The sequence below is a fragment of the Leptodactylus fuscus genome, chromosome 6 (assembly GCF_031893055.1).
Source record: "Leptodactylus fuscus isolate aLepFus1 chromosome 6, aLepFus1.hap2, whole genome shotgun sequence".
Taxonomy (NCBI): domain Eukaryota; kingdom Metazoa; phylum Chordata; class Amphibia; order Anura; family Leptodactylidae; genus Leptodactylus; species Leptodactylus fuscus.
In genome coordinates this window covers 8,348,552-8,636,909 of record NC_134270.1, presented here as the reverse complement: position 1 = coordinate 8,636,909, position 288,358 = coordinate 8,348,552, and the positions used below count along the sequence as shown (strand labels likewise).

The window sequence follows — 288,358 nt, the reverse complement described above, 5'->3', positions numbered from 1 at the left end:
AGGTTACGGTTTATTCAATAGGTGAATTAATAATTGAATGTAATTTATGAGGGAAAAGTAAATCCAACAAAAGAATAAATTTCTCATTCATCTATGTTAAGCAGCTGCTGAAATTTTAGCATTCAGGTCCAAAAATCTGCAGATTGGTGATAATTGGATTGTATGGGGGTAAGTCTTTCTTTCTTTCTCTTTTTCTTTCTTTCTTTCTCTTTTTCTTTCTTTTTCTTTCTTTTTCTTTCTTTCTTTCTTTCTTTCTTTCTCTCATTGTCTCTTTCTCTCGTTGTCTTTCTGTTTTTTTCACTCATTCGTTCATTCATTCATTCATTCATTCATTCAATTTCTTTCATTCTTTCTCTCATATTCTTTCTTTTTCTTATTTTCTTTCTTTCTTCCTTTCATTTTCTTCCTTTATCTCTTTTTCTTTCTTTCTTTCTTTCTTTCTTTCTTTCTTTCTTTCTTTCTTTCTTTCTTTCTTTCTTTCTTTCTTTCTCTCTCTCATTTTCTTTCTTTCTTTCTTTCTTTCTTTCTTTCTTTCTTTCTTTCTTTCTTTCTTTCTTTCTTTCTTTCTTTCTTTCTTTCTCTCTCTCTCTCTTTCTTCCCTTCCTTCCTCATCTATTGTTCTGTACCTATAACATCTATAAAATAATCAGACTGTATACGGATTGATTCCTATACATGAATGAATACTTGGCCGCTTTCCTCCCCTGACTCATTCATTGTAACCCACTTACCACATTTCTATTCTCCATTGTCTGATTTCTGGCCATTACAGAAGGATGTGACTGAATTGAGGAATAAATCCAATGAATGAATCCCAAGGCCTGCGGTATATAACACATTTGTATATGACACATTCACATCTTTGGGATATTCCCTGATATGAGACACTTTCATCTCCCCATGTACTGAATGTGCTCAGGAGTTGCCCAATGGCCACGGACTCCCCACCCCCCACCTTTTGTTTCTACTCCCCCTTTTTAACCTATGAGTATACATACAGGAGCAGATCATACAGGACGGCCATATCTGTGCAGGTTTATACATTCACATGTGCAGATTTCTTGTGGTCAATGATGTCAGCAAAGCCTGAAATATTATCATATGAGTGTAGCAAACACTCCAAGCACGGAGACCATGAACCTGACCCATATCTGGAAAGTGTATGATCCCAGTATGGCCATTATTCCCAAACCCTATGGTAGCCCTAGTGGAGTGAGATTAGATTGTAAGCTCTGGGGGACTGAATCTGATCCTGTACATTGCTACTGACTATGTGGGTGTCATGGTGGCCAGTCCCTGGAGTGTCTATGTCCCTATACAATCCCTTTTTTCTTCTATACTAGGATTAAATTAGATTGGGGAACCGACTCTGTCTGTGTACATTGCTACTGACTATGTCGGTGCTATATGAGAAGTGATTAGATGCCAGGATTTGTCAGACAAGAAGCCGCAGCTTTGTCTTCTCATCGATTTCAATTCCAACTTTGTGATTAAATGCCAAAACGTCTCCGGAATAAACTTTGCGCTTCGCTCCGTACTGCGGCTTTTTTGTAGCTTTGTATCGCCCATTGACAGGACTCTATGCAAAAAAAAAAAGGGAAAGTGCAAGCGGCTTTATATCTCCTGGAATCCCTTAACCACTTACTGGCCAGTTGCTTATCTTACGGTGCAGGATCCTTGAGGAGTCCGGGGCAGGAGGACCATGTCTGGGGTACTTGGCCCACATCCCGGAGCTTTAATGGGTCCTGAGCTGATCTCTGTCCCACTCCTGTCCCTGGCCAGGGACACGCTGCAGTCGTGCAGGGGTTAATGTAGTGTGTGCCTGTCACAACACAATTATAAAGGAATTCCTTCCTCCTGTGAGGCTGAGCCTCCTCCCCGCACTATATAAGCGGCTGGCACTGCAGCAGGGCACTCAGTGGATAGACAGCTCCTGGTGCTGAACATACAAGCCATCACATCCTCAAGGAAGGGACAAGAAGACCAAGCCATGATCACCGGAGCTTGCTGGAGATGTTTCCTCCTCTCCTTCTTTTTTCTAAGGGGGTCCGCACAGAATTTTGCACAAACGAGGTTTATCTGCACTTCAGTGCCTGTTGACATGGATATGTGCACTTCTTCAATGCAGAACAGTGGTCCCACAGAAGACCTGAAGACCACCATCCTACAGCTGAGAGAGACTGTCATCCAGCAAAAAGAGACTATCATGAATCAAAAGGATACTATCAGGGACCTGACAGGCAAACTGGCCAGGTGTGAGGGGCAGCCCATCCTGGAGATCCCTTCCAATGAACCCAAAGTTGGTGCCCCAGGTTCCAGGAAAAAAGAGACAGGGACTACCAAAAATACAATGGGAGATTTGTCCAGGACCCCTACGGCAGAGACCCTCACTCAGTTGGGGCAGACTCTGCAAAGTCTGAAGACCAGGCTGGAAAACTTGGAGGTAAGTGACTTTATGTAATAAGGCAATGGTCAATGTAAGACGACGGGGCTTATATGTCTGCAGTATAACGGGGCATGCATTTGGGTCCTCTGCCCCTTTTTCACCATATTCTATTGCCGCTAATGGCTACTCAATGTCAGTAAGCCGCTGATAAGCTGTGACATTAAGGTAGTGCTATGTTATCGATGCTTGCCACAATCCACTTACTGATCGCTTGACATTGCCCACTTGCAGCAGTACAGCAGAGGCAACGCTTCTGCCCAAGCCTCCAGCCTGAAAGATCTGCTGCAAACCAAGATAGATGACCTGGAGAAGCAAGTACTTTCCAGGGTGAACAACCTAGAAGAAGGCAAGGTGAATGTGAAGAATGAGACCGAGCTGAGGGGGAAGATTGAGAGTGCCCTGACCTCTCTCCAGCAGAGGATCACAGACTTGGAAAGAGGTGATGGGATAAACTTGTATGGAAATGCCAAGGGGGCATTGTGCCCAGGATTGTCATGTCCAGGGGAGAAGGGGGCATTATGTCCAGGGGAGAAGGGGGCATTGTGTCCAGGGGAGAAGGGGGCATTGTGTCCAGGATTGTGAGGATGTCCAGGGGAGAAGGGGGCATTGTGTCCAGGATTGTGAGGATGTCCAGGGGAGAAGGGGGCATTGTGTCCAGGATTGTGAGGATGTCCAGGGGAGAAGGGGGCATTGTGTCCAGGATTGTGAGGATGTCCAGGGGAGAAGGGGGCATTATGTCCAAGATTGTCATGTCTGGGGGAGAAGAGGGCATTGTGTCCAGGGGAGAAGGGGGCATTGTGTCCAGGATTGCCATGTCTGGGGAGAAGGGGGCATTGTGCCCAGGATTGTCATGTCCAGGGGAGAAGGGGGCATTATGTCCAGGGGAGAAGGGGGCATTGTGTCCAGGGGAGAAGGGGGCATTGTGTCCAGGATTGTGAGGATGTCCAGGGGAGAAGGGGGCATTGTGTCCAGGATTGTGAGGATGTCCAGGGGAGAAGGGGGCATTGTGTCCAGGATTGTGAGGATGTCCAGGGGAGAAGGGGGCATTGTGTCCAGGATTGTGAGGATGTCCAGGGGAGAAGGGGGCACTATGTCCAGGATTGTCATGTCTGGGGGAGAAGAGGGCATTGTGTCCAGGGGAGAAGGGGGCATTGTGTCCAGGATTGCCATGTCTGGGGAGAAGGGGGCATTGAGTCCAGGATTGTCATGTCCAGGGGAAAAGAGGGAATTGTGTCCCGGATTGCCATGGGATTTGGAAGGGTTATGAGGATTTACATGGGGTGCAGGAGGAGAAGTGAGCATTATATCCAGTATCATTATCGTATCCAGGATAAAAAGAATGCATTATGTCCAAAATTGTTATTGGGGAGAGAAGGGGACAGTAAGTCCCGGATTGTCATGGGGTTCAGGGAAGGGGGCATTATGTCCAGGAGCCTGAGCCTCTAGTAACATCTCAGAAACCGCTGGTGCCAACTCGTCTTGAAGGACAAATGGATGGTGAAACCATTGCAGTGGATGTCATCTATATTATATATATTACTGATAGATGTGAGTGGGGGGGGACTAGAAGTTCTACAATTGCCCCATGTCCACCCCGTCTGACTTCAGCCTTGCAGTTTGTTACGCAGCACAGTTAGGATCTGCCTTGTCCCACATGACAAGCTCCTGTGCGCTGCATAGTCTTGGGCTGTGTTCTCACTGCAGATGTGTGCTCAGGTCTAGGTGACCTGCAGGATTTTGCTCTCTCAGCATTTTCCTCCTTCCAGACCACGGCTCACTTTATAATTCAGGCCATTCAAGCCAGTATTGCCATAGGATGCCAGCAGAATATTGATCAGTGTTTGCAATTCCTTGCTTTACAGCATTGTCAGAGCCCCTCCATCCTGTCTAGTATTAAATGTAATCCTGAGCGGCGCCCCCTGCTGCTCACCAGGGAGCTGACATGTTCTGGAGCAGTCATGACATCAGGGTTTTGCAATATTTGATTTCAGGTCAAAAGGAGAGCAGACCAGCGGACAAGTTCCAGCTCACGTTCCCTCTGAGGACGAACTACATGTACGCCAAAGTGAAAAAGAGTCTGCCAGAAATGTACGCGTTCACTGTCTGCATGTGGCTGAAATCCAACGCGTCCCCGGGCGTCGGGACCCCATTTTCTTACGCTGTGCCCGGACAAGCCAATGAACTGGTTCTCATTGAGTGGGGGAACAATCCAATGGAAATATTAATAAATGACAAGGTACCAAGGCCGCCATATTGTCTGATATATATCATGCTATATCGCTGAGTAGTGCTTATATTTATACATATATATATATATATACTTACATAATACATGTTATATAATTGTACCGTATCGTCTGATACAATGTAACTTCTTGCCATTCCTTTCGCCACCTACAGGTTATAGCTTGTACTACAGTCATTAAATGTAAATGTTTTTGTTGGCTGTGAAACAAAATGTTGCCATTATATATAATATATACTTTATAGAGGTGTATATAGGTGTATATGACATAACACTGTCTATGCTATGGGTAATATTTCCCTAGTATCTCTAATAAGCAAAGTGATGTCATTACTTAGGTATACATTGTATATATCCGTATATTTCATCGTCCTGTATACTCGTCTTCTCTGCCGCAGGTGGCCAAACTGCCCTTTGTGATCAATGATGGGAAGTGGCATCACATCTGTATCGCCTGGACCACCAGAGATGGCGTATGGGAAGCCTATCAGGACGGAGTATTAAGGGGGAACGGAGAGAACCTGGCCCCTTATCACCCTATCAAACACCAGGGGGTGCTAGTGATCGGGCAAGAACAGGTACTTACCCCTCACCCTGCTACAATGTATCCACCATCCACCTTTACTTTATTAACATCGTGGGACGATTTTATGGGAATCCCTCTATAGATATAATATATGGGAATAGTAAGAGTCCATATAAAGACCTGACAGTGAATATCTATAATCTTGCCTATAGGGGGCAGTATTCCCCTCGATTATCTTGGATATTGGATATTCCCTTTATAATTATCTAGGACATCTGACCCCACCAATTGAGGATTCCTGATATCTTTTGCTGTTACAATGTGCCCACTAGGGTCTGCTTGCTGCATTGGCTTTAGTGAAGTCATTGCTCTATCCACAGGGGGCGACAGAGAGTATAGGGGAAACAAAATACGGAATCTGTGAATGATGGGAGCGATCCTCCATATCTATATATATGTCCAAATGGCTTCAGAGCTATACTCTATTACAGTCTCACGTGACACCACATTGCCTTGTTTTTTTAGGACACCCTCGGTGGGGGGTTTGACGCCACCCAGGCTTTTGTGGGGGAACTGGCCCATTTCAATATGTGGGATAGAAAGCTGACCGTGGGAGAAGTCTACAACCTGGCAACCTGCAGCAACAAAGCACTGACTGGCAATGTCATCAGTTGGGCAGAGACCAACATCGAGATCTTCGGTGGCGCCACCAAGTGGACATTCGATGCATGTCGTCAGATCAACTGAAGGGATTGGCGATTTTCTTTCTCTTCTTTTTGGATTTCGTTTCTTAAGCTTCTAAACAAGATATCATCAGCGTCATCCTGCACCTGCCTTTCGGATGAGGGCTCATCGGCCACGAGAGTGTTGCGTTCTTATTAACTCTTTGAGATCTTTTCACTTCTTTTATCCATGAGTCACACGTTTTTTTTGCATCTTGGAACGAACCTTCATCCATTTGTAGGAAAGGCACGCCAAGAGGTTTCGGGTCGGAAGGATTCTCTTTCTTCTTTTTTTTTTATGTTACTTTAGGAAGGTTTGGTTTTCACATTGCCAACTGGGTTTAACCTCTTAGCTGCTGGCGGGATCTGCACGGTGATAGGTCCCGAGCGACTCCAGCAGGGACGGGGTTAATCTTGAGTGCCTTGCGCTGGTTACCGATATTCAGCACATTATTTTGTTGTTGGGGGGGGGTTGTTTTTCATCCTTTTTAGACTCCTCTTCTCTGTCATCGGCTCTATCTAGATGTTCGCTGTGCGGTCCGTTTGCGCCATCTCCGGCTCGTCTCATGTTTTTTTTTCCGGTGGCGGTCAGTGACTAGCTTCACGCAGTCAGGGTTTGGGGACCGACTAACTCCAGCAGATTCTACGAGCATGGCAGACAATACAGCAGCAGTCCTCCACCAGAAGAGGGCGCCGACATACAGTAGCATCTTCTGTTGCGGAAGTATCTCTTCTTTGTAAATATTTCATTTCTCAGCCAATGACGTTTCGCTTTGATTTTTTTTTGGCGTTCCAGCCTCATGTGTGCATGACGACCCTCCTTGCGTTTGTTCCCCTCCCCCTCCTCCCCTTCCCTTTGTTCGGCGCGTTTCGGTCTAGGATTATTTCTGGAAAAAAAAAATTAGGGTTGATACGTCACGAGCTTTGCAAGGACACTTACGAGATTTGATAACGCGCGGCTTTGTTATGAGGAATCGTCAACTTTTTTCCAGGCGTTAGTTTCCGATCTATTTTAACCCTTCGTATAAAAAAAACAAAGAAAAATCGAAAAAAGTTAAAAAAAAAAAAGAGTGTAATTTTCATACGCTGAGTTTACTGAGTTCTGTTTCAAGCACTTTCACTACTAGCTATGATCAACGTCAACGAGACTTTAAGGGTTAACTATTCCCAGGTAAATATTCGCGTAGCTTGTCGTATGGAAAGGAAAGGATGGTAAAATGCTGCTCTACAGACTTCATTAAAGGGGTTGTCTAGGTAAGATTGGCGCCTTGTTCTAACAACAGCGCCACACCGGTCCACAGGCTGTGTGTGGTATTGCAGTGCAACCCCATTCACTATAATGGAGCAATACCAGACACAACCTTTGGATCAGGGTGGCGCTGTTTCTGGATGAAAGTGGCCATGTTTGTTTAAAATCCTAGATAATAACTTAGAGGTAACAAGTGTCTGACCATGTGGATCCCCACTGATCTCCTGTCCTGCATGTTGGTCATGCATGGTGCTGCTCTATGGGACTGACCAAGGGCGCATGACCAAAATGCAATTCAAAAAGGAGACAGCACCCCGTTCTCATGATCTGTGACCAGACACTTACCACCTAACCTGTGACATCCCCTTTAAGGCTCTACTAATAAAATCCAATGGCCGACCAACTCTGCTACCACTGTGTAGTATTCTTGCCACGTTACTAAAACATCTTCGGCTGGGATTTGTAGTAAGAGCCACAGGACGCCGCAGTAAGTCCCGCGGGTGGAATGAGCCTTAATGGAAAAAAAACAAACCTCCCTATATTTTTGCTTTAAATATGGGAACAGGAGTCGATGGGAGGAGGGATTGGTCTATGGCCGGTATGGAGGGACGTCCATAGAGGAGAGGGGCCCCCATAGCCATAGATAAGGCTGGTGCTTGCCACCTCTTCCAGGACAGAGAGGGATGATGGGACATGTAGTCAGATCCCCTCCCTCCTACATGCCAATTATTCGGTATGCAAATTAGTTCATGTGAGCCAAATCCGCAATGAGGGGTAAGATCCCCCAAAACATCTGTCAATGGCTAGTGCTCTGTTTTCTGTCAGACAGCTATTCTTGCCCCTTATCACTCTGGTTTGGCTAACATGAGTTCATTTACATATTTGTTTTACCCATGATGCATTGTCTGAAAAAGTCTCCTCAATGCAAGCCATTACCCCTCTGAAATAAACCTCAGAGGGGTGTGTTTTGGAGATCTCTATGGCTCATATGGAAGGGGGTACTTTGATCCTTCTCCCTCTATGGTATGTACTCCCCTGCCTATATATATTATATATAGCGCCCTCTTCTGTCAATGTAGCCACAGACAATCCCTAAGACTAAAGATGTCAAACACAGATTTTTCCTTGTGGTATTTCAGACTTGCACTGAATCTAATATGCCTCTCTCAGGTACATGCCATTTTATGATGGATGCTGTTTGAATGACAGTGTATTATTGCCTAATTACTGTGTAAACACCCCCTCCCCCCTAGGCCATACTTTACAATGTAGCTATCGGGGGTAGTTCCTGTTTATTGCCTCCGGGTGGGTGTGATACCCCTACAAGCCTTTCTCATTTTGATAACTCCGTGTTCTGTATCAGATTCTAAAAGAAAATTTATTATATGTGATGTTGTATACAAAAAAATAAAAGGCTCTATACATAAATATATATATATAGTATATACGGAACGGTGCATTCTGATGCATTCAGACTTGGGCTACCCTCCCTCAAATTATGTTAAAAAAAAAAAAAAAGATAGAAATATAGAGAAAAAGCACTTATTTTTGCAGAATTTCTATGTTTTGTATGGCTTATTTAAGAGATGGACAATAAGAATTCTTATTGAGCTCCTTAAAGCAATGGTCTGAACCTTAAGGTCATCTCCCCCAGACAAAAGTAGTAGAACACTAATGTGGGTGAGAAATTTAGAAATTGCTTTGAGCTGGCCTCTCCCTGAGCAGAACAGAGTATTTAAAGGAGACCTTTCATCACCTTCAATATCGCCAACTATCTGCATCCTTCAATAGACTCATCTCCACTGATTTAGACGCAGTTGGAATTTTTTCTCTAGCCCCTACCATTCCTGAGCAATGGGTGCTGTTTGTTTCAGCACCCAATACTTTCTACTGTGAAGTGGGCGGTCCTGGATTGAGGCAGGTAGTCATGAACCCACCCACCTAACAGTAGAATGCCTAACTGAAACTACTAGAAATGACTGCTTGGCAACGGTGAGGGCTAGAGAAAAAATTCCAACTGCTCTGGAATCAGTGGAGCAGTGCCGATTGAATGCGCTGGAATTGGTGGACATGGTGAAAGGACTTCTTTAAGGAATTCTCTGTAAGCTCTGACTAAAGAAGCACAACTCCCAGTATGTAAGGTGTATTATTTGGGTTAGACACAACCATAACCCTTGGTAAATAATTCAGGGCTGTAGCGGGGTGAGTGTAGTAATACACAGTGCCTGTTCATGGTCCTCACTTCAGTATGTATATGGTTTGGAAAGGCTTTGCCCCCTCGTATTGGTGCATTCAGGAAGGAAGTAACAAGTCCTCCTAGCTCCCAGCTGAGAAGTTAGACGCAGGTATATTTGGGGTGTAGATATAAAGTATGATTTTTATTGCCCATAATTGTAAGCACAAGTTATTTCTCAATGCCAGTGTGCTGCTGAATACTGTGAAAGGGGGGTCTTTACAATCAGATTTTATATGTACTTGTATATAGAGGCCAAATATGGTCTAGACCAGCGTCTTCATCATAGGGCTAAGATGCTGAGCGTTCAGTTTTGAAACATCTGTAGAGCTCTGGTTGTTCTTGGATACAAGACTGCAGTGCTTTGTATTTGTGGAACAGAGCGGAGATACTGTGTGTCATATCAAAGGGCAACCAAAAATGTATTACTATTAAAGCTGTTCATAGAGCCCATTCTATAGCCAACAGGGTGAGGCAAGATGGTAGTTAGAAGATGATGTCATATGAGGGGATTTTGGCCCCATCATTGTTTTCTATACGATGACCTATCTGCATAATGAGCCTTTAGTATCTGATCAGTAGGGGACTAACGCCCCGACTCCGCATCGATCAGCTGATCTGGGTGTCAGACCCCCACCTATCAGATACTAATGGCCTGTAGGCTATCTGTATAAAAAGTATTGATGGGGTTGGAAAACCCCTTTAAGGGGACCTTAAAAGGCACCATAAAAATGTCATCCAATGCACCAGCAGCATGTTATAGAGCACAAGGAGCTGAGCAGAATGATATATAACTCATGTGGGAAAAGATTCAATATAACGTGTAACTTACCGATTGAAATCCCTCCTCTTTTATGCTTAAGAGTCTAGTGGGCGGTACTGATTTATGTTTGGCTGAATAGGACCGCCCACTGGACTCCCAAGCCTAGAATGAGCAAAGTTTTAACTAAATAAATGTCAAGCTATATTAAGCGATATATCAATCTGCTCATCTCCTCCTGCTTTATAGCTTGCTGCCTGCATGGACGACTTACCGAAGATCTATGAAATTGTGTCACGTGGCAGATGCCCAGATATAGCCGGCCTTATAGATTTGAGGTTGTAATATCATTATTTTCCATAATACTTGACCTTCTGTTACTGATTTAGGGTCCCTTTAAATCCTTTGATAAGCACATAGTGGAGGCCAGACCCCAGCAATGGACATGGAGGCGACTTCGAGGGACTGTCTGTACCTCCCCGCTCAATAAGATTTCTTATAATACAGGGAAAACTGGACATGTGAACAAGATCCAAGCTCAAAGCCAGGTTTTATTAATGTAATATACCAGCCCTACCACCGACAGCGGGATTAAGACATGGGCTCACAGATTAAGTACAATTCCATATGTTTTCGCAGACCAAAGCTGTAAGTCTCCCGACCCTCGTCACCCTCCATATTCTCTAGATCTCTTCTGTTCTTTGTATGGGCCAGCTATGACCACCCTTGGTTTATCCCTTTTACCTTCCTTTCTTCCCTCCATTCTGCTTTTATGTTCCGTTTCACTGCTGAAATTGTTGACTTTATTTTTACACAATAAAAAGAGAAGAAGCAATCTGAGTCTACGGCTTGGGGTGGTTTTTTTGGACCTATTAAAAGATCAGTAAAAATTACAGTGTGTGATATAAACCTGCAAGAAGACGGGCAGTCAAAAAACAGCGAGTCCTGTTATGGATTGAAAGGCTGTAAAGAAGTTTTCCAGGATTAGAAAAAAGATTCTGTATTATTTATTTCGAGAAATAGCCCCACTCTTATCTTATGGCTGTGTTTGGTATTGCAGATCCAGTGCCATTCAATTAAAGGGAAGAGGTCAATTAAAAATTACTTTTTTACTAAATTTTTATCTGAAACTTTTGTAAGTAATTTTTATATATTTTTTTACATGTTTATGTCACTATATATATATATTTTTTTTTCTTAATTTTTTTTTTTTCAAAAAATTACTATAACTTGCAATTTTCACTCTGGCCACTAAACCTAAAAGTAGACTGACACTTTAAATTTCTAGTGGAGTCACTTTATTTACATTACAGAAAGGATTACACCATTTAGCCATCCTTGTATCCACTACTGATGATAGATGATGTCACAGCTTATCTACTCTCCCTCCCTTCAAAGAGAATGTCTCTCCCATGGACTTCAATGGGTTGGCTCCATTATTGCTACCTATGGCCATGACTATGCTGTAAATATTCTTACTGAATGCTGTTAATAGAGCAGAGGCAAGATGGCCGCCCCATAATCATGTACAGAAAATACAATTAAAAAAATTCTACTATCAGAAAATAAAATCAGATTAGAAAAAAAGTGATAGATTTCACAAATTTTAATAAAAAAAATAAAATAATTGCTGACACATTCCATTTAAATACCGTGATACAATACACAACTAACAAATAGGAAGACATTATATTTTTGGTGGAGGATGCGGGCAAAGAACTTTAGGAAGCTTCATCAGTCATTCTGTGTTGCAATATCCAAGATTATTGGGAGAAAATATACTCCATATGATCATATGTAGGAACATATGGAGGAATCTCATTATACAACACCTGGAAAGTCAATAAAGGAGCCCTTTAGACCAGCAGGTATAAACAATATATAATGGGGTCAGCATGGATGGGACAGATATAAGATTGAATTAACAATGAATGTATGCAGCTCCTGTGCAGACCTTAAATGTAGGTTACCAAGAAGTGTTAGCAGAGGAACTGCAGGTTCAGATTACACAAATGATGTGCAGGTCTGGGTGTGTTCTGTAATTGTTCTGTATAGGTGCTGCAAACCCTAAACGGTAGGACATAATAATGATGCTTTATTTTTAATTTTGGATGAGTTTAAGCAATAGATTAGTTACAAACCTGTATACGAGTAATATAGAGCCGGGGCCTGGAATAAAGCTCCAGTACAATGGTGGCGGCTTATCTAGAACAGTAAATGTCCCTGCCGACTATTCCATTAGTTTCATTTAGAAGCATCTTGAACTTCGCAACCCACCTGCTTTCATCTCCTTTATTCGCCCTTCAGGTCACATGGATTCTAAGATGATTCTGGCTTTATACGGTGACATAACATCCAGTCTTAATTATTCTTAGAAAGACTTATTTTTTCTGTGTGACCTTGCACCGAGTCTCTTGAGACTGCTGAGAATTTTCTCATTCTTACATTAGCCGTGTTTATATGAGATGGAAGAAGCCTCAGTCATGGTGGAGGAAGGAAGGTGAGAATGGAAGGATAGATAGATAGATGATATATAGATAGACAGATAGATAGATAGATAGATAGATAGATAGATAGATAGATAGATAGATAGATAGGAGATAGATAGATAGATAGATAGGAGATAGATAGATAGATAGATAGATAGATAGATAGATAGATAGATAGATAGATATTTCAAAGAAAAATAATTGCAGCAGCACCAGCAAATCTGGGGATTATCCCACACATTGCACGGCAGAAACCTCTCTCCAGGCAAAAGAGTTTGCAATAGAAAAAACAATCCGGTCTGTCAGCAACTTGTATGGATGGAAAATGTCCTTTTATTGGAAAAAGCAGTACACCACGTATCGGTCCACACTGGGACCTTTCTCAAGTGCAAAATGATAGATAGATAGATAGATAGATAGATAGATAGATAGATAGATAGATAGATAGATAGATAGATAGGAGATAGATAGATAGATAGATAGGAGATAGATAGATAGATAGATAGATAGATAGATAGATAAATAGATAGATAGATAGATGATAGATAGATAGATAGATAGATAGGAGATAGATAGATAGATAGATAGATAGATAGATAGATAGATAGATAGATAGGAGATAGGTAGGTAGATAGATAGGAGATAGATAGATAGATAGATAGATAGATAGATAGATAGATAGATAGGAGATAGATAGATAGATAGATAGATAGATAGATAGATAGATAGATAGATAGATAGGAGAGATAGATAGGAGATAGATAGATAGATAGATAGATAGATAGATAGATAGATAGATAGATAGATATGAGATAGATAGATAGATAGATAGATAGATAGATAGATAGATAGATAGGAGAGATAGATAGATAGATAGATAGATAGATAGATAGATAGATAGATAGATAGATAGATAGGAGATAGATAGATAGATAGATAGATAGATAGATAGATAGATAGATAGGAGATAGATAGATAGATAGATAGATGATAGATAGATAGATAGATAGATAGATAGATAGGAGATAGATAGATAGATAGATAGATAGATAGATAGGAGATAGATAGATAGATAGATAGATAGATAGATAGGAGATAGATAGATAGATAGATAGATAGATAGATAGGAGATAGGTAGGTAGATAGATAGATAGATAGATAGATAGATAGGAGAGATAGATAGATAGATAGATAGATAGATAGGAGATAGATAGATAGATAGATAGATAGATAGATAGATAGATAGATAGGAGATAGATAGATAGATAGATAGATAGATAGATAGATAGATAGATAGAGTGTTGGTCAAAAGTATCGCCCCCCCCCCTGCAATTCTGTCAGATAATCCTCGTTGTCTTCCAGAAAATGATTACAAGCACAAACTCTTTGGTAATATCTTCATTTATTTTGTCATTGTCCTGCTGGAAGAGCCCTGACCTCTGAGGGAGACCCAGCTTTCTCACACTGGGCCCTACATGATGCTGCACAATGTGTTGGTCGTCTTCAGACTTCATAATGCCATGCACACGGTCAAGCAGTCCAGTGCCAGAGGCAGCAAAGCAACCCCAAAACATCAGGGACCTCCGCCATGTCTGACTGTAGGGGGCGTCTTCTTCTCTTTGAAGGCCTCTTTTTTTCCTGTAATCTCTATGTTGAGGCCTTTTCCTACTTTTGTCTCCTCTGACCAGAGAACATTCTTCCAGAACGGTTTTGGCTTTCTCAGGTAAGTTTTGGCAAACTCCAGCCTGGCTTATGTCTCTGGGTAAGAAGTGGGGTCTTCCTGGGTCTCCTACCATACAGTCCCTTCTCATTCAGACGCTGACGGATAGTGCGGGGCGACACTGTTGTACCCTCGGACTGCAGGGCAGCTTGGACTTGTTTGGATGTTAGTCGAGGTTCTTTATCCACCATCCGCACAATCTTGCGGTGAAATCTCTCGTTTCTTTTGCGTCCACATCTAGGGAGGTTAGCCACAGTGCCATGGGCTTTACACTTCTTGATGACACTGCGCACGGTAGACACAGGAACATTAAGGTCTTTGGAGATGGACTTGTAGCCTTGAGATTGCTCAGGCTTCCTCACAATTTTGCTTCTCAAGTCCTCAGACAGTTCTTTGGTCTTCTTTCTATTCTCCATGCTCAATGTGGTCACACAAGGACACAGGACAGAGGTGGAGTCAACTTTAATCCTTTTCAACTGGCTGCAAGTGTGATTTAGTAATTGCCACCACCTGTTAGGTGCCTCAGGTAAGTAACAGGTGCTGTTAATTACACAAATTAGAGAAGCATCACATGATTTTTCAAACAGTGCCAATACTTTTGTCCACCCCCTTTTTTATGTTTGCTATGGAATTATATCCAATTTGGCTTTGACAATTCTTTTTGTGGTTTTCCATTGAAGACAAATTAAATGAAGATAATACCAAAGAATTTGTGATTGCAATCATTTTCTGGAAGAACACAAGTATTATCTGATAGAATTGCAGGGGTGCCAACACTTTTGGCCAACACTGTAGATAGATAGATAGATAGATAGATAGATAGATAGATAGATAGTGTAGAAGGAGTGGTGCAGCACATGATTGTCCTGCAGGGTGGGGGTGGGGGGGTGATAATGGACTCCTGTTCTTGGGATTGTTGGGGGTTCCAGAACCTACCTCACAGGAATTACACCACGAGATGACATTGAGAGGCGTTGTACCAAATTTTGAAGTTGTAACTTCATGGTCATTAGGGTCTGGGACCCCCACCAATCCCAAGACCACAAGTCCATTATCAGCCCCCCTCCCCCATCCTGCAGGTCAATCATGTGCTGTACCACTCCATTTATACACTATGGGAGCACCGGATACTGCCAATTGTCTCTCTATAGTGCAGATGTCTCTGCTTTGAGGATCTTTCCTCTTCCCCTCCCCTCTCCATAGACTTCTATTGTACAGATTTGATCAATGGCAGAAGGAGGCAAATAAGTAAAGTTGGGGCATTTTTCTTTAATAAACTATCTTACAAGATTTGTCATCTTCACCTGTGCTATGGATTTCTACAAAAAATAATAAAAGTTTAGTTACTCTTTAAAACATAAAATTCTTTCTTCCTGAAGCCGCCACTAGAGGGAGCGCAGGAGCTTACTGCCTAATGTCAGTGTATAAATAGTATGCAGTGAGCTCCCCCTAGTGGTGGCAGCCATCAGAATGATTTTAGCAACTCTATGCAGGAGATTTGGATCCAGATTTATTACAAGCAGAGATTTTAGGGATTTTTTTGGATACTGTATATTTCCAGCTACTCTAGAGTTAATCTCATCACGGTCTTAATCCAGCTGCCTCGGACACTCACTCTGCAGATATATTTCCCTGTATGAGTGGATTATCTGTAGCCCTGTCCTTCACCTATAGACTAATATAAAGTGACCAGCCATTGATCTGCTCAGGCTGCAATTAATCTCCTGGTTAATGAGACCTCCATGTCCAGCTTGCCCCATCAGCCCCTTGTGCGGGATTCTAGGCAGATTTAATAGGGAGAAACAAGGAGCCGCACAAGCTGCAGGACATCTTGGCAGATGTATTCACGGCTCTGCCATTGCTTTTATATAGAATTAATGAGCTGCAGCGCGGCAGAGAAATGTCACCCGGCTCACCGCCACCTATTGTATATGACATGTCTGATGTTCACGTATGGCTCCTTTACTCCGCCGCTGACTTCATGCTGAGACTAATTGCAGGCGCAGAGGCTGAGAAGGGAACGGGCTGGCATATGTGCCGTATGTATAGCATTCATCATTGCCTTCTATCTGCCTGAGAGAGGACGCTCTGACAGCAAGGTGAGGAGGATTACAATGAAGCATCTGCTTGTTAGTCACAGTAACAGCACCACTCTTGGCTATAGGCTGAGTTAGGAGTTGCAGTTCAAATAAATTGGCATGAATTGCAATACCAAGTATAGCCTGTAGATCCAAGTGGCGTTGTTTCTTGGAAAAAGAAGTAATCTAATCACCGCCAGGCAACCCCTTATCTCAGGGGTAGGGAACCTTCGGCTCTCCAGCTGCTGTGAAACTACAACTCCCAGCATGCTCCATTCACTTCCATGGGAGTTCCAAGAATAGCAGAGCAAGTATGCATGCTGGGAGTTGTAGTTTTGCAACAGCTGGAGAGCCATACGTTCCCTACCCCTGCCTTATCTTGATTTTCATCTCTTGGTTGCATTTGGAGTTGCAATTAAAAAATTTGTTCAAGCTGCAATACTACACATAGCCTTTTAGTATGGGTGGCGCTGTTTCTTGGAAATCGAAGTAATACTTTTTATCTGGATGGTTGTCTCTTTGGAATTGGAAATTATATCATACTCTATAAGATAAGTAAGTGAACCCTGGCTTCAGATCACACTGCATCATGTCACACCTATTTGTGTTCAGGAAGATTCCCCGTTCCCTTCCTCTCTATGGCTATAGTCCATGCATTACCTCATCCTCGCTGACTAATTCTCACCCCTGAGACAGGTCTTCTGCTATCTGGCGCTGATCTATCCCCTGGCCTGCGCTACTTCTAGTCTTCTGGCCATCTGCACTCAGGCTGCCAGCAATAGATCCTCGTCCTCTATGTAGCAGGCGGTAGAAATTGGGTCATCTGCAGGATCGGGCGCTTTATAGTCTCTATGTAAAGCCACAACTCCATGCCAGACGTCTTATGAATCTCTTCTCGGCATTCATGTCCTGTCCCTGGCTGAAGATCATAGAAATCTGATGTCATGGCACCGGGCGCATATTACATAAAGGAGGCTCCTTGTATTCTAGACTGGAAACAAGACACAAGGGGGCAGAATACTGTGAGCGGGGGCACTAAAGGGGGCATTATACTGTGCAGAGGCTACTGAGGGGCATCATACACTGTAGGGGCCACTGAGAGGGCTTTATACTGTGTATATAATGTTCCTTCCCACGAGACCCGTTCTGGAATATCCACATATACCCCTGCTATGGATAAATGGGTTCTTGCACCCCCTGTTGTAATTATGAGTATATGACTTCAAACAATACCACCATATGGTGCACAAACTATACCACCATACAGTGCACAAAACAATACTGTTATAATACAACCATACAATGTGCACATTATAACGCTATACATTGCAAAAACAATACCACCATATGGTACACAAACAATAAACCTACACTGCAAAAACCATACCACCATGCAATGCACAAACAATATTGTCATAATACCACCATACAATGTGCACCCAGTAGTGCTATAAGATGCAAAAACAATACCACTATACAGTGCACAAACAATACCACCATATGGTGCACAAACAATAAACCTATACTGCAAAAACTATACCACCATGCAGTGCACAAACAATATTGTCATAATACCACCATACAATGTGCATCCAGTAGTGCTATACCATGCAAAAACAATAACACTATACAGTGCACAAACAACATTGTCATAATACCACCATACAATGTGTAAACTATAGCGCTAAGCAGTGCAGAAGCGCTATCACCATACAGTGCACAAACAATACACCTACACAGTGCACAAACTATACCACCATGCGGTGCACAAATATAATACCACCATACAATGTGCACACATTAGTACTATACAATGCAAAAACAATACCAATATACAGTGCACAAACAATTCTACCATATGATGCACAAATAATACTGTAATGATACCACCATACAATACGCAAACAATAGCACTATGCAGTGTACAAACAATACTTCCATACAGTGCACAAATAATACTACCATATAGTGCACAAGCAATACAATCATAATACCATCATACCCTGTCAAACAATATACCGTAACCATTCATTGCACAAACAATATCACCCTACAGTGTATAAATAATACTGCTATACAGTGTACAAATAATATCGCCCTATAGTTTTAATCTTAATGCACATCTGTTTCCACTCTTATTAGTAGAAAGCTACAGTTAGGCTATGGATGTTTGATGTTGGGGCTTGGTGTGGGGTTTGGTGTTTTGGGTTTATTAGGGAGGGACATGTTAACAGGTGACTCACAAATCCTTAAGGACATGAGACCATAATACAAGTAATAGGATTGGTGCAGTTTACGGCATTAGGGAGGTCCCCGGGTCCCTGCTCTGTTATATACAAACTGTCATAGTCCTGCTATTGAGCGCTGCTTAGCTGCCAGGGCCCTAATGTCTGATTCTGATACCAGAACCTGAACAAGATGTCCCAAGTGTTTGTTCTCTGACCACAAGATGTTCAGGCCAACGTTCCCTTCCTCCAGGAAAGAAATCCGCAGCTCATAAATATTCAGCAATAGATGAAAAATCAGGGCAGAATCTGCTGCAGCTTCCCAGGCGAGAGAAAAGGTGACCCATATAGAGAGCATTAAAGGATCAGTGCAGACCTGCAGGGAGGAAATATATGGCATGACTGCAGCTCCGGAGGATACAGGAGGTAATACAGGATAAGTAATGTAATGTACAAGCATATGTACAGTGACTGTACCAGCAGAATAGTGAGCGCAGCTCTGGAGTATAATACAGGATAAGTAATGTAATGTATGTACACAGTGACTGCACCAGCAGAACAGTGAGCGCAGCTCAGGGGTATAATACAGGATAAGTAATGTAATGTATGTACACAGTGACTGCACCAGCAGAATAGTGAGCGCAGCTCTGGAGTATAATACAGGATAAGTAATGTAATGTATGTACACGGTGACTGCACCAGCAGAATAATGAGCGCAGCTCTGGAGTATAATACAGGATAAGTAATGTAATGTATGCACACAGTGACTGTACCAGCAGAATAGTGAGCGCAGCTCTGGAGTATAATACAGGATAAGTAATGTAATGTATGCACACAGTGACTGTACCAGCAGAATAGTGAGCGCAGCTCTGGGGTATAATACAGGATAAGTAATGTAATGTATGTACACAGTGACTGCACCAGCAGAATAGTGAGCGCAGCTCTGGAGTATAATACAGGATAAGTAATGTAATGTATGTACACAGTGACTGCACCAGCAGAATAGTGAGCGCAGCTCTGGAGTATAATACAGGATAAGTAATGTAATGTATGTACACAGTGACTGCACCAGCAGAATAGTGAGCGCAGCTCTGGAGTATAATACAGGATAAGTAATGTAATGTATGTACACAGTGACTGCACCAGCAGAACAGTGAGCGCAGCTCTGGGGTATAATACAGGATAAGTAATGTAATGTATGTACACAGTGACTGTACCAGCAGAATAGTGAGCACAGCTCTGGGGTATAATACAGGATAAGTAATGTAATGTATGTACACAGTGACTGTACCAGCAGAATAGTGAGTGCAGCTCTGGAGTATAATACAGGATAAGTAATGTAATGTATGCACACAGTGACTGTACCAGCAGAATAGTGAGCGCAGCTCCGGAGGATACAGGAGGTAATACAGGATCAGTAATGTAATGTACAAGCATATGTACAGTGACTGTACCAGCAGAATAGTGAGCGCAGCTCTGGAGTATAATACAGGATAAGTAATGTAATGTATGTACACAGTGACTGCACCAGCAGAACAGTGAGCGCAGCTCTGGGGTATAATACAGGATAAGTAATGTAATGTATGTACACGGTGACTGCACCAGCAGAATAGTGAGCGCAGCTCTGGAGTATAATACAGGATAAGTAATGTAATGTATGTACACGGTGACTGCACCAGCAGAATAATGAGCGCAGCTCTGGAGTATAATACAGGATAAGTAATGTAATGTATGTACACAGTGACTGTACCAGCAGAATAGTGAGCGCAGCTCTGGAGTATAATACAGGATAAGTAATGTAATGTATGCACACAGTGACTGTACCAGCAGAATAGTGAGCGCAGCTCTGGGGTATAATACAGGATAAGTAATGTAATGTATGTACACAGTGACTGCACCAGCAGAATAGTGAGCGCAGCTCTGGAGTATAATACAGGATAAGTAATGTAATGTATGTACACAGTGACTGCACCAGCAGAATAGTGAGCGCAGCTCTGGAGTATAATACAGGATAAGTAATGTAATGTATGTACACAGTGACTGCACCAGCAGAATAGTGAGCGCAGCTCTGGAGTATAATACAGGATAAGTAATGTAATGTATGTACACAGTGACTGCACCAGCAGAATAGTGAGCGCAGCTCTGGAGTATAATACAGGATAAGTAATGTAATGTATGTACACAGTGACTGCACCAGCAGAACAGTGAGCGCAGCTCTGGGGTATAATACAGGATAAGTAATGTAATGTATGTACACAGTGACTGTACCAGCAGAACAGTGAGCGCAGCTCTGGGGTATAATACAGGATAAGTAATGTAATGTATGTACACAGTGACTGTACCAGCAGAATAGTGAGCGCAGCTCTGGGGTATAATACAGGATAAGTAATGTAATGTATGCACACAGTGACTGTACCAGCAGAATAGTGAGCGCAGCTCTGGGGTATAATACAGGATAAGTAATGTAATGTATGCACACAGTGACTGTACCAGCAGAATAGTGAGTGCAGCTCTGGGGTATAATACAGGATAAGTAATGTAATGTATGTACACAATGACTGTACCAGCAGAATAGTGAGCGCAGCTCTGGAGTATAAGGGCTAGTTCACACGTGAACTGCCCGCGCGGGTTTTGACACAGAGAGAGACGCGACGAGCCGCGTCTCTCTCTTGTCAAAACCCGCCCGCCGCGACCATCGCTGTCGCGGCTTAACCCTCTGCTGTCGGCTCAAATGAATGAGCCAACATAGGAGGGAGCTGCGGGGGGCGGAAGCCGCGCGACTGAGACAGCGCGGCTTCCGCCTGAAGAAAGGACATGTCCTTTCTTTTCTCCACTAGCAGCAGCTCGCCGCTAGCGGAGAACAGAAGCCCGGCGGTCTCCATAGACCACCATTATAAGGGGAGGTTTTGGACGCGAAATCCGCTGTCAAAAACCTCCCCTTATACTCACGTGTGAACTAGCCCTAATACAGGATAAGTAATGTAATGTATGTACACAGTGACTGTACCAGCAGAATAGTGAGCGCAGCTCTGGAGTATAATACAGGATAAGTAATGTAATGTATGTACACAGTCACTGTACCAGCAGAATAGTGAGCGCAGCTCTGGAGTATAATACAGGATGTAGCTCAGGATCAGTACAGGATAAGTAATAGTGAAGAAATACTCACACCTACAAAGTACCTGTAGACTAAATACTGATTCAGTCAGGACTGTCCTGACCTTCTCCAAAAACATAGACACCTTCACTCTATTTCAAGGGGTGCTCTTATCTCCTGGAGAATGAAGGTTTCAGGAGAGTTAAAAATCCATCCTGTCTGATCTTTCCCCAGATATTGGGGATCACTGGGTATCCTTGGCACGAGGGTGTCAGCTGATAAGGCAAAATCTACCAAATCCACCATCACATGTCTAAAGCCTATGGACAGGAGTTGCAGATCTCAGGATACAGGTGTGATTATTCTTAAGGATGCCTCAATTACTTTGTTTTGCAGGTTGTGTTTTTTTGACAGGGTCAGACAATGTTGAGCCGGCCTCTATCCCAGGGCTCCTTGCTTCCTCCTAGACTGGTGCATATAGGTATTTTTCGGTAGGGGGCATTTTACGTGTTATACCTGTCATGGGAGCACTGGTTCCTATTGAGGAGACCCAGCAGGTGCACGCAGCCATTTTTAAAGACAATGCTCCATGGGACAAATATGCAAATTAGCTCAAGTCAACCAAACTAGAGACGGCTCCAAAGGCTGAGCATTATACAGTATATCACCCTCTCTGTAATGTCCCCATACAGTTCTTATACCGTCTACTGCAGGATCATTTTTCTCTAAAAAGAAAAGGAGCCCGTAGGACAAGAAAATCAGAAGATGCTGCCAGAAGGACGACTTCTCTGGTTCCTGCGCTGGAGCTTAAACGCTCAATAAATGGAACAGCACCCTAAGGAAATCCGGCTCAATTAGTTGCAATGTGCCAGGTATCAAAACGTGTTTTACAACAGAAATAAACCTAGATTTAATAAGAGTCCCCAGATCCCCATTTCATGGGGGCCCCCAGAGCGACCATCCTGTGCCACTCAGCACTTTCAGTCATGGATCAACAGACATCTTTGTAGTACACAGATAATATCTACATCGGAGTCTATATACTGTACCTGGACTATAGCCATGGGGTCCATTATGGGACCCCCAATCTATTAGCTACACAGAATGGCAACTTTTATGTAGCATGCAAGTAGGGGAATGATGGGAGTAGTAGTGGTAGTGCTCCACAAGGTCTTGGGCAGCAGTGATGTAGAGCCCTAAGGTTAGTAGTTTTGTAGTAAGTGTCCTGCATGTTGGGGGTTGGGGTGCCCATGATGAGACTGAGATTGAGAACAATCTTCCATAAAATGGAGGCACAGGCTTGCAATACATTGGGCTGGCGCTGAGGTCAGTCCGTGCCTCTCTGGTTTTGGCCAGTCTCCCGCACTACCTAGCTGGGGAGGTAGGGAACTGACTGAGGCCTTGTATCATATCTGCATTCGGTATTCTGTTTGGGGCGTCCATTCCCGAACGCATTAAAAATCAGTTATCTAAGAAACCACACGGACCCCATAGACTTTAATGTGTTTTTCGCATGGTGTCCGCACGAATCATCCAGAGAGAGACGCGCTGCGTGCACTGAAATTCAGACTCTCCAGAGTATAATAGGTGGAGAAATATAACAAAAAGTTATACTCACCATCCCTCACGTCTTTGGGGAATCCTCACAGTGTCCATTTCTCACTCTGGATCCTCCTCCAGCCTCCTGGGTGATGTCATGTGCCTCAGGGTCAGCGCTGAGGGGTATGATGTCACATGAGGCGTGGTGATGTCATGATGCTTGGGTAGCAGGGCCTAATCTCAAGCTTCATTGGTGACCCCGAAGGGCATGATATCATCCAGGAGGCTGGAAGAGGCTAGACGAGAACCCAGATGGAGCACCCGACATGCAAGGATGCCCAGGGTACAAATTTATTCGGTCTGAAACGACTCTTTGGGTCAAACTGTCCAAACATGACACAAAATTATCCCTAATTTTTCCTTTCTTTGGCATATGATATTACTTGCAGCAACGCTCGATATCTCCAGTTTTAGATCCTTGTCTAGGGTGTAGACTAGTTTCAGCAATGGGTTGTTGTGCCCTGCACAGTCTCAGGTGACTATACTGTATATTGCTATATTCCCCCAGGTAATCCCTTAGAGGAGCGCCCTCTGCGACTTGCTTCTCTTCTCTTCTGCTGACCAATTTGTTTTTTGCAGGGACCCGTCACTGGGCTGCCTAAGACCTTCCGCTTCACTGACAAGGCACCTGCATAAAGCACAAGAAGCAGATTCTCCAGGGACTTAGACCTGTCGTGGAGAATGATGGGGCTCGAAAAATAGTAGGGCTAAGGTAAACAACGATAAGATGAAAAATTCACCTTTCCAGTGGAGGTCTAGTGCTAAGATTGTGGCCAAGTAGGATGGCGGTATAGAGTTCAGTAATACATGAGCTGGGGATTCCATTTTCTGTGGAGTACGCTTTCTCAAAATACTAGGTGACAAGTGCGAGGGGTGTAATCATGAGGGTCTCTATTCGCTTTGGGGTTCAATGTGTGGTTGGAACGCAGACGGTCCAAGGTTGGGACCTAAACCTCGGGAAGGAAGACTGAGCAGAGACCATACACCAGAGCACAGCGAAATCCAGATTGGTGCGAAGCACAGGTAGCCACAGTAAGCAGTATGACAAACTCTTCGGAGGAGAGGGAGGCTCCCCTTGTACAGGTTAGACAACTGAAGACTACAAACGGATGACAATACTGTTTTACTTCTCTGTTCGAATCCTCAAACACCAGAATACAAATTGAAACCCCCAAACCTGTCTGTCCATTACCTAGAAGAGTCTGAGCCTGGTAAAGTTATTGGACAAGGCCAACTGTGTACAGTAGATATAACTGTTATTATTGACACTGGTCATACAAAGTTCATTCCAAAAGTGGGCTTGAGATGAAGTTGACTTCAACTGGACTTCGTGGTCCCTATTGTGATAGTTACTCATGCTAGAACCTGGATCTAGAGAAGGATCCATTAGTGGGAAACTTCCCAACCAGGTGAGGTTTGCTAAGGAGAAATTGATTGAGAATGTTTTCTTAGCACTGAATGCTGATTTCCAGGAAATGTTTACGACTTCCAAGCCACGTGTGCGAGCTCCTGAGACGTTGTTCAGTCTACGCAATGTTTTTTTATTTATAGAGTTCTCAGAATAGCAGAATATTTCAGGGATACAAGTAACGTGAGGAAGTGCTCAGCTCAGCAGAACATTGGGTATGGGCCGGCTTATGTACTTTCATTGTAGATCGATTTCCAAGGCTGACTCTCCAAAGGTAACCTATGGAAAATTTGATACCAACCACCTGATTTCCATGACCACGGCAGACTGTTTTTACTACTGGTGAGTGGGTTGGATGTACCTCTGTTATTATTCCAATGACTAAGATGTAACTATACATCTTAGTCATATACAGATAAAGTGTAACTATACTTTTGGACAACTTTTGGTTTTCTGGCAGTATTTGTGTCATAAAAAAAAAATTGTAATGTATTTTATTAACAAATTTTGGATCTTTTCAGCATTTTTTTTCTCTCTCCCTTCATTCTGTGTTGAGAGCCGTTTCTGCCTCTCACTGAATGTTACTGTGCATGGAGTACGGGCTTGGAATACAGACTGTGTAACATGTAGTGTGTAACATGTAATGTCAAACAGTTATGTCTGGGACAATATAAAATGTATAAACTTGCTTTTGGTTATTATTATAATTCATATGCTCTAATGTGCAAAGAGTTGCCAAGGTAAATCCTGGAGACTACGTGTAGGAGGAGAAGGAGACTTCCTACCCACAGGAGTGCTGTTGAAGACAGGGTGTTTATTGCATGATGTTGATAGACAAAGTTTTTAAAGCTGTACAATCAAGAAACATTCTGCCATATCAACTATCTGCAAAGAGTTGCCAAAGTAAATCCTAAAGACAACGTGTAGGAGGAGAAGGAGACTTCCTCTCCACGGGCTGTGCTGCCAAACACAGGGTGCTTCAGTGGAGTCCACCACTTGTTGAATTTGCTTCCTATCAAGACTTTCCTTTGTTCCTTGTAAGACTATTCAACAAACATTTATAAACTGCAACTAAGCGTTTCCGGAGTCCGTCGCCTTACACAGCAGCCTCCCTTTGTGAGTTAGTATCATCTGTCGCTTTGTCATTGAGGTGTTCTTACTCTGTGTTGCTACCTCCTCATAATAATAGCACTTACAGGTGTTCAAGGCAAATCTAACTAGAAGTTATACAAACTCGCTTGTGACTAAGGTGCGGCTACTAGACCTCTTTCTGCCCCTTATGGATAGGAATGTATATGACGGATATCCGAAGTCCTAACCCAACAAGTAAGTTACTAAAAGTTTATAACTTGGCTTTGCAAACTTTATAAATGGCGACCGTCATGAATATATCGGCCTATCTTGTTTGTGTGGGTTTAAGTTATTAAACCAATTACATTGTATACATATAATATCCATAGCGCTCTATTCATTCTGTATATTGATTATATTGCTCTGACTGATACAACTTCTCTTTTCATCCTCCGCTGTGTCGCAGCTTCAACCCACTCGTCTGAATCCTAACAAAGAGCGTCCCCTTTTGTTTTCTCCTAAGTTAGTCTCGGGAATAGTTTCACTTGTTGTGACACTTTTACCGTCTCTCCACAGACAGAAACAGAACAGTCCTCATTAAAATAGCGGGAGCGGAAGACAAAGATAGATGGAGGAAAAGTGATCTAGTGCTCATGTGAAACAATGGCTGGAAGATGGGCATTGCAGGTTATAGGATATTAATCACCACTATGGGGGATTTATGTCACCTACGCCATATTCCATAAATATCCCGTATGATATGTACTTATATTCAGACAAAACGTGTACCGAGTATTATGTTTCTCTACTAAGAAACCAAAATTCTATATCGAATTCTGATATATCTTTATCTTTTTCCCTGCTGGTTGACTTCTTCTTGCTCCAGCTTTCATCTCTTGCCATGACCCATTACCTGCAACATGTGACAAGTACGTAACTACTAGTGATGGGTGACGCTCATGAGATTCGCCCACAAGTTTCAGTACGGTCCAAACTGGGAGCCCCATTATTATCCTATAGGAACTCTACAGACCTCAGAGTATAACAAGTGGAGGGCCAGAGGAGGTGCAGTAAAAATGCATAACAGATACTCCCCTCTCCTGGATGTCCAGTCTTCATCGCTGGTCTCTTACAGCCTCTTCGGGAGACTTTTTCGATAGGATGCAGCCTGGGGTCATTGCTAAGGCCTGTGATTGGGCCTCAGTGGTCTTGTGGGGTGCATTGATGTGATGAAACTTTGATCCTGGGCCACAGAAAGTGCCAGAAGAGATTGCAAGAGCCTGCGGGTGAAGAACAGATGCCAAGGAGAGGTGAGTATCTGTGTTTTTTTTATTTTGTCCATACCTCTCCTAGGCCTTCACTATTGTCTGAAGTGAGTGGTTAATGTGTGGTTAATGTATATATCTTCTTCTGTCTGGACTGAGTCTGACCTTGGTCTTGCTCCTTGCTTCTGTTTTGTTCCTCTGTTGTCCTGGCTCTGACACTTGACTCAACCTTTCACCTGTCGCTTCCTGACTTCTCTCTCGGTGAAGACCCTTTGTTCTGTATCAGACTATGCCAGACTATGCCATCTACGCTACTAGCGCCAATCCTTGACAGTCCTTGGGCTGAACCTAGGGTGCTTCCATAGCAAAGGAGAGGTTAGTTTCTGCACCCCGGTCTATCCAGCACCAAATGTATTTCGACTTTGAGACTCCACATCTCTAGAACAATATAGGGTATAGAATATAACAACTATGGATATAGCAAATGTTCAATAGAAGAAGGATGAATGGAGCTGCAGAAATCCCGCCACGCTTGCATCAATAAGATATAACTTCATTAATGGGAATGTCAGAAATCTAATAATGTGGACATCGCGGCAGATGGAACGATTCATTTTACTCTGCAAATGTTAAATACATTTCAATGGAAACAGGGAATAATTTGGTCACCGAGAAAGAAAAGTAGATCATCTATCATGTATGTGTCCTCAAATTCTGTAAGATATTGGACAGTCCATATAATAAAGCTTATGTGTGATAGCAGCTCCTGCTCCGGATGACCCATCCTCACCATAGTCACTGTGTATTAGGACAATTTCCCTGCAATGTGTGACCCCTGATACAAGGTCATTACAGTAACCAGGATGAGGTCAGGGCAGGTGGCACAAGGTCATTACACTAACCAGGATGAGGTCAGGGCAGGTGGCACAAGGTCATTACACTAACCAGGTAGAGGTCACGGCAGGTGACACAAGGTCATTACACTAACCAGGATGAGGTCAGGGCAGGTGGCACAAGGTCATTACACTAACCAGGATGAGGTCAGGGCAGGTGGCACAAGGTCATTACACTAATCAGGTAGAGGTTAAGATAGATGGAACAGGTTCAGCCCACAGCCAAAGTAAATTACTCTAACAACAAAGATGCTGTTGGGATGCTCTTATTGTGTTACAATGGTGTTGGTCAGCATATGGTTCTGTACCTACTATTAGAATACACACACCCCCCCCCCATTAAAGTGGCTACCATAAAGTGACAAGTGGGCTTAAACACCTTAAGTTCTTTTTTGAAAAATTTTGTGCAGTCAAGCCCTGTAAATAATGGATGTCCAGTCACGTTGAACCTTACTTACGTTATTTGTCACGATACTTTGGCTATGAGATAATACGTGGTACCTGTAGTAAAGGGCTTGTCTCATCAGGACATGCTTTTCCATGTGGACATCACAGAGGGGTTCCTTTGCTCTAGATTAGAGATGGGTGAACCGCTTTGTCCCAAGCTTGGTTCAATCCAAATATCCCAAATTTAGCCAAACCGAACAATTGGGGATTCATCTTGGATGAACTGAGCTGGCTTCTGTGACATGAGTTACAGTAAATTATTATACTTTGGGGTCTCTTCAGAAGCCTCAGCAGTCAAGTTTTGGGTGAACGCTTTTTAATTTTCACACCTTCCTTACCCTCGAAAATAAACAGTAACCGGCCACCACTTTACTGGACTCGTGAGTGAGGCAAACCTGAAATTTTGGTAAAATTTGTAACAAGTCGGTTCACCAATCATTAATGTCACCACATGGTCACCTTGGTATATAGTGGGGTCAGAAGTCATACAGAAGAGCTCTCATGTCGCTGAGAGGTATTCCTCCTGAACCCCTTCCCACCCCACCTCATACACATTGAGCTCAGTCAAGCATGCATGTGTTTCGAATGGCGAGCAGGTTATCTTCATGCCTAATCCTTCTTTCCCCTGACACCATCTATTGGTGAGGATCACCACACCATAATACATCATCAACACAGGATTGTCCAGTACTGTCAAAATTGGTGGCTTTGGCTCACTAATGGATAGTGCCACGTGTTGTGGCCATTTTACAATTTTTGCCACAATTTTCCTGAAACGGCTGCGGAAAAATCAGAATAAACTCTAAACCATTCAAGAGAGATCATCACCGAATGGAAAGGTTCTCTTCAACTCAACAACCTCGACTTGTGTCCACTCCAAGTTGTGCTATCTTGTGAGGCTCTGAACTTCCAAAAGTTGCGCTGCCCTGCTGTAGATGGATCTGGTGAGTAGTTGAACCTTATGTGGTTGCTCAAAATGAAAGAAAAGGTCTCTTTCTGGTCTCCTGCCAAAGCCAACACTACCCCAGGACTGCTATGATGGGCATCGCTAGGGTTAGATGCCCTCATCAGATGTCAACTCCAGTCTACCACCATTGGTCATAGCGCGTATCGTTGCGAATCCTGATTCTACAGTCTGACCTAGTAAGAACTTGCAAGATGGAAGAGATGTGTTGATTGTTGGATTATATCTGTTTACTCAGTACTCAGTTTCTAATGCCTGAGCTCTCCGGAGTATTCTCTGTTAGTAATGTCTCCAAATACAACGTCTTACAGCTGCGCCCGAGTGTTCAGACCTGGCCCCCTCTCTTATTGAGTATCATCTCAAACAGCCCTGCCGCTGAGCTAATGGGTTTTGATGGCTGGGAAAACACTGCTGGAGTATGGAGCGGAGTGGAGACCGGTTGGGAATGTCAATGAGGAGGAATCGCTTTATTTCTCCGCCTCACCTGCCAACTGTGTATCTCAAAGCTCTGCAGGTTGTGCCGGCACGGGTAATGTCAGCATCAGATAGCGGTACACAGGCACGGTGCATCTTTTATTAATGCCGGACAAGATAAAAGAAGATTATTGACTATTGCATGAAAATGTAGATCATTATAAAGGTGGGGAAAAGCCTTTGAATTTTTCAATAGAATTGAGCTCATTACACTCTATCCATTCTTTTCTGTTCTAGAAGATTTTTGTCTTGTCCACTTTGGACAATCTATAGTTGCTAGAAGGGTCTCTTGACAATAATCTGATCATGAAATGTCCTTGTCCTGGTACAGCCAGAGAGCTGTTGTCATCTATCAGAAAGAAACGCAGTAACTACTTAATTTTCCTGCAGCACCTCCGCAGGAGAGTGAAAGTATTACACGGTGTCCATTCAAATCAAGAATCTATGTAATGCAGGACAGGACAGTCTTCCAGAGCAAGAGACACTCGCTGTAGTCGCTCTCAGTGATCACTTTATTGTCAAGGGACTCTTGTAACACAGAAAGGACTGCTCTAAGAAGAGGACCCCATTAAGGTTGTCTTGTACACTGGTCTCCAAGTTGTGATGTGGGTTTGACTACAGATGATGAATACGCACCTAATTTTGCATATCGAGTCTAAATCACACCACACCATCATTGACAGTCTCGCCCTACACCCCCACAACCAGTCTACCCAATTATTCGGTGCCCTTCATCCTTAACTTGCTTCTCCATCGTCACCAGTGAAAAGTTCTCCATCCTAACTTCAAAATCCAAGTTCGCCTCCTGTGCTCTCGACCTGATCCAGTCGCTTCTCATCCCAAACCTCACTGAAGTCTTTACTTTTTTCTAACTAGTGGTTCTTTCCTTTCTGCCTTTAAATACACTACTGTCATATTCATCCTTAAGAAACCATCCCTCGGCCCGTCCTCTCCAGCCAACTATCGCCCCATCTCCCGTACGCCTCAAAACTGCTTGAGCATCACGTCCACTCCAAACTATCCTCCTATCTCTCGTCCAGCCTATCCTTTGACAGATTACAGTCAGGCTTCAGACTCCATCACACCATAAAAACCTTCCTAACCAAAGTCACAAATGGCCTACTAACTTCCAAAGCTACTACTACTATTCTGTTCTCCTCCTCTACCATCGACACAGTCAACCACTCCCTCTTCTTACAAACTCTCTCATCACTTGGTATCTCAGACTTGGCCCTTTCCTGGATCTCCTCATACCTCACCGACCACACATTCAGCGTCTCCCACTCACACACCACCCCTTCACCATGCCCTCTTTTTGTAGGTGTCCCCCAAGGCTCCATCCTAGGACCCCTCCTGTTCTCCATCTACAACCTCGGCCTTGGCCAACTCATAGAACCTCATGGTTTTCAATACCATTGCTACAACAACAACACTCAAATATATCTCTCTGGACCAGACGTTGCCTCTCTGTTGTCCAGAGTTCCAGAGTGTTTAGCAGCCAGAGTCTACATAGAAACAAACCAAGAGCCTGCCATGAACACCCAAGTCCTCCATTAATAGTTCATACCAGGAAATGAATGACAAAGTCTTGACCCATAGCTATAAAGTGCCCAGTGGTGTCACCCCTTTGCTGGTACTTTGGAGGACGGGACCCTCCTGCACATCTTCTGGAGCAGCTCCAAGCTCAGTTCCTTGTGAATGGATGTCTAGAGGATCCTACGCGAGCTCATGGACCAGGATTAGACTAATAACCAAGTCTGGGCTCTCCTTTATCACAAAATGTCATTACGCAGATATAATCATTCATTGGTGAAACATCTCCGTAATGCAGGGAAACCTGCATGCCTGCCTGTTGTTGATCCCCTGAACCCCCCACAACATCGCAATGGCAATGGCAAGTTGGTGAGATCAACCGCATGGAAAGTCTGACACATACTGAAGCCTCTATTGCTCCCCAATTCAAGAAAAAGGGGTTCAACTGGGCCACCTCTTCTTCCATTGTGCTTAGCGAGACTCTCGGGACTGGGAGGGAGACGCCTGACTAAAGATTTTTACTCCCTTCACTTCTTTCCCCCTCTTTCCATTTCTCCCCATCCACCAGTTCCTCCTGTACATATCTGCGATCCCACCCTCCTTGTTTTGCCCTGGTTCCTGTACCGGAATGCACAGCCTACTGAAAATGGACCAAGTTGATGGGCTTCATCCAGACTCAACTGGACTTCTCATTGTTATTCTTCCATGTTCACCCTTTCTTCCCTCGCTCACTTTCTCCATTCCCTTCCCTCTTCCTTTTGATCCTCCCATTGTATTTCTTCTATGTTGTTATTTGTACAAAACAATAAAAATTAAAAAATATTTGGTGTGACCTTTGCTCTTTGGAGGAGGAGTCCAGGAAGTGATGATCCAGCCCCCACAGATCCCTGATCCCAACATCATCCAGTCTGTCTAGGATGACATGAAGAGATAGACGGATTGGAGCAAGCAACATCCACGAAAGTGCTTAGCTCTCCAAGATGGCGGCAGGAACAACCTCCCTGCCCAGTTCTTCCAAACACCATCTTCAAGTGTACCCGGAAGAATATATGGAAAGGCCACACCAAATATTGATGGGATTTACATTTCTTCTTCCTTCATTCACTTCATTTTGTTCATTGACAACAATAAACTACTAACAGGGTCTGGAATGGTTAGTGGGCAGTCAATGTTCGTTGACCGGTTGGGGGTCTGAAGATGGATCCATGACTGATATAAACACTTTATTCAAAAATAAATATTGTGGACAGACAGGAAATACGTATTTATGTAAAATGTTAAAAAGTTAGAAAATAAATATTAGATTCCGAGTCAGACGTAGATAAGATCCGGGTTTATCTTGCTCCTTCTTGTCCCATCGCTGACGGCCTTTACAACGTCCATGTGACTCGGTCAGTCCTGCAGCTTCTGCTTCTCGTTGGTTGTCTTAACACAGAATTCCCTTGATCGTATATCGGCCTGGAATATAAACCAAACAACTTTAAAAGGGAGTCACTACCACGAAGGTGAATAATACGTATAGAAGGGGTTTTGTCATATCTTTGCTCTGTAACATGGAGAGCTGTACTAACAATTTTTAAAGGGCATGTCCACCTCCGAACACCACTGTAACCTTTTCACGCTTTTGACAAATACAAATGTGAATGATAAAAATAAACATATTATAAAGCCACACGTTTGGTGAAAATGCAAATATCCCGTGATTGGCAAAGGAGAGGTTCTCGTAAAGAAAACTTCTTGAATCGCCACTAGGGTCAATGTAGCTTGTATATAGGTGACTACAGCGTCGCACCTCTCTTCAGGCGGCGCTATGCCGGGGCTCCGGGGGGGGGGACGCACTTTTGCTGTCCTAAGCCAGTCCAGGACAAGCTGTCCTGGACTGGCTTAGCGTCACCAAGTGGTGGATTGGGGCGGCCCTGTGGACGCAGCACTGCTCCAGCTGCCGCCCCTCACGCTTAGCAGAGAGCAGGTCCTCTCCCTGCCTGCTAACGCCGCCCACTCCGCTCCCCCTCCTCCTGGTGGGGGGGCGACTTTCTGACATCTGCAGATCGGTGCAGGGTCTAGATGTCAGACTCCTAGAGATGTATCTGCTGTCTATTGTCAGGTAGATGGATCTGGACTGGAGCAGACAGCATGGGACCGCCCACCTGACTATAACGAGAGCCTAATCTGCATATTGGATGTTGAAACTTAGAGCATCAATTGCACAGGGCGAGAGGGACTAAAGACATAATTCTAACTGCACCTTTGGGGCGGCACCTATTGAAGGATGGAAAAAGTTGGAGTTAGTTGAGGGGGTGAGAGGTCCTATTTAAAGGCCATGGACACCTTTAGATTACTGAAATGTAACAAAAATTTAAATTTGGTTTTATTAAATATTTTCGCCCATTTGGCTTCTGTAGTGTTTCTTTATCCCAGTACATAGCAATGTGCAGAATTCTGTTCACAGTCACATCCATTAGATTACTTGGTCTCCAGCTGAGAATCTAAATCAGCCCATACACATGAGATATTTATCTGAAGACCATTGGCAGCTTATTTTAGTAGCACTTGTTCATTTTATGTCTATGACCACCACAGAGATCAGACAACCAAGCTGAGCCTCCAACAGGTAGAGAAAGGCACCTGCAGCTTCCCGAAGGGTTGAAAAAATTCTGTATTTTACACATTATCTGTGATATCATATTTAACTGAATATATTGAGGAATTAAAAAACTCTTATCCTAGTTTTACACTATCATTGGCCTTTCCGTTGTTCTGGTCCATCGGAAGACTAGAACAAAGGATAGGCGGACAGTGATCACATAAAGAACCCGACAGACCCCATTAACTGTAACGGGATCTGTCCGGTGTCCATTCTTCAAACCTGAAACCGGACTAAAAACTTAGACTTGCAGGATTTTTTCATGAGTCTGCAGAATGTAAACATAGGACAGGGAATGTCACCAGAACCCACAGATAGATAGGTTAGGATCACCTGAATCTAACACTGTTTTTCCCTTGTAAATCGGAGCCTCCGTTGCCGAGTTATCGCAATTGAGCTCTTTCTGGCTACGAGGCTGTCACTGCTTACCTTTCTGTAGCAATGGCGGCGCTCTTGCTCCTTGAAAGAGTTCATTTGCATATCAATAAAATAGCGATATCTCGGCACCGGAGGCAGCGATTCACACGGGGAAAACACTGTGTGATTCAGGTGACCGTAACCTATCTATCTGTGATGCTGGGTTACATGTTGGGATCTGGTGACATTCCCTTTAAGTAAGAGTTTAAAGAGTTAAATTGAAAAAAAAAAAAAAAAGGTGATCGCTGGATAACTTATGAAAAACTGGCGATTAACCGGTCTATCCAGATGTGTGCAGGTGAGCGGATACCCCTCTGGTCACGCATGGTGTATGAGGATCATATGCTCTTAGTTTCTGGTATTAGTAGTGATGAGGACTTGTTGCATCTGGCTGTGCTTTGAAGCTCTCCGCTTGTCAATGTTGATTAACTAATGAGTCCATCGGCATCAGACGGATTTATCTGTAGGAGAGTTGCATCTTCATTCATCTAATTCACAGAATAAAGGCGGAGAGGAGTGTGAAATAAACATTAAAGGGAAGCTGAATGGGTAATTTAGATCACAGACTCGACAAGATGGCAAAAAGAAGAAAAGGCTCCAACGGGAAACCTCTTGGGGAGTCTCGGTGTGGAAGGACAAAGAACAACATTTACCTTTCAAGTCTTATGTTCTAGATCAAGACGAATGAAGTAGATGGTCTAATACCTTATGCAAGGTGATAATATGATTGCATTTTTGAAGAGCCTTGCTCAGTTTTCATTTCTTTCCTCCTTCTTAAGTTATCGTCTCATCCAGACATTCGTATCCCACTGGTGCGCCCATAAAATACTGAATATGGATATCATTTACCTCTGGCAGGGTACATTGGGTCGGTCTGTGAAGATCAAGCATTGTCTACTGTCTGGGAAAAGATAGAGGGCTCTGAATGAAGAGGGGTTACTTAAGGAACTTCCATCCTTGACACTTATGGTAGATTACTAGAATATGCCATAATTCTAAGATTGGTGGAGGTCCAAACCATGCCGATCCATAGTACAAACGGACAAGTAGCAATAAAGTGAATGGGGCAATGTTGTGGGGTCCTACATAGAGGGCGGCCGGGAGCATCACCATGCAGAGAAAAATCAATGAAGGAGCCAAAAGCCTTAAAGAAGTTGTCCAGGACTTAGAATGATGACCTATACCCGTGATGGCAAACCTATGGCACGGGTGCCAGAGGTGGCACTCAGAGCCCTCTCTTTGGGCACCCATCTGTGGAGCAGATTATACTGTGTGGGGGCCACTGTGGAACAGATTATACTGTGTGGGAGCCAATGTGGAGCAGAGTATACTGTATGGAGACCACTGTGGAGCAGATTATACTGTGTGGGGGCCACTGTGGAGCAGATTATACTGTGTGGGGCCACTGTGCAGCAGATTTATACTGTGTGGGTCCACTGTGGAGCAGATTATACTGTGTGGAGACCACTGTGCAGCAGATTTATACTGTGTGGGTCCACTGTGGAGCAGATTATACTGTGTGGAGACCACTGCGGAGCAGATTATACTGTGTGGGGGTCACTGTGGAGCTCATTGTACTGTGTGGAGACCACTGTGGAGCTCATTGTACTGTGTGGGGGCCACTGTGGAGCAGATTATACTGTGTGGAGACCACTGTGCAGCAGATTTATACTGTGTGAGTCCACTGTGGAGCAGATTATACTGTGTGGAGACCACTGTGGAGCAGAGTATACTGTGTGGGGGCCACTGTGGAGCAGATTATACTGTGTGGGGGCCACTGTGGAGCAGATTATACTGTGTGGGGGCCACTGTGCAGCAGATTTATACTGTGTGGGTCCACTGTGGAGCAGATTATACTGTGTGGAGACCACTGTGGAGCAGATTTATACGGTGTGGGTCCACTGTGGAGCAGATTATACTGTGTGGAGACCACTGTGCAGCAGATTTATACTGTGTGAGTCCACTGTGGAGCAGATTATACTGTGTGGAGACCACTGTGGAGCAGATTATACTGTGTAGGGGCCACTGTGGAGCGCATTGTACTGTGTGGAGACCACTGTGGAGCAGATTATACTGTGTAGGGGCCACTGTGGAGCGCATTGTACTGTGTGGGGGCCACTGTGAAGCAGATTATACTGTGTGGGGGCCACTGTGGAGCAGATTATACTGTGTGGAGACCACTGTGGAGCTCATTGTACTGTGTGGGGGGTCACTATGGAGCAGATTATACTGTGTGGGGGCCACTGTGAAGCTCATTGTACTGTGTGGAGTCCACTGTGCAGCAGATTGTACTGTGTGGGGGTCACTGTGGAGAAGAAAGCTCTATAAAGCCCCATTCACATGACCATATTTTGCAGATCTGTAATTGTCTGCAATTGTGAATCTGCACATTATTAAGGTTAAATTGCTGTGTTGGCACTTTGTGATAAATTTGCGGGTTTTGGGTTGCAGTTTGGGCACTCGATCTCTAAAACATTCGCCATCACTGACCTATACACAGGATAGGTAACCAGTATTAGATCAGTCAGGGTCCGAAACCCAGACCCAGGCTTGGTCAGCTGTTTCGGCCACCAGAAGCTGTATACAGGTATATAGTCTGAACTAGGTTTCCTCCTGTTGAATGGGAACAGAGCTGCAGTTCCCGGTGTCACATCTAAGTTGTATGGACAGGAGGCTGTATACAGTCTATAGGAGCACCTAACTTGAATAGGAATTGGACTAGTTCTGGCTGTATGTCGGATATTCGACTCCTGGTGGGTAAAACAGCAGACTGGTATGGGGTCCAGGTGGTTCCCCTAACAAACCAATTACTAGTGACAAGTCTCCTGGAACTACTGGAATAAAAAGTCTAAGGTTGTGTAAACCATGGTCAAGTCATCCAGAATAAGAGGAGCCTTATCTAATAGTAGGAGGTCTCGAGCAGGATTCCTTCTCCTTCCTTCTCCCATCCTATGGCATAAAAGAATATGGACAAGGGATATCCTCATGGGATGGTCTAAACTCTAGTTGCTCACCTGTGACCATGTGTTGGTCAAACATACATGTGTTCTCAATATGGAGATGGGAATAAACCATTGCAGATACCTTAGCTCTGACAATTAAGGATCAAAAATGCTGCAATACAACATGCCCGATCCTTCCATCTCCTCAATATCTGTCATTGGGACACCGCCGTACACACTAGATAAGTTGGTCCTATTATAGTCATCAATTTTGACCCACACTTGTCTAATGTTCATGGCCGAAGGGTTTCCTTATCGAAGGGTCTCACTCCCCTCCCTTCCACTTCCTGGTGTCAGTGACAAGTTGGTAGTCAGACTTGACCCGTGTGATGTACAACTGTGGGCAGCAGCGTGCTTCCATTTTCAGGAGCTGACAGAAGACTCAATCACAGTGGCGGGGAACAGGGAATCACATGACCAGTCTGGCCACTGCCGCTGGATAGCAGAGGTGGTCTGAAAACTAGGCAACAAACTGTAAACTTCGAGTAGATATATTTAGCTCTATCTATCGAACAAAGCGAGATGGATAAAGCAATGTATTGGGTAACGCGCTTCAGTTAGCTTAAGCTACAACTTTAAATATGACCCTGGAGTCAGGAATACCCCTTTAAGACGTCTTTTACTTTAGGCTTAGAGTTGTTAAGTGTTGGTGTTCATATTGCTTTGTTGTGAAATGTTATTTCTGTATCCAGGGATTTCAGCTCAGCAGATTAATGATGTTTTTTGGACCATTCAACCCCGGACAGATATTGTTACTTACTGCAACTGTGGAATCCTTGACTCTAGTGGTCATATGGGAGCCATGTATAGGAAGTTTGATATAGGGTTTTATTCTGTCTCTGCATTCTGCCTGAAAGAGATGGATTATAAGCAACGTTCCCCTAAAAGCCTCACACCAGTAAATATAGATCCAGGCATCTTCTTCTGTGCAGCTCTACTCGTCTATATCTACTTGCAAGGTTTCCAGGAAGGCTGGTTTCCATCCAATATGGCTGCCATTATAACTCTGGCGAGGATTGCAATTTATACAGCACGGTCTAGGGGAAATCTAGTAATAAATAGAAGCTCCAATTTAATAATGCATCAGGTCTAACGCCTCCAACCAATATGGATGACCAAGTGACAAAGAGAGCTCTCCATAGACTGCATATGGGCTGATTGTGGCGGCAACTTCATGTTCAGATTGATAGCAAGAACTGCAGCTCTGGAGCACTATGTGCAAAGTACTCATTTATCAGGGCAAAGACAATGAATATTTGTGTACACATACAAGTTATGTCCATAAGCAATAGTTGCCTATCCACTGGATAGGCGACAACTGCTAAATTAGTGAGGGTCCAACCACTCAGGCCAAAAGGGGGACAATGGTCACCCTATCTGCTGGACCATTCCTACGAAGAGTGACAGTCCAGCATGAGCCCATTGGGTCCGTTCAAAGTTTATAAAAAACGATAGGTAGGGTTGAGCCGATCTTGAGATTTCAGGATTGTTTTTACAATCCGATTTTCGATCATTTTCAGCCGATCGTGAAATTTGCTCGATTGCCGATCGGAATCCAATCTTTTCCGATCTCAACCCTAGTGTTAGTTTTTCCCACAATGATGGGCCAGTAGCCAAGCATTGTGGGAACTAACATGAGACCTCGATCCTGCCTAAAAAGTTCAGGATCGGAATTCCGATCGCCGATCGGAATCCGATCTTTTCCAATCCCTCAACCGTAACGATAGGCCAACACAGAGCAAATTCATGTACAAGTGCATCAGGATGTCCGACGGATTGTTTGTTTCACAGATACTACCTATATGGAGGTGTTATCACTGGAAACAGTCAACAAGCTTGTCCACAGACCAACTCTGGACACTAGTGCACTTACTTTTTCGTGCATTACCTGTTTAGTGTTTTCAGCTCTGAAGCCTGCAGAAGAGTGAATGCAGCTCTGGACTATTAAATCAGGATCAATACTTGATAAATAATGCAATGTGACAAAGTGACTTTATATGTAGATTGGTTTTGCACGTACAGAGACGGACATATGCATTACATTTCCTCGAGGCTGGAGAGACCTGCGATATGTTTGCCTTTCTGCCAGTAGTAAGGCTGCCGTGTGATCTCTCCTGGCAGAGACTGGCAGCTACGTCAGTGCTCTCGCTGCTATGATCTCATTGACTCTCCCAGGGAGGGTAGGACAGGATTCAGACCATGCTGTGCTGCAGTTGGACGCTGTTCCAGGCTATTCATTTCAGGTGTCCGGTAACCTCACATGGTTTAACCTATGATGTTATGTATCCCCATGCACTAATTGATTGGAATCTATTAATATTGTCTAACATGGAGCCAACATTACATCATGTACTTGGTAGGGAGAATTCCTGTACATTTCCAAAGGCAATTTATAAAAGGCAACCCTCGTCTTGTACATGTACAGATCCTTCTTCTTGTCTATAGAGGGCAGCGCTCTAGTTCTTACAGATGGTAGATAAAAAATGGTAAGTAAAGGAATTCTGCTCGCAACAGTTGTCACTTCCCCTCCCCCACTTCTTTGCAAGGTTATATAAACAGCACATTTTAAGGGAACTTGTCGGGTACACTCTTGGACCCCCAGTACCAGCAGCTATTGCACCCAAAGTTGCAATTTAGAAATTTGTCCCTTAGTAAGAAATCTGATGACACAACTCAACGTTATAAGCTTTTAGAAATGCAATTGTGCCTGAACTGGTCACAATGGGCGGCATCTCAGCTTCCTAGTCACGGTCCTGTGTGGCTATTTCTGCGCTATATAATACCTATTACCTACCTCTCTTGAAGTGCAGCACATGTGCAATCCAGGCCGCCTCTGCCTGAAGTCCTCAGGGCTTCTTCTCTACTTGTGTGCCCACTCCCACACAATAGATAACACTCAGCATGCTGGGTCACTGCTTAATACACATCACCGAGTGAACATGCGTGCCCATGCACCTGGACAGGTTGATAACCTATTACGAGGACTTCTCCAAACTGCTTTCTATGTGCAAAGGACTGAACATTCTGCACAATTCACAGCTTGCAATGGAAGAAAAGTCTGCTTATATGCTTGTATCAAATTGTAGCTGCTTGTGTTATCGCTGATGACATTAGTCACTTATATGTTATTGGGTCATGCCTGCCTGTACGTCCCCTATATTTGCAGTTCAGTTTCCTGGATTGCCTGTATTCTGCTCACTTGAGCTTTTATCAGCTATTTGTTTGCTATTGTACAGTTACTCCTGGCATTATTAAGTGTAAACACACCAGCATTAGTTATAATGTACAGCGAGGGACCCACTGATTATAATGGGGTATCTATTTTCTCAGTGACATCAATGAATAAAAACGTTTGGCCTGCAGGACTTCTTTGTCTGCTGGGCAGAGATGTGGACGTAGCCTAATACACAAGTATTCGGTGTACACGTTTACTTGCAAAGAAAGAGCATCAAATATCAGTGTCATCTACGTCCCAGCACATAACCGCAGACTACAACTGTACAGGATGAAGGGAAATCTCTTTAGGCAGATTACACGTATCTTATTATGCACGAGGGGCTTTGTGCCGAAATAATCTTCTGTAATCCTGAGAGATTGATTCTATTTTAGATGTGACCACAACCTGAGGTGGGCTCCTGTGTGCCGAAGCACATGACATAGTCACAGACGATCTTCACTCATCAGGAGGCAAATATCATCTGCCTGACACGTTGTAGCCCAGGAGTCGAGGACATGGCCATCAGAAGTAGTAAATCCTCTGTTTGGAATTCCCGTCCCTTGGCCAGTGTGAAGAGCAGATACAAAGAGTGTCTAGAATTGTGGAGGACCAGTCCTGTCCTGCACTGTGCAGGCAAACCATCGGTTCATAGAAGCATTGTGTAATACTTCCTCTTGCCTGAGGTGTCACTGTAGGGAAACTGAACGTTTACTGTCTGGTTTCCCCCGCTGATCGATGGAGGTCCGAGCAAATGGAAACTTTGTGATCTCTCACTAGTCATGGGAATCTTCTAGCAGGTAAGGGTTGAATAACATCAAAACCCCTTTAAAAGGGAGTCTGTCTCACGATTATCAGCGCATGCGCAGAACAGCCAATTGGATAAGGATTCTTCAAAGATGTCCCGCGCATGCGTCGATTAGCAAAGCGCAAGTGGAGGACAAGTCAAGGTGGGAAGGGAGGGAAAGATGGAAGGCAGTCTTGGGCAATGGAAGGCATAGCTTTTTGGAGCAATAGGAGCAACAGTGAGGCCCTTGTTGCTCCAAACAGCATTAGGACATTATCTATAGGTATATGGGGAACCAGGGCATGAAAAACATGGGGAAAATTGTGCTAGATTCGGGTGAGACCGACCAATCCAAGGTGAGACGGACCTCTAAAGCCATGGGGCTGGTTTCATTTGCACATTTTGGAACAGCTGGAGAACATATCAGAGATCCAACATTTAGAAAACACATGAATTGCTGGCAGATGTGGAATGAAAGGTCAGATTGACATGATGTAGAAGTAAACATGAAGGATCCTCAATGATCAGCCATCTACCTATTGAGAGGAATACGCTCTTTCATGGGCAGGGATGAAGAGGGAGCACAATGTTACTTTCCCATTCGACAAGTGGTGGTAAGAACAAGTTGTAAAGAGTCGAGAAAATCCAATATTTATTGAATAGTCTGCAAGATTTTGCTGATGGTAATGCGCGCAATAATGGAAATACACAGTAAGTGCTCTTATTCCAAAAATATCTATAGCAAGGCTGCCTGACAGGAGACCAGGGGGGCATTTCCACTTTGTCCTCCTCCGACAATAAGGACACTTATGTTTAGAAAGACGCCGCAGGTCATGTTTCATTACATGACAACCTTGTTGGATCTGGTTCTCCCGGCAAAACTAGAGGTTTGCTTGGAGACCCAGAAATGGGACGTTCTCCGATGACACAACCCCCTTTCAGTAGACCGCGGGCCTTTATGTTTGATCCCCTCCAGTTGACTGGCTTGGCAGTGGTTAAACCAATTCAAGGAGGTTCTCTAGATTGGAAGGGCAAGGTGTGGTCTCATCTAGGGTGATACATTGGTGGCACTAAATCTCCAAAATCCAAGTTATTCTCAGCCCTGGACACTGTCTTGCATGGTATTCACATACAACATAATGGACAATCAGATTCGGACCCTTATTTTCCTAGTGCAACATTGTAGCGTATTGGAAACATAAGCAGCAATTCTATTGGTGGAAATCCCAGTTTCCTAAGGAACCGCCCCCGCGGTACCGAGACATATAAATGGGACATGTAATACAACAGTAGTAGCTGTCCATTGAGCCTAACACCACTACACTGTTTTAAGCTGAGGTCCCATGGGGTGAGCCATAGCCAAAAAAAAAAAAGCCGCAGAAAAGACCGCGGTGGCAATGCATTACATTTTTCCTGCAGCATTTCCGTAGGTATAATAGACATGCTGCAATTGACAAAAATGCAACGGTTTTTGAAGTCGCAACATTTCCGCTGCAGATTTTTTTCTGCAATGTGTGGATGGGATTAGGCAGAATCTCCTAAACTTTGCAGGGACTGTAAAACGCCTCGGCTTACACTATGTTGGGCCCCGGCAGCTAGCCGCGCAGAATGTTCACACGCGGAATGCAAATTCCGCCGTGTGAACATCCCCTTAGACAGTCTTTGGCGTTTTACTCTACAGGCAATATCCAAAGATTTACACCTAGCTGTCCGCATTTACCTTCCCGCGCAGCCTCTAGCCAGGCGCAGGAGTTTCAGGGCACCCATGGCGGATATGAAGCACTTCATCCCTCCATATGTCCGGGCCGCCAGACATAACACATGACTATTACTATATGTAATAAATCCAGCCCAGCACACGGAGGTGTACTGACTATACCAAGGACTCAGGCCCATCCTGCACACAGATCACACATGTCCTGCACAAGTATTCATGATGGTGGTTCCTGCAGAGCAGCGCTCCAACCATAGACTGTGCAATGAATTGCAGAAGAGCTGCAGGGCATGTGTATAGGTGAGGGAAGCCTTGCATAATAGACACACCCTACTCTGTACAGCCCCTGCATGGCTGCAGGGAATACATAGCATTACACAAGACCCATAGAAGGGACCAGTCTGTGCAGGATCCTACACGGTCTAATACATGAGGTCTACATATGGCCACGTATGTTACACAATAAGTTTATAACCCGTGCACCAAAGCTGCAAGACAGACTGCGCAGGTGGTGAGTGGAGTGCACTGTCCTGTGCTACCATCTGCTGGCCATTTAGGTTGTACTACATTTTGGGATAATTTGCAGGTTTGCAGTGACCCCTGAAGAGAGGCTGATTGTTCAGCTCCTTGAGAGGCGAATAATGCATTTTAACCCCTTCACTATCCTAGACCACCAACAATAAAACCATTAACCCCTTTACCACTCTGCTACTACGGATCCTACTATTAAAGGGGTTGTCAGAGACCCAGGAAAACCGGATACCAATGACCTGTCCTCAGGATAGGTCATCAGTACCTGATCAGTGGGGTCAGACATCCGGACCCCACACCTATAAGCCGATTCACTGACTGAAGCCATTTACAAGGTATACAGCTGGAAGAAGTCGGGGAAGGGGTGAGGGCCTTGTCAAATGTTCGCCTTGGGGCCGAGCCATTCCTAATTACGCCACTTGGGTATCGGACAATCCCATTTAAGGATTTTACTACCATACACCACCAGCCATGGGAATATTAACCCCTATTTGATACTATTAAAATTTCACAGAACACTCTGAAAATTATACACTGTAATGCGACTAAGAAGGCGAAGCATGACACTGAGATCCTCTATTCGATATTCTTTAAATCACTGTATTCCCCTTCATGCCTTTTGGGTTTGCAGAAACAGGTTTCAGAGTCTTCTCAGCATTTGTAGCAAGCGATAAATCAGTGATATAGAGATTCTGTCCCAAAATTTATACACTGTATTCTAATGTAACTTGAGTTTATTTCTCCTGCCTCCTGCTTGTGAAAGGTCTCTCTCTTTCTGCTCTTGCAAGCAGGAGGCAGGTGGAGCAATGTGAAACTGCATCTCATAGAAATACACTGGAGATTCTGCACACAGTACTCACAGACAAACAGTACGAGCCAGTTTATATGCTGCAGCAAATCATTGCATAGACTCGTGTTATAACACTGATCTCTTGGGTCTTTATACATGGCAGAACAGCATGGGACACACAGAGGAACAAAGGATGAAGCTTGGTGGAGAGGGGAGATGTCGGAGAGCTGCCAGATGGGATTTGCTAAGTAATGTTGGAATCCTGTAGTTTATAGGAAATCCTCCACATAGAGAAGAGCTGATGCTGCTTTGACAAGGGTGTCAGGTGGTGATCTGAGGATGGGTCAACAATATTTAAAGGGGTTGTCCAGGATTTTTTCAATTTATGGTCATTAAATATCTGACTGGTTGGGGAACTGACAACTGGCCCCTGCATGGATAAGATGTTCAGGGGTATTATACAGTGCACAGATCCGGAAACAGATGACTCTGGGCTGTATATAGTCGCCACCCGCCATTAATGCAGATCATCTCCTAGTGAAATAATAAAAGTCCTGGATGATCCCTTTAAGTAACTTTTTTTTTTTTTTTTTGCTTTTCTTATCTTATATCGGTGCTAAAGCTCTCATTGAAATTTCCAATAAACTTGTCTTTAGCGAGCGCCCCATAGTGGTGGCCGCACACAGACAGAATTTAATCTTTTAACTCTATGGCTTCTGCTTGTGATTAGAAGCCCAGAAAAGAAGACCTCCAACCTTATAAAGATGTAGGGGCACTTTAAATGACATGTACAAGAGGACGCTCTTCAGGTTCTACTTCGGTTCCTGCCTAATGAGAATCCTGAGAGGGTTAACCGGAGCGGCCGCATGATGGGAAGCAGCGGTAAGAAGGAGATTAAGGGGCTTACAGATAACAAGCTGCCCTGGATACACAACCAAGAACAGGTCTTTTATGGACAGTCTTCTAGGAACGCAACGACTTACAGAGGAGCGAAACCTTAGTGAAAAACAAAACAAAACATGAAATGGGTCACCTGATGGGCGGGATATTAGAAGAATGGGTCCTAGTAAGGGTACGCAGCAAGATCACAGGTCTCCCACCATCAAAAAGACCAACGCCCGTGCGGGAATTTCAGACGCTGGATCACCAGAATGTATTCAGCTTAATAGGAATGTACAAAATAACACAAATATGATCAGCATGTAATACAATAAAGAATCCCACCGACAAACAATGGATCTTTTGCGTGATTGCTTTAATATTTGAAGATTTGTACACGGCTTGGTGAAAACAAAATAAACGTTTTCGGCCGGTATGGCCTTCTTCAGACTCTACAAATGAGCAAAGTGTAAGACAAGACAGAAGTGAGTATTCCACCAAAGCATCTCATGTGATAATATACAAAGAGATGACTTGACAATAAACCGACTATACCAAATATACAAAATGTACAAAATATACAAGATCATCACTTGAGCATATATACTATAGAAAACCAGAAGTTCAAGTCGATATAACAGAAGATTTAACCCGTGACATACAGATAACATAGAATATAATTCGCCAATTGTTAGCTGTTGAGGTCCTTGGTCATTCATGAGGAGAGTATAGGCCAGAGAATTAGAGCCAAGCTAGTGTCCCTTATGGACTAGAAAGAGTGAAATGATCTCTTGAATAACAAGGCATCCCTGTGACAAGAAGAAAGCGATAGTCATTCAGTACAGATCTATTATAAGACATACCGTTTCAGGTTTAGTTGAAGATATAGAAAATGGGAGATGCCCAGATAAGAGGTATAAGCCTAAAAAGAGAAAAATATACTAGAATGAGAATATGTCCTGAAGTGGTATATGTATAGCGTGTTATCAAATGGATAAGATGCTCACCCTTCAAATAGTATTTCAAAGGGGAACACCAGGTAATAGCATAGGTGGAATGTGGAGGTTCCAACCAGTCTATTGTTATTCAAGAGATCATTTCACTCTTTCTAGTCCATAAGGGACACTAGCTTGGCTCTAATTCTCTGGCCTATACTCTCCTCATGAATGACCAAGGACCTCAACAGCTAACAATTGGCGAATTATATTCTATGTTATCTGTATGTCACGGGTTAAATCTTCTGTTATATCGACTTGAACTTCTGGTTTTCTATAGTATATATGCTCAAGTGATGATCTTGTATATTTTGTACATTTTGTATATTTGGTATAGTCGGTTTATTGTCAAGTCATCTCTTTGTATATTATCACATGAATTGCTTTGGTGGAATACTCACTTCTGTCTTGTCTTACACTTTGCTCATTTGTAGAGTCTGAAGAAGGCCATACCGGCCGAAAACGTTTATTTTGTTTTCACCAAGCCGTGTACAAATCTTCAAATATTAAAGCAATCACGCAAAAGATCCATTGTTTGTCGGTGGGATTCTTTATTGTATTACATACGGATTGGGACCCTATCCCACCATCCATCCAGCAACATCCATCACACCCTTCTATATACAAATATGATCAGCACCACATCTGTCCTCAGGTCGTGTCTGGTATTGCAGCTGCATTGACGTTGGCTAGAGCCAAGTTGCAATACCAGGCACAACCTGTGAACATATGAGGTGCTGTTTTACGAAGAAAGAATTCAACCCTTTAATAAATTCTTAATATAAAGGAATTTGGGTTTAGATAACTTAAGGGATCTGCTGCTACCGAAACGTGCTAAAACGTAGGTCGTCTTCTTATCGTCCACTTGGTCAATATGCAGCAAAGTGGCAGGGACTTGATCTAGCAGAGTGCAAAGTGATATAGCATGGAGGGCAGAATTATAGAGGTTCTATGGAATACACTGTGATTCTTATTGAGGCGCCCTCCGGTGGGGTAATCCTTCCTTACAGTGCCATACTATTATGGTGCTTAGCGTTATAGTAATATAGTAATAGTATGGCATAGAGCAGGAAGGGGTTAAAGAGGTTTACTGGGCAAAAATTATTGGTGAACAAGCCTAAAGATAGTCTACCAATATCAGATTGGTAAAGGTCCAGTAATTGTCTGTTCTCAGCAGTTCATATACAGAAAATGGAACAGGAAACAAACAGCGCCGTTCTCTGTGTAGTGGTCAGACCAGGTTACTGCAGTTCAACTCTCATTCACTTGAATGAGTGCTAAGCTGAAGTGACTCAGTTCAGCCACTATACGGCGCTGTCTGCTTCCTGCTCCATTCTCTGTGCCGAGAATGGGATAGTGGGTGTCAGAAGCCCATAGATCTGGAATTGCTGACCTATCTTTAAAGGGCTTGTCCAGGAATCGGATATACTCACCTGTTCCCAGTGTTCCAGCGTCTAGTGCCGCTATACGCTACAGACGCCAGCCTCTAAGTGGTCACGTGTGTTGTAGGACTTCTGGCGGTGACTTCACGGCGCCCCGTTTTTAGCCTATCAGGTGATTTTAACCCCAAGGTTTTCCATGACAAATTATATTATTATATTATATCTCCAAACCAATATATTTTCCAAAGGTTTACACTTGGCACAGTCAAAATTACTTTATATTGATCGGTGCCTTCATGCAACTTTGCATCAAACTATAATATTTTGGAAAAATGCATAAATATTGTTAAGATGTGGGGGTGGGGTGACAACTGGAATATAAGTTTGTGCATCCACCCAATATAAAGGCGGAGATATGATAGTAACAAGCTGTGACCATTTTTACTGCTCTCACTTGCACCTCCTTCCCTTACCAGTTAGATTTTCCATCCTGCTCCTTGCCGAGTGCTGCACTCTGAATATTGCAACTAAAGCTTATTACTTAAACTTATATGATAGGATTCTCCGGTCACCACAAGAGGGAGCTGAGGAGCTAACTGCCTACAATATTATTGAATCCAATGTATCACAGTGCGCAGTGAGCTCCCTCTAGTGGTGCATTATCCACATGGTACCTTGGGAACCTACAGTGTATAGTAAGAAGTATCGCAACAACTGCAGCAGTTCTTATGACATCACATTCTAAATCTATGGGCATTTACTTGGCGTTGTTCCCCTATTCATCCACACTTCTGGAGAGGCTTTCTACAAGATTTTGGAGGTGTCTGCGGCAATTTTTGCCCATTTAGATGAGCGGAGAGAAGGCCCGGCTCACTGTCTTCATTGATGGGGGTTGAGGTCAGGGCTCCGTACTCAGTTTTTGTGTTGATGTTAATACCAGAGGAGATTCGGACCCCTCGGAATCAGCAGAGTGTAGTTGACCTTCCTGCACTCAGTGGCGCCCCCGCTCTGTAACTTCATGCGGTTGTCCTGCATTTCATCAGGGCTGGGAAGCGGCACTTATCTATATTTCAGGACATGACTTGTCACGGCGCTGGCTCCAATCACAGGACTAACCTGGGATTCCCAGGAAATGAGTCCCAAAGGCGACTACAGGGGGAGGGGCTGGAGATTATACACTCGGACTAAATGAAAAACCCAAATTCAAGGATTGATAGCTTTTCTCCATGAAGCGAACATCTATGCAGAGGGTTTGGAGCTCTGCATCAGAACAACAGAGCTACAACCCCTATGACGATATATGATGACATGGTGAGGATGTGGACATTTGCTATCGTACCTGTCTAGTTGGCTCGGGCACCCGATACTTGCAGCAACAGTGGACCAGTTTCACCGCAGTCTCCAGGCTTATTTTGTGGCCGACCGAGATGTAGACGGGTTTAAAGCTTTTCTGGCTGCTCTTCAAGGCCTGATGGAAGAAGTCCGGGGTATGAGGTTACTACAGACCCATCGGATGTGCAGGACACAAGAACGCAGAGATGGTGCATAAGGATCGGCCGCCATTGTGTATATAAGGTACAGACACGGGACGCCAAGTCTTGTGAGGTTTCAGGCATAGCTATAGGAAAGCACCTGAGCGATAGATACTTACAGCTCCCAGAATATTCCCTGTGCCGCCTCTCAGATAGAAGAAATCTCCTCCGTTCTGTAACTCTTTCCACTGTGAAAATATATAAAATATTATATGTAAAGTATATATATGGACTATGCACGTACCGATCAGCTGATCCGGCACTAGCCATGATCCTATTCAGGTAAGAGGGCTGCAGTACCCCAGCATCACCACTATGCCTTGGATAAGAGCAGAGTTGCTTCCGGACCCGTCCAATGCAGGGCAGATATCGGGGTCGGGAGGCAGACGGATCAGCTGATCAGTGCAGAGTCAGCGGACAGGTCATCGATATAAAAAAAAAGCGGCATAGAAGATGGATAACCCCTTTAATCTACATAGTTATCTAGTCCTGACCTTATACTCCAGAGCTGCATTCACAATTCTGCAGGATTCAGAGGCGAGACTTCCTTCCTCTTTCAAAGCAAGCTTGTCAGATGTTTGCAATCTGGGAAAGGTCATCTTCATCCTAATAGTAAACCATGGGAACCAATAGACTGATGGTGGTCAATAACAACCAGCAGAATTGTGAATACAGCTCTGGAGTATAATACAGACTGCAGTGTAAAATGAGTAATGCATTTACAAAATTGCTCAACTTTTTAGAATATATCTGTATCTAAATAAATATTACATCATGTACTACAATGTGGTCACATCTACTGCAACAGTTGCAATTCTGATGGTTGCCGCTTGGAATCTGACAGCATTATGTTGTCAAACCCGCCCCTGAGCTGTCAGACCTGCCCCTGGGCAAAGTGGATGGGATGTTTCTCCCTCAGTATAGGGTATAAGCAACATATCAAACAATGTGTACCAGCAGGGGGCAGTATATTACTCCGACAGGTCCAAAAGGGACCAAAACCCTTTAACCCACCAAATATAATATGGAAACCTCTCCTATATTTGTACTGATGGTGCGTCTATGGGGTTTAGTAGATTGTAGGAATAATAAGGATCCTTCTAGTTACCTGTTCTCGATGTGATTCATTGTTTTCAAGGCCATCGACTTGGAGCAAGTTCTTTGCAACTCCAATGGTGGGAAGACCAGTGAGGATCCCGAGGTGACAGGCGACGCCGAAACCTGGGGACAGAGGAAGGAGAAGTTAGCAAAGGTTATACCAGGCCTGGAGAAATCTACGTTGGTGTCCTTCTACCCATTACCTTCTAATCAGTGGCATAACAAGGACCGGTGGGGCCCTGTGGCGAACTTTTGACATGGCCCCCCCTGCCGACCAACGCCCGCCAAAGACCCCCATCGACCACCTGCCCCCCCCCAGCATTCCTGCGCTCTCCATTATGCCCCATAGTGGCCCCTGTACACATTATTATGCCCCATAGTAGCCCCTGCACACCGTATTATGCTCCATAGTGGCCCCTACACAGTATTATGCCCCATAGTAGCCCCTGCACACCGTTTTATGCCCCATAGTGACCCCTGTACACACTATTATGCCCCCTAGTGGCCCCTGCACACACTATTATGCCCCCTAGTGGCCCCTGCACACACTATTATTCCCCATAGTGGCCCCTGCACACACTATTATTCCCCATAGTGGCCGCTGTACACACTATTATGCCCCACTGTGGACACCCATGAACAACTATTATACTCTGGGGGGTTTTCACTAGCATATGGATTTCCATTGTTCGGGTCCACATGGGGACCCAAAAGACAGAGCCCATCCGCTAACAAAGTGGTTACCTGCAGACCCCATAGACTATATAGTCCTACGTGCAGGACTTTTCTCTATGACAATTTTAGGCGGAATTTGCCGGACTCCGACACAAATGTGGACCTAGCCTTAGCCGGGTATTACAGCAACAATCTCACTAGAGTACCCCCTTATGTGTCACACCTGTACCCCTATAACTGCAAGAGGAAGTGATCAGACCCAAAATTTACCCCTGTGATGCAGGACTCCATTACCATCCACAAAGAGTACCTGGAACACAAAAATAATGGCAGATCACATGTGGGACAATACAGGAGAACACGTAGTATTTATGTGAAGACACTCTGCTTTACAGATAGATATAGTGAACTTACTCATCGCAACACTTAAAGGGTAACCCCCATTTAATTTAGTTTTGAGTATTGAGGCTGTTTGTTGAACATTTTTGTAATATATTTTATCAGCCTATATATCTTCCTGGTGATAGAAAACAGGCTCTAAGATTATCCATAGCAACCCTCTAACTGAGCTGTTACCAGGGAAATCCGTATACATTTGTATGGTCAGTGGGTAGAGCTGCAGCATTTACCATAGTGGGAGGGGTCACGTGAAATGGCTGTATCTCTGGGTTTATACCAGCTTGAAATAAGTATCTGGTAGGACATGAGAACTGAGATACTTGCCATATAAATTGCTACATAAAAATAACACATTTGTGTCTGTGCCGTTCACCAGAGATATCTCCAGTTATTTTATATCTAGTACAAGAGAATAGCAGCTGCAATATAACACCAGGACCATTGTCTAGCAAGTATAACACCGAAAATAAAGCCATATGAAGTGACCACCCCACCCCCGCTCACTCACTGTGTACATACATTACATTACTTATCCTGTATTATACTCCAGAGCTGCGCTCACTATTCTGCTGGTACAGTCACTGTGTACATACATTACATTACTTATCCTGTATTATACTCCAGAGCTGCGCTCACTACTCTGCTGGTACAGTCACTGTGTACATACATTACTTATCCTGTATTATACTCCAGAGATGCGCTCACTATTCTACTGGTACAGTCACTGTGTACATACATTATATTACTTATCCTGTATTATACTCCAGAGCTGTGCTCACTATTCTGCTGGTGCAGTCACTGTGTACATACATTACATTACTTATCCTGTATTATACTCCAGAGCTGCGCTCACTATTCTGCTGGTACAGTCACTGTGTACATACATTACATTACTTATCCTGTATTATACTCCAGAGCTGCGCTCACTACTCTGCTGGTACAGTCACTGTGTACATACATTACTTATCCTGTATTATACTCCAGAGATGCGCTCACTATTCTACTGGTACAGTCACTGTGTACATACATTACATTACTTATCCTGTATTATACTCCAGAGCTGCGCTCACTATTCTGCTGGTGCAGTCACTGTGTACATACATTACATTACTTATCCTGTATTATACTCCAGAGCTGCGCTCACTATTCTGCTGGTGCACTCACTGTGTACATACATTACTTATCCTGTATTATACTCCAGAGCTGCGCTCACTATTCTGCTGGTGCAGTCACTGTGTACATACATTACATTACTTATCCTGTATTATACTCCAGAGCTGTGCTCACTATTCTGCTGGTGCAGTCACTGTGTACATACATTACATTACTTATCCTGTATTATACTCCAGAGCTGCGCTCACTATTCTGCTGGCGCACTCACTGTGTACATACATTACATTACTTATCCTGTATTATACTCCAGAGCTGTGCTCACTATTCTGCTGGTACAGTCACTGTGTACATACATTACATTATTTATCCTGTATTATACTCCAGAGCTGTGCTCACTATTCTGCTGGTACAGTCACTGTGTACATACATTACATTACTTATCCTGCATTATACTCCAGAGCTGTGCTTACTATTCTGCTGGTGCAGTCACTGTGTACATACACTACTTATCCTGTATTATACTCCAGAGCTGCACTCACTATTCTGCTGGGGCAGTCACTGTGTACATACATTACTTATCCTGTATTACACTCCAGAGATGCGCTCACTATTCTACTGGTACAGTCACTGTGTACATACATTACATTACTTATCCTGTATTATACTCCAGAGCTGCGCTCACTATTCTGCTGGTGCAGTCACTGTGTATATACATTACTTATCCTGTATTATACTCCAGAGCTGTGCTCACTATTCTGCTGGTACAGTCACTGTGTACATACATTACTTATCCTGTATTATACTCCAGAGCTGTTCTCACTATTCTGCTGGCGCAGTCACTATGTACATACATTACATTACTTATCCTGTATTATACTCCAGAGCTGCGCTCACTATTCTGCTGGCGCAGTCACTGTGTACATACATTACATTACTTATCCTGTATTATACTCCAGAGCTGCGCTCACTATTCTGCTGGTACAGTCACTGTGTACATACATTACATTACCTATCCTGTATTATACTCCAGAGCTGCGCTCACTATTCTGCTGGTGCAGTCACTGTGTACATGCATTACTTATCCTGCATTATACTCCAGAGCTGTGCTCACTTTTCTGCTGGTACAGTCACTGTGTACATACATTACTTATCCTGCATTATACTCCAGAGCTGCGCTCACTATTCTGCTGGCGCACTCACTGTGTACATACATTACATTACTTATCCTGTATTATACTCCAGAGCTGCGCTCACTATTCTGCTAGCGCACTCACTGTGTACATACATTACATTACTTATCCTGTATTATACTCCAGAGCTGCGCTCACTATTCTGCTGGTACAGTCACTGTGTACATACATTACTTATCCTGTATTATACTCCAGAGCTGCGCTCACTATTCTGCTGGTACAGTCACTGTGTACATACATTACATTACTTATCCTGTATTATACTCCAGAGCTGCGCTCACTATTCTGCTGGTACAGTCACTGCGTACATACATTACATTACTTATCCTGTATTATACTCCAGAGCTGCACTCACTATTCTGCTGGTACAGTCACTGCGTACATACATTACATTACTTATCCTGTATTATACTCCAGAGCTGCGCTCACTATTCTGCTGGTGCAGTCACTGTGTACATACTGTACATTACATTACTTATCCTGTATTATACTCCAGAGCTGCACTCACTATTCTGCTGGTACAGTCACTGTGTACATACATTACTTATCCTGTATTATACTCCAGAGCTGCGCTCACTATTCTGCTGGTAAAGTCACTGTGTACATACATTACATTACTTATCCTGTATTATACTCCAGAGCTGCGCTCACTATTCTGCTGGTGCAGTCACTGTGTACATACTGTACATTACATTACTTATCCTGTATTATACTCCAGAGCTGCGCTCACTATTCTGCTGGTACAGTCACTGTGTACATACATTACTTATCCTGTATTATACTCCAGAGCTGCGCTCACTATTCTGCTGGTACAGTCACTGTGTACATACATTACTTATCCTGTATTATACTCCAGAGCTGCGCTCACTATTCTGCTGGTGCAGTCACTGTGTACATACATTACATTACTTATCCTGTATTATACTCCAGAGCTGCGCTCACTATTCTGCTGGTACAGTCACCGTGTACATACATTACATTACTTATCCTGTATTATACTCCAGAGCTGCGCTCACTATTCTGCTGGTGCAGTCACCGTGTACATACATTACATTACTTATCCTGTATTATACTCCAGAGCTGCGCTCACTATTCTGCTGGTGCAGTCACTGTGTACATACATTATTTATCCTGTATTATACTCCAGAGCTGCGCTCACTATTCTGCTGGTGCAGTCACCGTGTACATACATTACATTACTTATCCTGTATTATACTCCAGAGCTGCGCTCACTATTCTGCTGGTGCAGTCACTGTGTACATACATTACATTACTTACCCTGTATTATACTCCAGAGCTGCGCTCACTATTCTGCTGGTGCAGTCACCGTGTACATACATTACATTACTTATCCTGTATTATACTCCAGAGCTGCGCTCACTATTCTGCTGGTGCAGTCACTGTGTACATACATTATTTATCCTGTATTATACTCCAGAGCTGCGCTCACTATTCTGCTGGTGCAGTCACCGTGTACATACATTACATTACTTATCCTGTATTATACTCCAGAGCTGCGCTCACTATTCTGCTGGTGCAGTCACTGTGTACATACATTACATTACTTATCCTGTATTATACTCCAGAGCTGCGCTCACTATTCTGCTGGTGCAGTCACCGTGTACATACATTACATTACTTATCCTGTATTATACTCCAGAGCTGCGCTCACTATTCTGCTGGTGCAGTCACTGTGTACATACATTACATTACTTATCCTGTATTATACTCCAGAGCTGCGCTCACTATTCTGCTGGTGCAGTCACTGTGTATATACATTACATTACTTATCCTGTATTATACTCCAGAGCTGCGCTCACTATTCTGCTGGTGCAGTCACCGTGTACATACATTACATTACTTATCCTGTATTATACTGCAGAGCTGCGCTCACTATTCTGCTGGTGCAGTCACTGTGTACATACATTACATTACTTATCCTGTATTATACTCCAGAGCTGCGCTCACTATTCTGCTGGTACAGTCACTGTGTACATACATTACATTACTTATCCTGTATTATACTCCAGAGCTGCACTCACTATTCTGCTGGTACAGTCACTGTGTACATACATTACATTACTTATCCTGTATTATACTCCAGAGCTGCGCTCACTATTCTGCTGGTGCAGTCACTGTGTACATACATTACTGATTCTGGATATGCACAATGACCTCCGTATAAGGACGGCTGTAGTGATGACAACCTTGGCTATCACATATGATGGATTCATTCACTATAAGCCACAGATCTTGCTCACCTGGGGCATCAGACTGGGCTCCTTCTCCTGCAGCCTCTTCACCGCCTCCACCAGGGATGGAACTTCTCGGAAGGCTAAGAACCCGGCAATATAAGGAGCGTCCAGAGTCACCATTTGGCAGTCCTCATAGATGACCTAGAGCAGATCAGATTTACTAGAGGCAGCCTGAAGAATTTATAACTATTGCTCCAATGAAAACAAGAATCCAGGATCTACAGCTTCCATGCAGACCTATGTGTTTCCATAGCAACAGACGACAAACACCCTCCGTGTAGTCTGATCCGGCTGTCATGCTCTATTCCATCTGCCTGTAATTCTGTCTAATGTGTGACCGCCGGACCAGACTACACAAGGTCTGATTGTTGTCGGTTAGCATGGAGACATATAGGAAGGCCTAGGAGCTGTAGACACAAAACGGGGAATTTTTAATTATGGCTAAAGAGCCAAGAGAGAGGCTCAGCACCCCTGCCCGGGTCCAGTAGTCTGCAGTTACCTCCAGGTCGGGGTAGCTCAGCACTATCAGGGAGGCGCATGCACTTGTATCATCTTCTTTCACATATGACAGGTCCACCCCCCCAACACGCTCCAGCCCCTGGAAATTTGGTAGATTCTGCCAGGCTTCGGTGTCGCTGCAGATCAGTCTGTCCTTCAGTGCGCCCTGCTCCCTGCAATGGAATAATATATAGAATATAGTAGAGAGCACCACACGTATGAAGCCCCTGCGCCACACGTATGAAGCCCCTGCGCCACATGTATAACGCTCCTGCACCACACGTATGAGGCCCCTGCGCCACATGTATAACACTCCTGCACCACACGTATGAAGCCCCTGCGCCACATGTATAACGCTCCTGCACCACACGTATGAAGCCCCTGCGCCACATGTATAACGCTCCTGCACCACACGTATGAAGCCCCTGCGCCACATGTATAACACTCCTGCACCACACGTATGAAGCCCCTGCGACACACGTATGAAGCCCCTGCGCCACATGTATAACACTCCTGCACCACACGTATGAAGCCCCTGCGCCACATGTATAACGCTCCTGCACCACACGTATGAGGCCCCTGCACCACATGTATAACACTCCTGCACCACACGTATGAAGCCCCTGCGCCACATGTATAACACTCCTGCACCACACGTATGAAGCCCCTGCGCCACATGTATAACGCTCCTGCACCACACGTATGAAGCCCCTGCGCCACATGTATAACGCTCCTGCACCACACGTATGAAGCCCCTGCGCCACATGTATAACGCTCCTGCACCACACGTATGAAGCCCCTGCGACACACGTATGAAGCCCCTGCGCCACATGTATAACGCTCCTGCACCACACGTATGAGGCCCCTGCACCACATGTATAACGCTCCTGCACCACACGTATGAGGCCCCTGCACCACATGTATAACGCTCCTGCACCACACGTATGAGGCCCCTGCACCACATGTATAACACTCCTGCACCACACATATGAAGCCCCTGCACCACATGTATAACACTCCTGCACCACACGTATGAAGCCCCTGCACCACACGTATGAAGCCCCTGCACCACATGTATAACGCTCCTGCACCACACGTATGAGGCCCCTGCGCTGCTTTTTTTCAACACATTCATATGTGTCTTACTTACTGAGCGGCTCCGCTGTCTGATCTGACACGTCACAGTATAAACCCTCTGTTATACATCCAGGGTGTTACCCACCATACAGGTCAGGCTATTGCATCGGGCCCCAGAGATAAGAGGGGCCCCTAGCTGACCACACACATCACCTAGTGGATTATTTCTATAGGTAACGGCCAAAGTTAATTAACATCCTAATGTGTCCACACACACACGATGTCATAACGTTCTCAGCGCCTGGACGGAACGGGCAGCAGCTTCTGAGGTCACGCCATGATGGCAGTGCCAGGGCTGTACAGCAAATGTGGGGACACTAGGGGGCAGTATAGTGTGTATGGGGGTACTATGGGGGCAGTATACTGTGTATGGGGGCACTAAGGGGGCAATATACTGTGTATGGGGGCACTAAGGGGGCAGTATACTAAGATTGGGGGCACTAAGAGGGCAGTATACCGTGTATGGGGGCACTAAGGGGGCAATATACTAAGAATGGGGCCACTAAGGGGGCAGTATACCATGTATGGGGGCACTAAGGGGGCAGTATACCATGTATGGGGGCAATATACTAAGAATGGGGCCACTAAGGGGGCAGTATACAAAGAATGGGGGCACTAAGGGGGCAGTATACTAAGAATGGGGGTACTAACAGGGCAGTATACCATGTATGGGGGCAGTATACCATGTATGGGGGCACTACACTGTGTATATGCAGCGCTAGGGGCAGAATACTCTGTATTTAGGGGTATATACGGTGCAGTATTCAGGGGCCTCGATACAAAGCTAACTTGTGTCAACAAGACCTGTGTCTGCTCAATGATGAATGGTAATTCTGGTAACTGCCACTAGAGGGAACTAGCTGCTCATACACTCATAGCACAGCCTCTATTAATACGTCTGCAGCGAGCTCCCCCTGGTGGAGCCTGACGGCAGCGCTACTTACACTGCGCTCTGTGGCTATATAAAGGGGCGCTCTGCTTCCACTCTTAGTTATGGAAGAACTCTGAAGCTTTCTCATTGTCCATTGCCGGGGTTTTAGTATAGACCCCAAGTCCTGGCCTTGGGTATAAGTTAAAAAACATAAAAATATCAAAACCAGCAGACTCCTCTTAGTCGGACTACAAATCCCAGCATGCCGGGGCCTCCTAGCTCACAAAGCAGGTGACAAAGGCTGCCCGTGACAATGCCTGATAGAAAATATCTACTACAAGCAGCGGCACCGACCTCTCCCAGGCTAGTAACATCTGCTCGTCCATGCCGTGGCCCGGCTCTCGGCTCGGGGTCTCCTCAGCCGCCTCCATGACTCCGGCTCATACACTTCCTGCATTACTCAAGAGCAGCGCAACCTAATACACAGAATCACAATACAGAGCTCTCCCCCTGCTGGACGTGCTGTGTCACTGCAGCCAAATATGGGGGGGGCGTGTGACGTCATGAATACGAGGGCGTGGCTTCTGTAATTATTTTAAAAATGAAAAACTTTTCATGTAAATCCGATAGAGGGCGCTGAGTCATCCAAACCAACCACTAAATATTATAAAACCGATAGATGGCGCTTCAGACTGTAAACTGTTTACTGTAAACCCGATAGAGGGCGCCTTTGTCATCTATCGTATAAAACCAATAGATGGCGCTGTAGGTCACGTAAAAACGTGTGTGTCAATGATTACTGTAATCCCGATAGAGGGCGCTGAAGGTCACATAAAATCTTGTGTGTCAATGATTACTGTAATACCGATAGAGGGCGCCTTTATTATCCTGCGTAAAAATACATGAAACCGATAGATGGCGCTTCAGACTGTAAACTGTTTACTGTAAACCCGATAGAGGGCGCCTTTATTATCTATCGTACAAAAGCGATAGATGGCGCTGTAGCTCACGTAAGAACTTTTGTGTCAATGATTACTGTAATCCCGATAGAGGGCGCCTTTTATTATCCTGCGTACAAATACATGAAACCGATAGATGGCGCTGTAGGGCACCTAAGAATTTGTGTGTCAATGATTACTGTAATCCCGATAGAGGGCGCTGTGTCACAGATTTGTATCATTTCGACGGTAAAATAGAAACGGAGCGTCAAAACGGCTGAACCTCGTCGATAACTGACGGGCAAGGTCAAAACTGAATGGGGCTCGGAGTTATCGGATTCGGCAAGGGATAAATTATTACAAGTAGATCGCCATCTATCGGTGGCAATATTTTTATCAAGCAAAAAATTGTCACATGCAATTTTTTTTTACTCTTATTAAAGAACGGCGCCCTCTATTGGTTATATCAGAATAAAAGGTCACAGTATTGCACAGCGCCATCTATCGCCTATACAAGCGCCATCTATAGGTTGTACAATAATATGCATTTACTGGTTCATGTACAGTAATGCACAGCGCCATCTATGGGTGGTACAATAATATACAGTCATTGGTTCATGTACAGTATTGCACAGCGCCATCTATAGGTTGTATAATAATATACAGTCATTGGTTCATGTACAGTATTGCACAGCGCCATCTATAGGTTGTATAATGATATACAGTCACTGGTTCATGTACAGTATTGCACAGCGCCATCTATAGGTTGTATAATAATATACAGTCACTGGTTCATGTACAGTATTGCACAGCGCCATCTATAGGTTGTATAATGATATACAGTCACTGGTTCATGTACAGTATTGCACAGCGCCATCTATAGGTTGTATAATAATATACAGTCACTGGTTCATGTACAGTATTGCACAGCGCCATCTATAGGTTGTATAATAATATACAGTCACTGGTTCATGTACAGTATTGCACAGCGCCATCTATAGGTTGTATAATAATATACAGTCACTGGTTCATGTACAGTATTGCACAGCGCCATCTATAGGTTGTATAATAATATACAGTCACTGGTTCATGTACAGTATTGCACAGCGCCATCTATAGGTTGTATAATAATATACAGTCACTGGTTCATGTACAGTATTGCACAGCGCCATCTATAGGTTGTATAATAATATACAGTTACTGGTTCATGTATAGTACTGCACAGCGCCATCTATAGGTTGTACAATAATATACAGTTACTGGTTCATGTACAGTACTGCAGAGCGCCATCTATAGGTTGTATAATAATATACAGTTACTGGTTCATGTACAGTAATGCACAGCGCCATCTATAGGTTGTATAATAATATACAGTCACTGGTTCATGTACAGTATTGCACAGCGTCCGACGGACGCCGATGAGCTGAAATTGGGACAGGCAAGTGTTGGGGCGGGCAAGTGCCGGGGGCCCCCCGCTGCCTGAGGCGGACAATCAAAAGATGAACACCCCCCCCCTCCCCCCGGACTCAACATCAGGGGGGGGGGGGGGCGGTGTCTTTTGATCATCCGCCTCAGGCAGCAGAGAGGCTAGGTTCACCACTGGGTAAGAGTTAATATATAATATTGTGCGTCCTCACTATATTCATGTCAGTGAGAGCAGAAATGGTCGAAATACAACATGACATGAAGGATATACAGAGCGAACAGGGACATGATGATAAAGTCACGTTTTATAGAGCTGAGCTGTAAAACCTCACACAGCCTATGCACATGGGGCGCTGTTTTAGAACAAAAATAAAACTTTTCATTGTAACTTTCTGTCTGCCTGAAGCCACCACTAGGGGGAGCTTACACAATACAGATTTATTATTGTGTACAGTGTATATATGTATGTAGTAGGCTCCGTGCTCCTTCTAGTGGTGACAGACAAAATTTTATTCTTCGCCTCCATGACTTTGCAGGAGTTTTGGAGCCGTGTCTCAGAAAACCTGATCTGTGACCACTATAAAGATATAATAGGAGATTCACCAGGAGGACATTTTGGATGTATTTAAATCTATAAAAGCCCTAAATATAATTTATGGGAGGACATGACCTCTAAGATGATGGTATAATATATATATATATATATATATATATATATATATATATATTGTCTATAGGACTTCTCAGAAGGTTCACTAGAGATGGAATCTCACTATAAATATCCTCCTCTATATTCTGCCCATATCTCTGATGTCATAATATAAGCTCCACCCCCAGATTCTACAGCTCTGAGACTAAACCATTCACCATCTAAACCATTCACTCGCTCCGAAAGGCATGACGGGACGTGTAGTTCAGTATTTAGTCACCAATCACATGACACAAAAGTCTACGGAAATCCTCTCCTGTGCTATAGACAGCCACCAAATCTCAGGAATATGGTTATCAACAGTTCACTGTTACCTCCTACCACAACAGGAACGTTTCTATGCAGACAGAAAAGTTGCAAAACCTGCCCTCACATACTGACCACTGACAAGATAAAGATCCCCAATTCTAGCAAGGAATATAAGATCCCAGGTACCTTCACCTGTAACACACCTAATGTAGTGTATTTAATAATATGCACCAAGTGTTCTGCTGAAAATCTGTATGTTGGAGAGACCGGTGAGAAACTTAGAATGCGGATGAATTCACACCGCCATACAATTAGAGAACAAAGAATGGACCTTCCGTATCAAAACATTTCTGCAATGAAGATCATAATATCACCAATGACATGAAAATCTTGGTTTTAAGAGGAAATTTCAAATCTAAGAAAGAGAGACGGATTTATGAGTCCAAGCTCATGACGGAAGGCGGATAGCAATAGCAATTCACTTTTATTCTACAGCTGATGAGAAATTTGTAGGCCCCCCCCCCCCAATTCGGACAGGTATGTGCTGTGAGCTAGTCGCTGCACACAGGGCTTACAAGTATGGTGCATAGGTCACACAGAGTTTGGGGTAGCCAGTTCCAGCCATCAAACGTAAACGGTATGAGCACTGCCATATTCAATTCAGTCTAATTATTAGAAGGTTGGCACAGAAGGCACGTTTTGCGATATCTCGAAATGACACGAACAAAGCCCCATGTAAGGCAAAGATATGTATTCCAATGTGGAATCGCCTCCATGATTACTAGGACAGTCAGATAATTTAGATTGATAGTTGCAAGGAGGAAGGCATTAAGAACAAAGGAGTTGACTGACCTCCTCCCTCATAGGTCTCACAGGAGATCATCGTACTTTAGGATAATTGAAGGGTAGCCAAGGCCAGCAGGCACAGAATAGACACCCAGTGCGGAGCTCACAGAGGCAATAAAGATAACACAGGGCCCAGGGTTGGGTCCAGCCATACACAGACTGGTGGATTAACATCATTTCTCAAATTTATGCCTTTTTTACTGTGGGCGAAGAGGCACGATGACGCCAGATGCCCAGATGGCGATGGAAGAGGTTCAGAGGCAATGTACAGTATGTAGGGAAGGAAAGCTCCCCGTCAATGGTGATGCTGGTGTGTTTCTACCAGTGGTTGTGTAACATTGTGTGAGCAAGCACAGCTGGGAGTGCAAGTCCCGAGATACTGAGGTATGGGTGTCATGTGCCAACAGATATGAAAAATGTGCCCACAGATGTGGAAGGATATGGTGAGAGTTGTGAGTCCGGACACGCGATCATCAATAATACAAGGCAATTCACAGCGAAGGAGCAAGTCACATGAACAGTTGGTATATCTAGAGGCCAAGTAAGTATGAGCCTTTCTTGTTACTCGAGGGAAGTATGGTGAGAAATTCCAGCAGCAGACACGGGGATCTAGCTAACACCCAAAAGTGGGTAGCACACTGTGTGCAGGTATAGCTGCGCCTAGAACAGAATGGGATAACACGACTAGGGAGGAGGCGCCACGTGGTCTAGGAATAGTTAATAGGATACTACGGTAATTTTAAAACCCCAAAAAACACTGGTCACACGCGCACATTGAGACGGCAACAGGTACACTCAGTCTACCTTTAAATAACACGGTTTACCCCAAGTTGTAAAAAAAAACCCCAAAACAACAAAGTATCACATTGCAGATCCAAGTTTGTTTTCATATAGCTAGAGAATATCAGGACACAACTAGCAGAAATAACTGATTTATTTGTGGTTCTGGCTAATTTGCATTGTGTACAATAATTGTGATTTGTGTGCCCCTAAGGACCGGGATAGTTGTTAATCGCATGATGCTTCGATGTTTTTAACCCATATTGTTGTTCACAGGGACCCTCACCGTGGTTTGGATTATCGGACACTCCTATGACTTCTGGGCCGCAAAGCGAGCAGCAGTCCGGCCGATGGGCCTCCAGCTGGGTTTCAGAGACGTCCAGGTGCGGTGGCTCGGCATACGGGGCATGAAGTGGGAACAAGTCTTCCCGGAGGTCCTCAACGCTAGTAGAGCCTTCCAGGTCCCAGTGGTGTTAGTAATCCATGCAGGTGGCAACGACATGGTCTCCATCCGGCGGCCAGAGCTGATTGCTAGGATGCGAGCGGATTTCCGCAGGTTTCCAAAACTTTTCCCAGCCCTACTCCCTGTATGGTCTGAGGTGATTCCGAGGTCACAGTAGCACGGTGCGATTAGTCCGCCCGTGCTTGAGAGAACAAGGAAAGCCCTCAACAGAGTAGTGTCACACCACATACAGACACTGGGCGGAGTAGTGGTCAGGCACTACCAGCTTGAAGGGGACAATCGGATGCTACTGCGAAAGGACGGTGTACACCTGAATGATATTGGGTTGGACTTTTTTCTTTCGGGGATCCAAGGTGGCATAGAAAGGGCGCTGTTTCTGCTTGGGGGGGGTCGGACCTCGTTGAATGGCTTAAAACATATAAACATTTGGGCAGGACTATCATCGTAAGCAGATTACACAGTGTTGAGGTAGTGACCTCCGCCAGAATACGGGTCACTTCCAGTGGTCAGTCACCTGCTCCAAATCAATCATGCATGTGCGCGCTGACTAAGATAGATTCTGACACACTGAGTCAGTTTTCATCTCAGTCCATGCAACAAGGCGCTGTGCCTGCTCACACAGTACTGAGGTTTATTGAGAAAGTCACAAATCTTATACAGGAATGCAAGAAAGATAACGGCAGGCTGTAAACATATACGTCTTGTATTCGAATACACTGGCGATCAGTCATTGGCTCTTAAGTTTCAACATCTCTTAGCTTTCGATTTCCAGAGAAATGATACTGTCTTTCTTGTAAACCACATGACGATCGTGTGCGTCAGCCTCTGGGTGCGGTACCAGATACAGGCGCCATCTTAATGTATAAATGTTGCACAAAGAAAAATATAATTTCTTAAGCAGTATAAAGAATGTATAAAAATAAGAATGGACATGGTTTACCTTCACAACAGTATTGTGTAAGCAGACATTTTCTTGTGGCCGGCAGGCATGCGCAGTCGGCTGCCCGAGGCCTAGAAGTTTGAAGCCACCGCCGGAAGAAGACGCGAAGAAGACCCGTTCCTGAAGAAGATGGAGGCGGTGCTGGAGAGTTCTCTCGCAGCATTGGGGCTGCCACCACCTGGGATACTCGTGGTCTCAGATCCCTTGCCCACCTCTGCCGAAGCAGGTCACAAAAAGAAGGAAGGAAGCCCATTACAGACTCCCAACCCCCCACAAGATGTCAGGAAGGTCCCAAAAGGGTACAGCATCCCTTCATCCACACAAAAAACAGCGACAAGAGTGACAAAACAAACGTGAAAAAAGATTAAGCAAGTGGTAGGGTGCCCGATCAGTCTACCCGCTGGAACTATAAAACTTTCCCAGCACTGGGTAAACCAGGCATAGAGAGTGGGTGTCTCAAAGGTGTGTATAGTGCAATAGCAATGTGCCCAAGTTCAGTGGGATCCCACCCCCAGTGGTTTAAGGCACCCCAGGGGCCACTCGGCACCCCCAGGGCACTGCACTAGAAGCCTTCGAGATGCTTCCTCGGCCCCCAGCCAAGATCCCCAGGCACCCATCCTGTGGCACCTGGTCGTCTTGTTGCCAGCATCCATAGCTTTCACTGGTCTCCTATGGTTGCCCCCTTAAGCACCTGCGGAACCCGCTGCTAACTAACTGCAGTCTGAAGGAGGACGACACCCAGCGTCTCTTCATGGGTAAATATAAGTGTGTGTTGGTGTGTAGTGAAGAGCATATAATAAGATAAGATAATCCTTTCATAGTCCCACAGTGGGGAATTTTAGTATATTACAGCAGCCTAGTAATACAGATACAGGATAATACACAGTAATATATTATGGAAGTAAACAGACATATGCTGAGAAGAGAAGATATAGAGAGATCTGTGTGCGGGAAAAGGGGTGAGGGGCGTACTGAGGAGCATATAATACAGTGGGGGGAGGGCATACTGAGGAGCATATAATACAGTGGGGGCATACTGAGGAGCATATAATACTGTGTGGGGGAGGAGCGTACTGAGAAGAATATAATACAGTGTGGGGGGAGGAGCGTACTGTGGAGCATCTAATACTGTGTGGGTTGGCGTATCGTGGAGCTTTGTAATACTGTGAGGGGAGTTACTGTGAAGTGTATAATCTTAAATTTTTTAAACCATATTTTGGTCCTTCAATGGTCTGAGGGAGAATGAACTGGGCCCCTGTTTAAATAGTTTGAGGACCCCTGATCTAGAGCTTCATGATCAAATGTTGTTGGCAGTATGTAACTTCCAGCTTTCCTGGTTATTTCAGTCCCCTGCCTCATCTTTACAATGATTATTTGATCTGTGTATTTCTCTAACCGCAAGATGTTTCCCATTTCCTTATGTTCCTCCCATGTGTAAGATTGTCCACATAATGTAAGGTGTGGGGAAAGTAGCTTGGTAGAAGCAGTGGTGCAGATCCAACCAGTCAAAGACAGGGACACAAAATATGCAGGAAACAGGTTTATTTAGTAAAAAAAACAAACAAACAGAAAAATAAATAAACCTTGACTTCAGTCACAAAATGAGCAAAATAAAATACAGCCTTAACTTCAGGTAAAACAATAAGAAACTAAATCCTGCTCGTCCGAGCAACTAACTAAACAGTAATAGCAAACTAACTATACGTGTGGCTTACTAACAGCCACATGAATAAACCAATAAGCACGATACAGTCTCACAGGACTCAAAGTAACAGGACACACCCTGATGCCTCCTCTCGCTCCCTGGATATGACCTGAAGTGCAGGCTCCAGCCATTTATGGGCCAGTAATGATTCTATAACTCACAACTGGGCTGAAGCCTCCTCCAGACCTGCCCTGGACCACACATAGGTCAGAAAACTGAAACCCTTTTCTAAAAGTGGCCATATTCTGATACCTGTAACTTTTTTTTATACTTTCGTGTACGGGGATGTATAGGGCGTCTTTTTTTTGCTTTCTTTTATCATTTTGGGGAATGGCTGTTGCTTTGATCACTTTTTATTCATTTTTTTTTATCAGAGGCAAAACAGTGAAAAAAACGGTGGTTTGGCACTTATGATTTTTTGTTCCTGCTATTTGGATATTTGGATAGATTTGTAGAGCGGGCATTTTCAGACACAGAGATATCTAATGTGTATATGTATCGCAGAAATTAAGTATATGTGTTCTAGAGAATGGGGGGGTGATTTGAACTTTTAATATTTTTTTGTATTTTTTATATTTTGTTTTACTTTTTTTTTTTTAAAAAATTTCTTTGCATTTATTATCATCATTATTATTTGCATCTATTATTGCCAACTTTATGCAATGCACTGCATAAAACCGGCAGTTCTATTACAGGCTACACAACATAGCCTGCAATAGAAGTTTATGAAAGACAAGCCTGGGAGCCTTCACAAAGCTCCCAGCTGTCATGACTACGGGACGTTGGTCCAGGAGCTTGCTCCAGGTGCCAGAGATCCCCGGGAAAATAGTGGCGCCTATACGCCACTGGTAAAATGGCACCTTGGTCAGCTTTGACCGAGGCGCCAGAGGGGATAATGCCTACAATCAGTGCGGGCAAAGAAAACGGGCATTAGTGTCGGGTGTCTGCTGTATTAAATAGCAGATACTCGGCGGCCGCCCGGCTCTCGAGCGGCCACCATTTTTAAAGACCCGGCATCCGCCATACTGTCAGGAAAGGATTAATGGGAATAGGAGAGATTATACTTACTTTTCCCCGCCTCACCACCAGTATACCAGAATAGATAGGATCCTTCTGTCTACTACAATGCTCCCAAACTTCATCTACACCTGCCACATACCCTGTTGCCTGATAAGTTCACGACCTGGTCATGGTTGACATTGATTTCCAGACACCCCCTGCTATTCGCCCCCGTTTAAACAAGTCCACATTGACTGTTCCTGGCATTAACATATATCTAACGCTTTCACCAAGTCCTTTGCAGATAATAATGCATCGGACACTGACCCGGCTATTAATTGAGCAGCCCATAAGGTCATGATTAGAGGCACCCTTAAAGGGATTCTATCATTGGTGTCAGTGGTTTTGAGATGAAGACATGCCTGAATAACCTTTAAGAAGCCTTAAAGAAGGCTATCCTACTACTACGTTCTCTTTTTAGCTTCTCCCCGCCATTCCGTTGTAATCCTGGTTAATAACTTTATAAAGTTAAGTTCATAAAAGTAGTAACCAGGATTACAATGGAGCGGCGGGGAGAATCTAAAAAGAGAAGGTAGTAGTAGAATAGCCTTCTTTAAGGCTTCTTAAAGGTTATTCAGGCATGTCTTCATCTCAAAACCACTGACACCAATAACAGACTCCCTTTAAAGCTGAAGCTTCCTGCTTGAAACAAGAACGATCTACAGTGCAGATGGACTTAGAAGACAAACTTCCGCTACCTGGTTAGTTCACTTGCCCCACTCAACCCTGAGATTGCCCCGACTAGCTGACAAAGGACGTTGTATACTGAATGCCCCACCCTCTGACCTTAAATTGGACTTAATGCCAGCCCAGGAACAGGACCCGGAGACTTCCCTAACCCCAGCTCAGTTGACTGACTGTTGTACCTTTATCAGTAATGGCAGCTGGCAGGTACCTTTAATAGAGCCCTCTCTAAAATTTTTATATAGGACACATCTGTTCCTCTCTAGAGTGCATGGTTTTTACCCTTTGATTTCACCCCCATGTTTCCAGGGCTGTAACACTCTGTGTGATACTCATCATGTTTGTTGGATCAGCCCTCTGGCCCATCACTTTTGGACATCCACCCAAAGACTCCTAGGACAGTCAATCCCATTATAAAGGACCTTTCATGGATTTGGGCACATGCAGTGTGAATTCAGCGCACTGTCGGCTTTCCCGATCTGTGCCCCAGGTGAAATACTATCGGTCCAGATACCGTAGCTCTTCACAGTCAGAAGGGCGTTTCTGAGACTCTGTCAGGAACGTCCTTCTGCACAGCAGCACCTATAGTGCTGTACAGTGTGAACGGGGAGGAAGGCCCGCTCCCCACCTGATAAAACTCATCTATGGATGAGCACTGTGAGCAGAGGGAGGGAGGCGTTCCTCTTCGGTCACACAGTAGAGCACTATAGGCACTGCTGTGCAGAAGTGTGTCAGAGACGCCCTTCTGACTGTGAAGAGCTACGGTACTGGGACCGATAGCATTTCACCTGGGGCACAGATCGGGAAAGATGACAGTGCACTGAATTCAGCGCACTGTCGGCTTTCCAGCAGTATATAACACCGCATGTGCCCAAATCCATGAAAGGTCTTCTTTAACTGCCCCAGTCTTTGTACTTTGGCCTTAACCCAACTGTTCTACAGCGTGCCCAATATGAACCGCTTCAGTATATATTGATGGCAGCGAGAATCCATCTTGCTTCCAATTGGAGAGAACCAAGTCTTTCTCTGACAGAGGTAAGTGGCCATGTTGATACGATGAACCTCCTGCACTGCCATGTATGGAAGCCTACTGGGCCCAACCAAAGGCTGAGTCTAAAAGACTGAACATCAGTGTTACAGAAATGCCCTGTATTACACAAATGATCAAAGCATCTCAGGTTCATAAATGAAAAAAAAAAAAAAAAAAAAAATTTAATAAAATGTTGAATATACCCCAAAGAGTACAGATAAAAGCTACAGCTCATCCCACAAAAAATAAGCCTCTAAATCACTCAACCAATTGAAAAATTTTAAAGTCATTGCTTTAAGAACATGCACTGCAAAATCTAAATTTTGTTTTTTATAGTGCAAGCGTAAAAAAAAACATAAAACCACTTTACAAGTTATACTTTTCCCACATTCTGAACGTAAAAGACTTCTCTGATGTATAACAAGAACTTGATGAATTTCTTTTTGTTGACTATCCACAACATCCAACTTTCTGATCATGAACTTGGTTTCCCCTTCGTGTGACTTTTCACATGTGTAATAAGACCTGATTTCCAAGCAAAACATTTCCCACATTCTGGACATGAATATGGCTTCTCCCCTGTGTGAATTCTCTTATGCTTTGTAAGATTTGATTTACTTGTGAAAGATTTCTCACATTCTGAACATGAAAATGGTTTTGCCATTGTGTGACCCTTCTCATGTTTAACAAGACTTGCTTCCCAAGCAAAAGATTTCCCACATTGTGCACATGAATATGGCTTCTCCCCTGTATGAATTCTCTGATGTACCACAAGCTCTGATTTCTGTTTGAAACATTTCCCACATTCTGAACATGAATATGGATTCTCTACTATATGAATTCTCTGATGTACCACAAGAGCTGATTTAAATGTAAAACATTTCCCACATTCTGGACATGAATATGGCTTCTCCCCAGTGTGAATCCTCTGATGTGTCACAAGCTCTGATTTCTGTTTAAAACATTTCCCACATACTGAACATAAGCATGGCTTCTCCCCTGTGTGAGTTCTTGCATGTACCATAAGATTTGATTTACTTGTAAAACATTTCCCACATTCTGAACATGAATATGGCTTCTCCCCAGTGTGAGTTCTCTGATGTATTACAAGCTCTACTTTCTGTCTAAAACATTTCCCACATTCTGAACATGAATATGGCTTCTCCCCTGTGTGAGTTCTCGCATGAATTGCAATATATGATTTACTTTTAAAATATTTCCCACATTCTGGACATGAATATGGCTTCTCCCCAGTGTGAAACCTCTGATGTCTCACAAGCTCTGCTTTCACTCTAAAACATTTCCCACAATCTGAACATGAATTTGGCTTTTCCCCTGTGTGAGTTGTCTGATGTATCACAAGCTCTGATTTCAGTCTAAAACATTTCCCACATTCTGAACATGAATATGGCTTCTCCCCAGTGTGAATCCTCTGATGTATCACAAGCACTGCTTTCAGTCTAAAACATTTCCCACATTGTGCACATGAATATGGCTTCTCCCCAGTGTGAATCCTCTGATGTATCACAAGCTCTGATTTCTGTCTAAAACATTTCCCACATTCTGAACATGAATATGGCTTCTCCCCAGTGTGCATCCTATAATGTATCACAAGCTCTGATTTCTGTCTAAAACATTTCCCACATTCTGAACATGAATATGGCTTCTCCCCTGTGTGAGTTCTTCGATGCCTAACACCCTCTCTGCTTTTTTCTTGTGACGCAGACTGTGATGGATCAAAAGATGGGGCCTGTGTAAAAGGATCAGATAATAGACCTTTGCTGTGAAGGGCTGAGGTTATATCTGGAATAATGGCATGTTCGTCATATGTATCTTGTGTGATACCACCATCATCTGCATTATAATCAGAAGATATCAGATGTTCCTCTGAGCTCTTGGTACAGTCATCTGCCAAGAAGAAAACGGATTTTATAATGTATGACTGTTATATGATTAACAGTACATCGAGATTTTATAGCATTTCTCTATATAAATGCCCATACATAGATTACGCTCTGATCACATAAGTATCATTATTTCTCCTGTTTTGCTCCATTATAGGAGTAACTAACAGGGAAATTAGCTGAAACATTGGTTACCCAATCCCTTGCCATGACAGCTAGAAGCTCATCGAAGCCTCCCAGGCCTGTCTTTGTATTTCCAGCCTGTAATGCAGTCATTTTGCAATACATTGGTTTGTTGGTGGCGAACTAAAAATGTTTAGGTTTGGTTGAACCATTTGAAAAATTCATAGTGAACCCGACTCATTATAAAGCAATTCCTCATCTCTAGTAACCTCTCACCTGTACGAACGTTCTCCTTACACTCCTCATCACTCCTCACATAGCTCTCTCCAGCATTAATTTTGTTGAGCTGTGAAAGAAATATTGTAAAGGTCACCAGATGGACAGAGAAGTCACGTGGGATGTTTTATAGGAGAAGAAAAGATCATTCATTATCATGACCACCAAAAATAACAGCAGGAGATATCTGACCACATAGCTGCAGGTCTCCTGGATAAATCCACCATGTTGTCATCTACCTGATCATCCTGGAGGACATTTTCTTCCTTACAATCCGGTAATAGAAGAGGACTGGGACATCTCTCCATTGCTCCACTACTCATCCAGCAACCTTCATAGCCAGAAAACTGAGAAGATCCAGACAACATGTCATGTCTATGGTCAGCTTTATCTGCCCTCTCCACCTTTTTCATTAGACAAGTAGAAAACATCTAATACTGTGGGATAAAACCAAACTGACCACGAGACCTTCACAGCCCTTCTACATGTCATGTCACCTTATCTCCATCTACCTGATCATCCTCGAGGACATTTTCTTCCTTACAGTCCTGTGGTAGAAGAGGACTGGGACATCTCTCCGGTGATGTTCTCTTACCGGATGGAACTGGAGGAAACACATACAGGGACTGAATTCATTCTTTCCATACAGATAATGAGAGGCCGTGTGTATTTAGTCATGTCTATTACCTGCTGATAAGAGGGGCTGCTGATCCTCCATCATCACCTCCTTGTACTGATCCTTGTGTCCTTCTAAATACTCCCACTCCTCCATGGAGAAATAGACAGCGACATCCTGACACCTTATAGGAACCTGACAACATAATGATACAGTCATCACCAGATCTCTCCATAGCCCTCCTGTATAATGCCCCAGCATTCCCAGCAGTGTCACCTCTCCAGTCAGCAGCTCAATGATCTGGTTGGAGAGTTCTAGGATCTTCTGTCCATTGATCTCCTCCTGTATCAGGGAGTGGGATGGAGACCCCGGGATTGGGCTCAGGGTTCTCCCCCATCCTTCAGACACAGGAGCCTGACAGCACCCACTAGAGGTCTTCTTCACTACTGTGTAATCCTGGTTATGGAGAGACACATTAATAAATATCACTATATACATTCCCAGAGTCTCTCACCTCTCCAGTCATATCATCTGTTATTACTATAGATAAGAATGATTTAATGTGACATCATCAGAATCTCTCACCTCTCCAGTAAGTTGGTAGATGATCTCTAGGGTAATATTTAATAGACTTTCCACCATCTTGTCCTTATCTCTATCCATCCTTGACGAGTCGATCAGAAGATCTCCAGCGAGGGGATCCTATATTATACGAACATGATTGGAAGAAAGATGAGTCAATGTAAAATCATATAAAGTCCCATGTAAACATAGACAACTAGTAGAATACCCATTAAATGTTAAATTGAGAATTTCAGAACGTCCATCCTTTTGTTCAGATGTTTCCATATTCCTTGCTTCAGCCTGCCTTATGTGAAGACGCCATTCCCGTTGCTCTGATGCCTTACATTTTGCCTGTCTCATCCGTTTCTTTTCAAGCTGCGAGTCACGGCTTGTTCTCTTGTCTCAGCTCTTTGACACAATTTTGAGTTCTTAGCTTTTGGATGAACTTGCCCAATAGATGGTGGTTTTGGGGCGGCACAGTCCTTAGTATTGTGACCGTTTAGTATTCACCTGACACGGATAAGAGATGTAATAGGATGATAGTAATACAGAGCGGCCCTCACAGTATTACTAGGACCTGAAGGAGCCGCCTCACAGGCAGACTTGTGGAGTTGCCCATAGCAACCAATCAGAGCTCAGCTTTCACTTTACCTCAGCAGCTTCAGTGCTGAAAGCTCCTGTATAGTAAGTAATAATGACAATCATACTATAGGGCAGATTTCGCCTGACCAATATGGCTGCTCAGTAAAGCTGCTTGCACACTACAGGATTGTTCACGGGTCTCCGGGCCGTGGATTCTACAGCTCGATAGACTTCTACGGAGCTGCAAAATTCACAGCTTTGTGCGCAAAGAAGTCTATGGAACTGCCAAATCCATGGCCCGGAGGACCATGAAAAATACTATAGTGTGCAGGCAGCCACTAAGGATACCAGACGTGTTTTGTCAGTGCGTGTGTATATGTGTGTCTGCACGCGTGTGATGCATGTGTATGTATGCCCGCATGTGATCCATGTGTTTGTGCATGCGCAGTGCAGTTTCCATGCGTGCGATAGTTGTGTGTGACTACACATGTGCTCTGTTAGTCCGTGTACGTAGTGTGCATCCATCTGAGTGTGTTTGCGTCCGTATGTGGTCCTTGCATTTGTGTGTGTGGTGTGCATGTGGTATTTGTGGGGTGGTGTTTGTGTTGTGTGTGTCTAGAGTGGTCTGGTGTTGGTATGGTGTCTTGTGCTTGTGGGTTGGTGTATGTGTGCTGTCTGTGTGATGTTTATATGGTATTTGTGAAATGTATGTGTGTTGAGTGTGGTGGTGCGGCCCCTTTAGCAGCAACTCTTTGGCGCCGTCGCTATAATCCGTCTCTGTCAGTCACAACTGTTTTCCCCTCAGCGCATTCAACTTTTCCCCCATTATATGTATAGGGCCTAACTTCAGGGACCCCAATCTCCTGACGGGGTGACGCTAGTGAGATGTAACATTTTTTGCCCATGTGATTGTTGTGGCCAAATCAAAGGCCTCAGCGGTGACCCGGGCACATGACCTCACCAGGACAGCGCCAGATCCTCATGTGAGGAGGCCCAAAAGTGCTGAAGGTAGGAGAGTATAGGATTTTCTCATCTCTCTCTGGGCCTCCACCTATAACACTCTGGGGTCTGAAGAGTCCCCAGATTATAATAATTTACCACAATGTATAATGTGGCGGCCACTTAAATTAGTTTGAGATGGATCCCCAATTGTTTGGATTTGTTAAAACTTTTTTTTTTTTTATTTCTCCCAAAAATTAATTATTAATAAGTGATATATACCAGAAAATAGCGCCATACAGTGGAGAAGTAATATAGTTTTGGCTGTTGGAATACAATAATGTTATGGATCAGTAATAAAGGAGAAAGGAAGAGACTGCAGCCCCATCGGTGTCCTTTCCAATGCAGATGGAGACAATAGTGAAGGACTGTTCAGTCCCTGTCTGTCCTCGCAGCAGAGGTGATGTAGTGACATTGTACCGGAAACAGAGATCATAGAGGACTGCGGGGAACAGGGTGACGGGAGTATTGCTTCTTTTATATTTTCTGCATTTTTTAGTGGGGAACACAAGAAGACATTATACTGCAGGGAGCACAATGAGGGGGCATTATACTGTGGAAACCTCAATGGGTGGGGGGGCATTATACTGTGTGTGGGGATCTCAATAAGGAGGATATACATCTATACACACACACTATATATATCTATATACACAATCTATATACATACACACTATCTATCTCTATACACACATACATTATATGGCTCTCTATATACACACATTATATATAATACACACACACTACATATATATATCTACATACACAATCTATATACACACATATTATATATATCTATACACACGCACATACCGGCTCCACCTGTACACTTTAGTGTCGGAAAATCTAAAGGACCTGTGACGATGTCACAGTCATGTGACCAGTCTCATGTGCAGGAGGAGTCAAGTGATCACATGATGAGGTGCAGCCAGGTTACGTGCTCACTGTATACAGGACTGTCATATGGAGCAGTCCAGTGTGTGTATGATGTGTATGTAGCACAGCTGTGTGTGTATATGGTGTGTATGTAGCAGAGATGTGTGTGTATTTACTTGTTATATATTCTTGCCTATAATACACCTAGGGTCAGGGGATAATCATACATATTAGGGAGAGTGTGTCTACATAGGCGTACGGAGACTTATAAGTCATTCCTGCTCCGCTAGGAATTCTGGGTAAAAAATATGCAAATCTATTCTCCAGGATGTAATTAGGAGAACAGTGCCTCTGTATGCCGCCCTCTAGAGGGCAACCTCCTTAACATCATACTGGTCGTATTTGAGCACTTTCCTGGACCAAAAAACCCCTTCCCCTCCACCAAAATACCATGCCCGTGCATCAGATTTTTTAAACAGATGGACTCTTTGATGACCTCCTTTGTGTGGGGCCACTCCAGATCCAAGTTGAGATTGTCTGCTCTCCAGAGACCGAAACAGCTCGGTGGTGCGTCTCTTCCCGACCTGTTTCTCTATTATTTAGCCGGTCAGCTTGGCTTTGTCAAGCCTTGGCTTTCCCTGGAGCCGCTCCGGGGCCCATTTGGCTCATCACCTGGATTTGCGTATCCTGTGGCCGATGTTGGAACAACCTCAATTGTTTAGAGGCAAACTTTTGCCCCTTCACACTCTGGCGGCACAGGTTTGGAAGCAGGCCAGGAAAGTGTCTTCCTACTCTGATACCCCTGCGGAGACCCCCCTGTGGGACAATCGTGGGTTATGTAGATAACCTGTTTCCCATAGTCCAAACAGAGACAGCTCATGGGCTGACAGAGCCTGTAGTTCCCCCACCCGTTTAGCTGATGTGACAGCTAAAAGGAAAGACACCTTTAAGGACGTAATTTAAAGTCCACTTTTTGCATCGGCTCAAAAGGCGGGTTACAAAGTCCTAATAGGACGGTGGAGAGGTCCCACTGGGGACCTTATGGAAGGTCTTAATCTGGTTGTCCCTTTAAGAAACTGGGATATGAAGGTGTCCTGGGTCAGACGCCTATTTAGACAAGCTGATAAAGGCAGCTACGTGTACTTTCAGTGTGGCCGGTGTAAGGCCCTTATCCAAGCCATCCTGCAGGAATTCCAAAATGGTCTGTATGGAAGGGCTATCCTGAGATACCTGTTTCTTTGTACACCAAGTCTTGAAGATCCTGCGGTAGGCCTGGTTAGTGGCTGGAGCTCTAGAGTGAGCTATAAATAGGGACCAGGAGGAAGAACCGCGCTTCACCAGATGTCAAAGTAACCAGTTTATTAAAGTTCAACAGCAAACGCGTTTCGGGCATAGGTCGCCCTTCTTCAAGTGCAAAGGAACTGCCGTGATGTATCTATTTGCCTGGATGACCAGATGTGTGCTCTAGAGTGAGCTATGGTATTCCTGATGGCTGTGGGTAGCAACTCTAGTCCAGGTATGGACCGGTCAACGTCCAGGCTGTCAAGTTGATCCTGTTGAGGTCTTGGCATATTCTGGCACCCTGAGTGACCAGATTGTGCTGTGGGGGAGCCTCCAATATATCCCTCGACTCATCTGAATGAGCTGGGTAAACCATGCCCTCTTTGGACAAAATGGAATTATTGCAATCACAGATGCCTGCTCCTGCCTGACTTTCATCAATACCCTTGGTATCATGGAAAGCGGAGGGAAGATGTACACCAGCCTGAACCTCCATGGAATCGACAGGGCATCCACTGCCAAGGGATTGTCCTCCAGATAGAGGGAGCAGAATTTCTCTACCTTGGCATTGTATCTGGTGGCCATCAGGTCCACTTCCGGAAATCCCCACATCTCGGTTATTTGGTGAAATTCCTCTTTGTTCAGGGACCACTCGCCTGACACCGTCAGACCCCGGCTCAACTGGTCCGCTATCACATTCAAGGCTCCCTTGATGTGAACTGCCATTAGATGGGTAAGATTCTTCTCTGCCCAGGAGAAAATGAGCTCTGTCTCTCTCAGAAGGGCGAATGACCCTGCTTGTTTGGGTAGAGGACTGCGGTTGAATTGTCTGAACGTATCTTCACTGCCCTGCCCCGAAGGGAGGGGGCAAAATGTAGAAGTGCTAGGTAGATGGCTCTGATTTCGCGCCAATTGGAAGACTTGGTCCTTTCTGACCGATTCCAAACCCCTCTTGCATACATCTTGCCTAGATGGGCTCTCCAACCGGTAAGAGATGCATCAGTTGTCAACAGGATCCAGACTGGCTGGATCATGGACCTTCCGTCTTTCAGATGGGCCCACCACCTGAGTGACTGACGGGTATTGAGAGATAGATGGATACGTGAATCCAGACTCAGGGCTGCGGTTCCACTTCTTGAGGACCTCGCTCTGAAGAGGGCACATATGCCACATTGCCCATCGGACTGCCTCCGCAGAGGCAGACATAAGACCCAGCACTTTCATGGCCGTTCGGATCGACACCAGGCGTCTCTGATAGAGCTGTCTGACAGCTACTTTGATCTTCTCCTTCCTCTAGTGAAGAGATACTGTCATCTGGACAGAATCCAACACGAACCCCAGAAAATTTTTCTTTGTAGAGGGTTCCACGTCTGACTTGCCCCAATTTATCATCCAGCCGAGGCTTTGTAAGAGGCTGGTGGTGACGTGCAGGTGACTTCTTAGCAACTCCTCTGAGTGTGCCTTTAGCAGCCAATCGTCCAAGTACGGGACTATAAACAGCCCTTGGAGCCTGAGACAGGCAGCGATCAGAGCTATGACCTTTGTGAACATATAGGGTGCCGAGGTGATACTGAACGGTAGAGCCGCAAACTGGAAGTGACACAGCCGGCTGTGCATTAAAACGGCTATCCTCAGATATTTCTTGTGAGGTGGAAAAATTGGGATGTGAAGGTAAGCATCCTTGACGTCCAAAGTGGCGAGAACGTCACCGGGCTGGAGAAAGGAGATCACAGACTTTATCGTTTCCATCCGGAAGTGCAACTTGCGGATAAACTGGTTCAGAAACCTGAGGTCGATTATCATCCTCCAGCCCCCTGATGCTTTTGGCACCAGGAAGACTGGAGAATATACACCTGTGCCTCTCTCTTCCATCGGGACTGGTTTCAGGGCCTCTTTGTCCAGATATTCTTGAATCATTCCTTCCAGACTCGCTTGCTTTTGCATTGAAAAAGAGCGGGTTGCGATATACCTGGCGGAGGGAAGAAACACGAAATCTATGTGATAACCGTGTTGAATTAGTTGTAGGACCCAAGGGTCCTGGATGTTTTGACACCAGGCTGGAAGGAACTTTTGTAGGCGCCCTCCAACAGGTGGGGATCTCTCCCTTGGAGGGGTTCCATGATTGTCAAAAGGAAGGCTTCTTTGGCCCCTCCTTGGAAAAACGGCGGCCAGATCCTCTGGACTGAAAGCCTGACCTTCTATATTGTGGCCTGGATGATGATTGGCGCTGGGAGCCTCTCCACCGGATGATGTTCCTGGTCTGCCTCCATAAGACTGCGGAAGGGATTTCCCCTTACTGTCCGCCAGCCCCTCCATAATTTCATCCAACTGTTTCCCAGTCTTCCTGGTTCGAAAGGGAGGTCACAGATGTTATACTTGGAAGCATTATCGACCTTCCACGGTTTTAACCAGAGAGGTCTTCTGGCAGCTGCCGATAAGGCCATCCCTTTTGCGGCCGCCTTCACCTGGTAAGTGGCTGCCTCAGCCAGGAACTCAGAAGCCAGAGATAGAGACGAAAAAGATTTCAGGATTTCATCCCTAGGAACTCCGTCATCAATGTCTCGCTGTAACCTTGCCAGATTTGCTTGCAGTTGGTTAGAGACCTCAGAGGAGGCTATGCCAATGGAAGCCTGTGAGGCCACGGCTGTGTGAATGCGCCTCAGGATGCATTCGGCGTGTCTGTCCATGGCGTCCGGCAGATTTGATCCATCCTCCGATGGAACTACAGTGCGCCGGGAAAGCTTGGCTACTGCAAAGTCAACCTTCAGCGGTGACATCCAGCTGGTTTGGGCACTTTCCTCCAGGGGAAACATTTGCTTAAATCTTTTTGATTGAAAAAACGCCTTTTCAGGACGCTTCCATTCAGCTTTCATAGCTTTGGCCAGGGCGGGCTCCACTTGGAAGGTCCTGGACCTTCTATAGGTGGAGTCTGAGGCTTCCCCCTTGTCAACATCACGCCCGCCTAAGTGGATGGACCTGAGGAGTTTAGGCATTTTTTCCATGGGAAAGGTGGTTCTGGGAATGTCAGGCATCCATGGTATTAGAACCTTCCTCCGAAGGATATGAAAAGGGCCGTGGTTCCCTGCGAGGTCTCTTGGCAGAGCTGACAAAGGCCTCCTTCATCTCCAGCATGGAGTCAGTGACGAATTCTTTTACCCACGCGACCATGTCGCGGAGAGCAGGTTCTTCAGGCGGAGGGGCACGACACTGGCGACATCTGTTGAACTCGTACCCGTCAGGTAGTGGGATGTCGCAATCCCTGCAAGCAAGATGTCTGCGTTTAGATGACCCTTTACACCTGGGAGGCTCGTCCTCTTTGGGAGAGTAAGACATCTGCTAAAAAGAAGAAATAAACTATTTCAGAAAAAAAAACACCATAGCCTAGCTAGGGTTAATAGTACCGTAGTCAATAAGCGCTAGTCCATAGAACAAGGGAACAAGGCAACACACAAGGACGCTAGAAGCAGTGGAGCTTGGTCCGACAAAACAGAGCAAGCATTGTAACCTTGAGCAGTCAAGGTTTATATACCTAAGGAGGAAGAGGAGGGACCACAAACTCCTCCCCACCCAGCCGATTGCTATCTCTGAATACCCACTAATTGGTGTGCTGCGCTCTCAGGGTCCGGGGGGGGGGGCTGATTTATGCTCTTTATGAATATCTCATTTATGCAAAAGTGTCTTTGACCGAGGCCCCGGCCCTGACACGCTGGCGCACCAATATCCCAGAGCTGACAGATGAGACATTTCAAGATATTTTGGAGTCTCCTCTGTACGTTTCACCCTCAGCCAATAACAAGCTGATTCAAATATTTATTTTACACCAATATTACCTGACCCCGGTCCGTCTGCACAAGATGGGTCGTTTGCCTGGCCCGAATTACCTCAGTTGTCCGCATCCCCGCGCGGATTTCTGGCACATGATGTGGAGCTGCCCGACTATACAGGCCTTCTGGAGAGGGGTGGTGGAGCTCCTGGCTGATGTTCTGTGTTGCCCTGTACCGTTCTCTCCCAAGGTGTGCTGATTTGGTGTTCTGGAGGAAGAGCTGTGGTAGCATCATGTCTGGATTTCTCCGGGAGTGTCTATTCTATGCCAGGAAGGCCATTGCCCTCCGGTGGATGGCCCCACGGTCTCTGTCAGTATCTCAATGCCGGAAATTGGTTAATTCGATCCTCCCATTTAATTTAATCAGATTATATATAAAGGTAGGGGCTGCCCTCATAAATGTAATAAGATTTGGGGAGCGTGGTGTGCTTCCCCTGTTACCCAATACTCTGCCCCCTCACTGCGCTCGGCCTTGGGCGCCTTTATGTCTTAAGACGGGATGTCCGTTGGATGGACCCGTGGCCCAGTTGTTGGTATACCTTATGACCGCAGACACCGAGATGCCCTACTACTGGTTGCACCTTTCAGTGTTTGGAGTGAGGTTTTGACTGAGACGAGATGGCGCTGTGGTAGTTCTTTGTTTGTTTGAAATTTATTTTTTTTTGTAATTTATTTTATGCTCTCCCGTATATGTACTCTCCTGATTGCATTCTCTGTTTTCTTATATCACCTTCAATAAAGCGAGTTTAAAAAAAGAAAAATGTAAAAGTTATTGTAGTCAAAATATTTGGTTTTAATAGTGCAAGCTTAAAAAAACGTAAAACCACGTTATAAGTTAAACATTTCCCACATTCTGAACGTAAAGACTTCTCTGATGCATAACATGAACTTGATGAATTTCTTTTTGTTGACTATCCACAACATTCAATTTTCTGATCATGAACGTGGTTTCCCCCTGTGACTTTTCTCATGTCTAATAAGACCTGATTTCCAAGCAAAACATTTCCCACATTGTGCACATGAATATGTATTCTCCCCTGTGTGAATTATCTTATGCGTCATAAGACTTGATTTACTTGTGAAACATTTCTCACATTCTGAACATGGAAATGGTTTTGCCGTTGTGTGAGGTTCCCCCTTCGTTTGACTTTTCTCATGTTTAACAAGACATGCTTCCCGAGCAAAACATTTCCCACATTGTGCACATGAATATGGCTTCTCCCCTGTATGAATTCTCTGATGTACCACAAGCACTGATTTCTGTTTGAAACATTTCCCACATTGTGCACATGAATATGGCTTCTCCCCTGTATGAATTCTCTGATGTACCACAAGCTCTGATTTCTGTGTAAAACATTTCCCACATTCTGAACATGAATATGGCTTCTCCCCTGTGTGAGTTCTCGCATGTACCACAAGATTTGATCTCTGTGTAAAACATTTCCCACATTCTGGACATGAATATGGCTTTTCCCCTGTGTGAGTTCTCTGATGTATCGCAAGCTTTGATTTCTGTGTAAAACATTTCCCACATTCTGAACATGAATATGGCTTCTCCCCAGTGTGAGTTCTCTGATGTATCACAAGCTCTGATTTCTGTCTAAAACATTTCCCACATTCTGAACATGAAAATGGCTTATCCCCTGTGTGAGTTCTCGCATGTATAGCAATATATGATTTTCTTTTAAAACGTTTCCCACATTCTGCACATGAATATGGCTTCTCCCCAATGTGAAAATTCTGATGTCTCACAAGCTCTGTTTTCAGTCTAAAACATTTCCCACATTCTGAACATGAATATGGCTTCTCCCCAGTGTGATTCCTCTGATGTCTCACAAGAACTGCTTTCAGTCTAAAACATTTCCCACATTCTGAACATGAATATGTCTTCTCCCCAGTGTGAATCCTCTGATGTATCACAAGCGCTACTCTCACTCTAAAACATTTCCCACATTGTGCACATGAATATGTCTTCTCCCCAGTGTGAATCCTCTGATGTCTCACAAGAACTGCTTTCAGTATAAAACATTTCCCACATTCTGAACATGAATATGGCTTCTCTCCAGTGTGAATCCTTTGATGTATCACAAGCTCTGCTTTATGTCTAAAACATTTCCCACATTCTGAACATGAATATGGCTTCTCCCCTGTGTGAGTTCTTCGATGCCTAACACCCGTTCTGCTTCTTTTATCTTGTGACACAGACTGTGATGGATCAGAAGATGGGGCCTGTGTAAAAGGATCAGATGATAGACCTTTGCTGTGAAGAGCTGAGGTTATATCTGGAATAATGGCATGTTCGTCATATATATCTTGTGTGATACCACCGTCATCTGCATTATAATCAGAAGATATCATATGTTCCTCTGTGCTCTTGGTACAGTCATCTGCCAAAAAGAAAACGGATTTTATAATGTATGACTATTATATCATTAGCAGTACATCGAGATTTTATAGCATTTCTATATAAAAATGTCCATACATAGATTATGCTCTGATCACATAAGTATTATTATTTCTCCTGTTTTGCTCCATTATAGGAGTAACTAACAGGGAAAATAACTGAAACATTGGTTACCTAATCCATTGCCATGACAGCTAGAAGCTCATTGAAGCCTCCCAGGCCTGTCTTTGTATTTCCAGCCTGTAATGCAGTCATTTTGCAATACACTGGTTTGTGGGTGGCAAACTCAAACGATTTGAAAAATTCATAGCAGACCCGTGTAACAGGCTAGAGTATACCCTCAGGCCAGACTATACCCGAGGTTAAAGTGGCCTAGGCTAGATTATACCCCGGGTATATTTGGCCTAGGCCAAACTATACCCCGGGGTGTAAAATAGCCTAGGCCAAACTGTAACAGGCCAGAGTATACCATCAAGCCAGACTATAACCAGGGTTAAATTGGCCTAGGCTAGAATAAACGTAGAAAATAAAGGCAATGATACACTCCCCTCACAGACTTTTTTATTTACTTCAACCAGAAAAAAACCCTGAAGTGTCATATACTAATCAGATGCCAAGCGGAGAAAGGAAATTCAAAAACTGACCCAGGCCACAGTATACTGTGGGGATAAACTTTATACCTGGGGGTATAAAATAGTCGAGGTCAGACTATATTTCTCCAGGTCATCATGTTAGCACTTCACTGCTTTTTCTCACCCTCTCTAATTTGTTGAAAAGTGTGCAGATCTGAACAGTAGATGGCGCTGTCCCATCAGTGCATATTTAATTTTATGTGCTATTACTTGCTATGTATGTTTCTCTCTGCTCTCTATGACACCAAACTTTTTCCAATTTTGACAACCATGGGAGACCAACTGTATGACCAGCTTTTGAGATTTTACACTGCAACACAACAAAGGTACCCTCAGTGGACCTATGATCTACCTCCAGAGAAACGTGTCAATGCCAAGTCCCAGTTCAGACAAACAGCAAAGCCATATCGTGCACAAGGAGGAATTGTTTATCATGGGGAAAAGGAGGTTCTCACTAAAAGCAGACTGCCAAATATCCTGAAGGCCTGTCATGACAACCCAATATCTGGGGGCCATTTTGGCAGAGATAAAACTTTAACCAAAATCTCTGACCGTTATTACTGGAAGGGAATGAAGAATGACGTGCACCAATATGTCAAAGCCTGTCATAAATGTTTTGTCATAAATCCCAAAATCACCAAGGAAGCTCCACCACTCAACAGTATACCAGTGCCTGGAAAAGTATGACGCTTAGTCGGGATTGATATGATTTTTTTTTATCGAAGGTCTCCACAAGTGCCAATCAAAAACACCAAGTGCACGAAAAAAGTGTGGGTGTCACACTAAAAAAAACGTGCCCAGGATGCTTGCCAAAAAAACGCACCCTTTCCCTAAAGGGGAGGGAGGTTCCTGACTCAAACTCTTCCCCACAAGGACCAAAAGGTGACCGAGTGGGGTCGAGTATCCGAAAGGGCCATCTGCCGGAGCAGGATGGTCCTACCAACATCCGTTTTCCCCTCGGGCTGCCACCACCAAGGGTACTCAGGATTACCAGTCGCCAAGTTTCTCTCTGGGCTGCCACCACCAGAGATACTCCTTGGCTCAGGCAAAGAGGTCTGCGCCTGCCCTGGTTCCCCAGGACAGGTTGACTGACAGAGGGGAGAGACCCATTACAGGCCTCATCCCCAAACAACCGTCAGGAAGCGTCCCAAAAGGGTACAGCATCCCTTCGTTGACACACAAAAAGGTGACAGAGTGAAAATAAAAAAGTGAGAAAAAACATCTATATAAGTGGTAAAGTGTTCTGTACGAGCCTGGTTTACCGCCAGATCTATAAAAATTACTCCAATGCTGGTAAACCAGGCATTAAGGAGTGGTGTGCTCAAAAGGGTGTAATCTAGTGCCACGCAATAGTGCCTAAATCAGTGGGTTTCCCACGCCCAGTGACTTAAGGCACCCTGGGGGCCACTCAACCCCCAGGGCACGACACCAGAGACCTTCGAGCGCTTCACCGACCCATGGTAAGATCCCCAGGGAGCATCCTGTCCCCCTGGTGGTCGTGTTGACAGCGTCAGTGGCGTTCTGCCAGCCCCCTGCAGTGGTGCCATCACCTCCACTGGCGGAGCCGGTGTACTAACCACGTCCCCCATCAACAACGCCTCAAGTGGTTCTCCATTCAGATCTCCATAGGTTTCGGCCTACTCCTGCTGTGGCCGGTCCCGGACCACGCTCTCCAGCAGTTTCGCCTACTAACTACTTCTGATAAGAACAGATACTACACTTGATCTTAGCCATAAGGCCGAGAAGCGATATGATTGATCCTTTTCAGGAAACATCAAATGGAAACAAATCTATAGTTGCTGCCACTGATCATTTCTCCAAATGGACTGAAGCAACAGCTGTTCCAGATAAGAGCACCAAATTAGTAGCAAATTTGTTATACTCAGTTATTTGTCATCTTGGCTGTATGGAGACTCTGATTAGTGACCAGGGACGAGAGTTTGTAAACTCCATCATTGACAACCTGATGGAGCATTTTCAAACAGATCACCGAATTTCATCTGCATACCACCCACAAACAAATGGCCAGCGGGAACGTGATAACCGAACACTCAAAGAAGCTCTTAGTAAGCTTGTGAATGACCAAGGAAACAACTGGGATCAGTTCATCCCTGGTGTCCTGTTTGCCTATCACACATCTGTGCATGCTTCAACCAAGTTCACTCCATTTGAGGTCATGTATGGACGGAAGGCCAAGCTTCCTATGGACCTTAATCCCTCAAAAAAATGACACTGCGGATCCCATGCCCATTTCAGATGACGCCACCCCTGATGTGCTAAATACACTAACAACCATTCTTCAAAAGCTCCACTCAGATGTCAGTACCAACATCCGCTCTGCCCAGGAACTCCAGAAGTGTGCCTTTGATCGCCGACACAACAGCAACAAAGAAATCACTGCTGGTACCATAGTTTATATCAAGAATCAGCGCCATATTCATCGCATGGGTTCAAAGATGGAACCACGCTGGATTGGACCCTATTTAGTTGTGGAGTCCCTGACCAAGGGACGAGTAAAACTTAAGAACAATAAGACAGGCAAGATACTAAGCAACACCTATCATACCAGCAACCTTAAGATTTACCAGGATGAAGAGACTTCTCCACCACCCCACTCCCATAATGTTTGTCCCAGTGACTCTGCCACACAGAAACACAAGCAAAGTAAGACTTTCAACCTACTACCAAGTTCAAGAAGGAAGTATCTTAGCACCACTCTTGGCCTTATGTTTAGTAGGGTTGTATACTATGGATGCAGAAGGGACCTTAGACAACCACGGCTACATATAAAACCAAAGGTGATGGGAACTGCTTCTTCTGGGCCATCAGCTACATCTTGATAGGAACAGAGGACAACCATTCCCTTCTCAAAGATGAAGTTATCGACCACATGAAAACTGACTTGACAAAAAAACTACAGGACTACTTGAACCAAAATGTGAATGAGTATGTGGACATCTCTGGAATCTCTCGTGACGGAGTCTGGGCAACTGATGCAGAGATCATGGCCACAGCGAATCTGTTGAGCTGCGACATAATCATCTACACAAACGTCGGTGACTCCATGGATTGGTTGACATATCCTGCAAGCTTCAATCTGCGGTCAACAATGGAACATGCACTGTATCTTGAAAATAAGCATGATCATTTCAATGTTGTTATCAGTGTTTAGCTTTAAACGTTAATATTGTTGCAAGGACTTGCTAGACTAAAGGTCCTAATACACAGAACGATTATTGGATTATTTGTTGTCCCAGATAGTTGGACCTTGCATAGCACAATAAGTGACATCGCACATGTGAAATCATATAGAGAAACAAATGTCCATACTCAATGCCCAGCATGTCCTGGTCCTCCGCCATGTCTCTGCCAACCACCATTTATCGCTTCTCTGGCTGCAGCTTTTGAATTTTATTCAGTTTCCTATCTCCGTGGGACTTCCAGGGCGCCTGATCAGTGCAAGACACATCATGCACTGATCAAGTGAATCATAAACATTCGCCCCATGTAAAACCACCTTTACAAGTTTACGTTCCGGATGTTATAACTTTTCTTATAATATTAGCATTCAAGTTTTTCTGGTTAAGGTACCAAGTCTATGAAGGTGGGGGGGGGGGGGGGGAATCAATATCCTCCCTTATTTTCTACACCAGGTGTAGAAATTAAGGGCAATGATACCCCAATTCCCTCAATGCTAATGATTTCATTGGGGTATAATATGACCTGAAAGGTATAAATTGGCCTAGGCCACTTTAACTCCAGATTCCATGTTAGATAGGTACAATCTGGCCTGGAGGGGTATAGTTTGGCCTAGGCCAAATAATACCCGGGGTTAATCTGGGACAGGGTGGCTGCATTCACACAGAGTAACGCCAGGCGTCATTTGTGTGTAATTTGTGTGTCTTTTACGGCCGTCATAAAAAGTTTACATAGAGTTCTATAGGAAAAGACGCCTGTCATTTACGGCCGTCATTTACGGCCGTCATTGTAATGACGGCCGTAAATGACGGCTGTAAATTACGGCAGTCTTTTCCTATAGAACTCTATGTAAACGTTTTATGACGGCCGTAAAAGACACACAAATTACACACAAATGACGCCTGGCGTTACTCTGTGTGAATGCAGCCTTACTCTGGCCTGTTACACCGGCTCATTATAAAGCATTTCCTCATCTCTAGTAACTGCTCACCTGTAGGAACGTTCTCTTTACACTCCTCATTGCTCCTCACATAGGTCTCTCCAGCATTAATATTGTTGAGCTGTGAAAGAAATATTGTAAAGGTCACCAGATGGATGGAGAAGTCACGTGGGATGTTTTATAGGAGAAGAAAAGATCATTCATTATCATGACCACCAAAAATGACAGCAGGAGATATCTGACCCAGTAGCTGCAGGTCTCCTGGATAAATCCACCATGTTGGTTTCTTATTCCAACCAGCATCCTCCATAGCCAGAAAACTGAGAAGATCCAGACAACACGTCATGTCTATGGTCAGCTTTATCTGCCATCTCCACAAATAGAAAATATCTAATACTGTGGGATAAAACCAGACTGACCACGAGACCTTCACAGCCCTTCTACATGTCATGTCACCTTATCTCCATCTACCTGATCATCCTGGTGGACATTTCCTTCCTTACAGTCCTGTGGTAGAAGAGGACTGGGACATCTCTCCGGTGATGTTCTCTTACCGGATGGAACTGGAGGAAACACATACAGGGACTGAATTAATTCTTTTCATACAGATAATGAGAGGCCATGTGTATTTAGTCATGTCTATTACCTGCTGATAAGAGGGGCTGCTGATCCTCCATCATCACCTCCTTGTACTGATTCTTGTGTCCTTCTAAATACTCCCACTCCTCCATGGAGAAATAGACAGCGACATCCTGACACCTTATAGGAACCTGACAACACAATGATACAGTCATCACCAGATCCCTCCATAGCGCTCCTGTATAATGCCCCAGCATTCCCAGCACTGTCACCTCTCCAGTCAGCAGCTCAATGATCTGGTTGGTGAGTTCTAAGATCTTCTGTCCATTGATCTCCTCCTGTATCAGGGAGTGAGGTGGAGGCCCCGGGATTGTGCTCAGGGTTCTCCCCAATCCTTCAGATGCAGGAGCCTGACAGTGCCCACTAAAAGTCTTCTTCACTACTGTGTAATCCTGTTTATGGAGAGACACATTAAGAAATATCACTATATACATTCCCAGAGTCTCTCACCTCTCCGGTCATATCATCCAGGGGCGGATCCAGGGCCGGGCGAGCCGGGCAACCGCCCGGGACCTAACAAAATGGTCCCGGTCGGCATGTCCCGACTCCAACTGAGCTCAGCGTTAAAGCAGGAGCTGAGCTCACAGCTCCTGCTTTAAACACCTATGTATTCGGCTCATCGGCGGTAGGATGCCGATGAGCCGAATGCATAGGCGTTTAAAGCCGGAGCTGTCACAGCTCAGCTCCTGCTTTAACGCTGAGCTCCGGCCTCCGGCATTTGTAGCCGCGATGTGATGACGTCATCACATCGCGGTTACAATATGTGTATGAGGGAGAGAGCTGCGAGGGAACAAGGAATGGTGAGTGTGTGTGTGTGTGTGTGCGTGAGTGAGAACGGCATGACAGTGGGATAGATGGAGGAGGGAGAACGGCATGGCACTGGGGCAGATGGAGGAGGGAGAACGGCATGGCACTGGGGCAGATGGAGGGGGAGAACGGCATGGCACTGGGGCAGATGGAGGGGGAGAACGGCATGGCACTGGGGCAGATGGAGGAGGGAGAACGGCATGGCACTGGGGCAGATGGAGGGGGAGAACGGCATGACACTGGGGCAGATGGAGGGGGAGAACGGCATGACACTGGGGCAGATGAAGGGGGAGAACGGCATGACACTGGGGCAGATGGAGGAGGGAGAACGGCATGGCACTGGGGCAGATGGAGGAGGGAGAACGGCATGGCACTGGGGCAGATGGAGGGGGAGAACGGCATGACACTGGGGCAGATGGAGGAGGGAGAACGGCATGGCACTAGGGCAGATGGAGGAGGGAGAACGGCATGGCACTGGGGCAGATGGAGGAGGGAGAACGGCATGGCACTGGGGCAGATGGAGGGGGAGAACGGCATGACACTGGGGCAGATGGAGGGGGAGAACGGCATGACACTGGGGCAGATGGAGGGGGAGAACGGCATGACACTGGGGCAGATGGAGGAGGGAGAACGGCATGGCACTGGGGCAGATGGAGGGGGAGAACGGCATGACACTGGGGCAGATGGAGGAGGGAGAACGGCATGGCACTGGGGCAGATGGAGGAGGGAGAACGGCATGGCACTGGGGCAGATGGAGAACGGCATGGCACTGGGGCAGATGGAGGGGGAGAACGGCATGACACTGGGGCAGATGAAGGGGAGAACAGCATGACACTGGGGCAGATGAAGAGGGGGAGAGAACAGCATGACACTGGGGCAGATGGAGGGGGAGAACGGCATGACATTGGGGCAGATGAAGGGGGAGAACGGCATGACACTGGGGCAGATGAAGGGGGAGAACAGCATGACACTGGGGCAGATGAAGGGGGGGAGAACAGCATGACACTGGGGCAGATGGAGGGGGAGAACGGCATGATACTGGGGCAGATGAAGGGGGGGGAACGGCATGACACTGGGGCAGATGAAGGGGGGAGAACGGCATGACACTGGGGCAGAGACGGGGGGGAAATGAAACTGTGGGCAGATAAAGGGGGAGAATGGCATGAAACTGGGGACAGAGATAGGGGGGGACATGAAACTAGGGGTGGATGAAGGGTGTATATGAAAAGGGGGGGAGATATAATTTACGGGTGACTGTAGGAGGATTATACTGTGTGGAATCACATGAAAATTGAATGAGAATGGGTGGAGTCAACATAAAAGTGGGCGGGGCCTAATTTGCTGCGGCGCGCTGCGCTCGCCGAACGTTTTTTTTCCCTCTTTCTAGTCTTCAACAGTTGGGAAGTACAGGTTAGAAGTGCGAGACCCCCAGTAAGTAGGGCCCCGCCAAAGTCAATTGCCCAGGGCCCCGCAAAACCTGGATCCGCCACTGATATCATCTGTTATTACTATAGATAAGAATGATGTAATGTGACATCATCAGAATCTCTCACCTCTCCAGTAAGCTGGTGCAGGATCTCTAGGGTAATATTTAATAGACTTTCCACCATCTTGTCCTTATCTCTATCCATCCTTGACGAGTCGATCAGAAGATCTCCACCGAGAGGATCCTATATTATACGAACATGATTGGAAGGAAGATAAGTCAATGTAAAATCATATAAAGTCCCATGTAAATATAGACAATTGCTAGAGATAATAAAACTATACTATACACTACATGGTCTTACTTAGAGATCGGCGAACCTCCTGAGATTTGTTTCAGGTTAAACATGATCGGGTAAAACTGGAAGTGAAATTATTATACTGTGGGATCTCTCCACACCCCAGGCTATAATAGATGGAGCCCAGGGGAGGGGTACAAAAGCCAAAACATTTTTTGCCCATGTGATTGTCGTGGCCAAATCACAGGCCTCAGCGGTGACCCAGGCACATGACCTCACCAGGACAGCGCCAGATCCTGTGAGGAGGCCCAAAAGTGCTGAAGGTAGGAGAGTATAAGTTTTATTTTCATCTCCTCCTGGGCCTTCACCTATAACACTCTGGGGTCTGAAGAGTCCCCAAAGTATAATAATTTACCACAATGTATAATGTGGTGGTCACTTAAGTTAGTCTGAGATGGATCCCCAATTGTTTGGATTTGTTGAAACTTTATTTTTTTTTAATTTCCCCCCAAAATTAATTAATAAGTGATATATACCAGAAAATAGCGCCATACAGTGGAGAAGTAAAATAGTTCTGGCTGTTGGAATACAATAATGTAATGGATCGGTAATAAAGGAGAAAGGAAGAGACTGCAGCCCCATCAGTGTCCTTTCCAATGCAGATGGAGACAATAGTGAAGGACTATTCAGTCCCTGTCTGTCCGCGCAGCAGAGGTGATGTAGTGACATTGTACCGGAAACAGAGATCATAGAGGACTGCGAGGAACAGGGTGACGGGAGTATTGCTTCTTTTATAATTTATGCATTTTTTTTAGTGGGGAAGACAATATACTGCAGGGAGCACAATGAGGGGGCATTATACTGTGGAAACCAAAATGGGGGGCATTATACTGCAGGGAGCACAATGAGGGGGCATTATACTGTGGAAACCTCAATGGGTGGGGGGCATTATACTGTGGAAACCTCAATGGGGGCATTATACTGTGGAAACCTCAATGGGGGACATTATACTGTGGAAACCTCAATGGGGGGCATTATACTGTGGAAACCTCAATGGGGGGTATTATAATGTGGAGATCTCAATGGGGGGGCATTATACTGTATGGGAGGATCTCAATGAGGAGGAATATTATACTAACTGGGACATTATACTGTGGGGAACATAATAAGGAGAAGATTGTACTTTAGGGGCTACAAGGGACATTATATAATGTGTTGACCACAAGGGAGCACATGACCATGTCTGGGCTACTAAAAGGGCAAATGATGTGGCTCAGTAATCTTGACAATGACAGTGACTAATATAAATAATAATAATAAATTTTATTTATATAGCGCCAACATATTCCGCAGCGCTGTACAATTTGTAGGGTTCAATTTCAGACAGAAAGATACATTACAAAGAAAGTCATTTCACACACTGTGACTGAGGGCCCTGTTCGCAAGAACTTACAATCTATAAGGTAGAGGGGGTGACACAAGAGGTAGCAGGGGCGGCATTGCATATGCAGAGGTCAGACACATTTGTAATAGAGGTGACTGTCATTACACAAACTTAAAACTTTATGAGCCATCACCAGTCATGTTCTGTAACATGTGGAAGGAGCTTGGACCTATAAAGTTAGCCTGAGATGGCATCATATCATGTGGGAAAATGTAGGTGCGGGGACAGAGGAGGGTTAAATTTTGGGGATTCTAATTATAGTACGGAAGGGTTTACGTTAGAAATTGTGATCGGCTTGTCTGAAAAGATGCATCTTTAGTTTGCGTTTAACGCTGTAGAAATTGGGAGTTAAACTGATTTTCCTGGGTAGAGCATTCCAGAGAAGTGGTGCAGCTCGGGAGAAGTCTTGTATACGAGCGTGGGAGGTTCTGATAATAGAGGATGTAAGTGTTAGGTCATTCAGTGAACAGAGAACACGGGTTGGGCGGTAGAAAGAGATGAGGGAGGAGAGGCGCAGAATTATGGAGAGCCTTGTGGATGAGGGGAATAACTTTATACTTTATTCTATAATGAATAGGCAGCCAATGTAACGACTGTCACAGACCGGAGGCATCGCTGTAGCATCCAGACTGGTAGATGAGCTTGGCCGCTGCATTCAGAATAGATTGTAGAGGAGAGAGTTTAGTGAGGGGAAGACCGATTAGTAAGGAGTTACAGTAGTCAAGGCGAGAATGAATCAGAGAGACAATAAGTGTCTTTAATGTATCTCTGGTAAGGAAAGGGTGTATTCTGGAGATGTTTTTGAGGTGGAGGGGACATGAATGTGCGAGTGATTCAATATGAGGGGTGAAAGAAAGGTCTACGTCAAACATGACCCCGAGGCAGCAGGCATACTGCCTAGTAGTTATAGTAAGGCCTGAGACTGCAATGGATATATCAGGGACAGATCTATTAGATGTGGAAACAGTAGTAGTTCAGTCTAAGAGAGATTTAGTTTCAGATAGAGCGAGGACATGATATTAGAGACCGCAGAAAGACAGTCACTGGTGTTCTGTATGAGTGCAGGGGTGATGTCACGGGAAGATGTGTATAATTTGGTGTCATCAGCATAAAGATGGTACCTGAAGCCAATTTTGGTGATGGTTTGTCGAATGGGGGCTGTGTAGAGAGAAAAGAGCAGGGGGCCTAGGACTGAGCCCTGAGGAACCCCAATAGCAAGGGAAAGAGGGGAGGAAACAGAGCCCGCAAATGATACACTGAAAGTGCAGTCTGAGAGATAAGAGGAGAATCAGGAGAGCGCAGTGTCATTGAGGCCGACTGAGCGGAGCATAGTGAGGAGAAGTTGATGGTCAACAGTGTCAAAAGCTGCACAGAGGTCCAGAAGAATAAGAAGAGAGAAGTCACCATTGGATTTAACCATTAGGAGATCATTGGAGACTTTTGTGAAAGCCGTTTCAGTAGAGTGCGGAAACCAGATTGTAAGGGGTCAAGCAGAGAGTTAGCAGAGAGATAGCGGATTACATGAGAATAGACCAGGTGTTCCAAGAGTTTAGAGATGAAGGGGAGGTTAGAGACGGGTCGATAGTTAGCAGCACAGGACAGGTCCAGGGAGGGTTTTTCCAATAGCGGAGTTATAACAGTATGCTTGAAGTAGGATGGGAAGATTCCAGAGAGAGAGAGAGGTTAAATATTTTAGTAAGGTAAGTAGTGACAGCAGGCGACAGAGATTGGAGAAGGTGCGAGGGGAAGGGGTCACTACTGCAGGTTGTAGGGTGAGATGAAGAAAGTAGCTGGGAGACTTCCTCTTCTGTAACAGGTTCAAAAGATAAGAATGGACAGTCTGAAGTCCGGTTGGTGAGGGGATCATTACTATGGTAGGTGAGGGGATCATTACTATGGTAGGTGAGGGGATCAGTACTATGGTAGGTGTGGGAATCAATGGCACCTGGGGCTTGGGCAGTTATTTCCTGACGGATCTTATCAATTGTTTCATGGAAATAAGTGGCCAGGTCATCGACACTAAGGTCTGTTAATGGCATCTGCACCTTGGGTGTGAGTAAGGAGTGAAAAGTTTCAAAGACTACACACTATATATATCTCTATATACACAATCTCTATACACACATATTATATATATCTCTATACACACGCACATACCGGCTTCACCTGTACACTTTAGTGTCGAAAAATCTAAAGGACCTGTGATGATGTCACAGTCATGTGATCAGTTACATGTGTGGAAGGAGTGAAGTGATCACATGATGAGGTGTTACATGCATGCTCACTATATACAGGACTGTTATATGGAGCAGGTGTGTGTGTGTGTGTGTGTGTGTGTGTGTGTGTGTGTGTGTGTGTGTGTGTGTGTGTGTGTGTGTGTGTGTGTGTGTGTGTGTGTGTGTGTGTGTGTGTGTGTGTCTCTGTCTCTGTCTGTCTCTGTCTGTCTCTGTCTGTCTGTGTCTGTCTGTGTCTGTCAGTGCGGTGTATATGATGTGTATGTAGCGGAGCTGTGTGTGTATGACGTGTACGTAGCAGAGCTGTGTGTGTATGACGTGTACGGAGCAGAGCTGTGTGTGTATAATGTGTACGGAGCAGAGCTGTGTGTGTATAATGTGTACGGAGCAGAGCTGTGTGTGTATGATACGTATGCGGCAGAGCTGTGTGTGTATGATGTGTATGCGGCAGAGCTGTGTGTGTATGACGTGTATGTAGCAGAGCTGTGTGTGTGTATGACGTGTATGTAGCAGAGCTGTGTGTGTGTATGACGTGTATGTAGCAGAGGTGTGTGTGTATGACGTGTATGTAGCAGAGTTGTGTGTGTATGATGTGTATGTAGCAGAGCTGTGTGTGTATGATGTGAATGTGGCAGAGCTGTGTGTGTATGATGTGTATGTAGCAGAGCTGTAAGTGTATGAAATGTATGAAGCAGAGCTGTGTGTGTATGAAATGTATGAAGCAGAGCTGTGTGTGTATGATGTGTATGTGGCAAAGCTGTGTGTGTATGATGTGTATGTGGCAAAGCTGTGTGTGTATGATGTGTATGTGGCAAAGCTGTGTGTGTATGATGTGTATGTGGCAAAGCTGTGTGTGTATGATGTGTATGTGGCAAAGCTGTGTGTGTATGATGTGTATGTGGCAGAGCTGTGTGTGATGTGTATGTGGCAGAGCTGTGTGTGATGTGTATGTAGCAGAGCCGTGTGTGTATGATATGTATGTAGCAGAGCCGTGTGTGTATGATGTGTATGTAGCAAAGCCGTGTGTGTATGATGTGTATGTAGCAGAGCCGTGTGTGTATGATGTGTATGTAGCAGAGCCGTGTGTGTATGATGTGTATGTAGCAGAGCCGTGTGTGTATGATGTGTATGTAGCAAAGCTGTGTGTGTATGATGTGTATGTAGCAAAGCTGTGTGTGTATGATGTGTATGTAGCAGAGCCGTGTGTGTATGATGTGTATGTAGCAGAGCTGTGTGTGTATGATATGTATGTAGCAGAGCTGTGTGTGTATGATATGTATGTAGCAGAGCTGTGTGTGTATGATGTGTACGTAGCAGAGCTGTGTGTGTATGATACGTATGCGGCAGAGCTGTGTGTGTATGATGTGTATGCGGCAGAGCTGTGTGTGTATGATGTGTATGTGGCAGAGCTGTGTGTGTATGATGTGTATGTAGCAGAGCTGTGTGTGTATGATGTGTATGTAGCAGAGCTGTGTGTGTATGATATGTATGGAGCAGAGCTGTGTGTGTGTGTATGATGTGTATGTAGCAGTCCTGTGTGTGTATAATGTGTACGCAGCAGAACTGTGTGTGTGATGTATATCTAGCAGAGCATTTGTGTGTATGATGTGTACATAGCAGAGCTGTGTGTGTATGATGTGTACGCAGCAGAGCTGTGTGTGTATGATGTGTACGTAGCAGAGCTGTGTGTGTATGATACGTATGCGGCAGAGCTGTGTGTGTATGATGTGTATGTGGCAGAGCTGTGTGTGTGTATGACGTGTATGTAGCAGAGCTGTGTGTGTATGATGTGTATGTAGCAGAGCTGTGTGTGTGTATGTAGCAGAGCTGTGTGTGTGTATGTAGCAGAGCTGTGTGTGTGTATGTAGCAGAGCTGTGTGTGTATGAAATGTATGAAACAAAGCTATGTGTGTATGATGTATACGTAGTAGAGCTGTGTGTGTATGATGTGTACGCAGCAGAGCTGTGTGTGTGTGTATGATGTGTATGTAGCAGTCCTGTGTGTGTATAATGTGTACGCAGCAGAACTGTGTGTGTGATGTATATCTAGCAGAGCATTTGTGTGTATGATGTGTACATAGCAGAGCTGTGTGTGTATGATGTGTATGCAGCAGAGCTGTTTGTGTATGATGTTTATGTAGCAGAGCTGTGTGTGTATGATACGTATGGAGCAGAGCTGTGTGTATGATGTATATGTGGCAGAGCTGTGTGTGTGTATGATGTGTATTTAGCAGAGCTGTGTGTGTATGTAGCAGAGCTGTGTGTGTATGATATGTATGGAGCAGAGCTGTGTGTGTATGATGTGTATGTGGCAGAGTTGTGTGTGATGTGTATGTAGCAGAGCTGTGTATGATGTGTATGTAGCAAAGCTGTGTATGTATGTAGCAAAGCTGTGTGTGTATGATGTGTATGTAGAAGAGCTGTGTGTGTGTGTGTGTAGCAGAGCTGAGTGTGTATGTAGCAGAGCTGTGTGTGTAAGATGTATACGTAGCAGAGCTGTGTGTGTATGATGTGTACGCAGCAGAGCTGTGTGTGTGTGTATGATGTGTATGTAGCAGTCCTGTGTGTATATAATATGTACGCAGCAGAGCTGTGTGTGTATGATGTGTATGCAGCAGAGCTGTGTGTGTATGATACGTATGCGGCAGAGCTGTGTGTGTATGATGTGTATGTAGCAGAGCTGTGTGTGTATGATACGTATGCGGCAGAGCTGTGTGTGTATGATGTGTATGTGGCAGAGCTGTGTGTGTATGATGTGTATGTGGCAGAGCTGTGTGTGTATGATGTGTATGTAGCAGAGCTGTGTGTGTATGATGTGTACGCTGCAGAGCTGTGTGTGTGTATGATGTGTATGTAGCAAAGCTGTGTATGTATGTAGCAAAGCTGTGTGTGTATGATGTGTATGTAGAAGAGCATTTGTGTATGATGTGTAAGTAGCAGAGCTATGTGTGTATGATGTGTACGTAGCAGAGCTGTGTGTATGATGTGTACGCAGCAGAGCTGTGTGTGTATGACGTGTACGCAGCAGAGCTGTGTGTGTATGATGTGTATGTAGCAGAGCTGTGTGTGTATGATGTGTATGTGGCAGAGCTGTGTGTGTATGATGTGTATGTGGCAGAGCTGTGTGTGTATGATGTGTATGTAGCAGAGCTGTGTGTGTCTGAAATGTATGAAACAAAGCTATGTGTGTATGATGTATACGTAGCAGAGCTATGTGTGTATGATGTGTACGCAGCAGAGCTGTGTGTGTGTGTATGATGTGTATGTAGCAGTCCTGTGTGTGTATAATGTGTACGCAGCAGAGCTGTGTGTGTGTGATGTATATGTAGCAGAGCATTTGTGTGTATGATGTGTACGCAGCAGAGCTGTGTGTGTATGATGTGTATTTAGCAGAGCTGTGTGTGTATGATATGAATGGAGCAGAGCTGTGTGTGTGTATGATGTGTATGTGGCAGAGCTGTGTGTGTATGATGTGTATGTAGCAGAGCTGTGTGTGTATGTAGCAGAGCTGTGTGTGTATGATATGTATGTGGCAGAGCTGTGTGTGATGTGTATGTAGCAGAGCTGTGTGTGTATGATACGTATGGAGCAGAGCTGTGTGTGTATGATGTGTATGTGGCAGAGCTGTGTGTGATGTGTATGTGGCAGATCTGTGTGTGATGTGTATGTAGCAGAGCTGTGTGTGTATGATATGTATGGAGCAGAGCTGTATGTGTATGATATGTATGTGGCAGAGCTGTGTGTGTATGATGTGTATGTGGCAGAGCTGTGTATGATGTGTATGTGGCAGAGCTGTGTATGATGTGTATGTAGCAGAGCTGTGTATGATGTGTATGTAGCAGAGCTGTGTGTGTATGTAGCAAAGCTGTGTGTGTATGAAGTGTATGTAGAAGAGCTGAGTGTGTATGTAGCAGAGCTGTGTGTGTATGATGTATACGTAGCAGAGCTGTGTGTGTATGATGTGTACGCAGAAGAGCTGTGTGTGTGTGTATGATGTGTATGTAGCAGTCCTGTGTGTATATAATGTGTATGCAGCAGAGCTGTGTGTGAATGATGTGTAAGCAGCAGAGCTGTGTGTGTGATGTATATTTAGCAGAGCATTTGTGTATGATGTGTAAGTAGCAGAGCTGTGTGTGTATGATGTGTACACAGCAAAGCTGTGTGTGATTTATATGTAGCAGAGCATTTGTGTATGATGTGTAAGTAGCAGAGCTGTGTGTGTATGATGTGTACGCAGCAGAGCTGTGTGTGTATGATGTGTACACAGCAGAGCTGTGTGTGATGTATATGTAGCAGAGCATTTGTGTATGATGTGTAAGTAGCAGAGCTGTGTGTGTATGATGTGTACGTAGCAGAGCTGTGTGTGTATGATGTGTATGTGGCAGAGATGTGTGTGTATGATGTGTATGTGGCAGAGATGTGTGTGTATGATGTGTATGTGGCAGAGATGTGTGTGTATGATGTGTATGTGGCAGAGCTGTGTGTGTATGATGTGTATGTAGCAGAGCTGTGAGTGTATGATGTGTAAGCAGCAGAGCTGTGTGTGTTTGTATGATGTGTATGTAGCAGTCCTGTGTGTGTATAATGTGTACGCAGCAGAACTGTGTGTGTGATGTATATCTAGCAGAGCATTTGTGTGTATGATGTGTACGTAGCAGAGCTGTGTGTGTATGATGTGTACGCAGCAGAGCTGTGTGTGTGTGTGTATGATGTGTATGTAGCAGTCCTGTGTGTGTATAATGTGTACGAAGCAGAACTGTGTGTGTGATGTATATCTAGCAGAGCATTTGTGTGTATGATGTGTACGTAGCAGAGCTGTGTGTGTATGATGTGTACGCAGTAGAGCTGTGTGTGTATGATGTATATGTAGCAGAGCTGTGTGTGTGTATGATGTGTATGTAACAGAGCTGTGTGTGTGTATGATATGTATGTAGCACAGCTGTGTGTGTATGATGTATACGTAGTAGAGCTGTGTGTGTATGATGTATACGTAGTAGAGCTGTGTGTGTATGATGTGTAAGCAGCAGAGCTGTGTGTGTTTGTATGATGTGTATGTAGCAGTCCTGTGTGTGTATAATGTGTACGCAGCAGAACTGTGTGTGTGATGTATATCTAGCAGAGCATTTGTGTGTATGATGTGTACGTAGCAGAGCTGTGTGTGTATGATTTGTACGCAGCAGAGCTGTGTGTGTGTGTGTATAATGTGTATGTAGCAGTCCTGTGTGTGTATAATGTGTACGAAGCAGAACTGTGTGTGTGATGTATATCTAGCAGAGCATTTGTGTGTATGATGTGTACGTAGCAGAGCTGTGTGTGTATGATGTGTACGCAGTAGAGATGTGTGTGTATGATGTATATGTAGCAGAGCTGTGTGTGTGTATGATGTGTATGTAGCAGTGCTGTGTGTGTACGATGTGTATGTAGCAGAGCTGTGTGTGATGTGTATGTAGCAGTCCTGTGTGTGTATGATGTGTATGTAGCAGAGCTGTGTGTGTATGATGTGTATGTAGCAGAGCTGTGTGTGATGTGTATGTAACAGTCCTGTGTGTGTATGATGTGTATGCAGCAGAGCTGTGTGTGTGTGACGTGTATGTAGCAGAGCTGTATGTGTATGACGTGTATGTAGCAGAGCTGTGTGTGTATGACGTGTATGTAGTAGAGCTGTGTGTGTATGACGTGTATGTAGCAGAGCTGTGTGTGTATGACGTATATGTAGCAGAGCTGTGTGTGTATGATGTGTATGTAGCACAGCTGTGTGTGTATGATATGTATGTAGCACAGCTGTGTGTGTATGTAGCAGAGCTGTGTGTGTATGACGTGTAAGCAGCAGAGCTGTGTGTGTGTGTATGATGTGTATGTAGCAGTCCTGTGTGTGTATAATGTGTATGCAGCAGAACTGTGTGTGTGATGTATATCTAGCAGAGCATTTGTGTGTATGATGTGTACGTAGCAGAGCTGTGTGTGTATGATGTGTACGCAGCAGAGCTGTGTGTATGTGTATGATGTGTATGTAGCAGTCCTGTGTGTGTATAATGTGTACGAAGCAGAACTGTGTGTGTGATGTATATCTAGCAGAGCATTTGTGTGTATGATGTGTACGTAGCAGAGCTGTGTGTATGTATGATGTGTACGCAGCAGAGCTGTGTGTGTATGATGTATATGTAGCAGAGCTGTGTGTGTGTATGATGTGTATGTAGCAGAGCTGTGTGTGTATGATGTGTATGTAGCAGTGCTGTGTGTGTACGATGTGTATGTAGCAGAGCTGTGTGTGTATGATGTGTATGTAGCAGAGCTGTGTGTGTATGATGTGTATGTAGCAGAGCTGTGTATGATGTGTATGTAACAGTCCTGTGTGTGTATGATGTGTATGCAGCAGAGCTGTGTGTGTATGACGTGTATGTAGCAGATCTGTGTGTGTATGACGTGTATGTAGTAGAGCTGTGTGTGTATGATGTGTATGTAGCACAGCTGTGTGTGTATGACGTGTATGTAGCAGAGCTGTGTGTGTATGACGTGTATGTAGCAGAGCTGTGTGTGTATGACGTGTATGTAGCAGAGCTGTGTGTGTATGATGTCTATGTGGCAGAGCTGTGTCTGTATGATATGTATGGAGCAGAGCTCTGTGTGTATGATTTGTATGTAGCAGAGCTGTGTGTGTATGACGTGTATGTAGCAAAACTGTGTGTGTATGACGTGTTTGTAGCAGAGCTGTGTGTGTATGATGTGTATGTAGCAGAGAAGTGTGTGTATGATATGTATGGTGCAGAGCTGTGTGTGTATGATGTGTATGTAGCAGGGCTGTGTGTATGACGTGTATGTTTCAGAGCTGTGTGTGTATGACGTGTATGTAGCAGAGTTGTGTTTTGATGACGTGTTTGTAGCAGAGCTGTGTGTGTATGTAGCAGAGCTTTGTGTGTATGATGTGTATGTAGCAGAGCTGTGTGTATGATGTGTATGTAGCAGAACTGTGTGTGTATGACGTGTTTGTAGCAGAGCTGTGTGTGTATGTAGCAGAGCTGTGTGTGTATGATGTGTATGTAGCAGAGCTATGTGTGTATGATGTGTATGTAGCACAGCTGTGTGTGTATGATATGTATGGAGTAGAGCTCTGTGTGTATGATATGTATATAGCAGAGCTGTGTGTGTATGATGTGTATGTAGCAGAGCTCTGTGTGTATGATGTGTATGTAGCAGAGCTGTGTGTGTATGATGTGTATGTAGCAGAGCTGTGTGTGTATGATGTGTATGTAGCAGAGAAGTGTGTGTATGATATGTATGGTGCAGAGCTGTGTGTGTATGATGTGTATGTAGCAGTGCTGTGTGTGTTTGATGTGTATGTAGCAGTGCTGTGTGTGTATGATGTTTATGCAGCAGAGCTGTGTGTGATGTGTATGTAACAGTCCTGTGTGTGTATGATGTGTATGCAGCAGAGCTGTGTGTGTATGACGTATATGTAGCAGAGCTGTGTGTGTATGACGTGTATGTAGCAGAGTTGTGTGTATATGATGTGTATGTAGCAGAGCTGTGTGTGTATGACGTGTTTGTAGCAGAGCTGTGTGTGTATGACGTGTTTGTAGCAGAGCTGTGTGTGTATGTAGTAGGGCTGTGTGTGTATGACGTGTATGTAGTAGAGCTGTCTGTGTATGACGTGTATGTAGCAGAGCTGTGTGTGTATGATGTGTATGTAGCACAGCTGTGTGTGTATGATATGTATGTGGCAGAGCTGTGTGTATATGATGTGTAAATGGCAGAGCTGTGTGTGTATGATATGTATGGAGCAGAGCTGTGTGTGTATGATGTGTATGCAGCAGAGCTGTGTGTGTATGACGTGTATGTAGTAGAGCTGTCTGTGTATGACGTGTATGTAGCAGAGCTGTGTGTGTATGACGTGTATGTAGCAGAGTTGTGTGTATATGATGTGTATGTAGCAGAGCTGTGTGTGTATGACGTGTTTGTAGCAGAGCTGTGTGTGTATGACGTGTTTGTAGCAGAGCTGTGTGTGTATGTAGTAGGGCTGTGTGTGTATGACGTGTATGTAGTAGAGCTGTCTGTGTATGACGTGTATGTAGCAGAGCTGTGTGTGTATGATGTGTATGTAGCACAGCTGTGTGTGTATGATATGTATGGAGCAGAGCTGTGTGTATATGATGTGTATGTGGCAGAGCTGTGTGTATATGATGTGTAAATGGCAGAGCTGTGTGTGTATGATATGTATGGAGCAGAGCTGTGTGTGTATGATGTGTATGGAGCAGAGCTGTGTGTGTATGATGTGTATGTGGCAGAGCTGTGTGTGTATGATATGTATGGAGCAGAGCGCTGTGTGTATGATGTGCATGCAGCAGAACGGTGTGTGTATGACGTGTATGTAGTAGAGCTGTGTGTGTATGACATGTATGTAGCAGAGCTGTGTGTGTATGACGTGTTTGTAGCAGAGCTTTGTGTGTATGTAGCAGGGCTGTGTGTGTATGATGTGTTTGTAGCAGAGAAGTGTGTGTATGATATGAATGGTGCAGAGCTGTGTGTGTATGATATGTATGGTGCAGAGCTGTGTGTGTATGATGTGTATGTAGCAGAGCTGTGTGTATGACGTGTATGTAGCAGAGCTGTGTGTGTATGACGTGTATGTAGCAGAGCTGTGTGTGTATGACGTGTTTGTAGCAGAGCTGTGTGTGTATGTAGCAAAGCTTTGTGTGTATGATGTGTATGTAGCAGAGCTGTGTGTATGATGTGTAAGTAGCTGAGCTGTGTGTGTATAATGAGTATGTAGCAGTGCTGTGTGTGTATGATGTGTATGTAGCAGAGCTGTGTGTGTATGATGTGTATGTAGCAGAGCTGTGTGTGTATGATGTGTATGTAGCAAAGCTGTGTGTGCATGATGTGTATGTAGCAGAGCTGTGTGTGTATGACGTGTATGTAGCAGAGCTGTGTGTGTATGACGTGTATGTAGCAGAGCTGTGTGTGTATGACGTGTATGTAGCAGAGCTGTGTGTGTATGATGTCTATGTGGCAGAGCTGTGTCTGTATGATATGTATGGAGCAGAGCTCTGTGTGTATGATTTGTATGTAGCAGAGCTGTGTGTGTATGATGTGTATGCAGCAGAGCTGTGTGTGTATGACGTGTATGTAGCAAAACTGTGTGTGTATGACGTGTTTGTAGCAGAGCTGTGTGTGTATGATGTGTATGTAGCAGGGCTGTGTGTATGACGTGTATGTTTCAGAGCTGTGTGTGTATGACGTGTATGTAGCAGAGTTGTGTTTTGATGACGTGTTTGTAGCAGAGCTGTGTGTGTATGTAGCAGAGCTTTGTGTGTATGATGTGTATGTAGCAGAGCTGTGTGTATGATGTGTATGTAGCAGAACTGTGTGTGTATGACGTGTTTGTAGCAGAGCTGTGTGTGTATGTAGCAGAGCTGTGTGTGTATGATGTGTATGTAGCAGAGCTATGTGTGTATGATGTGTATGTAGCACAGCTGTGTGTGTATGATATGTATGGAGTAGAGCTCTGTGTGTATGATATGTATATAGCATAGCTCTGTGTGTATGATGTGTATGTAGCAGAGCTGTGTGTGTATGATGTGTATGTAGCAGAGCTGTGTGTGTATGATGTGTATGTAGCAGAGAAGTGTGTGTATGATATGTATGGTGCAGAGCTGTGTGTGTATGATGTGTATGTAGCAGTGCTGTGTGTGTTTGATGTGTATGTAGCAGTGCTGTGTGTGTATGACGTGTATGTAGCAGAGCTGTGTGTGTATGATGTCTATGTGGCAGAGCTGTGTCTGTATGATATGTATGGAGCAGAGCTCTGTGTGTATGATTTGTATGTAGCAGAGCTGTGTGTGTATGATGTGTATGCAGCAGAGCTGTGTGTGTATGACGTGTATGTAGCAAAACTGTGTGTGTATGACGTGTTTGTAGCAGAGCTGTGTGTGTATGATGTGTATGTAGCAGAGAAGTGTGTGTATGATATGTATGTAGCAGAGCTGTGTGTGTATGACGTGTTTGTAGCAGAGCTTTGTGTGTATGTAGCAGGGCTGTGTGTGTATGATGTGTTTGTAGCAGAGAAGTGTGTGTATGATATGAATGGTGCAGAGCTGTGTGTGTATGATATGTATGGTGCAGAGCTGTGTGTGTATGATGTGTATGTAGCAGAGCTGTGTGTATGACGTGTATGTAGCAGAGCTGTGTGTGTATGACGTGTATGTAGCAGAGCTGTGTGTGTATGACGTGTTTGTAGCAGAGCTGTGTGTGTATGTAGCAAAGCTTTGTGTGTATGATGTGTATGTAGCAGAGCTGTGTGTATGATGTGTAAGTAGCTGAGCTGTGTGTGTATAATGAGTATGTAGCAGTGCTGTGTGTGTATGATGTGTATGTAGCAGAGCTGTGTGTGTATGATGTGTATGTAGCAGAGCTGTGTGTGTATGATGTGTATGTAGCAAAGCTGTGTGTGCATGATGTGTATGTAGCAGAGCTGTGTGTGTATGACGTGTATGTAGCAGAGCTGTGTGTGTATGACGTGTATGTAGCAGAGCTGTGTGTGTATGACGTGTATGTAGCAGAGCTGTGTGTGTATGATGTCTATGTGGCAGAGCTGTGTCTGTATGATATGTATGGAGCAGAGCTCTGTGTGTATGATTTGTATGTAGCAGAGCTGTGTGTGTATGATGTGTATGCAGCAGAGCTGTGTGTGTATGACGTGTATGTAGCAAAACTGTGTGTGTATGACGTGTTTGTAGCAGAGCTGTGTGTGTATGATGTGTATGTAGCAGGGCTGTGTGTATGACGTGTATGTTTCAGAGCTGTGTGTGTATGACGTGTATGTAGCAGAGTTGTGTTTTGATGACGTGTTTGTAGCAGAGCTGTGTGTGTATGTAGCAGAGCTTTGTGTGTATGATGTGTATGTAGCAGAGCTGTGTGTATGATGTGTATGTAGCAGAACTGTGTGTGTATGACGTGTTTGTAGCAGAGCTGTGTGTGTATGTAGCAGAGCTGTGTGTGTATGATGTGTATGTAGCAGAGCTATGTGTGTATGATGTGTATGTAGCACAGCTGTGTGTGTATGATATGTATGGAGTAGAGCTCTGTGTGTATGATATGTATATAGCATAGCTCTGTGTGTATGATGTGTATGTAGCAGAGCTGTGTGTGTATGATGTGTATGTAGCAGAGCTGTGTGTGTATGATGTGTATGTAGCAGAGAAGTGTGTGTATGATATGTATGGTGCAGAGCTGTGTGTGTATGATGTGTATGTAGCAGTGCTGTGTGTGTTTGATGTGTATGTAGCAGTGCTGTGTGTGTATGACGTGTATGTAGCAGAGCTGTGTGTGTATGATGTCTATGTGGCAGAGCTGTGTCTGTATGATATGTATGGAGCAGAGCTCTGTGTGTATGATTTGTATGTAGCAGAGCTGTGTGTGTATGATGTGTATGCAGCAGAGCTGTGTGTGTATGACGTGTATGTAGCAAAACTGTGTGTGTATGACGTGTTTGTAGCAGAGCTGTGTGTGTATGATGTGTATGTAGCAGAGAAGTGTGTGTATGATATGTATGGTGCAGAGCTGTGTGTGTATGATGTGTATGTAGCAGGGCTGTGTGTATGACGTGTATGTTTCAGAGCTGTGTGTGTATGACGTGTATGTAGCAGAGTTGTGTTTTGATGACGTGTTTGTAGCAGAGCTGTGTGTATGTAGCAGAGCTTTGTGTGTATGATGTGTATGTAGCAGAGCTGTGTGTATGATGTGTATGTAGCAGAACTGTGTGTGTATGACGTGTTTGTAGCAGAGCTGTGTGTGTATGTAGCAGAGCTGTGTGTGTATGATGTGTATGTAGCAGAGCTATGTGTGTATGATGTGTATGTAGCACAGCTGTGTGTGTATGATATGTATGGAGTAGAGCTCTGTGTGTATGATATGTATATAGCATAGCTCTGTGTGTATGATGTGTATGTAGCAGAGCTGTGTGTGTATGATGTGTATGTAGTAGAGCTGTGTGTGTATGATGTGTATGTAGCAGAGAAGTGTGTGTATGATATGTATGGTGCAGAGCTGTGTGTGTATGATGTGTATGTAGCAGTGCTGTGTGTGTTTGATGTGTATGTAGCAGTGCTGTGTGTGTATGATGTTTATGCAGCAGAGCTGTGTGTGATGTGTATGTAACAGTCCTGTGTGTGTATGATGTGTATGCAGCAGAGCTGTGTGTGTATGACGTATATGTAGCAGAGCTGTGTGTGTATGACGTGTATGTAGCAGAGTTGTGTGTATATGATGTGTATGTAGCAGAGCTGTGTGTGTATGACGTGTTTGTAGCAGAGCTGTGTGTGTATGACGTGTTTGTAGCAGAGCTGTGTGTGTATGTAGTAGGGCTGTGTGTGTATGACGTGTATGTAGTAGAGCTGTCTGTGTATGACGTGTATGTAGCAGAGCTGTGTGTGTATGATGTGTATGTAGCACAGCTGTGTGTGTATGATATGTATGGAGCAGAGCTGTGTGTATATGATGTGTATGTGGCAGAGCTGTGTGTATATGATGTGTAAATGGCAGAGCTGTGTGTGTATGATATGTATGGAGCAGAGCTGTGTGTGTATGATGTGTATGCAGCAGAGCTGTGTGTGTATGACGTATATGTAACAGAGTGTGTGTGTATGATGTGTATGGAGCAGAGCTGTGTGTGTATGATGTGTATGTGGCAGAGCTGTGTGTGTATGATATGTATGGAGCAGAGCGCTGTGTGTATGATGTGTATGCAGCAGAACGGTGTGTGTATGACGTGTATGTACTAGAGCTGTGTGTGTATGACATGTATGTAGCAGAGCTGTGTGTGTATGACGTGTTTGTAGCAGAGCTTTGTGTGTATGTAGCAGGGCTGTGTGTGTATGATGTGTTTGTAGCAGAGAAGTGTGTGTATGATATGAATGGTGCAGAGCTGTGTGTGTATGATATGTATGGTGCAGAGCTGTGTGTGTATGATGTGTATGTAGCAGAGCTGTGTGTATGACGTGTATGTAGCAGAGCTGTGTGTGTATGACGTGTATGTAGCAGAGCTGTGTGTGTATGACGTGTTTGTAGCAGAGCTGTGTGTGTATGTAGCAAAGCTTTGTGTGTATGATGTGTATGTAGCAGAGCTGTGTGTATGATGTGTAAGTAGCTGAGCTGTGTGTGTATAATGAGTATGTAGCAGTGCTGTGTGTGTATGATGTGTATGTAGCAGAGCTGTGTGTGTATGATGTGTATGTAGCAGAGCTGTGTGTGTATGATGTGTATGTAGCAAAGCTGTGTGTGTATGATGTTTATGTAGCAGAGCTGTGTGTGTATGATGTGTTTGTAGCAGAGATGTGTGTGTGATGTGTATGTAGCAGAGCTGTGTGCGTATGACGTGTATGTAGTAGAGCTGTGTGCGTATGACGTGTATGTAGCAGAGCTGTGTGTGTATGATATGTATGTAGCAGAGCTCTGTGTGTATGATGTGTATGTAGAAGTGCTGTGTGTATTTGATGTGTATGTAGCAGAGCTGTGTGTGTATGACGTGTATGTAGCAGAGCTGCGTGTGTATGATGTTTATGCAGCAGAGCTGTGTGTGATGTGTATGTAACAGTCCTGTGTGTGTATGATGTGTATGCAGCAGAGCTGTGTGTGTATGACATGTATGTAGCAGAGCTGTGTGTGTATGACGTGTATGTAGCAGAGCTGTGTGTGTATGATGTGTATGTAGCACAGCTGTGTGTGTTTGACGTGTATATAGCAGAGCTGTGTGTGTATGATGTGTATGCAACAGAGCTGTGTGTGTATGATGTGTATGTAACAGAACTGTGTGTGTATGACGTATGTAGCAGAGCTGTGTGTGTATGACGTGTTTGTAGCAGAGCTGTGTGTGTATGTAGTAGGGCTGTGTGTGTATGATGTGTATGTAGAAGAGCTGTGTGTGTATGTAACAGAGCTGTGTGTGTATGTAGTAGAGCTTTGTGTGTATGACGTGTATGTAGCAGAGCTGTGTGTGTACGATGTGTATGTAGTAGAGCTGTTTGTGTATGACGTGTATGTAGCAGAGCTGTGTGTGTATGATGTGTATGTAGCACAGCTGTGTGTGTATGATATGTATGGAGCAGAGCTGTGTGTATATAATGTGTATGTGGCAGAGCTGTGTGTGTATGATATGTATGGAGCAGAGATCTGTGTGTATGATGTGTATGTAGCAGAGCTGTGTGTGTATGATGTTTATGCAGCAGAGATGTGTGTGTATGTAGCAAGGCTGTGTGTGTATGATGTGTATGTAACAGAGAAGTGTGTGTGTATGATGTGTATGTAACAGAGCTGTGTGAATGACGTGTATGTAGCAGAGCTGTGTGTGTATGATGAGTATGTAGTCGTGCTGTGTGTGAATGATGTGTATGTAGCAGAGCTGTGTGTGTATGATGTGTATGTAGCAGAGCTGTGTGCGTATGACGTGTATGTAGCAGAGCTGTGTGTGTATGATGTGTATGTAGCAGAGCTGTGTGTGTATGATGTGTATGTAGCAGAGCTGTGTGCGTATGACGTGTATGTAGCAGAGCTGTGTGTGTATGATGTGTATGGAGCAGAGCTGTGTGTGTTTGATGTGTATGTGGCAGAGCTGTGTGTGATGTGTATGTAGCACAGCTCTGTGTGTATGATGTGTATGTAGCAGAGCTGTGTATGTATGACGTGTATGTAGCAGAGCTGTGTGCGTATGACACGTATGTAGAACAGCTGAGTGTGTATGATGTATATGTAGCAGAGCTGAGTATAAATGATGTGTATGTAGCAGAGCTTTGTGTGTATGATGTGTATGTAGCAAAGCTGTGTGTGTATGATATGTATAGAGCAAAGCTGTGTGTGTATGATGTGTATCTAGCAGAGCTGTGTTTGTATGATATGTATAGAGCAAAGCTGTGTGTGTATGATGTGTATGTAGCAGAGCTGTGTGTATGATGTGTATGTAGCAGAGCTGTGTCTATGATGTGTATGTAGAAGGGTTGTGTGTGTATGATTTGTATGTAGCAGAGCTGTGTGTGATGTGTATGTAGCAGTCCTGTGTGTGTATGATGTGTATGCAGCAGAACTGTGTGTATGTAGCAGAGCTGTGTATGTATGACGTATATGTAGCAGAGCTGTGTGTGTATGACGTGTATGTAGCAGAGCTGTGTGTGTATGATGTGTATGCAGCAGAGCTGTGTGTATGTAGCAGAGCTGTGTATGTATGACGTATATGTAGCAGAGCTGTGTGTGTATGACGTGTATGTAGCAGAGCTGTGTGTGTAGGATGTGTATGTAGCAGAGCTGTGTATGTATGACGTGTATGTAGCAAAGCTGTGTGTGTAGGATGTGTATGTAGCAGAGCTGTGTATGTATGACGTGTATGTAGCAAAGCTGTGTGTTTATGATGTGTATGCAGCAGAGCTGTGTTTATGTAGCAGAGCTGTGTGTATGATGTGTATGTAGCAGAGCCGTGTGTGTATGATGTGTATGTAGCAGAGCCGTGTGTGTATGATGTGGATGTAGCACAGCAGAGTGTGTATAATATGTATGGAGCAGAGCTGTGTGTGTATGACGTGTATGTAGCAGAGCTGCGTGTATGATGTGTATGTAGCAGAGCTGTGTGTGATGTGTATGTAGCAGTCCTGTGTGTATGATGTGTATGCAGCAGAGCTGTGTGTATGTAACAGAGCTGTGTGTGATGTTTATGTAGCAGTACTGTGTGTTTGATGTGTATGTAGCAGAGCTGTGTGTATGATGTGTATGTAGCAGAGCCGTGTGTGTATGATGTGTATGTAGCAGAGCCGTGTGTGTATGATGTGTATGTAGCACAGCAGGGTGTGTATAATATGTACGGAGCAGAGCTGTGTGTTTATGACGTGTATGTAGCAGAGCTGTGTGTTTGACGTGTATGGAGCAGAGCTTTGTGTGTATGACGTTTACGTAGCAGAGCTGTGTGCGTATGACGTGTATGTAGCAGAGCTGTGTGTGTATGACGTGTATGTAGCAGAGCTGTGTGTGTATGATGTGTATGTAGCACAGCTGTGTGTGTATGATATGTATGTAGCACAGCTGTGTGTGTATGACGTGTAAGCAGCAGAGCTGTGTGTGATTGTATGATGTGTATGTAGCAGTCCTGTGTGTGTATAATGTGTATGAAGCAGAACTGTGTGTGTGATGTATATCTAGCAGAGCATTTGTGTGTATGATGTGTACGTAGCAGAGCTGTGTGTGTTTGATGTGTACGCAGCAGAGCTGTGTGTGTGTGTGTGTGTATGATGTGTATGTAACAGTCCTGTGTGTGTATAATGTGTACGAAGCAGAACTGTGTGTGTGATGTATATCTAGCAGAGCATTTGTGCGTATGATGTGTACGTAGCAGAGCTGTGTGTGTATGATGTGTACGCAGCAGAGCTGTGTGTGTATGATCTATATGTAGCAGAGCTGTGTGTGTGTGTGTGTGTATGATGTGTATGTAGCAGTGCTGTGTGTGTACGATGTGTATGTAGCAGAGCTGTGTGTGATGTGTATGTAACAGTCCTGTGTGTGTATGATGTGTATGCAGCAGAGCTGTGTGTGTATGACGTGTATGTAGCAGAGCTGTGTGTGTATGACATGTATGTAGCAAAGCTGTGTGTGTATGACGTGTATGTAGCACAGCTGTGTGTGTATGACGTGTATGTAGCAGAGCTGTGTGTGTATGACGTGTATGTAGCAGAGCTTTGTGTGTATGACGTGTATGTAGCAGAGCTGTGTGTGTATGATGTGTATGTAGCACAGCTGTGTGTGTATGATGTGTATGTAGCACAGCTGTGTGTGTATGATATATATGGAGCACAGCTGTGTGTGTATGATGTCTATGTCGCAGAGCTGTGTCTGTATGATATGTATGGAGCAGAGCTCTGTGTGTATGATGTGTATGTAGCAGAGCTGTGTGTGTATGATGTGTATGCAGCAGAGCTGTGTGTGTATGACGTGTATGTAGCAAAACTGTGTGTGTATGACGTGTTTGTAGCAGAGCTATGTGTGTATGATGTGTATGTAGCAGAGAAGTGTGTGTATGATATGTATGGTGCAGAGCTGTGTGTGTATGATGTGTATGTAGCAGGGCTGTGTGTATGACGTGTATGTTTGAGAGCTGTGTGTGTATGACGTGTATGTAGCAGAGCTGTGTTTTGATGACGTGTTTGTAGCAGAGCTGTGTGTATATGTAGCAGAGCTTTGTGTGTATGATGTGTATGTAGCAGAGCTGTGTGTATGATGTGTATGTAGCAGAACTGTGTGTGTATGATGTGTATGTAGCAGAGCTATGTGTGTATGATATGTATATAGCAGAGCTGTGTGTGTATGATGTGTATGCAGCAGAGCTTTGTGTGTATGACGTGTATGTAGCAGAGCTGTGTGTGATGTGTATGTAACTGTCCTGTGTGTGTATGATGTGTATGCAGCAGAGCTGTGTGTGTATGACGTATATGTAGCAGAGCTGTGTGTGTATGACGTGTATGTAGCAGAGCTGTGTGTGTATGATGTGTATATAGCACAGCTGTGTGTGTTTGAAGTGTATGTAGAAGAGCTGTGTGTGTATGATGTGTATGTAGCAGAGCTGTGTGTGTATAATGTGTATGTGGCAGAGCTGTGTGTGTATGTAGTAGGGCTGTGTGTGTATGATGTGTATGTAGCAGAGCTGTGTGTGTATGACATGTATGGAGCAGAGCTCTGTGTGTATGATGTGTATGTAGCAGAGCTGTGTGTGTATGACGTGTTTGTAGCAGAGCTGTGTGTGTATGTAGTAGGGCTGTGTGTGTATGATGTGTATGTAGCAGAGCTGTGTGTGTATGTAGCAGAGCTTTGTGTGTATGATGTGTATGTAGCAGAGCTGTGTGTATGATGTGTATGTAGCAGAACTGTGTGTGTATGACGTGTATGTAGCAGAGCTGTGTGTGTATGACGTGTATGTAGTAAAGCTGTTTGTGTATGACGGGTATGTAGTAGAGCTGTTTGTGTATGATGTGTATGTAGCACAGCTGTGTGTGTATATGTATGGAGCAGAGCGCTGTGTGTATGATGTGTATGAAGCAGAACGGTGTGTGTATGACGTGTATGTAGTAGAGCTGTGTGTGTATGACGTGTTTGTAGCAGAGCTGTGTGTGTATGTAGCAGGGCTGTGTGTGTATGATGTGTATGTAGCAGAGAAGTGTGTGTATGATATGTATGGTGCAGAGCTGTGTGTGTATGATGTGTATGTAGCAGAGCTGTGTGTGTATGATGTGTATGTAGCAGAGCTGTGTGTGTATGACGTGTTTGTAGCAGAGCTGTGTGTGTATGTAGCAAAGCTTTGTGTGTATGATGTGTATGTAGCAGAGCTGTGTGTATGATGTGTAAGTAGCTGAGCTGTGTGTGTATGATGAGTATGTAGCAGTGCTTTGTGTGTATGATGTGTATGTAGCAGAGCTGTGTGTGTATGATGTGTATGTAGCAGAGCTGTGTGCATATGACGTGTATGTAGCAGAGCTGTGTGTGTGTGATATGTATGTAGCAGAGCTGTGTGCGTATGACGTGTATGTAGCAGAGCTGTGTGTGTATGATGTGTATGTAGAAGTGCTGTGTGTGTTTGATGTGTATGTAGCAGTGCTGTGTGTGTATGATGTTTATGCAGCAGAGCTGTGTGTGATGTGTATGTAACAGTCCTGTGTGTGTATGATGTGTATGCAGCAGAGCTGTGTGTGTATGACGTGTATGTAGCAGAGCTGTGTGTATGACGTGTATGTAGCAGAGCTTTGTGTGTATAATGTGTATGTGGCAGAGCTGTGTGTGTATGATATGTATGGAGCAGAGCTCTGTGTGTATGATGTGTATGTAGCAGAGCTGTGTGTGTATGATGTGTATGCAGCAGAGCTGTGTGTGTATGATGTGTATGTAGCAGAGCTGTGTGTGTATGACGTGTATTTAGCAGAGCTGTGTGTGTATGACGTGTTTGTAGCAGAGCTGTGTGTGTATGTAGTAGGGCTGTGTGTATGATGTGTATGTAGCAGAGAAGTGTGTGTATGATATGTATGGTGCAGAGCTGTGTGTGTATGATGTGTATGTAGAAGAGCTGTGTGTGTATGTAGCAGAGCTGTGTGTGTATGTAGCAGAGCTGTGTGTGTACGATGTGTATGTAGTAGAGCTGTGTGTGTATGACGTTTATGTAGCAGTGCTGTGTGTGTATGATGTGTATGTAGCACAGCTGTGTGTGTATGATTTGAATGGAGCAGAGCTGTGTGTATATGATGTGTATGTGGTAGAGCTGTGTGTGTATGAAGTGTAAGTGGCAGAGCTGTGTGTGTATGATATGTATGGAGCAGAGATCTGTGTGTATGATGTGTATGTAGCAGAGCTGTGTGTGTATGATGTTTATGCAGCAGAGCTGTGTGTGTATGACATGTATGTAGCACGGCTGTGTGTGTATGACGTGTATGTAGCAGAGCTGTGTGTGTTTGACGTGTTTTTAGCAGAGCTGTGTGTGTATGTAGCAGGGCTGTGTGTGTATGATGTGTATGTAACAGAGAAGTGTGTGTGTATGATGTGTATGTAACAGAGCTGTGTGTATGACGTGTATGTAACAAAACTGTGTGTGTATGACGTGTTTGTAGCAGAGCTATGTGTGTATGATGTGTATGTAGCAGAGAAGTGTGTGTATGATATGTATGGTGCAGAGCTGTGTGTGTATGATGTGTATGTAGCAGGGCTGTGTGTATGACGTGTATGTTTCAGAGCTGTGTGTGTATGACGTGTATGTAGCAGAGCTGTGTTTTGATGACGTGTTTGTAGCAGAGCTGTGTGTGTATGTAGCAGAGCTTTGTGTGTATGATGTGTATGTAGCAGAGCTGTGTGTATGATGTGTATGTAGCAGAACTGTGTGTGTATGATGTGTATGTAGCAGAGCTATGTGTGTATGATATGTATATAGCAGAGCTGTGTGTGTATGATGTGTATGCAGCAGAGCTTTGTGTGTATGACGTGTATGTAGCAGAGCTGTGTGTGATGTGTATGTAACTGTCCTGTGTGTGTATGATGTGTATGCAGCAGAGCTGTGTGTGTATGACGTATATGTAGCAGAGCTGTGTGTGTATGACGTGTATGTAGCAGAGCTGTGTGTGTATGATGTGTATATAGCACAGCTGTGTGTGTTTGAAGTGTATGTAGAAGAGCTGTGTGTGTATGATGTGTATGTAGCAGAGCTGTGTGTGTATAATGTGTATGTGGCAGAGCTGTGTGTGTATGACATGTATGGAGCAGAGCTCTGTGTGTATGATGTGTATGTAGCAAAGCTGTATGTGTATGTAGCAGAGCTGTGTGTGTATGACGTGCTTGTAGCAGAGCTGTGTGTGTATGACGTGTTTGTAGCAGAGCTGTGTGTGTATGTAGGAGAGCTTTGTGTGTATGATGTGTATGTAGCAGAGCTGTGTGTATGATGTGTATGTAGCAGAACTGTGTGTGTATGACGTGTATGTAGCAGAGCTGTGTGTGTATGACGTGTATGTAGTAGAGCTGTGTGTGTATGACGTGTATGTAGTAGAGCTGTGTGTGTATGACGTGTATGTAGCAGAGCTGTGTGTGTATGATGTGTATGTAGCACAGCTGTGTGTGTATGATATGTATGGAGCAGAGCGCTGTGTGTATGATGTGTATGAAGCAGAACGGTGTGTGTATGACGTGTATGTAGTAGAGCTGTGTGTGTATGACGTGTTTGTAGCAGAGCTGTGTGTGTATGTAGCAGGGCTGTGTGTGTATGATGTGTATGTAGCAGAAAAGTGTGTGTATGATATTTATGGTGCAGAGCTGTGTGTGTATGATGTGTATGTAGCAGAGCTGTGTGTGTATGATGTGTATGTAGCAGAGCTGTGTGTGTATGACGTGTTTGTAGCAGAGCTGTGTGTGTATGTAGCAAAGCTTCGTGTGTATGATGTGTATGTAGCAGAGCTGTGTGTATGATGTGTAAGTAGCTGAGCTGTGTGTGTATGATGAGTATGTAGCAGTGCTGTGTGTGTATGATGTGTATGTAGCAAAGCTGTGTGTGTATGATGTGTATGTAGCAGAGCTGTGTGTGTATGATGTGTATGTAGCAGAGCTGTGTGTGTATGATGTGTTTGTAGCAGAGCTGTGTGTGTATGATGTGTTTGTAGCAGAGCTGTGTGTGTATGATGTGTATGTAGCAGAGCTGTGTGCGTATGACGTGTATGTAGCAGAGCTGTGTGTGTATGATATGTATGTAGCAGAGCTGTGTGCGTATGACGTGTATGTAGCAGAGCTGTGTGTGTATGATGTGTATGTAGAAGTGCTGTGTGTGTTTGATGTGTATGTAGCAGTGCTGTGTGTGTATGATGTTTATGCAGCAGAGCTGTGTGTGATGTGTATGTAACAGTCCTGTGTGTGTATGATGTGTATGCAGCAGAGCTGTGTGTGTATGACGTGTATGTAGCAGAGCTGTGTGTATGACGTGTATGTAGCAGAGCTTTGTGTGTATAATGTGTATGTGGCAGAGCTGTGTGTGTATGATATGTATGGAGCAGAGCTCTGTGTGTATGATGTGTATGTAGCAGAGCTGTGTGTGTATGATGTGTATGCAGCAGAGCTGTGTGTGCATGATGTGTATGTAGCAGAGCTGTGTGTGTATGACGTGTATTTAGCAGAGCTGTGTGTGTATGACGTGTTTGTAGCAGAGCTGTGTGTGTATGTAGTAGGGCTGTGTGTATGATGTGTATGTAGCAGAGAAGTGTGTGTATGATATGTATGGTGCAGAGCTGTGTGTGTATGATGTGTATGTAGCAGAGCTGTGTGTGTATGTAGCAGAGCTGTGTGTGTATGTAGCAGAGCTTTGTGTGTATAACGTGTATGTAGCAGAGCTGTGTGTGTACGATGTGTATGTAGTAGAGCTGTGTGTGTATGACGTGTATGTAGCAGAGCTGTGTGTGTATGATGTGTATGTAGCACAGCTGTGTGTGTATGATATGAATGGAGCAGAGCTGTGTGTATATGATGTGTATGTGGCACAGCTGTGTGTGTATGATATGTATGGAGCAGAGATCTGTGTGTATGATGTGTATGTAGCAGAGCTGTGTGTGTATGATGTTAATGCAGCAGAGCTGTGTGTGTATGACATGTATGTAGCACGGCTGTGTGTGTATGACGTGTATGTAGCAGAGCTGTGTGTGTTTGACGTGTTTTTAGCAGAGCTGTGTGTGTATGTAGCAGGGCTGTGTGTGTATGATGTGTATGTAACAGAAGTGTGTGTGTATGATGTGTATGTAACAGAGCTGTGTGTATGACGTGTATGTAGCAGAGCTGTGTGTGTATGACGTGTATGTAGCAGAGCTGTGTGTGTATAACTTGTATGTAGCAGAGCTGTGTGTGTATGACGTGTTTGTAGCAGAGCTGTGTGTGTATGTAGCAAAGCTGTGTGTGTATGTAGCAAAACTTTGTGTATGATGTGTATGTAGCTGAGATGTGTGTGTATGATGAGTATGTAGTCGTGCTGTGTGTGTATGATGTGTATGTAGCAGAGCTGTGTGTGTATGATGTGTATGTAGCAGAGCTGTGTGTGTATGATGTGTATGTAGCAGAGCTGTGTGTGTATGATGTGTATGTAGCAGAGCTGTGTGTGTATGATGTGTATCTAGCAGAGCTGTGTGTGTATGATATGTATAGAGCAAAGCTGTGTATGATGTGTATGTAGCAGAGCTGTGTGTATAGAGCTGTGTGTGATGTTTATGTAGCATTACTGTGTGTTTGATGTGTATGTAGCAGAGCTGTGTGTATGATGTGTATGTAGTAGAGCCGTGTGTGTATGATGTGTATGTAGCAGAGCCGTGTGTGTATGATGTGTATGTAGCACAGCAGGGTGTGTATAATATGTACAGAGCAGAGCTGTGTGTGTATGATGTGTATTTTGCACAGCTGTGTGTGTATGACGTGTATGTAGCAGAGCTATGTTTGAATGACGTGTATGTAGCAGAGCTGTGTGTGTATGACGTGTATGTAGAAGAGCTGTGTGTGTATGACGTGTATGTAGCAGAGCTGTGTGTGTATGATATGTATGGAGCAGAGCTGTGTGTGTACGATGTGTATGTGGCAGGGCTCTGTGTGATTTGTATGTAGCAGAGCTCTGTGTGTACGATGTGTATGTAGCAGAGCTGTGTGTGTATGACGTGTATGTAGCAGATCTGTGTGTGTATGTAGCAGAGCTTTGTACGTATGATTTGCATGTAGCAGAGCCGTGTGTGTATGATGTGTATGTAGCACAGCAGGGTGTGTACAATATGTATGGAGCAGAGCTGTGTGTGTATGACGTGTATGTAGCAGAGCTGTGTGCGTCTGACGTGTATGTAGCAGAGCTGTGTGTGTATGACGTGTATGTAGCAGAGCTGTGTGTGTATGATTTGTATGTAGTACAGCTGTGTGTGTATGATGTGTATGTAGCAGAGCTGTGTGGTTATGATGTGTATGTAGCAGAGCTGTGTATGTATGACGTGTATGTAGCAGAGCTGTGTGTGTATGACGTGTATGTAGAAGAGCTGTGTGTGTATGATGTGTATGTAGCAGAGCTCTGTGTGTATGATGTGTATGTAGCAGAGCTGTGTGTGTATGACGCAGAACTGTGAGTGTATGACGTATATGTAGCAGAGCTGTATGTGTATGTAGCAGAGGTGTGTGTGTATGACGCAGAATTGTGTGTGTATGATGTGTATGTAGTACAGCTGTGTGTGTATGATGTGTATGTAGCAGAGCTGTGTGGTTATGATGTGTATATAGCAGAGCTGTGTATGTATGACGTGTATGTAGCAGAGCTGTGTGTGTATGACGTGTATGTAGCAGAGCTGAGTGTGTATGATGTGTATGTAGCAGAACTGAGTGTGTTTGATGTGTATGTAGCAGAGCTCTGTGTGTATGATGTGTATGTAGCAGAGCTGTGTGTGTATGACGCAGAACTGTGAGTGTATGACGTGTATGTAGCAGAGCTGCATGTGTATGTAGCAGAGCTGTGTGTGTATGACGCAGAATTGTGAGTGTATGATGTGTATGTAGCAGAGCTGTATGTGTATGACGTGTATGTAGCAGAACTGTGTGTGTATGACGTCTATGTAGCAGAACTGTGTGTATGATGTGTATGTAGCAGAGCTGTGTGTGTATGATGCAGAACTGTGAGTGTAACATGTGTATGTAGCAGAACTATGTGTGTATGATGTGTATGTAGCAGAGCTGTGTGTGATGTGTATGTAGCAGAGTTTTGTGTGTGTGATGTGTATTTTGCACAGCTGTGTGTGTATGACGTGTATGTAGCAGAGCTATGTTTGAATGACGTGTATGTAGCAGAGCTGTGTGTGTATGACGTGTATGTAGAAGAGCTGTGTGTGTATGACGTGTATGTAGCAGAGCTGTGTGTGTATGATATGTATGGAGCAGAGCTGTGTGTGTACGATGTGTATGTGGCAGGGCTCTGTGTGATTTGTATGTAGCAGAGCTCTGTGTGTACGATGTGTATGTAGCAGAGATGTCTGTGTATTATGTGTATGTAGCAGAGCTCTGTGTGTATGACGTGTATGTAGCAGATCTGTGTGTGTATGTAGCAGAGCTTTGTACGTATGATTTGTATGTAGCAGAGCCGTGTGTGTATGATGTGTATGTAGCACAGCAGGGTGTGTATAATATGTATGGAGCAGAGCTGTGTGTGTATGACGTGTATGTAGCAGAGCTGTGTGCGTCTGACGTGTATGTAGCAGAGCTGTGTGTGTATGACGTGTATGTAGCAGAGCTGTGTGTGTATGATTTGTATGTAGTACAGCTGTGTGTGTATGATGTGTTTGTAGCAGAGCTCTGTGTGTATGATGTGTATGTAGCAGAGCTGTGTGGTTATGATGTGTATGTAGCAGAGCTGTGTATGTATGACGTGTATGTAGCAGAGCTGAGTGTGTATGATGTGTATGTAGCAGAACTGAGTGTGTATGATGTGTATGTAGCAGAGCTCTGTGTGTATGATGTGTATGTAGCAGAGCTGTGTGTGTATGACGCAGAACTGTGAGTGTATGACGTGTATGTAGCAGAGCTGTATGTGTATGTAGTAGAGCTGTGTGTGTATGACGCTGAATTGTGAGTGGATGATGTGTATGTAGCAGAGCTGTGTGGTTATGATGTGTATATAGCAGAGCTGTGTATGTATGACGTGTATGTAGCAGAGCTGTGTGTGTATGACGCAGAACTGTGAGTGTATGACGTGTATGTAGCAGAACTGTGTGTATGATGTGTATGTTACAGAGCTGTGTGTGTATGACGCAGAACTGTGAGTGTATGACGTGTATGTAGCAGAGCTGTATGTGTATGTAGTAGAGCTGTGTGTGTATGACGCTGAATTGTGAGTGGATGATGTGTATGTAGCAGAGCTGTGTGGTTATGATGTGTATATAGCAGAGCTGTGTATGTATGACGTGTATGTAGCAGAGCTGTGTGTGTATGACGCAGAACTGTGAGTGTATGACGTGTATGTAGCAGATCTATGTGTGTATGATGTGTATGTAGCAGAGCTGTGTGTGATGTGTATGTAGCAGAGCTTTGTGTGTATGATGTGTATGTGGCAGAGCTGTGTGTGTGTGATGTGTATTTTGCAGAGCTGTGTGTATGACGTGTATGTAGCAGAGCTGTGTGTGAATGACGTGTATTTAGCAGAGCTGTGTGTGTATGACGTGTATGTAGCAGAGCTGTGTGTGTATGACGCAGAACTGTGAGTGTATGACGTGTATGTAGCAGAGCTGTATGTGTATGTAGCAGAGCTGTGTGTGTATGACGCAGAATTGTGTGTGTATGATGTGTATGTAGTACAGCTATGTGTGTATGATGTGTATGTAGCAGAGCTCTGTGTGTATGATGTGTATGTAGCAGAGCTGTGTGGTTATGATGTGTATATAGCAGAGCTGTGTATGTATGACGTGTATGTAGCAGAGCTGTGTGTGTATGACGTGTATGTAGCAGAGCTGAGTGTGTATGATGTGTATGTAGCAGAACTGAGTGTGTATGATGTGTATGTAGCAGAGCTCTGTGTGTATGATGTGTATGTAGCAGAGCTGTGTGTGTATGACGCAGAATTGTGAGTGTATGATGTGTATGTAGCAGAGCTGTATGTGTATGACGTGTATGTAGCAGAACTGTGTGTGTATGACGCAGAACTGTGAGTGTATGACGTCTATGTAGCAGAACTGTGTGTATGATGTGTATGTAGCAGAGCTGTGTGTGTATGATGCAGAACTGTGAGTGTATGACGTGTATGTAGCAGAACTATGTGTGTATGATGTGTATGTAGCAGAGCTGTGTGTGATGTGTATGTAGCAGAGTTTTGTGTGTGTGATGTGTATGTGGCAGAGCTGTGTGTGTGTGTGTGTGATGTGTATTTTGCAGAGCTGTGTGTATGACGTGTATGTAGCAGAGCTGTGTGTGAATGACGTGTATGTAGCAGAGCTGTGTGTGTATGACGTGTATGTAGCAGAGCTGTGTGTGTATGACGTGTATGTAGAAGAGCTGTGTGTGTATGACGTGTATGTAGCAGAGCTGTGCGTGTATGACTTGTATGTAGTATAGCTGTGTGTGTATGGTATGTATGGAGCAGAGCTGTGTGTGTACGATGTGTATGTGGCAGAGCTGGTATGATTTGTATGTAGCAGAGCTCTGTGTGTACGATGTGTATGCAGCAGAAGTGTGTATGATATGTATGGTGCAGAGCTGTGTGTATGACGTGTATGTAGCAGAGCTGTGTGTGTATGACGTGTATGTAGCAGAGCTGTGTGTGTATGACGTGTTTGTAGCAGATCTGTGTGTGTATGATGTGTATGTAGCAGAGCTGTGTGTGTATGATGTGTATGTAGCAGAGCTGTGTGTGTATGATGTGTATGTAGCAGAGCTGTGTGTGTATGATGTGTATGTAGCAGAGCTGTGTGTGTGATGTGTATGTAGCAGTCCTGTGTGTTTATGATGTGTATGCAGCAGAGCTGTGTGTATGTAGCAGAGCTGTGTGTGATGTTTATGTAGCAGTCCTGTGTGTTTGATGTGTATGTAGCAGAGCTGTGTGTATGATGTGTATGTAGCAGAGCTGTGTGTGTATGATGTGTATGTAGCAGAGCCGTGTGTGTATGATGTGTATGTAGCAGAGCCGTGTGTGTATGATGTGGATGTAGCACAGCAGAGTGTGTATAATATGTATGGAGCAGAGCTGTGTGTGTATGACGTGTATGTAGCAGAGCTGTGTGTATGATGTGTATGTAGTAGAGCTGTGTGTGATGTGTATGTAGCAGTCCTGTGTGTATGATGTGTATGCAGCAGAGCTGTGTGTATGTAACAGAGCTGTATGTGATGTTTATGTAGCATTACTGTGTGTTTGATGTGTATGTAGCAGAGCTGTGTGTATGATGTGTATGTAGTAGAGCCGTGTGTGTATGATGTGTATGTAGCAGAGCCGTGTGTGTATGATGTGTATGTAGCACAGCAGGGTGTGTATAATATGTACAGAGCAGAGCTGTGTGTGTGTGATGTGTATGTGGCAGAGCTGTGTGTGTGTGATGTGTATTTTGCACAGCTGTGTGTGTATGACGTGTATGTAGCAGAGCTATGTTTGAATGACGTGTATGTAGCAGAGCTGTGTGTGTATGACGTGTATGTAGAAGAGCTGTGTGTGTATGACGTGTATGTAGCAGACCTGTGTGTGTATGATATGTATGGAGCAGAGCTGTGTGTGTACGATGTGTATGTGGCAGGGCTCTGTGTGATTTGTATGTAGCAGAGCTCTGTGTGTACGATGTGTATGTAGCAGAGCTGTCTGTGTATTATGTGTATGTAGCAGAGCTGTGTGTGTATGACGTGTATGTAGCAGATCTGTGTGTGTATGTAGCAGAGCTTTGTACGTATGATTTGCATGTAGCAGAGCCGTGTGTGTATGATGTGTATGTAGCACAGCAGGGTGTGTATAATATGTATGGAGCAGAGCTGTGTGTGTATGACGTGTATGTAGCAGAGCTGTGTGCGTCTGACGTGTATGTAGCAGAGCTGTGTGTGTATGACGTGTATGTAGCAGAGCTGTGTGTGTATGATTTGTATGTAGTACAGCTGTGTGTGTATGATGTGTATGCAGCAGAGCTCTGTGTGTATGATGTGTATGTAGCAGAGCTGTGTGGTTATGATGTGTATGTAGCAGAGCTGTGTATGTATGACGTGTATGTAGCAGAGCTGTGTGTGTATGACGTGTATGTAGAAGAGCTGTGTGTGTATGATGTGTATGTAGCAGAGCTCTGTGTGTATGATGTGTATGTAGCAGAGCTGTGTGTGTATGACGCAGAACTGTGAATGTATGACGTATATGTAGCAGAGCTGTATGTGTATGTAGCAGAGCTGTGTGTGTATGACGCAGAATTGTGTGTGTATGATGTGTATGTAGTACAGCTGTGTGTGTATGATGTGTATGTAGCAGAGCTGTGTGGTTATGATGTGTATATAGCAGAGCTGTGTATGTATGACGTGTATGTAGCAGAGCTGTGTGTGTATGACGTGTATGTAGCAGAGCTGAGTGTGTATGATGTGTATGTAGCAGAACTGAGTGTGTTTGATGTGTATGTAGCAGAGCTCTGTGTGTATGATGTGTATGTAGCAGAGCTGTGTGTGTATGATGCAGAACTGTGAGTGTATGACGTGTATGTAGCAGAGCTGTATGTGTATGTAGCAGAGCTGTGTGTGTATGACGCAGAATTGTGAGTGTATGATGTGTATGTAGCAGAGCTGTATGTGTATGACGTGTATGTAGCAGAACTGTGTGTGTATGACGCAGAACTGAGAGTGTATGACGTCTATGTAGCAGAACTGTGTGTATGATGTGTATGTAGCAGAGCTGTGTGTGTATGATGCAGAACTGTGAGTGTATGATGTGTATGTAGCAGAACTATGTGTGTATGATGTGTATGTAGCAGAGCTGTGTGTGATGTGTATGTAGCAGAGTTTTGTGTGTGTGATGTGTATTTTGCACAGCTGTGTGTGTATGACGTGTATGTAGCAGAGCTATGTTTGAATGACGTGTATGTAGCAGAGCTGTGTGTGTATGACGTGTATGTAGAAGAGCTGTGTGTGTATGACATGTATGTAGCAGAGCTGTGTGTGTATGATATGTATGGAGCAGAGCTGTGTGTGTACGATGTGTATGTGGCAGGGCTCTGTGTGATTTGTATGTAGCAGAGCTCTGTGTGTACGATGTGTATGTAGCAGAGATGTCTGTGTATTATGTGTATGTAGCAGAGCTCTGTGTGTATGACGTGTATGTAGCAGATCTGTGTGTGTATGTAGCAGAGCTTTGTACGTATGATTTGTATGTAGCAGAGCCGTGTGTGTATGATGTGTATGTAGCACAGCAGGGTGTGTATAATATGTATGGAGCAGAGCTGTGTGTGTATGACGTGTATGTAGCAGAGCTGTGTGTGTATGACGTGTATGTAGCAGAGCTGTGTGTGTATGATTTGTATGTAGTACAGCTGTGTGTGTATGATGTGTTTGTAGCAGAGCTCTGTGTGTATGATGTGTATGTAGCAGAGCTGTGTGGTTATGATGTGTATGTAGCAGAGCTGTGTATGTATGACGTGTATGTAGCAGAGCTGAGTGTGTATGATGTGTATGTAGCAGAACTGAGTTTGTATGATGTGTATGTAGCAGAGCTCTGTGTGTATGATGTGTATGTAGCAGAGCTGTGTGTGTATGACGCAGAACTGTGAGTGTATGACGTGTATGTAGCAGAGCTGTATGTGTATGTAGTAGAGCTGTGTGTGTATGACGCTGAATTGTGAGTGGATGATGTGTATGTAGCAGAGCTGTGTGGTTATGATAGCAGAGCTGTGTATGTATGACGTGTATGTAGCAGAGATGTGTGTGTATGACGCAGAACTGTGAGTGTATGACGTGTATGTAGCAGAACTGTGTGTATGATGTGTATGTAGCAGAGCTGTGTGTGTATGATGCAGAACTGTGAGTGTATGACGTGTATGTAGCAGATCTATGTGTGTATGATGTGTATGTAGCAGAGCTGTGTGTGATGTGTATGTAGCAGAGCTTTGTGTGTATGATGTGTATGTGGCAGAGCTGTGTGTGTGTGATGTGTATTTTGCAGAGCTGTGTGTATGACGTGTATGTAGCAGAGCTGTGTGTGAATGACGTGTATTTAGCAGAGCTGTGTGTGTATGACGTGTATGTAGCAGAGCTGTGTGTGTATGACGCAGAACTGTGAGTGTATGACGTGTATGTAGCAGAGCTGTATGTGTATGTAGCAGAGCTGTGTGTGTATGACGCAGAATTGTGTGTGTATGATGTGTATGTAGTACAGCTATGTGTGTATGATGTGTATGTAGCAGAGCTCTGTGTGTATGATGTGTATGTAGCAGAACTGTGTGGTTATGATGTGTATATAGCAGAGCTGTGTATGTATGACGTGTATGTAGCAGAGCTGTGTGTGTATGACGTGTATGTAGCAGAGCTGAGTGTGTATGATGTGTATGTAGCAGAACTGAGTGTGTATGATGTGTATGTAGCAGAGCTCTGTGTGTATGATGTGTATGTAGCAGAGCTGTGTGTGTATGACGCAGAATTGTGAGTGTATGATGTGTATGTAGCAGAGCTGTATGTGTATGACGTGTATGTAGCAGAACTGTGTGTGTATGACGCAGAACTGTGAGTGTATGACGTCTATGTAGCAGAACTGTGTGTATGATGTGTATGTAGCAGAGCTGTGTGTGTATGATGCAGAACTGTGAGTGTATGACGTGTATGTAGCAGAACTATGTGTGTATGATGTGTATGTAGCAGAGCTGTGTGTGATGTGTATGTAGCAGAGTTTTGTGTGTGTGATGTGTATGTGGCAGAGCTGTGTGTGTGTGTGTGTGTGATGTGTATTTTGCAGAGCTGTGTGTATGACGTGTATGTAGCAGAGCTGTGTGTGAATGACGTGTATGTAGCAGAGCTGTGTGTGTATGACGTGTATGTAGCAGAGCTGTGTGTGTATGACGTGTATGTAGAAGAGCTGTGTGTGTATGACGTGTATGTAGCAGAGCTGTGCGTGTATGACTTGTATGTAGTATAGCTGTGTGTGTATGGTATGTATGGAGCAGAGCTGTGTGTGTACGATGTGTATGTGGCAGAGCTGGTATGATTTGTATGTAGCAGAGCTCTGTGTGTACGATGTGTATGCAGCAGAAGTGTGTATGATATGTATGGTGCAGAGCTGTGTGTATGACGTGTATGTAGCAGAGCTGTGTGTGTATGACGTGTATGTAGCAGAGCTGTGTGTGTATGACGTGTTTGTAGCAGATCTGTGTGTGTATGTAGCAGAGCTTTGTGTGTATGATGTGTATGTAGCAGAGCTGTGTGTGTATGATGTGTATGTAGCAGAGCTGTGTGTGTATGATGTGTATGTAGCAGAGCTGTGTGTGTATGACGTGTATGTAGCAGAGCTGTGTGTGTATGACGTGTATGTAGCAGAGCTGTGTGTGTATGACGTGTATGTAGCAGAGCTGTGTGTGTATGACGTGTATGTAGCAGAGCTGTGTGTGTATGACGTGTATGTAGCAGAGCTGTGTGTGTATGACGTGTATGTAGCAGAGCTGTGTGTGTATGACGTGTATGTAGCAGAGCTGTGTGTGTATGACGTGTATGTAGCAGAGCTGTGTGTGTATGACGTGTATGTAGCAGAGCTGTGTGTGTGTATGACGTGTATGTAGCAGAGCTGTGTGTGTATGACGTGTATGTAGCAGAGCTGTGTGTGTATGACGTGTATGTAGCAGAGCTGTGTGTGTATGACGTGTATGTAGCAGAGCTGTGTGTGTATGTAGCAGGGCTGTGTGTGTATGATGTGTATGTAGCAGAGCTGTGTGTGTATGACGTGTATGTAGCAGAGCTGTGTGTGTATGATGTGTATGCAGCAGAGCTGTGAGTATGTAGCAGAGCTGTGTGTGTATGACGCAGAACTGTGAGTGTATGACGTGTATGTAGCAGAGCTGTATGTGTATGTAGCAGAGCTGTGTGTGTATGACGCAGAATCGTTAGTGTATGATGTGTATGTAGCAGAGCTGTATGTGTATGACGTGTATGTAGCAGAACTGTGTGTGTATGACGCAGAACTGTGAGTGTATGACGTCTATGTAGCAGAACTGTGTGTATGATGTGTATGTAGCAGAGCTGTGTGTGTATGATGCAAAACTGTGAGTGTGTAACGTGTATGTAGCAGAACTATGTGTGTATGATGTGTATGTAGCAGAGCTGTTTGTGATGTGTATGTAGCAGAGTTTTGTGTGTGTGATGTGTATGTGGCAGAGCTGTGTGTGTGTGATGTGTATTTTGCAGAGCTGTGTGTATGACGTGTATGTAGCAGAGCTGTGTGTGAATGACGTGTATGTAGCAGAGCTGTGTGTGTATGACGTGTATGTAGCAAAGCTGTGTGTGTATGACGTGTATGTAGAAGAGCTGTCTGTGTATGACGTGTATGTAGCAGAGCTGTGCGTGTATGACGTGTATGTAGTATAGCTGTGTGTGTATGGTATGTATGGAGCAGAGCTGTGTGTGTACGATGTGTATGTGGCAGAGCTGTGTGTGATTTGTATGTAGCAGAGCTCTGTGTGTACGATGTGTATGCAGCAGAAGAGTGTATGATATGTATGGTGCAGAGCTGTGTGTATGACGTGTATGTAGCAGAGCTGTGTGTGTATGACGTGTATGTAGCAGAGCTGTGTGTGTATGACGTGTTTGTAGCAGATCTGTGTGTGTATGTAGCAGAGCTTTGTGTGTATGATGTGTATGTAGCAGAGCTGTGTGTGTATGACGTGTATGTAGCAGAGCTGTGTGTGTATGACGTGTATGTAGCAGAGCTGTGTGTGTATGACGTGTATGTAGCAGAGCTGTGTGTGTATGACGTGTATGTAGCAGAGCTGTGTGTGTATGACGTGTATGTAGCAGAGCTGTGTGTGTATGACGTGTATGTAGCAGAGCTGTGTGTGTATGACGTGTATGTAGCAGAGCTGTGTGTGTATGACGTGTTTGTAGCAGATCTGTGTGTGTATGTAGCAGAGCTTTGTGTGTATGATGTGTATGTAGCAGAGCTGTGTGTGTATGACGTGTATGTAGCAGAGCTGTGTGTGTATGACGTGTATGTAGCAGAGCTGTGTGTGTATGACGTGTATGTAGCAGAGCTGTGTGTGTATGACGTGTATGTAGCAGAGCTGTGTGTGTATGACGTGTATGTAGCAGAGCTGTGTGTGTATGACGTGTATGTAGCAGAGCTGTGTGTGTATGACGTGTATGTAGCAGAGCTGTGTGTGTATGTAGCAGGGCTGTGTGTGTATGACGTGTATGTAGCAGAGCTGTGTGTGTATGACGTGTATGTAGCAGAGCTGTGTGTGTATGACGTGTATGTAGCAGAGCTGTGTGTGTATGACGTGTATGTAGCAGAGCTGTGTGTGTATGATGCAAAACTGTGAGTGTGTAACGTGTATGTAGCAGAACTATGTGTGTATGATGTGTATGTAGCAGAGCTGTGTGTGTATGATGCAGAACTGTGAGTGTATGACGTGTATGTAGCAGATCTATGTGTGTATGATGTGTATGTAGCAGAGCTGTGTGTGATGTGTATGTAGCAGAGCTTTGTGTGTATGATGTGTATGTGGCAGAGCTGAGTGTGTATGATGTGTATGTAGCAGAGCTGTGTGTGTATGACGTGTATGTAGCAGAGCTGTGTGTGTATGATTTGTATGTAGTACAGCTGTGTGTGTATGATGTGTTTGTAGCAGAGCTCTGTGTGTATGATGTGTATGTAGCAGAGCTGTGTGGTTATGATGTGTATGTAGCAGAGCTGTGTATGTATGACGTGTATGTAGCAGAGCTGAGTGTGTATGATGTGTATGTAGCAGAACTGAGTGTGTATGATGTGTATGTAGCAGAGCTCTGTGTGTATGATGTGTATGTAGCAGAGCTGTGTGTGTATGACGCAGAACTGTGAGTGTATGACGTGTATGTAGCAGAGCTGTATGTGTATGTAGTAGAGCTGTGTGTGTATGACGCTGAATTGTGAGTGGATGATGTGTATGTAGCAGAGCTGTGTGGTTATGATGTGTATATAGCAGAGCTGTGTATGTATGACGTGTATGTAGCAGAGCTGTGTGTGTATGACGCAGAACTGTGAGTGTATGACGTGTATGTAGCAGAACTGTGTGTATGATGTGTATGTAGCAGAGCTGTGTGTGTATGATGCAGAACTGTGAGTGTATGACGTGTATGTAGCAGATCTATGTGTGTATGATGTGTATGTAGCAGAGCTGTGTGTGATGTGTATGTAGCAGAGCTTTGTGTGTATGATGTGTATGTGGCAGAGCTGTGTGTGTGTGATGTGTATTTTGCAGAGCTGTGTGTATGACGTGTATGTAGCAGAGCTGTGTGTGAATGACGTGTATTTAGCAGAGCTGTGTGTGTATGACGTGTATGTAGCAGAGCTGTGTGTGTATGACGCAGAACTGTGAGTGTATGACGTGTATGTAGCAGAGCTGTATGTGTATGTAGCAGAGCTGTGTGTGTATGACGCAGAATTGTGTGTGTATGATGTGTATGTAGTACAGCTATGTGTGTATGATGTGTATGTAGCAGAGCTCTGTGTGTATGATGTGTATGTAGCAGAGCTCTGTGTGTATGATGTGTATGTAGCAGAGCTGTGTGGTTATGATGTGTATATAGCAGAGCTGTGTATGTATGACGTGTATGTAGCAGAGCTGTGTGTGTATGACGTGTATGTAGCAGAGCTGAGTGTGTATGATGTGTATGTAGCAGAACTGAGTGTGTATGATGTGTATGTAGCAGAGCTCTGTGTGTATGATGTGTATGTAGCAGAGCTGTGTGTGTATGACGCAGAATTGTGAGTGTATGATGTGTATGTAGCAGAGCTGTATGTGTATGACGTGTATGTAGCAGAACTGTGTGTGTATGACGCAGAACTGTGAGTGTATGACGTCTATGTAGCAGAACTGTGTGTATGATGTGTATGTAGCAGAGCTGTGTGTGTATGATGCAGAACTGTGAGTGTATGACGTGTATGTAGCAGAACTATGTGTGTATGATGTGTATGTGGCAGAGCTGTGTGTGTGTGTGTGTGTGTGATGTGTATTTTGCAGAGCTGTGTGTATGATGTGTATGTAGCAGAGCTGTGTGTGAATGACGTGTATGTAGCAGAGCTGTGTGTGTATGACGTGTATGTAGCAGAGCTGTGTGTGTATGACGTGTATGTAGAAGAGCTGTGTGTGTATGACGTGCATGTAGCAGAGCTGTGCGTGTATGACTTGTATGTAGTATAGCTGTGTGTGTTTGGTATGTATGGAGCAGAGCTGTGTGTGTACGATGTGTATGTGGCAGAGCTGGTATGATTTGTATGTAGCAGAGCTCTGTGTGTACGATGTGTATGCAGCAGAAGTGTGTATGATATGTATGGTGCAGAGCTGTGTGTATGACGTGTATGTAGCAGAGCTGTGTGTGTATGACGTGTATGTAGCAGAGCTGTGTGTGTATGACGTGTTTGTAGCAGATCTGTGTGTGTATGTAGCAGAGCTTTGTGTGTATGATGTGTATGTAGCAGAGCTGTGTGTGTATGATGTGTATGTAGCAGAGCTGTGTGTGTATGATGTGTATGTAGCAGAGCTGTGTGTGTATGACGTGTATGTAGCAGAGCTGTGTGTGTATGACGTGTATGTAGCAGAGCTGTGTGTGTATGACGTGTATGTAGCAGAGCTGTGTGTGTATGACGTGTATGTAGCAGAGCTGTTTGTGTATGACGTGTATGTAGCAGAGCTGTGTGTGTATGACGTGTATGTAGCAGAGCTGTGTGTGTGTGACGTGTATGTAGCAGAGCTGTGTGTGTATGACGTGTATGTAGCAGAGCTGTGTGTGTATGTAGCAGGGCTGTGTGTGTATGATGTGTATGTAGCAGAGCTGTGTGTGTATGACGTGTATGTAGTAGAGCTGTGTGTGTATGATATGTATGTAGCAGAGCTGTGTGTCTATGACGTGTATGTAGCAGAGCTGTGTGTGTATGACGTGTATGTAGCAGAGCTATGTGTGTATGATGTGTATGTAGCAGAGCTGTGTGTGTATGTAGCAGGGCTGTGTGTGTATGATGTGTATGTAGCAGAGCTGTGTGTGTATGACGTGTATGTAGTAGAGCTGTGTGTGTATGATATGTATGTAGCAGAGCTGTGTGTGTATGACGCAGAACTGTGAGTGTATGACGTGTATGTAGCAGAGCTGTATGTGTATGTAGCAGAGCTGTGTGTGTATGACGCAGAATCATTAGTGTATGATGTGTATGTAGCAGAGCTGTATGTGTATGACGTGTATGTAGCAGAACTGTGTGTGTATGACGCAGAACTGTGAGTGTATGACGTCTATGTAGCAGAACTGTGTGTATGATGTGTATGTAGCAGAGCTGTGTGTGTATGATGCAAAACTGTGAGTGTGTGACGTGTATGTAGCAGAACTATGTGTGTATGATGTGTATGTAGCAGAGCTGTTTGTGATGTGTATGTAGCAGAGTTTTGTGTGTGTGATGTGTATGTGGCAGAGCTGTGTGTGTGTGGTGTATTTTGCAGAGCTGTGTGTATGACGTGTATGTAGCAGAGCTGTGTGTGAATGACGTGTATGTAGCAGAGCTGTGTGTGTATGACGTGTATGTAGCAGAGCTGTGTGTGTATGACGTGTATGTAGAAGAGCTGTCTGTGTATGACGTGTATGTAGCAGAGCTGTGCGTGTATGACGTGTATGTAGTATAGCTGTGTGTGTATGGTATGTATGGAGCAGAGCTGTGTGTGTACGATGTGTATGTGGCAGAGCTGTGTGTGATTTGTATGTAGCAGAGCTCTGTGTGTACGATGTGTATGCAGCAGAAGTGTGTATGATATGTATGGTGCAGAGCTGTGTGTATGACGTGTATGTAGCAGAGCTGTGTGTGTATGACGTATATGTAGCAGAGCTGTGTGTGTATGACGTGTTTGTAGCAGATCTGTGTGTGTATGTAGCAGAGCTTTGTGTGTATGATGTGTATGTAGCAGAGCTGTGTGTGTATGACGTGTATGTAGCAGAGCTGTGTGTGTATGACGTGTATGTAGCAGAGCTGTGTGTGTATGACGTGTATGTAGCAGAGCTGTGTGTGTATGACGTGTATGTAGCAGAGCTGTGTGTGTATGACGTGTATGTAGCAGAGCTGTGTGTGTATGACGTGTATGTAGCAGAGCTGTGTGTGTATGACGTGTATGTAGCAGAGCTGTGTGTGTATGACGTGTATGTAGCAGAGCTGTGTGTGTATGACGTGTATGTAGCAGAGCTGTGTGTGTATGACGTGTATGTAGCAGAGCTGTGTGTGTATGTAGCAGGGCTGTGTGTGTATGATATGTATGTAGCAGAGCTGTGTGTGTATGACGTGTATGTAGCAGAGCTGTGTGTGTATGATATGTATGGTGCAGAGCTGTGTGTATGACGTGTATGTAGCAGAGCTGTGTGTGTATGTAGCAGGGCTGTGTGTGTATGATATGTATGTAGCAGAGCTGTGTGTGTATGACGTGTATGTAGCAGAGCTGTGTGTGTATGATATGTATGTAGCAGAGCTGTGTGTCTATGATGTGTATGTAGCAGAGCTGTGTGTGTATGACGTGTATGTAGCAGAGCTGTGTGTGTATGATGTGTATGCAGCAGAGCTGTGAGTATGTAGCAGAGCTGTGCGTGTATGATGTGTACGTAGCAGAGCTGTGTGTGTATGATGTGTACGTGGCAGCGCTGTGTGTGATGTGTATGTTGCAGAGCTGTGTGTGTATAATATGTATTAAGCAAAGCTGTTTGTGTATGATGTGTATGTGGCAGAGCTGTGCGTGTATGATGTGTATGTACTAGAGTTGTGTGTGTATGATGTGTATGTAGCAGAGCTGTATGTGTATGATGTGTATGTAGCAGAGCTGTGTGTGTATGATGTGTATGTAGCAGAGCTGTGTGTGTATGATGTGTATGTATCAGAGCTGTGTGTGTATGATGTATATGTAGCAGAGCTGTGTGTGTATGACGTGTATGTAGCAGAGCTGTGTGTGTATGATGTGTATGCAGCAGAGCTGTGTGTGTATGTAGCAGGGCTGTGTGTGTATGATGTGTATGTAGCAGAGCTGTGTGTGTATGACGTGTATGTAGCAGAGCTGTGTGTGTATGATGTGTATGTAGCAGTCCTGTGTGTGTATGATGTGTATGCAGCAGAGCTGTGTGTATGTAGCAGAGCTGTGCGTGTATGATGTGTACGTAGCAGAGCTGTGTGTGTATGATGTGTATGTTGCAGAGCTGTGTGTGTATAATATGTATGAAGCAAAGCTGTTTGTGTATGATGTGTATGTGGCAGAGCTGTGTGTGTATGATGTGTATGTACCAGAGCTGTGTGTGTATGATGTGTATGTAGCAGAGCTGTATGTGTATGATGTGTATATAGCAGAGCTGTGTGTGTATGATGTGTATGTAGCAGAGCTGTGTGTGTATGATGTGTATGTATCAGAGCTGTGTGTGATGTGTATGTAGCAGAGCTTTGTGTGTATGATGTGTATGTGGCAGAGCTGAGTGTGTATGATGTGTATGTAGCAGAGCTGTGTGTGTATGACGTGTATGTAGCAGAGCTGTGTGTGTATGATTTGTATGTAGTACAGCTGTGTGTGTATGATGTGTTTGTAGCAGAGCTCTGTGTGTATGATGTGTATGTAGCAGAGCTGTGTGGTTATGATGTGTATGTAGCAGAGCTGTGTATGTATGACGTGTATGTAGCAGAGCTGAGTGTGTATGATGTGTATGTAGCAGAACTGAGTGTGTATGATGTGTATGTAGCAGAGCTCTGTGTGTATGATGTGTATGTAGCAGAGCTGTGTGTGTATGACGCAGAACTGTGAGTGTATGACGTGTATGTAGCAGAGCTGTATGTGTATGTAGTAGAGCTGTGTGTGTATGACGCTGAATTGTGAGTGGATGATGTGTATGTAGCAGAGCTGTGTGGTTATGATGTGTATATAGCAGAGCTGTGTATGTATGACGTGTATGTAGCAGAGCTGTGTGTGTATGACGCAGAACTGTGAGTGTATGACGTGTATGTAGCAGAACTGTGTGTATGATGTGTATGTAGCAGAGCTGTGTGTGTATGATGCAGAACTGTGAGTGTATGACGTGTATGTAGCAGATCTATGTGTGTATGATGTGTATGTAGCAGAGCTGTGTGTGATGTGTATGTAGCAGAGCTTTGTGTGTATGATGTGTATGTGGCAGAGCTGTGTGTGTGTGATGTGTATTTTGCAGAGCTGTGTGTATGACGTGTATGTAGCAGAGCTGTGTGTGAATGACGTGTATTTAGCAGAGCTGTGTGTGTATGACGTGTATGTAGCAGAGCTGTGTGTGTATGACGCAGAACTGTGAGTGTATGACGTGTATGTAGCAGAGCTGTATGTGTATGTAGCAGAGCTGTGTGTGTATGACGCAGAATTGTGTGTGTATGATGTGTATGTAGTACAGCTATGTGTGTATGATGTGTATGTAGCAGAGCTCTGTGTGTATGATGTGTATGTAGCAGAGCTCTGTGTGTATGATGTGTATGTAGCAGAGCTGTGTGGTTATGATGTGTATATAGCAGAGCTGTGTATGTATGACGTGTATGTAGCAGAGCTGTGTGTGTATGACGTGTATGTAGCAGAGCTGAGTGTGTATGATGTGTATGTAGCAGAACTGAGTGTGTATGATGTGTATGTAGCAGAGCTCTGTGTGTATGATGTGTATGTAGCAGAGCTGTGTGTGTATGACGCAGAATTGTGAGTGTATGATGTGTATGTAGCAGAGCTGTATGTGTATGACGTGTATGTAGCAGAACTGTGTGTGTATGACGCAGAACTGTGAGTGTATGACGTCTATGTAGCAGAACTGTGTGTATGATGTGTATGTAGCAGAGCTGTGTGTGTATGATGCAGAACTGTGAGTGTATGACGTGTATGTAGCAGAACTATGTGTGTATGATGTGTATGTAGCAGAGCTGTGTGTGATGTGTATGTAGCAGAGTTTTGTGTGTGTGATGTGTATGTGGCAGAGCTGTGTGTGTGTGTGTGTGTGTGATGTGTATTTTGCAGAGCTGTGTGGATGATGTGTATGTAGCAGAGCTGTGTGTGAATGACGTGTATGTAGCAGAGCTGTGTGTGTATGACGTGTATGTAGCAGAGCTGTGTGTGTATGACGTGTATGTAGAAGAGCTGTGTGTGTATGACGTGCATGTAGCAGAGCTGTGCGTGTATGACTTGTATGTAGTATAGCTGTGTGTGTATGGTATGTATGGAGCAGAGCTGTGTGTGTACGATGTGTATGTGGCAGAGCTGGTATGATTTGTATGTAGCAGAGCTCTGTGTGTACGATGTGTATGCAGCAGAAGTGTGTATGATATGTATGGTGCAGAGCTGTGTGTATGACGTGTATGTAGCAGAGCTGTGTGTGTATGACGTGTATGTAGCAGAGCTGTGTGTGTATGACGTGTTTGTAGCAGATCTGTGTGTGTATGTAGCAGAGCTTTGTGAGTATGATGTGTATGTAGCAGAGCTGTGTGTGTATGATGTGTATGTAGCAGAGCTGTGTGTGTATGACGTGTATGTAGCAGAGCTGTGTGTGTATGACGTGTATGTAGCAGAGCTGTGTGTGTATGACGTGTATGTAGCAGAGCTGTGTGTGTATGACGTGTATGTAGCAGAGCTGTGTGTGTATGACGTGTATGTAGCAGAGCTGTTTGTGTATGACGTGTATGTAGCAGAGCTGTGTGTGTATGACGTGTATGTAGCAGAGCTGTGTGTGTGTGACGTGTATGTAGCAGAGCTGTGTGTGTATGACGTGTATGTAGCAGAGCTGTGTGTGTATGTAGCAGGGCTGTGTGTGTATGATGTGTATGACGTGTATGTAGTAGAGCTGTGTGTGTATGATATGTATGTAGCAGAGCTGTGTGTCTATGACGTGTATGTAGCAGAGCTGTGTGTGTATGACGTGTATGTAGCAGAGCTGTGTGTGTATGATGTGTATGTAGCAGAGCTGTGTGTGTATGTAGCAGGGCTGTGTGTGTATGATGTGTATGTAGCAGAGCTGTGTGTGTATGACGTGTATGTAGTAGAGCTGTGTGTGTATGATATGTATGTAGCAGAGCTGTGTGTGTATGACGCAGAACTGTGAGTGTATGACGTGTATGTAGCAGAGCTGTATGTGTATGTAGCAGAGCTGTGTGTGTATGACGCAGAATCGTTAGTGTATGATGTGTATGTAGCAGAACTGTGTGTATGATGTGTATGTAGCAGAGCTGTGTGTGTATGATGCAAAACTGTGAGTGTGTGACGTGTATGTAGCAGAACTATGTGTGTATGATGTGTATGTAGCAGAGCTGTTTGTGATGTGTATGTAGCAGAGTTTTGTGTGTGTGATGTGTATGTGGCAGAGCTGTGTGTGTGTGGTGTATTTTGCAGAGCTGTGTGTATGACGTGTATGTAGCAGAGCTGTGTGTGAATGACGTGTATGTAGCAGAGCTGTGTGTGTATGACGTGTATGTAGCAGAGCTGTGTGTGTATGACGTGTATGTAGAAGAGCTGTCTGTGTATGACGTGTATGTAGCAGAGCTGTGCGTGTATGACGTGTATGTAGTATAGCTGTGTGTGTATGTAGCAGAGCTTTGTGTGTATGATGTGTATGTAGCAGAAGTGTGTATGATATGTATGGTGCAGAGCTGTGTGTGATTTGTACGTAGCAGAGCTCTGTGTGTACGATGTGTATGCAGCAGAAGTGTGTATGATATGTATGGTGCAGAGCTGTGTGTATGACGTGTATGTAGCAGAGCTGTGTGTGTATGACGTATATGTAGCAGAGCTGTGTGTGTATGACGTGTTTGTAGCAGATCTGTGTGTGTATGTAGCAGAGCTTTGTGTGTATGATGTGTATGTAGCAGAGCTGTGTGTGTATGACGTGTATGTAGCAGAGCTGTGTATGTATGACGTGTATGTAGCAGAGCTGTGTGTGTATGACGTGTATGTAGCAGAGCTGTGTGTGTATGACGTGTATGTAGCAGAGCTGTGTGTGTATGACGTGTATGTAGCAGAGCTGTGTGTGTATGACGTGTATGTAGCAGAGCTGTGTGTGTATGACGTGTATGTAGCAGAGCTGTGTGTGTATGACGTGTATGTAGCAGAGCTGTGTGTGTATGACGTGTATGTAGCAGAGCTGTGTGTGTATGTAGCAGGGCTGTGTGTGTATGATATGTATGTAGCAGAGCTGTGTGTGTATGACGTGTATGTAGCAGAGCTGTGTGTGTATGATATGTATGTAGCAGAGCTGTGTGTCTATGATGTGTATGTAGCAGAGCTGTGTGTGTATGACGTGTATGTAGCAGAGCTGTGTGTGTATGATGTGTATGCAGCAGAGCTGTGAGTATGTAGCAGAGCTGTGCGTGTATGATGTGTACGTAGCAGAGCTGTGTGTGTATGATGTGTACGTGGCAGCGCTGTGTGTGATGTGTATGTTGCAGAGCTGTGTGTGTATAATATGTATTAAGCAAAGCTGTTTGTGTATGATGTGTATGTGGCAGAGCTGTGCGTGTATGATGTGTATGTACTAGAGTTGTGTGTGTATGATGTGTATGTAGCAGAGCTGTATGTGTATGATGTGTATGTAGCAGAGCTGTGTGTGTATGATGTGTATGTAGCAGAGCTGTGTGTGTATGATGTGTATGTATCAGAGCTGTGTGTGTATGATGTATATGTAGCAGAGCTGTGTGTGTATGACGTGTATGTAGCAGAGCTGTGTGTGTATGATGTGTATGCAGCAGAGCTGTGTGTGTATGTAGCAGGGCTGTGTGTGTATGATGTGTATGTAGCAGAGCTGTGTGTGTATGACGTGTATGTAGCAGAGCTGTGTGTGTATGATGTGTATGTAGCAGTCCTGTGTGTGTATGATGTGTATGCAGCAGAGCTGTGTGTATGTAGCAGAGCTGTGCGTGTATGATGTGTACGTAGCAGAGCTGTGTGTGTATGATGTGTATGTTGCAGAGCTGTGTGTGTATAATATGTATGAAGCAAAGCTGTTTGTGTATGATGTGTATGTGGCAGAGCTGTGTGTGTATGATGTGTATGTAGCAGAGCTGTATGTGTATGATGTGTATATAGCAGAGCTGTGTGTGTATGATGTGTATGTAGCAGAGCTGTGTGTGTATGATGTGTATGTATCAGAGCTGTGTGTGTATGATGTGTATTTAGCAGAGCTGTGTGTGTATGATTTGTATGTAGCAGGGCTGTGTGTGCATGTAGAGGAGCAGTGTGTGTATGATGTGTATGTAGCAGAGCTGTGTTTGTATGACTTGTATGTAGCAGAGCTGTGTGTATGTCGTGTATGGAGCAGAGCTTTGTGTGTATGACGCAGAACTGTGAGTGTATGACGTGTATATAACAGAGCTGTATGTGTATGACGTGTATGTAGCAGAGCTGTGTGTGTATGATGCAGAACTGTGAGTATATGACGTGTATGTAGCAGAGCTGTATGTGTATGACGTGTATGTAGCAGAGCTGTGTGTGTATGATGCAGAACTGTGAGTGTAGGACGTGCATGTAGCAGAACCCTGTGTGTATGATGTGTATGTAGCAGAGCTGTGTGTGTGACGCAGAACTGTGAGTGTATGACGTGTATGTAGCAGAACTGTGTGTGTATGATGTGTATGTAGCACAGCTGTGTGTGATATGTATGTAGCAGAGCTTTGTGTGTATGATGTGTATGTGGCAGAGCTGTGTGTGTGTGTGATGTGTATTTTGCAGAGCTGTGTGTGTATGACGTGTATGTAGCAGAGCTGTGTGTGTATGATGTGTATGTAGCACAGCCGTGTGTGTATGATGTGTATGTAGCACAGCCGTGCGTGTATGATGTGTATGTAGCACAGCCGTGTGTGTATGATGTGTATGTAACACAGCTGTTTGTGTATGATGTGTATGTGGCAGAGCTGTGTGTGATGTGTACACTCACCGGCCACTTTATTAGGTACACCATGCTAGTAACGGGTTGGACCCCCTTTTGCCTTCAGAACTGCCTCAATTCTTTGTGGCATAGATTTAACAAGGTGCTGGAAGCATTCCTCAGAGATTTTGGTCCATATTGACATGATGGCATCACACAGTTGCCGCAGATTTGTCGGCTGCACATTCATGATGCGAATCTCCCGTTCCACCACATCCCAAAGATGCTCTATTGGATTGAGATCTGGTGACTGTGGAGGCCATTGGAGTACAGTGAACTCATTGTCATGTTGAAGAAACCAGTCTGAGATGATTCCAGCTTTATGACATGGCACATTATCCTGCTGAAAGTAGCCATCAGATGTTGGGTACATTGTGGTCATAAAGGAATGGACATGGTCAGCAACAATACTCAGGTAGGCTTTGGCGTTGCAACGTTGCTCAATTGGTACCAAGGGGCCCAAAGAGTGCCAAGAAAATATTCCCCACACCATGACACCACCACCACCAGCCTGAACCGTTGATACAAGGCAGGATGGATCCATGCTTTCATGTTGTTGACGCCAAATTCTGACCCTACCATCCGAATGTCGCAGCAGAAATCGAGACTCATCAGACCAGGCAACGTTTTTCCAATCTTCAATTGTCCAATTTCGATGAGCTTGTGCAAATTGTAGCCTCAGTTTCCTGTTCTTAGCTGAAAGGAGTGGCACCCGGTGTGGTCTTCTGCTGCTGTAGCCCATCTGCCTCAAAGTTCGACTGTACTGTGCGTTCAGAGATGCTCTTCTGGCTACCTTGGTTGTAACGGGTGGCTATTTGAGTCACTGTTGCCTTTCTATCAGCTCGAACCAGTCTGGCCATTCTCCTCTGACCTCTGGCATCAACAACGCATTTCCGCCCCCCACAGAACTGCCGCTCACTGGATGTTTTTTCTTTTTCGGACCATTCTCTGTAAACCCTAGAGATGGTTGTGCGTGAAAATCCCAGTAGATCAGCAGTTTCTGAAATACTCAGACCAGCCCTTCTGGCACCAACAACCATGCCACGTTCAAAGGCACTCAAATCACCTTTCTTCCCCATACTGATGCTCAGATTGAACTGCAGGAGATTGTCTTGACCATGTCTACATGCCTAAATGCACTGAGTTGCTGCCATGTGATTGGCTGATTATAAATTAAGTGTTAACGAGCAGTTGGACAGGTGAACCTAATAAAGTGGCCGGTGAGTGTATGTGGCAGAGCTGTGTGTGATGTGTATGTAGCAGAGCTGTGTGTGTATGATGTGTATGCAGCAAAGCTGTGTGTGTATGTAGCAGAAGTAAGTGTGTATGATGTGTATGTAGCAAAGCTGTGTGTGTATGTAGCAGGGCTGTGTGTGTATGATGTGTATGTAGCAGAGCTGTGTGTGTATGATGTGTATGCAGCAGAGCTGCGTGTATGTAGCAGAGCTGTGTGTGATGTGTATGTAGCAGGGCTGTGTGTGTATGATGTGTATGTAGCAGTCCTGTGTGTGTATGATGTGTATGCAGCAGAGCTGTGTGTATGTAGCAGAGCTGTGTGTGATGTGTATGTAGTAGGGCTGTGTGTGTATGATGTGTATGTAGCTGAGCTGTGTGTGTATGACGTGTATGTAGCAGAGCTGTGTGTATATGACGTGTATGTAGTAGAGCTGTGTGTGTATATGACGTGTTTGTAGCAGAGCTGTGTGTGTATGATGTGTATGTAGTAGAGCTGTGTGTGAATGATGTGTATGTAGCAGAGCTGTGTGTGTATGATGTGTATGTAGTAGAGCTGTGTGTGTATGATGTGTATGTAGCAGAGCTGTGTGTGTATGATGTGTATGTAGCAGAGCTATGTGTGGATGATGTGTATGTAGCAGAGCTGAGTGTGTATGATGTGTATGTAGCAAAGCTGAGTGTGTATGATGTGTATGTAGCAGAGCTGAGTGTGTATGATGTGAATGTAGCAGAGCTCTGTGTGTATGATGTGTTTGTAGCAGAGCTGCGTGTGTATGATATGTATAGAGCAAAGCTGTGTGTATATGACGTGTATATAGCAGAGCTGTGTGTGTATGATGTGTATGCAGCAGAGCTGTGTGTGTACGTAGCAGGGCTGTGTGTGTATGATGTGTATGTAGCAGAGAAGAGCGTGTATGATATGTATGGTGCAGAGCTGTGTGTGTATGAAGTGTATGTATCAGAGCTGTGTGTATGTAGCAGAGCTGTGTGTGATGTGTATGTACCAGTCCTGTGTGTGTATGATGTGTATGTACCAGAGCTGTGTGTATGATGTGTATGTAGCAGAGCCGTGTGTGTATGATGTGTATGTAGCAGAGCCGTGTGTGTATGATGTGTATGTAGCACAGCCGTGTGTGTATGATGTGTATGTAGCACAGCCGTGTGTGTATGATGTGTATGTAGCACAGCTGTTTGTGTATGATGTGTATGTGGCAGAGCTGTGTGTGATGTGTACACTCACCGGCCACTTTATTAGGTACACCATGCTAGTAATGGGTTGGACCCCCTTTTGCCTTCAGAACTGCCTCAATTCTTCGTGGCATAGATTCAACAAGGTGCTGGAAGCATTCCTCAGAGATTTTGGTCCATATTGACATGATGGCATCACACAGTTGCCGCAGATTTGTCGGCTGCACATTCATGATGCGAATCTCCCGTTCCACCACATCCCAAAAATGCTCCTCTATTGGATTGAGATCTGGTGACTGTGGAGGCCATTGGAGTACAGTGAACTCATTGTCATGTTGAAGAAACCAGTCTGAGATGATTCCAGCTTTATGACATGGCACATTATCCTGCTGAAAGTAGCCATCAGATGTTGGGTACATTGTGGTCATAAAGGAATGGACATGGTCAGCAACAATACTCAGGTAGGCTTTGGCGTTGCAACGTTGCTCAATTGGTACCAAGGGGCCCAAAGAGTGCCAAGAAAATATTCCCCACACCATGACACCACCACCACCAGCCTGAACCGTTGATACAAGGCAGGATGGATCCATGCTTTCATGTTGTTGACGCCAAATTCTGACCCTACCATCCGAATGTCGCAGCAGAAATCGAGACTCATCAGACCAGGCAACGTTTTTCCAATCTTCAATTGTCCAATTTCGATGAGCTTGTGCAAATTGTAGCCTCAGTTTCCTGTTCTTAGCTGAAAGGAGTGGCACCCGGTGTGGTCTTCTGCTGCTGTAGCCCATCTGCCTCAAAGTTCGACTGTACTGTGCGTTCAGAGATGCTCTTCTGGCTACCTTGGTTGTAACGGGTGGCTATTTGAGTCACTGTTGCCTTTCTATCAGCTCGAACCAGACTGGCCATTCTCCTCTGACCTCTGGCATCAACAACGCATTTCCGCCCCCCACAGAACTGCCGCTCACTGGATGTTTTTTCTTTTTCGGACCATTCTCTGTAAACCCTAGAGATGGTTGTGCGTGAAAATCCCAGTAGATCAGCAGTTTCTGAAATACTCAGACCAGCCCTTCTGGCACCAACAACCATGCCACGTTCAAAGGCACTCAAATCACCTTTCTTCCCCATACTGATGCTCAGATTGAACTGCAGGAGATTGTCTTGACCATGTCTACATGCCTAAATGCACTGAGTTGCTGCCATGTGATTGGCTGATTATAAATTAAGTGTTAACGAGCAGTTGGACAGGTGGACCTAATAAAGTGGCCGGTGAGTGTATGTGGCAGAGCTGTGTGTGATGTGTATGTAGCAGAGCTGTGTGTGTATGATGTGTATGCAGCAAAGCTGTGTGTGGATGATGTGTATGTAGCAGAGCTGTGTGTGTATGATGTGTATGCAGCAGAGCTGTGTGTGTATGTAGCAGGGCTGTGTGTGTATGATTTGTATGTAGCAGAGAAAAGTGTGTTTGATATGAGTATGTAGCAGAGCTCTATGTGTATGATGTGTATGTAGCAGAGCTGTGTGTGTATTTAGTAGAGCTGTGTATGTATGATATGTATGGTGCAGAGCTGTGTGTGTATAATGTGTATGTAGCAGAGCGTTGTGTGTATGATGTGTATGTAGTAGAGCTGTGAGTGTATGACGTGTATGTAGCAGATCTGTGTGTTTGACGTTTATGGAGCAGAGATTTGTGTGTATGACGTGTATGTAGCAGAGCTGTGTGTGTATGATGTGTATGTAGCAGAGCTGTGTATGTATGATATGTATGTAGCAGAGCTGTGTGTGTATGTGTATGCAGCAGACCTGTGTGTATTATGTGTATGTAGCAGACCTGTGTGTGTATGATATGTATGAGGCAGAGCTGTGTGTATCACGTGTATGTAGCAGACCTGTGTGTGTATGATATGTATGAGGCAGAGCTGTGTGTCTATGATGTGTATGTGGTAGTGCTTTGTGTGTATGATGTGTATGTAGCCGAGCTGTGTGTGTATGATATGTATGGAGCAGAGCTGTGTGTGTATGTGGCAGAGCTGTGTGTAATGTGTATGTAGCAGAGCTGTATGTGTATGACGTGTATGTAGCAGAGCTGTGTGTATGACGTGTATGGAGAAGAGCTTTGTGTGTATGACATGTATGGAGCAGAGCTGTGTGTGTATGACGCAGAACTGTGATTGTATGACGCAGAACTGTGAGTGTATGGCGTCTATGTAGCAGAGCTGTGTGTGTATGACGTGTATGTGGCAGAACTGTGTGTGTATGTAGCAGAGCTCTGTGTATGATGTGTATTTAGCAGAGCTGTGTGTATGACGTGTATGAAGCAGAGCTTTGTGTGTATGACGCAGAACTGTGAGTGTATGACGTGTATGTAGCAGAGCTGTGTGTGTATGATGTGTATGGAGCAGAGCTGTGTGTGTATGATGTGTATGTGGCAGAGCTGTGTGTGATGTGTATGTAGCAGAGCTGTATGTGTATGACGTGTATGTAGCACAGCTGTGTGTATGACGTGTATGGAGCAGAGCTTTGTGTGTATGACGCAACACTGTGAGTGTATGACGTGTATGTAGCAGAGCTGTGTGTGTATGACGTGTATGTGGCAGAATTGTGTGTGTATATAGCAGAGCTGTGTGTGTATGATGTGTATGTAGCAGAGCTGTGTGTGTATGATGTGTATGTAACAGAGCTGTGCGTGTATGATGTGTATGTGGCAGAACTGTGTGTGTATGTAGCAGAGCTCTGTGTATGATGTGTATGTAGCAGAGCTGTGTATGTATGATGTGTATGTAGCAGAGCTGTGTATGTATGATGTGTATGTAGCAGAACTGTGTGTGTATGATATGTATGGTGCAGAGCTGTGTGTGTATGATGTGTATGTAACAGAGCTGTGTATGATGTGTATGTAGCAGGGCTGTGAGTGTATGACGTGTATGTAGCAGAGCTGTGTGTGTATGACGTGTATGGAGCAGAGCTTTGTGTGTATGACTCAGAACTGTGATTGTATGGTGTGTGTATGTAGCAGAGCTGTGTGTGTATGATGTGTATGTAGCAAAGCTGTGTGTGTATGACGGGTACGTAGCAGAGTTGTGTATGTAGCAGAGCTGTGTGTGTATGATGTGTATGTAGCAGTGCTTTGTGTGTTTGATCTGTATGTAGCAGAGCTGTGTGTGTCTAATGTGTATGTAGCAGAGCTGTGTTTGTGTGATGTGTATGTAGCAAAGCTGTGTGTGTATGATGTGTATGTAGCAGAGCTGTGTGTATCTGATGTGTATGTAGCAGAGCTGTGTGTGTATGATGTGTATGTAGCAGAGCTATCTGTGTGTGATGTGTATGTAGCAGAGCTGTTTGTGATGTGTATGTAGCAGAGCTGTGTGTGTATGTGGCAAAGCTGTGTATGATGTGTATGTAGCAGAGCTGTGTGTGTATGATGTGTATGTAGCAGAGCTGTGTGTGTATGATGTGTGTGTATGATGTGTATGTAGCAGAGCTGTGTGTGTATGATGTGTATGTAGCAGAGCTGTGTGTGTGTATGTAGTAGAGCTGTGTGTGTATGATGTGTATGTAGCAGAGCTGTGTGTGTATGACGTGTATGTAGCAGAGCTGTGTGTGTATGACGTGTATGTAGTAGAGCTGTGTGTGTGTGATGTGGATGTAGCAGAGCTGTTTGTGATGTGTATGTAGCAGAGCTGTTTTTGTATGATGTGTATGTAGCAGAGCTGTGAGTGTGTGACGTGTATGTAGCAGAGCTGTGTGTATGACGTGTATGTAACAGAGCTTTGTGTGTATGACGTGTATGGAGCAGAGCTGTGTGTGTATGACGTGTATGTAGCAGAGCTGTGTGTGTATGACGTGTATGTAGTAGCAGTGCTGTGTGTGTATGTAGCAGAGCTGTGTGTGTATGTAGCAGAGCTGTGTGTGTATGACGTGTATGTAGCAGAGCTGTGTGTGTATGATGTGTACGTAGCAGTGCTGTGTGTGTGTGATGTGTATGTAGCAGAGCTGTGTGTGTGTATGATGTGTATGCAGGGCCGCTGAGAAGCCGGTATTACTGCTCCTGGCGTCTGGGGCGCGGCCAAATTTAAAAATGGGGGGGGGCCCGGTTTAGGACCGCCACCTTGTGCCGGCCCCCTGGCGCCCGCAGCAGTCGTGTGTCCGAGAACACAGATCTGAGTTGGACACATACACGGCTACAGCAAGGAGCTGACACAGGTCAGCTCCTCGCTTCGCCGCTGCGTGCCTCTCTCGCTGACACATATGCGGCTGAAGCGAGGAGCTGACCTTTGTCAGCTTCTTGCTACGCCGCTGCCGCCGGCTACTGGCTTGTAGACGCGATCATCACAAGTAGCCGGCGGCAGCTGCGAAGCGAGGAGCTGACACAGGTCAGCTCCTCGCTTCAGTCGCATATGTGTCAGCGAAAGGTGCGCACAGAGAGCGGCGAGAGAGCGGAGGAGAAGGTAAGTGTAATGTGGAGGTGGAACGTGAAACTGGGGGCAGATGAAGGAGAGGACGGCATGACACTGGGGGCAGAGATGGAGAGGACGGCATGACACTGGGGGCAGAGATGGAGAGGACGGCATGACACTGGGGGAGAGATGGAGAGGACGGCATGACACTGGGGCAGATGAAGGAGTGGACGGCATGACACTGGGGGCAGAGATGGAGAGGACACCATGACACTGGGGGCAGAGATGGAGAGGACGGCATGACACTGGGGGCAGAGATTGAGAGGACGGCATGACACTGGGGGAGAGATGGAGAGGACGGCATGACACTGGGGGCAGAGATGGAGAGGACGGCATGACACTGGGGGCAGAGATGTGGGGACATGAATCTGGGGGCAGAGATGGAGAGGACATGAATCTGGGGGCAGAGATGGAGAGGACATGAATCTGGGGGCAGAGATGTGGAGACATGAATCTGGGGGCAGAGATGGGGGGAACATGAATCTGGGGCAGAGATGGGGGGGACAGGAATCTGGGGGCAGAGATGGAGGGACATGAATCTGGGGGCAGAGATGGGGGGGACATGAATCTGGGGGCAGAGATGGAGGGGGGACATGAATCTGGGGGCAGAGATGGAGGGGACATGAAACTGGGGGCAGAGATGGAGGGGGGACATGAATCTGGGGGCAGAGATGGAGGGGACATGAAACTGGGGGCAGATGAAGGGTGTATATGAAGCTGGGGAGAGATAGAGGGGGGGGCATATAATTTACGGGTGACTGTAGGGGGATTATACTGTGTGCGGGCACATGAAAAATTAATGAGAATGGGCGGAGTCAACATAAAAAAAGGGTGGGGCTAAATATGCCGCAGTGCACAGAGCGCTCCGTACATTTTGTCCCTCTTTCGGTTCTTCAAAAGTTGGGAGGTATGGGTACAGGGGGCAGTGGAAAGATGTTAGAAGGTGGACAAGGGGGGGGGGGGGGCGGGGGATTGTTGGGACATCAGGTGTGCGGCACTGCGGAGAGGGAACTGGGGCAATAATATATGTGTTTAGCTGGAGAACTACAAAGCACATAATACCTCCAAAGGTATGTGTGCTTTGTATTATTAATGATGTAGGCTATGCTACTAGCATAGCAGTCTGTTGGGGGTGGGACTTTCACTTTAAAGGAGTGTTCAGATTGCGTTTTTGGCCTCCCTTGCCGGGATACGTTGGTAACCAGTCACAATCAGCTACCCACTTATCCCTGCACGGAGAACTGCAGGCCTCCCTTTTTTTTAATGGCCAGTTCTTCGTGCAGGGATAAGTTGACAGCTGATTCTGACTGGTTACCAACGTATCCCAGCAAGGGAGGCCAAAAACGCAATGTGAATAAGCCCTGAGGATTTATTAGGAGGGCTCTTATAGATGGTGTTGGCTCTCTATAGGCGCTGTCACACGTAGCAGATTATACCTTCCAATAGAATCTGATTAAGCCTTGTAATGCTGCTAAATAAAGGGAAATGTAATACAGAATTGGTATGTCGCAAAATAAGGTAGTTTTAAAATGGCGGGGGGGGGGGGGGTGCAGACACTTAGGCTGTATGGGGCCCCAAAATTCTTGATGCCGGCCCTGATTATAGAGAAGGTGGGGCTTAGAGTGTGGGTGGGGAGACTCCCCACCCACACTCTCCTAATTTCCCCCATTAGTATTATAGAGAAGGTGGGGCTTAGGAAAGTGTGGGCGGGGAGTCTCCCCGCCCACACTCTCCTAAGCCCCACCTTCTCTATAATCAGGGCCGCCATCAGGAATTTTGCTGTCACTCAGCTGTTGTTGGAATGAGTGACATTCCCTCCTAAATAAAGGTTATCCCTAGCTAACCCTGCCTGTACATCTGTCCCTGTCTCACATTCATATAGTTCACAGTCCCAAATTAGTGGAATGGTTAATCCACCATTCGTCTAAACTGGAGGTTATCTGTTTCTGGCCGCCAATTCCTTTTTCCGATTTTTTTTCCACTGCCTACCTTGTTGTATTTCCTGTCCCACCTCCTCTGCACAGTTATTGGTGCAAAAAACGCGCCAGAGAAGGTGGGAGGGGAATCAAATTTTTAGTGAGTTTGCCACGTGGTGTTCGATTGGAATCAAGCACCTCGAATGGCCCGATATTCGATCAAATAACAATTCGATGGAACGCCGTTCGCTCATCTCTATTGTTTACATTAATGTTACGACAAATTAGTAAAATGCTACTGAAAATATTACTTTAGCTAGCATAACCAACAATTTAACATTTTCCGTGAGCGAAGCCGCGGGTATTCTACTAGTAATAAGATAAAATAATCCTTTCATAGTCCCACAGTGGGGAATTTTAGTACAGCAGCATAGTAATACAGATACAGGATAATACACAGTAATATATTATGGAAGTAGACACACATATGCTGAGAAGAGAAGATATACTAGGGGCCCATAGCAGCTAAGGAGGAGAAAAAAGAAAGAAGGAAGACTTCAGGGTCATTTAGTTCTCTGTGCGGAGTGACGTGTGTGCGGGGAAAGGGGCGTACAGAGGAGCATATAATACAGTGGGGGGAGGGCATACTGAGGTGCACATAATACAGTGTGTGTGTGGGAGGCATATTGAGGAACATATAATATAGGGTACACTGAGGAGCCGATAATACTGTGTGTGGGCATACTGAGCAGCATGTAATACTATGTGTGTGTGTGTGGGGGGGGGGTACTGTGGAGCATGTAATACTGTGAGGGGAGCTACTGTGGAGCGTATAATCTTAATTTTTTTTTAACCATATTTGGGCTCTCCAAAGGTCTGAGGGACAGTGAACTGGACCCCTGTTTAAAAAGTTTCAGGACCCCTGATCTGTAACTTCCAACCTTCCTGGTCATTTCAGTCCCCTGCCTCATCTTTACAATGATTATTTGGTCTGTGTACTCCTCTTTAACTGCAAGATGTCTCCCATTTCCTTATTTTCCTCCCATGTGTAAGATTGTTTCACATACTGTAAGGTGTGGGGAAGGTAGCTCAGTAGCAGCAGTGGTGGAGACCCAACCAGTCAAAGACAGGGACACAAAATATGCAGGAAACAAGTTTATTTAGAAAAAAACAGAAAAATAAACCTTGACTTCAGGCACAAAATGAGCAAAATAAAATACAGCCTTAACTTCAGGCAAAACAATAAGAAACTAAATCCTGCTCATCCGAGCAACTAACTAAACAGTAATAGCAAACTAACTATACGTGTGGCTTACTAACAGCCACATGACACTTTTCATTCTTTTTCCCGCTATGGTATTTACGGAAAAATATTTTGATAGATTTATAGAGCGGGCGTTTTTGGGCACAGGGATATCTAATGTGTATCACAGTATTTAAGTACTTTTATATGTGTTCTAGGGAAGGGGGGGGGGTGATTTGAACTTTTAATATTTTTTATATTTTGTTTTAATTTTTTTATTTTTTTTGCATTTATTAACATTTATTATTTGCATTTATTATTGCCGGTTTTATGCAATGCATTGCATAAAACCGACAGAAGTTAATGAAAGACAGGGGAGCCTTCACAAAGCGCCCGGCTGTCATGACAACGGGACGTCGGTCCCGGAACTTACTCCGGGTGCCAGCGATCCCCAGGAAATGGTGGCGTCCATATGACGCTGGTAAAATGGCATCTTGGTCAGCTTTGACCGAGGCGCCAGAGGGGTTAATGACCACGATCAGTGCAGGCAAAGATCACGGGCATTAGTGTGAGGTGTCTGCTGTATAAAACAGCAGACACTCGGTGGTTGCCCAACTCCCGAGCGGCCTTCATTTTTTTAAGGAGCAATAAAACCTACTTTTCCCAGCTCACCACCAGTATACTAGAATCGATAGGATCCTTCTGTCTACTACTATGCTCTGTAACCTTGTCTACACCTGCCACATACCCTATGCCTGGAAGGCTTCCAATTGGAGAAATGGACAGAGGTAAGTGGCCATGTTGATACGATCAACGTCCTGCACTGCCATGTATGCAAGTCTACTAGGCCCAACCAAAGGCTGAGTCTAAAAAACTGAATATCAGTGTTACAGAAATGCCCTGCATTACACAAGTTATCAAAGCATCTCAGGTTCGTCCCCTAGTGGGACTAAAGAAAAATGTAAAAAAAAAAAAATACTTTAATAAAATGTTGAATATACAGTACCCCAAAGAGTACAGATAAAAGCTACAGCTCATCCCACAGAAAATAAGACCCTAAATGGCTCAATCAATTGAAAAATGTAAAAGTTATTGCAATCAAAATATTTGGATTTTATAGTGAAAGCTTAAAAAATTGTAAAACCACTTTATAAGTTAAACATTTCCCACATTCTAAACGTAAAAGACTTCTCTGATGTATAACAAGAACTTGATGAGTTTCTTTTTGTTGACTATCCACAACATCCAACTTTCTGATCATGAACTGGGTTTCCCCTTTGTGTGACTTTTCTCATGTCTAAAAAGACCTGATTTCCAAGGAAAATATTTCCCACATTTTGGACATGAATATGGCTTCTCTCCTGTGTGAATTATCTTATGACTCATAAGACTTGATTTACATGTGAAGCATTTCTCACATTCTGGACATGAATATGGCTTCTCCCCTGTGTGAATTCTCTTATGCCTCATAAGACTTGATTTACATGTGAAGCATTTCTCACATTCTGAACATGGAAATGGTTTTGCCATTGTGTGAGGTTCCCCCTTCGTGTGACCTTTCACATGTTTGTAAAGACATGCTTCCCAAGCAAAACATTTCCCACATTGTGCACATGAATATGGCTTCTCCCCTGTATGAATTATCTGATGTACCACAAGCTGTGATTTCTGTTTGAAACATTTCCCACATTCTGAACATGAATATGGCTTCTCTCCTGTGTGAATTCTCTCATGTATCACAAGAGCTGATTTAACTGTAAAACATTTCCCACATTCTGAGCATGAATATCGCTTCTCCCCAGTGTGAATCCACTGATGTGTCACAAGCTCTGATTTCAGTTTAAAACATTTCCCACATTCTGAACATGAATATGGCTTCTCCCCAGTGTGAGTTCTCTGATGTAGCACAAGCATTGATTTCTGTGTAAAACATTTCCCACATTCTGAACATGAATATGGCTTCTCCCCTGTGTGAGTTCTCTGATGTAGCACAAGATTTGATTTCCTTTTAAAACATTTCCCACATTCTGAACATGAATGTGGCATCTCCCCTGTGTGAGTTCTCACATGTATTGCAATATATGATTTAGTTTTAAAACGTTTCCCACATTCTGAACATGAATATGGCTTCTCCCCAGTGTGAAACCTCTGATGTCTCACAAGCTCTGCTTTCAGTTTAAAACATTTACCACATTCTGAACATGAATATGGCTTTTCCCCTGTGTGAGTTCTCTGATGAATCACAAGCTCTGCTTTCAGTCTAAAACATTTACCGCATTCTGAACATGAATATGGCTTTTCCCCTGTGTGAGTTCTCTGATGTATCACAAGCTCTGCTCTACGTCTAAAACATTTCCCGCATTCTGAACATGAATATGGCTTCTCCCCAGTGTGACTCCTCTGATGTCTCACAAGAACTTCTTTCAGTCTAAAACATTTCCCACATTCTGAACATGAATATGGCTTCTCCCCAGTGTGAATCCTCTGATGTATCACAAGCTCTGCTTTCCATGTAAAACATTTCCCACATTCTGAACATGAATATGGCTTTTCCCCTGTGTGAGTTGTCTGATGTCTCACAAGATCTACTTTCACTCTAAAACATTTTCCACATTCTGAACATGAAAATGGCTTCTCCCCAGTGTGAATCATCGATGACTCACAAGAACTGCTTTCACTCTAAAACATTTTCCACATTCTGAACATGAAAATGGCTTCTCCCCAGTGTGAATCCTCTGATGTAGCACAAGCTCTGCTTTCACTCTAAAACATTTTTCACATTCTGAACATGAATATGGCTTCTCCCCAGTGTGAATCCCCTGATGTTTCACAAGCACTGCTTTCTGTTTAAAACATTTTCCACATTCTGAACATGAATATTGCTTCTCCCCAGTGTGAACCCCTTGATGTCTCACAAGAACTTCTTTATGTCTAAAGCATTTCCCACATTCTGAACATGAATATGGCTTTTCCCCTGTGTGAGTTGTCTGATGTCTCACAAGATCTACTTTCACTCTAAAACATTTTCCACATTCTGAACATGAAAATGGCTTCTCCCCAGTGTGAATCATCGATGACTCACAAGAACTGCTTTCACTCTAAAACATTTTCCACATTCTGAACATGAAAATGGCTTCTCCCCAGTGTGAATCCTCTGATGTAGCACAAGCTCTGCTTTCACTCTAAAACATTTTTCACATTCTGAACATGAATATGGCTTCTCCCCAGTGTGAATCCTCTGATGTATCACAAGCTCTGCTTTCCATGTAAAACATTTCCCACATTCTGAACATGAATATGGCTTTTCCCCTGTGTGAGTTGTCTGATGTCTCACAAGATCTACTTTCACTCTAAAACATTTTCCACATTCTGAACATGAAAATGGCTTCTCCCCAGTGTGAATCATCGATGACTCACAAGAACTGCTTTCACTCTAAAACATTTTCCACATTCTGAACATGAAAATGGCTTCTCCCCAGTGTGAATCCTCTGATGTAGCACAAGCTCTGCTTTCACTCTAAAACATTTTTCACATTCTGAACATGAATATGGCTTCTCCCCAGTGTGAATCCCCTGATGTTTCACAAGCACTGCTTTCTGTTTAAAACATTTTCCACATTCTGAACATGAATATTGCTTCTCCCCAGTGTGAACCCCTTGATGTCTCACAAGAACTTCTTTATGTCTAAAGCATTTCCCACATTCTGAACATGAATATGGCTTCTCCCCAGTGTGAATCCTCTGATGTACCACAAGCTCTGCTTTCCGTCTAAAACATTTCCCACATTCTGAACATGAATATGGCTTCTCCCCTGTGTGAGTTCTCGCATGTATTGCAATATATGATTTATTTTTAAAATGTTTCCCACATTCTGAACATGAATATAGCTTCTCCCCAGTGTGAAACCTCTGATGTCTCACAAGCTCTGCTTTCAGTTTAAAACATTTCCCACATTCTGAACATGAATGTGGCTTTTCCCCTGTGTGAGTTGTCTGATGTCTCACAAGCTCTGCTTTCTGTCTAAAACATTTCCCACATTCTGAACATGAATATGGCTTCTCCCCAGTGTGAATCCTCTGATGTATCACAAGCTCTGCTTTCACTCTAAAACATTTTCCACATTCTGAACATGAAAATGGCTTTTCCCCAGTGTGAATCATCTGATGTCTCACAAGAACTGCTTTCACTCTAAAACATTTTCCACATTCTGAACATGAATATGGCTTCTCTCCTGTGTGAGTACTTCGATGTCTAACACCCTCTCTGCTTCTTTTATCTTGTGACACAGACTGTGATGAATCAGAAGATGGGGCCTGTGTAAAAGGATCAGATGATAGACCTTTGCTGTGAAGAGCTGAGGTTATATCTGGAATAATGGCATGTTCGTCATATGTATCTTGTGTGATACCACCATCATCTGCATTATAATCAGAAGATATGAGATGTTCCTCTGAGCTCTTGGTACAGTCATCTGCCAAGAAGAAAATGGATTTTATGTATGACTTATATCATTAACAGTACATTGAGATTTTATAGCATTTCTCTATAAAAATGTCCATACATAGATTACGCTCCGTTCACATAAGTATTATTATTCCTCCTTTTTTTGCACCATTATAGGAGTAACTAACAGGGAAAATAACTGAAACATTGGTTACCCAATCCATTCTCATGACAGCTAGAAGCTCATCCAAGCCTCCCAGGCCTATCTTTGTATTTCCAGCTTGTAATGCAGTCATTTTGCAATACATTGGTTTGTGGGTGGCGAACCCAAAAATTTTTAGGTTTGGTTGAACCCAAACCATTTGAAAAATTCATAGTGAACCTGGCTCATTATAAAGCAATTCCTCATCTCTAGTAACTACTCACCTGTAGGAACGTTCTCCTTACACTCCTCATCGCTCCTCACATAGGTCTCTCCAGCAATAATATTGTTGAGCTGTGAAACAAATATTTGTAAAGGTCACCAGATGGACGGAGAAGTCACGTGGGATGTTTTATAGGAGATGAAAAGATCATTCATTATCATGACTAGGTATTCAATCGAATATCATGGCGTTCGATGTATTAGTTCACAATCAATACTTATCAATCAATACAAGGCCGCATACGCAGTAAAAATTTGTGTCCTGTCCCACCTTCCCTGGTGCTTTTTTTTCCACCAATAACTGTGCAGGGCAGGTGGGACAGGAACTACGACAACGGAGGCAGTTAAAAAAAAAATTGAAAAAGCCCATTGGCTGCCGAAAACATGTGACCTCCCATTCATAAGAACGGCTGCCGCCCAATTCGCCATTTTAGCGGTCAGAGATAGGGAGAGAAAGACATCTGCTGAGGGCTAGATCGCGATTAGCTTCAGATAGACAGGGAAGAAGTAAAGAAGAAAACCAACCGCTCTTCTCAGAGCTATACACTGTAGGGACATCAGTCCAGCTTTCCCTGGACGGTGGAAAACAGGGATACACAACAGATACAAGTTCATACATAGCGGAGAAACAGTTTTCATTGTTTACAGAATAGCCAGTATCCACAGCAATTACAAGTTGATATAGAGCTGAAAAAACCTTGAATTTTTTGGGGTCCTGAAAAATTGCAGCAATTCACTGCATTTACAAGTTCATATAGCTGATAAAAACCTTGCATTTTGCTGTTAATTGAAAAATAGCAGCAATCCACTGCATTTCCAAGTTCATATACCTGATAAAAACCTTGAATTTTTGGGGGGGCCTGAAAAATTGCAGCAATCCACTGCATTTCCAAGTTCATATAGAGCTGGAAAACAGCTTTTCTTTGTGGTATATAGACCCTCAAAAAGGGAATAGTACATTCAAAATGCACAAAGCTAGCGCACTTGGACGAGGACGGGGGTTTGGAAATGCAGATGTTCAGCAAGGTTGCGCTTAACCAACATTGTCTACTGCGCCTACAGCTCTGTGGCAGCATGCATTACGCTTCTCCATAGTCAATGGCTTGATGACCACATTGAGTAGGCTGCAGGGTACAAACCTAAGTAATCCTGAGCACCAGGAAGAGGTGTTACAATGGCTGGCGGACAATGCTTCCAGCAAATTCTCCACCAGCCAGTCAGCCTCTACCTCAACTCCTCCTACCCAACAGACTGCTCCTCCTTCCTCACAACATGCCCAATCTTTCCAGCAATCTAATCCCAATTTTCCCACCTCCCAGGAGCAGTTTTTGGCTCCATTCACTGTCTCTCTCTCTCTGTGCCACCATGTCCTGAATCACCAGAGGTAACAGATGACTTCCCTGATGCACAAACACTGGAGAATCTGTTATCTCCTTTTGTTTCTGTTGACCAGCAATCGTCCCTCGGTGACAACGATGACGAGACACAGTTGCCATCAGGGCAGCCTGTTGCTGTCGTTTTTCAGAGGAGGAGTCGTCGTTGGAGGATTTGGAAGAGGAGGTGGTGGACGATGAGGCCACTGACCCGACCTGGACAGGGCGGATGTCAAGCGGGGAGAGCAGTGGAGATGTGGAGGGAAGTGCAGCACCAAAGAGGGTGGCTAGAGGCATGTCGAGAAGCAGAGGACAGCTGCTTCACCGAAGCCAGGCCACAGCCAGCAGGGCCCAAAACGTTCCCTCTTGTAGCCAGCCTAGAAAAACTCCCACATTGAGGCCACGGTCTTCGGTGGTGTGGAATTTTTTTTTATGTCTGTGCTACGGACAAATATAGTGCCGTTTGCACACTCTGCAACTCAAAACTGAGTAGGGGCTCTGAAAAGAGCAACCTCACAACCACTGCCATGCGCCGTCATTTGGAAGGCAAGCACTGGGCTCAGTGGCAGAGAGCAAATGCTGTACTATCGTCGTCCGGCTTTGCCGCCACTGCCTCTCCCATTCTAGCCAGTGCTGGCACTGCAGTCCAGACCAGAAGCCAGGAAACCTCCACATCTTCCTCCACCACTTTGGGGAATTCTCCTTCATCCTCCCCTTTTCCTGCCTCAGCTCCTTCTCCTGCCTTACGTCCTTCTCCTGCCTTAGCTCCTTCTCCTGTACCATCATGTGCCTCCTCAAAACAATCCACCATCTCCCAGGCTTGAGTGCAAGCAAAAATACAGCGCTACCCACTCCCATGCACAAGCCTTAAACGCGCACATCTCCAAACTGCTGGCCCAGGAGATGTGCCGTTCCGGCTTGTTGAAACTCAGGCCTTCCGTGACCTAATGGCAAGTGCGGCACCTCGCAATGCCGTCCCTACTTCTCCCGGTGTGCCGTCCCCACCTTGCAACAGCACGTGTCACGCAACATCCGGTGGGCCCTAGGTTCCGCGATTTGCACAAAGGTCAACTTGACCACCGATGCGTGGACAAGTGCATGCGGACAGGGATGCTACATTTCACTGACGGCACACTGGGTGAATGTAGTTGAGGCTTGGAGCGGGTCACAATCTCGGGTGGTCTACCTCATTTCCCCACCCAACATTCCTGGCAGGGGCTCTGAACCACCAACCTCCTCCGCCATCACATTGACCCCAGCTGGAAACGCTGCAGCACTGGTGTGGGGAGACGTCAGCAGGCCGTGCTGAAGCTCATAAACTTGGGGGACAGACAGCACACTGCCTCAGAGGTGAGGGATTCCCTCCTTGATGAGACGGCAACATGGCTTTCGCCGCTGCACCTGGGCCCAGGCATGGTCATGTGTGATAACGTCCGCAACCTGGTAGCGGCTCTGGAGCTTGCCAACCTCCGACACGTTCCATGCCTGGCCCATGTGTTCAATTTAGTGGTGCAACGGTTTTTGAAAACATACCCCAATGTAGCCGAGCTACTGGTGAAAGTGCGGCGCTTGCGCGCCCACTTTCACAAGTCCACAGTAGACGCTGCTAGCCTCCGAGGCCTCCAGCAATGCCTCCATCTGCCAGAACACTGGCTGATGTGTGACGTCCCCACACGCTGGAACTCGACGTACCACATGTTGAGTAGAGTGTGCGAGCAGCAGAAACCCTTGATGGAGTACTATCTCCAAAACCCAAGGGTTCCTCAGAGTCAGCTTCCGCAGTTTCTGCACCATGAGTGGCCATGGATATCAGACTTATGTGAGATCTTGCGTGTCTTTGAGGAGTCAACCATGAGGGTCAGTTGTGATGACGCAATTGTGAGTGTCACAATCCCCCTCTTGTGTGTGATGCAAGAATCCCTCATCGCCATCAGGGATAACGCATTGGACGCTGAGGAGTCGGGCATAGGTGCTGAAACATCCCAGCAGGATATTCATGGCACATTCCTGTCCGCTTCACAGCGTACATTGAGGGAGGAGGAAGTGGCAGATCTCATTGCCACACAGGAGGCTAGCGGGGCAGTTCATTGCGTCCCATTGCTTCGGCGCGGTTGGGGCAAAATGGAGGAGGAGGAGTAAATGGAGAGTGAGCATTCTGGTGGGGGCAGCCAAGTAACACTCTGGCACACATGGCTGAATACATGTTGGAGTGCTTTGCAACTGAAAAACGCATTGCCAAAACCCTGGAGAGCAACGACTACTGGATTTTTGCAATTCTCGACCCCCGGTATAAAAATTTTGTTTGTAATTTTATTCCGGTAGAGGGGAGGGCCAGTCGCATGACAGGAGAGTTCCTCCAACAGGCGACAAACTGTCATCCGGTCCACACCCGGCAGGGGCACACTCTCCAATGTCTGGGACACGTTAATGGCACCCACTCGCCAAAGTACCACCACTGAGGGGCCTAGTGTCACCAGGAGGGATAAGTATAGGCGCATGTTGCGGGAGTACCTGGCCAACACTAGCCCTGTCCTCTCCGATCCCTCTGTGGCCTATACTTATTGGGTCTCCAAGTTGGATTTGTGGCTGGAACTTGCGCTGTACGCATTGGAGGTCCTTTCCTGCCCTGCCGCCAGCGTGCTTTCCGAAAGGGTCTTCAGCGCTGCCAGTGGCATAATTACGGATAAGCGCAGCCGGCTGTCAGCTGACAGTGCTGACGCTGATCAAAATGAACAGCCACTGGATAGACCCATCATTTTTCATATCCACCGGTGTCAAGCACCCCGACATGAAGTTGCATGTGTGTGCTCACCCTCTCCAATTCCTCCTCCTCCTCAAACTCCTCCATCAACACTTTTCTGATCCTACTAGGATCAATCCACCCTGATACCCCCAACTCTGCTGGTTAGTGTGTCAATCCACCCTGATTCCCCCCAACTCTGCTGGTTAGTGTCTACTCACTCCAAGGGCCAAAAACCCTGCTGTTGCAAGGCTCTACTCATGCCAAGGGCCAAAAGCACTGTAGTTTAAATGCTCCACTCACTCCAAGGGCCAAAAACACGGCTTTTTAAAGGCTCTACTCACTCCAAGGGCCAAAAACACTGCTTTTTAAAGGCTCAACTCTCCAAAATGCCAACAAATCTCTGCTGGTGCAAGGCTGAACTAAGTTAACGGGCCTAAAACTCTGCAGGTAAAAGGCTGAAGTCACCTGAAGGGCCTCAATTTCTGCTGGTAGCTCAGCTTAAGGGCCTGTAACTTAATTTGCAAGGGCTCATGTTAAGGGCCTTAAAAGTGAATTTTGGAAGGTCTTACCACAACACCCACACACATAAACAATGACAATTCAGGGTGGGGACTGAAGGATTTCCCATTGCCTATTCCATCTGTGGTTGTCATGGGGGATGTGATTTAAAGGGGTGCTTGTTAATGTTTGTTGAGCTTAAATTGGGGTTTGTGTCCATCCATTTGGGGAGTAAAGAAGGTTTCCATGTATTTTCCCACTTTGATAGAGGGTTTTTGAATGTGGAAAGTGTGTAGTTGTTAGGCTGTGATAGTGGGGTAATAGAGGGACTTTGGAGTGTTAGATGACCCCAGACATGCTTCCCCTGCTGTCCCAGTTGCATTTTAGAGGTGTTGTCATCATTTGCTGAGGTGTGATAGTGGACTTGGTGACCCTCCTGAGTCAAATGGTGGGATCCCCTGAAACGAAGCATTTTCTCCCATAGACTATACTGGGGTTCAATATTCGTTCGAATAGTCCAATATTGAGATGCTATTCGGAACGAATAACGAACATCGAATATTTTACGGTTTGCTCATCTCTAATCATGACCACAAAAAATGACAGCAGGAGATATCTGACCCAGTAGCTGCAGGTCTCCTGGATAAATCCACCATGTTGGTTTCTTATTCCAACCAGCAGCCTCCATAGCCAGAAAACTGAGAAGACAACACATCATGTCTATGGTCAGCTTTATCTGCCATCTCCACCTTTCTCATTACACAAGTAGAAAACATCTAATACTGTGGGATAAAACCAGACTAACCACGAGACCTTCACAGCCATTCTACATGTCATGTCACCTTATCTCCATCTACCTGATCATCCTGGAGGACATTTTCTTCCTTACAGTTCTGTGGTAGAAGAGGACTGGGACATCTCTCTGGTGATGTTCTCTTACCGGATGGAACTGGAGGAAACACATACAGGGACTGAATTGATTCTTTCCATACAGATAATGAGAGGCCGTGTGTATTTAGTCATGTCTATTACCTGCTGATGTGAGGGGCTGCTGATCCTCCATCATCACCTCCTTGTACTGATCCTTGTGTCCTTCTAAATACTCCCACTCCTCCATGGAGAAATTGACAGCGACATCCTGACACCTTATAGGAACCTGACAACACAATGATACAGTCATCACCAGATCCCTCCATAGCGCTCCTGTATAATGTCCCAGCATTCCCAGCAGTGTCACCTCTCCAGTCAGCAGCTCAATGATCTGGTTGGAGAGTTCTAGGATCTTCTGTCCATTGATCTCCTCCTGTATCAGGGAGTGAAGTGGAGGCCCCGGGATTGGGCTCAGGGTTCTCCCCCATCCTTCAGACACAGGAGCCTGACAGCGCCCACTAGAGGTCTTCTTCACTACTGTGTAATCCTGTTTATGGAGAGACACATTAAGAAATATCACTATATACATTCCCAGAGTCTCTCACCTCTCCAGTCATATCATCTGTTATTACTATAGATAAGAATGATGTAATGTGACATCATCAGAATCTCTCACCTCTCCAGTAAGCTGGTGCAGGATCTCTAGGGTAATATTTAATAGACTTTTCACCATCTTGTCCTTATCTCTATCCATCCTTGATGAATCGATCAGAAGATCTCCACCGAGAGGATCCTATATTATACGAACATGATTGGAAGGAAGATAAGTCAATGTAAAATCATATAAAGTCCCATGTAAATATAGACCATTCCTGTAGATAATAAGATATAACATGTGAGGAGATAATACGGGGTAGATCTTGTATATTCTCTGTGCGTGGATTGGAGCAGGAGCTGAATAACTCTTTACAGCAGTTTGTGTGGATATGTGCTGGATAAATGATCACAAACCTGACAGCCGCTCCATTCAGCTCTCTCCTGTAGTGGACACAGTATAATGTGAATAAGCTCCTGTAACCCCTTCTTACAGCTTGAAGTAACTGTATCTCACGTCTATGTAGCACATAATGACATATTATTACATCATTCTTACTACATGGTCTTACTTAGAGATGGGCGAACCTCCCACCATTCCACGGTTAAAACTGGAAGTGAAATTATTATACTGAGGGATCTCTCCACACCCCAGGCTATAATAGATGGAGGCCCAGGGGAGGGGTACAAAATGCAAAACAATTTTTACCCATGTGATTGTTGTGGCCAAATCACAGGCCTCAGCGGTGACCCGGGCACATGACCTCACCAGGACAGCGCCAGATCCTCATGTGAGGAGGCCCAAAAGTGCTGAAGGTAGGAGAGTATAGGATTTTCTCATCTCCCCCTGGGCATCCACATTTTACACTCTGGGGTCTGAAGAGTCCCCAAAGTATAATAATTTACCACAATGTATAATGTGGCGGCCACTTAAATTAGTCTGAGATGGATCCCCAATTGTTTGGATTTGTTAAGACTTTTTTTTATCCCCCCTCCAAAAGTTAATCAATCAATCCTTATCCTTACTAATATTATAAATGTGAAAGTGTTTGGATGTTTGTTCCTCAATCACACCCAAATGGCTGAACGGAACAGATTTGGGTGAGATTTCACACATATCTAGATATTTCCCAGGAAGGAAACATAGGCTACTTAATACGTCCCACACTCCCCCCAAATCACAACCGCGACCGGCGACAGTTGGCTCCGGGACCACAGATGGTGTCCTCACAGGTCTGTCAGTGGGCCTCCTATTGGTTCGAGGCAGTCTGAGGCCAGGCTGCAGGGGAAGCAGCGTGGCCCGATAGGTTGCCGGCATTGCGTGGGCGGCACAAGTGACCGAGGCAGCACCAGAGAACATGGCGGACGGTCGCAGGTCCGGAGGAACGCTAGCATGCCGGCTGGCTGCACGGTGCCGGATGCCGGCTTATGTTGTGGCCCCGAAACCTCCCGTTCGGAAGACAGCCACACATGACTGCTAACTTCACAGCTGGAGGAACAGACGATGGAGAAAGGACCACACGTGCTGGCTGAAGTTTAGGCTGCGCAACACGCTGCACGCCACAACCTCGCGGGTGAGTACACTGGCCAAGGTGCTGTTCGGCCAGATAATCAGGCACGGCCTAGGCTGGCATGTGGCATTGCCAGGACGCACTGTACCGGCCTCGGGATGGGGGTTGGTGGGTGCAGGGGGTAGGGGCTTTGGAGGTATGGAGTTTGGGGGGAAAGGGAGTTTGGGGGTTCAGGGAGGGGGGTTTGGGAGTTCAGGGGTGGGCCCACATGGGGGTGGGTTGGGGTAGCCCCAAGGGGGAGTTTGTGTGTCTTAAACCAGCGGGGGCTGTTGTCGGCTGCCCTGGGGGGGGGGGTGGTGGTTACAGGCTAGGGTCATTCAGGTGGGTGGGGCCGTGGCTGCGCTGGAGGTGGGTCGCATAGAGGGTGTGGGGGGCTGCGGATGAAGTTGCGGCTAATGCTAGTAAATTATATATACCAGAAAATAGCGCCATACAGTGGAGAAGTAATATAGTTCTGGCTGTTGGAATACAATAATGTAATGGATCAGTAATAAAGGAGAAAGGAAGAGACTGCAGCCCCATCGGTGTCCTTTCCAATGCAGATGGAGACAATAGTAAAGGACTTTTCAGCCCCTGTCTGTCCTTGCAGCAGAGGTGATGTAGTGACATTGTACCGGAAACAGAGATCATAGAGGACTGCGGGGAACAGGGTGAGGGGAGTATTGCTTCTTTTATAATTTCTGCATTTTTCTGTGGGGAACACAAGAAGACATTATACTGCAGGGAGCACAATGAGGGGGTATTATACTGTGGAAACCTCAATGAGAGGGCATTATACTGTGTGGGGGGATCTCCATGAGGAGAAGCATTATACTAACTGGGGCATCAATGACTGGGACATTATACTGTGGGGAACATAATAAAGAGATGATTGTACTTTAGGGGCTACAAGGGACATTATATAATGTGTTGACCATAAGGGAGCACATGACCATGTCTGGGCCACTAAAGGGACAAAATGGGGCATGTGCGGGTTGATGTGGCTCAGTAATCCTGACAATGTGTTCTAATACTATACATTATATATATCTATATACACACATTATATATAATACACACACACTATATATCTACATACACAATCTATATACACAGCAGGAGATATCTGACCCAATAGCTGCAAGTCTCCTGGATAAATCCACCATGTTGGTTTCTTATTCCAACCAGCAGCCTCCATAGCCAGAAAACTGAGAAGATCCAGACAACACGTCATGTCTATGGTCAGCTTTATCTGCCATCTCCACAAGTAGAAAACATCTAATTCTGTGGGATAAAACCAGACTGACCACGAGACCTTCACAGCCCTTCTACATGTCATGTCACCTTATCTCCATCTACCTGATCATCCTGGAGGACATTTTCTTCCTTACAGTCCTGTGGTAGAAGAGGACTGGGACATCTCTCCGGTGATGTTCTCTTACCGGATGGAACTGGAGGAAACACATACAGGGACTGAATTCATTCTTTCCATACAGATAATGAGAGGCCGTGTGTATATAGTCATGTCTATTACCTGCTGATGTGAGGGGCTGCTGATCCTCCATCATCACCTCCTTGTACTGATCCTTGTGTCCTTCTAAATACTCCCACTCCTCCATGGAGAAATAGACAGCGACATCCTGACACCTTATAGGAACCTGACAACATAATGATACAGTCATCACCAGATCCCTCCATAGCGCTCCTGTATAATGTCCCAGCATTCCCAGCAGTGTCACCTCTCCAGTCAGCAGCTCAATGATCTGGTTGGTGAGTTCTAGGATCTTCTGTCCATTGATCTCCTCCTGTATCAGGGAGTGGGATGGAGACCCCGGGATTGGGCTCAGGGTTCTCCCCCATCCTTCTGATACAGGAGCCTGACAGCGCCCACTAGAGGTCTTCTTCACTACTGTGTAATCCTGGTTATGGAGAGACACATTAATAAATATCACTATACACATTCCCAGAGTCTCTCACCTCTCCAGTCATATCATCTGTTATTACTATAGATAAGAATGATGTAATGTGACATCATCAGAATCTCTCACCTCTCCAGTAAGCTGGTGCAGGATCTCTAGGGTAATATTTAATAGACTTTTCACCATCTTGTCCTTATCTCTATCCATCCTTGACGAGTCGATCAGAAGATCTCCAGCGAGGGGATCCTATATTATACAAACATGATTGGAAGGAAGTAAGTCAATGTAAAATCATATAAAGTCCCATGTAAATATAGACCATTCCTGTAGATAATAAGATATAACATGTGAGGAGATAATACGGGGTAGATCTTGTATATTCTCTGTGCGTGGATTGGAGCAGGAGCTGAAAATATACCAGAAAATAGTGCCATACAGTGGAGAAGTAATATAGTTCTGGCTGTTGGAATACAATAATGTAAAATCTCCACAATAGGATCAGTAATAAAAGAGAAAGGAAGAGACTGCAGCCCCATCGGTGTCCTTTCCAATGCAGATGGAGACAATAGTGAAGGACTATTCAGTCCCTGTCTGTCCGCGCAGCAGAGGTGATGTAGTGACATTGTACCGGAAACAGAGATCATAGAGGACTGCGGGGAACAGGGTGACGGGAGTATTGCTTCTTTTATAATTTCTGCATTTTTCTGTGGAAAACACAAGAAGACATTATACTGCAGGGAGCACAATGAGGGGGCATTATACTGTGTGGGGGGGGGATCTCAATGAGGAGGAACATTATACTAACTGGAGCATCAACGACTGGGACATTATACTTTGGGGAACATAATAAGGAGATGATTGTACTTTAGGGACTACAAGGGACATTATATAATGTGTTCACCATAAGGGAGCACATGACCATGTCTAGGCCACTAAAGGGGCAAAATGGGGCATGTACAGGTTGATGTGGCTCAGTAATCCTGACAATAAGTGTTACTAATACTATACATTATTATATATATATATATATATATATATATATATATATATATATATATATATATATATACACACACACACATTATATATAATACATACTCAATCTATATACACACATTATAAAATATATATATACTAGCTGCTACCCGCGACTTCGTCTGCGGTGATTGTAGAAGTGTGTAAATCGAGTCGCGGGTGAAATTTTACGATTGGGTTTATGCGGCGTTAACGCCGCGTACACGCGACCGTAAATGCGCACTGTAAATAGCGCGACGCAAACGCTCCCGTAACGTGGCTCTCGGTGTAAAAATAAGCACCAAATGAGCGCCGCGTTACGCCGTGTGAACGGACCCTTACACGTGTATTTGTAGACGTGTATTTTCAGCAAATACATGGGCGTTTAGTGGGTGTGAAGGAGAGCAGGGGGTGCGCTGAATAATGCAATGCATTGCAATCGTAATGTATTGCTATGTTTTGCATAATCGTGCCAGTGCTATTGCAGGCTACGTAGCATAGCCTGCAGCAGCCTGGAGAGCTAGCGGCTGCTATAGGAACCTTCGCGGCGGCAGCCTAGCCCAGTGTAGGTGGCGGAGATGAGCAGGAGGATGCCTCTGCGCAGCGAGGGACAGACGGGAGCCGCGGGACAGGTAAGAGAAGGCGGCGGAGGACGCAAAGTTGGCAGGAACTGGAGACAAGACGGGGGTAGCGCAGTGTATGCGCGATTGTGTAAGGGAAGGGCTATGGCGGGCATACGGCTACCGGCCGCCTGGCAGACGGAAAGTGCCGGCATGCGCCGTAGTACAAGGGGGTATGGCGGCCGAGAGCAGAGGCAGTGTGGGCGGTGGTGTGCAAGGAAGTGTTGGCTATGGCGGCCGGTTGCCATAGGAACATCAGTGGCATGGGCTGTAGCAAGGGGGGTGAAGTGAGGTGCAAGTGACTGTGAGGTGTGTTTGCGGAGAAGTGGAAGGATAGGGCACTGAGGGAGAGGGGTAAAGTTATTATGGAGCGTAAGGTGTTGGCACAGCGGAGTAGATAGGGCAGAGGTCCTGGCAGTGTTAGAGTGGTACGTGAACTTACCAGTGTCGGGCTGGAGGATGGATCGTGCAGAGGAAACAGCAGGGAGGTGATAGCGGCGTCGGGTACTGTTGCGGGCTGGAGGCAGGATTTCGTGTGCTGCAGCCTAAGGTGGAGGCGCAAAATGGTGGCGTGCCAGTAACACGTTGTTTATGTGTTCAAAGTGCGCATGCTCCTGTGAAGCTAGTGGAGTAGTGTGGTGGGAGGTGCCGCAGATCCTCCCAGCGGTGGGGGTCGGCAAACATGGCTGATCCGGAGAGTGACAGACCTCACCTGCAGAATGGTGAAGGTGAGGATGAAAGTGGGAAAGTATATGTGAATGTGAGTGTGTGGGGTTAGGGGCTAGGCTGTAGGGGGTAATGTGAAGGTTAGGGGCTTGCTATGGTCCAAAGTGTGTGAGATTGCAGAGATGGTGATGTCAGTTTGTTTTTTGTGGGGTTCGTGTGGAAAACGTATGTGGGTTATTGTGTTCAAAAGTAGCCTATTGCGCAATCCTGTGTATTAACTATGTTTGTGGAAAATTTCAGACAAATCGGTGGAGCGGGTTTTGCGTGATTGACCACCAAACATCCGAACATTCAAAGTCACAAACCCACAAACATTTCACATTTATAATATTAATAGGATATATATATATACTAGCTTTTACCCGCGATTTCGTCTGCGGTGTTTGGAGAATTGGGTGGAGACAGTTGTGTGAAACTGTCAGAGCATTTGAGAAATCTTGCTATAGAAATCTTTGTATTTTTGGATATTTTGAGCTTCTCTATGTCTGTGTGGCCAGCAGCCTGCGGGTGAAGAGAAGCGTTAGTGAGATGAGATAGGATGCATGAGGATGGAGAGAAAGGAGGAAAGAACTGTTCATGCCTGCAGTCAAACAGCATTTTGATTGCAGGCATGTTACTATTGAAGGTATGGGGGGGGGTTAAGTGTGCATGCCTGCAATCAAAGTACATTTTGATTGCAGGCATGAGGTATACCCGGCAAGCAAAGGAGATTGTATGTGTCTTACTATCGCGGCTGGTGTTAGGGCAGCCGCGATGGTAAGATGTGAATGAGCGTGCTCGGAGGCGGGAATATGCTGGCGGCTGGAAGCAAAACAGGTCGGCAGGCAGGAGCCGGCCTGCGAATGAAAGGGTGGGTGGGTTAATGGCGGCCATGAGGTTGCTATGGTCACCACAGGTTAGGAATGCAGGAAAGTGGCCGCCGTGAGGTGGAGCGTGGCGTGGGATGTGGCGGTGGGCCGTGATGGTTGAGATGGTCGTACCGTACGCCGTGGGGCACTGTAGAAGAGCTTGTGAGGTGTTTTTTTTATTCTTGAGGGGGGGGAAGTGTTGTTGTAGGCCGGAGGTGATGTGATGTGCCGGATGACTGTGGTGAAGGACAGAGGAGGAAGAGCAGGGCAGCTTATGTGTGTGCTGCGAACTTACCGGTGAGTGTGCAGACAGTGAAGGAAAGTTGCCGGGTCGGGGCTGAGTGGAGGTGCGGGCCAGACTGTGTGTGCGCTCTGCGGTCTGATGTGTGCCGTGCGGGCCAGACTGTGTGAGGGCTCTGCGCGGGAACTGTGCATGTGGCGTCATCAGTGAAGTGCAGTTGGTGTGAGTGGCCAAGCGGTGGCGCGCAGCTGATAAGAGAAGATGGCGGTGGCACGCGGCTGATAAGAGATGGCGGTGGCAGAGCGGGACCTTTGTTTTTGGGGTTATGTGAGTGTGTAAGGTGTGGAAATACATGTAAATGTGATGGAGTGGGGTTAGGGCTACCGTAGAGGCAACAATATGGAGTGTGGATGTATTTTGGGGCCGGAAATGCAAGGAAGTGTGTGTGGGGCTAGGAGTCCTACTTTTGGGACTGTCCTGCTAAGGAGCCATGTTGTTTAGTGGCACGAAAAGTAGCCTAGGTTTCAATCGCAAGGAATAACTATGTTTCTGGAAAATTTTAGGGAAATCCGTCCAGCCGTTTTAGCGTGATTGAGGAACAAACATCCAAACATTATATTATATATATGCGACCACCCCGGAAGAACGGTGCAGGAAGCTGGACTGTCACGGTGACCTTATAGGCACCAGAACTCCCGGGAGAGGTGCACAGGGTAATAGGCAGAGTCAGTTAGATGTGACGCCAGTTGGAGTATTGAGACACCCGCTGGTCCCTGGGCTGAGATGGTGATGTGGGTGCCAGTGCTCCCTCCAACAAAGAGCTTTTGCCCAGGGCTTAGCTGCAAGGAAGGCAATGTCCAGGCCAGGATCAGTTGAAGTGCTCACTGCTTTATTGTAACAGACATCTGCTGGTCCACTTGTCCTGTAGCAGTGAGCTGTGGCACAGTGGCTTGTAGCTGGCTGACACCTTCCCATGCATTAGCAGAGATTTAAGATGTCTGAAGGTCCAGCTTCGGGAACTTCTGCTGGAGTTCAGTTACCTTAAGTATAGGAGTGACAGTGGCATGTTTGAAGTTTGAGGGGAAGGATCCATTGGTTAGGGATAGGTTGAAGAGATGAGTTAGGGCCAGAGTAATGACTTCCGTGAGTTTGGGGATGAGATTCAGTCACATCAGCCACTGTCACTCCTATGCTTAAGAAACCGTCCCTCGCCCCGTCCTCTCCAGCCAACTATCATCCCATCTCACTGCTCCCATTTGCCTCAAAACTGCATGAGTAACATGTCCACTCCGAACTCTCCTCCTACCTCTCGTCCAACCTGCTTTTTGACAGACTCCAGTCAGACCCCGTCACTCCACTGAAACTGCCCTAACAAAAGTCACCAATGACCTTCTAACCGCCAAAGCCAAGCGCCATTACTCTGTCCTCCTCCTCTCCTCTGCCTTTGACACAGTTGACCACTCTCTCCTGTTAGAAACTCTCTCATCCCTTGGTATCTCAGACCTGGCCCATTCCTGGATCTCCTCACACCTCACTGACCACACATTTAGCGCCTCCCACACGCACACCACCTCCTCACCTCGCCCTCTCTCTGTAGGGGTCCCCCAAGGCTCCGTCCTAGGACCCCTCCTGTTCTCCATCTACACCCTCGGCCTGGGCCAACTCATAGAATCTCATGGCTTTCAGTACCACTGCTATGCCAATGACACCCAAATATACATCTCTGGACCAGACATTACCTCCCTGCTGGCCAGAATTCCAGATTATTTAGCGGCCGTAGCCTCCTTCCTCTCCTCCCGCTTTCTCAAACTCAACATGGAGAAAACAGAGTTCATCATCTTCACCCCACTCCGTATGGCCCCTCCACCTGACCATCTATCAAAGTTAACGGAACCACAATTACTCCTGTCCCACAGGCCCGATGCCTTGGGGTAACCCTGGACTCCGACCTATCCTTCAACTCACACATTCAAACCCTCAACACTTCCTGCCGCCTCCAGCTCAAGAACATCCATCGAATCCGCTCCTTCCTCACCCCTGAAACTACTAACATGCTCGTCCAGGCCCTCATAATCTCCCGCTTAGACTACTGCAACACCCTTCTCCATGGACTCCCAGCAAACACCCTCTCCCCCCCTCCTCCAGTCCACCTTAAACTGTGCTGCTCGTTTAATTCACCTCTCCCCCCAATCTTCATCGGCTGCTCCCCTCTGCCAGTCCCTCCACTGGCTACCCATAGCCCAGCGAATTGAGTTCAAGCTACTAACGCTAACATACAAAGCCATCCACACCCTGTCCCCTCCATATATCTCTGAAAACTAATCTCCTGCTACCTGCCCACACGTAACCTCAGATCCTCCAATGACCTCCTACTCCGCTCTCATCCACTCCTCACACAACCATCTCCAAGATTTCTCCCATGCATCCCCCATACTCTGGAACTCCTTACCACGACAGATAAGACTGACCCCCACAATCACAGGATTCAAGAAGGCCCTGAAGACTCAGCTATTCAGGAAGGCCTACAACCTCCAATAACACTATCACCTCACCACCATCTGTACAGTCTCTCCCTCTCCTTCTGTCTCTACCCCCCTTTCCCCTGTCAGAAACAGGGCCATTTTGTGGTCCCCTGTTCAGCAACTAACCTGTGAGTGACTATTGCTGGCCAAATTCAAAGACGAAGTGCTCTCAATGAAATCCCACACCACACGAGGAAAGTTGGTATAAGAATCTCTTTCTTAGTCTGAGCAGTGCACAGAGAGAGCGAGCTTTATTATGCATCAAGGTTTTTATATCCACATACAGGAAGTAAACAAACAGCAAGCTCTGATTGGTTGGTCGAGGTATCCGCCTCCTGTGACATCAGTTCCAGGGCACTACCTCCAGGAAGTAATGTAGCTTCTTCCCGTGTGGCTTATCCGCTGTCATTTCCTGTGGGAGTGACTTGTCATGTGATTCTGTGATGTAGTGGGTGTGCCAAGTCCTCCCTTGCTCTCATGGGAAGCCCTGTATAATCTCCCTGTGTCCACGTTTAGGCCTACACCTGAGCACAGTATAGAGGCCATCTTGTCATGATGCCTGGTACACTGTCAAAAGCCCATAACCCACAGTAATGTCTTTGCAGCATCAATCTTCACAATCCATACCTCCCAACCGTCCCGATTTCCGCGGGACAGTCACGATTTGGGTGACATGTCCCGCGGTCCCGGTTGGAGGGAGGTATGTCCCGATTTCAACTCAGATCTGCGTCCAGAGGACGCAGATCTGAGTTGAACACATATGAGGCTGAAGCAAGGAGCTGACACAGGTCAGCTCCTCGCTTCGCCGCTGCCCGCCTCTCTCCCTGACACATGCGGCTGAAGCTGCTCGCGATGTACAAGCCAGGAGCCGGCGGAAGCGGCGAACTGACACAGGTCAGCTCCTCGCTTCAGCCGCATGTGTCAACGAGAGAGAGACGCAGCGGCGAAGCGAGCACGCGAGCAGCTTCAGCCGCATGTGTCAGGGAGAGAGGCGGGCAGCGGCGAAGCGAGGAGCTGACCTGTGTCAGCTCCTTCCTTCAGCCGCATGTGTCAGTGAGAGAGGCGGGCAGAGAGCGGCGAGGGAGCGGAGGAGAAGGTAAGTTTAATGTGGAGGTGGAACGTGAATCTGGGGGCAGATGAAGGAGAGGACGGCATGACACTGGGGGCAGAGATGGAGAGGATGGCATGACACTGGGGGCAGAGATGGAGGGACATGAATCTGGGGGCAGAGATGGAGTGGACATGAAACTGGGGGCAGAGATGGGAGACATGAATCTGGGGGCAGAGATGGAGAGGACATGAATCTGAGGGCAGAGATGGGGGACATGAATCTGGGGGCAGAGATGGGGGACATGAATCTGGGGGCAGAGATGGAGAGGACATGAATTTGGGGGCAGAGATGGAGGGACATGAATCTGGGGGCAGAGATAGAAGAGGGACATATAATTTACGGGTGACTGTAGGAGGATTATACTGTGTGCGGGCACATGAAAAATTAACGAGTGGGCAGAGTCAGCACAAAAGTGGGCGGGGCTAAATTTGCTGTGGCGCGCGTAGCGCGCCGCACATTTTGTCCCTCTTTCGGTTCTTCAAAAGTTGGGAGGTATGACAATCCCATGCATTCATTACAGTATATACATATAGCCTAGTATACAGCTTTGATTTAGCTATGACCTCCATCCACTCCCAGCCTCTAGATGTGTGAGGGCTTTGGGTTAATTGAATGTTATCTGTTCATGCTCCACAACAGCCTAACTGGTTTTTCCACTTAGAGATGCCCATTGTTCCCAACCCAATGGAGACTGCTCAAGTCAGTTGGGGGAGGACAACTCTCTCCAAAGACAATAGATTACAAGATGCCAGGAGGGCACAAAAAGGCATATTATAGCTATATCCAGATATTGCCGGCATCATCTTGTCACATAATATCATATTCAGTTTGAAACATAAATAGTTATACTGCATTTAGTTTTAAGGATAACCATGTTTTTGTGATTCATATATTTACAACCTTCACACCCCCATAAACTGTAAGCCCTCGCAGGCAGGGCCCTCTACTCCACTGTGCCAGTCAGTCATTGTTAGTATTATATCTACCTGTATATTTTGTGTAGTATTGTATGTAAACCCCCACATGTAAAGCACCATGGAATTAATATAATAATGTACAGCACCATGGAATTAATATAATAATATACAGAACCATGGAATTAATAATGTACAGCACAATGGAATTAATATAATAATGTACAGCACAATGGAATTAATATAATAATGTACAGCACAATGGAATTAATATAATAATGTACAGCACCATGGAATTAATATAATAATGTACAGCACCATGGAATTAATATAATAATGTTCATCACCATGGAATTAATATAATAATGTACAGAGCACCATGGGATTAATATAATAATGTACAGCACTATGGGATTAATATAATAATGTACAGCACAATGGAATTAATATAATAATGTACAGCACCATGGAATTAATATAATAATGTGCAGCACCATGGAATTAATATAATAATGTGCAGCACCATGGAATTAATATAATAATGTACAGCACATGGAATTAATATAATAATGTACAGCACCATGGAATTAATATAATAATGTACAGCACATGGAATTAATATAATAATGTACAACACCATGGAATTAATGGCGCTATATAAATAAACAATAATAATAATAATAATAATAACCTTGTAGAGGTAGGTGCAGGCTGCCGGGGTTGTAGCTCTGTTTAGCCTGATATAATCCTGTCCTCTTACTGATAGTGATGGAGGGCGCTGGCAATCCTCACAGCACAGTGTCTGAAACACAGGATGGCCACTGCCACAGTTCTCCTTGCTTCTCCTTCCCTGGCTGCTTACAGGATACTACTTCCTCTCTCTGCTAGGACTATTTCCTGTTCCAGTTACAGATCCATCCACTATAGTGTGTTTTGCTATGGAGACCACAGCTCACTAGGACAAGTGAAACCAGAGAACAATAGCTTGAACATGAATACAGAAGGAACATGACAATATATACAACCAATCATAACATGTAAGGCACATTTATGGGCAAAGAACCATTAGTAACTCCTGTGAGGGGGTTACATATATATATGTAAAATGTACTATGTGTGTATATATATATATATATATATATATATATATATATATATATATATATATTATGTGTGTATATAGATTGTGTATGTAGATATATATATATAGTGTGTGTATTATATATAATGTGTAACATCATCACGGGTCCTTTAGATTTTCTGACACTAAACTGTACAGGTGGAGCTGGTATGTGCGTATGTATATCTCTCTATATTATAAAAAGCGCGACCAAACGACTCCACCGATCTTCACCAAATTTGGCACACAGATACTTCAGGTGTCTGGGAAGGTCTAAGACGAGAATCCAACTCACTCGGACGTACCGTTCCGGAGATACAGCTTTCCCAACACCCTGACCCCCAATAGCCAAAACAAACCTGCAAGTCTTTCACTCGTATTCCAACTGCAATACACACGGTCACTCCACATGTACAATCCAACACTGATATCCAAGCTGAGATACACGCATCAGAGGATTAGATACACAGATCAGCACACAGTATCACACGCCAAAGGATTAAATATGCGCGTCTGCACGCAGTTCCACAAGCCGAAGGATTAGATACACACGTCTGCACACAGTTCCATATGCCAGAGGATTAGATATGCGCGTCTGCACGCAGTTCTACACACCAGAGGATTAGACACGCACGTCTGCTCAAAATACCACATGCTGAAGGATTAGATACACAGGTCAGCGCACAGTATCAAATGCCAGAGGATTAGATAGGCATGTCTGCACATAGTTCCACAACCCAAAGGATTAGATACGCATGTCTGTACACAGTACCGCATGCTGAAAGATTAGATACACAGATCAGCACACAGTATCACACGCCAGAGGATTAGATAAGTGCATCTGCACAAAGTACCACATGGCTAAAGATTAGATACGTGTGGCTGCACAAAGTTCCACATGCCAGAGGATTAGATAAGCGTGTCTGCTCAAAGTACCACACGCCATAGGATTAGATACACAGGTCAGCACACAATATCACACGTGAGAGGATTAGATATGCGTTTCTTCACACAGTACCACACGCCAGAGGATTAGGTACGCATGTCTGCAAATAGTACCACAAGCCGGAGGATTAGATACGCACGTCCTAAAACAATACCACACGCCGGAGGATTGGATACGTGCCAATTCACACAGTTACATACACCAGTGAAACATTGGACAATTCTTATGGGGCCACTACACAAACAAAAAATGTAATATACCCGTGCGAAGCCGGGTCCTCCTGCTAATAAATATATAAATATATATATATATATATATATATATATATATATATATATACACTTCCAGTTAAATTCACTGGCGAGTGTGCTTGTGCAGCATTCAATGTGGACTGGCTGCAAGGGGAAATTCACTCCAGGTAACTTCACTGGGTGTGCACGGGTTAAATGTAGATTGGGTGCAATAGCCGTGCTCCAGTAAGGCTACTGGGAAGACTGCACCACAGTTTACGCCGCTGCCAGGGGTTAACGACACCCTTGGTCAGAAACACAAACAAGGACTCCTACACCAACTGGGAGTGACAATGGAGGTAGACAGAGCAGAAAGGCTAACTGCAAACCTTACCTGCCGCCAGGTGCCACAGACTGGAACAACGTCTGCTGCTCCCAAGCCCTAGTGTGGATCTGGTGGTGCAGGATTTACAGGTACTAGCTAAACAGTCCCCAGATAGACAGAGGTAACCCCACACAGAGGCCAAACACTGACTACCTGCCTAAAGCTGGAACCTAGCCCTGCGCTGTCATTCCCCAGTTTGGGTTTTAAGTGTAAGCGCCGGGCGGCAAAAAATCAAACTATTTAAAGGGAAGTCCCCGCCCAGCAGGGCGGTGCCCATGACCTTCCCGGGCATGCTCCGTGTGGTCAAAACAGGACTTAGCTTCTGAGCAGCTCCACAAAGTCTGAGCATGCTCAGTAGGGAGAAAACTGGACATATCCTCCAGTCGTCTCACTGTCCGATGACGAGGGAGAGGGCTGGACCGGCCATCAGGTGACGCTGTGTGCCTGAAACCAAACCTGCGGAACTCCATCCTAACACTCAGCTGCAAAGAGTCTCCTCGTCAAGGAGGCTTAAGAAGTCAGCTCCAGCAGCAGACCTTTGGCAGAGTTTGGCTGGAGAGCCAAAGAGAGAGGTCATATTTTTTAGCTGTGTCCTGAATGATTCTACTGGCTTTTGGATTTCTGTTATTCTAGGTGAGGTAACTTATTCTATGTTTAGTTAGAGCCTAGCTGGGCAGGGATTTATTTTTGCATTGCTTCATTTTGTTGCTGCATTACCTTTTTGAATGAAAATAAACTCTACCTTTGTTTTGTACTAAAGAAACTGGACTTGTGTGTCTATGCCACCCCACCTAGCAACCCCAGACCCTGACAATATATATATATATATATATATATATATATATATATATATATATATATAGTGAAGTGGAGAGAGGTATAGTGTGGGAGAACCGCTATTTTTCCCCAAGACTGTTGCAGTATGCACAGGCGTTTAGCTTGTAGGTCCCGGACTGGAGTAAAGTTCGGGCCAGTCCTGCAGGGCAATCCATTCCAGGCTTGGAAACAGACCAGCAGAGCTCTGTAAGCAGCACAGGTGTGCTGGTTAGTGAGAGAGAGGAGAGAGAGACTGAAACACACTCAATCAACCGGTCTGGAAAAAAAACTCTGCCAAAAAGAATGCTGTTAAATAGTCGGGTATGTGTACTCCTTGTTTACTTGTGAACCCTGTTTGTTAGAAGGTCAGCAGCAGGCTGACCCCCTGGTTAGTGAGGGAATAACTCGTTTAGTAAGCCGCCGGAGAGGCGTAGGTCTTTATTTTATTTGTTTGTTTTGACATGCTGAGCAGCACTACCTGTACCTTAACCGGTTAAGGACCAGGCCCAGAAGTGTGTTAAGGACAGGACCTCTTTTTTCAAAACTGACATGTGTCACTTTAAATGGCAATAACTTTGAGACGCTTTAACTTACACAAGTGATTTTGAGATTGTTTTTTCGTAACACATTATACTTTATGTTAGTGGTAAACAGTAATCAATATTTTTGTATTTATTTATAAAAAAAACTAGGAAATTTGATGGAAATTTGGAAAAAATTGCAATTTTCAAAATGTGAAATTCTCTGCTTTTCAGGCAGATAGTCATACCATCCAAATACATCAATAAATATTATCTCCCATATCTCTGCTTTATATTGGCATCATCTTTTGATTGTCTTTTAATTTATTTTGGACGTTACAAGGCCTACAAGTTTAACAGCGATTTTCCAGATTTACAAGAAAATTCCCTAAACTAATTTTTTAGGGATCACTTCAGTTATGAAAGGAATTATAAAGGCCTCTATAATAGAAACCCCCATAAATCACCCCATTTTCAAAACTGCACCCTTCAAATTATACAAAACAGCATTTGGGATGTTTGTTAACCCTTTAAGCATTTCATAAGAATAAAAATAATATGAAGGTGAAATTTAGACTTTTCATTTTTTTTCACTAATACATTCATTTAGACCTAAACTTAACACATTCACAAAGGGTTAAAGGAGAAAATGCATCTCAGATTTTGTTATGCAATTTCTCCCATACACAGAAATACCCCACATGTGGGTGTAAACTGATTTTTGGGCACACGGCAGTGCATGGAAGGGAAGGAGCGACATTGGGTGGGGTTTTTTTTCGTTTTTTTTTTTTTTTTTTTTTTAATGTAGAGTGTGAGCCCCACATAGAGCTCACAATGTACATTTTTTCCCTATCAGTATGTCTTTGGAATATGGGATGGAAATCCATGCAAACACGGGGAGAACATACAAACTCCTTGCAGATGGTTTTCCCCCCTTGGCGGGATTTGAACACCAGGACTCCAGCGCTGCAAGGCTGCAGTGCTAACCACTGAGCCACCGTGTGGCCCCGACATTGGGTGTTTGAACAGCAAATTTTACTGGAATAATTTTCAGGCGCCATGTCTCATTTGCAGAGCCCCTAGAGTACCGAAACAATGGAAACCCCCAAAGTGACCCCATTTTAGAATCTACACCATTCACAGAATTCATCAAGGGGTATAGTGAGCATTTAGACCCTACAGTTGTTTCACAGATTTTACTAACATTGGAATGTGTAAATGAAAAATTACTAAAATGTCACCTTATCCCCAAAGTTTTCATTTTCACAAGGGGTTAAAGGAGTAAAAGCCCCCCACAATTTGTTAAACAATTTCTCCTGAACATGGCAATACCCCATATGTGGCCATAATCTGCTGTATGGGAACATGGAGGGGCTTGGAATGGAAGGAGCGCTATTTGGCTTTTGGATGGCAGATTTTGCTGGAATTATTTTTAGGTGCCATGTCGCATTAGCAGAGCCCCTAGAGTACCAATACAGTGGAAACCCCCTAAAAGTGACCCCATTTTGGAAACTACACCCCCACGGAACATATCAAAGGGTATAGTAAGCATTTTGACCCTACAGCTGATTCACAGATTTTATTAACATTGGGACATGAAAATGAAAATGTACTTTTTTTTCCAACAAACTGTCAATTTAGCCCGAAATTTTTCATTTTCACAAGAGGATAAAGGAGAAAAAGCTCCCTAAAGTTTGTTACACAATTTCTCCTGAACACAGAAATGCTCCATATGTGGTAATAATTAGAGATGAGCGAACACTAAAATGTTCGAGGTTCGAAATTCGATTCGAACAGCCGCTCACTGTTCGTGTGTTCGAACGGGTTTCGAACCCCATTATAGTCTATGGGGAACATATACTCGTTAAGGGGGAAACCCAAATCCGTGTCTGGAGGGTCACCAAGTCCACTATGACACCACAGGAAATGATGCCAACACCTCTGGAATGACACTGGGACAGCAGGGGAAGCATGTCTGGGGGCATCTAACACACCAAAGACCCTCTATTACCCCAACATCACAGCCTAACAACTACACACTTTACACACTCAATACCACCTCTCTGACAGTAGGAAAACACCTTGAAACATGTGTATTTGGCACTTGGAGTGAGGAGAGCTTGTCACCAGCAGTGAATTTGGCCCTTGTAGTAAGTTGAGGTTGGCACCAACATTTGTTTTGAAAATCAGGGTGGATTGAGCCTCTAACCAGCAGAGTTTGGGCAAATTCATGGTGGAGGGAGCCTCTATAAACCCCAGTTTGGCCAAATTCATGGTGGAGGGAGCCTCTAAAAACCCCAGTTTGGACCAATTCATGGTGGAGGGAGCCTCTAACCAGCCCAGTTTGGACCAATTCATGGTGGAGGGAGCCTCTAAAAACCCCAGTTTGGCCAAATTCATGGTGGAGGGAGCCTCTAAACAGCCCAGTTTGGGCAAATTCATGGTGGAGGGAGCCTCTAACCAGCCCAGTTTGGGCAAAATCATGGTGGAGGGAGCCTCTAAAAACCCCAGTTTGGACCAATTCATGGTGGAAGGAGCCTCTAACCAGCCCAGTTTGGACCAATTCATGGTGGAGGGAGCCTCTAAACAGCCCAGTTTGGACCAATTCATGGTGGAGGGAGCCTCTAAAAACCCCAGTTTGGACCAATTCATGGTGGAGGGAGCCTCTAAAAACCCCAGTTTGGGCAAATTCATGGTGGAGGGAGACTCTAAAAACCCCAGTTTGGACCAATTCATGGTGGAGGGAGCCTCTAAAAACCCCAGTTTGGCCAAATTCATGGTGGAGGGAGCCTCTAAAAACCCCAGTTTGGACCAATTCATGGTGGAGGGAGCCTCTAAACAGCCCAGTTTGGACCAATTCATGGTGGAGGGAGCCTCTAAACAGCCAAGTCTTGGGAAATTCATGGTGGAGGGAGCCTCTAAAAACCCCAGTTTGGCCAAATTCATGGTGGAGGGAGCCTCTAAACAGCCCAGTTTGGACCAATTCATGGTGGAGGGAGCCTCTAAAAACCCCAGTTTGGCCAAATTCATGGTGGAGGGAGCCTCTAAACAGCCCAGTTTGGGCAAATTCATGGTGGAGGGAGCCTCTAACCAGCCCAGTTTGGGCAAATTCATGGTGGAGGGAGCCTCTAAAACCCCCAGTTTGGACCAATTCATGGTGGAGGGAGCCTCTAACCAGCCCAGTTTGGACCAATTCATGGTGGAGGGAGCCTCTAAACAGCCCAGTTTGGACCAATTCATGGTGGAGGGAGCCTCTAAAAACCCCAGTTTGGACCAATTCATGGTGGAGGGAGCCTCTAAAAACCCCAGTTTGGGCAAATTCATGGTGGAGGGAGCCTCTAAAAACCCCAGTTTGGACCAATTCATGGTGGAGGGAGCCTCTAAAAACCCCAGTTTGGCCAAATTCATGGTGGAGGGAGCCTCTAAAAACTCCAGTTTGGACCAATTCATGGTGGAGGGAGCCTCTAACCAGCCCAGTTTGGCCAAATTCATGGTGGAGGGAGCCTCTAAAAACCCCAGTTTGGACTAATTCATGGTGGAGGGAGCCTCTAAACAGCCAAGTCTTGGGAAATTCATGGTGGAGGGAGCCTCTAAAAACCCCAGTTTGGCCAAATTCATGGTGGAGGGAGCCTCTAAACAGCCCAGTTTGGGCAAATTCATGGTGGAGGGAGCCTCTAACCAGCCCAGTTTGGGCAAATTCATGGTGGAGGGAGCCTCTAAAAACCCCAGTTTGGACCAATTCATGGTGGAGGGAGCCTCTAACCAGCCCAGTTTGGACCAATTCATGGTGGAGGGAGCCTCTAAACAGCCCAGTTTGGCCAAATTCATGGTGGAGGGAGCCTCTAAAAACCCCAGTTTGGACCAATTCATGGTGGAGGGAGCCTCTAACCAGCCCAGTTTGGGCAAATTCATGGTGGAGGGAGACTCTAAAAACCCCAGTTTGGACCAATTCATGGTGGAGGGAGCCTCTAACCAGCCCAGTTTGGACCAATTCATGGTGGAGGGAGCCTCTAAACAACCCAGTTTGGGCAAATTCATGGTGGAGGGAGCCTCTAAAAACCCCAGTTTGGACCAATTCATGGTGGAGGGAGCCTCTAAACAGCCCAGTTTGGGCAAATTCATGGTGGAGGGAGCCTCTAAACATCCCAGTTTGGGCAAATTCATGGTGGAGGGAGCCTCTAAAAACCCCAGTTTGGACCAATTCATGGTGGAGGGAGCCTCTAAAAACCCCAGTTTGGCCAAATTCATGGTGGAGGGAGCCTCTAACCAGCCCAGTTTGGACCAATTCATGGTGGAGGGAGCCTCTAACCAGCAGAGTTGTGGGAAATCAGGGTGAAGGGAGCCTCTAACCAGCAGAGTTGTGGGAAATCAGGGTGGAGGGAGCCTCTAACCAGCAGAGTTGTGGGAAAGCAGGGTGGAGGGAGCCTCTAACCAGCAGAGTTGGGGGAAATCAGGGTGGAGGGAGCCTCTAACCAGCAGAGTTGGGGGAAATCAGGGTGGAGGGAGCCTCTAACCAGCAGAGTTGGGGGAAATCAGGGTGGAGGGAGCCTCTAACCAGCAGAGTTGGGGGAAATCAGGGTGGAGGGAGCCTAGTATTAGCAGAATTGTGCAACGCTTATGGTGGATGAGTATGAGGATGCGGAGGAATTGGAGAGGTTGAGCACAGACATGGAGTTTCATGTTGGGGTGCTTTACACAGGTGGGCACAAAAATGAAGGCTCTATCCAGTGGTGGTTCATTTTTATCAAAGTGAGCCGGTTGGCACTCTCAGCTGACAGACGGGTGCGCTTGTCAGTGATGATGCCACCGGCTGCACTGAACACCCTCTCAGATAGGACGCTGGCGGCAGGACAGGACAGCACCTCGAAGGCATATAGGGCAAGTTCAAGCCACAGGTCCAACTTCGACACCCAATACGTGTAGGGCGCAGAGGGGTCAGAGAGGACAGGGCTGTGGTCGGAAAGGTATTCCCGCAACATGCGCCTATACTTCTCACGCCTGGTGACACTAGGACCCTCCGTGGCGGCACTTTGGCGAGGGGGTGCCATCAAGGTGTTCCAGACCTTAGACAGTGTGCCCCTCGTTTGTGTGGACCGGTGAGAACTTGGTCGCCTACTGGAGGAACTGCCCTCCCTGCCGCCAACGTCACATGCTGGAAACATCTCCATCATATTCTGCACCAATTGCCTGTGGCAAGCATTGATGCAATTGGCCCTCCCCTCTACCGGAATAAAAGAGGAGATGTTGTTTTTATACCGGGGGTCAAGGATAGCAAAGATCCAGTACTGGTTGTCCTCCATGATTTTGACAATACGCTTGTCGGTTGTAAAGCACCCCAACATGAACTCAGCCATGTCTGCCACAGTGTTAGTTGGCATGACTCCTCTGGCCCCACCGGAAAGTTCAATCTCCATTTCCTCCTCATCGTCCATGTCTACCCATCCACGCTGCAACAATGGGACGATTCGAAGTTGCCCGGAAGCCTCCTGTATCACCATCACATCATCGGACAACTCTTCTTCCTCCTCCTCCTCCTCCTCCTCCATTAAACGCGATGAAGCGGACAGATGTGTGGACCTACTCTCCAGCTGTGATGGATCGGATGCTATCCCTGACTCCTCTGTGTGATCTGAGTTATCCCTGATGTCAATCAGGGATTCTCTCAGAACACACAAGAGCGGGATTGCAAGGCTCACCATCGCATCCTCAGAGCTCACCCTCCTTGTGGACTCCTCAAAGACCCGTAGGATGTCACAAAGGTCTCTCATCCATGGCCACTCATGGATGAGAAACTGAGGCAGCTGACTTTGTGGCACCCTAGGGTTTTGTAGCTGGTATTCCATCAAAGGTCTCTGCTGCTCAACCACTCTATTCAACATCTGAAACATTGAGTTCCAGCGTGTGGGGACGTCGCACAAAAGCCGGTGTTGTGGCACATGCAGGCGTTGCTGGAGAGATTTTAAGCTAGCAGCGGCTTCTGTCGACTTGCGAAAGTGGGCCCACATGCGCCGCACTTTCACCAGTAGCTCTGGAACATTGGGGTAGCTCTTTAGGAAACGTTGCACCACTAGGTTGAAGACGTGGGCCAGGCATGGAACATGTTGGAGTCCGGCAAGCTCCAGAGCTGCTACCAGGTTCCGGCCGTTATCACAAACGACCATGCCTGGGCCCAGGTGCAGCGGCTCAAACCATATTGCCGTCTCATTGAGGAGGGTATCCCTCACCTCGGAGGCAGTGTGCTGTCTGTCCCCCAAGCTGATCAGCTTCAGCACGGCCTGCTGACGTCTACCAACGCCAGTGCTGCAACGTTTCCAACTCGTAGCTGGGGTCAATCTAACAGCGGAGGAGGAGGCGGTGGCGGAGGAGGAGGCGGTGGAGGAGGAGGAGGAGGGGGGTGTTCTTCTCGTGTCCCTGCCAGGAATGTTAGGCGGGGAGACAAGGTACACCGGGCCAGTTTGGGAAGCAGTCCCAGCCTCAACTACATTCACCCAGTGTGCCGTCAGTGAAATGTAGCGTCCCTGTCCGCATGCACTTGTCCACGCGTCGGTGGTCAAGTGGACCTTTGTGCAAAGCGCGGAACTAAGGGTCCGCCTGATGTTGAGTGACACGTGCTGGTGCAAGGCGGGGACGGCACACCGGGAGAAGTAGTGACGGCTAGGGACGGCATAGCGAGGTGCCGCAGTTGCCATCAGGTCCAGGAAGGCGGGATTTTCAACAAGCCGGAACGCCAACATCTCCTGGGCCAGCAGTTTAGCGATGTTGGCGTTCAAGGCTTGCGCGTGTGGGTGGTTAGCGGTGTATTTCTGCCGCCGCTCCAATGTCTGAGAGATGGTGGGTTGTTGTAAAGAAGCGACTGATGGTGCCTTTGATGGTGCAGGAGAAGGAGATAAGACAGGAACAGGGGAGGATGAGGAAGAAGTCAACAAAGTGGTGGAGGCAGATGAAGTGGTGTCCTGGCTCGTCCTCTGGAGTGCATCGCCAGCACAGTCAGCAGTGGCAGTGGCAGAGGCAGTGGCATGAACGGCAGGCGGCCTTTGTCCTGCCGTTGCTGCCTGCCACTGATTCCAGTGCTTGGATTCCAAGTGACGGCGCATTGAAGTGGTGGACAGGTTGCTCTTCTCAGAGCCCCTAATCAATTTCGAGAGGCAAATTGTGCAGACAACACTATATCTGTCCTCGGCGCATTCCTTGAAAAAACTCCACACCTTCGAGAAACGTGCCCTCGAGGTGGGAGTTTTTCGGGGCTGGGTACGAACTGGAACATCTTGGGAGATTCCGGGTGTGGCCTGGCTTCGCCTAAGCTGCTGACCTCTGCCTCTAGCTACCCTTTTTGGTGCTGCACCTGCCTCAACATCCACACTACTTTCCCCGCTTGACATCCCCCCTGTCCAGGTCGGATCAGTGTCCTCATCATCCACCACTTCCTCTTCCAACTCCTGTCTCATCTCCTCCTCCCGCACAATGCGCAGGTCAACTGGATGCCCTGACGGCAACTGCGTCACATCGTCGTCGATGAGGGTGGGTTGCTGGTCATCCACCACCAAATCGAACGGAGATGGAGGAGACTCTAGTGTTTGAGCATCTGGACACAGATGCTCCTCTGTTAGGTTCGTGGAATCGCGACATGGAGGGGCAGGTTGAGGGACAATGAAAGGAGCGGAGAACAGCTCTGGGGAGCAGGGACAGTTGGGGTTATTGTTCTGTGAAGCTTGGGAATTTTGGGAGGAAGGAGGACAAGACTGTTGGGTAATAGGAGGAGAGGAGGCAGAGTCTGACTGGCTGCTGGACAATGTGCTGTAAGCGTTATCCGACAGCCATTGCAAGACCTGTTCCTGGTTCTCGGGCCTAATAAGGTTTGTACCCTGCAGTTTAGTTAATGTGGCAAGCAACCCTGGCACTGTGGAGTGGCGCAATGCTTGCTGCCCCACAGGAGTAGGCACGGGACGCCCTGTGGCTTCACTGCTACCTTGCTCCCCAGAACCATTCCCCCGACCTCGCCCACGGCCTCGTCCACGTCCCTTTCCGGGAGCCTTGCGCATTTTGTATTCCCAGTCAGAAATATATATATTCTTGGAATTCCCAGTCAGACAATGGCACTATATGGCAGTAGCAAGAAATGAGGGTATTTGTAACCCCAATATATTCTTTGAATTCCCAGTCAGAAACTGGCACTATATGTCAGTGGCAGAACTTGAAGGTATTTGTAACTCCAATATATTCTTGGAATTCCCAGTCAGACAATGGCACTATATGGCAGTAGCAAGAAATGAGGGTATTTGTAAACCCAATATATTCTTGGAATTCCCAGTCAGACAATGGCACTATATGGCAGTAGCAAGAAATGAGGGTATTTGTAAACCCAATATATTCTTGGAATTCCCAGTCAGACAATGGCACTATATGGCAGTAGCAAGAAATGAGGGTATTTGTAACCCCAATATATTCTTTGAATTCCCAGTCAGAAACTGGCACTATATGTCAGTGGCAGAACTTGAAGGTATTTGTAACCCCAATATATTATTGGAATTCCCAGTCAGACAATGGCACTATATAGCAGTAGCAAGAAATGAGGGTATTTGTAAACCCAATATATTCTTGGAATTCCCAGTCAGACAATGGCACTATATGGCAGTAGCAAGAAATGAGGGTATTTGTAAACCCAATATATTCTTGGAATTCCCAGTCAGACAATGGCACTATATGGCAGTAGCAAGAAATGAGGGCAGGGCCGCCGTTAGGCCAGTACTACTGCTACTGGCGTCAGGGGCCCGGCCAAATTTAAAAATGGGGGGGGGCCCGGGCTCCCTGGCGCCGGCAGCAGTCATTGTATGTCCTGTTTGTTTCAACTCAGATCTGCGTCCTCTGGACGCAGATCTGAGTTGAACACATACGCGGCTGAAGCAAGGAGCTTACACAGGTCAGCTCCTCGCTTCGCCGCTGCCCGCCTCTCTCGCTGACACATGCGGCTGAAGGAAGGAGCTGACACAGGTCAGCTCCTCGCTTCAGCCGCATATGTGTCAGCGAGAGAGACACGCAGCGGCGAAGCGAGGAGGAGCTGACCTGTGTCAGCTCCTTCCTTCAGCCGCATGTGTCAGCGAGAGAGGCACGCAGAGAGCGGCGAGGGAGCGGAGGAGAAGGTAAGTTTAATGTGGAGGTGGAACGTGAATCTGGGGGCAGATGAAGGAGAGGACGGCATGACACTGGGGACAGAGATGTGGGGACATGAATCTGGGGGCAGAGATGGGGGACATGAATCTGGGGGCAGAGATGGAGGGGGGACATGAATCGGGGCAGAGATGGGGGACATGAATCTGGGGGCAGAGATGGGGGACATGAATCTGGGGGCAGAGATGGAGGGGGGACCTGAATCTGAGGGCAGAGATGGAGGGGACATGAATCTGGGGGCAGAGATGGAGGGGACATGAATCTGGGGGCAGAGATGGGGGGACATGAATCTGAGGGCAGAGATGGGGGGACATGAATCTGGGGGCAGAGATGGGGGACATGAATCTGGGGGCAGAGATGGAGGGGGGACATGAATCTGGGGGCAGAGATGGAGGGGGGACATGAATCTGGGGGCAGAGATGGGGAGACATGAATCTGGGGGCAGAGATGGGGGACATGAATCTGGGGGCAGAGATGGAGGGGGGACATGAATCGGGGCAGAGATGGGGGACATGAATCTGGGGGCAGAGATGGGGGACATGAATCTGGGGGCAGAGATGGAGGGGGGACCTGAATCTGAGGGCAGAGATGGAGGGGACATGAATCTGGGGGCAGAGATGGAGGGGACATGAATCTGGGGGCAGAGATGGGGGGACATGAATCTGAGGGCAGAGATGGGGGGACATGAATCTGGGGGCAGAGATGGGGGACATGAATCTGGGGGCAGAGATGGAGGGGGGACATGAATCTGGGGACAGAGATGGGGGGACATGAATCTGGGAGCAGAGATGGAGGGGGGACATGAATCTGGGGGGATATGAATCTGGGGGCAGAGATGGAGTGACATAAATCTGGGGGCAGAGATGGAGGGGACATGAAACTGGGGGCAGAGATGGAAGGGGGACATGAAACTGGGGGCAGATGAAGGGTGTATATGAAACTGGGGGAGAGATAGAGGGGGGACATATAATTTACGGGTGACTGTAGGAGGATTATATTGTGTGCGGGCACATGAAAAATTAACGAGTGGGCGGAGTCAACACAAAAGTGGGCGGGGTTAAATTTACGCGCGCCGCACATTTTATCCCTCTTTCAGTTCTCCAAAAGTTGTGAGGTATGCATAATTGGTATGACGCAAAATAAGGTAGTTTTAAAATGGTGTGTGTGTGTGGGGGCCCAGACACTTAGGCTGTATGGGGCCCCAAAATTCCTGATGGCGGCCCTGAATGAGGGTATTTGTAACCCCAATATATTCTTTGAATTCCCAGTCAGAAACTGGCACTATATGGCAGTAGCAAGAAATGAGGGTATTTGTAACCCCAATATATTATTGGAATTCCCAGTCAGACAATGGCACTATATAGCAGTAGCAAGAAATGAGGGTATTTGTAAACCCAATATATTCTTGGAATTCCCAGTCAGACAATGGCACTATATGGCAGTAGCAAGAAATGAGGGTATTTGTAAACCCAATATATTCTTGGAATTCCCAGTCAGACAATGGCACTATATGGCAGTAGCAAGAAATGAGGGTATTTGTAAACCCAATATATTCTTGGAATTCCCAGTCAGACAATGGCACTATATGGCAGTAGCAAGAAATGAGGGTATTTGTAAACCCAATATATTCTTGGAATTCCCAGTCAGACAATGGCACTATATGGCAGTAGCAAGAAATGAGGGTATTTATAACCCCAATATATTCTTTGAATTCCCAGTCAGAAACTGGCACTATATGGCAGTAGCAAGAAATGAGGGTATTTGTAACCCCAATATATTATTGGAATTCCCAGTCAGACAATGGCACTATATAGCAGTAGCAAGAAATGAGGGTATTTGTAAACCCAATATATTCTTGGAATTCCCAGTCAGACAATGGCACTATATGGCAGTAGCAAGAAATGAGGGTATTTGTAAACCCAATATATTCTTGGAATTCCCAGTCAGACAATGGCACTATATGGCAGTAGCAAGAAATGAGGGTATTTGTAAACCCAATATATTCTTGGAATTCCCAGTCAGACAATGGCACTATATGGCAGTAGCAAGAAATGAGGGTATTTGTAAACCCAATATATTCTTGGAATTCCCAGTCAGACAATGGCACTATATGGCAGTAGCAAGAAATGAGGGTATTTATAACCCCAATATATTCTTTGAATTCCCAGTCAGAAACTGGCACTATATGGCAGTAGCAAGAAATGAGGGTATTTGTAACCCCAATATATTCTTTGAATTCCCAGTCAGGAACTGGCACTATATGTCAGTGGCAGAACTTGAAGGTATTTGTAACCCCAATATATTATTGGAATTCCCAGTCAGACAATGGCACTATATAGCAGTAGCAAGAAATGAGGGTATTTGTAAACCCAATATATTCTTGGAATTCCCAGTCAGACAATGGAACTATATGGCAGTAGCAAGAAATGAGGGTATTTGTAACCCCAATATATTCTTTGAATTCCCAGTCAGAAACTGGCACTATATGGCAGTGGCAGAACTTGAAGGTATTTGTAACCCCAATATATTCTTGGAATTCCCAGTCAGACAATGGCACTATATGGCAGTAGCAAGAAATGAGGGTATTTGTAAACCCAATATATTCTTGGAATTCCCAGTCAGACAATGGCACTATATGGCAGTAGCAAGAAATGAGGGTATTTGTAAACCCAATATATTCTTGGAATTCCCAGTCAGACAATGGCACTATATGGCAGTAGCAAGAAATGAGGGTATTTGTAACCCCAATATATTCTTTGAATTCCCAGTCAGAAACTGGCACTATATGTCAGTGGCAGAACTTGAAGGTATTTGTAACCCCAATATATTATTGGAATTCCCAGTCAGACAATGGCACTATATAGCAGTAGCAAGAAATGAGGGTATTTGTAAACCCAATATATTCTTGGAATTCCCAGTCAGACAATGGCACTATATGGCAGTAGCAAGAAATGAGGGTATTTGTAAACCCAATATATTCTTGGAATTCCCAGTCAGACAATGGCACTATATGGCAGTAGCAAGAAATGAGGGTATTTGTAAACCCAATATATTCTTGGAATTCCCAGTCAGACAATGGCACTATATGACAGTAGCAAGAAATGAGGGTATTTGTAAACCCAATATATTCTTGGAATTCCCAGTCAGACAATGGCACTATATGGCAGTAGCAAGAAATGAGGGTATTTATAACCCCAATATATTCTTTGAATTCCCAGTCAGAAACTGGCACTATATGGCAGTAGCAAGAAATGAGGGTATTTGTAACCCCAATATATTCTTTGAATTCCCAGTCAGGAACTGGCACTATATGTCAGTGGCAGAACTTGAAGGTATTTGTAACCCCAATATATTCTTGGAATTCCCAGTCAGACAATGGCACTATATGGCAGTAGCAAGAAATGAGGGTATTTATAACCCCAATATATTCTTTGAATTCCCAGTCAGAAACTGGCACTATATGGCAGTAGCAAGAAATGAGGGTATTTGTAACCCCAATATATTCTTTGAATTCCCAGTCAGGAACTGGCACTATATGTCAGTGGCAGAACTTGAAGGTATTTGTAACCCCAATATATTATTGGAATTCCCAGTCAGACAATGGCACTATATAGCAGTAGCAAGAAATGAGGGTATTTGTAACCCCAATATATTATTGGAATTCCCAGTCAGACAATGGCACTATATGGCAGTAGCAAGAAATGAGGGTATTTGTAACCCCAATATATTCTTGGAATTCCCAGTCAGACAATGGCACTATATGGCAGTAGCAAGAAATGAGGGTATTTGTAACCCCAATATATTCTTTGAATTCCCAGTCAGAAACTGGCACTATATGGCAGTAGCAAGAAATGAGGGTATTTGTAACCCCAATATATTATTGGAATTCCCAGTCAGACAATGGCACTATATGGCAGTAGCAAAAATAGTGGGTGTATATAGCCCCAATTCTATTGCTAGGGGACTTGCAGGGTATTTCTGGGGTGAAGGTGGGGGGGCACACCGTTGGAACGGGGATTTGGGGTGTATATATAGGGTATACGGGAATACACTGTCAGTGTATTCCATTCAGGATGCTGGGAAAGCTGGGTTGCGGCAATTGAGCCCGTCAGTGCCACGTTACACTGACAAGCTTCTCCCTGGAATTTAGCTCTTACAAGAGCTGTTGGTTGTCTTCTCCTTCCTATCCTAGCCTGTCCCTGCCTACCCAGAATCTAAGCCCTAGCTAGCTGGACGGAAACCTCCGTCCCCGGTGAATTGCAAGCTCAGAATGACGCGAAGCTGGGCGTCGCTGTTCTTTTAAATTAGAGGTCACATGTTTTCGGCAGCCAATGGGTTTTTCCTACTTTTTTCAACGTCACCGGTGTCGTAGTTCCTGTCCCAGGGGAATCGAGTAATGGCGCACTTTACCACACGGTGTTCGATTCGATTCGAACATGCTGAACAGCCTAATATCAGATCGAACATGAGTTCAATAGAACACTGTTCGCTCATCTCTAGTCATAATCTACTGTATGGGAACATGGCAGGGCTCAAAATGGAAAGAGCGCTGTACGGCTTTTGAAGGGCAGATTTTGCTGGAATATTTTTCAGGTGCAATGTCGCATTTGCAGAGCCCCTAAAGTATCAATACAGTGGAAACCCCCTAAAAGTGACCCCATTTTGGAAACTACCCCCTCATAGAATTTATCTAGGGGTTTGGTTAGCATTTTGGCCTCACAGCTGATTCACAGATTTTATTAACAATGGGACGTAAAAATTAAAAATTACTTTTTTTTTCCAATAATCGTCCATTTAGCGCCATATTTTTAATTTTGCAAGTAGCTGAAGAATTAAAAGCCCCCCAGAGTTTGTTACACAATTTCTTCTTAACACGGCAATACCCCATATGTAGCCATAATCTGCTGTATGGGTACATGGTGGGGCTCAGAATGGAAAGAGCGCTATTTGGCTTTTGGAAAGCAGATGTTGCTGGAATAGTTCTCTGGTGCCATGTCGCATTTGCTGAGCCCCTAAAGTATCAATACAATGGAAACCCCTCAAATGTGACCCCATTTTAGAAACTACACAGGTGACAGTAAACTGGAATTCACCAAGAAGTGACCCTATTTTGTAGGGACAATTTTAGGGTCTCTGCAAATGTGACGAGGTGTCCAAAAACAAAGAATCTAAATCTGCACTCCAAAAGCACATATCGCTCCTTCACATCTGCGTCCTGCTGTGTACCCAAATGGTGGAGTATGCCCACATGTATGACACTGGTGTACCCCGGATAACGTACTTAATGCCATTTGTGGCTAGAAATGGCTGTTTGGGCATAGCCGGGCACAGAAGGGAAGGAGCGCTGTTTTGGTTTTTGGAGCACAGTTTGGTTTTTGGACGTCATGCCCCCTGAATTGCCAATAAAGTGGAATCCGCAGACATGTTACCCCATTTTGGACACTAGCCCACTGATGGGATTTATCAAGTGGTATAGCGAGCATTTTTAACCCCTGAGTGTTGCATTTATTTAGTTTCCAGAAATGAAATCGCAACTGATAATGAGAAGTTAAAAATGAAAATTTTGCAGAGATTCGCCATTTCAGTGCGCAACATGTTGTGCCCAACTTAAAAACTGGTAGGGGGTATCCCGGGCACAACACCTTTTAGAGCGTTCATCTCTGATACAAGGCGGGCACAACATATTACGCACTGAAATGGCGAATCTCTGCAAAATTTTCATTTTTAACTTCTCACAGTCAGCTTCATATTCATTTATGGATAAGTTATAGCAACACTTGGGGGTTAAAAATGCTCTCTGTACCCCTGGATAAATCCTTTAGGGGTGTAGTTTCCAAAATAAGGTCTCATATCAGGGGATTCCACTTTACTGGCGTTTCAGCCCTGCAAAAGTGTCATGGCATCCAAAAACCAAACCGTCTGTGCTCCAAAAACCCAATAACCCTTCTTCCCTTCTGTGTCCGGCTGTGCCCTAATATCAGTTTATACCCACATATGACATTACGTCCGTTATTCTGGGTACACCAGTGTCATACATGTGTCATACATGTGTCATAAACTGCAGTTTGGGCACGCAGCAGGGCGCAGAAGGGAAAGAGCGCGATGCGGCTTTTGGAGCACAGATTCAGATGTTTGGTATCTGGACGCCATGTCATGTTTGTAGAGCCTGTAAGGTACCAGAAAAGTGGATTCCCCAAAGGAGTGACCCCATTTTGAAAACTGCACCCCTCAAAAAATTTCTCAGGGGGTGTAGTGAGTATTACTATCCCAGACATGACTGCACAGCGGATGGCGAAGAGGGAATATATAAGCAGTGCGGAGAACATTGCAAACACCAAATAATCTACTATGTCCCAGTAACTCCTATGATTCACTCTGGGGAGTCACTCTGGGGGTCACTTCTGGTGTCTTTTCGCTCATAATCTATAAATCTGGGGTGTCCCCTGATATTCGCTCGCACAGCTTATATATTCCTTTCCTGACACAGCCAGTCGTGTTCTAATGATTTGGCGGTTTTGCGGGATTTTGTCTTCACATTACTAGATGCTAGATTTTCTTTATTTTTCTGGTGACGTGGCCATATAAGGACTTGTTGTTTGCGGGATGAGATGCATTTTGTATTGACACCATCTTGGGTGCCTACAACTTATTGAATACATTTTATTAACTCTTTTTGCTGGATTTAAAAAAAAAAAAAAAATCAATCGTGGCATTGAGTTTTACCTTTTTAATTTTTCGCCATGCAGCGTACAGTAAAAGTAACATGTCCCCTTTATTCTGCAGGTCGGTATGGTTACGGCGATACCTCATTTATAGTATTTTTTTATGCGTAACTAATTCTGCAGAACAAAAATACATATGGGGACATAAATCAATGCTTTTTGCATCGCCATCTTCTGAGAGGCGTAACATTTTTATTTTTCGGTTGACAGTGTTGGATTGGGGCTTATTTTTTGCGGGACAATGTGCACTTTTTATTGGTACTGTTGTGGGGATTTTTGGGCTTTATAACTTTATTAATTTTTTTTATACACTTTATTTTATTTTTTCACTTTTTTTTTTTTTCTTTTTCATGTGTCCATTTAGGACACTTGAATCAGTTGATGCTTTAATGAAAGCAAGCATCGCTCACTTCCTCCATTGCCCGGGCAGGATCACCAGGTATGTGGGGGCTCCGGTAGTCTGGGGTCACTGGCCAGACCCCAGACTATCTTTTACTGATATTGGCACCCCCCGATCTCGCCGCGGGGGGTGCCGATCGGTTTGCAATGTCGGCAGATGCCTTTCAATCGCGCCATGATGTTTCACGGCGCGATCGAAAGGGTTAAAACGTCCAGTCGGACTCAGTTAATGCCACGCAACAGCAAACTAATGCCACGCAACAGCAAACCAATGCTGTGTTGCTGGAAAGCGTACAGCAAGCTAATGCCACGCAACAGCAAACAAATGCTGCATTACTGGAAAGTGCACGTGAGGATCGTCAGCTCATTCAAGAGGTTGTGAAACAAGTGGCTAAGTTGTCAGCAGGAGCCTCTAGTGTGTCACGGGAACCGGCAGCGGTTGCTGAGACAGCGTCCAAAAGGGTTACCCAATTTCTCCAAAAGATGACAGCTGACGATGAAGTGGAGGCGTTCCTGACGGTATTTGAGCATACTGCTGAGAGAGAGGGTTTACCAAAGGAACAATGGGCCGAAGTAATGGCGCCATTCCTGACAGGAGAACCTCAAAAAGCGTACTACGACTTAGCTGTTGAGGAAGCCAAGGACTATGAGAAGCTGAAAGCGGAGATCATGGCCCACTTAGGGGTGAATGTATACGTACGGGCTCAAAAGGTACAGCAGTGGACTTTTTCAGAGAATTCCCCAGCGCGGTCAGAACTGCACAACCTAATACTCTTAGTAAAGAAGTGGCTGCGGCCTGAAATTCACACTCCAGCTCAGATCACAGAAATCATAGTGATGGACAAGTTCATACGGTCCTTACCGCCAAAACTGCAGAGGTGGATTGGACAGGCAGACGCTGATCAGATGCTGATCAGCTGGAAAGCCTTGTGGAGAGGTACCAGGCAACGGAAGACCTGTTTGCAAAACTGTCCACGTGGGTCAACCACAGCCCGGCCTCAAAAAGCAGCTTGGTCTCCAAGCAAGGTCATACCTTGGGCCAGAGAGGCTCCACCCCCTAACCGTCAACCCGAAGTTGAAATGAAGGGAACCGGTAACAGAAGTTCTGGGGAGAGACTGCAGACGCGACCCATTACTCCACCAGGAAGACCTGCTGTGATCTACTGTTGGAGATGCAAAGGGCCAGGACATATTGCAGCCAACTGTCCCCTGACCCAAGAACCAATGGACTGCAGCTCAGCCAGAAGAATGTCACTCTTTGCTCGTTCAGTAGGTCTGACCGAGTCTCTAGCTGATACAGATAGGCACATTTGCTGGGTGAAGATTGCTGGCTATGCGGTGAAGGCCCTACTTGATTCTGGAAGTCTAGTGACACTAGTGCATACTAGTCTGGTGGACTCTGACACTTTCACTGGAACATGGGTCGGCGTCGTGTGCATCCACAAAGAGACCTGTAAATATCCAAATGCCCTTGTTCAGTTCGAGACTCCTTGTGGCACTCAGACCCATGAAGTGGGAGCGGTCAGGTCACTTCTTCACAGTGTGATATTGGGGAGAGACTTTCCCCTCTTTTGGAATTTGTGGAGTCACCAAGGGTCTCTTGCTGACTGTGTGGACAACCCCATACCGAATGTGATGACAAAGACACCGACAAGTGACTCCATGGTCCTTGGTGAGAGCCATGAAGACCCTAACTGGAGAACTCTGTCCCCATTGCCGGTAGATCCTGGTATTAGTGCACCGGCAGTTGCAGTGACCCTGGATGAGGAAAGTTTTCCCCTGTTGGCGATGGCAGGGAAGGCTGAAGATACTGAAGGGGAAGATGATCTACCTGTCATGGACATTACTCGGGACGATTTTGAGTCTGCTCAACTGCAGAATCCCACCTTGGCTAGAGGGTGGGAAAATGTTAAGGTGCTTGATGGGAAGCCCAAATATGCGGGAGCTGAGAATGAATACCCGCATATGTCGGTTATAAATAATAAGTTGTACCGAGTGGAGAGAATAAGTGGTGAGGTATTAGAACAGTTGGTAATGCCCCGGTCACACCAGTGAAAGGTGCTAGAACTAGTTCTGTCCTGTTTGCCAAAAGTCAGCACCCATGCCCCATTATAAATTATAAATCCCGCTGCCAATAATTGAGGTTCCATTTGAGAGTTTGTCCATGGATATAGTGGTCCCGCTGCCAAAGTCCTCCCAGGGACACCAATATATTTTGGTAATTTTAGATTATGCCACCCGGTACCCGGAGGCAGTACCCCTGAGAGTCGCCACAGCTAAGGCAATCTCTCGGGAACTCTTTCTGATGTTCACTCGGACTGGCATCCCAAAAGAAATATTAACAGACCAGGGAACTCCCTTTATGTCGCGGGTCATGAAGGAGTTGTGCAAAATGCTGAAAATCCAACACATACGGACTTCAGTTTATCATCCACAAACCGATGGTCTTGTTGAACGCTTCAACAAAACACTAAGGCCAGGTTCACACAGAGTATTTTGGTTCGTAATGTGGAACATAGACGCCGCGGGAGCTTTTGCGGGCTGTATATGCTCCCATTGTTTTCAATGGGAGCCGGTACCGTATATGTGGTGCTACTTTGCGTTGGCCGCAAAATAGCGCCGCGTATACGGTACTGGCTCCCATTGAAAACAATGGGAGCGTATACGGCCCGCAAAAGTTCCCGCAACGTCTACGTACCAAATCACGAGCCAGAATACTCCGTGTGAATCCGGCCTAAAAGGGATGCTCAAGAAAGTTGTCGGCAAAGACGGTAAAGACTGGAACTGCCTGTTGCCGTACCTGTTGTTTGCTATTCGAGGGGCCCCACAGTCTTCTACCGGATTTTCACCTTTTGAACTGGTTTATGGACGTCAGCTTAGAGGTCTGCTTGACATTGCAAAGGAGACCTGGGAACAGGAAAACACTCCATACAGAAGTGTGATTGAGCTTCTTGCCAGCATGCAGGATAGAATGGCAGCAGTCTTGCCCCTGGTCCGAGAAAATCTGGAGAGAGCTCAAAGTGCTCAAAGTAGGGTCTATAATCGATCTGCCAAGTTGCGCACTTTTAAACCAGGTTCCTGGCAAAGTGGCAAGGGCCCTATGAAGTAGTATCCCGAGTCGGAGAGGTGAACTACAAGGTGTTCCAACCAGGGAGACGCAAGACTGAGCAAATATACCATGTCAACCTGCTAAAACCTTGGATTGAACGTGAAGCACTCGGGGCAGTGAATGTTCCAGCGGTGACAAGTGCTGACGCCCATGTTGAGAGGCGAAACCTACTTCCTAGTCCAGAGACAGAGGTACAAATCTCCGAAGCTCTCACGCAAAGGCAAAAGCAGGAGTCATGAGAGTTGGTTCAGTGTAATACTGATGTGTTCTCAGCAGTACCGGGGCGCACACATCTGATCCAACATGACATTGTCACTGAGCCACATGTCCGGGTGCGTTTAAAGCCATATCATGTCCCAGAAGTACGCCGGGAAGTGATTACTGAGGAAGTGCACAAGATGTTGGAACTGGGTGTCATCGAAGAGTCAAAGAGTGAGTTGGCGAGCCTATTGTCTTAGTCCCTAAACCGGATGGGACCCTCAGGTTTTGCAATGACTTTCGACGCCTAAATGAGATATCCAAATTTGACGCATATAAAATGCGTGGATGAACTAATCGAGAAGTTAGGACGGGCTCGCAATTTGTTAACCATTGATCTGACAAAGGGATATTGGCAAATACTGTTGTCTCCAACAGCCAAGGAGAAGATGGCGTTCATTACCCCAGAAGGCTTATTCCAGTACCGGGACATGCCGTTCGGGCTGCATGGAGCCCCAGCAACTTTCCAGAGCCTAATGGACATTGTCCTAAAACCACACTTGAAATATGTGTCTGCCTATCTGGACGACATCGTGATTTTTAGTGAGGACTGGGAGAGTCACCTCACAAAAGTGCAAGCCGTCCTAGACTCCCTCAGAGCCGCAGGACTAACTGCGAACCCAAAGAAATGTGCCATTGGACTTGAAGAAGCCCGTTACCTGGGGTACGTGATTGGTAGAGGTGTGATAAAGCCACAACTCAATAAGGTGGAAGCAATCCAGAAGTGGCCGCAGCCTGTCACCAAGAAACAGGTGAGAGCCTTTCTCGGACTCGTCGGGTACTACCGACGGTTTATACCGAATTTTGCCAGCATTGCCACCCCACTAACTGACCTAGTAAAAGGAAGAAAATCTGGTTCCATCGTATGGACCGCTGAAGCTGAAAAGGCCTTCCAGGAACTAAAGGTTGCCCTATGTTGCCAGCCAGTTCTGATCACTCCATAAACAGATGCCTCGGAGGTAGGACTGGGTGCAGTAGTGTCACAAGAGGTCAGTGGAGAAGAACATCCAGTGATCTATTTAAGTAGAAAACTGACCCCCGCCAAGAAGAACTATAGTATCATGGAACGAGAGTGCCTGGCAATCCAATGGGCTCTTGAAGCCCTAAGGTACTATCTCCTGGGACAACACTTCACATTGGTTACGGACCATTCCGCACTAACTTGGATGGCTCACAATAAAGAAAGAAATGCCAGAGTCACCCGCTGGTTTTTGACTGTACAAGAACACAGGTTCACGATTGAGCATAGAGCAGGCCGACTCCAGGGAAATGCGGATGCATTATCCCAAACATACTGTGGCAGTGCAGAGGTAGCCGCTGTTGTCAGACCCCACAGGCTCGAACAAAGGGAAGGGGGGGTATGTGAAGTGGAGAATCGCTATTTTTCCGCAAGACTGTTGCAGTATGCACAGGCGTTTAACTTGTAGGTCCCGGACTGGAGTAAAGTTCGGCCAGTCCTGCAGGGCAATCCATTCCAGGCTTGGAAACAGACCAGCAGAGCTCTGTAAGTAGCACAGGTGTGCTGGTTACTGAGAGAGGAGAGAGACTGAAACACACTCAATCAACCAGTCTGGAAAAAAAACTCTGCCAAAAGAACGCTGTTAAAGGGTCGGGTATGTATACCCCTTGTTTACTTGTGAACCCTGTTTGTTAGGAGGCCAGCAGTAGGCTGACCCCATGATTAGTGAGGGAATAACTCGTTTAGTAAGCCGCCGGAGAGGCGTAGGTCTTTATTTTTATTAGTTTGTTTTGACATGCTGAGCAGCACTACCTGTACCTTTAAGCTTGTCTGCTGCAATAAAGACTGCTTTTGGGAAAGAAACCAGAGCTTCTGAATCCCCCGTACATCACAATATATATATATATATATATATATATATATATATATATATATATATATATATATATATATAGACTCCCCCACAGTATTATATGCTCTTGATGACTGAGAGCAAGCAGAGGACATCTAGGCAGGTGTGTGGCTGGTACCTGCAGTGATCTTACAAATTGTGACAAGCTGGGTAATACAGTGTATTCTGATAATCTTCCAATTTACTTCCATTTGGGAGGCAGGGACGAATTCCCCCATTTTGGCTTTATAGTGAGGATCTAAGAGCAACGCCAGCCAGTACTCATCCCTCTGCTTGTTGGAGTTTAAGCAGTGGAGCACAAAACCTGCCATTCTTGCAAATGTGTGCGCAGATCCAGATTACATGGTCATCGTCATCATCATCTTGAAAGAAATAAGGGTCAGCTTCCTCCCCTAGCTGTGCCTTTGCCATATCAAGGACTCCTTATATCCAAAGGGGAGTCTTCCTCCTCCTCCTGTATGGGCCATGCTATCACATGATGAAGGTGCGGCTCTCAGGGATCAACTCACTCCACTCATTCAGTCTTGCACTCACCCTTCATTAGGTCGCAAATTAGGCATAAAACACCCCAGTACAGTCCACACGCCCCAAATACACACTGCCACCACTGATTTATCTTCCTCTGAGAAAGAAGTTCCAGCATGCTTAAGGTCGAGTTCCACTGAATTAGAAGGTCACAGATAAGAAGGTGCGAAGGAAAACCTTTTTGTGGCTGCAAGCCGGGCAGGGTATTTTTACCAACATAAGAACAGAAGAAGATCCAGGGGAGGCAGGTGGGCTCTGCATGGTAGCAGAACTGGGCCTGCAAAAATTGGGTGGAACTAACACCTGCCCTTGTTGTGTTTCTGGATTGTGGCGCTGCATCTTAGAATATTGACCCAGTGATAACCACGTATTGTCCTTGTCTATCATTACTGCTCCACGTGTTGTCAGTGGCCGGCTCCATTTCTCAGACTGACATATCCAAGGACAGACCCACATTCTCCGACTCATGATAGTAAAGAATCTCTGTCTGTGTTGCAGATGAAATGTTCTTTCCTCTACACCAGCGGTTCTCAACCTTACAAATGTCACGACCCTTTAATACAGTTCCTCATGTTGTGGTGAGTAGTGTAACAGCCCCACTTCTCGTCAAACTAAAAAGTGACAGGTGCCCCGCCCCTTTTATGACGTAGCCACACCCCTTTTATTATATGACCACGCCCCCTTTTTATATGATTATTTTGACGTCACTACGTCCCATTTATAATTAACCCCCCTCCCTTCCCCCCCACCCCTTTTATTATGATGTTCCGCCCCTTTTTATATATGCTCTCCTTTTGCGCTGGCATAAATGATATTTCTTTGATAGAAAGGAATATCATTCATTTCAGCGCAAAAGTGCCCGTCCCTTTTTTATATATGCTTCTCCTTTTGCACTGGCATGAATGATATTTCTTTAATATTAAAGGAATATCACTCATTCCATCGCAAAAAGTGTCTATAGTTTTATTTAAGATAAATAATATACCTATTTATTGTTGATGTAACCAGCTATGTACTTCAGCACCGCTGCGTGGCGCCATGAGTCAAGCTCATACACATCCACCCCAGAAGACGGCAAGACATATTGTGACATGTCCGTACAAAGTTCCCCTAATACAACTACGGGCCGTGCTTCTGCGCAGGCGTGTAGCGCAAAAACATGTCTTGACATGTAGAGGACCTGGCCACAATGAGCGATTGGCATGACCGCACATGTCTTTTCAGCACAACTTACGGTACATTCTGCGTACGAGCAAAAAACCACAAACACACAGCATTTATTTTTTTTAAAAAAATATATAATAATTTTATTCAGAAAACCAAAAACACAATACATATTATTACAATGTTAACCATGCCTGCTGTAATAGTGGAAAAGTTCTCACTTTAGGTAATAAAGTCGCATGGGGCAGCCCCAAGGCTGTGGGTGATGAGGGGAAAATGTGGGTTCTGGACCGAGGTAGTTCTGAAGTTGAGGGGTGAGTCAAATTCATTTTAAAACGGTCCAGATTTTCCCTTCTGGTCGCATTACCCACCACACTGGAGGGTATATTTAATTCGGCCAAAAAGTTCTGGTATAAAACTATGTATGTGACTAAAAATACTAACTTAAACATGTGTAACAGAGACAATAGAGCTCCTGTAAGTAAATGTTATGAGCAACCTAATTGATACATATGTGCCATTTGACACTAGAGCAAAAAAAGTTAATGACTGAGTATCCTGTGCTCTGAAATACATACAAATAAGCTGTCCAGTTTTGGCGGCTAGAAAACAGAAACAATAGAGTTCCTGTAAGATAATGTTATGAGTATCCGCTCATCCTAATTGTGCCATAGGTGTCATTTGACACTAGAGCTAAAAAAAAGTTAATGACTGAGTATCCTGTGCTCTGAAATACATACAAATAAGTTGTCCATTTTTGTCATTTAGAAAACCGAGACAATCAATCTAAAGCCTAACATGACCTTATGTGACATTTTACATCCTTTCCCACCAGTTCCACAGATGTCACATTTAGGCTTCAAAAGCTGATTGTTCAATCCTGTAACAGCAACTAAGTCACAAACACACAATAATTATTTTAAAAGGCTTTTTTATTCAGAATGTCACAACACAATAATCTTAATCAAATGAACAGGCTCTACAGACTTGGTTATATACGTGCAGATTTTTTCCATGCACACACCGCAATGTTTCAGATACGAAGGTGCTGACTAAAGAATCGTTACTTTTTAAATCTGAATTAAAATGATTTAAAATGTCTCTAAATGGCAAACCCCTGCTAAGCCAAAACAGTATGTATATGCAATAATGACCGCAGTAAGCAGAGTCTACACTTTGTAGCTGACTATTCTGATAAATATAGTTGTCAGAGTTCTGTTGTAAGAAAGAAATAAAATCTTTAGGAAATACAGCGTTCGATGGAGCAATCCCATAACTGTCAAAGAATATCGCTTTTTTCCCGTCACATAGTACAATTAAGATCCAGTGGGTCCCCGGACGAGTAGAATCATTCTTCAAATCTCCCACAGTGTGGTGGGTAATCCGACCAGAAGGGAAAATCTGGACCGTTTAAAAATGAATTTGACTCACCCCTCAACTTCAGAACTACCTCGGTCCAGAACCCACATTTTCCCCTCATCACCCACAGCCTCGGGGCTGCCCCATGCGACTTTATTACCTAAAGTGAGAACTTTTCCACTATTACAGCAGGCATGGTTAACATTGTAATACTATGTATTGTGTTTTTAGTTTTCCACTATTACAGCAGGCGTGGTTAACATTGTAATAATTAGAGATGAGCGAACAGTGTTCTATCGAACTCATGTTCGATCGGATATTAGGCTGTTTGGCATGTTCGAATCGAATCGAACACCGCGTGGTAAAGTGCGCCATTACTCGATTCCCCTCCCACCTTCCCTGGCGCCTTTTTTGCTCCAATAACAGCGCAGGGTAGGTGGGACAGGAACTACGACACCGGTAACGTTGAAAAAAGTAAGCAAAACCCATTGGCTGCCGAAAACATGTGACCTCTAATTTAAAAGAACAGCGACGCCCAGCTTCGCGTCATTCTGAGCTTGCAATTCACCGGGGACGGAGGTTTCCGTCCAGTTAGCTAGGGCTTAGATTCTGGGTAGGCAGGGACAGGCTAGGATAGGAAGGAGAAGACAACCACAACAGCTCTTGTAAGAGCTAAATTCCAGGGAGAAGCTTGTCAGTGTAACGTGGCACTGACGGGCTCAATCGCCGCAACCCAGCTTTCCCAGGATCCTGAATGGAATACACTGTCAGTGTATTCCCGTATACCCGATATATACCCCCGATACCCGTTCCAACGGTGTGCCCCCCCACCTTCACCCCAGAAATACCCTGCAAGTCCCCTAGCAATAGAATTGGGGCTATATACACCCACTATTTTTGCTACTGGTATATAGTGCCATTGTCTGACTGGGAATTCAAAGAATATATTGGGGTTACATATCACTTCAATTCCAGGGAGAAGCTTGTCAGTGTAACGTGGCACTGACGGGCTCAATCGCCGCAACCCAGCTTTCCCAGGATCCTGAATGGAACACACTGACAGAGTATTCCCGTATACCCCATATATACACCCCAAATCCCCGTTCCAACGGTGTGCCCCCCCACCTTCACCTCAGAAATACACTGCAAGTCCCCTAGCAATAGAATTGGGGCTATATACACCCACAATTTTTGCTACTGGTATATAGTGCCATTGTCTCACTGGGAATTCAAAGAATATATTGGGGTTATGTGCACCCACAATTTTTGCTACTGGTATATAGTGCCAGTTTCTGACTGGGAATTCAAAGAATATATTGGGGTTACCTGCACCCACAATTTTTGCTACTGGTATATAGTGCCATTGTCTCACTGGGAATTCAAAGAATATATTGGGGTTATGTGCACCCACAATTTTTGCTACTGGTATATAGTGCCAGTTTCTGACTGGGAATTCAAAGAATATATTGGGGTTACCTGCACCCACAATTTTTGCTACTGGTATATAGTGCCATTGTCTGACTGGGAATTCAAAGAATATATTGGGGTTACGTGCACCCACAATTTTTGCTACTGGTATATAGTGCCATTGTCTCACTGGGAATTCAAAGAATATATTGGGGTTATGTGCACCCACAATTTTTGCTACTGGTATATAGTGCCATTGTCTCACTGGGAATTCAAAGAATATATTGGGGTTACGTGCACCCACAATTTTTGCTACTGGTATATAGTGCCATTGTCTGACTGGGAATTCAAAGAATATATTGGGGTTACGTGCACCCACAATTTTTGCTACTGGTATATAGTGCCATTGTCTGACTGGGAATTCAAAGAATATATTGGGGTTATGTGCACCCACAATTTTTGCAACTGGTATATAGTGCCATTGTCTGACTGGGAATTCAAAGAATATATTGGGGTTATGTGCACCCACAATTTTTGCTACTGGTATATAGTGCCAGTTTCTGACTGGGAATTCAAAGAATATATTGGGGTTATGTGCACCCACAATTTTTGCTACTGGTATATAGTGCCATTGTCTCACTGGGAATTCAAAGAATATATTGGGGTTATGTGCACCCACAATTTTTGCTACTGCTATATAGTGCCAGTTTCTGACTGGTAATTCAAAGAATATATTGGGGTTACCTGCACCCACAATTTTTGCTACTGGTATATAGTGCCATTGTCTCACTGGGAATTCAAAGAATATATTGGGGTTATGTGCACCCACAATTTTTGCTACTGGTATATAGTGCCATTGTCTCACTGGGAATTCAAAGAATATATTGGGGTTATGTGCACCCACAATTTTTGCCACTGGTATATAGTGCCATTGTCTGACTGGGAATTCAAAGAATATATTGGGGTTACGTGCACCCACAATTTTTGCTACTGGTATATAGTGCCATTGTCTGACTGGGAATTCAAAGAATATATTGGGGTTACGTGCACCCACAATTTTTGCTACTGGTATATAGTGCCAGTTTCTGAGTGGAAATTCCCCAAATAATTTGGGGATTCATTCACCCTACATCTCAGGCTCTTGCCATATTCACCCAGGTTGTCAGTGCTGCACCAGCTCGTTCCCAGACAGCTCGGCCCGAAAAACACGTTACCGATATAGAGGATTTGGACAATGAAGACAACATGTTCTAAATCCAATGTCTGCACCTTCTCCAGAATTAAAATAAAGGCAGCGTTTAACTTTCAAATAGCACTGCACAAAGGAAGATCTTATCAGCTTGTCTCATGACATGCTACTAAAAAGTGTCATTTGTGTATCTTAATGTAAATATAGTTGTATAAGCTTTTTGGGTTTTAGGCACTGCCACGTTATTTATTACCACCCGCTCCCTTATAATGATGATGACGCCAAAGTCACTGTGGGTGTTCAGAGCTCACAGCTTTGGTTGACATTTGTCTTGCTCTCTGTCGGTACCAGCTGTCTTTTTGGATACCGTAAAGTTATGTTGACTTTATTAACAGCTATAGAAGCTTTAGCCAGGTTGTGACGGTGTGTAACCCTAACAACACTAAGTGGGATACACATTAATAGTCAGTCTATGTACGCTAAACGTATCACTGAAGTAATTTTTTTTCCCTCTCCCCTAATATAAGAAAGGAACAGACATTAGACCTAGACCGGGGTTCGAGGCTTGTAAAAATCCAGTATTATTTGTTCTTCATGATGTGAAATATGTGTTGAAAAGCAACCCAAGATGAAGTCAGCCATGTGTGCCAGTGTGTTACTTGGCATGCCTTTGCTGGCCCCAACTGTAAGGGTCACTCTCCACTTCCTCCATTTTCCACTCCCCTTCACACCATGTGTGGTGAAGCAATGGGATGCACTGAAGTGCACCCTCTAGCCTCGTGTGGGACAGGGACATCAGATGCCACTCCAACCCCCTCGTCTTCCTCCACCAGCCAACGGTGCGAAGATGAGAGGAGTGTGCTCTGAATGTTTTCTGCCTAGCAGAGGCTAGTTCTCACTTACGAAAATGGCCCCACTTTGACCTGTATATCAGGCACAATGCTGTAGGTTTCAAAGAAACATGGCACCAACAAGTTGGAAAACGTGGGCCATGCGTGGACCGTGTTTGAGTCTGGCAAGCTCCAGATCTGCTACCAGGTTCCAGACATTATCACAGGCGCAAAAATGCCAGGCCCCAGGTGTAGCAGGGAAAAAAAATGCCATCTCAGCCAGGATGGCATCCCTGACCTCGGAGGCACTGTGCTGTCTGTCCCCCAAGCTGATCAGTTTCAGCACGGCCTGCTGACATCTCCCCACGCCAGTGTTACAGTGTTTGCCGCTAGTAGCTGGGGTGGAGGTTGCAGCATCGTAGGGTTTCAGTCTACTCCTGCCATGAATTTTGGCCTGGGAGAGGAGATAGGCCACCCCAGTTTGCACCCGGGGACCAGACTCCACCACATTCACCCTGCCTGTCATTAAAGATAAGCACTGCAGCATCCCTGACCACAGGCGCTTGTCCATGTGTCGGTGGTCAAGTGGACCTTGCAGCAAAGCGCAGAGCTCTGGGCCCGACTGATGTTATGGGACACATGCAGGCGCAAGGCAGGGACAGCACACCAAGAGAAGTAGTAACGGCTAGGCCCAGCATAGGGAGGTGCCCCAGCTGCCATCTGCTGACGGAAGGCCTGGGTCTCCAGAAGCATAAACAAACACCAACATCTCCAGGGCCAGCAGTTTATCGATGAGGCTGTTAAAGGCTTGGGCATGGGGGTGGGTTGTGTTGTACTTCTGCCTGCAATGAAAATCTTGGGAAATGTGGAGTGGCTGGGAAGAGGCGCATGATGGTGCAGGCCAAAAGGGCGCATGAGAGTGAACTCCCCAATGTGTCAGAGATAGGTGTGTAGGTGTCCTTGCATCATATACTTGCACCATATTTGGCTTTGGAAGTTAATTTTGTGCCAAAAAGTGGTTAAGACAGCGATCCCTCAGCTACTCCAGTTACACTGTCTAGTGAAGTTACCATCTTTGGTAACACACCAGTGTTGCAGCGTTTCCAGCTCGTAGCTGGGGTCAATTTAACAGCGGAGGAGGGTGGTGTTTCAGCCCTCCTCCCAGGAATGTTGTGTGGGGAGACAAGTCAGGCCACCACATTTTGCGACCCGGTCCACGCCTCAACTACATTCAACCACTGTGCCACAATTGAAAGGTAGCGTCCCTGTCCGCATGCACTTGTCCATTCGTAACTGGTCACGTGGAACTTTAGGGCTAAGCGCTGAATTTAGGGACCGCCTCATGTTTGGGGGAAAGTGCTGGTGTGGACGGCACAGTGCGGTGGCGCAGTAGACACTCTGCCCAAAAAGGGCAGAGTGTCCCCCAGCCGGGATTCCAACATCTCCTGGGCCAGATTTCTTGAGATGAGGCCGTTGAAGCCTTGGGCATGTGGGTGGGTTGCGCTGTACTTTAGCATGAAATGAAAGGCTTGGGAGATGGGGAGTTGCTGGGAAGAGGCGCATGATGGCGCGGGCAAAAGGAGAAATGGCAAGGAAAAGGTGAGGATGAGGTTGAACTCCCCAAAGTGTCTGAGGCAGATGTGGAGGTGTCCTGGCTGCTGGTCTGGACTGCAGCGCCAGCCCTGTCAACAGTGGGAGAGGCAGTGGCCGCCAGGCCAAACGACGATTATCCTGCGCTTGCTCTCACCCACTGAGCCCAGGGCTTGCCTTCCAAATGATGGCACCCGCAAGAGGTGGTGAGATTCCTCTCTGCAGATCTCCAACCCATCTTGGACTTGCAAATTGCACTAAATTTGTCATGTAACTGACATGTATATGATGAGTCTATCCATTGTCTGTTCATTTTGGTGAAAGTCAGCCTGTCAGCTGACAGACAGCTGTGCTTGTCAGTGATGATGCCACCGGCTGCTTGTACCCCCAGTTTTTGCTGCTTAGCTTGCCTCCACATCCACACTGCTTTTGCCCCTACACATCACCCCTATCCATGCCTGTGCCTCTAGCCATAAGTCTGCCACCCATGGAAACTCATGGTGCAGAAAGTGAGGGAGCTGGCTTTGAGGAACCCTTGGGTTTTGTAGCTGGTACTCCATCAAAGGTCTCTGCTGCTCACACACCCTGCTCAACATACGGTATCTAGGGTTAGAGCGTGTGGTGACCTCGCACAACAGTAGGTGCTTCAGGCAGATGTAGGCCTTGCTGGAGTGTATTGCGGCTAGCTCCAGGTACTGTAGACTTGGGAAAGTGGGTGTCCAACTACCGCACTTTCACCCTTAGCTCAGCTAATTTGGGGTATGTTTTTAAAAATCATTGCACCACTACATTGAACACGTGGGCCAGGCATGGAACGTGTTGGAGGCTGGCAAGCTCCAGAGCCCTCCAACAAGACAAAAAAGCCTGGCCCCAGGGGCAGCGGGATAAACAAATTGCCATCTCATCCAGGATGGCATCCCTGACCTCAGAGGCAGTGTGCTGTCCGTCTCCCAAGCTGATGAGCTTCAGCCCAGCCTGCTGACGTCTCCCCACACCAGTGTTGCAGCGTTTCCAGCTCGTAGCTGGGGTCAATCTAACAGCGGAGGAGGAGGGTGGTGTTACAGCCCTCCTCCCAGGAATGTTGTGTGGGGAGACAAGTCAGTCCACCACATTTTGCGACCCGGTCCATGCCTCAAGTACATTCAACCACTGTGCCAAGATTGAAAGGTAGCGTCCCTGTCCGCATGCACTTGTCCATTCGTAGCTGGTCACGTGGATCTTTTGGGCAAAGTGCTGAACTTAGGGACCGCCTCATGTTTGGGGAAAAGTGCTGGTGTGGACGGCACAGTGAGGTGGCGCAGTAGCCAGCAGGCCCAAAAAGGGCAGAGTGTCCACAAGCTGGGACCCCAACATCTCCTGGGCCAGAATTTTTGAGATGAGGCCGTTGAAGCCTTGGGCATGTGGGTGGGTTGTGCTGTACTTTAGCCTGGAATGAAAGGCCTGGGAGATGGGGAGTTGCATTGCAAAGTGTGTAAACCACACTCAGTTTGTCCTCGACCTATACATTTAGAAATTATCTCCCCCAACGAGGAACGTGGCCTCGATGGGGGAATTTTTCTAAGGAAGCTAGAAAAGAGGGCATCTTGGGCCTTGCTGGCTCAGGTCTAGCTTCTGTCATGCAGCTGTCTTCTGCCTCTGGACATCCCTTTGCCTCTAGCCACCTTTTTCCCTGCTTAACTTGCCTCCACATCCACACTGCTTTTGCCCCTAGACATCACCCCAGTCCATGCCTTAGCTTGTACCCCAAGTTTTTGCTGCTTAGCTTGCCTCCACATCCACACTGCTTTTGCCCCTAGACATCACCCCAGTCCATGCCTTAGCTTGTACCCCCAGTTTTTTCTGCTTAGCTTGCCTCCACATCCACACTGCTTTTGCCCCTAGACATCATCCCTATCCATGCCTCTGCCCCTAGCCATAACTCTGCCACCCCTGGAAACTCATGGTGCAGAAACTTTGGGAGCTGACTTTGAGGAACCCTTGGGTTTTGTAGATGGAACTCCATCAAAGGTCTGTGCAGCTCACACACCCTGCTCAAGATATGGTATTGTAGGGTTTCAGCGTGTGTGAATGACGGACAACAGCCTGTGTTTGGACAGATGTAGGCCTTGCTAGAGTGTTTTTAGGCTAGCAGCGACTCCTGTACACTTGCAAAAGTGGGCGCACAAGCGCCGCATTTTCAACAGTAGCTTCGGTACATTTGGGTATGTTTTCAAAAAACTTTGCACCACTAGGTTAGACGTGGGCCAAACATGGAATGTGTTGGAGGCTGGCAAGCTCCAGAGCCGCTACCAGGTTCCAGCCATTATCACAGGCGTAAAAATACCAGGCCCCAGGTGTAGCAGGGAAAAAAAAATGCCATCTCAGCCAGGATGGCATCCCTGACCTCGGAGGCACTGTGCTGTCTGTCCCCCAAGCTGATGAGCTTCAGCACCGCCTGCTGACGTCTCCCCATACCAGTGTTTTAGCGTTTGCCGCTAGTAGCTGGGGTGGAGGTTGCAGCGTCGTAGGGTTTCAGTCTACTCCTGCCATGAATTTTGGCCTGGGAGAGGAGATAGGGTACCTCAGTTTGCACCCCGGGACCAGACTCCACCACATTCACCCTGCCTGTCCTTAAAGATAAGCAGCATCCCTGACCACAGGCGCTTGTCCAAGTGTCGGTGGTCAAGTGGACCTTGCAGCAAAGCGCGGAACTAAGGGCCCACCTGATGTTGAGTGACACGTGCTGGTGCAAGGCGGGGACGCCACACCGGGAGAAGTTGTGACGGCTAGGGACGGCATAGTGAGGTGCCACAGTTGCCATCAGGTCCGGGAAGGCGGGAGTTTCAACAAGCCGGAACGCCAACCTCTCCTGGGCCAGCAGTTTAGCGATGTTGGCGTTCTAGGCTTGCGTGGGTGGGTGGTTAGCGGTGTATTTCTGCCGGCGCTCCAATGTCTGAGAGATGGTGGGTTGTTGTAAAGAAGCGCCTGATGGTGCCTTTGATGGTGCAGGAGAAGGAGATAAGACAGAAACAGGGGAGGATGAGGGAGAAGTCAACAAAGTGGCGGAGGCAGATGAAGTGATGTCCTGGCTCGTCCTCTGGAGTGCATCGCCAGCACTGTGAGCAGAGGCAGTGGCATGAACGGCAGGCGACGTTTGTCCTGCCGTTGCTGCCTGCCACTGATTCCATTGCTTGGATTCCAAATGACGGTGCATTGAAGTGGTGGACAGGTTGCTCTTCTCAGGGCCCCTACTTGATTTCGAGAGGCAAATTGTGTAGACGACACTATATCTGTCCTCGGCGCATTCCTTGAAAAAACTCTACACCTTCAAGAAACGTGCCCTCGATGGGGGAGTTTTTCTGGGCTGGGTACAAAAGGGAACATCTTCGGACATTCCGGGTCTGGCCTGGCTTCGGCAAAGCAGCTGACCTCTGCCTCTGGACATGTCTCTACCTCTAGCTACCCTTTTTGGTGCTGCACCTGCCTCAACATCCACACTACTTTCCCAGCTTGACATCCGCCTTGTCCAGGTGGGGTCGGTGTCCTCGTCGTCCACCACCTCCTCTTCCAACTCCTGTCTCGCCTCCTCCTCCTGCACAATGCGCATGTCAACTGGCTGCCCTGACAGCAACTGCGTCTCATCGTCGTCGATGAGGGTGGGTTGCTGGTCATCCGCCACCAAATCGACCGGAGATGGAATGGAGGAGACTCTAGTGTTTGAGCATCTGGACACAGATACTCGTCTGTTAGGTCCGTGGAATCGCGAAATGGAGGGGCAGGTTGCGGTACAGTCAAAGGAAGGGAGAACAGCTCTGGGGAGCAGGGACAGTTGGGGTTATTGTTCTGGGAAGATTGGGAATTTTGGGTGGAAGGAGGACAAGACTGTTGGGTAAGAGGAGGTAGAGGCTGACTGGCTGGTGGACAATGTGCTTTAAGGCTGCATTCACACAGAGTAACGCCAGGCGTCATTTGTGTGTAATTTGTGTGTCTTTTATGGCCGTCATAAAACGTTTACATAGAGTTCTATAGGAAAAGACGGCCGTCATTTACGGCCGTCATTTACGGCGGGGCACCTGTCACTTTTTAGTTTGACGAGAAGTGGGGCTGTTACACTACTGTGGTGACCCCAACCATAAAATTATTTTCGGGGCTACTTCATAACTGTAATTTTGCTACTGTTATGAATCATAATGTAAGTATCTGATATATAGGAGAGGTCTCTCTGAGGTCTGAGCGTTTTGTGCTCTCTGGCGCTCCAAGAGACTACTATCCTGGGTATCACTATCAGGACTTCATCTCTCTCACTTTTTGTTTATTCCCATGACCATGTGGGGCTGAATCAGTACAAGTATGAGTGAGTATGAGTGAAGTATGCTCAGCTGTCTTTTCTCCATACAACTTACCTATACAGGGTTTGTATGTTTTGAGCACCTTTAATCCCTGAGGAGTCAAGGTTAGGTATCAATCTTTTCCTTGACGAAACATGCATGTTGGGTGGCATGCTCATATATGTTTTATCTCAAATACATTATCTGAGTGCTCTATTTAGGGCTATTTCCAATAGGGTCGCCATAGATATAGGGATAGGTTCCTGTCAGGACAAGCACCATTAGGGCCATGATCCTGAGTTAGGCTTGTATTGTATGCTGTAGTATTGCATTCTGTCTAGAACCTTTTTTCCTGCACCATTCCCTATCCTAATGGCTTCCAACTTATTTTGGATTAATCCCCTTTTATAATGTGGTGTGATACGCGTACGACCATCTACAGTTCCTTTCAACTCCATCAACTGGTGTATTCTCTTCTAATTGGTGAGTCTGATTGGCTTATTTTTCTTGGTGTCCGCCGCGCCCATATTTCGTCTACTATATCATTGCTTGCTATATAGCACACACCAGCTTATGCGTTACCTTTCCCGTATTTTTAGGATATTGGTTTTTTAACTGTCAGCACCTAGTCTCACTAGAGCAGCAGATAATGTGCGTTTATTTAGCACAACAACAAACAGCTTACAACTTGTTATAGCATCTAGTTCTGTGGAAAGACTGCAGCAGCTCGTGCACCCGTGACATGTGGAGGGAGAGAGAGAGAGAGAGAGAGAGAGAGAGAGAGAGACACAGGAAGAAGGGGAGAAACTTTAACAGCTTAAAGGGGTTGCCCCATCACAAGGATCCTATCTATACTGCTTGTTAATGTGGATGTAAAACTTTTCCTAAATACATTGCTTCAGCAAAACTGCTTTGTTTGTCCACTATCTTACTTTATTCAATTCATTGTTGACACAGCCCTGACTTATTTGCTAAAAGTCAAGTGATGTATCTGCTGCTCTCAGGGGGAGGGAGAAGGGGCTAAGTGCATGGGACCAGCCTGTGTTTCTAGCTATTCCTGTGTCTACTCCACATGACCTAGGTCCTGCACTCAGATAGGGGAGAGGAGCTGCTTGCGGGGGTGGTCCGTCTACCTAACTGTCAGTACTTTATCGTGGTTGTTAGCTGACCTTTACCATTTGGAGACATGACTTCAGGTATTTGGCTTATTGCCTTATAGGAGCTATTGGCATTCTATATTTGTATAGCCTAGGCTGCATTGTAGTGTGATTATGGTCCTATATTGGATTCCTCTGGAAATGACACTGTTGTAATCTATATCCTATTGATGGGAGTGTCACGGGATGGTTAGAGTCTATATTATAGGCAATGTGTAATATATATTTCATGTGGAATGTATTCTCTAACCTGTTATATACATCAATGTGTAGTTGGCTGATTAGGGTCTAGTGTGTTAGCACATTGTATGCAAATACCTCTAACTAGTGAGGACAATGGGTGGAGATAATCTGCTCAGTGTCCCCAAGAAGATGTTGGATGGTGCATTGTTCATAGTAGACAGGGAGTCTGCTCTCCTTGGTATAGGTGAGGGGGGAAGGATCTGTGACTCAGCCCTTCCCACCCACAGATATAGGTGTAACAGTCTTAGTATATAGTTGTAGTTAGCAGTTAGTATGTGTTAGCCGGCCTGTGCACAGCTCTGCAGAGAGCCAGGATTTAGTTACAGGACCAAGGAACCAAAGCTATCATTGGATTGTGACTTCTGTGGACTTATTGTTATTACGGTTGATGTGACCGCCGCCGGCTACTAACTTTGTGGATTACAATAAATTGCTGTTGTCTCCCGACCTCTTGCGTCCGTGTTGATTCAAAAGACCATCCGGAGGAAGACGTATACCTTTGCTCCGTGACAGGGAGTAATACCCATGTAGTTTACCTCACACTCTACATATTTTTTTACCTCCTCCTATATGTCCTCAGCTATTTATGCTATAATTATAAAATATCAGTATATAGATATACATTTGTAGGGACATATTTTTGGAGGGGTGCTGTTTGCCAACAGTATTTTATTGTTGGTACTAATATAGCCTTGCTATACTTACATAAGTGTTATCCTATGCTATTATACCTACCTATATTCATTTTATATGGTCTAGCATAAGCACCCACGTTCTTTATTCTATGTGTCTATTTTTGTATGTCTTTGGCTTAAATCCATCTGCCCTGCTGTACATTATTGTTTTTAATAATAATTTGTTATTTAGTGTGTAATAAAATATTTGATATTTTTTATATTGGTTGGATTACTGTCTTCTTGTATTAGCTTGTGCTTTTTCCATGTTGTAATCTCTGTATGTAACACAGAATAGAGTTGCTCCTGCCTGTACTTCATAGTCCAATATTGTGCATATATATTGTTGTTTGAGGACCTTTGATGACATCACAGGCCCTTCAGCCACCCATAGGATCACGCTATGCGGTGGGCGGAGCTACATGCTAATTTGGGGGCAGAGCTAAACGGCAGGTTGCATGTGAAACCCCGCCCACCAAATGACGCAAGAAACCAGGAAGAAAGAAGATTTTACAGCAGTGAAGACTGGTGAGTATGTGAGGTGGGAATACCCCTTTAACAGTATGAACACAAACAGAATGTCTCGTCATATAATACAGCAGTTGTAGTTGTTGCCTTTCATATAAACAAATATGAATTATTCCAACACCCCCACTCAACAACTACTTGTTCTGTCAGTCCCATCATGGTCCTCAGTTCTTGGAACCTAGCTTGTGGCAATGGCTTCGTCATAATATCAGCTATCATCTTATCAGTTTATTGAACAGAACATTTCTGGTGTATTATTTCGTATATTTGGATTACGCAAAAATGATGATAGTTTTATTTTTCGAGTCTTTTCCTTTACGGAAGATCCAAATTTATATAAATTTTGCTATGTTTTCCAAGTTTTAAAGGGGGGTTTGATTTTTTGATATTTTGGTCTATTTTTTTTTTTTTTTTTTAATGTTAACTTTTAAAGGGTTTTCCGGGCAATTTTTTTTTCTTTTAAAAAAAAAAGGTCTGTTAGTGCTATTAATGGGTTAATAAGTTCCCCCAAATACCTTCAGCAGTGTTTTGAGTGATTTCTGGGGGTCTCTGGGAGCTCCTGGCATCTTCTGCATTTGTTTACAGGTGCATCTTCCTGTTCTTTTCATACCATGATGCCTTGGGCCACTCAGAGCTGACTCACGCCACCTCCTACTCTCACTCTCTCCTCCTCCCTCTCTCCCTCCCATCCCCTCCTTGTTACTCTACCTAGCCCGCCCACAACTAGCCCCTCCTAATTTACTAACTCAGCCGACCACCCCACCCCACCCCATCATACTTACCTGTCTTCCTGTCCGGATCTTCAGGGCACAGAACATCATTACCTTATATATAGCCTCCTCCTCCTCTTGTCGTCTGCATGGGAGGCCAGCAGAAGCCCAGAAGAGGAGGAGCTGCACCCCAGAAGGAGATGATGTTCTGTGTCCAGAAATTTGGACAGGAAGACAGGTAAGTATAATGGGATGGAGGTGGGGTTAATATTGATAAAGTTCCGTTTCTAGAAACAGGGAAACGGAATGTCACTGGAAAATCTGAAAATGTGCCTGGGACGGTCACATGACAGCCCCGGCGATCTGGGTATATACAGTGTTGGCCAAAAGTATTGGCCCCCCTGCAATTCTGTCAGATAATACTCGTCTCCCAGATAATGATCACAAGCACAAACTCTTTGGTAATATCGTCATTCATTTTGCTTGCAATGAAAAAACACAAAAGAGAATGAAAAAAAAGTCAAATCATTGATCATTTTACACAAAACTCCAAAAATGGGCCGGACAGAAGTATTGGCGCCCTCAGCCTAATACTTGGTAGCACAACCTTTAGACACAATAACTGCGGACAACCGCTTCCGCTAACCAGCAATGAGTTTCTTACAAGGCTCTGCTGGAATTTTAGACCATTCCTCTTTGGCAAACTGCTCCAGGTCCCCCCTGAGATGTGAAGGGGGCCTTCTCCAAACTGCCACCAAGAGATCTCTCCCCCTCCCCCACAGGTGTTCTATGGGATTCAGGGCTGGACTCATTGCTGCCACTTTACAAGTCTCCAGGGTTTTCTCTCACCACCATTTTCTAGAGCTTATTGAAGTGTGTTTTGGGTCATTGTCCTGCTGGAAGACCCCTGACCTCTGAGGGAGACCCAGCTTTCTCACACTGGGCCCTACATTATGCTGCACAATGTGTTGGTAGTCTTCAGACTTCATAATTAGAGATGAGCGAACACTGTTCTGAACAGCCGTTCTGAACAGCAAGCTCACAGCACACTCCCATATAAATTAATGGAAGTGGCCGGCACGCGGGGGGTTAAGCAGCCAGCCGCTGGCAAAGTCTGCGTGCCAGGTGCTTCCATTCATTTCTATGGGAGCGTGCTGTTCGGATCGGCTGATCCGAACAGTGTTCGCTCATATCTATTCATAATGCCATGCACACGGTGAAGCAGTCCAGAGGCAGCAAAGCAACACCAAAACATCAGGGACCCTCCACCATGTCTGACTGTAGGGGGCGTCTTCTTTTTTTTGAAGGCCTCTTTTTTTTCCTGTAAACTCTATGTTAATGCCTTTTCCTACTTTTGTCTCATCTGACCAGAGAACATTCTTCCAAAACGTTTTTGGCTTTCTCAGGTAAGTTTTGGCAAACTCCAGCCTGGCTTTTTTCTGTCTCTGGGTAAGAAGTGGGGTCAGCTTGAACTTGTTTGGATGTTAGTCGAGGTTCTTTATCCACCATCCGCACAATCTTGCGTTGAAATCTCTCGTCAATTTTTCTTTTCCATCCACATCTAGGGAGGTTAGCCACAGTGCCATGGGCTTTACACTTCTTGATGACACTGTGCACGGTAGACACAGGAACATTCAGGTCTTTGGAGATGGACTTGTAGCCTTGAGATTGCTCATGCTTCCTCACAATTTTGCTTCTCAAGTCCTCAGACAGTTCTTTGGTCTTCTTTCTTTTCTCCATGCTTAATGTGGTACACACAAGGAGACAGGACAGAGGTTGAGTCAACTTTAATCCATTTCAACTGGCTGCAAGTGTGATTTAGTTATTGCCACCACCTGTTAGGTGCCTCAGGTAAGTAACAGGTGCTGTTAATTACACAAATTAGAGAAGCATCACATGATTTTTTTCAAACAGTGCCAATACTTTTGGCCACCCCCTTTTTTAGGTTTCTCTCGTCAATTTTTCTTTTCCATCCACATCTAGGGAGGTTAGCCACAGTGCCATGGGCTTTACACTTCTTGATGACACTGTGCACGGTAGACACAGGAACATTCAGGTCTTTGGAGATGGACTTGTAGCCTTGAGATTGCTCATGCTTCCTCACAATTTTGCTTCTCAAGTCCTCAGACAGTTCTTTGGTCTTCTTTCTTTTCTCCATGCTTAATGTGGTACACACAAGGAGACAGGACAGAGGTTGAGTCAACTTTAATCCATTTCAACTGGCTGCAAGTGTGATTTAGTTATTGCCACCACCTGTTAGGTGCCTCAGGTAAGTAACAGGTGCTGTTAATTACACAAATTAGAGAAGCATCACATGATTTTTTTCAAACAGTGCCAATACTTTTGGCCACCCCCTTTTTTAGGTTTGGTGTTGAATTATATCCATTTTGGCTTTTTGACAATTCTTTTTGTGGTTTTCCATTGAAGACAAATTAAATGAAGATAATAATACCAAAGAATTTGTAATTGCAATCATTTTCTGGAAGAAAATGAGTATTATCTGACAGAATTGCAGGGGTGCCAATACTTTTGGCCAACACTGTACACGCGTCTGCACACAGTACCACACAGCAAAGGATTAGATACGTGTGTCTGCACACAGTACCACATGCTAGAGGATTAAAAGGGTAGTATCAGCAAAATTATGCTGTATGAGCCCCACATATGCGTGATTAGCTTTTAAAAAAGCTATTAAGGCACCACTAATATTATTTTAAACCCCTGTTCCATTTTGAAATAAAACTATAAAAACATATATGTAAATCATACCTTAGTGTGCACGCTGCGCGGTGATGAACAATCCGACGTCATCTTCTAGCACGCCTTCCTCTTCTTTCTTCTTCTTTCAGCAACGCCCTCCATTCCTGGCTCTTCCCTGGCTTCATTGTCGTCTTCTTTCGGCGGTTCAAATCCGATTGGTTCAAATCTGGCGCGTGTGCAGTAGCGCTCCCTCTGGAGCTACTGCGCACGCTCCGGCGCCATTTTTCTGAATAGCTTTGCGCACGCGCCGGATTTCATCCACTTGGATTTGAACCACTGAAAGAAGACGACGATGAAGCCGGGGAAGAGCCAGGAATGGAGGATGTCGCCGAAAGAAGAAGAAAGAAGAGGAAGGCGTGCCAGAAGATGACCTCGGATCGTGCATCACCGCCCAGCGTGCACGCTAAGGTATGATTTACATACAGTATATGTTTTATAGTTTTCTTTTAAAACGGGAGGGGGGTTTAAAATAACATTAGCGGTGCTTGAATAGCGGTTTTAAAAGCTATTCACGCATATGTGGGGCTCATTCAGCATACTTTTGCTGATAGAGCCCCTTTAAATATGCATGTCTGCACACAGTACCACAAGCCGGAGCATTAGATATGCGCGTATGCACACAGTACCAAGCGACAGAGGATTAGATACACGCGTCTTCACACAATACCACACGCCAGAGGATTAGATACACAGCTCTGCACAGAGTACCACATATTAGCGATTTACTCCAGGTTTCCATAGCAACTCAGCCATTTTTCTTCACTGCTTTATGTCAGCTTTAAAGGGGCAGGGCACTGTGGATGACAGTGTTACACAAGGTCACATAAACACAGCTTTACTCCAGGTCTCCATTTTTCACTGATATCCGAACTGAGATGCTTATGAATACATACACAAACGATATACAAAATACACCATTGCAAAACTGGACAATTCTTATGGGGCCACTACACAACTACACAAAAAATGAAATATACCTGTGCAAAGCTGGGTACTCCTGCTAAGATAAGATAATCCTTTAATAGTCCCACAGTGGAGAAATTTCAGTATGTTACAGCAGCCTAGTAATACAGATACAGGAGAATACACAGTAATATATTACGGAAGCAGACACACATATGCTGAGAAGAGAAGATATACTAGGAGTCCATAGCAGCTAAGGGACAAAAGAGAAAGGAGGAAGACTTCATAGTCATAATCATTAGTTCTCTGTGCGGAGTGTCTTCGCTTGGTCTGATGTAGATTATACAGCCTGGTCGCGGTTGGAAGGAAGGACTTGCGATAGCTCCTTCTCACACTTGGGGTGAAGCAGACGGTCACTTACAGTGCTGCTAAGTGCCATCAAGGTCTCATACATGGGGTGGGATTTGTTCTCCCGCATGGAGCTCACCACGGACAGTGTCCTTCTGTCACCCACCACCTGTACTGGGTCCAAGGGGCTCCCAAGGACAGAGCTGGCCCTTCTGATTAGCCTGTCAAGTCTATTTCTGTCCCTGGTTGATATACTGCTCCCCCAGCAGGCCACACCGAAAAAGATGGCTGAAGCAACCACAGAGTTGAAAAAGGCCCTAAGAAGTGGATCCTGGACTCCAAAGGCCCTCAGCCTCCTGAGCAGGTAGAGTCTGCTGTGACCCATTCTGTGCAGCGCCTCCAGGTGATCAGCCCAGTCTAGTTTATTATTGAGGAGCACGCCCAGATACTTATAGGTCTTGACTATCTCAATACATGTTCCTTGCATTGCAATATAAAACATAGTGTAGAACACTGTCAGGGCTCCTAGGAACCTATCTATAAAACATAGTGTATGACACTGTCAGGGCTCCTATGAACCCATCTATAAATCATAGTGTATGACACTGTCAGAACTCCTAGGAACCATTCTATAAAACATAGTGTATAACACTGTCAGGGCTCCTATGATCCTATCTATATAACATAGTGTATTACACTGTCAGGGCTCCTAGGAACCTATCTACATAAGATAGTGTAAAGCACTGTCAGGGCTCCTAGGAACCTAGCTATGTCTTTTGTAGAATGGGAGGAAATCCACACAAGCACGGGGAAAACATACAAACTCCTTGCAGATGTTGTTCCTGGCGGGATTCGAACCCAGGACTCCAGCACTGCAAGGCTGCAGTGCTAACCACTGAGCCACTGTGTTGCCCCATGGCTAGCTGTTTTTTGGACCCGACTCTGAGGCGGCCTCCGCATCAAAATCTGGTCCAAAAAACCCCATCTGAACCCAGCCTAAGGGCTCTGGAAAAATTAAGGTACTTGCAAAGTAATTGTTTGGGATGAATGTACCATGGTGCAAAAGGCTCCTAGGAACCTATCTATAAAACATAGTGTAGAATACTATCAGGGCTCCTAGGAACCTATCTATAAAACATAGTGTATAACACTGTCAGGGCTCCTAGGAACCTATCTATAAAACATAGTGTATGACACTGTCAGGGCTCCTAGGAACCTATCACTAAACATAATGTATGAGACTGTCAGGGCTCCTAGGTACCCATCTATATAACATAGTGAATGACACTGTCAGAGCTCCTAGGAACCTATCTATAAAACATAGTATAGAACACTGTCAGGGCTCCTAGGAACCTATCTATAAACCATAGCGTAGAACACTGTCAGGGCTCCTAGGAACTTATCTATAAAACATAGTATAGAACACTGTCAGGGCTCCTAGGAACCTATCTATAAACCATAGTGTAGAACACTGTCAGGGCTCCTAGGAACCTATCTATAAAACATAGTGAATGACACTGTCAGAGCTCCTAGGAACCTATCTATAATACATAGTGTATAACACTGTCAGGGCTCCTAGGAACCTATCTATAAAACATAGTATAGAACACTGTCAGGGCTCCTATGAACCTATCTATAAGACATAGTGTATAACACTGTCAGGGCTCCTATGATCCTATCTATATAACATAGTGTATGACACTTTCAGGGCTCCTAGGAACCTATCTATAATACATAGTATATGACACTGTCAGGGCTCCTATGATCCTATCTATATAACATAGTGTATTACACTGTCAGGGCTCCTAGGAACCTAGCTATGTCTTTTGTAGAATGGGAGGAAATCCACACAAGCACGGGGAAAACATACAAACTCCTTGCAGATGTTGTTCCTGGCAGGATTCGAACACAGGACTCCAGCGCTGCAAGGCTGCAGTGCTAACCACTGAGCCACCGTGTTGCCCCATGGCTAGCTGTTTTTTGGACCCGACTCTGAGGCGGCCTCTGCATCAAAATCTGGTCCAAAAAGCCCCATCTGAACCCAGCCTAAGGGCTCTGGAAAAATTAAGGTACTTGCAAAGTAATTGTTTGGGATGAATGTACCATGGTGCAAAAGAAAGCAATCAAGGCCCTTGATCACAGCCTGAAAGATCTGCGGGGAACCGATAGTTTAATGGGGGAATTGTATTTTTTGCTGGTGACTTCTGCCAGACGTTACCTGTTCTTAAGGGAGTATCATCAGCGTGTAAGATGAATGCCTGTCTAAAATCTTCTTATCTGTGGATACATGTTCAGAATCAAACTCTTACTACTACTATGTGGGTTCATTTGATGGGAAATACAACTGCGGACAAGTTTACACACCAGCTGCTATGTCTTGGAAATGACATGTTCCCTACTGATTCCAATACTGGTCCTTTACGAAAGATTTTTGTGAAATGACATCTTCGGTATTGGAGCTTATTGACCAAGTTTTCCCTGATATTTGTAACAATTGTAACAACCATCAGTGGCTTTGTGAACGTGCAATCCTTGCGCCTAAAATTGAGTGTGTCAGCTCCATAAACCTACTAATTCAGGGAAGGCTGCCTGGTCTAGCAACCACATACATGTCCATTGATTCAGTCATGGAGAGTGAATAAGACGTAATGTATCCATTGGAGTTCCTGAATTCTTTGGAGCCTCCTGGAACGCCACCACATAAGCTCACTTTAAAAATAGGAGCCACAATAATTTTGCTTTGGACCTTTGACCCACCAAAAATGTGTAACGGCACAAGATTGTGCATAAAGAGTCTCTTGCCCAATGTTATTGAAGACACTATTCTTATGGGAAACTCTAAGGGAGCAAATGTTTTCATTCCGCGTATTCCTTTGCTACCAAGCGACATGCCCTTCAATTTTAAGAGTCTGCAGTTCCCAATCCGACTTGCATTTGCTGTGACTATAATCAAAGCACAAGGTTAATCACTTAAAGTAGCCGCCATTATTTTGGAGAGCCTGTGTTTCTCACATAAACAGTTTTACCTTGCTTGCTCTATAGTGGGTAACCCCCAAAATCTTTTCATATACAGGTATGCACCTGAAGGTAAAACCGGAAACATTGTACCAAAAAGCACCACAATAGATTGTTGTGTAACTGTAAACCAATTTTACTCTTTTGTCCGTGAACTACTTATAGATGACACTGGAGGGAGGGGGGAAGGGCTGCACTATGTTGTTAATTGGGTGTAAATGTTTTATATGTTTGTGTAAGGGTCAGAAATTAAAATTTTTGATAAAAAAAATAGTTAAAAAAATAGTGTAATACATAATATGTATTGAATATGTAAAATCAATAAAGATGTTGAAATAAAAAAAAGTTGTTGTTTACATCAATGTTATGACAAATTAGTAAAATGCTACAGAAAATTTTTACTTTAGCTAGCATAACCAACAATTTAACATATTTTCCGCGAGCAAAGCCGCGGGTATTCTACTAGTAATAAGGTAAGATCATCCTTTAATAGTCCCACAGAGGGGATATTTCAGCATGTTACAGCAGCATAGTAATACAGATACAGGATATTACACAGGAATATATTATGGAAGTAGACACACATATGCTGAGAAGAGAAGATATACTAGGGGCCCATAGCAGCTAAGGAGGAGAAGAAAGAAAGAACGAAGACTTCAAGATCATTTAGTTACTAACACCTAAACCCCCCCCTCAATAACGTCCAGTCGGAACGGAGTCCGACTGGACGTTTTAACCCTTTCGATTGTGCCGTGAAACATCATGGCGCGATCGAAAGGAATCCGCTGAAAATTTAACCCGATCGGCACCCCCCGCGGCGAGATCGGGGGGTGCCGATATGAGTAAAAGGTAGCCTGGGGTCTGGCCAGTGACCCCAGGCTCCCGGAGCCCCCACATACCTGGTTGACCCTGCCGGACGATGGAGGAAGTGAGCGATGCAGCTTACTTCCTCTGTAGCTTGCAGGACACTGAATGCTGTGTCCTGCAAGCTACAATGCAAAAATCAGTTGATGCTTTCATCAAAGCATCAACTGATTCAAGTGTCCTAAATGGACACATGAAAAAGTAAAAAATTTTTTTTAATTTTTACGTCCATTGTTAATAAAATCTGTGAATCAGCTGTGAGGCCAAAATGCTCACCAAACCCCTAGATAAATTCTATGAGGGGGTAGTTTCCAAAATGGGGTCACTTTTAGGGGGTTTCCACTGTATTGATACTTTAGGGGCTCTGCAAATGCGACATGGCACCTGAAAAATATTTCAGCAAAATCTGCCCTTCAAAAGCCAAATAGCGCTCTTTCCATTCTGAGCCCCACCATGTTCCCATACAGCAGATTATTACCACATATGGGGCATTTCTGTGTTCAGGAGAAATTGTGTAACAAACTTTAGGGAGCTTTTTCTCCTTTATCCTCTTGTGAAAATGAAAAATTTGGACGCAGATGTGAAGGAGCGATAAATTTGGGGCTAAATTGACAGTTTGTTGGAAAAAAAGTAAATTTTCATTTTCATGTCCCAATGTTAATAAAATCTGTGAAACAGCTGTAGGGTCAAAATGCTCACTCTACCCTTTGATATGTTCTGTGGGGGGTGTAGTTTCCAAAATGGGGTCACTTTTAGGGGTTTTCCACTGTATTGGTACTCTAGGGGCTCTGCAAATGCGACGTGGCACGTAAAAATGATTCCAGCAAAATCTGCCATCCAAAAGCCAAATAGCGCTCCTTCCATTCCAAGCCCCTCCATGTTCCCATACAGCAGATTATGGCCACATATGGGGTATTGCCATGTTCAGGAGAAATTGTTTAACAAACTGTGGGGGGCTTTTACTCCTTTAACCCCTTGTGAAAATGAAAACTTTGGGGATAAAGTGACATTTTAGTAATTTTTCATTTACACATTCCAATGTTAGTAAAATCCGTGAAACAACTGTAGGGTCTAAATGCTCACTATACCCCTTGATGAATTCTGTGAGGGGTGTAGATTCTAAAATTGGGTCACTTTTGGGGGTTTCCATTGTTTTGGTACTCTAGGGGCTCTGCAAATGAGACACGGTGCCTGAAAATTATTCCAGCAAAATATGCTGTTCAAACACCCAGTGTCGCTCCTTCCCTTCCATGCACTGCCGTGTGCCCAAAAATCAGTTTACACCCACATGTGGGGTATTTCTGTGTACGGGAGAAATTGCATAACAAAATCTGAGATGCATTTTCTCCTTTAACCCTTTGTGAATGTGTTAAGTTTAGGTCTAAATGAATGTATTAGTGAAAAAAAATTTAAAGTCTAAATTTCACCTCCATATTTTTATTCTTATGAAATGCTTAAAGGGTTAACAAACATCCCAAATGCTGTTTTGAATAATTTGAGGGGTGTAGTTTTGAAAATGAGGTGATTTATGGGGGTTTCTATTATACAAGCCTTTATAATTCCTTTCAGAACTGATCTGGTCCCTAAAAAATTAGTTTGGGGAATTTTCTTGTAAATCTGGAAAATCGCTGTTACACTTGTAAGCCTTGTAACGTCCAAAATAAATTAAAAGACAATCAAAAGATAATGGCAATATAAAGCAGAGATATGGGAGATAATATTTATTCATGTATTTGGATGGTATGACTATCTGCCTAAAAAGCAGAGAATTTCACATTTTGAAAATTGCAATTTTTTCCAAATTTCCATCAAATTTCCTAGTTTTAAAAAAAATAAACTAGCTGGTACCCGCGACTTCGTCTGCAGTGATTGCAGAAGTGGGTAAATACAGGTGCAGGTAAGGTTTTAGTAGTGTGTATGAGGTATAGGATATAAAATGTAACTGTGTATCTTGTTTTTGCTGTAATTCTGAGAATACGTGAGACTTTTGTGTTGAACGTAATTTGTATTTCAGCTGCTATACGGTGTTCTGAGAAACTGTACATAGTGTCTTTGGGACAGAGGTATTTCAGGTTAATATACTTGGATATACGACATTGTATGATTTGTTACTTTCCGCCAGTACATGTAAGTTTTGGGCACAGGATACTCTTGAGCAAGCAACATAAAGTCTGGCCCTGTGCATGGCAGTTTAGCAACTTCATGTGCCTCTTATTAATAGCAATTAACCCCATAGTGTCCCTCACATTAACCCCTGTGTAAGAGTTACTGAGAGAGATGAGCGAGTAATGTTCGGATCAGCCGATCCGAACAGCACGCTCGCATAGAAATGAATGGATGTAGCCGGCACGCGGGGGGTTAAGCGCGCCGGCTACGTCCAAGCGGAAGTACCAGGTGCATCCATTCATTTCTATGGAGCGTGCTGTTCGGATCGGCTGATCCGAACAGTACTCGCTCATCTCTAGTTACTGATATGTGAGAGACTTGGATGTAATAATTAAGTATCTTCATTACTGAGGTCTTTTATTAGTACCTCCATATGTCTCACATATTAGTAACCTTTATATGGGACACACAGGGGTTAATATGAGGTACATGATGGGGTTTATTCCTATTAATGTGAGGCACACAGGGGTTAATATGAGGGACATGATGGGGTTTATTCCTATTAATGTGAGGCACATGGAGTTACTAAGACTAAACTAATAACCCCAAATGGCTGACATTAATGAGAATAGGAACTAAAGGAAGGTAGCTGTGTGTTTCTTACTTTCAGTTTGCTTGCAGCTTCCTGTCCTCCTCGGAGAATGTTTGCAGGGTGCAGATGACAGGAGCTATCATTATAGCAGGCAGGCAGAGACTTGAGCGATTAAGCTCCACCCCCTGGGTTTCCTGCACCCCTCTCAAAGGGGAGTGTCCTTATGCCTCAGCTCTAGCAGAGCACTGAAGAGACTCGAACTTCATTTAACTCTTGCAGGTCCTGTGCTGCTGGCATGCCAGTGAAATATGGCAGGAGTGCCACTCTTGGCACATGTGCCAGGGGTTGCTGACCTCTGCTGTAGAGGGTAATATGAATTTTGTGGCTTGCTATGGTCCAAAGTGTGTGAGATTGCAGAGATAGTGATGTGAGTTTGGGTTTTGTGGGGGTCCTGGGAAAAACGTATGTGCGCTATTGTGATGAAAAGTAGCCTATTGCGCAATCCAGTGTAGTAACTATGTTTGTGGAAAATTTCAGCCAAATCAGTGGAGCGAGTTTTGCGTGATTGACCGCCAAACATCCGAACATCCAAAGTCACAAACCCACAAACATTTGACATTTATAATATTAATAGGATACAAAAATATTGATTAGTGTTTACCACTAACATGAAGTATAATGTGTTACGAAAAAACAGTCTCAAAATCACTTGTGTAAGTTAAAGCGTCTCAAAGTTATTGCCATTTAAAGTGACACATGTCAGTTTTGAAAAAAGAGGCCCGGTCCTTAACACACTTCTGTGCCTGGTCCTTAACCGGTTAATATACCCCAAAGAGTACAGATAAAAGCTACAGCTCATCCCACAGAAAATAAGTCCCTAAATGGCTCAATCAATTGAAAAATGTAAAATTTATTGCAGTCAAAATATTTGGTTTTTATAGTGAAAGCTTAAAAAAAAGTAAAACCACTTTATAAGTTAAACATTTCCCACATTCTGAATGTAAAAGACTTATCTGATGTATAACAAGAACTTGATGAATTTCTTTTTGTTGACTATCCACAACATCCAACTTTCTGATCATGAACTTGGGTTCCCCTTCGTGTTACTTTTCTCATGTCTAATAAGACCTGATTTCCAAGCAAAACATTTCCCACATTCTGGACATGAATGTGGCTTCTCCCCTGTGTGAATTATCTTATGTGTCATAAGAATTGATTTACTTGTGAAACATTTCCCACATTCTGAACATGAATGTGGCTTTTCCCCTGAGTGAGTTCTCGCATGTTTAACAAGACTTGGTTTCTGTGTAAAACATTTCCCACATTCTGAACATGAATATGGCTTCACCCCAGTGTGCATCCTATAATGTATCACAAGTTCTGATTTCTGTCTAAAACATTTCCCACATTCTGAACATGAATATGGCTTCTCCCCTGTGTGAGTTCTCGCATGTATTGCAATATATGATTTAGTTTTAAAACATTTCCCACATTCTGAACATGAATATGGCTTCTCCCCAGTGTGAAACCTCTGATGTCTCACAAGCTCTTCTTTCACTCTAAAACATTTCCCACATTCTGAACATGAATGTGGCTTTTCCCCTGTGTGAGTTCTCTGATGTATCACAAGCTCTCCTTTCACTCTAAAACATTTCCCGCATTCTGAACATGAATGTGGCTTTTCCCCTGTGTGAATTATCTTATGCTTCATAAGACTTGATGTACTTGTGAAACATTTCCCACATTCTGAACATGAATGTGGCTTTTCCCCTGAGTGAATTCTCGCATGTTTAACAAGACTTGGTTTCTGTGTAAAACGTTTCTCACATTCTGAACATGAATATGGTTTCTCCTCTGTGTGAGTTCTCTGATGTACCACAAGCTCTGCTTTCTGTCTAAAACATTTCCCACATTCTGAACATGAATATGGCTTCTCCCCAGTGTGAATCTTCTGATGCATTCTAAGAACTTTTTTATGTCTAAAACATTTTCCACATTCTGAACATGAATATGGCTTCTCCGAAGTGTGAATCCTCTGATGGCTCACAAGCTCTGATTTCCGTCTAAAACATTTTCCACATTCTGAACATGAATATGGCTTCTCCCCAGTGTGAATCCTTTGATGTCTCACAATCTCTGTTTTCTGTCTAAAACATTTCCCACATTCTGAACATGAATATGGCTTCTCCCCACTGTGAATCCCCTGATGTCTCACAAGCACTGCTTTCAGTCTAAAACATTTTCCACATTCTGAACATGAATATGGCTTCTCCCCTGTGTGAGTTCTTTGATGCTTAACACCCTCTCTGCTTCTTTTATCTTGTGACACAGACTGTGATGAATCAGAAGATGGGGCCTGTGTAAAAGGATCAGATAATAGACCTTTGCTGTGAAGGGCTGAGGTTATATCTGGAATAATGGCATGTTTGTCATATGTATCTTGTGTGATACCACCGTCATCTGCATTACAATCAGAATATATGACATGTTCCTCTGAGCTCTTGGTGCAGTCATCTGCCAAGAAGAAAACAGATTTTATAATGTATGACTGTTATATCATTAACAGTACATCGAGATTTTATAGCATTTCTCTATAAAAATGTCCATACATAGATTACGCTCCGTTCACATAAGTATTATTATTTCTCCTGTTTTGCTCCATTATAGGAGAAACTAACAGGGAAAATAACTGAAACATTGGTTCCCCAATCCATTGCCATGACAGCTAGAAGCTCATCCAAGCCTCCCAGGCCTGTCTTTGCATTTCCAGCCTGTAGTTCAGTCATTTTGCAATACATTGGTTTGTGGGTGGCAAACCCAAAAAAATGTAGGTTTGGTTGAACTCAAACCATTTAAAAAATTCATAGCGAACCCGGCTCATTATAAAGCAATTCCTCATCTCTAGTAACTACTCACCTGTAGGAACGTTCTCCTTACACTCATTGCTCCTCACATAGGTCTCTCCAGCAATAATATTGTTGAGCTGTGAAAGAAATATTGTAAAGGTCACCAGATGGACGGAGAAGTCACGTGGGATGTTTTATAGGAGAAGAAAAGATCATTCATTATCATGAGCACCAAAAATAACAGCAGGAAATATCTGACCACATAGCTGCAGGTCTCCTGGATAAATCCACCATGTTGGTTTCTTATCCCAACCAGCAGCCTCCATAGCCAGAAAACTGAAAAGATCCAGACAACATGTCATGTCTATGGTCAGCTTTATCTGCCATCTCCACAAGTAGAAAACATCTAATTCTGTGGGATAAAACCAGACTGACCACGAGACCTTCACAGCCCTTCTACATGTCATGTTACCTTATCTCCATCTACCTGATCATCCTGGAGGACATTTTCTTCCTTACAGTCCTGTGGTAGAAGAGGACTGGGACATCTCTCCGGTGATGTTCTCTTACTGGATGGAACTGGAGGAAACACATACAGGGACTGAATTCATTCTTTCCATACAGATAATGAGAGGCCGTGTGTATATAGTCATGTCTATTACCTGCTGATATGAGTGGTTGCTGATCCTCCATCATCACCTCCTTGTACTGATCCTTGTGTCCTTCTAAATACTCCCACTCCTCCATGGAGAAATAGACAGTGACATCCTGACACCTTATAGGAACCTGACAACACAATGATACAGTCATCACCAGAGCCCTCCATAGCCCTCCTGTATAATGTCCCAGGATTCCCAGCAGTGTCACCTCTCCAGTCAGCAGCTCAATGATCTGGTTGGTGAGTTCTAGGATCTTCTGTCCATTGATCTCCTCATGTATCAGGGAGTGAAGTGGAGGCCCCGGGATTGGGCTCAGGGTTTTCCCCCATCCTTCAGACACAGGAGCCTGACAGCGCCCACTAGAGGTCTTCTTCACTACTGTGTAATCCTGTTTATGGAGAGACACATTAAGAAATATCACTATATACATTCCCAGAATCTCTCACCTCTCCGGTCATATAATCTGTTATTACTATAGATAAGAATGATGTAAGTATAAGTCAGCCTAATGTACTTTGACATCCACAGCTCGGTGTTGGTGAACGGCTGGAAGACTGACCCCTTTCCGGTTCTCTCTGGGGTCAGACAAGGCTGTCCTCTTTCACCCCTTCTTTTTGTTTGTGTTATAGAAATCTTCGCGGAGTCTATCCGGCAGAATGCAGGGATTAAAGGGATCACCGCACCAGGACCTGGGAACCACGTGGTCAAGTGCTCGCTGTACATGGACGACGTCACCGTCTTCTGTTCCAACAGATCATCGGTCTCAGAGCTCGTCCAGACCTGCGAGAAGTTTGGCCGGACTTCCGGGGCAAAAGTTAACTGCGGGAAGTCAGAGGTCATGCTCTTCGAAGATTGGCAGCTGGCTACCTCCTCTCCCCTTCCTTTCACAGTGCAACCGGATTTCATCAAGATCCTGGGAGTCTGGTTCGGAAAGAGGGAGCGGCTCTGAAGTCCTGGAACGAGCGTTTGGCAAAGTGCAACCAGAGGATTGGATTGTGGAGCCTCAGACAGCTTTCGCTGGAAAGGAAGACGCTGGTCCTGCGGAATGAGATCCTGCCTGTGCTCCAGTACACCGCGCAAGCCTGGCCACCTCTCAACACCGTGGTCAAAGCCATCTACAGGATCGTCTTCCACTTCATCTGGGGCTTGAAGATGGACAGGGTGAAGCGGGCCGTCATGTACAAGGATCCGTCCAAAGGAGGTAAGGGTGTCCCCGACATCCCCACTCTGTTGATACTAACCTTTGTTTGTGATTGTGTCCCTGATGACCGGAAAGGAGTCGGCAGGCCGAGCCATGTCCCGTTTGTTCCTGTTACCCCTGTGGCGTCGCCTGGGATGGGACAAGTGGAACAGCTCCGTCCCTTACAACTGGACCGTCCCCTGGTACTATGGAGACGTCACCCGGTTCGTGAGGGAGCACCAGCTGGAGGGGCTCAAGTCTGACCTTTGGAAACCCAAGACGGTCCACAAGCTCATCCGAGCTAAGGACACCATTGAGGAGATCCCAGGGCTGCCGGCTGGAACCGCGGAGGTCGTTTGGAAGAACATCTCTTCAGCCCAGCTGACCAACGGGCACAAGGACATGTCGTGGATGGCCGTGCAAGGAGGTTTGGCGGTGAGGTTGTTCATGCATGCCCGCAACGTGAGCAAGACGCGCTACTGTCCCAGATGTCCCTTCAAGGAGGAGACCACCCACCATCTTTTCTGGGCCTGCTCGTTTGCTCAGGGTCTGTTGGATGCCCTGGAGGACGATTTTCAGGACTCTGTCCCCAAGAACAACCTTTCTTACCATTCGTTTTTTTATGGACTGTTCCCAGGGATCCACAGAGAGACTGACTGTGAGAAAGCCTGGCGCATCTTGAACTGCTTCAAGGACGCTATCTGGTTCGCCAGAAACAGGCTTGTTCTCAGGAGGGAACAAGTCACCTTTCAGGACTGCTGCAGGCTCATCCATAGCCTGTTGCGGGACTACACCATCTTGGACAGCCTGAGAGGCGAAGACGAAGACTAAGGACTTTTTCTTCTGATTGTTTCCTCCATTTTGTGCTTTTGATTTTGCAGGACTGTGTATTTGGTGTGGTTGCACTGACAGAGCCCTAAGCCAGTCTTCCCTCTCTCCTCCCCCTCCCTTCCCTCCCCTCCCTCCCCCAAGCTGGCTCGGGTGCTCAGGCAGTGCTATTGTTTAAGTTAGAATAGGTATTGTTTTGCTCCCTCATGTCTGTGTGTTCTTCAATAAAGCTTCAGGCACTGTGTTTACTCCCTTCCCCCCTCCTCCACATGTCAGATAGCTAGTTGTTGAATGCATGCATGCTGTGGGGCTAGGAAGTACTGGTATGGGGGAGGGCGAGGTGGAGCACTCAGGGAGATTTCTTCCTGGGACTCTGCCTTGCCCTGCTCCATGAGGTATGGGATTGTATTTATCTATTATGCAAGTATTGTAAGTGGTGTATCATATACGCTGCGTCGCAGTACTTTGTAATACTTTGCTTGACGACTGATTGTGAATAAAAGCTATTTTCAATCAAAAAAAATAAAATAAAATAAGAATGATGTGACATCATCAGAATCTCTCACCTCTCCAGTAAGCTGGTGCAGGATCTCTAGGGTAATATTTAATAGACTTTCCACCATCTTGTCCTTATCTCTATCCATCCTTGATGAGTCGATCAGAAGATCTCCACCGAGAGGATCCTATATTATACGAACATGATTGGAAGGAAGATAAGTCAATGTAAAAACATATAAAGTCCCATGTAAATATAGACCATTCCTGTAGATAATAAGATATAACATGTGAGGAGATAATACGGGGTAGATCTTGTATATTCTCTGTGCGTGGATTGGAGCAGGAGCTGAATAACTCTTTACAGCAGTTTGTGTGGATATGTGCTGGATAAATGATCACAAACCTGACAGCCGCTCCATTCAGCTCTCTCCTGTAGTGGACACAGTATAATGTGAATAAGCTCCTGTAACCCCTTCTTACAGCTTGAAGTAACTGTATCTCACGTCTATGTAGCACATAATGACATATTATTACATCATTCTTACTACATGGTCTTACTTAGAGATGGGCGAACCTCCCACCATTCCACGGTTAAAACTGGAAGTGAAATTATTATACTGAGGGATCTCTCAACACCCCAGGCTATAATAGATGGAGGCCCAGGGGAGGGGTACAAAATCCAAAGCATTTTTTGCCCGTGTGATAGTTGTGGCCAAATCACAGGCCTCAGCGGTGACCCGGGCACATGACCTCACCAGGACAGCGCCAGATCCTCATGTGAGGAGGCCCAAAAGTGCTGAAGGTAGGAGAGTATAGGATTTTCTCATCTTCCTCTGGGCCTCCACTTATAACACTCTGGGGTCTGAAGAGTCCCCAAAGTATAATAATTTACCACAATGTATAATGTGGCGGCCACTTAAATTAGTCTGAGATGGATCCCCAATTGTTTGGATTTGTTAACACTTTTCTTCATCCCCCTTCAAAAGTTAATCAATCAATAAGTGATATATACCAGAAAATAGCGCCATACAGTGGAGAAGTAATATAGTTCTGACTGTTGGAATACAATAATGTTATGAATCAGTAATAAAGGAGAAAGGAAGAGACTGCAGCCCCATCAGTGTCCTTTCCAATGCAGATGGAGACAATAGTGAAGGACTATTCAGCCCCTGTCTGTCCTCGCAGCAGAGGTGATGTAGTGACATTGTACCGGAAACAGAGATCATAGAGGACTGCGGGGAACAGGGTGACGAGAGTATTGCTTCTTTTATAATTTATACATTTTTCTGTGGGGAACACAAGAAGACATTATACTGCAGGGAGCACAATGAGGGGGCATTATACTGTGGAAACCAAAATGGGGGGCATTATACTGTGGAAACCAAAATGGGGGGCATTATACTGTGGAAACCTCAATGGGTGGGGGTCATTATACTGCAGGGAGCACAATGAGGGGGCATTATACTGTAGAAACCTCAATGGGGGGCATTTACTGCAGGGAGCACAATGAGGGGGCATTATACTGTAGAAACCTCAATGAGAGAGCATTATACTGTGGAAATCTCAATGGGGGGCATTATACTGTGGGGGGATCTCAATGAGGAGGAGCATTATACTAACTGGGGCATCAATGACTGGGACATTATACTGTGGGGAAGGAGATGATTGTACTTTAGGGGTACAAGGGACATTATATAATATGTTGACTACAAGGGAGCACATGACCGTGTCTGGGCCACTAAAGGGGCAAAATGGGGCATGTGCGGGTTGATGTGGCTCAGTAAACCTGACAATAAGTGTGACTAATGCTATACATATATATATAGATATAGACACACACATTATATATAATACACACAATATATATATAATATATCTATATATCTACATACACAATCTATATATATCTATATCTATATATATATATGCGCGACCACCCCTGGTGAACGGTGCAGGAGGCTGGGCTGTCACGGTGACCTTATAGGCACCAGAACTCCCAGGAGAGGTGCACAGGTTAATAGGCAGAGTCAGTTAGATGTGACGCCAGTTGGAGTATTGAGACACCCGCAGGTCCTTGGGCTGAGATGGTGATGTGGGTGCCAGTGCTGGGACATACTAAAAAGAATGAAGAAAAAGAATAAAGAAAAAGAATGAACATTATTACAAATGGGGAAAGATGTAAAATAAAGATTTTCTGAGCTTTCTAGGTTTAAAAGAACTGGAATGAACAGGATATATCTGTAGTGTATAGTGGAATGAACATATATTCCATAGAAACAGATGTATAACACTTTTCCTGTGCTAGATACACCAGGAATGAACAGGATATATCTGTAGTGTATAGTGGAATGAACATATATTCCATAGAAACAGATGTATAACACTTTTCCTGTGCTAGATACACCAGGAATGAACAGGATATATCTGTAGTCTATAGTGGAATGAACATATATTCCATAGAAACAGATGTATAAAACTTTTCCTGTGCTAGATACACCAGGAATGAACAGGATATATCTGTAGTCTATAGTGGAATGAGCATATATTCCATAGAAACAGATGTATAACACTTTTCCTGTGCTAGATACACCAGGAATGAACAGGATATATCTGTAGTCTATAGTGGAATGAGCATATATTCCATAGAAACAGATGTATAACACTTTTCCTGTGCTAGATACACCAGGAATGAACAGGATATATCTGTAGTCTATAGTGGAATGAACATATATTCCATAGAAACAGATGTATAACACTTTTCCTGTGCTAGATACACCAGGAATGAACAGGATATATCTGTAGTGTATAGTGGAATGAACATATATTCCATAAAAACAGATGTATAATACTTTTCCTGTGCTAGATACACCAGGAATGAACAGGATATATCTGTAGTGTATAGTGGAATGAACATATATTCCATAGAAACAGATGTATAACACTTTTCCTGTGCTAGATACACCAGGAATGAACAGGATATATCTGTAGTGTATAGTGGAATGAACATATATTCCATAGAAACAGATGTGTAACACTTTTCCTGTGCTAGATACACCAGGAATGAACAGGATATATCTGTAGTGTACAGTGGAATGAACATATATTCCATAGAAAGAGATGTGTAACATTTTTCCTGTGCTAGATACACCAGGAATGAACAGGATATATCTGTAGTGTATAGTGGAATGAACATATATTCCATAAAAACAGATGTATAATACTTTTCCTGTGCTAGATACACCAGGAATGAATAGGATATATCTGTAGTCTATAGTAAAATGAACATATATTCCATAGAAACAGATTTATAGCACTTTTCCTGTCCTAGATACACCAGGAATGAACAGGATATATCTGTAGTGTATAGTGGAATGAACATATATTCCATAGAAACAGATTTATAGCACTTTTCCTGTGCTAGATACACCAGGAATGAACAGGATATATCTGTAGTGTATAGTGGAATGCACATATATTCCATAGAAACAGATGTATAACACTTTTCCTGTGCTAGATACACCAGGAATGAACAGGTTATATCAGTAGTCTATAGTGGAATGAACATATATTCCATAGAAACAGATGTATAACATTTTTCCTGTGCTAGATACACCAGGAATGAACAGGATATATCTGTAGTGTATAGTGGAATGAACATATATTCCATAGAAACAGATGTATAACACTTTTCCTGTGCTAGATACACCAGGAATGAACAGGATATATCTGTAGTCTATAGTGGAATGAACATATATTCCATAGAAACAGATGTATAAAACTTTTCCTGTGCTAGATACACCAGGAATGAACAGGATATATCTGTAGTCTATAGTGGAATGAGCATATATTCCATAGAAACAGATGTATAACACTTTTCCTGTGCTAGATACACCAGGAATGAACAGGATATATCTGTAGTGTATAGTGGAATGAACATATATTCCATAGAAACAGATGTATAACACTTTTCCTGTGCTAGATACACCAGGAATGAACAGGATATATCTGTAGTGTATAGTGGAATGAACATATATTCCATAGAAACAGATGTATAACACTTTTCCTGTGCTAGATACACCAGGAATGAACAGGATATATCTGTAGTCTATAGTGGAATGAGCATATATTCCATAGAAACAGATGTATAACACTTTTCCTGTGCTAGATATACCAGGAATGAACAGGATATATCTGTAGTGTATAGTGGAATGAACATATATTCCATAAAAACAGATGTATAATACTTTTCCTGTGCTAGATACACCAGGAATGAACAGGATATATCTGTAGTCTATAGTGGAATGAACATATATTCCATAGAAAGAGATGTGTAACATTTTTCCTGTGCTAGATACACCAGGAATGAACAGGATATATCTGTAGTGTATAGTGGAATGAACATATATTCCATAAAAACAGATGTATAATACTTTTCCTGTGCTAGATACACCAGGAATGAATAGGATATATCCGTAGTCTATAGTAAAATGAACATATATTCCATAGAAACAGATTTATAGCACTTTTCCTGTCCTACATACACCAGGAATGAACAGGATATATCTGTAGTGTATAGTGGAATGAACATATATTCCATAGAAACAGATTTATAGCACTTTTCCTGTGCTAGATACACCAGGAATGAACAGGACATATCTGTAGTGTATAGTGGAATGAACATATATTCCATAGAAACAGATGTATAACACTTTTCCTGTGCTAGATACACCAGGAATGAACAGGATATATCTGTAGTGTATAGTGGAATAAACATATATTCCATAGAAACAGATGTATAACACTTTTCCTGTGCTAGATACACCAGGAATGAACAGGATATATCTGTAGTCTATAGTGGAATGAACATATATTCCATAGAAAGAGATGTGTAACATTTTTCCTGTGCTAGATACACCAGGAATGAACAGGATATATCTGTAGTGTATAGTGGAATGAACATATATTCCATAAAAACAGATGTATAATACTTTTCCTGTGCTAGATACACCAGGAATGAACAGGATATATCTGTAGTGTATAGTGGAATGAGCATATATTCCATAGAAACAGATGTATAACACTTTTCCTGTGCTAGATACACCAGGAATGAACAGGATATATCTGTAGTGTATAGTGGAATGAACATATATTCCATAGAAACAGATGTATAACACTTTTCCTGTGCTAGATACACCAGGAATGAACAGGATATATCTGTAGTCTATAGTGGAATGAACATATATTCCATAGAAAGAGATGTGTAACATTTTTCCTGTGCTAGATACACCAGGAATGAACAGGATATATCTGTAGTGTATAGTGGAATGAACATATATTCCATAAAAACAGATGTATAATACTTTTCCTGTGCTAGATACACCAGGAATGAATAGGATATATCTGTAGTCTATAGTAAAATGAACATATATTCCATAGAAACAGATTTATAGCACTTTTCCTGTCCTAGATACACCAGGAATGAACAGGATATATCTGTAGTGTATAGTGGAATGAACATATATTCCATAGAATCAGATTTATAGCACTTTTCCTGTGCTAAATACACCAGGAATGAACAGGATATATCTGTAGTCCCTAGTGGAATGCACATATATTCCAGAGAAACAGATGTATAACACTTTTCCTGTGCTAGATACACCAGGAATGAACAGGTTATATCTGTAGTCTATAGTGGAATGAACATATATTCCATAGAAACAGATGTATAACACTTTTCCTGTGCTAGATACACCAGGAATGAACAGGATATATCTATAGTGTATAGTGGAATGAACATATATTCCATACAAACAGATTTATAGCACTTTTCCTGTGCTAGATACACCAGGAATGAACAGGATATATCTGTAGTGTATAGTGGAATGAACATATATTCCATAAAAACAGATGTATAATACTTTTCCTGTGCTAGATACACCAGGAATGAACAGGATATATCTGTAGTCTATAGTAAAATGAACATATATTCCATAGAAACAGATTTATAGCACTTTTCCTGTCCTAGATACACCAGGAATGAACAGGATATATCTGTAGTGTATAGTGGAATGAACATATATTCCATAGAAACAGATTTATAGCACTTTTCCTGTGCTAGATACACCAGGAATGAACAGGATATATCTGTAGTGTATAGTGGAATGAACATATATTCCATAGAAACAGATGTATAATACTTTTCCTGTGCAAGTTACACCAGGAATGAACAGGATATATCTGTAGTGTATAGTGGAATGCACATATATTCCATAGAAATAGATGTATAACACTTTTCCTGAGCTAGATACACCAGGAATGAACAGGATATATCTGTAGTGTATAGTGGAATGCACATATATTCCATAGAAATAGATGTATAATACTTTTTCTGTGCTAGATACTCCAGGATTGAACAGGATATATCTGAATTTTTTTTTCAATATGGCCAGGTAGACCCCAGGTGAAAACAAATACATCCACTCCCCACCGTGCTTCCAGTACTTACTCCTTGAGTCTGCCGCTGTGGTCTTCATCATTTCCTGGTCTGGGACCTGGCATGTTACACAGCAGTTCTACTCAGGCAGTCATTGGCAGAGGTTGGACACCACTACAACCGTTTTAAGACATGCCCAGTCCTAAGTTCCCCTTTAGATTATGTTCTCACTTGGGAACGTTTCAGTGAAAGACGGTCCTCTCATTATCAACAGCCAAAAATAATGATCATTATTTGTGGTCATCCATATAAAAACATAAATAACAAAAAATCATGCCATAATTTGGAAAATAGGGGAAAAAATCCTCTATAGCCACATGTGGCTATAGATATATACAGATATATCCTATTCATTCCTACTCTATTTAGCACAGGAAAAGTATTATACATCTGTTTCTATGGAATATATGCTCATTCCACTATAGACAACAGATATATCCTGTTCATTCCTGGTGTATCTAGCACAGGAAAAGTATTATACATCTGTTTCTATGGAAAATATGCTCATTCCACTATACACTACAGATATATCCTGTTCATTCCTGGTGTATCTAGCACAGGAAAAGTGTTATACGTCTGTTTCTATGGAATATTTGTTCATTCCACTATAGACTACTGATATATCGAGTTCATTCCTGGTGTATCTAGCACAGGAAAAGTGTTATACATTTGTTTCTATGGAATATATGTTCATTCCACTATAGATTACAGATATATCCTGTTCATTCCTGGTGTATCTAGCACAGGAAAAGTATTATACATCTGTTTCTATGGAATATACGCTCATTTCTTTATACACTAAAGATATATCCTGTTCATTCCTGGTGTATCTAGCGCAGGAAAAGTTTTATACATCTGTTTTTATGGAATATATGTTCATTCCACTATAGACTACAGATATATCCTGTTCATTCCTGGTGTATCTAGCACAGGAAAAGTATTATACATCTGTTTCTATGGAATATGTGTTCATTACACTATAGACTACAGATATAACCTGTTCATTCCTGGTGTATCTAGCACAGGAAAACTATTATACATCTGTTTCTATGGAATATATGCTCATTCCACTATACACTACAGATATATCCTGTTCATTCCTGGTGTATCTAGCACAGGAAAAGTGTTATACATTTGTTTCTATGGAATATATGTTCATTCCACTATAGATTACAGATATATCCTGTTCATTCCTGGTGTATCTAGCACAGGAAAAGTGTTATACATCTGTTTCTATGGAATATATGTTCATTCCACTATAGACTACAGATATATCCTGTTCATTCCTGGTGTATCTAGCACAGGAAAAGTATTATACATCTGTTTCTATGGAATATGTGTTCAGTACACTATAGACTACATATATATCCTGTTCATTCCTGGTGTATCTAGCACAGGAAAAGTGTTATACATCTGTTTCTATGGAATATATGTTCATTCCACTATACACTACAGATGTATTCTGTTCATTCCTAGTGTATCTAGCACTGGAAAAATGTTATACATCTGTTTCTATGGAATATATGCTCATTCCACTATAGACTAAAGATATATCCTGTTCATTCCTTGTGTATCTAGCACAGGAAAAGTGTTATACATCTGTTTCTATGGAATATATGTTCATTTCTTTATTCACTAAAGATATATCCTGTTCATTCCTGGTGTATCTAGTACAGTAAAAGTGTTATACATCTGTTTCTATGGAATATATGTTCATTCCACTAAAGACTACAGATATAACCTGTTCATTCCTGGTGTATCTAGCACAGGAAAAGTGTTATACATCTGTTTCTTTGGAATATATATTCATTCTAGCAGAGACTACATATATATCCCGTTCATTCCTGGTGTATCTAGCACAGGAAAAGTATTATACATCTGTTTCTATGGAATATATGTTCATTCCACTATACACTACAGATATATCCTGTTCATTCTGGTGTATCTAGCGCAGGAAAAGGGTTATACATCTGTTTCTATGGAATATATGTTCATTCCACTATACAATACAGATATATCCTGTTCATTCCTGGTGTATCTAGCACAGGAAAAGTATTATACATCTGTTTCTATGGAATATATGTTCATTCCACTATAGACTACAGATATATCCTGTTCATTCCTGGTGTATCTAGCACAGAAAAAGTGTTATACATCTGTTTCTATGGAATATATGTTCATTACACTATAGACTACAGATATAACCTGTTCATTCCAGGTGTATCTAGCACAGGAAAAGTATTATACATCTGTTTCTATGGAATATATGTTCATTTTACTATACACTACAGATATGTCCTGTTCATTCCTGGTGTATCTAGCACAGGAAAAGAGTTATACATCTGTTTCTATGGAATATACGCTCATTTCTTTAAACACTAAAGATATATCCTGTTCATTCCTGGTGTATCTAGCGCAGGAAAAGTTTTATACATCTGTTTTTATGGAATATATGTTCATTCCACTATAGACTACAGATATATCCTGTTCATTCCTGGTGTATCTAGCACAGGAAAAGTATTATACATCTGTTTCTATGGAATATGTGTTCATTACACTATAGACTACAGATATAACCTGTTCATTCCTGGTGTATCTAGCACAGGAAAAGTATTATACATCTGTTTCTATGGAATATGTGTTCATTACACTATAGACTACATATATATCCTGTTCATTCCTGGTGTATCTAGCACAGGAAAAGTGTTATACATCTGTTTCTATGGAATATATGTTCATTCCACTATACACTACAGATGTATTCTGTTCATTCCTGGTGTATCTAGCACTGGAAAAATGTTATACATCTGTTTCTATGGAATATATGCTCATTCCACTATACACTACAGATATATCCTGTTCATTCCTGGTGTATCTAGCACAGGAAACGTGTTATACGTCTGTTTCTATGGAATATTTGTTCATTCCACTATAGACTACAGATATATCCTGTTCATTCCTGGCGTATCTAGCACAGGAAAAGTGTTATACATCTGTTTCTATGGAATATATGTTCATTCCACTATAGACTACAGATATATCCTGTTCATTCCTGGTGTATCTAGCACTGGAAAAGTGTTATACATCTGTTTCTATGGAATATATGTTCATTCCACTATACACTACAGATATATCCTGTTCATTCCTGGTGTATCTAGCACAGGAAAAGTATTATACATCTGTTTCTATGGAATATATGCTCATTCCACTATACACTACAGATATATCCTGTTCATTCCTGGTGTATCTAGCACAGGAAAAGTGTTATACATCTGTTTCTATGGAATATATGTTCATTCCACTATACACTACAGATATAGCCTGTTCATTCCTGGTGTATCTAGCACAGGAAAAGTATTATACATCTGTTTCTATGGAATATATGCTTATTCCACTATACACTACAGATATATCCTGTTCATTCCTGGTGTATCTAGCACAGGAAAAGTATTATACATCTGTTTCTATGGAATATGTGTTCATTACACTATAGACTACAGATATATCCTGTTCATTCCTGGTGTATCTAGCACAGGAAAAGTATTATACATCTGTTTCTATGGAATATGTGTTCATTACACTATAGACTACATATATATCCTGTTCATTCCTGGTGTATCTAGCACAGGAAAAGTGTTATACGTCTGTTTCTATGGAATATATGTTCATTCCACTATACACTACAGATATATTCTGTTCATTCCTGGTGTATCTAGCACAGGAAAAGTATTATACATCTGTTTCTATGGAATATATGTTCATTTTACTATACACTACAGATATGTCCTGTTCATTCCTGGTGTATCTAGCACAGGAAAAGAGTTATACATCTGTTTCTATGGAATATACGCTCATTTCTTTATACACTAAAGATATATCCTATTCATTCCTGGTGTATCTAGCGCAGGAAAAGTTTTATACATCTGTTTTTATGGAATATATGTTCATTCCACTATAGACTACAGATATATCCTGTTCATTCCTGGCGTATCTAGCACAGGAAAAGTATTATACATCTGTTTCTATGGAATATGTGTTCATTACACTATAGACTACATATATATCCTGTTCATTCCTGGTGTATCTAGCACAGGAAAAGTGTTATACATCTGTTTCTATGGAATATATGTTCATTCCACTATACACTACAGATGTATTCTGTTCATTCCTGGTGTATCTAGCACTGGAAAAATGTTATACATCTGTTTCTATGGAATATATGCTCATTCCACTATACACTACAGATATATCCTGTTCATTCCTGGTGTATCTAGCACAGGAAACGTGTTATACGTCTGTTTCTATGGAATATTTGTTCATTCCACTATAGACTACAGATATATCCTGTTCATTCCTGGCGTATCTAGCACAGGAAAAGTGTTATACATCTGTTTCTATGGAATATATGTTCATTCCACTATAGACTACAGATATATCCTGTTCATTCCTGGTGTATCTAGCACTGGAAAAGTGTTATACATCTGTTTCTATGGAATATATGTTCATTCCACTATACACTACAGATATATCCTGTTCATTCCTGGTGTATCTAGCACAGGAAAAGTATTATACATCTGTTTCTATGGAATATATGCTCATTCCACTATACACTACAGATATATCCTGTTCATTCCTGGTGTATCTAGCACAGGAAAAGTGTTATACATCTGTTTCTATGGAATATATGTTCATTCCACTATACACTACAGATATAGCCTGTTCATTCCTGGTGTATCTAGCACAGGAAAAGTATTATACATCTGTTTCTATGGAATATATGCTTATTCCACTATACACTACAGATATATCCTGTTCATTCCTGGTGTATCTAGCACAGGAAAAGTATTATACATCTGTTTCTATGGAATATGTGTTCATTACACTATAGACTACAGATATATCCTGTTCATTCCTGGTGTATCTAGCACAGGAAAAGTATTATACATCTGTTTCTATGGAATATGTGTTCATTACACTATAGACTACATATATATCCTGTTCATTCCTGGTGTATCTAGCACAGGAAAAGTGTTATACATCTGTTTCTATGGAATATATGTTCATTCCACTATACACTACAGATGTATTCTGTTCATTCCTGTTGTATCTAGCACTGGAAAAATGTTATACATCTGTTTCTATGGAATATATGCTCATTCCACTATACACTACAGATATATCCTGTTCATTCCTGGTGTATCTAGCACAGGAAACGTGTTATACGTCTGTTTCTATGGAATATATGTTCATTCCACTATAGACTACAGATATATCCTGTTCATTCCTGGTGTATCTAGCACTGGAAAAGTGTTATACATCTGTTTCTATGGAATATATGTTCATTCCACTATACACTACAGATATATCCTGTTCATTCCTGGTGTATCTAGCACAGGAAAAGTATTATACATCTGTTTCTATGGAATATATGTTCATTCCACTATACACTACAGATATATCCTGTTCATTCCTGCTGTATCTAGCACAGGAAAAGTGTTATACATCAGTTTCTATGGAATATATGTTCATTCCACTATACACTACAGATATAGCCTGTTCATTCCTGGTGTATCTAGCACAGGAAAAGTATTATACATCTGTTTCTATGGAATATATGTTCATTCCACTATACACTACAGATGTATTCTGTTCATTCCTGGTGTATCTAGCACTGGAAAAATGTTACACATCTGTTTCTATGGAATATATGTTCATTTCTTTATTCACTAAAGATATATCCTGTTCATTCCTGGTGTATCTAGCACAGGAAAAGTGTTATAAATCTGTTTCTATGGAATATATGTTCATTTCTTTATTCACTAAAGATATATCCTGTTCATTCCTGGTGTATCTAGCACAGGAAAAGTGTTATACATCTGTTTCTATGGAATATATATTCATTCTAGCAGAGACTACAGATATATCCCGTTCATTCCTGGTGTATCTAGCACAGGAAAAGTATTATACATCTGTTTCTATGGAATATATGTTCATTCCACTATACACTACAGATATATCCTGTTCATTCCTGGTGTATCTAGCGCAGGAAAAGGGTTATACATCTGTTTCTATGGAATATATGTTCATTCCACTATACACTACAGATATATCCTGTTCATTCCTGGTGTATCTAGCACAGGAAAAGTATTATACATCTGTTTCTATGGAATATGTGTTCATTACACTATAGACTACAGATATAACCTGTTCATTCCTGGTGTATCTAGCACAGGAAAAGTGTTATACATCTGTTTCTATGGAATATATGTTCATTCCACTATACACTATAGATATATCCTGTTCATTCCTGGTGTATCTACTGCAGGAAAAGTGTTATACATCTGTTTCTATGGAATATATGTTCATTCCACTATAGACTACAGATATATCCTGTTCATTCCTGGTGTATCTAGCACTGGAAAAGTGTTATACATCTGTTTCTATGGAATATATGTTCATTCCACTATACACTACAGATATATCCTGTTCATTCCTGGTGTATCTAGCACAGGAAAAGTATTATACATCTGTTTCTATGGAATATATGCTCATTCCACTATACACTACAGATATATCCTGTTCATTCCTGGTGTATCTAGCACAGGAAAAGTGTTATACATCTGTTTCTATGGAATATATGTTCATTCCACTATACACTACAGATATAGCCTGTTCATTCCTGGTGTATCTAGCACAGGAAAAGTATTATACATCTGTTTCTATGGAATATGTGTTCATTACACTATAGACTACAGATATATCCTGTTCATTTCTGGTGTATCTAGCACAGGAAAAGTATTATACATCTGTTTCTATGGAATATATGTTCATTCCACTATAGACTACATATATATCCTGTTCATTCCTGGTGCATCTAGCGCAGGAAAAGGGTTATACATCTGCTTCTATGGAATATATGTTCATTACACTATACACTACAGATATATCTTGTTCATTCCTGGTGTATCTAGCACAGGAAAAGTGTTATACATCTGTTTCTATGGAATATATGTTCATTCCACTATACACTACAGATATATCCTGTTCATTCCTGGTGTATCTAGCACAGGAAAAGTGTTATACATCTGTTTCTATGGAATATTTGTTCATTCCACTATAGACTACAGATATATCCTGTTCATTCCTGGTGTATCTAGTACAGGAAAAGTTTTATACATCTGTTTTTATGGAATATATGTTCATTCCACTATAGACTACAGATATATCCTGTTCATTCCTGGTGTATCTAGTACAGGAAAAGTGTTATACATCTGTTTCTATGGAATATATGTTCATTCCAGTAGAGACTACAGATATATCCTGTTCATTCCAGTTCTTTTAAACCTAGAAAGCTCACTAAATCTTTATTTTACATCTTTCCCCATTGGTAATAATGTTCATTCTTTTTCTTTATTCTTTTTCTTCATTCTTTTTAGTATGTCCCGCCAGTGCTCCCTCCAACAAAGAGCTTTTGCCCAGGGCTTAGCTGCAAGGAAGGCAATGTCCAGGCCAGGATCAGTAGAAGTGCTCACTGCTTTATTGTAACAGGCATCTGCTGGTCACTTGTCCTGTAGCAGTGAGCTGTGGCACAGTGGCTTGTAGCTGGCTGACACCTTCCCGTGTATTAGCAGAGAGTTTAAGATGTCTGCAGGTCCAGCTTCTGGAACTTCTGCAGAATTTCAGTTACCTTGTAGGTGCAGGCTGCCAGGGTTGTAGCTCTGTTTAGCCTGATATAATCCTGTCCTCTTACTGATGGAGATGCCGGGCGCTGTCACAGCTTCTCTGCCGTGCTGCTGCGGCTGTGGCAATTCTTACAGCACACAGTGTCTGAAACACAGGATGGCCACTGCCACAGTTCTCCTTGCTTCTCCTTCCCTGGCTGCTTACAGGATACTACTTCCTCTCTCTGCTAGGACTATTTCCTGTTCCAGTTACAGATCCATCCACTATAGTGTGTTTTGCTATGGAGACCACAGCTTACTAGGACAAGTGAAACCAGAGAACAATAGCTTGAACATGAATACAGAAGGAACATGACAATATATACAATCAATCATAACATGTAAGGCACATTTATGGGCAAAGAACCATTAGTAACTCCTGTGAGGGGAGTATATATTATGTGTGTATATATATATTATGTGTGTATATAGATTGTGTATGTAGATATATATAGTGTGTGTGTATTATATATAATGTGTGACATCATCACGGGTCCTTTAGATTTTCTGACACTAACGTGTACAGGTGGAGCTGGTATATGCGTGTGTACAGTATATCTCTCTATATTATAAAAATGAATTCTCGTCTGTCTGTCTGTTCTCTATGCGCGACCAAACAACTGCACCGATCTTCACCAAATTTGGCACACAGATACATCAGGTGTCCAGGAAGGTTTAAGATGAGAATCCAACTCACTCGGACGTACTGCTCCGGAGATACAGCTTTCCAAACACCCTGACCCCCCTTCCTTAGCCAATGCAAACCTGCAAGTCTTTCACTCATATTCCAACTGCAATACACACGGTCACTCTACATGCACAATCCAACACTGATATCCAAACTCAGATACACGCATCAGAAGATTAGATACACACATCAGCACACAGTATCAAACGCCAGAGGATTAGATACACGCGTCTGCACACAGTCCCACACACCAGAGGATTAAATACGCGCTTCGTCACACAGTTCCACACACTGAAGGATTAGATACGTGCGTCTGCACACGGTTCCACATGCCAAAGGATTGGATACACGCATCTGCACACTGTTCAACACACCAGAGCATAAGATAAGCACGTCTGCACACAGTACCACATGCCGTAGGATTAGATACACGCGTCTACACACAGTTCCACACCCTAGAGGATTAGATACGCGCGTCTGCACACAGTTGTACACGCCATAGGATTAGATACACGCGTCTGCACACAGTACCACATGCCGTAGGATTAGATACGCGTGTCTACACTCAGTTCCACACGCCGTAGGATTAGATACGCGCCTCTTCACACAATACCACACAGGGGAGGATTAGATACTAGAGATGAGTGAACACTAAAATGTTCGAGGTTCGAAATCCAATTCGAAGAGCCGCACACTGTTTGACTGTTTGAACGGGTTTCGAACCCCATTATAGTCTATGGGGAACATATACTCGTTAAGGGGGAAACCCAAATCCGTCTCAGGAAGGTCACCAAGTCCACTGTGACACCACAGGAAATGATGACAACACCCTGGAATGACACTAGAACAGCAGGGGAAGCATGTCTAACATCTAACACACCCAAGTCCCTGTATTACCCCACTATCACAGCCTAACAACTACACACTTTACACACTCAATACCACCTCTCAGACAGTGGAAAAACACCTTGAAACATATGTATTTGGGGGCAGAGCCTGACCGTGGAGCTGGATGGAAGTTTGAAGAGTGAGCTCTGTCCATAAGTGCCACAAAAACCCTCTCCTACAGCGTCTCCTCAACTCAAAATGGTCAGAACAGGCAAGGATAAGAACCTGGAAGCACCTGGTACCCCTAAAAGTGAAAGGGGTCAAGGGGATTTACAGAAATTCTTGCAGAGAAAAGCCTCACAGTCTCCAGCCAGGGCTCTCAAAATGGCACCAAGTCCTAGACAAGAAGCTGCAGAAGCAAATGACTGACATGGACAGCTACACTGAAGGTGAGCAAGCCGATGCTAATATATTGTCTGCTATGAAATTTTTTTTTCAAAAGACTCTCTCTCTGCAGCTTTGTCATCTATTCTAGCTGAATTAGTAGAGATCAGAGAAGTTATGGAGAATGTGGGATTCAAGGTTTGCGCCTTAGAATCTAGCTGCGTGGCTCTCACAATCTAGCTGCGTGGCTCTCATAAATCATGCTGCTTCTGTTTCGGCAGATTATATAGACAGATCACTAGTCCTTATAGAGGACCAGGAGAATAGAAATCGCAGGAAGAACATACGGATAAAAGGCTTACCTGAGATGGGTCCTGCAGAGGAGTTAGATAAGATGGCGTCTGCTTTATTTGTAGACCTACTAGGAGAAGAACGTGCATCACCTGTTGTAGTGGAGAGAATTCATAGGGCAGTACGACCATGGCCACAGCAAGGTGATCCACCAAGGGACATTGTTTGTGGGCTTCTATCATATCTGGATACAGCAGCAATATTGGCTGCAGCTAGAAGCAGACCAGAAGTAAAAATTGGTGATGACGCCATTGCAATATACCAGGACATAGCCCCCTCCATCCTGGCTAAAACACGCATACTGAAGCCTTTATTGGAAATTTTAAGGCAAAAAGAAATCAGATATGCATGGCTATATCCCTTCGGGTTGGCAGTTACTCATAGGGGCAAAAGGCTGACTATACACTCGCCAGATGCTCTGCCTGCCTTGTGGTCTCACCTAAATATCCCGCCAGTAGAGATCCAGTCCTGGGCTCCTACACCTCATTTCCGGAGTCGCCAAGAGTCAAAAAACATCTCCATAAATCCAGATTCCTTTCTCAGGAATGATAATCCCTTCATCGTCCTGGTAAAGCACAAGTTGTATTACAATGCTTTATACTGGAGCTTTTCTGTCTTTCCTTCTATCTGGATGACGAGCATGATATTCCATCTAAGACCCAACATCACAGAACGATGCTTTCAACTTACCTAAGGATAAACTTTCTTCTGTTCATTTTCCATGTTTCCCCTCCTGTTTTAAAAAGTTATTTGTTTTTGCTGCTCTGCTGTACTTTTAAAGGGGTATTCCCACGTCGCATACTCGCCTGTCTTCGCTGCAGCAAATTCTACTGTCTTCCGGCTTTGTTGCGTCATTGGTGGGCGGGGTTACATATGCAAAGCCAGCGTCGAGAAGTCGTCGCTTCTATGCCGCTGGCCCTGCGTGTGCGCTGTCGATGCACTAGGCATCGAACGTACAGCCTGCACAATGTAATACAGACCCGGCATCCGCTGTAATAGAGAGGCGGATGCCGGGGAGTGTAGACGCCGGCACAGGTGAAGCCAGCAGTGGCAGGAGCGATGCTGCTATTCCCCCCCCCTCCCTCCCCTCCGGAATAGCAGCATCGCTCCTGCCGCTGCTGTCTTCACCTGTGCCGGCGTCTACACTCCCCGGCATCCGCCTCTCTATTACAGCGGATGCCGGGTCTGTATTGGCGGCCCCTTCCCCCCAAAGAGTAAACTACCCCCTCCCCTCCAGGCTCGCTCCTGTGCACTTAGCCCCTCCTCCCCCCTGAGAGCAGGCAGATACATCACTTGACTTATGACCAGATAAGTCAAGGGATGTGTCAAAAAATGAATAAAGTAATATAGTGGACAAACAAAGCAGTTTTGCTGAAGCAATGTATTTAGGAAAAGTCTTATATTCACATTAACAAGCAGTATAGATAGGATCCTTGTGATGGGACAACCCCTTTAAGGACGGAAAGAAGACGATATTTAATATCCATATAGGTATCTAATTTAGAATTGTAATATGATGGAACTTAATAATATGTACAGAGGTACTCCATCAGTGTGTTTTTTGTACTAGAATTGACATATTGATAGGAATCTAATGTGTTAATGACATTAATATATACATATACATTAGAGACTATATGGATTCAAGATGGTATTAACCTTTTCGCTGCCAAGGGTCTCTGGAAATTTTGCACCTCCAGTAGCCAGAGCAATTTTCACAGTTTTGAGATGGACAAATCAAACCTAAATTACAACATTAAAAAAGCATCCAACCCCCCCATACCTATATATTTTCTTAAAGTAGACACCTGCAGCATTGTCAGAATGCCACTTGGTACTGTATACGAACAGGCACCTTCATGCAATTTTGATTTAAAGGGAATGTTTTATGAAAAAATGCAAATAAATGTATATTAGTTGTTAAAAGCGGAAACCAAACAAAAAATTAAATGCACCAAACCTCCTAAAAATAAGAGTTCAACATGTGCAGAGTTCATACATATCACTATGGCCTGAACCCGCATGCACGTGTCTTCAGAAAATCGCTAGAACTGGAAGGAACAAAATTCTGCTTTGAAGCTGGAAATATTAAAAAAGTATCATCCTATAAAATGTAGGGATTACACACCATGAAAAGTAAGTGAACCCCTAAACCCTATATATTTTTTGAAAGTAGACAACCTGAAGATTACAAATGTCTTAATGGGTCATCGATAGCAACATCCACCTTCATGCAACTTTGCGACCAACACAAATAATTTTTTGAAAAAATACGCTAAAACACATATTTGCACCTAAAACTCATGTTCAATCTCAGATTCATATACAAAATACTTTTAAAATAATAGCTTATGGTGTATACAATGTGTATATATACTATATGTACCGCAAACATCAACTACAACAAAAGCTCGGACTCCCAAAAACACGAATACAGAAGACAAGCAGGATTTTGCTGTTGTTCACTAATATGTTAAAAAGCTATACTGCACCTACCAAACTGTGACTGTGATACCAAAATCTAACTTTTTTCAGAGTACACAGCATACCGTATATAAAAACACAATTTAATAGTTTATATATACAACCACCTTCATTCAACTTTGCCGCAAACAGAGATTGCTAGCAAAAATTGCGCAAAAATTCAAATTTGCCACTAAAGTGCGGCTCAAGCAATCCCTTTCTGCAAACATAATGTACTGTCCATAAAACTGCAATATGTGAGGAGTTCATACATACCACACATGTATATATTTACAGGGGCGGGTGTTAAAGAATCGCCAAAATCACAGAAATGCGCCATCCCATTTTGTGCATGCAAATTAAATAGGACTTTACATAAAAATGTTATTTTCCATCCACCCTATAATAATTTTATCAATCTATACGTTCATCTCTAGTGATAATCGTTATTACTATTATTTTAGTGTGTAACGGATATCACTAGAGACGTATTTTACTGTAGAAAGCTCAGGTATAGACAGGACAGGGATTGGATGAAATGTAAACTTTATTTGCGACTTTATGTATATGTTGTGTAAGTGTTTGGTGCGACTTTTTTTTTTTGGCTTGCGACCTGGACAATGGTAAACGTCTGGGTCACAGTGCCAACAAACTTCCTGGTTATGTTCAGGAGGTATAACATAAGAATACCCCACTAGAAAAGCTCAGGGGGGGAATTACATTGTATGTGACAATCAGAGACAAATGTATAATATACGCTCTGATTGGCAGGAGAAGGGTTAATAGGGACAATAGAGTCCCTGCCACCCCCCTCCTGCTGTCACATACAAGTTATGCAGAGAGACAGATTGTTTCACTGTCTTTCTTTCTCTCCTGCACAGCTCCATGTCCCTCTTCCTTTCTTGTTAGATCGCAAATTGCTTGCTTAGACAGGAGGGGGGGGGGGGGACACTTTGGAGCTCTATATCTTTGGACTGCATCAGCATATCTTGATGCTTTCAATTGCATTTTAAAGAGGAGAATCTCATCTTTAAAATGATATCAAGAACTGGATGTACAGTTTTGGAGAAATTCACTGTTGAAACGCTGTCGGGAATTGAGATCTGCAGTTGGATCTCAATGCCAAATAGTGTTTTCAACAGTGAATCACTACAAAGCTGTAAGTAAAATCATCAAGTCCCTGGTATCATTTTAAAGATGAGAGTCTCTTCTTTAAAATGCATTTTAAAGCATCAACATATGTTGATGCAGTCCAGAGATATCGGCATTAGTAGGGAGGACGTACTAAGTACGTCCTCCGCTACTGAAGTGCCACCTTGGGAGCACGTACAGTGTACGTGCCTGGCAGCGAAAGGGTTAATATGTCTCTATTATCTAATATATGGGTTATCTTGGGGACTGTAAAACTTAGCAGGGAACCTCATAGGAGGGGATCGGTCTGTCGGCATATCCGAGGGTCGTTCATCTGCTTGAGAATCCACAATGACACTGGTATCCATGAATGAGAGTGGTAAATAAATAAACATATTTTTATTGGTCAGGCTGGATCACGTGACCATTTGGGAGGAGGGTAGATAGTTCCACCCTCCCTATTTTCTTGTAATCATTGGGTTGTAAAACCCATTGGAGGATTCGTAAAGGTAGTCATATCTATGAATGAAAGTGGTAAATGTATTCTCATTGGCTAGGTTTGGTCACGTGACCTTGCAGGAGGAGTCACGTTAGTTTCACCCTCCCTTTTTTCATGTAATCATTGGGTTGTAAAATAGCATGTGTAGCTCCATTCATAAGATTGTCAATACATCACAATTGGCTGGAATGGGTCACGTGACCGCAAAATCATGGATTATTATTCCTTTACACGCTAGTAAAGATCATAGATCCTCATACATGGAAGATAGATAATATGCCATTGATGATGAGATGATGGTACAACTATATCATGGCGCTCCGGATGGAGTATTGAGGAGCATATAATACAGTGTGTGGGGGTCCTGAGGAGCATATAATACAGTGTGTGGGGTTCTGAGGAGCATATAATACAGTGTGTGTGGGGTTCTGAGGAGCATATAATACAGTGTGTGTGGGGTTCTGAGGAGCATATAATACAGTGTGTGTGGGGTTCTGAGGAGCATATAATACAGTGTGTGTGGGGTTCTGAGGAGCATATAATACAGTGTGTGGGGGGTTCTGAGGAGCATATAATACAGTGTGTGGGGGGTACTGATGAGCATATAATACAGTGTATGTGGGGTTCTGAGGAGCATATAATACCGTGGGGTTGGGGGGGGGGGGGGGGGCGTACAGAATTCAAAAATGTATGCCACGATGATCTTCATTTCTGTTTATGTTTTAGCATAATTAGATTTCCGTTGAAAAGAAATAAATATAAAGGTTATGTGCCCCCTTTCTTCAATTAAATAACTATTATGAGACAAGGTGATGCTTTTTGAACCAACTTTATTAAGAGAACAAGGACATTGATTTGCTGCATTCGAAACAGGTGTAATGTGTGGATGATAGTAGTTATAAAGGTCCACTGTTTGTTATGTAAGTACGCTATGACTAAGGGGTCCCTATACCCCGAAACGCGTCAGCGTTCTTTTTTTAATCACTTAATATGTTTTTCTAATCTAGCACTTGTTTGTTATGGACTATCCTTTTAAAAGTGTCGAAATAAAAGTAATGGAAATTTAAAAGTCCTTGGAGTGTTGCAAACTACTCTCTTCAATTACATCCATCTACGGTTGAAAAGTCACAGAGGTCCGGGGACAGAGTTTGGCACCTCCGGGCGAGTCTACCACAAGTGGTAAGGAGCAGTCATTTTGTATTTTTTTCATCATAAGTGTGTGTTGGTGTGTACTGAAGAGCATATAATAAAATAAGATAATCCTTTAATAGTCCCACAGTGGGGAAATTTCAGTATGTTACAGCAGCATAGTAATACAGATACAGGATAATACACAGGAATATATTATGGAAGTAGACACACATATGCTGAGAAGAGAAGATATACTAGGAGTCCATAGCAGCTAAGGAGGAGGAGAAGAAAGAAAGAAGGAAGACTTCAGGATCATTTAGTTCTCTGTGTGGAGTGATGTGTGTGCGGGGAAAGGGGGGAGGGGCGTACTGAGGAGCATATAATACAGTGTGTGCATGGGCATACTGAGGAGCATATAATACAGTGGGGGTGTTCTGAAGAGCATATAATACTGTGGGAAGTGAGGGAGGGGCGGTGTACTGAAGAGCAAATAATACTGTGGGGGGCGTACTGAGGAGCATATAATACTGTGGGGGGAGAGCGTACTGAGGAGCAAATAAAACTGTGTTGGCGTACTGAGGAGCATATAATACTGTGTGTGGGGGGAAGAGCGTACTGAGGAGTCTCAAGTGTGTAGGGAAATCAAGAGTATTAAAGCAGACAAGGCCGGAGGACCCGATGGCATAAGCACAAGAGTTCTTAAAATGTGCAGAGACCAGCTGTGTGGTATTATTACGCACATGTACAATATGAGTCTAAAGCTGGGAGTCGTACCTCAACTATGGAAAACATCTTGTGTGGTACCAGTACCAAAGAAACCCAACCCGATGGGCTACAATGACTACCGACCTGTAGCACTGACACCTGATGAAGGTCCAAGAGCAGCGGTTCTCAAACTGTGGGTCGCGACCAAAACACAGGGGTCACCTAAAGCCATCGGAAAAGACTTTTTGGAGATGCTCTGAGGCTAAGTCCCATTCGGCCCATACTGAGCATGTCTGGTGAGGTTATGGCCACCGCCCTGTGGGCGAGGACTTGCTGTTATATGGTGTGAGCCGACGTCCACCGGGTGCTCACACTTTGACTAAAATTTTGAGACAGGAGGTCAGGGCTAGATTCCTGTGAATGGCAGGTTGTCAGCTTAGGGGTTCTAGTGAGGATTCCTTGGCTCTGCCAGTGGGAATCTGCAAAGCCTGTTGCACTATCCAGAATATTGTAGCTCCAAAGCTGTTGTGGAGCAATTTGTGTTGCTGACCAGGTGTGACGTTAACCCCTGGCAGCCTCTGCTGCAGCCTACACTTAGGTACAGCTCTCCAGTAAGTTTACTGGTGTAAATCCTCAGTGCAGCCTGTTCACATTGAAGCTGCACACACACACATTAACCCAGTGAAGTCAACTGGTGTAAAACCTCATTGCAGCCAATTCACATTAAAGCTGCACAAATACATTTACCCAGTGAAGTCAACTGGTGTAAGCCTGATTGCAGTCTGTTCACATTGGGAGCTGCTGCGTGTGTTACTCCCTGTTCACACTTGAGCCACACGAACATACTGCTGCTTCGCTCAGGCAGACGGCCGCCCTTCTGGGGCTTGTGGACCTTGACTGCAGCCACTACTGCAGTCAAGAGGTTCTGTCAAAAATAATCTTATATCTATACACAGAACCGTAACACACATACAACTGAAAGCTGTCAATTTGGGTCGCCCGACCGTGGTCTACACTGACTACAGAGAGTGACCTCTGCTCCCGACGCAGGTGCGATGGCGTCATCGCTCCTGCAGTCTGAAGGAGGAGGACGTGCCGCGGCAGCTCTTCATGGGTAAGTATGATAGAGTGTGCGTGATTGTACTGAGGAGCATATAATACAGTGTGTGTGTGTGTGGGGGGGTACTGATGAGCATATAATACAGTGGGGGGTACTGATGAGCATGTAATATAGTGGGGGGTACTGATGAGCATGTAATACAGTGGGGGGGTACTGATGAGCATATAATACAGTGGGAGGTACTGATGAACATATAATACAGTGAGGGGGTACTGAGGAGTATATAATACAGTGGGGGGTACTGATGAGCATGTAATATAGTAGGGGGTACTGATGAGCATGTAATACAGTGGGGGGGGGTACTGATGAGCATATAATACAGTGGGAGGTACTGATGAACATATAATACAGTGAGGGGGTACTGAGGAGTATATAATACAGTGGGGGAGTACTGATGAACATATAATACAGTGGGGGGGTACTGAGGAGCATATAATACAGTGGGGGGTACTGATGAGCATATAATACAGTGGGGGGGGGGTACTGATGAGCATATAATACAGTGTGTGGGGGGTTCTGAGGAGCATATAATACTGTGGGGTTGGGGGGGCCGTACTGAGGTCCATATAATACAGTGAGCTGGGGGGCATACTGAGGAGCATATAATACAGTGGGGTGAGGGGTGTATTGAGAAGTATATAATACAGTGAGCTGGGGGGCGTACTGAGGAGCATATAATTCAGTGGGGTGAGGGGCGTACTGAGTAGCATATAATACAGTGGGGGGTACTAAGGAGCACATAATACAGTGGGGGGGTACTGAGGAGCATATAATTCAGTGGGGTGAGGGGTGTACTGAGGAGTATATAATACAGTGGGGGAGTATTGATGAGCATATAATACAGTGGGGGTTACTGATGAGCATATAATACAGTGTGTGGGGGGTTCTGAGGAGCATATAATACCATGGGGTTGGGGGGTGCCGTACTGAGGTCCATATAATACAATGAGCTGGGGGGCATACTGTGGAGCATATAATACAGTGGGGTGAGGGGCGTACTGAGGAGTATATAATACAGTGGGGGGTACTGAGGAGCATATAATACAGTGGGGTGAGGGGTGTACTGAGGAGTATATAATACAGTGGGGTGAGGGGTGTACTGAGGAGTATATAATACAGTGGGGGGTACTGATGAGCATGTAATATAGTGGGGGGTACTGATGAGCATGTAATACAGTGGGGGGGTACTGATGAGCATATAATACAGTGGGAGGTACTGATGAACATATAATACAGTGAGGGGGTATTGAGGAGTATATAATACAGTGGGGGAGTATTGATGAACATATAATACAGTGGGGGGGGGTACTGAAGAGCATATAATACAGTGGGGGGTACTGATGAGCATGTAATACAGTGGGGTAGGGTACTGATGAGCATATAATACAGTGTGTGTGTGGGTTCTGAGGAGCATATAATACTGTGGGGTTGGGGGGGCCGTACTGAGGTCCATATAATACATTGAGCTGGGGGGCATACTGAGGAGCATATAATACAGTGGGGTGAGGGGCGTACTGAGGAGTATATAATACAGTGGGGGGTACTGAGGAGCATATAATACAGTAAGCTGGGGGGCGTACTGAGGAGCATATAATACAGTGGGGTGAGGGGTGTACTGAGGAGTATATAATACAGTGGGGTGAGGGGTGTACTGAGGAGTATATAATACAGTGGGGGGTACTGATGAGCATGTAATATAGTGGGAGGTACTGATGAACATATAATACAGTGAGGGGGTATTGAGGAGTATATAATACAGTGGGGGAGTATTGATGAACATATAATACAGTGGGGGGGTACTGAGGAGCATATAATACAGTGGGGAGTACTGATGAGCATGTAATACAGTGGGGTAGGGTACTGATGAGCATATAATACAGTGTGTGTGTGGGTTCTGAGGAGCATATAATACTGTGGGGTTGGGGGGGCCGTACTGAGGTCCATATAATACAGTGAGCTGGGGGGCATACTGAGGAGCATATAATACAGTGGGGTGAGGGGCGTACTGAGGAGTATATAATACAGTGGGGTTTACTGAGGAGCATATAATACAGTGAGCTGGGGGGCGTACTGAGGAGCATATAATACAGTGGGGTGAGGGGCGTACTGAGGAGTATATAATACAGTGGGGGGTACTGAGGAGCATATAATACAGTGAGCTGGGGGGCGTACTGAGGAGCATATAATACAGTGGGGTGAGGGGTGTACTGAGGAGTATATAATACAGTGGGGGAGTATTGATGAGTATATAATACAGTGGGGGGGGGGTACTGAAGAGCATATAATACAGTGTGTATGGGGTTTTTGAGGAGCATATAATACTGTGGGGTTGGGAGGGCCGTACTGAGGTGCATATAATACAGTGAGCTGGGGGGCGTACTGAGGAGCATATAATACACTAGCTTTTACCCGCGACTTCGTCTGCGGTGATTTGAGAATTGGGCGGACACAGACGTGTGAAACTGTAAAAGTGCTTTAAAAAGTTTGGTGGCCTAGCAAATGTGATGTGATGTGTTATATTGTGTATCTAGTGATACAGACAATGTGATGTGTTGTATTGTGTATGTCGTGATACAGACAATGTGATGTGTTGTATTGTGTATGTCGTGATACAGACAATGTGATGTATTGTATTGTGTATGTCGTGATACAGACAATGTGATGTGTTGTATTGTGTATGTCGTGATACAGACAATGTGATGTGGTGTATTGTGTATGTCGTGATACAGACAATGTGATGTGTTGTATTGTGTATGTCGTGATACAGACAATGTGATGTGTTGTATTGTGTATGGCGTGATACAGACAATGTGATGTGTTGTATTGTGTATGTCGTGATACAGACAATGTGATGTGTTGCATTGTGTATCTCGTGATACAGACAATGTGATGTGTTGTATTGTGTATGTCGTGATACAGACAATGTGATGTGTTGTATTGTGTATGTCGTGATACAGACAATGTGATGTGTTGTATTGTGTATGTCGTGATACAGACAATGTGATGTGTTGTATTGTGTCAGACAATGTGATGTGTTGTATTGTGTCAGACAATGTGATGTGTTGTATTGTGTATGTCGTGATACAGACAATGTGATGTGTTGTATTGTGTATGTCGTGATACAGACAATGTGATGTGTTGTATTGTGTATGGCGTGATACAGACAATGTGATGTGTTGTATTGTGTCAGACAATGTGATGTGTTGTATTGTGTATGTCGTGATACAGACAATGTGATGTGTTGTATTGTGTCAGACAATGTGATGTGTTGTATTGTGTATGTCGTGATACTGACAATGTGATGTGTTGTGTATGTAGTGATACAGACATTGTGATGTGTTATATAGTGGAAAGCTATATGTAAAATGTGATTGAGTAGAGTGAGGGCTACTCCTGAGGTGACAGTAAGGAGTGTGTAGGCAGGTTGAGGCAGGAAATGCCAGGCAGTGTGTGTGAGTCTATAGCTGGGGCTAGGAGTCCTGCTTTTGTGAGTCTCCTGCTAGGAAGCCATGTTGTTTAGTGGCACCAAAAGTAGCCTGTGACTCAATCCTAAGGGAAAACTATGTTTGTGGAAAATTGCACGCAAATCCGTCCAGGCGTTTTAGCGTGATTGAGGAACAAACATCCAAACTCACAAACATCCAAACACACAAACTTTCACACTTATAATATTAGTAGGATTAGGGGAGTACTGATGAACATATAATACAGTGGGAGGGGGGGTACTGAGGAGTATATAATACAGTAGGGGAGTACTGATGAGCATATAATACAGTGGGGGGGGGGAGTACTGATGAGCATATAATACAGTGTGTGTGTGGGTTCTGAGGAACATATAATACTGTGGGGTTGGGGGGGCCGTACTGAGGTCCATATAATACAGTGAGCTGGGGGGCACACTGAGGAGCATATAATACAGTGGGGTGAGGGGTGTACTGAGGAGTATATAATACAGTGAGCTGGGGGGGCGTACTGAGGAGCATATAATTCAGTGGGGTGAGGGGCGTACTGAGTAGCATATAATACAGTGGGGGGTACTAAGGAGCATATAATTCAGTGGGGTGAGGGGTGTACTGAGGAGTATATAATACAGTGGGGGAGTATTGATGAGCAAATAATACAGTGGGGGTACTGATGAGCATATAATACAGTGTGTGGGGGGTTCTGAGGAGCATATAATACCATGGGGTTGGGGGGTGCCGTACTGAGGTGCATATAATACAGTGAGCTGGGGGGGCGTACTGAGGAGCATATAATACAGTGGGGTGAGGGGCGTACTGAGGAGTATATAATAGAGTGGGGGGTACTAAGGAGCATATAATACAGTGGGGGGGTTCTGAGGCACAGATAATACTGTGTGGGGGGGGGGGCGTACTGAGGAGCATATGATCTTAAATTTTTTTTAAACTATATTTTGGCCCTCCAGTGTTTTGAGGGACAGTGAACTGGCCCCCTGTTTGAAAAGTTTGAGGACCCCTGCTTTAGCCGCTGAGAAGCCGCGCTACCGTTTGCAGCAGCGCTATTCAGCTGGAATATATATAAATATAAAACTTTAATAAAATGTTGAATATACCCCAAAGAGTACAGATAAAAGCTACAGCTCGTCCCTCAGAAAATAAGCCCCTAAATGGCTCAACCAATTGAAAAATGCAAAAGTTATTGCAATCAAAATTTTTACGTTTTTTATTGTGCAAGCTTAAAAAAACATAAAACCACTTTATAAGTTAAACATTTCCCACATTCTGAACGTCAAAAGACTTCTCTGATGTATAACAAGAACTCGATGAATTTCTTTTTATTGACTATCCTCCACATCTAACTTTCTGATCATGAATTTGGTTTCCCCTTCGTGTGACTTTTCTCATGTGAAATAAGACCTGATTTCCAAGCAAAACATTTCCCACATTCTGGACATGAATATGGCTTCTCCCCTGTGTGAATTATCTTATGCGTCAAAAGACTTGAATTACTTGTGAAACATTTCCCACATTCTGGACATGAATATGGCTTCTCCCCAGTGTGAATCCTCTGATGGATTACAAGCTCTGATTTTTGTTTAAAACATTTCCCGCATACTGAACATAAACATGGCTTCTCCCCTGTGTGAGTTCTCGCATGTACCATAAGATTTGATTTACTTGTAAAACATTTCTCACATTCTGAACATGAATAAGGCTTCTCCCCAGTGTGAGTTCTATGATGTATCACAAGCTCTGACTTCTGTTTAAAACATTTCCCACATTCTGAACATGAATATGGCTTCTCCCCAGTGTGAATCCTCTGATGTATCACAAGCTGTGCTTTCACTCTAAAACATTTTCCACATTCTGAACAGGAATATGGCTTCTCCCCAGTGTGAATCCTCTGATGTATCACAAGCTCTGATTTCTGTCTAAAACATTTCCCACATTCTGAACATGAATGTGGCTTCTCCCCTGTGTGAGTTCTTCGATGCCTAACACCCGCTCTGCTTCTTTTATCTTGTGACGCAGACTGTGATGGATCAGAAGATGGGGCCTGTGTAAAAGGATCAGATAATAGACCTTTGCTGTGAAGGGCTGAGGTTATATCTGGAATAATGGCATGTTCATCATATGTATCTTGTGTGATACCACCATCATCTGCATTATAATCAGAAGATATGAGATGTTCCTCTGAGCTCTTGGTACAGTCATCTGCCAAGAAGAAAACGGATTTTATAATGTAGGACTATTATATCATAAACAGTGCATCGAGATTTTATAGCATTTCTCTATAAAAATGTCCATACATAGATTACGCTCCGTTCACATAAGTATTATTATTCCTCCTGTTTTGCTTCATTATAGGAGTAATTAACAGGGAAAATAACTGAAACATTGGTTACCCAATCCATTGCTATGACAGCTAGAAGCTTATCGAAGCCTCCAGGCCTGTCTTTGTATTTCCAGCCTGTAATGCAATCATTTTGCAATACATTGGTTTGTGGGTGGCAAACCCAAAAAATTTTAGGTACCGTATATACTCGAGTATAAGTCAACCCGAATATAAGCCGACCCCCCACTTTTACCACAAAAAATGGGGAAAACTTATTGACTCGAGTATAAGCCGAGGGGGGAAAATGCGTGACATTCTCTTTGTGCTTATGTTAATCCTAGCCAACTTCAGGCCTATATGGTAATATCCCAGATGTCATGTGGTCTGGGATATTACCATATAGGCCCAAAGCCTGTGATAGCAGTAATAGCCTGTTACTGCTAGCACAGGCTTTGGGCCTGTATGCCAACAGGCCGCTACTGCTACCATAAGGCTTTGGGCCTGTATGATAATGCCCCAGATGGCTTCCCATGTCAAAACATTTCAGCAGTGAAGATCATAATATCACCAATGACATGGAAATTTTGGTTTTAAGAGGGAATTTTAAATCCAGGAAAGAGACGGATTTATGAGTACAAGTTTATGACCTTGCTTAACACTCGCGAGAAAGGGATGAATCTCTCACATGGGTTCATGGTATCCTACAGAAAGCACTGAACTGAGAAAGCCAGCTATAAAGACACTCTGTGAACTGATAAGAACATTACAAACTGATGAATTGTTTAGTTGTTTTAGTTGTATAACCAATAACCTTCTTCTACCCTCGCTCCTAGAATTCTATTCCTATGTGTCCCTCTTGTACATACATATGCATCTTTCAGAAATTGTTTTTAGATATACTTGAGGAAGAAGCCGAGAGCTTCGAAACGTTGTAATCTACCATCATTATTAGTCGGCCATTAAAAAAGGTATCAACAACTGAAGACTCTCTAGTTTTTTGTTTTTTTTTATAATACCTACCCACTGGCTAACACGGTACAAAAACATACAGCTAATGAGAGGCCGTGTGTATTTAATCATGTCTATTACCTGCTGATGTGAGGGGCTTCTGATCCTCCATCATCACCTCCTTATACTGATCCTTGTGTACTTCTAAATACTCCCACTCCTCCATGGAGAAATAGACAGTGACATCCTGACACCTTATAGGAACCTGACAACACAATGATACAGTCATCACCAGATCCCTCCATAGTGCTCCTGTATAATGTCCCAGCATTCCCAGCAGTGTCACCTCTCCAGTCAGCAGCTCAATGATCTGGTTGGTGAGTTCTAAGATCTTCTGTCCATTGATCTCCTCCTGTATCAGGGAGTGAGATGGAGGCCCCGGGATTGGGCTCAGGTTTCTCCTCCATCCTTCAGATACAGGAGCATGACAGCGCCCACTAGAGGTCTTCTTTACCACTGCGTAATCCTGGTTATGAAGAGACACATTAAGAAATATCACTATATACATTCCCAGAGTCTCTCACCTCTCCGGTCATATCATCTGTTATTACTATAGATAAGAATGATGTAATGTGACATCATCAGAATCTCTCACCTCTCCAGTAAGCTGGTGCAGGATCTCTAGGGTAATATTTAATAGACTTTCCACCATCTTGTCCTTATCTCTATCCATCCTTGACGAGTCGATCAGAAGATCTCCACCGAGAGGACCCTATATTATATGAACATGATTGGAAGGAAGATAAGTCAATGTAAAATCATATAAAGTCCCATGTAAATATAGACAATTGCTAGAGATAATAAAACTATACTACACACTATATGGTCTTACTTAGATATGGGCGAACCTCTTGAGATTTGTTTCAGGTTAAACATGTTCGGGTAAAACTGGAAGTGAAATTATTATACTGTGGGATCTCTCCACACCCCAGGCTATAATAGATGGAGGCCCAGGGGAGGGGTACAAAATCCAAAACATTTTTTGCCTATGTAATTGTTGTGGCCAAATCACAGGCCTCAGTGGTGACCCGAGCACATGACCTCACCAGTTCAGCGCCAGATCCTCATGTGAGGAGGCCCAAAAGTGATGAGGAAAGGAGAGTATAGGATTTTTTTAACCTCCCCTGTGCCTCCACCTTTTAAACTCTGGGGTCAGAGGAGTCCACAAAGTATAATAATTTACCACAATGCATATTGCGGTGGCCACTTAAGTTAGGGTGCATTCACACGGAGTAAAATGGAGTGTATTTTGGAGTGTAATTTTACACGTGTAAAAAAAATTTACGCGCGTATTTTGGAGCGGTTTTTTACACATGGCGTTTACGGAGCTTTTTTTGAGCGTTTACGCGTGTAGAAAAACACTCTTGCATAAACTCTCCAAAAACGCCACGTGTAAAAAACCGCTCCAAAATACGCTCGTAAATTTTTTACACGTGTAAAATTACACTCCAACATACACTCCATTTTACTCCGTGTGAATGCACCCTTAGTTTGAAATGAATCCCCAATTGTTTGGATTTGTTAAAACTTTTTTTTTTTTTAATTTCCCCAAAAAATTAATTAATAAATTATATATACCAAAAAAATAGCACCATACAGTGGAGAACTAATATAGTTCTGGCTGTTGGAATACAATAATTTAAAATCTCCACAATAGGATCAGTAATAAAGGAAAAAGGAAGAGATTTCAGCCCCATCGGTGTCCTTTCCAATGCAGATGGAGACAATAGTGAAGGACTATTCAGTCCCTGTCTGTCCTCGCAGCAGAGGTGATGTAGTGACATTGTACCGGAAACAGAGATCATAGAGGACTGCGGGGAACAGGGTGAGGGGAGTATTGCTTCTTTTATAATTTGTGCATTTTTTTGTGGGGAACACAAGAAGACATTATACTGCAGGGAGCACAATGGGGGGGGTGGCATTATACTGTCGAAACCTCAATGGGTGGGGGGCATTATACAGTCGAAACCTAAATGGGTGTGGGGCATTATACTGTGGAAACCTCAATCAGGGGTCATTATACTGTGGAAACCTCAATGGGTGGGCATTATACTGTGGAAACCTCAATGGGGGGCATTATACTGTGGAAACCTCAATAGGGGGCATTATACTGTGGAAACCTCAATGGGGGGCATTATACTGTGGAAACCTCAATAAGGGGGCATTATACTGTGGAAACCTCAATAGGGGGCATTATACTGTGGAAACCTCAATGGGGGGCATTATACTGTGAAAACCTCAATAGGGGGCATTATACTGTGGAAACCTCAATAGGGGGCATTATACTGTGTGGGGGGATCTCAATGAGGAGGAGCATTATACTAACTGGGGCATCAACGACTGGGGCATTATACCTTGGGGAACATAATAAGGAGAAGATTGTACTTTAGGGGATACAAGGGACATTATATAATGTGTTGACCACAAGTGAGTACATGACCATGTCTGGGCCACTAAAGGGGCAAAATGGGGCATATGTGGGTTGATGTGACTCAGTAATCCTGACAATGACGGTGACTACACACTATATACACTCACCGGCCACTTTATTAGGTACACCTGTCCAACTGCTTGTTAACACTTAATTTCTAATCAGCCAATCACATGGCGGCAACTCAGTGCATTTAGGCATGTAGACATGGTCAAGACAATACCTGAGTATTGTTGCTGACCATGTCCATCCCTTTATGACCACAATGTACCCAACATCTGATGGCTACTTTCAGCAGGATAATGCAATGCCATGTCATAAAGCTGGAATCATCTCAGACTGGTTTCTTGAACATGACAATGAGTTCACTGTACTCCAATGGCCTCCACAGTCACCAGATCTCAATCCAATAGAGGAGCATCTTTGGGATGTGGTGGAACGGGAGATTCGCATCATGGATGTGCAGCCGACAAATCTGCGGCAACTGTGTGATGCCATCATGTCAATATGGACCAAAATCTCTGAGGAATGCTTCCAGCACCTTGTTGTATCTATGCCACGAAGAATTGAGGCAGTTCTGAAGGCAAAAGGGGGTCCAACCCGTTACTAGCATGGTGTACCTAATAAAGTGGCCGGTGAGTGTAAATCTCTATACACATACACATTATATATATATATCTCTAGACACACACACACATAACGGCTCCACCTGTACACTTTAGTGTCGGAAAATCTAAAGGACCTGTGATGATGTCACAGTCATGTGATCAGTCACATGTGTGGGACGAGTCAGGTGATCACATGATCAGGTGTTACCGGGTTACGTGCTCACTGTATACAGGACTGTTGAATGGTGTGTGTGTGTGTGTGTGTGTGTGTGTGTGTGTGTGTGTGTGTGTGTGTGTGTGTGTGTGTGTGTGTGTGTGTGTGTGTGTGTGTGTGTGTGTGTGTGTGTGTGTGTGTGTGTGTTATGTACGGAGCGGAGCTGTGCGTGTATAACGTGTATGGAGCAGAGCTGTGTGTGTATATACTTGTTAGATATTCTTGTCTACATTGGCATAGGTACTGGGGTAGCAGGGGTAGAATCTGCCACAGGGCCCAGGACATTAGGGGCCCGACGACAGCTGCTACTGCTGTGTTTTTTCTTCTTAAAGGGGTATTCCCATGTACATAGTTTTTTTAAAAAATTTGTAGATAATGAAAAGTTAAACACTTTTGCAAATATAAGTAATTAAACGTTTTGCAGAGTTTTAAAGATTTTCTCTAAGTATCTTGTGGTCACAGTCTGTAGTCTTGATCGGTTGCCAGTGGATACGACCATGAATGCAGGAACTATTTAAGGTCAGAAAATCAGCCATGATTTCCTTATTGTGGCCGGGATATCTTCTCATACAAGGCGTGTCCCTGCCTGCTAACCCAGCTACAATAAGAAAATCATAGCTGGGTTTCTGACAAATCCCAGACTATAGAAAGTTTCTGTATTAACCATTGCCAACCAATCACAACAACAGACTGTCACCACTAAGAAAGTTAGAGAAAATCTTTAAAACTTTGCAGAATTTTTAATTACTTTGTTTAACTTTTATTTATCTACAAATATAGATATGATTATGTACATGGGGATACCCCTGTAATAGGAGTAACTCCAGCCGGTAACGGGCCCTATTTACTTACTGATCCTGGCAGGGGCCGAGATCGGTAAGTGACGCCGTGGCCCCCACAAACACAGAGGCTGCTGTCCTGATGACTCGTCTCTGTTGTGCATACACATAGAGCAGACAGTGCACACAGACACTTCCAGTGCACAGTCTAAGCTCATTAGCACATGCAGTGGTGTAACTACCGTGGTAGCAGCAGTAGCAGCTGCCACAGGGCCCGGGACATTGGGACATTTTTTTTTTTTTCTTTTTAATAGGCCGTTACCGGCTGGAGTTACTCCAGCCGCTAACGGGCCCTATATACTTACCGATCCTGGCAGGGGCCGGGATCGGTAAGTGACACTGCGGGCCCCACAAGCACTATTATACTCGGGGGTCTTTTCGGACCCCCGAGTATAATGATCGGAAGTGCAGGAGAGGTAACTGAACATAAAAAACTGTGTTACTTACCTCTCCAGGCTCCGCGCAGGCTTCGGCCTACTTGTGTGATGTCTCAGACGTCACATGATCGGGGCCTGCGTCCTTATGCGTCGCGACGCAGGCTCCCGGTCATATGACGTCCCTGACGTCATTGAAAATGGTCGCCAGCGGGGAGTCGGGAGACAGGTAAGTTACAGTGTTTTTTTGTTTTTTTTTATGTTGTTCTTCCCCTGGGTCTCCGATTATTATACTCTGGGGTCTGAAAAGACCCCAGAGTATAATAATTGTTAACGGGTGTCCACAACGGGGCATAATAGTGGGTGAAGGGGCCACAATGGGGGATAATACTGTGTGTAGGGGCCACAATGGGGCATAATACTGTGTGTAGGGGCCACAATGGGGGATAATACTGTGTGCAGGGCCACTATGGGGGATAATACTGTGTGCAGGGTCCACTATGGTGCATAATAGTGTGTGCAGGGGCCACTATGGGGTATAATACTGTGTGCAGGGGCCACTATGGGACATAATACTGTGTGTAGGGGCCACAACGGGGCATAATAGTGGGTGAAGGGGCCACAATGGGGGATAATACTGTGTGTAGGGGCCACAATGGGGCATAATACTGTGTGTAGGGGCCACAATGGGGGATAATACTGTGTGCAGGGCCACTATGGGGGATAATACTGTGTGCAGGGTCCACTATGGTGCATAATAGTGTGTGCAGGGGCCACTATGGGGTATAATACTGTGTGCAGGGGCCACTATGGGACATAATACTGTGTGTAGGGGCCACAACGGGGCATAATAGTGGGTGAAGGGGCCACAATGGGGGATAATACTGTGTGCAGGGCCACTATGGGGGATAATACTGTGTGCTGGGGCCACTATGGTGCATAATAGTGTGTGCAGGGGCCACTATGGGATATAATAATGTGTGCAGGGGCCACTATGGGGTATAATAATGTGTGCAGGGGCCACTATGGGGTATAATACTGTGTGCAGGGGCCACTATGGGGTATAATACTGTGCAGGGGCCACTATGGGGTATAATACTGTGTGCAGGGGCCACTATGGGGTATAATAATGTGTGCAGGGGCCACTATGGAGCGTAATAGTGTGCGTAGGAATGTGGGGGGCGGGGTCGTGCGGGCTTTTCGGCATCAGGGGGGGGGGGGGGGGCATGTCAAAGGTTCGCCACGGGGCCCCGCCATTCCTAGTTACGCCACTGAGCACATGAATAAAAAGCGGACTTGTACAAAATCTGCTGAGGCAATTTACATACTAAAGGTAGGGCTGGAATAGCCTGTCTAAAGCCTATGCAAGGATGTGCTTATCTACAAATGACTTTTCCCACTGACAGAGCCTCTGTAATGCAGTTCCTCATGTTGTGGGGGCCCCCAACCATAGAATTATTTTCGGGGCTACTTCATAACTATAATTTTGCGACTGTTCTGAGTCGTAATGTAAATATCTGATATGCAGGATGGATTTACATTGTTAAAAATTGAACATAATGAGCCAATAATTATAATTCATGAAGTGTCGTTTTACCTCCACAGTATCATTCCCCCCAGGTTAACCCCCCAGATTCATGTCCCTCCACCCCCCTAGTTGCCCCCACAGTATCATGTCCCCAACTGTATATATATAAATGCAAAAAACAATCCTTAATAGTCACCTTTGAGGGTGCGCCCCATTTATGGCACAAATGATAGTAAATCTGGAGGGCCAATGGTCCCCACCATGTCAGTCTTTCCCACGTCCCCTGGGAAAAAATCATACTACCATGTCTTGTGATCCTTAATGCCTTGTACACAATAAAACTGGTTCACTAGGCATAATAAAACTGCCCCAATGTGTATGAGGCCCAATACCTTATACATACCTCCCAACTTTTGAAGAAGCGAAAGAGGGACAAAATGTGCGGCGCGCGTAGCGCGTCGCGGCAAATTTAGCCCCACCCACTTTTGTGTTGACTTCGCCCACTCGTTAATTTTTCATGTGCCCGCACACAGTATAATCCTCCTACAGTCACCCGTAAATTATATGTCCCCCCTCTATCTCTCCCCCAGTTTCATATACACCCTTCATCTGCCCCCAGTTTCATGTCCCTCTTCCATCTCTGCCCCCAGATTCATGTCCCTACATCTCTGCCCCCAGATTCATGTCCCTACATCTCTGCCCCCAGATTCATGTCCCTCCATCTCTGCCCCCAGATTCATGTCCCCTCCATCTCTGCCCCCAGATTCATGTCCCTCCATCTCTGCCCCCAGATTCATGTCCCTCCATCTCTGCCCCCAGATTCATGTCCCTCCATCTCTGCCCCCAGATTCATGTCCTCTCCATCTCTGCCCCCAGATTCATGTCCTCTCCATCTCTGCCCCCAGATTCATGTCCCACATCTCTGCCCCCAGATTCCTGTCCCTCCATCTCTGCCCCCAGATTCATGTCCCTCCATCTCTGCCCCCAGATTCATGTCCCTCCATCTCTGCCCCCAGATTCATGTCCTCTCCATCTCTGCCCCCAGATTCATGTCCCCACATCTCTGCCCCCAGATTCATGTCCCTCCATCTCTGCCTCCAAATTCATGTCCCTCCATCTCTGCCCCCAGATTCATGTCCCTCCATCTCTGCCCCCAGATTCATGTCCCTCCATCTCTGCCCCCAGATTCATGTCCCTCCATCTCTGCCCCCAGATTCATGTCCTCTCCATCTCTGCCCCCAGATTCATGTCCCCACATCTCTGCCCCCCAGATTCATGTCCCTCCATCTCTGCCTCCAAATTCATGTCCCTCCATCTCTGCCCCCAGATTCATGTCCCCCATCTCTGCCCCCAGATTCATGTCCCCCATCTCTGCCCTCAGATTCATGTCCTCTCCATCTCTGCCCCCAGATTCATGTCCCCCATCTCTGCCCCAATGTCATGCCGTCCTCTCCTTCATCTGCCCCCAGGTTCACGTTCCACCTCTACATTAAATTTACCTTCTCCTCCGCTCCCTTGCCGTCTCTCTCGCTGACACATGCGGCTGAAGGAAGGAGCTGACACAGGTCAGCTCCTCGCTTCGCCGCTGCCCGCCTCTCTCCCTGACACATGCGGCTGAAGCTGCTCGCGTGCTCGCTTCGCCGCTGCGTCTCTCTCTCTCGCTGACACATGCGGCTGAAGCGAGTAGCTGACCTGTGTCAGCTCCTCGCTTCGCTGCTGCCGCCGGCTCCTGGCGTGTACATCGCGTCTACAAGCCAGGAGCCGGCGGCAGCAGCGAAGCGAGGAGCTGACACAGGTCAGCTCCTCGCTTCAGCCGCATGTGTCAGCGAGAGAGAGACGCAGCGGCCGAAGCGAGCACACGAGCAGCTTCAGCCGCATGTGTCAGGGAGAGAGGCGGGCAGCGGCGAAGCGAGGAGCTGACCTGTGTCACCCAAATCAGGACATACCTCCCTCCAACCGGGACCGCGGGACATGTCACCCAAATCGGGACTGTCCCGCGGAAATCGGGACGGTTGGGAGGTATGCTTATACCATATAGTGTACACCTGATGTGACTGCAATACTATAACTGCTAAAAACATGGAGATCCTCATTAGAAGGCAACTAAACAGATGTATAAATAAATGTAAGCCATGACGGAAGTCTGAATAGAGACTAAAGCTCCAGGGACACCGATATAGAGAGAATATAGCATGGCGCCCCTTTGTATCAGAATGTTTCTCAGCAAAGACTTGGTCATTATGGGGTTAAAACTGTTAGTGTAAGGCTGTGTTTACACTGGTTCTGAAGGAAGAACACAGGCCACACCCCCTGTACATGCCCCTCCCCCTCCCCCCACTGCTCTCTATGGTGGGGAGGAAAAATACTCCAGTGCCTATGACAGAAAAGGTTTAAAACCGATAGATGGCGCCGCACACAAACTACAGCAGGCAGCATGGTGTATATACATGGGGATTGCAATAGGGGGTGCTGCAAACAAACTACATCAGGCAGTATGGTGTACATACAAAGAGATTGCAATAGATGGCGCCGCACACAAATTACAGCAGAGGGCATAGTGTACATACATGGGGATTGCAATAGGGGGTGCTGCAAACAAACTACAGCAGGCAGCATAGTGTACATACAAGGGGATTGCAATAGATGGCGCCGCACACAAACTACAGCAGGCAGCACAGTGTACATACAAGGAGATTGCAATAGATGGCGCTGCACACAAACTACAGCTTGATAAACACTTCTGTGCAGGTTGCAGGGGGTTATTACAACAGAGGGTAGCCACAAGTCTCATCTATAGACGTTATATATGTGGAGATCATTTCTCAGCCCCGCTCACTCCCCCACACTCTTATTTAGGACTGACTATAGGACGTCATCTCTAGTGGTCGTGTAATCTAATCATAGACCGTTGTCAGAGGTACAGGCTATAAATCCCATAGAGGGCGCTCTTCACTGTAGCTTCAAGGCAGCAAATAGGATGGCCATTCAGGGAGGACTTGCTGTTCCGGCCTTCATGCACGCCCGCAACCTGAGCAAGACGCGCTTCTGCCCCAGATGTCCCCTCAGGAAGGAGAACACCCACCATCTTTTCTGGGAGTGCTCAGGGTCTGTTGGATGCTCTGCAAGACGAAGTGCAGGACTCTGTGCCCAGGAGCAACCGTTCTTACCATTTGGTTTTTTATGGACTGTTCCTGGGAATCCACAGAGAGAGCGACATTGAGGAGGCCTGGCGACTTATGAACTGCTGTCTGGTTCGCCAGAAACAGGCTTGTTCTCAGGAGGGAACAGGTCACCACTCAGGACTGTTGCAGACTTATCCACAGCCTGCTCCGGGACTACTCCATCTTGGACAGCCTAAGAGGCGAAGAGGAAGAAGAGGAAGAAGAGGACTAAGGACTTTTTCTTTCAACTGTTTCTTCAATTGTTTTTGCTGAGTTATTGTATTGAATGTTTGTCCTAATGCGTTGTCTTTGGCAAAGCTCCAGGCCAGTGTTCTTCCCCCTCCCTTATTATCTGTGAGTATTGTTGTGGTGTATTTTGTGCGCTGCGTCACAGTACTCTTGTAAATACTTTTGTTGACGACTGATTTTGAATAAAGCTATTTTCAATCAAAAAATAGGTACAAATGAGAAGAGAAATAATCATTGTGCTTGTGCAGTTACCAGACACCATGTGCAGTCTCTCTGCTCCGTCTGTAGAACAGTCTCACTTGTCTGTATACAGTGTGGGGGAGGGAGCTCAGTAGCAGCAGTGGTGCGGACCCAAACAGTCAAGACAGGGACACAAAATGCAGAAAACTGGTTTATTAAAAAAAAACAAAACAGGAAAATAAATAAGCTTTGACTTCAGGTACAAAATGAGCAAAACTTTGGTGAAAACAAAATAAATACCTGCTCGTCTCAGCCACTAAGGGAGGGTTCACACATGCGCCCGGTCTCCGCTTTAGCCAATCCGGCAGGTTTCTGTTTTCTGCTCCACGAAACTGAATAGGGGACAGAAACCTGGTGGTCAGCTTTCAAACCCATTCACTTGAATTGTTTGTTTTTTATTTTGTTTATTTATTCCATTAATCCCATTGTGCTGTACATTATTATATTAATTCCAGGGTGCTCTGTACATTATTATATAATTCTATAGTGCTGTACATTATTATATAATCCCATAGTGCTGTACATTATTATATTAATCCCATGGTGCTGGACATTATTATATTAATTCCATGGTGCTGTACATTATTATATTAATTCCATGGTGCTGTACATTATTATATTAATCCCATGGTGCTGTACATTATTATATTAATTCCATGGTGCTGTACATTATTATATTAATCCCATGGTGCTGTACATTATTATATTAATTCCATGGGGCTGTACATTATTATATTAATTCCATAGTGCTCTGTACATTAATATATTAATTCCATAGTGCTGTACATTATTATATTAATTCCATGGTGCTGTACATTATTATATTAATACCATGGTGCTGTACATTATTATATTAATTCCATGGTGCTCTGTACATTATTATATTAATTCCATAGTGCTGTACATTATTATATTAATCCCATGGTGCTGTACATTATTATATTAATTCCATGGTGCTGTACATTATTATATTAATTCCATGGTGCTCTGTACATTATTATATTAATCCCATGGTGCTGTACATTATTATATTAATTCCATGGGGCTCTGTACATTATTATATTAATTCCATAGTGCTGTACATTATTATATTAATTCCATGGTGCTGTACATTATTAATACCATGGTGCTGTACATTATTATATTAATTCCATGGTGCTGTACATTATTATATTAATACCATGGTGCAGTACATAATTATATTAATTCCATGGTGCTCTGTACATTATTATATTAATCCCATGGTGCTTTACATTATTATATTAATCCCATGGTGCTGTACATTATTATATTAATTCCATGGTGCTTTACATTTGGGGGTTACATACAATACACAAATTAAACAGGTAGATATAATACTAACAATGACTGACTGGCACAGTGGGGTAGAGGGCCCTGCCCGCGAGGGCTTACAATCTATGAGGGAAGGGGGTAGAGACAGAAGGAGAGGGGGAGACTGTACAGATGGCAGTGCGGTGATAGTGTTATTGGAGGTTGTAGGCCTTCCTGAATAGGGGAGTCTTCGGGGCCTTCTTGGATCCTGTGATTGTGGGGGTCAGTCTTATGTGTCTTGGTAAGGAGTTCCAGAGTATGGGGGATGCACGGGAGAAGTCTTGGAGACGGTTGTGTGAGGAGCGGATGAGAGAAGAGCGGAGTAGGAGGTCATTGGAGGATCTGAGGTTACGTGTGGGCAGGTAGCAGGAGATTAGGTCAGAGATATATGGAGGGGACAGTTGTGGATGCGGTCGGAGATATATGGAGGGGACAGATTGTGGATGGCTTTGTATGTTATCGTTAGTAGCTTGAATTCAATTCGCTGGGCTATAGGTAGCCATTGGAGGAACTGGCAGAGGGGAGCAGCCGATGAAGAACAGGGGATGAGCTGAATTAAGCGAGCAGCACAGTTTAAGGACAGGAGGGGGGCGAGGGTGTTTGCTGGGAGTCCATGGAGAAGGGTGTTGCAGTAATCCAAGTGGGAGATTATGAGGGCCTGGACGAGCTTCTTAGTAGGTTCAGGGGTGAGGAACAAGCGGATTCAATGGATGGTCTTGAGTTGGAGGCGGCAGGAGGTGTTAAAGGTTTGAATGTGTGATTTGAAGGATAGGGGTCCAGGGTTATCCCAAGGCATCGGACCCGTGGGACAGGGGTAAGTGTGGTTCCGTTAATTTCGATAGGTCAGGTAGAGTGGCTGTACGGGGTGGGGTGAAGATGATGAACTCTGTTTTCTTCATGTTGAGTTTGAGAAAGCGGGAGGAGAGGAAGGAGGCTACAGCTGCTAAACAGTCTGGAACTCTGGCCAGTAGAGAGGTCATGTCTGGTCCAGAGATGTATATTTGGGTGTCATCGGCATAGAAGTGGTACTGGAAACCATGAGATTCTATGAGTTGGCCCAGGCCGAGGGTGTAGATGGAGAACAGGAGGGGTCCTAGGACGGAGCCCTGGGGGACCCCTACAGAGAGAGGGCGAGGTGAGGAGGTGGTGTCCGAGTGCGAGACGCTGAATGTGCGGTCGGTGAGGTATGAGGAGATCCAGGAATGGGCCAGGTCTGAGATACCAAGGGATGAGAGAATTTCTAACAGGAGAGAGTGGTCAACTGTGTCAGGAGAGGTCAAGGAGGAGAAGGACAGAGTAATGGCGTTTGGCTTTGGTGGTTAGCAGGACATTAGTGACTTTTGTTAGGGCAGTTTCAGTGGAGTGACGGGGTCTGAAGCCTGACTGAAGTCTGTCAGAGAGCAGGTTGGACGAGAGATAGGAGGAGAGTTCGGAGTGGACATGCTGCTCAAACAGTTTTGAGGCGAACGGGAGCAGTGAGATGGGACAATAGTTGGCAGGAGAGGACGGGGCGAGGGACGGTTTCTTAAGTATAGGTGTGACAGTGGCATGTTTGAAGGGTCATATAATCAGATGTAGGACCTAAAGAATAGATTAATAATCAAGACAGACCCCACTTTTGTTCACAATTTTAGATGGACTCACTTGGACAATGAAAGACTATGAGTGTATTCAGTCACAAACCGCGAATATAATCCATCAAAAAATCCGATGTCTTATTTCTGGACGTCTTTCATGGACCACTCATAGACTCAAGAAAATAGTTCCTGCACAGATTGCCGCCAACTGGTTGTGAAAATCCGACTCTATCTTCCATTTTTCATGGTAATAACCACATAAAGTGATCACCGGATTACTTGATCTCCTTAGTCGGCAGGAAAGAGCTAACTTGTCTGATTCCCCTCCCCCACCTTCTTCCTGTATAGGGGGAAGGGAAGCTTCTGTAATTTCTATGTGAGAGGAAGTTACTAACCAATAGGGGGCGCTGCGCACAGATCTTACCCTCTGCAGACCAGACAACCACAACATTCGCCAACATGGACATAGTTTATGACAATGTCAGGACTCCTAGGAACCACAGTGGCGTAACGACAGGGGTAGCAGCTGGCATAGGGCCCGGGACATTAGGGGGCCTGGCGACAGTCGCTACCGCTGCATTTTTTTTTTTTTTAAATAGGCCGTTACCGGCTGGAGTTATGGGCCCTACTTACTTACCAATCCTGGCAGGGGCTAGGATCAGTAAGTGACGCCGTGGGCCCCACAAGCACTATTATACTCGGGGGTCTTTTCGGACCCCCAAGTATAACGATCGGAGGCCCGGGAGTGGTAAGCGAACATAAAAAACACTGTTACTTACCTCTCCGCGATCTGGTCATGCTTCAGGCCTACTTGCGTGACATCACATGACCCGGGACCTGCGTCCTTATGCATCGCGACACAGGCCCCCCAGTCACATGACGTCCCGGAAGATGGCTGACAGCGGCGGAGAATGCAGCGGAGCCGGGATATAGGTAAGTGACAGTAGTTTTTTATGCTTGTATCCCTCGTCAGTCTCCGATTATTATACTCTGGGGTCTGAAAAGACACCAGAGTATAATAATTGTTCATGGGTGTCCACTATGGGGTATAATACTGTGTGCAGGGGCCACTATCGGACATAATAATGTGTGCAGGGGCCACTATGGGGTATAATACTGTGTGCAGGGGCCGCTATGGGGCATAATAGTGTGTGCAGGGGCCACTATGGAGTATAATACTGTGTGCAGGGGCCACTATGGGGTATAATACTGTGTGCAGGGGCCACTATGGGGGATAATACTGTGTGCAGGGGCCACTATGTGGAATTATACTGTGTGCAGGGGCCACAATGGGGAATAATAGTGTGTGCAGGGGCCACTATGGGGGATAATAGTGTGTGCAGGGGCCACAATGGGGAATAATAGTGTGTGCAGGGGCCACAATGGGGAATAATAGTGTGTGCAGGGGCCACTATGGGGCAGTATAGTGTGTACAGAAATGCGAGGGGGGGAGGGGTGTAGGGGTCAGTTGGTTGAGGTCTTTGGTGTCGATCGTGGGCCCCGCCATTCCTAGTTACGCCTACTGAGGAACCATATATCCAATCTTTAGCTCAGGCAAATATAGTTGAAGTTATGTGATAGTGAATGTGACATGTATGATTATGGAGCAGTGAATGGTAATCTGTGGCTGCAAACTGAGAGTTTAACCATTTACTGCGCTGACACTCACTTTTACACATTTAAAGGCTCCAAAAATTACCTTTTTATTAGGGGGTACGAGGTGCTTCTTATGATTTATTTGACACACAAGGTAGTTTGCTTTGTATGAGGCCTTTTTGATGACTTGTCAGTGTTACAGGAGCTTATTGTTATTTAGGAAACAAATTTCAGAAGACATTCTAAAAAACCAATAGTGGGCGCTGTATAAAACATTGCAAAACCTCCTCCGTCTTTTTTCTGTGTTAGGACTTTGTGTTTGATTTTTTTGCACTTACGGGGTTTGGCGAGCGCCTTCTCCCTCTTATTGTCCGTTATATTACTTTTCTTATATCTTTTACGTAAAAATTCAATAAAAGTTACAGTTAGTAAAAAAGAACAAAAGCAAACATTGCAAAACCAATAGAGGGCGCTGCACTAACACACTGCAGGTTAACTATTTCCTCACCTCACTCCTCTGCTGAGACAGTCCCTTTGCTAGTCTCATGGTTTCTGAGGTTGGGGCAGTGCTATGACCTCTTATTTCATAACTTATCATAGTATGTGATCCCAGGGGGAGGGGTAGTGAGGACTTGAGTTTTTGTGCAATTTTTGCTTGTAATTTCTGTTTGCTACCAAGTTGCATGAAGGTGGTTGTATGTATGTAATACTAAGTTGTGTCTCTATAAACAGTACACCGTACACTCTCCAAAAAGTTAGATTCTGGTATTGCAGTCACAGTTTGCTAGGTGCAGTATAGAATTTTAACATATTAGTGAATGACAGTAAAATCCTGCCTGTCTTCTGTATCAGTGTTTTTGAGAGTCTGAGCTCTTGTTGTAGCTAATGCTTGCGGTATATAAAAAATGTGTACACCTTGATCTATTATTATATATGTGTTTTGTGTGTGAATGTGCGATTGAATAGGAGTTTTAGGTGAAAATATAGGGTTTAGTGCATTTTTTTTTTTTTAAATTGTCACAAAGTTTCCACTTTTACCAACTAATATGAATCAAATCAAAGTTGCATGAAGGCGCCTGTTCATATACAGCACCAAGTGGCATGTTGACAATGTTGCAGGTGTCTACTTTCAGAAAATATAAAAGGTATGGGGGGAAGGGTAGTATACATTTTTAATCATTTGGATTTTATTTGTCCATCTAAAAAGTGATAAAATTGCCCTGGCAGCCAGCAGAGAAAAAAAATCTGAAAACCCCTGGCAGTAAAAGGGTTAAACTGGGGACAGATGGACGGGGACATTATATCGTAAAAGGCCACTAGGCAAGGCATCATACATCCAAAATAAATGTAAGCCATGACGGCAGTCTGAATAGAGACTAAAGCTCCAGGGACAGCGATATAGAGAGAATACAGCATGGCGCCCCTTTATACCATAACGTTTGTCAGCAAAGACTTGGTCATTATGGGGTTAAAATTGTTAGTGTCCTGAAGGAAGAACAAAGGCCACACCCCGTGTACCTGCCCCTCCCCCTCCCCCACTGCTATCTATGGTGGGGAGAGAAAATCCTCTAGTTCTTATGTCAGAAAAGTTTAAAACCAATAGATGGCGCCACACACAAACTACAGCAGGCAGCATGATGTACATACAAGGAGATTGCAATAGATGGCGCCGCACACTAACTACAGCAGGCAGCATGGTGTACATACAAAGGGAATGCAATAGATGGCGCTGCACACTAACTACAGCAGGCAGTATGGTGTACATACAAGGGGATTGCAATAGATGGCGCCGCACACTAACTACAGCAGGCAGCATGGTGTACATACAAGGGGAATGCAATAGATGGCGCCGCACACAAACAACAGCAGGCAGCATGGTGTACATACAAGGGGAAAGCAATAGATGGCGCTGCACACAAACTACAGTAGATAGCATGATGTACATACAAGGGGATTGCAATAGATGGCGCTGCACACTAACTACAGCAGGCAGCATGGTGTACATACAAAGGGATTGCAATAGATGGCGCCGCACACTAACTACAGCAGGCAGCATGGTGTACATACAAGGGGAAAGCAATAGATGGCGCTGCACACAAACTACAGTAGATAGCATGATGTACATACAAGGGGATTGCAATAGATGGCGCTGCACACTAACTACAGCAGGCAGCATGGTGTACATACAAGGGGATTGCAATAGATGGCGCCGCACACTAACTACATCAGGCAGCATGATGGGCATAGCAATAGATGGCGCCGCACACTAACTACAGCAGGTAGTATGGTGTACATACAAAGAGATTGCAATAGATGGCGCCGCACACAAACAACAACTTGATAAACACTTCTGTGCGGGCAGCAGGGGGTTAATACACACGGCACTGCACACTGCTGTTAACCATTTCCTCACCTCGCACAAATGTAATAACCATACATACAAGGGGAAAGCAATAGATGGCGTTGCACACTAACTATAGCGGGCAGCATGGTGCACATACAAGGGAATTACAATAGAGGGCACTGCACACTTATTAAGATACTTATTAAATGCCTTGATGGATTCAGGTGTGCCTTCCCATATGAAGAGGAGGTCATCTATGTAACGTTAGTACACCATGGGTGGGAACCCCCGATGAACAACTCCTCAAACCTTCCCATGAATAGGTTGGCAAAACTTGGGGCAAATCTGGTCCCCATGGCTGTACCTTTAGTTTGTAACAGATCTAGAAAAAATAAGGGGTAAGGTAAGCAATAACCAACATCAAACAAAAGGGGGGCAAGGAAAATAATGCTGCGATACAGGGAGCTAGGGTAGGACACTGTCAGGGCTCCTAGGAACCTATCTATAATACATAGTATAGGACACTGTCAGGACTCCTACGAACCTATCTATAATACATTGTGTATAACACTGTCAGGGCTCCTAGGAACCTATCTATAATACATAGTGTATAACACTGTCAGGGCTCCTAGGAACCTATCTATAAAACATAGTGTATAACACTGTCAGGGCTCCTAAGAATCTATCTATAAAATATAGTGTAGAATAGTGTCAGGACTCCTGGGAACCTATCTATAAAACATAGTGTATAACACTGTCAGGGCTCCTAGGAACCTTTCTATAAAACATAGTGTAGACACTGTCAGGGCTCCTAGGAACCTATCTATAATACATAGTGTATGACACTGTCAGGGCTCCTAAGAATCTATCTATAAAACATAGTGTATAACACTGTCAGGGCTCCTAGGAACCTTTCTATAAAACATAGTGTAGACACTGTCAGGGCTCCTAGGAACCTTTCTATAAAAAAATTAAATTGAATTGAAGGATATTCAACGTGAATTGCGCAATTTGTTATTTAAAAGAGCCAGAACCTGGTGGAATAAGGCCACCCTGGAGCAATATCTGTGCAAACACATGATTCCTAGAGGCCTTCGTATTCAATTGTTTCCCTCCTACCCTGTTGAGGATGACACCTTTAGAAAAAAGTGAGAAGAAACGTGCAATGTATGCTCTAGAACATTCATAGAATTATTGATTGCTTTGGACAAAAAAATCATTGGAGCTGTTGGAAACTCAGATTATTTCCCTACAGAAGAAGATTAAAACCATGGCGACTCCTGAACATACCATCAATTGGGACCGACAACTAGAATTGGATTACAAAAAATGGGAGTCAGATATACAAGATGGCAAGATGAAAAAATACCAGCGTGATTTATCTGACTTAACAGAGATCAGGATTTATAAATGGAAAATGCGGGAGTCCAATTCAGTGATTTCCAATGGAAGTAATACTACTCAATACTCTACATCTAGTTCCAGGAGCACAGATGGTAAACCCCAAAACTATACATGTCGTTTTGTGAATAAACGCAAACATAATGAGCAGAATGATGAACCGTCTGAGCTGAAGGTAATTAATCTGTCCAATCATTCTTTATCAGATGCACAAGTCTCGGTACTATCATTGGGACTCACCTTTTGTCCCACTGCACCCCTTGACAAATTTACAGCCATAAAAGATGTCTTTCTTTTTGCTAGAAAATTATTGCTTAAAAAACATTTTTTTAAAGAGGACATGACTTCATGTTTCACAGCCCAAGAAGAACTGGAGGCACTCCAGATTTTAGAAGAACTCCTCGCAGAACAACTGGAACAGCAGGTGAGTACCGTATTTTTCGGACTATAAGACGCACTTTTTTCCCCAAAAATTTTTTGGGAAAAGAAGGGTGCGTCTTATAGTCTGAAGGTGGCGCCCGGCATCCGCTGTAATAGAGATGCGGAAGCCGGCAAGTGATAGACGCCGGGGCCTGAGACATCGCTGCGTTCCTCTGCCCTGCATGAAGCCAGCAGCGGGAGGAGTGATGCTATTTCGCTCCTCCGTCCCCCCGCCGCTGGCTTCATGCAGGGCAGAGGATCGTAGCGATGTCTCAGGCCCCGGCGTCTATCCCGTGCCGGCATCTGCCTCTCTAGTACAGCGGATGCCGGGTCAGTATCCGTGGCCCCTTCTCCCCCGGGGCCGGTCCCCACCGGCCCCGTACCTGTGACGTTGCAGGCCGGCTCCTGCGCGGCGATATCGCAGGAGCCGACCTGTTCGGGTGACAGCCGGGAGCCTAATGAGGCTCCCGGGCCTGTCACTGCTATATATTAGTATTGCGGCTGGGTCTATGACCAGCCGTAATACTAATATACAGAATGTCCCATAGACGGCAATACACTTGTATTGCCGTCTATGGGACTTGCGATCAAGTGACCGCAGGTTCAAGCCCCCGGGGGGGAATAAAATAGTAAAAAAATAAAAGCTTTAAAAATATGAAATAAATAAAAGTTCTAAATCACCTCCTGTTTTTTTTTTTTCAATACAAGGTGATCTAAGCAATAGATATCCCCCAAAATGGTATAACTAAAAAGTACAGCTGGCCCCGCAAAAAAAAACGCTCTATGCATCCCCGTACAGCTGCAGGGTCACCTGTCAATGTGGCCTTGCAGCTGTTGCAAAACTACAACTCCCATATATTAAATATTTTACCAGTTTTTGCTTCAAAATTTTTTTTCCCTATTTTCCTCCTCTAAAACCTAGGTGCGTCTTATAGTCCGAAAAATACGGTACATTTCCTCCCAACATAGCCAGGAAATCCACCACATTCCCACCCTTGAATTTAAGTCCGCATGTAGATATTTTTGTGAGATCTATGTGTGATGTCATCATGTCGATTCCTGCACATAAAAAATCTGACAATCTAACAGGGTCACAGAGAACAGCCTTGAAAGAATTGAAGACTATGAAAGATGTGGTGATTAAACCAGCAGACAAGGGCGGGAATGTGGTGGTCTGGCCGGTTTTGGCTTATGAAAAAGAGGCATTTCGCCAATTAAACAACAGCAGATGTTATAAGAGGTTAGAACGGGATCCAACAACTATCTTTGGGAAGGAAATTGAAAATATTCTAAGGAAAGCTTTGAGTGAAAACCTTATCACACAAAAAGTATATGATGGCTTAATGGTAGAACACCCCATAATACCGACTATTTATTTCCTTCCAAAGGTACATAAGAACAGTCTCAATCCACCTGGGAGACCCATTGTTTCTGGGAGAGGTGGATTGTGTGAACCGATTTGTAAATTCCTTGATTATTACCTCAAACCAATCATACTCACCTTGCCATCATATATAAAGGATTCAACGGAGGTTCTGCAGCGGATTGAGGATATTACTCTGGAGGATGATATATATTTGGTCACAGCAGATGTGGAATCGTTGTACACCTCCATTGACCATTCCTTGGGTATGCAAGCGATCAGGTTCTATTTGAGATCAAGTGGCATGGAAGCTGAGCTGATGGACCTTCTCCTTACACTATTGGAGTATGTCCTCAATCACAATTTTTTTGTTTTCAAGGACCACCTCTTTCTCCAGACCCAAGGAGTGGCTATGGGGACGGCTTGTGCCCCCTCTTACGCCAATCTCTTCCTTGGATTCTGGGAGAGGGAGGCGGTCGATCATACTTACCAGCATGGGGGACAGGTTTTGTCCTGGATGCGTTTTATTGATGATATCATCTTTGTTTGGCAGGGTACCAGACATCACCTGGATGAATTCTTGACGGAACTAAACAATAACACGCTGAACATTAAACTTACCTACAATATCTCTCAGAAGGAAGTTGATTTTTTAGATCTAAAAATTAGTATAGACGATACAGGAAATCTACATACTACTATCTTCCGTAAGGAAACCAGTGTGAACGCGTTCCTGCATGTTAATTCAGCTCATCCCTATCATGTCATAAGAGCAATACCGACTGGACAATTCCTCAGGGCTAAACGTATCTGTGACTTACCTGACAAATTTGAAGAAGAATCCAACCTTCTGCGACAACGATTTTTGGCTCGGGGCTATCAACCCAGTGATATCGAAAGGGGATATAACCGAGCAGTGGAGGAACCTAGGAGTAATCTCTTCAACTTCAAAAAACGGCCACGAGCAGGAAATCAGATACGGTTTATTACCAACTACAATAACAGGTGGAAAGATCTACGTAATGCTATGTCCAGATTTTGGCCGATTCTAAAACAGGACAAGACACTTGAAAAGATCTTGCCATCAGAACCCCTAATGGTGGCTAAACGTAGCAAAACCCTAGGGGATCACCTTGTCCGAAGCCACTATGTTCCTCCACCATCAAGATTTATCTTTTATAGCAAAGGTCCGAAATGGGGCTCCTCTGAGTGTGGTCACTGTACAGCATGCAAATTTATGATAAGAACAGACTCCTTTCAGGACTCACAAGAATCTCGCCAATATAAGATAGTACACAGTATGAATTGCCGCAGTGAGGGTGTTGTATACCATCTGACGTGCCCCTGCGGACAAATCTATATTGGTATGACCACACACCAATTACGTGTACGAATATTGGAACATATCCGTGACATCAGGAGGGCTCAGGATCCAAATGATGTATCTTTGCAACTGAACATAAAACCTGTTGCGAAACATTTCCGCGACCACCACATGGGGGATGTCCGCATACAGGTAAGGGCGATTGACAAAGTACATTTGGGTGTATGTGGGGGGGACATTAAGAAGAGGTTGTTATAACTGGAAACGAAGTGGATAACAATGTTGCAAACTGTATCACCTAAGGGATTAAATGATAAGGTGGGCTTTGGATGCTTCCTTTAATATAGGTTATTCATTCTCTGGTTTTTATTGTTTTTGAATGATTTATGTAATGTTTTGTATCATACCTTTTGGGGAGGGGGGCTTTTTATTTGGGGTCTGTTTGGAGTTTATTTTGACGCAGTAGAGTGTACATATTATGTTTTTTCTCATGTAAATAAATAAAACATTCTTTTCAGTGTTTTTGCCATGAGACGGAAGGGATCACATATGTGGAGAGTTGCAGCCATCGTTCTCTACCATCGGAGCCATACATATGGACTCCATATTTGTAGATTTGTAATAAAAAGAATATTTTTTTTTTTTTCAAAATTTTTTTTCAAAATTTATTTATTTTTTTTGAATATTTTGTTTTTAACTGAGACAGACATACTTTTTATTTTTTGAACACTTTCACTATTTATTATATTGTCACTTATTTGATTCATTTTATTGCCACCGTCTTATTAAATTTTATTGGCATCTTCAATTCACGTTTTCACATTTGTTTTATTCAAGTGCATATTTCACTTGACTTTTCACATTTTTTCTTGCACCTTTATCATATTGATCTTGAAAAAAACCTTGCTGGGTTACCTCTTTTTTTTGTTTTATCTTATATGTAGTATTGCAACAATAGTTCATATTTTTTGGAAAACCTTTTGTGTATATCAACATCATCCATAGTTCACTTTTTTTCCTCTGGTGGCTATACACAGGCGTATATAAGATATTGCTCTTGGTTTATATGTGCGGTGGCTGTGGTTTTCCCTTCTATACACGCTGTATGTGTGTCTCCTTTGGACACTTCTACTGTTTTGATTAGCTCAAGTATTGTCATGTGATGCTCTCGCACCATTGTGATGCGGGAGCTGCACTTGAATGAATTAATGGCGCCATTAATTACTATTGTGTACCCTATAAAAGCTTCCCCTCCTGCCTCCACTCTGTAGCCCCCTGAAGAAGCAGGGGTGAAACGGTCAGTCGGGGCTCAGAGTGGAGGTCGCAGCTGGTGAGCAGTGGTTTATGTACATGCTTCACATTTTTTGTCCTATGTAGGTTGGCTTATGTAATACTGGCATGTGTGTGTAACTTTACATTGGTTCTGTTACCTTATATGCTCTTACTATATAGTGTTGATGTGGGTATGATCTTTGCAATGCTACAGATATTTTTCAATTAAGTGCCCTGATCTTGTGATATTGTGGGCAATAGGAGCCTATTTACATTTATATATACAAAATACTGGGCCTCTCTATACATACATTAATTGTGGCTGTTTTCATCCCCTACACCACTAGCAGATTATACACCTGCTGGAGCTGCTCAGTCCAGTGCGACCTCCACTCTTGTTGTTTGACATCTGGTGTTTTTAAGTGTTTGTGTTTTCCTTATACCAATATTTTTTACAATTAAATTTTTTTTGTAACAAAAAATTTAGATTTAAAATCAAAAGAATTTTTTGTGTTATTTATACATTGATACTTAGTTGGTGCTTTTGAGTTTTTGCAGGTATCTTTGTTTTTTTTTTATCTAGTATTGAGATTGCTTTGGGTTTGATTTCTATAAAACATAGTGTATAACACTGTCAGGGCTCCTAGCATCCTATCTATAAAACATAGTGTATGACATTGTCAGGGCTCCTAGCATCCTATCTATAAAACATAGTGTATGACACTGTCAGGGCTCCTAGTAACCTTTCTATAAAACATAGTGTAGAACACTGTCAGGGCTCCTAGGAACCTATCTATAAAACATAGTGTTATACTGTCACGGCTCCTAGGAACCTAGCTATAAAACATAGTGTATGACACTGTCAGGGCTCCTAGGAACCTATCAATAAAACATAGTGTATGACACTGTCAAGGCTCCTAGGAACCTTTCTATAAAACATAGGTTCCTAGGAGCCCTGACAGTATAACACTATGTTTTATAGAAAGGTTCCTAGGAGCCCTGACAGTGTCATACACTATGTTTTATTGATAGGTTCCTAGGAGCCCTGACAGTGTCACACACTATGTATTATAGATAGGTTCCTAGGAGCCCTGACAGTATAACACTATCTATAATACATAGTGTGTGACACTGTCAGGGCTCCTAGGAACCTATCAATAAAACATAGTGTATGACACTGTCAGGGCTCCTAGGAACCTATCTGTCCAATATCTAGCTCTCTAAAGGAAAACATAGCCAAAATTCTGTCAAAGAAAAAAAGTGACATTATTATAGTGTGCAGTCTCTTCAGACCCCCTAGTAGAATAGGTGGAAGCCCAGGGGAGGTGTAAAGAAATTTAAAAGAATTCATATTCAACTACTGTTACCTCTGAAGCTCTACTGGTAAATGATAGTAAATCTGGTGGTGCTATGGTCCCTGGCAGCCTTTCCCTTGCCTCCTTTTTCAGGAAAATGCTGCTAGCAATGCAGATTGTAAAAAATCACAATAGTTTTGCACAAATCCATGCAAAAAAAAATTGCAACTTTTTATGTCTTTTATGCCACTAAACTGGTGTAAAATCCATTGCATCTGCTGCAATGTGTATGAGGCCAATTACATTTTGCCATATAGTGTATGCCTAATGACCGCTATACCATAATTGCCAAAAACATGGAGATCATCATTGCAAGGCAACTAAACAGATGTATAAATAAATGCAAGCCATGACGGCAGTCTGAATGGAGACTGAAGCTCCAGGGACACCGATATAAAGAGAATACAGCATGGCGCCCCTTTATATCAGAATGTTTGTCAGCAAAGACTTGGTCATTATGGGGTTAAAATTGTTAGCATCCTGAAGGAAGAAGGTCACACCCCCTGTACCTCCCCCTCCCCCTCACTCACTGCTATCTATGGTGGGGAGGAAAAATCCTCTAGTTCCTATGTCAGAAAAGGTTTAAAACCGATAGATGGCACCACACACAAACTACAGCAGGCAGCATGGCGTACATACAAGGAGATTGCAATAGATGGCGCCGCACATAAACTACAACTTGATAAACACTTCTGTGCAGGCAGCAGAGGGTTAACGCACAAGGCGCTGCACACTGCCGTTAACCATTTCCTCTTCTCGCACATACGCAATAACCACAAGTTTTGTCTATAGACGTTATATATGTGTGGGGAGAATTTCTCAGCGCCTCTCACTTATTCAACACTTGCTAAGGCATGTCACCTCTAGCGGTCATGTAATCTAATCCTAGCCCGCTGTCAGAGGTACAGGCGATAAAACCAATAGAGGGCACTCTTCACTGCAGCTTTATAGAAATGTGGTAAGTGGGAAGATAAATCATTGATTAGGATGTTAATCTGTTTTCCCTTAGTCCTAACAGCAGCACAATGCAGGGTATTTCTGCCCCTATGTGCTGGTAGGATAGACAGAACTTTTAATCAACATAAATTGAATATGTATGACTACAACCCTATAAAAGGGCACAGACATCTCCCTCCTCCCCCCATATATTAATAAAAGAGTACAATGAAGGTGTGACTTAGGGAGAGAAGCTTGTGCTACTGTTAGGACTAAGGAAAACAGATTAACATCATAATCAACAAATCCCTTACGTCCGACCAGCAGCACAATGTGGGGATGTAGCAAGCAATTCACCTAGGGAGCGTTTCCTTGCCTTAGAGAGTACAAAACAGAATGTCCAAATGCAATAGTCTCTGAAGCACTGGGAGCTGAACCTGTAATGCTTGATGAAGGTAAGCTGAGAAAAACAAGAGGCTGCCGAGCAAATCTCATCCAGGGGCATAGCCCTATTCTCCTCCCAAGAGGTAGATACAGCTCTAGTGGAACGGGCCCTTAAAAATTCAGGAGGCGTTAACCCCTGAACAGAAAAAGAGATCCTAATAGCCTCCCTAACCCACCTGGAAAGGGTAGACTTTGAAGCCCTATGTCCCCTGAGCCTACCAAACATATTTTCAAGGAACAGGTGTGATCAATATAGATGCAAAGGCACCTTAAAAGATCCAAAGTATGTAGTCTCACTTTCTCATCAGAGGAAGGGGACGGAAAGAAGACCAGAAGGGAAACCAAGTGATTGACTTTAGTAGAAGAAGGCACTTTGGGCCTGAACCCAGGAAGAAACCTCAGTTGGACTCTATCCTCAAAAAAGAAACATAGGGCTCCTCAGAAGAGAAGGCCTCCCTTGAGGAAATTGCTCAACAGGGAGAGTTGAAACAAGTGCCTCCCCAGACAGACAAACAAAGCGGCAACATCCACCTTCAGAGTAAAATGAGACAGGCTTTTGTCCGAACTTTCCTGAAGGAAATCCAGGATCGCCCTGACCGGCGGGCTGAACACCTGGACTTGAAGATATATCCAATTTTGGGGTAGTTTTTGTTGGTGGTCTCCACCCTTTTGCAGGAAAGTGTCTTCAGGACGGCTTCTGACAGTCCACTATATTTCCATAGGGACTGGTTAACCTCCAGGCTGTCAGGTTGAACCTCCTCAGATCCTGGCACTTCTGAGTTCCTTGGGACACCAGATTCTGGGTGGGGGGAAGCCTCCAATATGTCCCTTGACTCATGAGGATAAGTTGGACAACACAAGACCTCTTTGGCCAGAATGGAATGATGGCTATCACAGAGACTTGGTCCTGTCTCATTCTCATCAATACCCATGGTGTCATGGAAAGTGGTACTTAGAACTGGCCAGAGTCCTGGAAGCTGGACCCACCAATTAGAAAGTGTTGTATACATTATCCTGACCATATACGTAGGACCATTCTAGTCATAGAACAAATGGGGCTCCTGCAGTGAGTCCTATGATAGTGGGGACCCCTTGGGGCAGTCCTGAATTTATAGTGCTGTGCCGCTATTCTGAGCAGTAGGTCCGAGTCATTTAACCATGTGATGGGCCATGAAGAGGCATTATACTGTGTGAAGCCACTGAGGGGCATTATAACTTGTGCAGGTTAAGTATGTCTCAGTGGTGGGGTGGTGGTGGGTGAACTAATCTCACTTAAGTGAAGCCATACTTCTAGTCCTGCCCAGTCTGTGTGCCCCCATATAGTAACAGTGCTCTCCTCTTTGTAACATTCAGTGATTGAAACTCCTTAGTTCCCCTAAACAGTATAATAACTCATTTTAACCCCCACACAATATAATGTGCTTATAGTGCCCCCACAGATTATAATGTCTCTATAGAGTCCCTACACACTATAATGCACCAGACTGACCACGAATACAATTTAATGTCCCCACAGTTCCCTCTGAATGCTCACCTGCACATTATAGTGCTTACATAATAATACACCAGTAGCGCCCACCTAGATAGTATAATTACTAGAGATGAGCAAACATCTCATGATTTGTTTCCCAAATCTTTTAGGGGTGAACAAGTTCGGTACAAACCACCGTTTAATTTGGTAATGTCATAGTGTATAACACTGTCAGGGCTACTAGGAACCTATCTATAAAACATAGTGTAGAACACTGTCAGGGCTCCTAAGAACCTATCTATAAAACATAGTGTAGGACACTGTCAGGGCTCCTAGGAACCTATCTATAAAACATAGTGTATGACACTGTCAGGGCTCCTAGGAACCTATCTATAAAACATAGTGTATGACACTGTCAGGGCTCCTAGGAACCTATCTATAAAACATAGTGAATAACACTGTCAGGACTCTTAGGAAACTATAAAACATAGTGTATGACACTGTCAGGGCTCCTAGGAACCTATCTATAAAACATAGTGTATGACTCTGTCAGGGCTCCTAGGAACCTATCTATAAAATATAGTGTAGAACACTGTCAGGGCTCCTAGCAACCTATCTATAAATCATAGTGTATAACACTGTCAGGACTCCTAGGAACCTATCTATAAAACATAGTGTATGACACTGTCAGGGCTCCTAGGAATCTATCTAGAAAACATAGTGTAGGACACTGTCAGGACTCCTAAGAACCTACAGTGTTGGCCAAAAGTATTGGCACCCCTGCAATTCTTTGAGATAATACTCATTTTCTTCCAGAAAATGATTGCAATCACAAATTCTTTGGTATTATTATCTTTATTTAATTTGTCTTCAATGGAAAACCACAAAAAGAATTGCCAAAAAGCCAAATTGGATATAATTTCACACCAAACATAAAAAATGGGGGTGGACAAAATTATTGGCACTTTTTGAAAAATCATGTGATGCTTCTCTAATTTGTGTAATTAACAACACCTGTTACTTACCTGCACCTAACAGGTGGTGGCAATAACTAAATCACACTTGCAGCCAGTTGAAATGGATTAAAGTTGACTCAACCTATGTCCTGTGTCCTTGTGTGTACCTCATTGAGCATGGAGAAAAGAAAGAAGACCAAAGAACTGTCTGAGGACTTGAGAAGCAAAATTGTGAGGAAGCATGAGCAATCTCAAGGCTACAAGTCCATCTCCAAAGACCTGAATGTTCCTGTGTTTACCGTGCGCAGTGTCATCAAGAAGTGTAAAGCCCATGACACTGTGGCTAACCTCCCTAGATGTGGACGCAAAAGAAAAATTGACGAGAGATTTCAACGCAAGATTGTGCGGATGGTGGATAAAGAACCTCGACTAACATCCAAACAAGTTCAAGCTGCCCTGCAGTCCGAGGGTACAACAGTGTCACCCCGTACTATCCGTCAGCGTCTGAATGAGAAGGGACTGTAAGGTAGGGCCCAGTGTGAGAAAGCTGGGTCTCCCTCAGAGGTCAGGGCTCTTCCAGCAGGACAATGACCCAAAACACACTTCAGGTCAGCACTAGAAAATGGTGGTGAGAGGAAGCCCTGGAGACTTGTAAAGTGGCAGCAATGAGTCCAGCCCTGAATCCCATAGAACACCTGTGGGGGAGGGGGAGAGATCTCTTGGTGGCAGTTTGGAGAAGGCCCCCTTCACATCTCAGGGGGGACCTCGAGCAGTTTGCCAAAGAAGAATGGTCTAAAATTCCAGCAGAGCCTTGTAAGAAACTCATTGCTGGTTAGCGGAAGCGGTTGTGCGCAGTTATTGTGTCTAAAGGTTGTGCTACCAAGTATTAGGCTGAGGGCGCCAATACTTCTGTCTGCACCGTTTTTTGAGTTTTATGTAAAATGATCAATGATTTGACTTTTTTTTCATTCTCTTTTGTGTTTTTTCATTGCAAGCAAAATAACTGAAGATATTACCAAAGAGTTTGTGCTTGTAATCATTATCTGGAAGACACCGAGGATTAGCTGACAGAATTGCAGGGGGCCAATACTTTTGGCCACCACTGTATAACTTATTTTCTACATCTTGGATCAGACTTGTGCAGGATTCCCTTTCTGTCTGTTGGTAGATACCTTCCCATATTTTGTATACATTTTCATTAATAAAGATGCCTATATTTTATTAATCTTTCAATTATGTTGAGCATTTCTTTCAGCTTTTTTTGTTTTCTAGTTTTGTCTATGTTCTGCATTAAGAATGCACACTGTATTATGTGACCCATACAGAAGGAACTAGGTATGCTTTCATGACCCTGTTGTTCCTTTGACATTATGTTCATTATTTGTTTATTCCATATAGTGTACGGCTGATGACTGCAATACTATAATTGCCCAAAAACATGGAGATCCTCACTAAACAGATGTATAAATAAATGCAAGCCATGACAGCAGCCTGAATAGAGACTAAAGCTCCAGGGACAGCGATATAGAGAGAATACAGCATGGCGCCCCTTTATACCAGAGTGTTTCTCAGCAAAGACTTGGTCATTATGGGGTTAAAACTGTTAGCCTGTTTGCATCCTGAAGGAAGAACACAGGCCACACCCCCTGTACCTGCCCCTCCCCCTCCCCACTGCTATTTATGGTGAGGAGGAAAAATCCTCTAGTTCCTATGTCAGAAAAGGTTTAAAACCGATAGATGGCGCCGCACACAAACTACAGCAGGCAGCATGGTGTACATACAAGGAGATTGCAATA

At 44.4% G+C, this 288,358-nt stretch overlaps 5 protein-coding genes and 1 pseudogene across 5 annotated transcripts; 1 reads left to right on the top strand and 5 right to left on the bottom strand.

Annotated features, from left to right (window-relative positions):
- Positions 1-1,931: 1,931 nt before the first annotated feature.
- NPTX1 (neuronal pentraxin 1) lies at positions 1,932-7,366 on the top strand. The gene is made up of 5 exons (XM_075279283.1): positions 1,932-2,443; positions 2,678-2,885; positions 4,438-4,682; positions 5,090-5,269; positions 5,743-7,366. Exons 1-5 carry the CDS (start codon positions 1,991-1,993, stop codon positions 5,962-5,964), a joined length of 1,308 nt encoding a protein of 435 aa, XP_075135384.1. The 5' UTR covers positions 1,932-1,990; the 3' UTR covers positions 5,965-7,366.
- Positions 7,367-32,691: 25,325 nt separating this feature from the next.
- On the bottom strand, positions 32,692-59,062 carry ENDOV (endonuclease V). The gene is made up of 8 exons (XM_075279317.1): positions 58,922-59,062; positions 56,561-56,732; positions 56,068-56,202; positions 51,375-51,414; positions 50,440-50,552; positions 49,451-49,519; positions 49,139-49,267; positions 32,692-32,902 (listed from the first exon to the last, which is right to left on the bottom strand). The coding sequence occupies exons 1-8, from the start codon at positions 58,996-58,998 to the stop codon at positions 32,837-32,839; spliced, it is 801 nt and encodes a 266-aa protein (XP_075135418.1). The 5' UTR covers positions 58,999-59,062; the 3' UTR covers positions 32,692-32,836.
- Positions 59,063-69,783: 10,721 nt separating this feature from the next.
- On the bottom strand, positions 69,784-75,306 carry LOC142210255 (uncharacterized). The gene is made up of 8 exons (XM_075279299.1): positions 75,273-75,306; positions 72,900-73,016; positions 72,591-72,770; positions 72,386-72,509; positions 72,211-72,302; positions 71,938-72,045; positions 71,699-71,768; positions 69,784-71,303 (listed from the first exon to the last, which is right to left on the bottom strand). Exons 2-8 carry the CDS (start codon positions 72,975-72,977, stop codon positions 69,871-69,873), a joined length of 2,085 nt encoding a protein of 694 aa, XP_075135400.1. The 5' UTR covers positions 72,978-73,016; positions 75,273-75,306; the 3' UTR covers positions 69,784-69,870.
- Positions 75,307-81,311: 6,005 nt separating this feature from the next.
- Positions 81,312-262,274, bottom strand: LOC142210251 (uncharacterized). The gene is made up of 13 exons (XM_075279287.1): positions 262,251-262,274; positions 259,723-259,839; positions 259,209-259,593; positions 257,201-257,998; positions 224,682-225,102; positions 223,945-224,597; positions 202,463-202,477; positions 151,988-152,671; positions 151,653-151,922; positions 151,234-151,578; positions 150,138-151,162; positions 149,882-150,032; positions 81,312-82,532 (listed from the first exon to the last, which is right to left on the bottom strand). Exons 1-13 carry the CDS (start codon positions 262,254-262,256, stop codon positions 81,376-81,378), a joined length of 6,027 nt encoding a protein of 2,008 aa, XP_075135388.1. The 5' UTR covers positions 262,257-262,274; the 3' UTR covers positions 81,312-81,375.
- LOC142210917 (U2 spliceosomal RNA) lies at positions 85,101-85,225 on the bottom strand (annotated as a pseudogene).
- On the bottom strand, positions 87,603-94,410 carry LOC142209070 (oocyte zinc finger protein XlCOF29-like). The gene is made up of 6 exons (XM_075278013.1): positions 94,385-94,410; positions 90,613-90,729; positions 88,465-88,644; positions 88,260-88,383; positions 88,085-88,176; positions 87,603-87,734 (listed from the first exon to the last, which is right to left on the bottom strand). The coding sequence occupies exons 2-6, from the start codon at positions 90,688-90,690 to the stop codon at positions 87,603-87,605; spliced, it is 606 nt and encodes a 201-aa protein (XP_075134114.1). The 5' UTR covers positions 90,691-90,729; positions 94,385-94,410.
- Positions 262,275-288,358: the final 26,084 nt, after the last annotated feature.

Excerpts from the sequence above, each read along its gene's own strand:
- NPTX1 (XM_075279283.1), top strand. The coding sequence starts at position 1,991 with ATGATCACCGGAGCTTGCTGGAGATGTTTCCTCCTCTCCTTCTTTTTT. Across the intron at positions 2,444-2,677 it reads CCAGGCTGGAAAACTTGGAG|CAGTACAGCAGAGGCAACGC; the intron begins GTAAGTGACTTT and ends GCCCACTTGCAG. Across the intron at positions 4,683-5,089 it reads AAATATTAATAAATGACAAG|GTGGCCAAACTGCCCTTTGT; the intron begins GTACCAAGGCCG and ends TCTCTGCCGCAG.
- ENDOV (XM_075279317.1), bottom strand. The coding sequence starts at position 58,998 with ATGGAGGCGGCTGAGGAGACCCCGAGCCGAGAGCCGGGCCACGGCATG. Across the intron at positions 56,733-58,921 it reads ATGTTACTAGCCTGGGAGAG|GGAGCAGGGCGCACTGAAGG; the intron begins GTCGGTGCCGCT and ends ATTCCATTGCAG. Across the intron at positions 49,520-50,439 it reads ATGAATCACATCGAGAACAG|TGGAAAGAGTTACAGAACGG; the intron begins GTAACTAGAAGG and ends ATATTTTCACAG.
- LOC142210255 (XM_075279299.1), bottom strand. The coding sequence starts at position 72,977 with ATGGATAGAGATAAGGACAAGATGGTGGAAAGTCTATTAAATATTACC. Across the intron at positions 72,771-72,899 it reads TCTACCAACTTACTGGAGAG|GATTACACAGTAGTGAAGAA; the intron begins GTGAGAGATTCT and ends CTCCATAACCAG. Across the intron at positions 71,304-71,698 it reads TAAGGAGAACGTTCGTACAG|ATGACTGTACCAAGAGCTCA; the intron begins GTGAGAGGTTAC and ends TCTTCTTGGCAG.
- LOC142209070 (XM_075278013.1), bottom strand. The coding sequence starts at position 90,690 with ATGGATAGAGATAAGGACAAGATGGTGGAAAGTCTATTAAATATTACC. Across the intron at positions 88,384-88,464 it reads TTGAGCTGCTGACTGGAGAG|GTTCCTATAAGGTGTCAGGA; the intron begins GTGACAGTGCTG and ends TTGTGTTGTCAG. Across the intron at positions 87,735-88,084 it reads ATGTCCACCAGGATGATCAG|CTCAACAATATTAATGCTGG; the intron begins GTAGATGGAGAT and ends TTTCTTTCACAG.
- LOC142210251 (XM_075279287.1), bottom strand. Across the intron at positions 151,923-151,987 it reads AGTGAAAGCAGTTCTTGTGA|TGAAAGTAGATCTTGTGAGA; the intron begins GTCATCGATGAT and ends AATGTTTTAGAG. Across the intron at positions 82,533-149,881 it reads ATATTTTCCTTGGAAATCAG|AGCTTGTGATACATCAAAGG; the intron begins GTCTTTTTAGAC and ends GACATAAAGCAG.